Raw genomic sequence first — 220,955 nt, forward strand, 5'->3', positions numbered from 1 at the left:
TTTATTTATTTGACTACACCAGGGCTTCCCTAGTAGCTCAACTGGTAAAGCATCTGTCTGCAGTGCAGGAGACCCGGGTTCAATCCCTGGGTTGGGAAGATCCCCTGGAGAAGGAAATGGTCACCCACTCCAGCATTCTTGCCTGGAGAATTCCATGGACAAAGGAGCCTGGAGGGCTATGGTCTTTGGAGTCACAGAGTTGGACACGACTGAGTGGCTAACACACACACACACTGGGTCTTTGCTGCAGCACACATGATCTTCAGTCTTCATTGTGGGATCTTTAGTTATGGCACGCAGGATCTTTAGTTGTGGTGTGTGGGATCTAGTGCCCCAATCAAGGATCAAACCTGGCCCCCCACATTGAGGGTGTGTAGTCTTAGCCACTGGACCATCAGGGAAGTCCTGTGTGACATTCTTGAAATGGTAAAATTAGAAATGAAGAACAGATTACTCGTGGTCCCCAGGGTTGAAGGAGCGGGGAAGGAGGTGGGAAGTGGGTGTCGCTATAAAAGGGCAACATGGGGGATCCTCGTGGTTATGGAAATATCCAGTATCTTGACCAGATCAATATCAAGATATTGTGATATTGTGCTATGTTTGTTCGAGATATATTACCATTGGTGGAAATTGGGTAAAGGGGAAATGAGATTTCTCTGTATTATATCTTGTAATTGCATGAGAATCTACAATTATCTCAAATTTAAAGTTTAATTTTTTTAAAGGTTCTATAATGACAAGCAAATACAATTGCAAACTTGGGCTGGATCCTAGATGGAAAACCAAACCAAACTAAGAGCTCTAAAGGATTATTTGGAGTAGAATTGGGGAGATTTAAATACGGTTGTATGCTAAACAGTAATTATTGCACAAGGTAAATTTTTAAGTGTGATCATAGTGTTATGATTATACAGGAGCCCATATAACTCATTGTTACACTGAATTATTTAGTATAATAAATTATTTAGGGATAACGTGTAACAACACCTGCACCTAAATCTCAAGTAATTAGTAAATAAGTTTTTTTAAACTCTCAAATAATTAAGGGGGCTGGGGTGGAAGGAGGGCGAGAGTAAGCAAGCCAAGCGGCCAACATAGAACATTCCTGAAAGATGAACAAATAGACAAGAGTGATGAAACAGCCTCCATAATCAGTAGTTATGAAAGTTATGAACTCTGTCCCGTACTAGGAATCTTTCACTCCCTGCTTGCCTAGACAAACGTTGCCCACTTTTCTATCCCTATAGGTAATGCTATAGACTTTTTATAAAACATTTTACAGATCAGATACTGGAAACTTTTTCAAATGTACATTATCAGTATCTTTAAACAAGTTTTTCAAGTTGGCCAACTTATAGCTGCAAAGTTTACCTTCCCCTCCTGTCCAAATGCCGTGGGATCTCATCTTCTCCAGTGAAGTGCTAGGCGGTTCCCAGAGGTGACTTTCGATTGTACTCTCCTCGAAGTGTTGTGACAGTGATAAATGGTCCCCAAGTCCGAGCAATAGACATTCTCCTCCTTCCATAACATAGTCAGATGAGGAGCAAGGCCTTGTTTAAAAATTTTAAGTGAGTCATATTTTTTCCTTCACAGTGGTTTCTTCAGGAAAGTAGAACTGAGTTTCAAAAATGTAAGGAGAAATCTTTTTTTACCTTCTGTAATGAATAATTTATCTTGCATGTGTGTTTTAATTTCTTTTCAAAGTTATAGGGATATGTGATATGTGTTTTGTGTCTCTCTCTGTGTATGTGTTCATTTGTGTTTTAAAATAATACTCTACCCTAGAATCCTAGGGAGAATGAGTAAGAGACATACCAAGAACTCAGTGGAACAAAAATTGACGGTCTTTCAGGGAAGTCATTTGAAACACTTATAAATATCCATAGCCTCTGACCTGCCAATTTCCATGTAAGGAACCCATCGTAAAGTTATAATTTAAAATGTGGACAAAGATTTATCCACAGAAGTTCACTGACACATTATAAAAGCAAATACTATATGAATAATCTGATGTTCCAATTTAGAGGAATAGTTAACTTATTATACACGCAGGCATTTAGATAGGAAACTGTACATTCTTTACTATTATCTTATAATCAATAAAAGTAAATATTTTAATTACTTTGGAAATGTTTTATATGAGAAATAAAATAAATATAAACTATTTTATGGGCCACAGAACGAAAGCTGATGCATCATTTCCAGTTTCCAATTGTGTTCCAATCTCTCAGACTTTGTTTCCTCTTTGGAGTCTGTTACTTGGCTCTTTCCCAATTTAGCTTTGAGGAATTTCCTATCCGAAAACAATGCCTCTCTGGTCATGGCTGTAATGATATCTTGTTCATTGATTTCTTTTACTGACCCTTATATCCCTAGTTCACTGGCACAGAAAAACAGAAAAGTGTAAATGATACTTAATAAATGCCTTGAGAAGAAATTACCACCACCATCCTCAAGAAACCGTTTTAGAAAAAAGGATATGTACATGTAGAGTTTTGAAAGATCATTATTAGTTTAACAGAATTCTTGTATGGTGTATCCCCTACAGAATCTCCTTCAGGAAAGCCTGGAGGATTAGCCATAATTCAGAACATGAAGATTACTCTGTTACAAGAAAGTAACCAGTCCCACGTTATTCATCAAAGCAATGTTTTACTTAGAAAATCCAGAAATAAATTCATTTTGGTCTGGCAGAAACTGAGGTGAAAGTATGATACTTTTGGTGGATGAAATGCTGAAAGTTCTATTTGAAACTGAAAATTGTTTTGTCTTAACAATCACAGGCATTAATGACAGCACCACATGAAAAAGAAAAACACAAAGGTTTTAGAAGCCCAGAATGTGTCTTACTAGATATGATAAAAAATTTAAAGGAGTGACACCATTACCAACACACACACACACACACACACACACACACACACACACACCCTTTCCATTCCCTTTTACAGTAAAGCAGCTTTTAATTTACTTGATTTTGTCATTGTGGTAATCCTCATTTAGGCTGTTTCCAAGCTATAAAAAATTGTATATTCTCCCCCAAAGGAATTTTATTGAGCTGTTTCCAACAAACTACACATGTTCTATGAAAACATTGTTAAAATCGGGACTCACTTTCCCCCTCCCCACTTCCACCTCTGTCTGCCCCACGAAAGACAATTTCACTCACACTTGTATCTGAAAAAATGTTTGCAATGAAAGAGATATAGTTTTGAAAAATAATACTGTTGCATAAAAGACAGATTATCTCAACGTCAATTGTGGACAATCAGGGAAACGAAACATTTATTTAACTGCCTTTTGGGGAAATTATATTATAAAATCTAATGAGGAACACTGGAAATGTATCTCCTGTTCTTCCCACCAAGTTAGCTCAGACCGCAGTTCTGGACACTTCCTCTTTCATGTCTCAGATTTTGTCTGCTTTCCACTGCAGCTGTGAGAATTTCCACACCTGGCAAGCAGCAGGAACTCACACATAAGAGGCTTTTGAACTTATAGCCTTCCAAACAGCAATCCTCTATTTGTTTCAAAATGTAGATAACCCAAACAACTATACAGTGCCATGATTAGGATTTTTTTAAGGATCCCAATGTCCTGAAAGGTTTAACATTGTTGTATTCAAACATCAACCAACCCTGCAAAAATCTAAGAGATTCATTCAATATGCAAACGTTGGACAGAAGCAGAGTTAAGCAGGAATGTTGTAATGCTAAAGCATAGTTTTCAAAACCTTCAACATGACTGCCACAGAAATCAAGAATGAACATACTGTAAGATTTTATTCAACCCATTAATTATTGAGAGAATTTTATAGTCAGTCAAAAGAAAGCGGAAATGGATTTACCAGCTTAACAGATACGAATTGGTTAATAGCCTACAGTGCGCTAATCTCTGGGAGTATTTTTTTTTTTTTACTAAACAAATCTATGAGTTAATGTTCAACTTCAGTGTCTCATCTCTAATCAAATAGTAAATAGCAAAGTCAAACAGGTGAATTATCAGACACAGATATGTGTTGTGTGCTTAGTCGCTCAGTCGTGTCCATTCTTTGCAACCCCATGGACTGCAGCCTGCCAGGCTCCTCTGTCCATGGGGATTCTCCAGGCAAGAATCCTGGAGTGGGTTGCCATGCCTCCTCCAGGGCAGACATAGATAGTTAAATGTAATAGTTATTATGTGAGCATGGTAAACAATGACACGGTTGCCTTCTTACTGTGTTTCAAATTTTGGATGATCCTTCTTAACAATAATGCCTTCAAAAGAGTTTAGAAGAGAATGTACCAAGAGAAATCATAACGTATTATTTACCTTGGTAATATATTCTGACTCTTAGCTCTTTCAGTTCAAAAACTGATTTTTTTTTTCCACGCAGTGTGCCTGTACACTAACTCAGCTCACAGGAAAAACAAATCTACAAATCAAACAAAAATAATCTGTTTACATTAAAAACATAACTCTCGTAGCCTATGGCTGGTACATTCTTCCTCTAAGGAAAGCAGTAAAATGGGTCAATTTATCCTCTCAATGGGGCTTCCCTGGTAGCTCAGCTGGTAAAGAATCTGCCTGCAGTGTAGGAGACCTGGATTTGATCCCTGGGTTGGGAAGATCCAGTGGAGGAGGGCATGGCGACCCTCTCCAGTATTCTTGCCTGGAGAATCCCCACGAACAGAGGAGCAGCTAAGCATAGCACAGCATCGTCTCACTATTGCTTGATGAGGTGTAGTGAAACTAACTAGGGAAATCAGGCTGCAATGCAGTGAAAATGCTCCCTGCCTCCCCGTTTTTCCAAATGAAGCTGGAGGGGGGGGACATCTCCTTTCTTCAAGAGCAGAAAAAATGAGTATGGCCACAGAATGTCCAGGTTCTTGACCAGCATTTGGGAAGAGGGAAGTGAAGTGAAATGAAAGTCGCTTAGTCGTATCCAATTCTTTGAGACCCCATGAACTGTAAGTCCATGGAATTCTCCAGGCCAGAATACTGGAGAGGGTGACCTATCCCTTCTCCAGGGGATCTTCCCGACCCAGGAATTGAACTGAGGTCTCCTGCATTGCAGGTGGATTCTTTACCAACTGAGCTATGAGCAAGACTGGAGAGGGAAGGCAGGTACTTTTACTTCTTGCTAGTGGACAGGTTTTACCAAAGAAAACTCATTGTCAAGGACAGTATTAGGAACTTCCATAATGTCCAAGGCAGTTTCCAAAACTAACCTTCCGCCTCCTGGCTCAGAGTCCTACTCTCAGTCTGAATAGTGAAATGAGCCAAGGGCATAGTCACAAAGCCTGTTATTGTTTGCAGTCTCCCCAGGGACCTCCCCATACAATCCGCCTGTCCACACACCCCACTCCCTTTACTACTCACCCCCTTCATTCTTCCACGTCCTCCACGCACGTCCTCCTCCCTCTGAAAACTGTCCCTTATTTTGGTGGAGTGGTGTGGGAGGAGAAGGAGAAAGAGTGGAGGCTACCCTGAGACTTACTGTGCTTGGAGTGTATCTCAGGACCAGAGCTCTGTACTGGGTAACCTCCCTCCTGCACTCCTCTGGCTTCCTTTAGCCAGTATTGTGCTTTGCATGCTCAGCTGTGTCTGACTTTTTACAACCCATGGACTGTAGCCCACCAGGCTCCTCTGTCCATGGATTCTCCAGGCAAGAATACTGGAGTAGGTTGCTATTTCCTACTCCAGGGGATCTTCCCAACCAAGGAATCCAATCCACGTCACTTGCATCCCCTACACTGGCAGGCAGATTCTTTACCACTGCATCACCTGGGAAGCCCAAATCATTCAATAATTGAATTGCTTTTGCAGCTCAGAAGTCAAGGACATCAAAAAAAAAAAAAAAAAAGAAGAAGAAGAAGTTAAGGACATCAAAAAAAAAAAAAAAAAGAAGAAGAAGTTAAGGACATCAAGACATCTCCAAAATCCTGCCTGCAAAAAAGGATAGCTAGGGGGAGATTATAATCCAGGGCTCTTCCTTCCCCAGACAGAATAAACATGAGAAATGCCACACTGAATCTCTTTGACCTTTTTCTAGGTTTCATCAGATCTAATGCTTCCTCTGATTAACTCAGTCTTTCTTGGTCTGTTATCTTATCCAAGGTTAACATATTTACTTTCTTACTGCTTCTAGTTTGAGAAAGGTTATGATTCTTGGGTTCTTTTGTAAGATGGTATATTCCACCACATGGACTTCCCTGGTGGCTCAGACAGTAAATAATCTGCCTGCAGTGCAGAAGACCTGGGTTCAATCCCTGTGTCTGAAAGATCCTCTGGAGTAAGAGATGGTAACCCACTCCAGTATTCTTGCCTGGAGAATCCCATGGACAGAGGAACCTGGTGGGCTACAGTCCAAACGGCCACAATCAGACATGACTGAGTGACTAATACACACACACACGCACACACACACACACATTCCATTGCCAACTCCAGATTGGCATGTGTAAAATTTTTTATGATAAGTTCAAATAATTGCAAAAGATACAATTCTGCCATACTGTTTATCTAGTACCCCACTCATGATACTAGAGAAAAGTGTGAGCATCAACAGAGGCCCTGTACAGCTAAACATAAATAAATAAACAAAACTCTTTAAAAAATCTAATAATATGCATCATGAAGATGACCTCATTTGTGAATTTTAACTTTAAAATAGACATAGAGATCATAGATGGGTAGATAGACAAATGAATGAATAAAAAAAGAGAGAAATGATAGAGCAAGGGGTCTTGTTTTGAATTTGTTATCTAAATAAAGTAAGATGGAATCACTTAGAAAATTTCTCTCTGAATCTGTCCTTTTTCACCAAGAAATTCTCCCTTAGCAGCTATGAATTCTTTAATTGGTTCCTCCGGTATCTTGGAGACTACCTAGTGTAGGAAGTTGCATTCTGTTATTTTCAGAGCATCCCATTGGTTGCAACTTTTGGTGCACTCTGTTCCTGTGGAAGGGGATCACACAAGGGCCTAAATATCATCTTCAAGGTTGATTGCCATACACACATGATGGTTGTTCAATATATATGTTTTCAAGTAAATAATTTTGTTCTACCTTTATAATTTAAGACTTAGAGACCCACCTTATCTCTAAATAACTTAACACTTAGAGACTCTCCCACCCCCATATTGGACAGCCTACAAGGTGAATCATTTCAATTTTCAAATAGAAAGTGAAAAACAGCAACCCAGAAATGATACAGTCATGATATTTTTGCTCACTTCAAATACTTAAACAGGACACTGGAAAATATTTTAAATTAGCGGTATTTCAGGAAACTTAGGTAGTGTGGTTGCTGTCATATCAGGTAACCCTATTAATCAGAATTTTCAGATCCTTCCACTTGTATAGAGCTTCCAGTTGTAGAAAACATTTTCACATATATGATCTCATTTGCACTCATAAAAGCTCTGAGAAGACAGAATAGATTTTATTCCAACTTTACATATGAGGATACTTGACTGGGTCCCAATTTTACTTTTTTTCTAAACTTTTTTGGCCACGTTTTGTGGCATGCAGGATCTTAGTTCCCCAACCAGAGATCAAACCCTTGCTCCCTGCATTGGGAGCTCTGAGTCTTAACCTCATGTGTGTGTGTGTGTGTGTGTGGGCGCGCACGTGCATGCATTCAGTTGTGTCTGATTCTTTGTGACTCCATGGACTGTAGCCCACCAGGCTCCTCTGTCCATGGAATTTTCCAGGCAATAATACTGGAGTGGGTTGCTATTTCCTACTCCAGGGGATCTTCCTGACTCAGGGATCAAACCCACATCTCTTGCATGTCCTGCATTGGCAGCAGGATTCTTTACCACCGTGCCTCTTGGGTAGGTCCCAATTTTAATAAGCATAACCAGGAGTAAAACCTTGTTTTCTGATTCCTATTCCAGGAAGGGTATGAACTATCAGAAAAGACTTTGAGGAGGAACTTGCATAGGATAGGTGGGTTTTGCTACTAGAAAACACAACCCCAACATCTCAATGGCTCAAAACAACAGAGATTTGTCACGTAAGTCCAACGCAGACGGGTTGACTTTTCAAGGCAAATGCCCTCCACACAGCACTTTAGTGATCCACCCTTTTAAAGCTGCCCCATGGTTACCACGTGGGGAAGAGGATCTTTCAATGGAAGTCAAATGCTTTGGTTTTACAACAACATTTGCTGCCTCCCCCGACCCCATAGCCTGTGGGCCAGAACTACTCATAACATGCTATCTGACTGCAAGGTGTCCGTGTGCAGATTGGAAAAGAATTTCCAGACAGGAGGCAGAATGAAAGGAGAATAAAATTTATTAGAATGAGGGAGGAGGGGGGTTGCTGCCAGTACAGCAGGCCAGCTTCCTGATAATCAGGGAGAGCTGACCCCTCACATGGGTGCTTAGTCTGCTTTTATAGCTGGAGAACAAAGGAGCAGGTTAGGGGTCTTGCAAATCATTTGCTGATTGGATGAGGTATGTGTGCATTCCCTATATAGGGGTGAATGAAGGGTAAGACATACCTTTCCTTGTATGGGACAGATAGGGGACAGGCCATGCTACACAGGAGGGCTCAAAAGTTCTGCAATGGTTACAGCATGGCGGGAAGGGTTATAAGGGTCTGGGTTTTTTCCTGTTCCTGAACTTCAAGACCTTTCTTGCTCATCTTGTTCTTTTTTTTTTAATATTTATCATTTTTTAAAATTTTGGCTGCATCAGGTCTTGGGCTTCCCAGGTGGCCCAGTGGTAAAAAAATCCACCTGCCAAGCAGGAGATGCAGTTTTGATCCCTGGGTCAGGAAGATCCCCTTTCCGAAGAGGAAATGGCAACCTACTCCATTATGCTTGCCTGAAAAATCCCAGGGACAGAAGAGTCTGGTGGGCTACAGTCCATAGGGTTGCAAAAAAGTCAGACACAACTTAGTGACTGAGCATGCCCACATCAGATCTCAGTTGTGGCACATAGAATCTCAGCTGCTGCTTGTGGACCTCTCTATAGTTGTGGCACTGGGCTTGGTTGCTCTGAGGCATGTGGGCTCTTAGTTCCCTGACCAGGGATCGAATGTGTCACCTGCTTTGCAAGGCACATTCTTAACCACGGGACAACCAAAGAAGTCCCCTCATCTTGTTCTTTTTTCCTCAGGGGACCATATAAGGGGACAGGGAATTATATGTTTTCTGTGTTCCAAGGGCATGGGTGAGCACCCACACTCTCCACCATGAATAAATATCGAAGAATAAATAGCATTTGTAGAAGTAGGAGGAGGCCCCTCAAGGACACTAATGAAAACAGTGAAATACACACATAACACCAAACCTTTTTGAAAGCTCAATGCTGGGTTCTCTCACACACATTTTTATTAGTTGATTCTGACAACAATTCGCCTGGAAGGTGAATATTGTTCCTTCTTTTATGGTTTAGGAAACTGAAGTTTATAGATGTGAGAAATGGAATATTTCCTGCCATATCATTAAACAAGGATGTCACAATCATCAGCAATTGCAGCCCTCCAATGTGGGATGGTGAACCCTGAGGGAGCTCAGGAAGGAGAAGAATATCTGCTATCTAGATGCTGGAAAGATTGAAGGCAGGAGGAGAAGGGGATGACAGAGGATGAGATGGTTGGATGGCATCACAGACTTGATGGACATGAGTTTGAGTAGGCTCCGGGAGTTGGTGATGCACAGAGGAAGCCTGATGTGCTGTAGTCCATGGGGTTGTAAAGAGATGGACATGACTGAGCTGAGCGACTGAACTGAACTGAGCAGCCATCTGACTGCAGCCACTCCCCATGGTGAACCCAGAGGCAAAGAAGCTCAGGAAGGGAAAACAAAGGATACTGGCCACAGATTAACTAAGATGTAGGGCAACGGCAACCCACTCGAGTACTCTTGCCTGGAAAATCCCATGGACAGAGGGGCCTGGTGAGCTGCAGTCCATGGGGTCACAAAGAGTCGGACACGACTAAGCGACTTCACTTTCACTTTTCACTTTCATGCATTGGAGAAGGAAATGGCAACCCACTCCAGTGTTCTTGCCTGGAGAATCCCAGGGACGGGGGAGCCTGGTGGGCTGCCATCTATGGGGTCGCACAGAGTCGGATACAACTGAAGCGACTTAGAAGCTTAGCAGCATATCAAAGGAACAAAGCTGGTGGAGGTGATGGAATTCCAGATGGGCTATTTCAAATCCTAAAAGATGATGCTGTGAAAGTGTTGCTGTCAATATGCCAGCAAATTTGGAAAACTCAGCAGTGGCCAGAGAACTGGAAAAGGTCAGTTTTCATTCCAGTTCCAAAGAAAGGCAATGCCAAAGAATGCTCAAACTACCACACAATTGCACTTATCTCAAACGCTAACAAAGTAATGCTCAAAATTCTCCACATCAGGCTTCAACAGTATGTGAACCGTGAACTTCCAGGTGTTCAAGCTGGATTTAGAAAAGGCAGAGGAACCAGAGATCAAATTGCCAATGTCTGCTGGATCATTGAAAAAACAAGAGTTCCAGAAAAACATTTACTTCTGCTTTACTGACTATGCCAAAGCCTTTGACTGTGTGGATCACAACAAACTGGAAAATTCTTCAAGAGATGGGAATACCAGACCACCTGACCTGCCTCCTGCAAAACCTGTATGCAGGTCAAGAAGCAACAGCTATAACTGGACATGGAACAACAGACTTGTTCCAAATTGGGAAAGGAGTACGTCAAGGCTGTATATTGTCACCCTGCTTACTTAACTTGTATGCGGAGTACATCATGTGAAATGCCGGGCTGGATGACGCACAAGCTGGAATCAAGACTGCTGGGAGAAATATCAATAACCTCAGATACGCAGATGACACCATCCTTATGGCAGAAAGTGAAGAAGAACTAAAGAGCCTCTTGTTGAAAGTGAAAGAGGAGAGTGAAAAAGTTGGCTTAAAGCTCAACATTCAGAAAACTAAGATCATGGCATCCGGTCCCATCACTTCATGGCAAATAGAAGGGGAAACAATGGAAATAGTGAGAGACTTTACTTTTTTTGAGCTTCAAAATCATTTCAGATGGTGACTGTAGCCATGAAATTAAAAGACGCTTGCTCCTTGGAAAAAAAGTTATGACCAACCTAGACAGCATATTAAAAAGCAGAGTCATCACTTTGCTAACAAAGGTCCATCTAGTCAAAGCTATGGTTTTTCCAGTAGTCATGTATGGATGTGAGAGTTGGACTATAATGAAAGCTGAGCACCGAAGAATTGATGCTTTTGAACTGTTTTTGTTGGAGAAGACTCTTGAGAGTTCCTTGGACAGCAAGGAGATCCAACCAGTCAATCCTTAAGGAAATCAGTCCTGAATATTCATTGGAAAGACTGATGATGAAGCTGAAACTCCAATACTCTGGCCACCTGATGTGAAGAACTGTTTCATTTGAAAAGAACCTGATGCTGGGAAAGATTTAAGGCAGAAGGCGAAGGGGATGACAGAGGATGACAGAGGATGAGATGGTTGGATGGCATCACTGACTCGATAGACATGAGTTTGAATAAGCCCCGGGACAGAGAAGTCTGGCATGCTGCAGTCCACGGGGTTGAAAAGAGTTGGACACGACTGAGCGACTGAACTGAACCGATACCAAAGGAATGATTTCAATGAGCCCAGAGTCTTGCATCTTCCCATACCTAGAAAAGCGCTGAATTCCTTAACTTGGGACATCTGGTTTCAATTAACAATAATCTTTTGATGTTCAGACTATCTATCCTTTACTGCAAAACTTCTAGATAACCTGGCTCCTTCCCTCACCTTCTTGGAGCATTTCTCTCAGAGTCACTTGAGATGCTGACTCCCAGGCTTGAAGTCCTAAAAATTCCCACTGAGTAAAACATAACTCTCAACTTCTAGGTTGTGAATATTTTTTAAGTTGACAGAAACTACAAAACTTGCCCCAGAGATCATATTAGTAAGTGGAGGAAAGTCTAACTCTCTTGAGCTTCCTTTTCTCCATCTCTCAGCTTCACATAATGATCTCTTCACCATTGCATAAAGGATTTATGTTTATGGAGCCTAGGGAATCACTGGGGAGTGATACAGAAGAGCTGGCAGTCCTACTGGCCCTTTAGCAAGCTGGGTGGTGAGCACATAAATGTGTGTCTAATTTCTTTTACATCTTAAATATTTCAAAATACTTTTTTTTAAAAAAGAGAAGGGGGCAGATAGAATTGAAAACTTGTGACAGTTTCTTAAAGACATAAGTATTTTTAAAAAATAGATCAGCAATGAGAAAGCAGGAAATACATTATTGTTAAAATTTACGGAGCACATACTACATCCTAGATAGTTTTAAAAATTTTATTTCTATGTACTAACTTATCTCACTCCAACATGCTACCAATGAGGTAGATATTATCATTATCCTTATTTTAATATGAAATCAAAAACTGAAGAAAGATTCAATACATTATTTAAAGTTCAGTAATTTATAAAACAGAAAAACTAGATTGGAACGAAGCACTCTGGTTTCAGGATGTGTACATATAAAATCCATCACCTGGCAATACCTCCGCTAAAAAGGTGAAGCACACACACACACACACACACACACACACACACACAAGTTCAGGACTGCGGTGTAAAGAACCCAGGTGGGATTTCCCACCACCGAGGGACAGAAGCACAGAGGGAGAGCGCTAGACTGACCGCCTCGCGCCTGCGCCACAGCGCGCTCGCGTGGAGGACCGCCGCCAGGGGACGCCCCGCGCGGCTCGGCCCCTCTGTCTCCTCCCCGCCCGCTCCCCGCCCGTCGCTCCTCCTGCGAGCAGAGAAGGCGGAAGTAGGGGTGTCCACCTCTGGGGTTCGGGCTCCGGGCGCCCAAGGGACGCAGCAGTGGCGGCCTTCAAGTTAGGAGACTGGCTTTCCGGCCACTTCGGCGCGGAGCGCGGCGCCTTCCTCTTCTGGCGCCTTGGCCGAGCGGAGTCGTGCTGCCGGGTGGAGTCGGCGGCCCAGCGAACCCGAACGGTGAGTCTTCTGACGGCTCGTAGAGGTCGCGGCCTCGCTCCGCACGAGCTGGGACGTCTCCTTCTCTCCTCTCGCTTCCCAGGGTTGGGGTCGCTGCCCCTGTCCCCTGGCTTCTGACGGGTTGGGGATGCCGCCCCTGTCCCCTCGCTTCCCAAGGGCTGGGGACGCCGCCTCCTCTCCCCTGGGCTCCTACAGGTTGGGGACCCCGCCCCCTGTCCCCTCTGCTCCGCCGGCCTGCGGGCACCTCCTCCCCGAGTCACTCCAACTCCCAGCGGGAGTCGCGCGCCAGCTTCCTCCGCCCGACCTGCCCCACTCCGCGCATTCCCTTCCCAGAAGAGGAAATCGTCTCCTGGATTTTCCCGTCGCTCGGATGTTAGCAGCTTTAAAAAAAAAAAAAAAAATCCCTCTTAAGTTCGTAGCGACTCCCTCTGTCACTGTCATGGGAAAGCTATTTTGAGGCTCCATGTTGAACTCGGTAGACTTCCCAGGCAGCAAGCTTTTTTTTTTTTTTTTTTTTAATTCAGCTGACACGAATGTTTCCTCCCCCGCGCCTGCACTTGGGAGTTCTAGCGATTGTTCCAGACGCTGGGTTGATAAAGCTGTTCCTAGTATTTGGCTTCAGGGGAACTCCAGCTGAGAGTTAGGACTGTCTTGAGTGAACAGAAAGTACCTACAAGTTTTAGCGGCTTGAACCTGTAATATCTGCGTGTTTTCTCTGGTTTCTCGGGAGAGTAATTTACTACTAAATGCCTTGCTGTACACAGGCATAGAAACAAGAAAAACTTTCTGAGTGTTGGCCTTGAGAATCTGGCCACAGGCGCTTTATCCATCCACTTGTGAATGCTAGGGAAGGGAGAAGGGGCTTTTCTGATCTTAAGGCTGGGGGTGGAGTGAGGACGTTGTGGCCCCTTTCATGACTCAAGGAAGGACTGTGTCTCAGGCACTTGGTGCCCATGTGAAAATCAGTTTGAACCTGCACGCGCTGCATACAGCACAGTGTTTCAGAATTGTAACTTGAGGGCTTTTCTGTGACAGATTTGAATACCTGATAAATTTGTGGCCTCTTAGATTTTGAAAGAAGTTGTTCAAATCTTTGCCTCCTGGAGGAGAACAAATAGTGCCTAGAAAGGGGAATGCCCCTCAGATTTGTGTTCAAGAATACGGGATAGCAGTTGACTCTTTTGGCCCGCACTTCTTGGCCATTGCAACACTTTTGCAGGTCTTTGCAATTTTAGGAATATATTTTAAAAACCTAATAAATAGTTCTTGTTTCTAAAGCTAATAGCAAATTAGAGGTGATTTCTCAGTGTTTTGTATTAACACAGTTTTACTTTATGTGAGTTACATGTTTAGCTATGAACGAATTTCCGTTGACTTAAAATTGACCATTTCAAGATATAACGTTGATTTCTTTAGCTTGGTGGGTTTCTCTTCCTAGCATCTGTAGATCTTACAGAAACAAATTTTTGTGCATAACCCTACTCCCCCTCCCACAAGATATTTAACAGTATACTCTTTAGACTACTATACACACCATGCTAATAGGGGAATGTAAGCTATGATTTCTTATAAGGCTATTTTCAATATTCATTTTGCAGTCAAAATAAGTTGGCAGTGGATACATCCTACAATATTTAAATAATGCAGTGCTTACTAAGTTCACAAAGAGGGAATTAGTCATGAAACTCTTAACCTACTAAGGAACCATGAACTTTGTACTGTCTCTTCTGTTAATTCATGTAGAAAGCCCCATGAATTCTAAATGTTAGAATAGAAAAGAGGCTGTAAGAAATCTTTATTTGCAAGTAAGAATATCTGTTAACTCTATTTTAGCTTATGAAAAGCCAAGCCTACCTCTGTAGCATCTCATGCAGTGGATACCTGAGGCACCATGTGAGGTTAAAAAAAAAAACTAATAGAACATAATATTTTCTAGTTGGTTGCCAGGTCATCTTCCATTCACTTCTGTAGCTGACTGTAAGCACTATTTTTTTCATTGGTGTTAATTAAAACAGTTACTCATTGTAGTTAGGAAAATGATTTTCATTTAAGTCATCACAATCCCGAAAATCAAAGGGAAAAATTGTTTTAACTTGCCAGAAAGAAAGAGTAAACCTAAAAATACTGAATGGCACTTAAAATACTGCTTTAGCTTAATTTTCCCTTTGCAGTATAGTTACATGGGACTATATCCTGTAGACACAGTGACTACCTAAAATTTATTTGAAAGGTGTAAAGCTTCTGTATTACTTCTTAAAAGCTTGAAAAGTAGTGGCAATTAGATTTTTAAGACATGCTCACTTTTGTGTCTTAACACTGCATTCCCACAGTGGAATTCCTTTTAAGGAATTGTGACTGACTAGACAGATTTTCTTAGTAACATATTTGCTATAAAAGGTCTCTTTCAACCTAAAGACCTTCAAGTTTTTTGAACTGGACAGCAAGAGGGCAGTATATAAACTATCCAATAAACTAAATTTTAACTGGACATTTGGGCAGAAAAAGTAGACTTGGCTCAATGACTTTTGCTTTTGTCTTCTGGCTAGTACTTTGATATATGCTGTATAACCAAACAAACATTAATTTCTCAAAAGTGATTTTACTTTAAAAAAATGAATAAAGTTTCAAAAAGTAACTATATGTGGAATTATCAAAGGTATATAAAATGTGTTCTCTCATACTTAATCTACTCTTGGGAGTGGGAATTACAAAGCCTTTGATATTGTGTATCAAAATGTAGCTCATGTTGTATAACCAGCATCATCTATAAGAAATCATAAAAAGTTATATACCTGAGCTAATAATTCTACTTCTAAGAAATTTACCTAAAGTTGTAATTAAGCACAAAAATGTATATGTGTGTGTGTATTTAGTTGCTAAGTCGTGTCCAACTCTTGAGACCCCCATGGACTGTAGCCTGCCAGGCTCCTCTGTTCATGGGATTCTCCAGGGAAGAATACTGGAGTGGGTTGCCATTTCCTTCTCCAACAAAAATGTATACGGGAAAATAAAAAAACAAAGGATATAAACCCTAGTATAGCATCACAGTGTCATCTGTCCTCAGATTTGGAGGGTGTAACGGGGGCCTTTCACCCCCTCCTGGAGCACAGGTGTAAAGACTAATTCTGTTCGTTTCCATTATCTTGCCTTTCCTTTCCTTCTCATCTACTTGTACAGCCTTCCCTGGGAATCTGCATTACCTGTAACAAGGATTCTTGAACTGTTTTTAACTCTTTGAAAATATTATATCAAAACTAAAAAAATGAAACAAAGCATCAGCCTTTCTTTACTGATTTTTTAGAATTCTATCAACCCAACCTGATAATACTGGACAGCTCATGTTTCATTAAACAGCTCATGTTTAATAGAAGCTGTTGTCAGCATCTTAGTCTAGTGTCATAAAAATAATTGGAAAGAGTTTTAATACAGCTTGATAGACAAAGTTGTCAAAATATAGACAACTATAGGCTAGTACAAATTGCACAGGCTCTGGGGTCAGGTGGTCTTGAGTTCTGATCCTAACTGTTTCTTATTAGTTGGTTAATCCTTGGCAAGTTGCTTAGCCTTTTAAAGACTCAGAGTTTTCCCTTTGACAAGGGGGAAAGGGGAACAATGAAATTGTTAAATAAAATAACTCTTATGGAGTCACACAGGATAACTCACTTTACTTCCAAGCACAGTTCTAAGTGTTTTGCACATATTAATACACTTAATCAAAGTCTAAGGTAGATTCTTTTGTTATCCCCATTTACAGATGAGGAAACTGAAGCACAGAAAGGTTATGTAATTTGCCCAGGGCATACACAAATAATGGAGACAGAAGTTAAACTCACATCATCCAATTCTAGCACCTAAGCTTTTCACCACTTCATGGTATTGCCTCTCCAGCCAGAATATTGTCTCATCCTTTGTAGGCGCTCATCAAATGGTTCTCAGTATTTCTGAGAAGGAAAATAAAGATTTCTATCATGGTAAAAAGATTGAGGATTACTGTCTTAATCCACTGTTTGTCATGGTGGCAGACAGGATTTTTATATAGAAATGAGACAGTGGAAGTGAGAAATAGATTTAAGGGATTAGATCTGATAGAGTGCCTGATGAACTGTGGAATGAGGTTTGTGACATTGTACAGGAGACAGGGATCAAGACCATCCCCATGGAAAAGAAATGCGAAAAAGCAAAACGGCTGTCTGGGGAGGCCTTACAAATAGCTGTGAAAAGAAGAGAAGCGAAAAGCAAAGGAGAAAAGGAAAAGATATAAGCATCTGAATGCAGAGTTCCAAAGAATAGCAAGAAGAGATAAGAAAGCCTTCCTCGGCTATCAATGCAAAGAAATAGAGGAAAACAACAGAATGGGAAAGACTAGAGATCTCTTCAAGAAAATTAGAGATACCAAGGGGACGTTTCATGCAAAGATAGGCTCAATAAAGGACAGAAATGGTATCGACCTAACAGAAGCAGAAGATATTAAGAGAAGAACTATACAAAAGATTTTCATGACCCAGACAATCATGATGGTGTGATCACTGACCTAGAGCCAGACATCCTGGAATGTGAAGTCAAGTGGGCCTTAGAAAGCATCATTACGAACACAGCTAGTGGAGGTGATGGAATTCCAGTTGAGCTGTTTCAAATCCTGAAAGATGATGCTGTGAAAGTGCTGCACTCAATATGCCAGCAAATTTGGAAAACTCAGCAGTGGCCACAGGACTGGAAAAGGTCAGTTTTCATTCCAATCCCAAAGAAAGGCAATGCCAAAGAATGCTCAAACTACCGCACAATTGCACTCATCTCACACGCTAGTAAAGTAATGCTCAAAATTCTCCAAGCCAGGCTTCAGCAATACGTGAACCGTGAACTTCCTGATGTTCAAGCTGGTTTTAGAAAAGGCAGAGGAACCAGAGATCAAATTGCCAACATCCGCGGGATCGTGGAAAAAGCAAGAGAGTTCCAGAAAAACATCTATTTCTGCTTTATTGACTATGCCAAAGCCTTTGACTGTGTGGATCACAATAAACTGTGGAAAATTCTGAAAGAGATGGGAATACCAGACCACCTGACCTGCCTCTTGAGAAATCTGTATGCAGGTCAGGAAGCAACAGTTAGAACTGGCCATGGAACAACAGACTGGTTCCAAATAGGAAAAGGAGTACGTCAAGGCTGTATATTGTCACCCTGCTTATTTAACTTATATGCAGAGTCCATCATGAGAAACGCTGGACTAGAAGAAACACAAGCTGGAATCAAGATTGCCAGGAGAAATATCAATAACCTCAGATATGCAGATAACACCACCCTTATGGCAGAAAGTGAAGAGGAACTCAAAAGCCTCTTGATGAAAGTGAAAGTGGAGAGTGAAAAAGTTGGCTTAAAGCTCAACATTCAGAAAACGAAGATCATGGCATCTGGTCCCATCACTTTATGGGAAATAGATGGGAAAACAGTGAAAACAGTGTCAGACTTTATTTTTCTGGGCTCCAGAATCACTGCAGATGGTGACTGCAGCCATGAAATTAAAAGACACTTACTCCTTGGAAGGAAAATTATGTCCAACCTAGATAGCATATTCAAAAGCAGAGACATCACTTTGCCAACAAAGGTCCGTCTAGTCAAAGCTAGATGTTTTTCCTGTGGTCATGTATGGATGTGAGAGTTGGACTGTGAAGAAGGCTGAGAGCACTGAAGAATTGATGCTTTTGAACTGTGGTATTGGAGAAGACTCTTGAGAGTCCCTTGGCCTGCAAGGAGATCCAACCAGTGCATTCTGAAGGAGATCAGCCCTGGGATTTCTTTGGAAGGAATGATGCTAAAGCTGAAACTCCAGTACTTTGGCCACCTCATGCGAAGAGTTGACTCATTGGAAAAGACTCTGATGCTGGAAGGGATTGAGGGCAGGAGGAGAAGGGGACGACAGAGGATGAGATAGCTGGATGGCATCACTGACTCAGTGGACGTGAGTCTGGGTGAACTTCGGGAGTTGATGATGGACAGGGAGGCCTGGCGTGCTGCGATTCATGGGGTCACAAAGAGTCGAACACGACTGAGTGACTGAACTGAACTGAACTGAGACAGGTTGAGGATACATTGTTTACAACATTGGCTGGAGAGTTACATTCTGTTTTCTAGAACTCTGGTTGATACTTGAACACAAGTTTGAACTGCATGAATTCACTTATAGGTGGATTTTTTCCCAATAAATACTACAGCATTATGTCATCAGAGGTTGGTTGAATAAGTGGGTATAGACACAGACCATAAAGTTGTATGTGGATTTTTACCTGCGTGGGAGTCAGCACCCTTAACCCGCATGTTGTTCAAGGGTCAGCTGTATATCTGGCACATAGACAGAATTTTCCTTCAGTGTAATTATCTACAGGAGGGACCTGGTTAACTAGGCTGTGAATTGCTTTTAGACGTTAACTTGTTAACTTGTAAATTCCAGTAAAGGTTTGAATTTGAAAGCATCCTACCTACCCATGAAAGGCATAGTTTTCCATAGGCAAACAAAACCTCATTTTTTTTTCCAGTCATTAATAATGAAACATAGTCACTTGACTGAGGGCACGGGGACGTAGAAATAATACGCTTTTTTAATTCTGTTCTTCCTGCATAATAGAAATTGCCACACTGAACATTTGGAGGTACAGTTGACCCCTTGAACAACACAGGTTTGAACTGCACAGGTCCACTTATATGCTTTTTTTTTTTTCCAGTACAGGATCTGTGGTTGTTGACTTCAAGAATGTGGAACTCTGAGAACAAAGGGCCAACTTGGATTTATTATCGTGTGCAGGTTGGCACCCCTTACACCAAGTTGTTCACGGGTCAGCTGTACCCAAAAGAATTTTAGGTCTAGAGGAGGAAACTGAGATCCAAATGGTTACATCGCCCTAAGTCACATAGCTAATAGTTTCTCACGAGCCTCTGATCCCACGTGCACTGGTCTTCCTTGCACTGCCTGCCCGTCGTACCGTTGCCTTCCGCTCTGAATACTTGAAGGAACTCGAGCAGCATAACTAAGTTCACTTCAGCTGCTTAATGAACACCTGATGGGTGAAAGAGCTTGTGCTAAGTACTGAGGAAACAAATATTCTTGAAACTCCAGTCATAGAAAACAGACATTTAAACAGATAATTATGCTAATTATTACAACTGAGGTATTTTTCTTCTGTTAACCTTATTCCGGCTTTCTACAAGCTCACGAATTTCTTAACTTATAAAATAGTATGTTTATGAAGCAAAGCTAAAAAAAACTTTGAAAGTTTTCTGTAAATGATATTAGCATAGCTAATGTATTAATATATCCACTAAAAGGTGGCTGGCATAGATAGCTATGATATATACGTGTGTGTGAGAATATACGTTAAGGGATTTTTTTTTCCTTGCTGTGTCTACAGAGCAGTTGATGATCACGTTACTATGAGTCTGCTACACTGTGAAAACAGCTGTGGATCCAGCCAGTCCGAGAGCGACTGTTGCGCCGCCATGGCTGCCAGCTCCTGTGGGACTGCAGCAAAAGACGACAGTGTGAGTGGGACGGCCAGCACGGTGACTCTCTCCAGCTCTTTCATGGAGGAGATCCAGGGGTACGACGTGGAATTTGACCCACCCCTGGAAAGCAAATATGAGTGCCCCATTTGCTTGATGGCTTTGCGGGAAGCGGTGCAGACACCTTGCGGCCACAGGTTCTGCAAAGCCTGCATCATCAAATCAATAAGGTGCGTGAGCATAAAGAAAGAATCAGATGCTGTAACAACCAAATGGAACATTATTACACAGAATAATCTTACACATTTATAAAAAGCTGCCTCAGGGAAAAGAACAGTGGACAGAAAACTGAGAAATTTACATTCTTATTCCAGTTCTTACTGTAGCATGAAAGGTAATTACTATCTCCTTCCCTCTTTGACTATTAGATAAATAAACAATAAGTAGCTCCTTCTACTTAAAGCAGTTGTATTATAGTCTGGAGTGTGTCTTGAAGCTTTAAGAAAATAATATAAAAAGTACTTTAAATGATGATGCAGCTAGAATATGTTCATCTCGACAGTACAAATAATGCTGACTCTATAAGTAATCATTATTCTCGTTTTAGCCACATTACGTTTTTGTCTGCTACCTGAAGCCTATGGACCACTGTAAAATAACCAGTTCTTTTAAGGTATTGATTGATGGGACTTCCCTGGTGGCTCAGTGATAAAGAATCCATATGCCAATGCAGGGGGGCTTCCCTTGTGGTTCAGCTGGTTCAGCTGGTAAAGACTCTACCTGCAGTGTGTGAGACCTGGGTTCAATCCCTGGGTTGGGAACATCCCTTGGAGAAGGGAAAGGCTACCCACTCCACTATTCTGACCTGGAGAATTCCATGGACTGTATAGTCCATGGGGTCACAAAGAGTCAGACATGACTGAGCAACTTTCACTTTCACCTAAGGTATTGATCAACAGGGCTTCCTTGGTGGCTCAGTGATAAAAGAATCTGCATGCCAGTGCAGGAGATACAGGAGACTTGAGTTCGATCCCTAAAATGAGAAGATCCCCTGGAAAAAGAAATGGCAACCCAGTCCCGTATTGTTGGGACAGAGGAGGCTGGCAGGCTGAAGTCCATGGGGTTGCAGAATCGGATGTGACTTTGTGAGTAAGCAACACTGATCGATGGCTCTGCCAACATTCAATGTCTCCTCACTGCCACCACCCTGCTGAATCCCCGGCAGCTCTCGCAGGCTGCCCTGCTGCTGCCCTTGCCTGCTTCCAGACTGTTCTCGATATAGCAGCCAAAACGAACCTGGTGAGATACATAAGATGATGTTATCTCTGCTCCAAGCATTGCAGCCCGTCATCTGGCAGTACACGCCAGAGCCCTTGTAAGACCTTAGTTCTGTCACTAAGTCATATCTGACCACCTTTCTATTAGATTCCCATTCCCTCTACCTGTTCACTCTTTTCTGTTCCTTGAATTTGCCAAGTATGCTCTTGCCTTGTGTAGTTGGCTATAGCTGTTCTCTCTGCATCTTATCAGCTAAGTGCTTAGTCAGTGCACTTTACTCCTGAGTACCTCTCAATCTAACCTTCTTGTAGGTACCCTGGCCTCCCTGTTTATACCACAGCGTGCCTTCCACCTCATCTCCCCATACTCCCTTTCTCCCTTAAGTACTTTTTTTCTTCAGCATTTTTCATCTTTAAAAATGTAGATAATTTGTGTGCTTTTTGTCTGCTTGCCCCCCTGGAAGATAAGCTCTTTGACAGCAGGGATTGAGAACTTTATTTCTTGATATTTCCTAAGTGCTGATATGTAGTAGGTGCTCAGTAAGTCATGACTGCTTCAACTGAATGAAAGTATTTGGGATTTCCACAAAGGAATAAAATTCATCTCCTAAGAAATAGATGTATTTTACTATTATTCAAAAGTAGATGGGAACATTTTTAGGAGTTCTATACAAGACCAAAAAATGGAAGAACTAGAGGAATTTTAGGTTCTTCAATTAATAAGCATCTACTTATATTGGTGAAATCATTTCTAAGTAGGTTATCTGGCCATTCACTCATCTTGTAAGCTTTTCTTTTGACTTTTAAATAAATTATTTTTTTCTTGTGGCACCCCTTGTCTGGTTTGGTGTCAGGGTAACGCTTGGCTTATAAAAGGAGTTTGGAAATGTTCTTTCCTCTTCTGTTTTTTTTTTTGGAAGAATTTGAAAAGGATTGGTATTCTCCTTTAAATGTTTGATGGCATTCACTAGTAAAACCATCTGCTTCTAGACTTTTGTTTGTTAGAAGGTTTTTGATTACTGATTCACTCTCCTTACTGGTAATCTAGTCTGTTCAGATTTTCTGTTTCTTTATGATTCAGTCTTGGAGGTTGTATGTTTCTTGGAATTTATCCATTTCTTTTAGGTTATCAAATTTGCCGCCATATACTTGTTCACATGAATCTCTCTGCATCTGTGGTATCAGTTGTAATGTCTCCTCTTTCATTCTGATTTTATTTATTTGAATCCTCTTTTTTCTCTTGTGAGTCTAGCTAGACCTTTCTATAAAATTTGAATTTGTGGTAACCTCATCCGTACTTGGAGAAGGCAATGGCAACCCACTCCAGTACTCTTGCCTGGAGAATCCCATGGACGGAGGAGCCTGGTGGGCTGCAGTCCATGGGGTCGCTAAGAGTCCGAAACGACTGAGCGACTTCACTTTCACTTTTCACTTTCATGCATTGGAGAAGGAAATGGCAACCCACTCCAGTGTTCTTGCCTGGAGAATCCCAGGGACGGGGGAGCCTGGTGGGCTGATGTCTGTGGGGTCGCAAAGAGTTGGACATGGCTGAAGTGACTTAGCAGCAGCAGCATCCATACTTGGGAATTGGCTTAATTTAAATTAAAAGGGAGCATGTGTCTCACTTCAGTTTTGGAGAAAAATTTGTTAACCAGTGGTGAATTGCCAATGTCTCTTTAGGGTTGGTTTTCTCACCCTCCACACTATCAGCAGTCTGAGCCAGATGGTTCTGAGTTGTGGAAGAATGTCCTGGGTGTTATAGGATGCTTAACTGTGTCCTTGACCTCTGCTCACTGGGTGGTGAAAATAGGCCCACTTCTGCAGTTGTGAGAACCGGAGCATCTCCAGACAGTGCCAGATGTCCCCAGGGGCTCAGAGGTGCCCCAGCTGAGACCACTGGTTTAGGGCATACGTGAGACTGTTAAAGGCTTACCTTTTCTTTTTTCTTCTGTTTATAGTGATTTTCAATTTATATTATATTTAGATTGAATCAAGACCACACTGTGAATTGTTGCTTTTTCTGTAGGTGTACAGTATTTCACCCATGCCCAGGAAGGTAACTAATCTTTAGCAGGTTTTTAATAGCAAGATATTCATGAAAGTAGTAGAACAGTGATCTGAAAAGGAAGTAAAACCCACAAAAGGAAGTCGAGGTCCTTTTTCTTTTTTTCTATCTCCTCAACTAGAAATGACCACTAACTTTGACTTTAATGTTCTTAAGGAACGGCTCAGGAATTTCTCGTCGGTATAGTCATTCAGAGCATCAAAAGACATCTCAATCAATTCCATATTCTTTTGGAGTGATTGCTTATGCAGTGGATAATGATTTCCAGTTCACTTTGAAAGATTCTTCTTTCTCTTAAATACCCAATCATCTAGGTTTGGGGAATATATTTCAGTAAATTTGTTTATGTCCCTGCTTCTCAAAAAAATATTTGACAGTGTAATGATAACATCATGCAATGTGAGAGAGGCCCCGTAAACACTCTGTCACACCATTTCTGGTTCTGAGACGTTGGACAGCACAGCTTATTTTCAGCACTTTACCTCCACAGGAACCACCGCTGTTGTTCACACATAGGAAGTGCACCACCAGTGTCTGAGTGAAGGACGCTCTGTGGCCTCCCTGACCTGCCACATTTTTCGAGTGAAGATTGAAACATCCCCAAAAGTGAAAGGGGCATGACAGACACCCAAGCTTCTTGGGGATAGTTTTTCCCATAATTGGATGGAATAAACCATGGGGAAGCAGGACGTAGAGGACCTTCTAACTCCCAACTGCATTGTACCCATGACACAAAGATACAAGAAACCGGTGTTGTCCATGAGCCAGTGTTGATGACTTTCAGAGTAAACCTTAAAAATGTGGCCTCACGGGGTTACTGCTAATGGGTGTAATTTTTACTTGTGACTAATAACTGTAGACATGTTATTAGTGTATTCTGAGCAGCATATATTTAGTTACATCTCCCTAGTATGTTAAATGGCTGCTGTCAGAACACAGGCGAGACTGGTTCATAAACTGTCCGTAAAAGGACAGTTTGTTTTGGTGATATTATACAATACAATGTGTTTATTTTCTATAGGAGATAATATATGAAGAATTTATATATGTGATGTATTATTGTTTTGTATTTTCTAAGGTGAATGTTTTAAATCTACTCAATAATGTATTTGTTTCTTTTAGGGATGCAGGTCACAAATGTCCAGTTGACAATGAAATACTGCTGGAAAACCAACTATTTCCTGACAATTTTGCAAAACGAGAGATTCTTTCGCTGATGGTGAAATGTCCAAATGAAGGTTGCTTGCACAAGATGGAACTGAGGCATCTTGAGGTATTAAAGTTATTTTCTAGCCATGTGCGTTTATGTAAGAAGTTCCTGGAGAACAGGGATTTCGCTTTGTCCATCTGGATATTGCCACTGCTTAGCATATAGTGATTGGCTAGTAAATTCTTGCTGAATTAATACCAACCCTTTCATTATTGAGTATAAATATAAGTAGAAACCAGAAATTTCTTTTTCCGTCTACTCTGGCTTTACACCCTGTAATAATAAAAAGTAAATCAGTATTCTTCTAAAAGTTTTTTGGGTGAACTTTATCTGCAGTGAAACTGAAGAGCGTTTTAAATGTGTCACGTTTTAATCCCATAGCTTCATTTCTCTCATTTTGAAATAAGCAACAAGCCCCAAGTAGTCATCATCTTAGCACCCTCATCATACTTGTTTCTCTGGTTTTCTAAATTATTCATTTTATTTTGAACTAAATGGAGTTCTCCTATAGCTTAAGATGAACTGAAGCCACCAGATAAAAGAATTTGTTTTTAAGTTAATCCTTAGTGTGGTGGTTTTTATGAGAAGTTAAATATCACTTAAGTTCCATTTGAAATTAAGCATTTAAAATATACGTATAACTTACTCCCTTAGCTCCTTTTGAAAGAGTGGCCTTTTGGACACAGCACTAAATTGACGATGAGAAAATCTGCTTCTTTTCAACTCTCTTCCCTAATTAGATAAATGAACCTGAAAAGTCAAGTCCTTTGTATAAACTTTCAATTCACAACCATTATTTGAAAAAAATCCATTAAAGCCTTCATATTGTAGTTCTGTGGTGTGTACTACACAAAGCAGATTCAGTAGCCAAATCTATAGAAGAGAACAGTATATTCTTAGAATATATTTAGAAAATTTCTCAAGGACTGGCAAATACTGCTTATTTCTTTTTCTTCATAGGAGCATCAAGCACACTGTGAGTTTGCTCTTATGAGTTGTCCGCAATGCCAGCGTCCCTTCCAGAAATGCCATCTTAATGTTCATATTCTCAAGGAGTGTCCAAGGAGACAGGTTCCTTGTGAAAACTGTGCTGTATCAATGGCATTTGAAGATAAAGAGGTATGTACTAAGTTGGATTTGTTGATTCAACTACTGTTTTATTTTTTTAATGTACAGTGGAAGGAGTTAGCAGAGATGAAGACGTTAATCTAGTCCTGAGTCTGTGTTATCAATTGTGAGAAGACTGAGTTTTAAGAAAGTAAGTCAAGTAAACCATTTTAGTAAATGAATGTAGGGTTTATATTTTCGTCTATTTCTTAGAAAGCATTTTTTCTGCTCCTTAACCACTGTAGAAGATATACAAGTAACAAAATCTTCTAGAAAAGTATGTGCTGATCTGTTTCCCTATGTGAATTTTAATAACCAGTTTTGGATTAGAGACAAATAATTACTGTATAAGACTTACATTTTTCTCTTTAAAAAAGAGAATGAATTGTTGAAACTTTGAGGAGATTACATCCACAAAGTATGCTTCTTTGGTGATAATTCATTGAGCTGTACACATAAAATGAATTCACTTTTCTGTACTTATACTTCAATTAAAATGTTTATTTTTTAAAAGAAACTCCATGGCACCTGACAGCATCATGATGATAGAACATTTTTTCCATTTATAGACAGATTAAGTGATTTTATATGAATGTTATCAATGGGAAGGCCAGCACAGAGATCCTAGATCCTGTATCCCCATCCTATGTCCTTTTTACTAAAATGATGTATGTACAATTTATGTTCTTTTTACTATCAATGTATTTCCTTAGACTTTATTTCTTGCAGATTCATCTTGGTAATGTCCCTACTTATGAGATCAAGTGTATTACGCTTATTAAGTTGGTTAATTATTCAGTGTCAGCTAACTTGCTAAAAACAGTGAAGTCTGAGGCATAATTACAGCCAATTGGTGTGTTCTTAAACTTTAAAAATGGGCCTAACCAGGAGGGTTAGTTATTTCTTAAATTTATTGTATTCTAGAAAACAAGGCTCATTTTTCTGGGGCCTTCAAGAACCTAGGCAACCTGCCCCAATTATGCGTCTGTTCTTTACCCTCCTGATAAGAGTTTTAATTAAATCATCTTGCTGCTACTGGAAATTTCTGAAAAGAGGTCTTTGGAGAAGTATAGTATTGATGAATGATGTCCAAACAGTCACAGATGCTCTATGACTTTTAATCAGGTTTTCAAAAAGTGATTTAAAAGATTCTCTTATGCATACTATCATATTCTCTCAAAGAGCTGGAGGGTGAGATGAATCTCATTTCTTCACTGGCGAAGGGAGAGAAAATAACCATTATAGATTATTCTCACATTTTTATTTTACACATACCAGTGTCCCTAATTTATTCATAGTGAAAAATATTTCTTTTTATAAAAATGGGTTGTTTTTACCTTTTCAGATTTTCTCACATTTTTTCTTATATTTCGCCAATAAAATTTAGATTCATGAGCAGAACTGTCCTTTGGCAAATGTCATCTGTGAATACTGCAATACCATGCTCATCAGAGAACAGGTATAGTGATTCTCTTTCATAAACCAATATTTCCATAAATAGATTAAAGAAGTAAATTAGGTCTTTAATTGAAAATTTAAATCAATAAGGCAAAATGAATGCAGATTGGAGAAGAATTAAAACTTTGTGAGTTTTAAATGCAAATCAGAGTCAAAATCAGTTGTCCTCTCATACCAGTCTGAATGGCTGTCATTTAAAAGTCTACAAATAATAAATTCTGGAGAGGGTGTAGGGAAAAAGGAACCTTTCTACACTGTTGGTGAGAATGTAAATTGGTGCAACCACTGTGGAAAACAGTATGGAGGTTCCTTAAAAAAATAAAAAGTAGAACTACCATGTGATCTAGTAATCCTACTCATGGGCATATATCCCCCCAAAGATGAAAAGTCTTAATTTGAAAAGGTGCATGGGGAATTCCTGGCAGTCCATTGGTCAGTACTCCACACTTTAACTGCCAAGGGTCTGGATTCAGTTCTTGGCTGGGGGAACTAAGATCCCGCAAGCCACACAGTGGAGCACAAAAAAAGAAAGCAAAGGTTCATGCACCCCAGTGTTCATAGCTACATGATTTACAATAGGCAAGACTTAGAAACAGACTAAATGCCCATGAACAGATTGGTGTAAAAAGATGTGGTATATGTATATAGACGTTAGACTATCACTCAGTCCATGGGGCTGCAGAGAGTCAGATACGACTGAGCGACTGAACCATGACAACAACAGGCATAGAAAAGAATGGAACTGCCATTTGCAGCAGCATGGATGCGCCTAGGGAATAGCCTGCTAAGTGAAGTAAGTCAGACAAAGACGAATGTTATATGTTACCACTTACATAAGGAATCCAAGAAATGATGCAAGTGAATCTATGTACAAAAAAATAGACCCAGAGATAAAAAAACAAACTTAGGGTTACAGAAGAAGAAAAAAAGCGGGGAAAGATAAATTAGATGTATTGAATTAACAGATACAAACTACTGTACATACAATAGATAAGCAACAGGTATATACACAGCACAGTGGGGAACTATATGCAGTATCTGGTATCTGTTATCTGGTAGCAACCTATAATGGAAAGTAATCCAAAAAATATAAATATATATGTAACTGAATCACTTTGCTATATACTTGAAACTAATATAATATTGTAAATCCACTATATTTCAATTTTTTAGAAAACTTGAGTTTTTTTTTTTCAGATATATTGATACAGTACTTTCAGAAAGAACAAAGTACTCAGTCATAAGTACTTAAAATTCCTAAATCATTAACATAATACCTGTGTTTATGTATATTCATAAAAGTTCTAAATAAAGCCAAGTAATTTTTAGATAAAAATAATTAAAAATGCTCATTTAAAGAACAGAAAACTTTATAAGAAATACATCTTTAGATTGTGAAATAAGGATCTTAGGTATCCAGAAACCACTTGAAAAAGAAGGAAACAAGTCTGTAGCAGAACGTTACTTATTGCCATGGCCCCTGAGGCGTGTTGGGAGATTTCCAGGATCTGTAGCCTCTCTGTTTGGTTGTCTGTAGACCCTTGATGGGGCATCATCAGAAGTAGCTGTAATAGAAAACTATTCATTTTTATTATTAATAGAGAAAGGAAAATTCCATCTGGTTGCTATCTTCTGACATTTGAAGAGTTTACCCACAGAATATGAATATTAGTCACTAAATATTTATACACCCATGAAATCTGCAAACCCAGAGATCATAATTGATTACCTTACTAAGTAGGAAAAGCAAAACCTGTCCCTCGGCTAAATTTTTCCATTCATCTGTTAACAGAGTCCTTTAGTTTTTTTTCCAACAGGGCCTTAATTTGAAGGTGTTAAACTTGTTTTTGCTTGTGAACTCTCACCTACCTGGTTTTTCTTTTTTGCCTTGTTTTGATGTTTGAAGGAAAGCACATCTAAAACCTAGCAGAAATAAAACTTAATGTAGGAAAAAACGCTAGGTTTAGAGTCAAAAAACCTACATTTTGACTCTGACTGTGCCATTGTCTTGCACGTTGATCTCTAATAAGAAAGTTGACATTCTAAGTTAGGGATTAGTAAACCAGCCCACCAGCTAAATCTGACTGCTACCTGCTTTTTAAAATAAGTTTCATTGGAACACAGCCCTGCCCGTGCGTTTATGTCTTATATATGGCTGGTTTTGTACTGCAGTGGGAGAGCTGAGTACTGTGACAGAGTCCATGGGGCTTCCTAGATGAAGCTGTAAAGAACCTGCCTCCCAATACAGGAGGCATACGAGACCTGGGCTCGATCCCTGGGTTGGAAAAATTCTCTGGAGGAGGGCATGGCCACCCACTGCAGTATTCTTACCTGGAGAATTGGACAGACAGAGGATCCTGGTGGGCTGCAATCCATAGGGTTGCACAGAGTCAGACACAACTGAAGCGACTTTGTACACACACACATGACAGGCTCCATAGGGCTTACAAGGCTGAAAATATTTATTCCATGACCCTTCAGAGACAATTTTGCTGACCACTGTTACAGATGTTGTTTCTGAAGGGTCATATAGGTTGCCATTTCCTCCTCCAGTTCAAGTCCTCATCATTTTCATTGGAGATTTAGTTACATATTTAGTTACATATTTCATTGCAAGAAACAACAATCTTGTAAAACAGACAAATACAAATAACATAGCAGTATTACTAAAGTCATAAGTGAGAATTAAGCCAAAAACTTCCATTAGGTGTAGCCCAGTATATTCTTAGGTCATCTGAGATTATAGCTAAACTAAATTTTTAGAGGAAATTTCATACCACTTTCAAAAAACATAATTCTGTGTAGTGAATCTTAACTTAAAGAATGTGTTTTGGAGTCCCCAAATTAAAAGCTGAGACTTTCTTTAAAACCTAGGTGCTTAAAGTGTCTTCTAACATCCGAATCTCCCCATTGTAGTCAGAGTATGCGCAGGTTAACAGAAGCTAAGAAGCTATGAAAGGTGGTCATGAGGGAAGTACAGGGTGCAGTCAGTGGCTCTGACGTAGACAGTTTACTGGTCCCTCATCACGGGCCTGAGAGTTGGACCATAAAGAAAGCTGAGCGCCAAAGAATTGGTGCCTTTGAGCTCTGGTGTTGGAGAAGACTCTTGAGAGTCCCTTGGACTGCAAGGAGATCAAGCCAGTCGATCCTAAAGGAAATCAACCCTGAATATTCATTGGAAGGACTGATGCTGAAGCTGAAGCTCCAATACTTTGGCCATCTGATGTGAAGAGCTGGCTCATTAGAAAAGACCCTGATGCTGGGAAAGATTGAGGGCAGGAGGAGAAGGGGACGACAGAGGATGAGATGGCTGGATGGCATCACCGACTCAATAGACATGAGTTTGAGCAAACTGTGGAAAATAGTGAAGGACAAGGAAGCCTGGTGTGCTCCAGTCCATGGGGACGCAAAGAGACACGAGTGAGCGACTGAACTGAACTGAATCAGTGGCATGGACCTCAGTGAGAGTTCTAGTTGCATTGTGGATGACATCAGAAGGTGCTTTTTCTTTAAAATGCCGCTAGAGGGTGGCAGTTCCCCAACAATAGGAATAAACTCATGTTCTCGAAATGAATTTTGAGTGATTTGGGGGCACAGTATGAGATGTTGATATTTCCTTTCTCTGTGACTTTTGGAAGTAAATATCATTTTAATCTTTGTGGGCTGACTGGTTTCTGTTTCAGCTGTTCAGCTCAGCCACTGTAACAAAAGCAGCCATAGACAATATAATTTTGTTTAGATGAAGTGTTATTCTTTATTGTGAGTATGCTCTTGTCAAACTAGAATATGAAAGGCAGGGAAGGACGTTTTTCAGCCTCTGCTTTGGTTTTCAGATGCCCAATCACTATGATCTAGACTGCCCTACAGCCCCAGTCCCATGCACGTTCAGTGCTTTTGGTTGCCATGAAAAGGTAAGTTGTTGTTTTTTTAATTCTCAAATATAGATCACGAAAATCAAGTTCTATAGTGTGGTAGAGGATAGCAGTGGACTGGAGGCGGCGGACACGTTGTTTATGTGGTCTTTAGCTCCAAAGAGAAGTGGGGGAAGCAGTTGGTGATGGCAGGGGGAGGTGTGATTGGGGTTGCACGGAGTGTACTGGAAAGAGAAGCAGACCAGGAAAGGAGCCATGAATGAACAGTCTCAGACGCTGGTGAAACAGGCAAGGAGTAAGGATTGTTATGATCTCTGACGTGAGTTTTAAGACCTGGTGATCAGTTTTGTCAGATACCTGAGAGACAGCGTCGTCTCTCTTTCTGGAGAGCGTGAGTACACTTGGCGTTTCTGCTGTGCCTTTATATCTGAATTTTTTTTTTTTATCGTAAGTATGCATTTAATAACTTAAAATTAAGTGAGCAAATAGTGTATAGTATGATTACACTTGAGGGAAGATCCTCTATTGCTTGTGTTCATAGAGAGAAAGACTTAAAGAAAATGTATCAAAATGTTCATGGTAGGTGAGATAACAGGTAGCTTATTTTCTTTTTGAACATCTACACTTTCTTTCTATAATGTACTTGAATTACCCTCACAGTAGAATTGGTATATTATCTTTTTTTCATATAACAGTTAGACTATTCTTGATGACCTTAGAAAAGTAGGAAGACAGGGAAGATTCCACTTTGCAGTAGATTTGTAAAAATAAGTGTGGGGTTGGAGACAGTGCAGGTGGATGGCTCTTGGTTATAATAGGAAGAGGAAGAAAATGGTATTAGCTTGAGGGAGATACAAGATCAATAAAGGGGTTGCTCCCCCCACACCCTGGTTTTTTTTAACAGGAAAGACTTTAATAAATCTGTTCTGAGGGGAATGGTTAAGAGGAGAGAATGTTTGAAGATAAAGGAGAAAGGAGATGGCTAAGCAAAACCTCCTGAGGAGGTGAAAAGGGATGGATGCCACTTGGAGCCCAGGTGAAGCATTAAGCTAGGACAAGAGGAGGGTCAGCTCTGAGTCCAAAGAGAAGGATGGGCATAGATCCTGATACTTTTACAAGTGGGAGGGAGGTTTTTCTGAGTGAAACCTGAATGAATATTCAGCAGATAGCCTCTCAGTTTTTCAGGGAATGAAGAGGCAAGATCATTTCTCTGGATGGAGAATCTGATGCAGTCAGAGAAGGTTGTAGGGGACTGAGGAGAGTGATGATGTGACTTCAGAACCTTTTATTTGACTTGGCTAGGTCCCTTTCCTAGTCCTCACATCTCTGTTCCCTACCTGAGGCCTGTGCTTGATTTTCAGATGCAGAGGAATCACTTGGCACGCCACCTGCAAGAGAATACCCAGTCGCATATGAGAATGATGGCCCAGGCTGTTCAGACTTTAAGCCTCGCGGTAGCTCCTGTGCCTCAATGTACCATGCCTCTGTATGACTCTGTGCCTCCCACCCGGCCTTCCTCTGGGCGTCACTCAGAAGTCCACAATTTCCAAGAAACCATTCAACAGTTAGAGGGTCGCCTTGTAAGACAAGACCATCAAATCCGGGAACTGACTGCAAAAATGGAAACCCAGAGCATGTATGTAAATGAGCTCAAGCGAACTATTCGAACCCTTGAGGACAAAGTTGCTGAAATAGAAGCACAGCAGTGCAATGGGATTTACATCTGGAAGATTGGCAACTTTGGGATGCACTTGAAATCGCAAGAAGAGGAGAAGCCTGTTGTCATTCACAGCCCCGGGTTCTACACAGGCAAACCCGGCTACAAACTGTGCATGCGGCTGCACCTGCAGCTGCCGAGCGCGCAGCGCTGCGCCAACTACATATCGCTCTTTGTCCACACGATGCAAGGGGAGTACGACAGCCACCTGCCGTGGCCCTTCCAGGGGACAATACGCCTCACCATCCTTGACCAGTCTGAAGCAGCTGTGAGGCAAAACCACGAAGAAATAATGGACGCCAAACCAGAACTCCTGGCCTTTCAGAGACCCACCATCCCCCGGAACCCCAAGGGTTTTGGCTACGTGACTTTTATGCATCTGGAAGCCCTCAGACAAAGAACCTTCATCAAGGATGACACGTTATTAGTACGCTGTGAGGTCTCCACCCGCTTCGACATGGGCAGTCTTCGGAGGGAGGGTTTTCAGCCACGGAGTACTGACTCAGGGATATAGCATCCCCTGATTTGTTCAAGAAACAACAGAAAAAACATCTGCAGCAAACTTACCCTGTTCTCAATAATAATGTACAAACAAAAAACAATAGGAAAGATATAATACTCACCAATGAATTTTATTTGACTTCCTATAGATTTCAGGGGATTTGAGCCATAATCCTTGGGAAGCTTAAGTTCTCATTCACCCTGGTTTTTCCTCCAGAGTGTTATTAAGGATATTCAGGGACTAGTTTAAACCCTAAATATAACCTTACTTATTAAATACTACTGTGTTGTCTGTCACATAATTCTCCTTAAAGTTGTTTCATTTTACCTTGCTTATTATTTCCTTTAGGCTACAAAGTAGCATTTCTCGAGTTAGAACTCTGAGAACCATGTGAAAACCAGCTGCTAGGTGTTAGGCTACAAGTCCCTTTTTGTCTTTTCCAGGCAGAGTGAATTCCACAGCCCCTCCGTGATTCTTTGTTCCCTAGTGCTCTAGAACAAGGGGACACACACACACATAATCACCAACAGAGAAAGTTTAAATGTCTCACCTAGTCAGCCAGTATGGCAGCTCATTGGTGGTGAGAAAAGCTATTTGAGCCAAGAAATTTTCAGCTCTTTTGAACACTGCTGTTTCTGTGATTGTTGTCCAAAAATAAGTACCTGTCAAGGTACATGTAAAAAAATAAAGTTGTTCTTGTTGCATAGGTGAAAGAAAGCCTGAAGGACAGCTACTACCATTTTTTGATGACTTATTTTCTTCTTTGTGCAGCTTACCCATTTTACATTTTTTTCTACAATAAACATGTCCTTTTCTCAAAGAAAAAAAGTTACATGTTGCCACAAAACATTCAACCCTAACAAAAAAGGAAATAATATTTAAAAGCTTCCTGGTCAAACTTCTATTAAAAGCATGCCTGTGCATTAGGTACTGAGGTGAGTCATTTCCTGCTTTGGTTATGTTATTTTTTTTCTACTAACTTGGGAGCCTTAAATCGAAACAAAATCAGGTTTTTACCTCACTTATCCTAGCTTCAGGTTTCCCTGAAGGAATTGGATTAGATGTTTCTAAGGTCCATGTCAACCATAAAATTTTAAGAAATGAAGTTCTAACCAGCAGAATGTTGACAATAATTACAAAAGGATTTTGCCAGTAGAAAAATTGGTCTATTTTTTCCTGACGTAGTACTTCAATTTAGTATCAATTTAGGGTCTCCTTTTAATTTGAACAATTTTTTTAAACTCCCAACATTTGGCATTGTGTAATAAACCGGCCACTTATTATGTACTCATCATTCCTTGTGAATGTGGGATAAGAGTAGTGATCAGACTGTCTTTCCACATACGAGGTTTTGTTGACTCCAACTCAGAATCAAAACTTAGCTGGAAAGTGGATCTCTTCCTTTCATTTTTCAGTCCTCCAGTTCCACTCTGAAACATGCTGGTTTGGACCCAGCTGACCTACAAGTATCTGTGCTGTGTATCTGTTTTATTACCCCTTTAACATTAATTTTTGGACATTGTTAAAAATAATTTCTTCTTTTCCCAGAGACATCCAGCCCAGTGTTCAATGAAACTTGCCGCAGGTCGTACCCTTTGTTATTAGAAAACAAGTCAGCATGCTGACTGGTAGTTTGGTGTGTGTGTGTGTGTGTTTTTAACCTCTCCTTTAGCTGTTGCAGCAATGGCAGTTTCTGGCTATTCTGCAGAATGATAGAGGGGCACTAAATGCATGTTTGTGCAGCTGCTCAGTTGTGGCCAACTCTTTGTGACCCCATGGAGGGTAGTCCACCAGGCTCCTCTGTCCATGGGATTTCCTGGGCAAGAATACTGGAGTGGGTTGCCATTTCCTTCTCCAAGGGATCTTCCTGACTCATTGAACCCAGGTCTTCTGTGTCTACTGCATTGGCAGGTGGATTCTATACCACTGCACTACCTGGGAAGCCCTGAAATAGGATGAAAATTGAGGATTTTTTTCCCCTGATGATGGACTAACACACTGGATGATCTCTAGCAATTAGTTTTTGTGGCAAGTATAGAATTATAAAATTGTCCTTCATTACTGTTTTTATACTGTAAGTCTTAGATAAACTAAAAGCATGCATGTGGGTAGAGTACATCCTCCTCAGAGGGGAGCAGTTGCTGTCTGTCTTCCCTTTGCCCAGGGAATCCTCAAGTCTTTGGTGACCAGAAAAATGTTCTTAATTATTAGATTTTTCTAAATTAAGATTTTGAAATATCTTTCCTTAATTCAGTAACCGCTATTCTTGTTTTGCCTCAATTAAATTCTCATTGTTTTGTGAGAAATACCATCAACCCAGTTCCATAAATACCTAAGCAGTGCAGTGCCTTGAGGAAATGAAAAAGAAGCAGTAGTTTTGAAGCTTTTTCCTCCTCTCCTCGCAATTCCAGTTGTTATAAAATTTCATAAAATGCGGGAAAGTAATCCTGGATGGGGAACACACGTGGAGAGAGAAGACGTGCTCCTTTCAAGGGGCGTTGGCAGCAGGACGCTGGCCCTGCCTATGGGACAGGAGTGGGGAGGGGCACAGTCCTCTCCTCTCTCAGGGCTGGAGGCTCTGAAGGTCCATGCATTCCACTCCATTTCCTAGGAAGTCTGCAAAGCACAGCTGCTGTGCTGTCTCTCAAAGGGAGAACCTTCTCTTCGTAGAGCTGCTTTGTCTCTGCTGACTGATTGCACCTCCCCAACTGTCTCCTAGATTTCAGGATAAAAGCTAAATAGAGCGCCCACGGGAAAAAGGGCAGGTGGATTTCTGTATCCCGGGAAAGACATGCTATCAGTGGTCCTGAAAGCACATAAGCACTTCCTCTTGAGCCCTGAGGGGCATGTCTAGCGATGAGCAGCAGGGCAAGGTTCTGTCCAAGGCAGAAACCTTAGACTTGACACCCTGCCTGGCACACAGCACACACTCATGATCATGAATGTTGAAGTTCACCATTTTATGGTAGGTGATTTGTCTTGTAATTTTTTCTGGTAAGGACTAGATATTGGGGAGTTGTTTGGTTGTTTACTTTTTTCCCCCAGCACTTTATTATGAAATTTCTCAAATATGCAGAATTATTGAAAAAATTTTACAATGATCACTACCTAGAATTCACAAATAGCCTTATCACTTGAGTGCTACTTTTAATGAGACTTGTTCAAGTTTCGTTTCTCTTTTAAAAGTGTGCTGCTAAAATAATTGAACAGCTTTAAGCGAGTTGTTTTAAACTCTGGGGAAATGAGATATTTGCATTATAGCTAGAATTGTAGTCCTTACTTTACACTAGTTTTAAACGTGTAAATCTGTCCTGATGAATTTCAGACTTAATTATTTTGCCTGAAGGAATGTTTTGTTATAATAGAATTATTTTAAAGTCCTTGATCAATTGTACAGAATATTCTGATGTTGTTTTCACACTTGATAAATTATCTAATTAATTTTTCTGGTGAGAGTGTATGTGGGGCTCATTTTGCTTAAACAAAATTTCAGGATAGTGTTCCCAGAGGGCCTGAAGAGGCAGGGTAATTTAGCATATAAACCACTAAATTAGGAGCTAAGAGATTTAGATTTTATCCCTGACTGACCATGGACAAATCACTTCTCTTTATCTTTGTGTCCATTTATGTACTTGTAAAGTGGGGACTAGAATTTGATATTTAGGTTTTAATAAGTAATGGGTAACATCTATTAATGCTTGGACCAGTTAAGACGTTTAAAAAAAAATACACGATGCATCCAAGGAGGTTCTCATAATTATCTAACTGTGTGACAAGCTTCAGAATGAACTCTGATTTGAAAAATTGAAGGATGGGCCATGGTCAAAAGTATCTTATCAAATACTTAGAACTTGCTGTTGCCACAGAATTTGTGAGTGGTTTCCCTGATCCATCTGGACTGTGAAAATTATGTATTTTGTGAGAGGGTGAATGGGAGGCCATTTCCTCCTCTAGAAAATCTTCCCGACCCAGGGATCAAATCCTCGTCTCCTGTATCGCCTACACTGCTTTTGGATTCTTTACCTCTGATCCATCAGGGAAGCCCTAAAGATGGGAGGAGGCAGACATTAATCACAGCAAGATTGAAAATCAATGTCGAGTTAAAGAACAGGTTGTATGGAAGGGTGGGGCTTAAAGGAGTCATCCTGATTCAGTGCCACAACATTCCACTGCTCCCCAGTTGACCCACACAACAACACCAGCCCTGCTCCTGCCAGCCCAACCTCAGGAGGTCTCCGTCAGGTCAATACAATTGAATTACAGGATCGACCAAGAGCTAAGCAGGGTCTCTCTGCTCCATTTAGTAGATGAGTGTACCCTGTTCTTTCTGTTAGTAAACCCAGGTAATGAATGTAGATTCACATTTATCTTGCAGTCACTTGGAGTTTTTGCCTTAGATCGCATCTTAGTAGTGATTGCAAAATTTGACCAAAACCATGCTCCTTGATTGGCATCCTCAGTCAGTTCAGTTGCTCAGTTGAGTCCAACTCTTTGCTACCCCATGGACTGCAGCATGCCAGGCCTCCTGTCAACTCCCGGAGTTTACTCAAACTCATGTCCATTGAATCAGTAATGCCATCCAACCATCTCATCCCCTGTCATCCCCTTCTTCTCCTGCCTTCAATCTTTCCCAGCATCAGGGTCTTTTCAAATGAGCCAGCTCTTTGCATCAGGTGGCCAAAGTATTGGAGTTTCAGCTTCAACATCAGTCCTTCCAATGAATATTCAGGACTGATTTCCTATAGGATGGACTGATTGGATCTTCTTGCAGTCCAAAGGACTCTCAAGAGTCTTTTTCAACACCAGAGTTCAAAAGCATCAATTCTTCGGTGCTCAGCTTGCTTTATACTCCAACTCTCACATTCATTCATGACTACTGGAAAAACCATAGCCTTGACTAGATGGACCTTTGTTGGCAAAGTAATGTCCCTGCTTTTTAATATGCTATCTAGGTTGGTCATAACTTTTCATCCAAGGAGTAAGCGTCTTTTAATTTCATGGCTGCAGTCACCATCTGCAGTGATTTTGGAGCACAAAAAAATAAAGTCTGCCAGGTTCCACTGTTTCTCCATCTATTTACCATGAAGTGGTGGGACTGGATGCCATGATCTTTGTTTTCTGAATGTTGGGCTTTAAGCCAACTTTTTCACTCACCACTTTCACTTTCATCAAGAGGCTCTTTAGTTCTTCATTTTCTGCCATAAGGGTGGTATCATCTGCATAGCTGAGGTTATTGATATTTCTCCTGGAAATCTTGATTCCAGCTTGTGCTTCATCTGGCCCAGCGTTTCTCATGATGGACTCTGCATATAAGTTAAATAAGCAGGGTGACAATATATAGCCTTGACATACTCCTTTTCCTATTTGGAACCAGTCTGTTGTTCCATGGCCAGTTCTAACTGTTGCTTCCTGACCTGCATACAGGTTTCTCAAGAGGCAGGTCAGGTGGTCTGGTATTTCCATCTCTTTCAGAATTTTCCAGTTTGTTGTGATCCACACAGTCAAAGGCTTTGGCATAGTCAATAAAGCAGAAGTAGATGTTTTTCTGGAACTCTCTTGCTTTTTCCATGATCCCGCAGATGTTGGCAATTTGATCTCTGGTTCCTCTGCCTTTTATAAAACCACCTTGAACATCTGGAAGTTCATGGTTCATGTATTTTTGAAACCTGGCTTGGAGAATTTTGAGCATTACTTTGCTAGTGTGTGAGATGAGTGCAACAGTGTGGTAGTTTGGCATCCTATTGAATATTAATTTAGAACAAATGCCAGACTGATACAACTACCCCCTTCTGTCGGTTCTGGATACTCCCTTCAGTTCAGTTCAGTCGCTCAGTCGTGTCCAACTCTTTGCGACCCCATGAATCGCAGCACACCAGGCCTCCCTGTCCATCACCAACTCCCAGAGTTCACCCAGACTCATGTCCATCGAGTCAGTGATGCCATCCAGCCATCTCATCCTCTGTCGTCCCCTTCTCCTCCTGCCCTCAATCCCTCCCAGCATCAGAGTCTTTTCCAATGAGTCAACTCTTCACATGAGGTGGCCAACGTACTGGAGTTTCAGCTTTAGCATCATTCCTTCCAAAGGACACCCAGGGCTGATCTCCTTCAGAATGGACTGGTTGAATCTCCTTGTAGTCGAGGGACTCTCAAGAGTCTTCTCCAATACCACAGTTCAAAAGCATCAATTCTTCGGAGCTCATCCTTCTTCACAGTCCAACTCTCACATCCATACATGACCACAGGAAAAACATCTAGCTTTGACTAGACGGACCTTTGTTGGCAAAGTAATGTCTCTGCTTTTGAATATGCTGTCTAGGTTGGTCATAACTTTCCTTCCAAGGAGTAAGTGTCTTTTAATTTCATGGCTGCAGTCACCGTCTACAGTGATTTTGGAGCCCAAAAAAATAAAGTGTGACACTGTTTCCAGTGTTTCCCCATCTATTTCCCATGAAGTAATGGGACCGGATGCCATGATCTTCATTTTCTGAATGTTGAGCTTTAAGCCAACTTTTTCACTCTCCACTTTCACTTTCATCAAGAGGTTTTTTAGTTCCTCTTCACTTTCTGCCGGGTGGTGTCATCTGCATATCTAAGATTATTGATATTTCTCCCAGCAATCTTGATTCCAGCTTGTGCTTCTTCCAGCCCAGCGTTTCTCATGATGTACTCTGCATAGAAGTTAAATAAGCAGGGTGACAATATATAGCCTTGACATCCTCCTTTTCCTATTTGGAACCAGTCTCTTGTTCCATGTCCAGTTCTAACTGTTGCTTCCTGACCTGCATACAAATTTCTCAAGAGGCAGGTCAGGTGGTCTGGTATTCCCATCTCTTTCAGAATTTTCCATAGTTTATTGTTATCCACACAGTCAAAGGCTTTGGCATAGTCAATAAAGCAGAAGTAGATGTTTTTCTGGAACTCTCTTGCTTTTTCCATGATCCAGCGGATGTTGGCAATTTGATCTCTGGTTCCCCTGCCTTTTCTAAAACCAGCTTGAACATCTGGAAGTTCACAGTTCATGTACTGCTGAAGCCTGGCTTGGAGAATTTTGAGAATTACTTTACTAGCATGTGAGATGAGTGCAATTGTGCAGTAGTTTGAGCATTCTTTGGCATTGCCTTTCTTTGGGATTGGAATGAAAACTGACCTTTTCCAGTCCTGTGGCCACTGCTGAGTTTTCCAAATTTGCTGGCATATTGAGTGCAGCACTTTCATAGCATCATCTTTCAGGATTTGAAATAGCTCAACTGGAATTCCATCACCTCCACTAGCCTTAGCCTCTATATTACACCAATATCTTTATCCTAAATGTTGCTGTTCATTTGCTTGGCTGTGTCCAGCTCTTTGTGACCCCATGGACTGAAGCACACCAGGCTACTCCGTCTTCCACTATCTTCCGGTATTTGCTCAAATTCACGTCCATTGAGTTGGTGGTGCTGACTAACCATCTCATCCTCTGCCGCCTTCTTCTGCCCTCGATCTTTCCCAGCATAGAGGTCTTTTTCCAATTAGTCGGTTCTTTGCATCAGGTGGCCAAAATATTGGAGCTTCAGCTTCAGCATCAGTCCTTCCAGTGAATATTCAGGGTTGCTTATTAGGACCCATTAGGATCGACTGGTTTGATCTCCTTGCAGTGCAAGGGACTCCCAAGAGTATTCTCCAATACCACAGTTCAAAAGCATCAATTCTTCAGCACTCAGCTTTCTTTGTGGTCCAACTCTCACATCCATACATGACTACTGGAAAAACCATAGCTTTTACTATACAGACCTTTGCTGGCAAAGTGATGTCTTTGCTTTTTAATACACTGCCTAGGTTTGTCATAGCTTTCCTTCCAAGGAGTAAGCGTCTTTTAATTTCATGGCGGCAGTCACTGTGCACTGTGATTTTGGAGCCCAAGAAAATGAAATCTGTAACTGCTTCTACTTTTTTCCCTTCTATTTGCCATGAAGTGATGGGACTGGATGCCATGATCTTTGTTTTTTGAATGTTGAATTTCAAGCCAGCTTTTTAACTCTCCTCTTTCACACTCATCAAGAAGATTCTTTAGTTCTCTTCACTTTCTGCCTACCTGAGGTTGTTGTTATTTCTCCCAGCAATCTTGATTCCACCTTGCGATTCATCCAGCCTGTCATTTCATATGATATACTCTGCATATGAGTTAAATAAGCAGGGTGACAATATACAGCCTTGTTGTACTCCTTTCCCAATTTTGAATTAGTCCATTGTTTCATGTCCGATTCTAACTGTTGCTTCTTGACCTGCATACGGGTTTCTCAGGAGAAAACTGAGTACTCTTTAAAAAGTACCCTTAATCAAAATGAAAAATAGATATTCCAAGTATTTTTAATAAAATGACTACTTTGATTTTTGCCTTATCTTTGTTCTGTTTTGGAGACTATGTAACTCACTGTACTGGAAGGAAAGAACCATCCTAGGCACTAGTTTTCACTTGAAATAAAATTAATATCTTGTTCTTTCAGGAAATAGTAAGTGAGGGTTCATTCTAGTTCTTGGTCAGGCTGTGGTCTCGTCCCTGGGGCCTGTAAGACTGCATCTCACAGAATGAAATCAGGCCCAAAGAGAAAGGAACCAAACAGGTGAAAATGTGAAACCAGAAAACCAGTTGAACTTACTCCCAGATACATAAATAAGTCTCTGTTCTCCCCAGTTCTTGGGCAATGGCTACCTTCCTCTCTCCTAGTCTGCAAACTCCCTAGATGAGTTCTATAAGTAATGGTTACCTCTCTTGTGGGGCAGTTAAAATCATTTTTAGTAAATTCTCAATGGGTCTTGTTGTTCAGTTACTCAGTCGTGTCTGCCTCTTTGTGACCCCATGGACTGCAGCACGCCAGGCTTCCCTGTCCTTCGCTATCTCCTGGAGTTTGCTCCAATTCATGTCAATTGAGTTGGTGATGCCATCCAACCATCTCATCCTCTGTCACCTCCTTCTCCTCCTGCCCTCAGTCTTTCCCAGCACCAGGTCTTTCCAGTGAGTCAACTGTTTCCATCAGGTGGCCAGAGTATTGGAGCTTCAGCATCAGCATCAGTCCTTCCAGTGAATATTCAGGATTGATTTTCTTTAGGATTGACTGGTTTGACCTCTTAGCTGTCCAAAGGAAGAGTCTCCTCCAGCATCACAGTTCAAATACATCACTTCTTCGGTGCTCAACCTTCTTTGTGGTTCAACTCTTAGTTCAATGGGTCTGTCTCTTCTAAAACAGACTCAGCTACCTTAAGTGGAATATAAACTCTGGTAAGACATGTAGTTGTTTTACAAAACTCCACCTTAATTTTTAAATTAATGTTCCAGAAATTAAATATTGATATTAGTCCCAGAATAAGCCATAACGTTTTTTTTTAAAAAACATTCTGCCTCTATTTTGGGTTACCTTCTTGACACTGTCAAAAGTTCAGGGAAAAAAAACAGAAGTAAAACCAATGAATCATTGAAGTAGTCATTGGTAAAAGTTCATCACACATACACACAGAAAGCTTGCAAAGTGGGCGCATTCAAACCAAAACATGGAATGAGGCTCAGAGGTATATTATTATAATGCAATTTATCTAGAGTGGAGATAGTGCTTATTCTGCAGTTATTGGTCACAATATTATAATTTTCTTAAAGAGAGTTGTTTAGTGGTTACTTCATATTAATTTTGGGGAACAATTGAAGTTTCGCTTATGATTTTCAGAGGCATAAGCAAGAAGTGACTCAGGTCAAGTTTGCCTTGCTTGTCTTGCAAAATAAGCTAAATTAAGCTTCGCTTGTGTGACCAAACTGGTTTTGTCTGCTCGGAGTTTTCAAGTTTGGTCTTCCTTTGTCTTTAACAATACATCTCACTCCCAGTCCATCCTCACGGATGTATGTTACACTGTCGTCACAGTTTCGGAATTAACTTTTGTCCACGGGCCAGCAGGATTACAGTGTAAAGTGATGATGGTAGCCTCGGCAGAAAATGATGCATAATCAAAAATTTTTTTCTTGGTCTGGGTAGGGATTTGTACGTTTTAAAATAAAAGTGGGTCTGCAAGTCTGATCTTCACAGAATTTATACTGCTGAAAGCTAAAGAATAAAACGGCACTGAAAAATAGATCTCACAATCCTGAAAAATAATCCTTATCCATCCCCTGCCTTCCTCTGGCTGCTCTAGCCTGACAGGAGTTGATTTAAAAATAGAGAGCGAGCCTCTGTCTGAGGAGGTCTGGTCTCCTCGTCTCAGTCCCCGTTTCCTTCCCCCGGGCTGGTCATTTCACTTGAGGTGTCTCGCTAAAGTAGATGAAGCCTCACCAAAAGTGCTTAAAGGTGGTAACCAGTCATTCCCTTTCGACTAGTTAGGAACTTGAAAGTCAAATTTTTTCCAAACACATCTGAAATTCCTCTGGAGCCAGGGCGAAAGAAAAAGAGGAAAGAAGGAAGGTTTTCTGAATACATCTAGACTAATCGAAATGAAATTGACTGGGTTTTTGTTTTGCTTTTCAGTTGATTAAAGAAGTTGACTTTTTAATGCCTAGAGGGTCAGTGTTTTGCAATCCTTTTTTATCCCTCACTGCCCACAGTAAATTCGATAGAGATGAATGAATAAAGAGTATGCACACCAACTAACCCGACGCGATAGGTTTCTGAAACACTTGTTTTCACAAGCAGCCCCCAGAACACAAATGAACTTTTAAGGATGAGCTTGCCTCTTGAGTCAAGATCTGAGGGTTTTAAATAGCCCAGAAAACTAAAGTTCTTTCACACATACACACAACTACAGCATCAGTTGTCCACTGGGGCTAGTGGGGCTTCCAGGCCATGCCTTGCTCTTGTTCTATCCATCCTGACCCTGGAGCCTCGCCTCTCAGGGCCTGGTCCTGATGCTCCTGCCTCCGTCTCATTCCCCCAGCCTGAGGTAACCTCATGGCTTTGTAAAAGGAAAGGTCCATCTCCTGTTTCTCCAGGATGTGGGTCCTCTCCTGCTCCCCTGCTCCTCTGAATTCTTCTGTGGACTGATGCTTTGGGAAAACAAAGCCGAGAAAGATTTACAAAGTCCTTCATGGTTTTGTTTCATTTTGCTTTTGCCCTGTACCTCCCCTGAGGCAGGGCTTTCTCAGTGGCTCAGGCAGTAAAGAATCTGTGTACAATGAAGGAGACTCAGGTTCGATCCTTGGGTTGGAAAGATCCCTTGGAAAAGGAAATGGCAACCCACTCCAGTAGTCTTGCCTGGAGAATCCCATGGACAGAGGAACTTGGTGGGCTACAGTCCATGGGGTTAACCCGCAAAGAGTTGGGCACAACTGAGCAACTAACACTTTCCTCTGAGGCAAAGAGGTGGTATGCTACCTTTATGAGGAAGGTGGGGGATGGGGAGAGGAAGGAGCAGATTTCTTAATACTCAAGAGTTACTAGCAATACTGAGTGTCTTCTTAATCAGAATATGAACTTTCAAGGAAAGGAATCAGAGATCTCTAATATGATCCTGGCCTTTGTTAAAGGATAATTTTCAAGAGTCAACTTATGGATCTCATACAGACCTGCCTCCTGAGAAATCTGTATGCAGGTCAAGAACCAACAGTTAGAAACAGACATGGAACAACAGACTGGTTCCAAATTGGGAAAGGAGTACATCAAGGCTGTATATTGTCACTCTGCTTATTTAACTTATATGCAGAGTACATCATGAGAAATGCTGGACTGGATGAAGCACAAGCTGGAATCAGATTGCTGGGAGACACACCTAGGCATATGCCCTGAGATAACCAAAACTGAAAAAGACACATGTGTTCCGTTCATTGCAGCACTATTTACAATAGCTAGAACATGGAAGCAACCTAGATGTCCATCCACAGATGAATGGATAAAGAAGTTGTGGTACATATACACAGTGGAATATTACTCAGCCATAGAAAGGAACACATTTGAGTCAGTTCTAATGAGGAGGACAAAGCTAGAACCTATTATATAAAGTGAAGTAAGTCAGAGAAAGATAAATATTCTAACACATATATACAGAATCTAGAAAAATGGCACTGAAGAATTCATTTATAGGGCAACAATGGAAAAACAGACATAGAGAATAGACATGGGAGATGGGGAGAGGGGAGGAGAGGGTGAGATGTATGGAGAGAATAACATGGAAACTTACATTACCATATGTAAAATCGATAGCCAAAAGGAATTTGCTGTATGGCTCAGGAAACTCAAACAGGGGCTCTGTATTAACCTAGAGGGGTGGGATGGAGAGGGAGATGGGAGGGAGGTTCAGAAGGGAGGGGATATATGTATACCTATGGCTGATTTATGTTGAGGTTTGAGAGAAAACAACAAAATTCTGTAAAGCAATTATCCTTCAATAAATAAATAAATTTAAAAAATAAAATTAAGCTACAAAAAAAAAAAGATTGCTGGAAGAAATATCAATAACCTCAGATATGCAAATGACACCACCCTTATGGCAGAAAGCAAAGAGGAACTAAAGACCCTCTTGATGAAGGTGAAAGAGGAGAGTGAAAAAGCCGGCTTAAAACTCAACATTCAAAAAACTAAGATCATGGCATCCAGTCCCATCACTTCGTGGCAAATAGATGGGGAAACAATGGAAACAGTGAGAGCCTTTATTTTCTTGGGCTCCAAACACTGCAAATGGTGACTGCAGCCATGAAATTGAAAGATACTTGCTCCTTGGAAAAAAAGCTATGACAAACCTACACACCGTATTAAAAAGCGGAGACATTTTTTTGCCAACAAAGGTCCCTATAGTCAAAGCTATGGTTTTTCCAGTAACCATGTATGGATGTGCAAGTTGGATCATAAAGAAGGCTGAATGCCAAAGAATTGATGCTTTTGAACTGTGGTGTTGGAGAAGACTCTTGAGAGTCCCTTGGACTGCAAGGATATCGAGCCAGTCAATCCTAAAGAAAATCAGTCCTGAATATTCATTAGAAGGACTGATACTGAAGCTGAAAGTCCAGTACTTAGGCCACCTGATGCGAAGAGCCAACTTATTAGAAAACACCTTGATGCTGAGAAAGACTGAAGGCAGGAGAGAAGGGGACAACATAGGAAGAGATGGTTGGATGGTATCACTAATTCAATGGACATGAGTTTGAGCAAGCTCCAGGAGATGGCAAAGGACAGGGAAGCCTGGCATGCTGCAGTCCACGGAGTCGAGAAGAGTTGGACACGACTGAGCAACTGAACAACAACACAGATATCAAATGAGCATGCATTAAAGGTTTTATTTAATTCTTGATGAGGGACCCAGATAATCCATTCAAAGCAGAACCTAAAGAACAGACACACCTAGAGACTGGGAATATCTACATGAATGTCCAGCTTCTCCCTTGGTGGGAGAGGGAAGTCAAGTCAGTCTCTCCCCACAAGACATAATTTGTATTTCTACAAACAAGAATTATTTTGTATTGCTCTCAGTTATCCATAGGGTGGAGCTGTAAAGTAGTTTCCGTAGAATGATAACCCTGAAGGGTGTGCTCTGGACTAGACAAGGCATAGTGTGCCATCAAAGCACAGAACTTCCCTACCTTCAGCACTAACAAGAATTCATTCCAACTGTGTAATTAAATACTCAGGGGGCCCATTCCTGCCTAGGATTGGACTCCAACAGGTGTGGGATGACAGCTGGTTCTAGTCCCTGTTGCTGCTGCTGCTAAGTCGCTTCAGTCGTGTCCGACTCTGTGCGACCCCATAGACGGAAGTCCACCAGGCTTCTCCATCCCTGGGATTTTCCAGGCAAGAACACTGGAGTGGCTTGCCATTTCCTTCTCCAATGCAGGAAAGTGAAAAGTGACTTCAAACGTGACAGGCCTGAGTCAAGAGAAGCTGTCTGGAGAATCATTTGGCAGCAGGGGGCAGCAAAGCTTCATTCCTAAAGCATGCGACCTTCAGAAAGAAATTTGTAAAATAGGAGTAGCCTTAAGTTCTTGCTGAAGAATTGATGCTTTTGAACTGTGGTGTTGGCGAAGACTCTTAAGAGTCCCTTGGACTCCAAGGAGATCCAACCAGTCTATTCTAAAGGAGATCAGTCCTGGGTGTTCCTTGGAAGGACTGATGCTAAAGCTGAAACTCCAGTACTTTGGCCATCTCATGCAAAGAGTTGATTCATTGGAAAAGACTCTGATGCTGGGAAGGATTGTGGGCAGGAGGAGAAGGGGACGACAGAGGATGAGATGACTGGATGGCATCACCGACTCGATGGACGTGAGTCTGAGTGAACTCTGGGAGTTGGTGATGAACAGCGAGGCCTGGCGCGCTGCAGTTCATGGGGTCGCAAAGGGTCAGACACTACTGAGTGACTGAACTGAACTGAAAGTCCTTGCACTTTCAAGGAGTCCATAAATTCCCCTAGATTTTTTGCAAAAAGTTGTACTTTGTACCTTTCTCTGGGAAGAGAGTCCTTAATTTTTTTTCTTTTTTTGCTTTAAGTCTGATGAAACCTACAAAGCATGTCCCCTGATACTGGAAATTCCATGTCTCAACTATCATATTTACACATTGATTGCCAAAGTAGCTTCAAATTAGAAATACCTGAGGAATTATGAGGTCGAACCATACAAAATTGCTGTTTTTGTAAGGTCGATTAAAGAGTTGAGTATAGCAATTTATCAAGGGTCAACCTATGTAATCAGATTCCTGATTGCCCACACCTGACTCCACCCAGCCCCTGTTTTGATACAGCCAGTAGGTGGATGAGCATTTGAGATCAATTGCTGTCTCCAAGTTGAAGCTTAGGTAAATACACTTTTGGGACTCCAGTCCATCCCAAGTCCTCAGCGTTTAACCCCAGTCATCTCTGTCCTCAGGGTGAGAATCAAGTGGGCATTAGGACCGTCGCCATCATGCAGTTCACTGGAGGACTTTCTGAAGATGCCTGGTCTGTGGACCACCAGCTTCAGAATCTCCTGGGGTGCTTATTAAAAATGCATGTCATTAGGTGCTAGGCAAACCCCCAAAATTAGACTTTTTGAGTGGTGGGCTGGAGAATCTGCACTCTAAATAGGCTCCCCAGGTGACCCTTCATGGAAGATGGGAGGAAAGAGTATCATCTGAGTCTACCAGCTAAATCAAATTATAATCATTGAAATGATAAAATCATGACTCATTCAAATATAAACTATGTCAAAGGTTTTGATCAGCTCATTGATTTAGGATGGAACCATTAGATGTTAAGACTGATTCCAAGAGCATTAGGGTAAAAAAGAGTTTATATAATCCACCAGGAAAAGCATTTCAAAACAAAAAAAAGAATGTTAGAATAAGATTGCTAGGTTACAGAAGAAACTGGTTAATGTGCAAGCTAATAAAGCCATGACCTTTGGGGTTATCTTTCCTATCAAATGGAAAAATACAAATGAACATGTGATTTTACAGGATCTGCGGAGAAGGGAATGGCAACCCATTCCAGTATTCTTGCCTGGAGAATCCCATGGACAGAGGTGCCTAGAGGCTACAGTCCACGGGGTTGCAAAGAGTCAGAACTGAGTGACTAAGGCTTAACACTATGCTTGCAGTATCTGAGCTATGATCAAATAATAAATAGTAAAGCCAAACAGCAATACATTCACCCAGAAAATTAAATAATCTTCAGGTAAGCTTGTTAAATAATTCCGCAATGTGACTTTGAAAGGACATACAGCTCAACTCTTTGCCTTATTAAGTTTGGGGGATTCTTTTTTACTGAGGATAAAGACAGCAGAATATGGAGCATGTGGATTCCATACATCTGGGTGAAAAAAAGTTCAGGATGGAGAAGATATATTCAAAAACAAGAACCAGTTAATTCAGAAGAAGGAGAAAACTGACTGATTCTCAGAATTCATGGGCCGCTTCCTTGGATTTATTTTAGACACTAGCTACAATCACTTTCTCCTGCTTTTTAAGTAAGTGGTTTGTCATCGTTGTAGTTATTTGGCTTACAAACTAGTCATTCCCTAATCATTCCTCTTAGAAGTTTGTCTTAAACGTTTGCTACCTTTTCAACATTGTTCTTTTGTGTTTCATCTAAAAGTTCTGGTGCTTAGTTTTTAAAAACATCAGAAGTATCCTCTGATTTTTATGAAACACTTGCCCACCTGGGGGATTAAACTTTGACTGTTAAGAGACATGAAGTGAAATAGAAAAACCGCAGGTCCCAACCCAACCTCCGTATTTTCTCATGACTTTCTTTTGCCTTTGGAGAGAGAGTTTAGGAATGAATCTCTGTTCTGGATAAACATCTGAGGTTCAGCAGCTTCTTCATTTCAGTTCAGTTCCTTCTACTAATTTCAAGTAAAATTAAAATTTGGTAATTCTTGTAAAATAGTCTTTCATTGGGTATCTTCAAGTGAGATTCAGATTTTTTTTCTTCTTTGTACTTTTCTGTGCTTTTCCTTTATCTAAACCAAGACCATGTCTTTTTCTATTAAATTAATTTTTAAAAATTCACTTCCTTGATCAACTTTATCACTCTCAGTTACTGATATAACAGTTCAGTTCAGTTCAGTCGCTCAGTCATGTCCGACTGTTTGTGACTCCATGAATTGCAGCATGCCAGGCCTCCCTGTCCATCACCAACTCCCGGAGTTCACTCAGACTCACGTCCATCGAGTCAGTGATGCCATCCAGCCATCTCATCCTCTGTCATCCCCTTCTCCTCCTGCCCACAATCCCTCCCAGCATCAGAGTCTTTTCCAATGAGTCAACTCTTCGCATGAGGTGGCCAAAGTACTGGAGTTTCAGCTTTAGCATCAGTCCTTCCAAAGAAATCCCAGGGCTGATCTCCTTCAGAATGCACTGGTTGGATCTCCTTGCAGGCCAAGGGACTCTCAAGAGTCTTCTCCAACACCACAGTTCAAAAGCATCAGTTCTTCGGAGCTCAGCCTTTTTCACAGTCCAACTCTCACATCCATACATGACCACTGGAAAAACCATAGCCTTGACTAGTCGGACCTTTGTTGGCAAAGTAATGCCTCTGCTTTTCAATGTGCTATCTAGGTTGGTCATAACTTTCCTTCCAAGGAGTAAGCGTCTTTTAATTTCATGGCTGCAGTCACCATCTGCAGTTATAACAGTATCTATTATTTATTGGCTTTTTAAATTTTGAAAAAAAAGTTTTATTTTTAAAATAATTTTATTTAGATATGTTTTACATAGCATAAACCCACCAATTTCTAGATATTTATACAGCAATATTCAGAGAACTATTATTCACAGTAGTCAAAAGATGTGCTTAGTTGCTCAGTCATTTGCAACCCCATGGACTGCAGCTTGCCAGACTCTGTCCATTGGATTCTCCAGGCAAGAATACTGAAGTGGGTTGCCATGATCCTCCTCCAGGGGATCTTCCCAACCCAGGAATCGAACCCAGGTCTCCTGTATCGCAGGCAGATTCTTTACCATCTGAGCCACCAAGAACACAAGTGTCCTTTGAAGGAGGATAAACAAGACGTGGCACATACATACACTGCAATATATCTCATCCTTCAAAAGGGAAGAGATTTTGACACAAGCCACAACGTAGACGAACTCTGAAGACATTATTCGGAGCAAAATCAGTCAGTCACAGAGGGACAAATATTGTACGATTCCACTTAAACAGGGAGCCCAGAATAGTCAAATACAGGAGATAGACGGTAGAGTGGTGGCTGCCAGGGGCCAGAGGAGAGAAATGAGGAATAATAATTGCTTAACTGGGTACAGAGTTTCAGCTGGGGAAGATGAAGATATTTTGGAGATAGATGGTGGTGATGGTTGTACAACAATGTGAGTGTTTACTTACTGCCCCTGATCTATACACCTAAAAAAGATCAAAACAGCAAATTTTATGTATATTTAACCACAATAAAAAAAAAAAGAAAAAAAATGCAATGTCAGGTGTACAGTTACATTTTAGTAACTTTCCAGGTGGTACAATCATCATCATAAATCAGTTTTAGGACATATGTATCCCTGTGATAAGACCACTGATGCCCATTTATCGTTAAGCCCCACTCCCATTCCCTACCCCAGGCAATCACTCATCTGCCTTCTGTCTCTATAAGTGTGTCTTTGTTGGACATTTCATATAAATGAATCATACAATAAACAGTCTCTTGTATCTGGCTTCTTTCACTTAGCCTGACACTTTTTGAAGTCTGCCCAAGATGTAGCCTGTACTTTATTCCTTTTTGTTGCCAAGTAGAACTTCACTGTGTGGGTATATCTCATTTTGTCTCCGCATTCATCAACCTATGGATATTTAGGTTTCCAGTTTTTGGCTATTACACCTAAGGCTTCTAGGAACATCCGTGACTTCCCTAACCCAGAGACAGCCTGAACCTTTTCTATGCCATTTGTATGCATACATGTGTGTGTATGTAAGGAGTATATAGTGTGCACATGTGTGTGCATATATATATATATATTATTTTTTCTCTAATCTTGCAAGGTAGGCATAATTAGTTGCATTTTGTGGAAGGAAAGAGAGTTCAAGTAACTTGTCCAAAGTCACCAGCTAGTATTGCTGGGCAGAGAAAAAGCTCTGTGTGACTATAGGGGCAGGAGGCGGACAGAGGAGAAGGAGACTGAAACTGTAAACAGGGGCCTCTGGTTTTCCTGTGGACCTCATTCTCTTCCTGCGCTCACTGGCTCTGAGAGGAACGTAATGGGGAAGCACCTCAGGCCGCCTCTCGCACACTGGTGGGGAGCCTCACAGAGGGAACTTCCCTCCAGTAGAACACCCTAGGGAAAACCAGGGGCCCCACGGGGCCACCCAGCTGGCTCTCATCTTTCTCAGTCACTGTTCTTTGGTTTAGTAATTTAGGTTACACGTTCCAAAGAGTGGAAGAAGAGTTTATCAGAGTAGAGTTAAAAACCTGGTCTCTGGAGCTGGACCACCTAGGTTCGCGTTCTGGTGTGGCCCCTTATTAGCTCTGTGGCCTTGGACAGGCTGCTCAGCCTCTCTGTGCCTCAGCTTGAAGTGAAGTGAAGTGAAAGTCGCTCAGTCATGTCCGACTCTTTGCGACCCCATGGACTGCATAGTCCACGGAATTCTCTAGGCCAGAATACTGGAGTGGGTAGCTGTTCCCTTCTCCAGGGGATCTTCCTAACCCAGGGATTGAACCCAGGTCTCCCACATTGCAGGTGGATTCTTTACCAGCTGAGCCACCAGGGAAGCCCAAGAATACTGGAGTGGGTGCCTCAGTTTAAAACATGAATGATATGTCTACTTCATTGCATTGTTAAGAGGTTTAAATGAGATAATATAGAAAGAGTTGAGTGTTACACTAGCGCCCAGTGATAGTTAGACTTGAGTGAATATTAAATGTTGTTCTTACAATTACTTGTTACCAAATTATTCTTGGGGGTGGGGTCCCAGAAGCTTGGAACACTCTTAGGGCCCCTGCATCACCCTGACTGTCCATCACCTCAGCACATGATGCTCCAAACAGCAGCCTGTCTTCTTTGTAGGCTTTTCCAGTTACTCCTACCTGGGAAGAAAGGAGACAGGCAGCTGACGACAATATTCCCTGAGAGAAAACACTCCCATCATAGCTCAAAGGCAGAGAGACCTCAGCCCGAGACTGAGCACTTTAGGAAATGCTTCATCTCCTGGTTTCCCTTCAGATTCTTCCCTCCCACCCTGAAGACAGGCCCATCTGTCCCCACTCTCTCTCTGGGCTCTCCAAGTCCCTTCTGCACAAGCCTGCCACCCATGCTTCCCTCCAAGCATCTTTGCATTTTGAGGGAAGAACAGAGCTAGAGATGAGTTGGGGAGGATTACCTGGGGTTTTCCTGCTCTGGTTCGCACTACCGGCATATGTGTAGATTCAGAAACAAGTCTTTCCTTTAACCTGAGAACTGCTGAGCCTCCTCTTCAATTCCAAGGGAAGTATTTAATAGTTAAATCTGAAACCATGTGAGATGGCACGCCTTAGCAGCCGCCTATCCGCTCCAGTACCCTTGCCTGGAAAATCCCATGGATGGAGGAGCCTGATAGGCTGCAGTCCATGGGGTTGCGAAGAGTCGGACACGACTGAGCGACTTCACTTTCACTTTTCACTTTCATGCATTGGAGAAGGAAATGGCAACCCACTCCAGTGTTCTTGCCTGGAGAATCCCAGGGACAGGGGAGCCTGGTGGGCTGCCGTCTATGGGGTCGCACAGAGTCGGACACGACTGAAGCGACTTAGCAGCAGCAGCAGCAGCATCGACTGAATCAAGGATGGATACATGCTTGAACTAGACCAGATTCTTGAGAATTTGGACTGAGAAATTCAAAGAAATCAGACTGCGGGAGTCCATGAACTGGAAGGCCTCTGTACCTTTCAGGGGTCATGTGTAACAGAAGAGGAGAGCATTTACACAGAAGCTTGTGTGTGCGGGAGTGTGTGTGTAAGTCAAGCAGACTACCTTAGGATCTTAGTTCTTGAAAGGTTCCAGTCTACACTTACAGGAATCGCCCCAGAATATCCTCCGCTTAGGTTACAATGTACTCCTGTGCTTTCAGGGACCCTCTCCAACTGCATACAAGCTTGTTCAAACAAGCATACCATAGGCAATATTGCACTTAGAAAGCAGAGCAGTGATTTAAAAGCTCTCTGGCAAGAGGTCAGACCAAACTACATTTGAATCTCATCTCTCACAGTTTCTGGTTATGTGATCCTTGGCAAATTGCTCAATCTCTCTGCACTTCAATTTCCTCATCTAATGAAGATGATAACTTTTCTTCATAAAACTTCTCAGAGGATTATACAAAACAATGAATGTAAAATACTTAGGGTGGTACATAGCATATAGTTGATGATCAATAAATGATTATTTTATTATATTTATATTGTATTATATCTTTATTGACATTTTATCATTATGAAATTTGCACGATTCAAATTAGCAACACCAAATTTCTTTTGCTAGTGTTTACATAGTATATACGTTTCCAACCTTTCAGTTTCAATCATTCTCTGTTCAAAGACTTAAAGTGCGTCTCTTATAAACAGAATATTGTTATCTTTTCATCTGATCTAACCTTCTCTGTCTTTTCGTTGGCATGTTTAGTTCATTAATATTAAATGTAATTTCTGATGTCACTGTATTTTAGTCTACCGTCTTGCTACTGGGCATGACCCTTACTCCCAGAATGTGGCCTTTCTTGGGCCTCAACCAAAAGGTGGGACTTGAACCTCTGTCTCCTCAGCATTCTGCAACAGCTGAAATCTGTTCTGTTCTTTAGCGTCCCAGCTGCTGTTTTCTGCTGGGTTTCTTGGAGTTCTCACTGCATGTTCAGCTTGTGTGTGTGTGTGCGTGTGCTCAGTCGTGTCTGATTCTTTGTGACCCCATGGGCTATAGCCCGCCAGACTCCTCTGTCCATGGAATTTTCCAGGCAAGAATACTGAGCAGGTTGCCATTTCCTACTCCAGGGGATCTTCCCGACCCAGGGATCGAACCCACATCTCCTGCATTGGCAGGCAGATTCTCTACTGCTGAGCCACCAGGAAAGCCCCATGTTCAGCCTAGGAGTCAGTCAACAGCTGGAGGGAAACAAGCATGCAGATTTCCCATTTAGTCCTCTCCATCCTTCTCCCTTCCTTCAAGTTCCAGCTACTCTCTAGCCTTAAACTCTGATCTCAGTCCAGTAAGGCTGCTGCTTGCTGCCGCCACTCACTCTTACTCACACCCCTGCTGGTGACGTGGGGAAAAACCATCTGGAAAAACCAGGATGAATGTCAAGTTTTGCCTCATTTGTTTCCTTTCTGTTAGGGAGGGATCGTAGCAGTTCAGATCCTACCTGCACTGGGTGATCACCAATTCCTCCGAACAGTTACTTTATATATTTTATCCAGCTTCTATAATTATTCTGGCAGAAAAGTTCATCTGATACAAGTCATTCCCCTATGGCCAGAACCAGAAGCTGTGTGCTATTTCCATTTATTGAGCCTGTCTCAAAACTGTCTTGGAGTGGGCAGCAAAAGTTTCTGTTGGCAGGTAACTGACTTGATCCTAGTTCAGTCTATAGAGAATGCAATGACCTCATAATTTGGACTCCAGACAAAGCTATCTCCAAGATATATAACTGATATCAGGCTTAAGTTTAGGTATTTGTTAAAAATTATGTGTTCCTGAGAATATGAAAGAATTCAGGAGACTGTTGGGTTCAAGGTATTCACATTGCTTAGTATTCTTCTCAAAGGTGATTAGACGTAGGCCAGAAGAACCAAGGAAATTAAGAACCAATGTAATGAGTGACTTGGTGAGAAAGGCATACTTCTGAAGGTAGACTGGGAAACTAGGCTCTTTTAGGTTATGAAGTCATTGACTAAAAATCATAAATAGCACCCAGTGTCTCTTGGGGATGCTGGCAAGAATCAAGTCCATCAAGTTGGTCAGCTTCACTGGTAATTTAAAGAATGCTGAGGAACAATCACCAAAATTATTTGAAATGCTATTGGCACCCAACTCCAGTACTCTTGCCTGGAAAATCCCATGGATGCAGGAGCCTGGAAGGCTGCAGTCCATGGGGTCGCTGAGGGTCGGACACGACTGAGCGACTTCACTTTCACTTTTCACTTTCATGCATTGGAGAAGGAAATGGTAACCCACTCCAGTGTTCTTGCCTGGGGATTCCCAGGGACGGGGGAGCCTGGTGGGCTGCCGTCTATGGGGTCGCACAGAGTTGGACACGACTGAAGTGACTTAGCAGTAGCAGTATGGTTTCCTTAGGTGGGGGTGAGAAGAATCATTCTGAAAGCCTGCAGGTCTGGGTCTCACATTGAAAGGAAACTTCTGGTAATCCCTAAGCTTGGTCACCTGGGATGGTTACTGTCTTCTTTAGTAGGCGTGTGGTTTTCAACCCTGGTTCATTGGACTGGGTCTAGCCAGGGGACAAAAGCCACATCTGTCATTTTAACAGCATTTAGTAGAACGATTATTAATCATGTATTGGACAAATAATAAAATGGCAAAGAGCAGACCCCGAGGAATCACAGAAGTAACTACAGGAAGCAACGACAACCCACAGAAGGGAACGACTGGGGATGACGAGGTGTTAAGGGTTGGCGGGGGGGTTGCTGAGAGCTGGACTGCCAGTGTCTGAGGGGGCCCAGTCCAGGGTGCTGCTGTCTCTCGGAGAGGATGTTAAGGTGGGTTCCAGGAGGGAGGAAAACCTGCAAACTGGAGGTAGCTGCAGCTACTAGACCCAACTGCCAGTGCAATGCTGACAAGACAGGAAGCGGTGACTGCACCAGCTTCCCAGGCTCCCTCTAGCGCCCCCCCACTGGCAGAACCAAACAGTGGGCCCATCTCACAAAGCAGATGCGTGATGTGCAGAGGCCCTGCGCTTGCATCCCAAAATACAGAAAAGGCTGGAAGCTAAGACAACAGCTTAACAACCAACACACCGGGAAGATTTAGGCTTAAATGGAGAAAGATTTAAAATAAAACTATAGCTCTGATATTTTTACGTTAGGAAGGCAAAGTGCATATTTGATATTTCAGACGTGATATTTAAGACAGTAAGTCCCATTAGAATGTCACTTTTATAACTCCACTTTAAAATGCATAATTGAGTAATTAATTTAGACTTGCAATTTTTAAATAGTGACATCTAAGTTTAAGTAGAGTATAAAAACATTTAAAGTTTCCCTTATTTATAAGTTTAAATGTATTAGTTTCTATAAGAATTTAGGATTGGGGAAGATTTTGCATGCTGTCAGAAATACTGAAGCACTTTAAAAAGAAATAAATATATTAAATTTATAAATGCATTTAAAGCATTTGAAGTGCTGAGCTAAGGTTGTAAATAGGACCAAGCATTATTCAAAGGCTCCTCCAAAGTTATTGCTACAATCTATTAGACTTATGTAAAGAACAATAAAATGTGTAAGCTGAACTCAAAAGCCCCCCAAAACTTTAACTTGTGTCTTAAATTGAATATTGATTCTAAAGACAAAATTATTAATTGTACTATTTATTAAATGATTACTAATTATTATACTTATTAAATATTATTTTTAAAGCCACATTTAAACCTATTAATATTTAAAGATTAAAAAAAACATTGAGGGATTTCTCTGGTGGTCCAGTGGTTGAGAATCCGCCTGCTGATGCAGGGGACATGGGTTCAGTCCCTTGTCCGGGAAGATCCCACACGCCATGTGGCAACTAAGCCTGTGCACCACAACTACTGAGACCCGCTCGCCCTAGAGTCTGTGCCCTGCAACGAGAAGCCACCATAACGAGAAGTCTGCACACCGCAAATAGAGAGGAGCCCCCACTTTCTGCAACTAGAGAAAGTCCTTGAACAGCAACAAAGACCCAACACAGCCAAAAATAAATAATAAATAAAACAACAAAAAAATTGAAATCTTTTCTGCATAAGGAATCCATTGTCCAGGTTCCCCCAACCCCTGCTCCCTACCCTATGAGGTTTTCTAGAAACAGTTCAAGAAGAGCAAGAGAAGCAGCTTTGAGTGGACATCAAGTTTAAAGGCCCCCAGGCCAGGCAGACTGGTCTCCCTGGACACTGAGACTGGTACCCACCTGCTGACTGCAGCTCAGTCTTCTCAGTGTCCCCGGCACACCACGAGGCTGGCCTTTCCTCCCTGAGACATCAGTAGAGGGGGCAGCAGAGGCAGTGGTAATCAGAGGCCCATGGAAATCTTGACATAAAGATTATCCCAGTGGGCCCAGTGGAATCACAAGGGTCTAAAGAGTGGACAAGGGAGGCAGAATGGAGGCTGGGGTGATGCAGCGTGAGGGGGACTCAACCCATGGTTTCGAGTTTAGTGTTGAAGAGGCTGCAAGCCAAGGAATATGGGCGGCCTCTGGAAGCTGGCAAAGGTGAGGAAATGGGTTCTCCCCTCGGAGCCTCCAGAGAGGAACGCAGCCCCGCCAACACCTAGATCTCTAGCCCAGTGAGACCCAGGTCAGCCTTCCAGCCTACAGAATGTGAGATCACAAATGCACGCTGCCTTTTTTTTTTGGGCTGTGCTCGGTCTTTCTCTGGTTGTGGTGAGCAGGGGCTCCCCTTTGTTGCGGTGTGTGGGCCTCTCATTACAGTGGCTTCTCTGGTTTCCGAGCACAGGTTCTAGGCGCACGGGATCAGTAGCTGTGGAACACAGACAGTTGGCCCACAGCACGTGGGATCTTCCTGGACCAGGAATCGAACCGGGTCCCCTGCATTGCCAGGTGGATTCTTAACCACTGGACCACCAGGTAAGCCCAGCGAGCGCTCATTTGTGGTAATTTCTTATGGCATTGAGCGGGAACAAAAGCAGATTTTAAGGCTGATCCCAAATTTAAAGCAACCTTCTCTAGCCACCTGGTCTGGGGTCACTCACACATTACCCACTAGTCACTGGGTTTTGCCATTCTGTTTCATTCAGTGTTGTTCATTACTTGAAATACCTGTGTTCACCTGACTGCCCGCCTTCCCCCATTGGATGGTAAGCCCCAAGAGATGCAGGCACACAGGTTTTCTGTCCCATCACCGCATGCCCAACACCCACAAGTGCCTACAATGCAGTGGCAGTTCCACAAATATTTGGTAGGAAGATGAGTGGCTGGATGAGTGAATACAGGTAGTGCACCAGTGACGTGAAATCTACCGAGGCAGACCTCTCGGCATTCCTAGTTCACTGTGCCAGTCTCTAAGGCTCAGTGAAAAGTGTGACTGTTCTCCTTGACCTCCTCCAGGGTTTTCAATCAGTTCAGGATACACCTCTCTGAAGGCTCTTACAAAGGCTCCCTCCGGGTCAAACACTCAGGAAAGAGACCAGGCTGGCTTCAGAAGAGACCTTGCCTTTGCAGACTCTGTTCGGTGTTTTCCAAGCTCCTCCGCAGACAGGCTGTTCCTCCAGGAAATGACTTGCCAATCCAGATGAGGATGGCAAGCAAAGCCCAGGGGAGACTGGCTGAGGTCAGGCTGCTGCCTAACCCAGGGGTGGAGGCAACAGGAAAAGGGACCTAGAAGCCGGGAAGGCGGGTTCCTCACACCGGGAGTGTGCAGACAGGATGCAGAGGTCTAACGGACGCTCTCAGACTCAGAATTTGCAAATGGACACGCTTGCAAATTCAATCAAGACACACAGCCCGGGAACAGAGTAATGGACAAAATGATGTTTATTGAATCTGTTTTGGAAACAGACAGCATGAAAGGCTTTTGGTTTATGAGCTCACTCGGAGTTTAAGAGTCGTGATCGTTTCCTGTCATTAAACCTCAGGCACGGAAAGATCCTACCTTAAATAATGAAAACGAATCTTCATCTCATGAAGGGGAGAAAAAGTGGTTAAAAGCACTACAGCTGTTGCTCTTGCAGTAGCTCTGATAGCCTGAATGCTCATAAACATCAACAGTTTTTCTATGTACAGTGTGAAGTATTTACTGTACAAATATCAGGTGTGTACATCAAAGTTACAGTTGTGAACTAGCTAACACTCATTAGCAGTTAAGTACACTGGGTCTATACTGACGCTCTCATTCTTAACCTAAGGGCTTACACATTTAACTGATGACTGCTGTCCTCATCAGAGGCATTTAGTATATGGAAAAAGCATTTAAAAACATATATATCATTCATGTTGTAAACTAAAAAAGCAAACCCAACCATGATTAATGACTTTGCTGGGATCAGTAAATACTAGTCCCGAGTGCTAAGTGTGCCAATAAGGACAGAAGCCATTGGTTAAAGAAATCATCACATGTTACCTACTGATATTCCATTTGCTAATGCATGTTGGTGAATGCGTGGACTTTAGCCAACACATCCACAGATTATTTTTTGTTTGAAATTCTCAGAAGGTCTCCTTTGCGTATTTTTTCTTCCATCACTCTCTTAAAAGGATATAAACGAAACAACTTCTTAAACAAAATTTCCAAATCAGAAGCCATCAAAAGCACTACTCTGGTCATATTTCAATCTTCACCCAGAAGGGAAATACCGTCAAGGATGAGATGAGTTTAGAAGGTCTCTTCCTCTGTTGGCAACTTAGACTGTCCTCATCCTCTCTCCAGCTGTACTGGAAGCCAAGCTGGCTCACAGCTCTGACATTTCATAAACAAAGTTTCCAAAGACTAACAGGATACCTAGAAGGTGCCAGAAGTGTTCAGGGCCTTCTTTTTTTTTTTTTTCTGGAGTTGTTATCAGGGGACCAGCAGACAAATACATAAAGAACAGTGGAGTCAAAGGATATAAAAAGTCCAGACCTGTATGGAGGAAGCAGTGTTGAGAAGATATTATATGATTCAGATGGTAAAGAGTCTACTTGCAATGCCAGAGACCTAGGTTCAACCCCTGGGTTGGCTAGATCCCCTGGAGAAGGGAACGGCAACCCACTCTAGTATTTTTGCCTGGAGAATTCCATTGTCAGAGGAGCCTGGTGGGCTACAGTCCATGGGGTTGCCAAGAGTCGGACACAACTGAGTGACTCACACTTTCACCTTTTATACATAAATAGTACCAAAGCCTGCTGATCCAAAGAACATTTCCAGACCCCAAAGGTTAGACATTCCAGGCACTTCTAGGCAGTGCTTTAATCATAGGGAATGAACATGTCTCCAAAAGGTCTTGCCCACATCAGCCCTGGCTCCCCCCACTATAAAGCACTGAGACATCTCATTTGCTAGACCCCTCTGCTCCCGAGGCATGCCGAGTCTCCTCATCTCAATACAACTTTTCCTATAAACCATGACACTCACAAACACAGGGCTTACCAGACTCAAATCCAGCTGCTTCCAGAGCTCTGTACCTCGGGGCCCCACCTACCATGGATTGCTTTCACCCTGAACCACTCCTAACTTCCTTTCTTAGGGGGTTTGCTATTTTTCTGTGTGAAGACCCACCTCCATGGGAAATGAGCGGTGCAAGATCTACATGCAAATATTTGCAAGCGATTTTATTTTTGAAATGATGTACATTAAAAAAAAATTCAAGTCAAATCCAGGAACAGATTAGTTGGTTGGTATCAGCTGGCCCCTCCCCCATGACAGCAAAGGGGTCAGTTTCTGAAATGAAAGAGGGAGGAAGGCACCAGCTATTCCACCAGGAAGGTTAGTTCCTTGAGTTGGGGAGAAAGCCTTGGAAAGGGAACGCTGAAGCTTAATTAAAGATGGGGTTCCTCTAGCCGTGTGGCCCTCCTGGGCCAAAAGCCAAAGACAGCATAAAGGGTCTGGGTATAGGTGAGGAAGAACCCTCATTGGCCAGTAATTCTGAAACTGAAATGGAAGATGCATTCCTGGTCAGGCTTGGAAGGGGCTGCAGTCTACTTTTACTCCACACGAGAGAGTCAAGAGGTACATCTCTCTACTGCCTCTTTTCACCCACCAGCCTCTGTATCACGAAGACTCAAGGGGAACTCCACATGCCAACACAGCCTTGCTGGCTTTGTATGTGGTTTGGATGACCTCCAGCTATAGGAACGCCAGGGGTGCTGTGATATACAGTCAGGAGGACCGGACAGTCCATTATCTGAGAATAAAAGCCCAGTGAGGAAGATCTGGGTTGAGTCAAGCAGGCAAGAGGGCAGACATTGGGCAGTTAGATCTGTGTGGCTGCAAAAAGGTGCTCACCGTCCTGAAAATGGAGAGGCTTATGACAAATGTCCCCTAGGGCACTCAGACTAGCCTGTATCCAAAAAGGCAGAAGGTGGCATTGCCCAGAGGAAGTGCTCCCCTCAGTGATCCTTGGGGATGCAGCTGCCCTCATCCTGGTTGCCAGGCAGCAGCTGGGAGTCCTGGGAGATGGGGGTTCAGCTCAGGGAAGCACAGTTCAGCTCCGAGTCCTCCTGGCTGCCCGTGGCCCCCTGCTCTGGCTCGTCGGGACCGTCGGTGATGTTGGGCTCGCTGGAGCACTGCCGGTGGGGCGGTGGGAAGCTGGGCTGCAGCAGCAGGCACTTGTCCTCACCACCAGACTCCTCCCCTAAGCCCGAGTGCATCATGGTGGCCATGGCCAGCAGCTGGATGTCCGAGTGGGCATTGGCCACTGTGTGTCGCCGGACGCTGCCACACTTCTCTAGGTAGGCCTCCCCCTCTTGCTCCGTCAGCGGGGTCAGGGCCATCTCGTTCAGGGGCCGGCTGACGGGGGTTATTGGGGAGGCGTAGTTCAGGAGCGTGACCTTGGGCCGGACCCTGGAGTGGCGCCTGGCTGCAAGAGAAAGACCAGCAAAGGCTGTGATTGGGTGGGGGTGGTAGGTGTCAAAAACTCCTAAAGAATTTGGCAGAAGAGGGAGGTGGCAGCTCCACCTTCAGGGACGGCTTTAGATGAAGCCCTGAAGCACAAGGAAGGAACTTGGCTACATCTATGTTTCTCTTGTAACTTCACCTTGTTCGTGCCTGATCCTGCCTATGGCCAACATGCCCTCCCAATGGATGTTCCATGACAGATGAAGGAGCTCCAAGGGAGTCTCCTCACATTTGCAGCTGCTGCCTCAGCTTCCTTGGATTTGCCCTCAATTCCCTTCTAACCAGTCTTGTCCGAAGACCTGAGCACCGGCTGGACCAGTTGCCCAGAGATGCTCTGGGCTCCATTCAGCATGATGAGCCCCCTGCAGTGTCAACAGAGGAAGTGGAAAAGGCCTCATAAGCTCAAGTTCAGAGGAATAGCTAACTGGGGGGACCTTGGCTATCAAAGCAAAGGCAGTGGCACATCCTCTGGATCATCATGGACCAGAACCACCAACAGTCCCAGCAGCTTGATGATCTGAGGCCTGAGTTCTGTTCAAGTTGATATTCTGGCTTCAACCAGCCTTTCACAGCACCAAAGAGGAGATGAGGCTCCGTAGATGGCCCATGGAGGCAGCAGAGAGCAGTGGATATGAATTATTTTAAAAACTGCTGCTTCTCAAATTCTTCCATTTTGGAAACTATGCTCAACCTTGACATGTGTTCATTTTTTGAATCCTCCTAAAAATTGAACCTAAGTTATGATCATTTTTCATAGTTAAAGTGGGAGATAACATGAGCATCAAAGAGATAGGAATTGGCGTACGCTCACACAGCTAGAACATAGAAGAGCTGGGAAGCTAGAACATAGAAGAGCTGGGATGCAAAACAAGGGCTGTCTCACTCCAGACTCACTTGTGCTCGCTGTCCACACAAAGCATATATAGCGATAGTTGACTAAGCATCCCGAGGGAAGGACAAGCCAAGTACATGAGGTTCGAATCCAGGGAGAAGAGTCGGAAGGAGGAAGCCTGTGTACAAATAACACCCAGTTGTGAAGGTCTCTCCTCTCCCACCTTTACAAGGACCACGCCAGTCCTGAGACCTCCAGTGTGGCCGGGGCAGGGCCCAGGGCAAGCTTGCATCCCCAAGGCCCCAGGAAAGCCTCCTCTGTAGGCACCAGCCTCCTATTCCACTGAGGCACCATGTTAGCAGCATGAATTGGATGAAAGACCCCAGCGAGGCAGAGGAGGTGAGGATGGAGGGCTGAGGAGGTGAGGATGGAGGGCTGAGGAGCGGTGGGGTCTGGTCAAAGCCTCTTTTTTCCTTCTGCCCTCTTCCAGCCAGTGCACACACCCCCCGCCTTCCAACCTCCCAACCCATCGGCACCTGTCACTGCTTTCCCCAACTCCCCCCATTCCTAAGACCTGGAAGACTCCTAACACATGCCTCTCTCAGCAGGGGATTCCAAGGGGATAAATGAGGAAGGCCTGACCTCGCTGGTGCTCCCTCCACCCCTGACAGGATAACAAAGGGTGGAGGGGGAGACCTGAGCTCTAAAGGGAGAGAAGACGGCACTCGCCAGTCACAGACTGGCCTTGGGACACTCAGCCCATGCTGCTCTAGTTTACTGTTGGGTTTTCCCATGGATCTGGAGGCCCTGAAACATGCAGTCATCACCTTCAAAGCTCATGCGCCTTGATGGGCATTATAGTGAGGGTGCCGTGTTCATCTGCAAAGTTCTCAGCAGGTCCCATCACTGGATGGTCTTATACATCCATACATGCACATATGCATATGCATATACGGGCTTCCCTTGTGGCTCAGCTGGTAAAGAATCCGCTTGCAGTGTGGGAGACCTGGGTTTGATTCCTGGGTTGAGAAGACCCCTGGAGAAGGGAAAGGCTACCCACTCCAGCATTCTGGCCTGGAGAATTCCATGGACTGTATAGTCCATGGGGTCGCAAAGAGTCGGACACAACTGAGCGACTTTCACTTTTCATATGCATGTATGTGTACACGCACACGTGTGTGACTATATGCACATACACAAATATGTATACACAATGACAAGAGAATAAAATCCTAACCCTTAGGACTAAGTCACCATGACTACTCACTTGGAGCCCCCAGGAGCTATTTGATGGCAACAGCAATTATTTCTCAGAATCAGGTAATAATACGTAGAATTTAGAACTTACTGAGTGTCTTCCCATCCATCATCTTACTGTTGAGTCCCAATCTCCCTCTAAAACACTAGGACATCTCTCATCATCCCCATTGTTCAGATGAGGAACACTGAGGCTCAGCCCAATCCTCTGAAGCCCTAAATGGCGGTGCCCAGACATCCCTAATACACACTGCTGCGTCTCCAGCCTCCGTCACTGCTCTTGAGCCAGCCCATTCTCTGAACTCAGGCAGCAGCAAACACTGCCTGCAGCAATGCCAGACAAGAGGCTGGGTCCTCACGCTCTTCTTTGGGGGAGAAATGATATAGGGGACAAAACGCCAAGGAGCCAACAGGACAGAAGAATCTATGCCAGACGTCGGCAGAGGTCCTCTCTGAAGCGTGGGTGCTTGCACGCGCCAAGTCTCACATTTCTAAAATGTTCCCACATTTTTACAATAACCATGTATTACTTTTATGATCGCAAAAATCGATAACTATAAAACAGAAGCACCGGAAGAGTTCAAAGAAGCAGGGACCCCATTAAAGAACCATCCTTTAAAAAAAGTGCCCTTGAAAACAATTCATCTTCTCTCCTGCTGCTGTTAAAAGCAAACACTCAAGGTTGGCAGTTGGAAAACCCAGGTGGTGGCGGCCCTACAACCAGCCTAGGAGGAAACTGGACTGGACAGTGAGTGCTTACTACCTGCAGATCAAGAAAGAGGAGAAATCTGGAAAAAAGCCCAGGCTCAGGACGTGGGATGAGGTCTGGGGGACAGACATGCATGGTAGACACACAGCATCTCTGGAGGAAAGAATTCCTTGGGTGGTTTCCATCGTTCCCAACCTGGCAGAATGAGCTAGCAAGCTGTCTCAGATGGGTGCCTGGACATCGTCCGTCTCTCTCACACTGTTAGTCTAGCAGCCTAAAGGTTCTGGAGGGTTCTACTTGGGCTTTTGTGGAGAGATGGAGCCAGAGGGGGGCTGGCCAGCCTGGAGGAGGGGGTCCCCATGATGCCCCCCTTTCAACAAACGTTTCAACAAACGTCTTGAGCTTTGTGCAAAATGTTGTGTTTGCTGCGGAGAGCAAAGAGGAGCATAAATCTGATATGAGGCCTCACACAGGGGCTGGAGCACAGTGGTGAGGGGTGGGTGGGGGAAGTTTTAGGAGCAGTCATTAGTTGAGCATCTACTATGCACTCTATCCGAACAGGAGAGGTTTCACTGACACGATCTCCTGACTGCTTTGCAGAAAAGGAACCTGAGGTTGACATGCTAAGTCATTTTACAGTCATGGTTAGTGATGAAACTGGGATTCAAGCCCAGGGCGGATAGCACAGCCCTTGCTCCTGACTTTCTGGAAGCCAGCACACACATTTGTGTTAAAACCAGGTCAACACAATGTTGACCAATATCAGGGCAACCAATGTCAGGGCAGGGGTACAAATGAGAGCAGGCTGGGGAATCAGAGGAGGAGGAGTTATGAAGAGGGGGCTTCTCAGATGGGCCTAGTCCTCTGAGGGTCAGACAGACTGCATGGCTGTCCGTTCATTCATTCCCTCCCTCAGAGGAGAGGTCTACGCCATGCCTAGCCAACAGGGGAGCCACATGCAATAAGTCTAAGGGGGAGACGGACAAATAATCAGGCCGTGACTAACACAGCATGGTAAGGTCTGGGATGTGGTTTGAGGTCCGTAGAAGGAAAGGGGAGGCACACACAACTCCTCATCTGGGGTGATTCCACAGGCCCCAGACCATCCTATTGGGCCTGTAATACAGCTGTTGGTAGCTCTGCCGGGCCCCTGCCCAGCGACAGGGCAGCCTCTTCCTCCTCTGTGTTTGGCCCTCCACAGCTCAGAGACGTTAAGTAACTTACTCCAGGGCACACAGCTGAAGCCCACCCTGGTGGTTTCCACAGCCCTGCTCCCTCTGCAGCCAGCCCTGCCTCTCTTAGGACAGTTCCCTGCCGCTGACCCGGAGGCTGCCAGCTCCTCCTCCTGCCTTCTGGGCACAATGTTCTGGCTCCCAAGCCTGGGTGTGGACACAGCAGAGACCACAGGGGCGGCTGGGCTGTGTGAGTCCCCTGGGCAGGCCGTGTGTGCTTGCAAAGCTCCCCCCAACGTTCAGAGCCGCCTCCCAGAGAAGAGACCACAGGGGCCCCTTGGGAGGCCTTTAAACTGCAGAGTAGGCTTGGAGCTGATAGTCAGCTCGCCACACTGTGGCTGCTTGTCCTCTTTGCCTTCTTTTTCTTATTTGCATCAGGGAAAGCTGGGCCCTGCCATTCGGAGCAGGAAGTCTCCATAGGGGATTGACTGAGCTGTGGGTCTCCCGCCTGGTGCCTAAAAGCTGGCCCCTCCTTGGCAAGGGGGCCCACGGAGGAGCAGCAAGAGGGGCTGGACCCTGACGCCTCCTGCACCGCCCTCCCAGCCTCCTCCTGTATTTGCTCCTGCCTCACTCCCCAGGCGACCCGCGGAGCCCTGGCATTCGTCCCCCTGCTCTGAAGCCAGCCCTGGCAGCTCCCTTCAAACCCCCAGAGAGAAACAAAGCCCGGAGGAGGCGGTTCTTTGTTGGGGACTCAGTTCCCAGGCCTTTGATCTCCCAGGCTTTCGGCCAGGCCCCACCGGAGTGGCCCCCATCAGGCGTGTTACAACACCTGCCCATCAGGTTCACGGTGGGCGTCTCTCTTTAGGCCCTGGCACCTGAAAGTCCATGAATGCCGACTGATCAAGAGGACAAGTTACTGTATCTTGGGGCAAAGGACCCTCCCCCTGGAGCCACAATGGAGAGAGATGAGTGGCAGGCCCGGGCCTTTGTGCGGAAGAAACGAGCGCTAACTGAGCCAGGGCAGCAGCCTGGAAACTTGGGAAACTGGAAAGGTAGAAATGTGGGCCTGGCCTCTGACAAATTGGCCTGTTTTTTTTTTTTTTTTTTTTTAAGATTTCATTATTTTCCTCCTCACCCACTACTCCCTCTGCCCAAGAAAAGTGACAGCTTTGGAGGGAAGGACACACACACACACACACACACACGCTCACTCCATCACGTCCTGGGACTCATCTTTTCTCTCCGAAGCAAGACTTGCCCATCCATGAGATGAGGCTTAACTCTCAGACCCATGGGCCTGGCGGGCAGGAAGAGGGTCCACCCGTGAGTCCCTGGCTCAACCTGCCTGAGCCCGTGAGTACAGGTGGGAGCCCTAGAAGGCCACTTCTCCAGCTCTGGTCACCTACCCCGTGTGACCCTGGGGACGTTTCTTACCAATGCAGAGTCTGAGGTCACGACAGCATGCATCCCCAGAATCTGGTAGGATGACTACATGCCAAGTGCTTGCTCGGGGCCTGGAAGGTGACAGGTGTTTTGAGATGCTGGGCCCAGCTGCCCTTCACCCCTCCCATCCTGTCAGGCCCAGAGAGGTCATGGAAAGGCCTCCGGAGATTTCTCACGTCCACCGCCTCTGCTCCGTCTCTTTCTACCTCGGCCGGTTGTCACAACAGGCAGCTACCTCTTCCACAGACAGGAGAAGAGCCTCTGTTCAACTGAGGGGAAGACTGAGCCGCAGAGAGTCCTCTCTTTATCTAGAAAGGGGTGTCTTCCATAAGGAAGGGCGCTGTGGTGGCCATTTTAGCTTTTTGGTGTCCAGGGGTTGGTTGCGGATGACGTCCTGGCCCCAGATACCTCTGGCACTAAGGACCGCGTGGACAAAGAATGCTGGCTGCCATACCACTAAGCAAAGGATGCCCTGGCCATCGAGCCAGCAGCCACTGCAGCCACCCTGGACTGTGCACCCTCAGGGGATTCAGGATGGAGAAAAGCTATAGGAGAGCAGGCCTAGACGTTAGGGTATGTATCAAAGGACTTTGAGGTCAACATGTACACACGGCTGTATTTAAAATGGACAACCAACAAGGTCCTGCTGTACAGCACAGGAACTCTGCTCAGTGTTATGTGGCAGCCTGGATGGGAGGGGAGGCTGGGGGAGAATGGACACATGTATGTGTTTGGCTGAGTCCCTGTGCTGTCCACCTGGAACTATCACAACATTGTTAATTGGCTTTCCTCCAATATAAAATATACTCCAATATAAAATATACTCCAATATAAAAGTTTTTTAAAAAAGGAATGACTTCAATGAGCCCAGACTCTTGCATCTTCCCACATGTAGAAAAGCACTAAATTCACAAACTTGAGATATCTATTTTTCTTTAATTAACAGTATTCTCTCATAGGAATAACAATATTCCAACTACCTGGTCTTTGTTGCAAAAACTTCCATACACCCTAGTTCCTCCTTCCCTCTTTGGAACAGTCCTCCAGAGCTATCTGAGAGGCTGTCTTCTATGCTCAAGTACTTAGTTTTTCCATTGACTAAAACATAATTCTCAGTTTTTAGGGTGTAATTTTTTTCAGTCGACAACTGAGAAGGAAGGACCAGTTTCTCTGCGGTCCCTCAGCACCATCAGTCACCTCTTGGAGCTGACAGGGTGGGTGGGGGGCGGGTGGAGTGTGGAAGAACAGCTGGCCAAGGGCATAGAGCTAGGGGCTTTGAAAGCCTGTCTCTAACAGCCAAGTGACCTTGACCTGCATTTGCCTCACCTGTGAGTGGGAACGTGGTATCCAGCCCACCCCACACAGTGCCCAGGACGTGGTCTGTGTCCCGGGGCTTCCCCTGCCGTCAGCCACTCTGCAACTCTAAAGCTCTCTCAGTTCCTCGAACGTTGCACCCTCTTGCTCCCCACCCACCTCCTCATAACCTCAAAAGCCTCCCAGAGATCCTTCCCTTTGCCTGGTCAATCTTCCCTCCCCATTGACTCAGCTAACTTGTATTCATCCTCCGGGTCCCACTGCAGAGATCACCTCCTCCAGGGAGTCTTCCCTGATTGCCCAGTCCTCTTGCTGTGGGCCCTGGACTTCCCCAATCAGAGCACTTGTACACTGATGAGTCATGGTCCCTGTGCCAGAGGGCAGGGGTGGGTCAATTTTGTCACAGATATCACCTGCAGCAGTTCACGAGGTGCCAGGGACAGGGTCTTCTTAGTACACATTTGTTGAAATAATAATATAATAAAAAAGTAATCAAAAGAAGGTCATTTCCTCCCTTCTCGGGTTCTACTGTGACAACGCCCTAGAGACAACGACTGTCCTTGGCACAAGAATAAAACCTCAGGCCTTTGATTACAATTTGATGAAAGTATGTATGAGTCTTATTATAGCTGAAAAGTTGAAGGCATCCCCTCTTAGAGCGAGTCCTCACTGAACAAACTTCCAAATCCATTCGCGTTCCCAGCTCCAGGCCCAGCAGATGGTGGGGTCCCTGCCATGGCCCGGCTAACCCGCTGGCATGCTGACATCTCCTTGTATCCTCCTGCCCCAAACTTGGGGGCCAGCTGGCCCCGCCAGAGCAGGAAAGTGGCGCCCAGCCCTCCTCACGGGGAGGGCAGGGGACTGTTTTCCTTCAGCCGGCTCTTGCCAGCTCCTGGGTGGAATCAGGGAGGAGGGAGGGAAGGAGGGAGGGAGGGTGGAGGACCAGGCAGGCAGAAGACTGGGGCCAGCACCCTCAGATTTGTGGTGACTGTGGTTAAACTGGTGTCTCCAGAGAAATATGAAGGGGCCCTAAAAACTGTGGCAGGCCTTGCTTTCTTCTGCAGTCGGGAGGCCCGGGAAGGGGCGGGAAGCCCGCTGGAGGCTGGTCCTCCCCTCTTTTCTTTGAAGCCCAGCTCTGTCTCCATTCAAGCCAGAAGAAGGGATAAAAGGTTTCAAATTCAGGAAATCCCTTTCCACCTCTGCACCTGTGTGTGGGTGCTGGTCACCCCAGCCTCGGGTACCACCCATCCATCTAACAAATAGTTTTTGACTGTCTACTCTATGCCAGGGCTTCCCAGGTGGCACAGCAGTGAAGAATCTGCTTGCCAATGCAGGAGATGCAAGAGATGCAGGTTCAATCCCTGGGGTTGGGAAGATCCCCTGGAGGAGGAAATGGAAACCCACTCCATTGCTGGGACAGAGGAGCCTAATGGACTATAGTTTATGGAGTCACAAAGAATCAGATGCGACTTAGTGACTGCGTATGCACACACACTGCATTGCCAGGCAGCATTTTGGCTGCTGAAGTTAGAACCACAAGCCAAAAGTTCCTGCATTTGCGGGGGGTGGGTGGTTCCATTTCAGAGAGTAACTGAGGAATATCTTTTATGATATTCTATAGCTATTTCCTCATCTAGACCATAGTCTCACTGAAAGAAGGAATAGACTCATTTCATCTCTAGATTCTCCGGGGTGAGTAGTACAGAGCCTGAATTTTAGCTTTACAGCCACTGGAAAGAGGCCTCAGTGGGATTTGTCCCCCAGTCCAGGAGCCCCTGTCCTGCATGTGAAGTCCCTGGCAGTACCTACAGGAATGCAGTGGGCAGCCAGCAGCTGGATCTCCAGCCACACACCCAGTAAGCTGGCTTCACGTTTTGAGCCACTTTCAAAAGGAAATTCATCACTGGTGGTTTTTCCAGTCATGAGGGGGTAGGCTGCAGTCAGGCATGGTTTTTGGTATCAGATACAGGAAAGTTAACACTGCAGGCACCAAAACAGATCAAAGCCACTGATCAAAGATGTGAATCAGACAAGCACCACCACAGAAGTTCAGTATCCGTTCCTGGGGAGGAATCGGCCAAGCGGGGAGGTTACTGCAACAACCAGGCCAGAGGGAAACACGAGCAGTGAACATGTAGAGGTTTGCACAACCCACGTGGGAAGCAAAGGGCTTGGCAGGTCATCAGGGCTCAGGGAAACATAACTGGTACCAGTCATTGCGGCTCCTGGCAGCTTGAGAGCCGGCCCCCTTACCCAATGTGTACGTGGGGCCTGAGAGGCCACGGTCCTCGCTGATGCCAAGGAAAGGAGAAACCACCTGCTTCACCAGCTCCTCCAGCTGCAAATAACCCTCACTTGGGCCTGTGGGCTCGTGAACACTCTGGAAGTAAACACCCAAGAGAGACAGGTCAGTCCAAGTCACCATGGCCAGCGGCTTCTGGCCACCCTCCCACTACATTCCAAGCAGGCTGTATCCTCGTGGCTGAATGAAGGAAACCCAGGCTTGGAGCCCCAGGCACTGGTCCTGGGTGGCGGTGATCAGAACTGTGCATGGCAAGCACCGTGGCCTCTGTGGTGGGATCCCACCCCAAAGCAGGGCTGGTGGAACGGTGGGACTGTCCCCACCCCAGCTCCAGGGCTGAGGTCTGACCGGTCCCAATCACAGCCAGCTCACCCTCTCCGTCACAATAACTGTTCCACATCAGGCACACAGGAGCTTTATAAAGCACTTTCTATGTTTCACAGCACCTGCCAACAACCCTCACCATCCCCCCTTTTACACACAAGGAAAGTTAAGACTCAGAAAGCTTATGTAACTTGCCCAGGAAAATACAGCTGGTAAGGGGCCAAAACCCAGGCCTGGCACACAAGCTGCCTGGCTCTGAGCCCATCTTACTGCTCCTTGTTAACAGGCTGGAAAAGAAAGCGGGAGAGAATCTGGAAAAGACCAGAACAGCAGAAGAAAGGGAGCATCACTGTGGACCAGACACACATTTGGTACCAAGGTGAAGGGTCAGTTCAAAAGCACAGGAGTCCTCGGAGCTACAAGGAGCTGGAAAGTCATCGAGGTTTTCTAGAAAACCAGCTAACTCTGAAGGAATTCAATTTCTTGCTGGAAAGGCGTGGAAGCCATGTGTTTGTATGGAGGGCCTGCAAGAGAGCAAGGCTTCGTGGGCACTGTGCTCAGCCCAAAGGGCCAGCTGTCAGAGTCTCAAAGCGGAAGAGATTTTAAATCACTCTCGTTTGAAAAGAGAAAACTCTCCCCTGCACTGGAGTTTAGGAGCTGGGGCCAAGAAGGCGGAGGGGCCCGTCCTGCAGGTTGGATGGAGACCCCTGGGTGCAAGCTCCAAGGGAACTGGCTGCCGTGGTACCTTGTCAGCTCCATTACACTGAGATGGAGGCAGCTGGGGCAGTGGGAGGCAGGGGTGGCTTACCGAAACGAAAAGGAAGGCTGAGGAGGGGGCTACGGGGCAGAAGACTTGGTGGTTGCAGGACCGGGAAGGGGTCAGAATTGGTGCAGAGGAAACGTGAGCGAGGTTGTCTGGCACTTGAGGGGGCTGCTCATGGGAGAAGACCTGAGGGTTTTCCATGTCCCTCAGCAAGAGCAGAAGCACTGGGAAAGGCCAGCAAGATGCCTCGCTTGACACTCCACAAGGACCTGCTGTAGAGCGCAGGGAACTTTACTCATACCCTGTAATAACCTATATGAGAAACGGACCTAAAAGATAAGAGATCCATGTACACGTGTAACTGAATCACTTCGTGGTACATCTGAAAGTAACACAACATTATAAATCAACTGTACTGCAATATGAAACAAAAATTAAAAAAAGTAAAAACAGGTGGAATTTCAGAACTACTAATATGTGTAATGTGCTAAGTCACTCAGTTGTGTCCGACTCTTTGCGAACCATGGACTGTAGCCCTCCAGGCTCCTCTGCCATAGAATCCTCTGGGCAAGAAACCTGGAGTGGGTTGCCATTTCCTTCTCCAGGGGATCTTCCTGACCCAGGGATCGAACCCAGGTCTCCTACGTCTCCTACACTGGCAGGTGGGTTCTTTACCACTGGCAATGCTGCTGCTGCTAAGGCGCTTCAGTCGTGTCCGACTCTGTGCGACCCCATAGACGGCAGCCCACCAGGCTCCCCCATCCCTGGGATTCTCCAGGCAAGAACACTGGAGTGGGTTGCCATTTCCTTCTCCAATGCATGAAAGTGAAAAGTGAAAGTGAAGTAGCCCAGTCGTGTCCGACTCTTCGAGACCCCATGGACTGCAGCCCACCAGGCTCCTCCGTCCATGGATTTTCCAGGCAAGAGTACTGGAGTGGGGTGCCATTGCCTTCTCCGACCACTGGCAATATGGTATTACAAAAGCTTCTTTGTTAAAAAAAAATAAGTATCTATCACAACTAACTACAGAATTACATGTTGAGAAAAGAAAGGCTTCACTTAGGAAGGCACACGAGACTCTCCACAAGGGTGAGGGGATCCTCCAGGTGGCAGAAGGGAGAGGGGAGCCTTATTCATGCTCTCAGAGACCCACCCACAGCCTCAAAAGTAGAGCAGTTTCAGCCCCAAAACCACCTTGGTTGGGTTTCAGAGCTGAGGACACTTTTATCTCATTTTTTCACCCCTTGATATTTCTCATCTGCCTTCTCCCCACAAGACTCTTCCACTCTACGATTCCTAAGCACTAAACAAGAGAGGGATGCAGAGCGAGGAGAAGAGGCAAGAAGTGGGAAGGAAATTCTGAGCTGCATCAGAATCCCTGGGCAAAGAACCTGACTTGCACACAGCCCTCTGGGAAGGAGCTATCCTTGGCTTGGCTGCTGGACTGGCTATGCATTTGCAAGGCTCAGCACAAGATGAAAATGTGGGGTCCCTTGTTCAAAAATTAAGAATTTCCAGATGGTGATGAAAAGTGAAAGTGTTAGTCGCTCGGTCTTGTCTGACTCTTTGCTACCCTATGGACTGTAGCCCGCCAGGCTCCTCTGTCCATGGGTTTGTCCCAGCACGAATACTGGAGCTGGTAGCCATTCCCTTCTCCAGGAGGTCTTCCCAACCCAGAGATCGAACCCAGGTCTCCTGCATCGCAGGCAGATTCTTTACCATTTGAGCCATCAGGGAAGAGAATTAAACCCAGCATGGGATCCTGTTGGTGGGGGGAACGGGGGCGGGGGAGGACCCTGGGGCACTGACTGGCAGGGGGCACACTGGCTTGATTGGGCAGGTCCCCTCAGAAGGGACCATTCTAGGACAGTCTCAGACCTGCCTGCGCCTGCCAAGGAGAATCAGATCTCTAGGGTGGTCAAAGTCTCTGGTTCAGCCTCTTCCTGGACAGCCTAAGGATAGGACCTCATGACCCATGGGAGGAAAGGTTGAGCCCCTTGTATGTTTTGAGGAGGGAGGGTTGGTTCAGGGCCATTTTGGAAATGCACTGGGAAAGAGAAATGGCTCTTCTCTGTAGGAGAAGTAGGCAGGGAAAAACCAGCCCCAGATCTCTTGACGCTGTGGACAGTGCGGGCCCAGGCAGAGAAAACAGCAGTTCCAGCTACTGGGGCCCAACTTCCCTACAGCGGGGATGGTCCGAGGGCAGTACAACCTGCACGTTTCCTTTAGATCCAGAAGCTGCCACCCCTGCCACCCAGAGTCAGTCCTGGGCTGGGGAAAGACCGGCCTTTGTCACCGTCACACCCCCAGCCTCTGGCTTCCTGACTCCCAGAGGGTAGAAGAACATGTCCCAGGAGGCCCTCAGGAAAATGATGCCAAATTCCCCACGTTAAAGGGACCATCGCTTATGGGGCATCTTCAAGTGTCCTGGGAGACTGCGGGAGGAGAGGGACCTTGACAGGGCTCGCTGCACGCACAGCAAACGGACAAAGGAACTGGAAGGTGACCGATGACACTAAAGAAGACAAACTGAGCCAGGGTGCTCCAGCCACAGGGGCCCTTTCCCTCATCCCTCAGTGACGTCTCCGTCGCGCCTCACCTGCAGGATGAGCAACATCTGGACGATGGACGAGGGCAGCTGGGGCTGCGCTAGCAGCAGCAAGTCCTCCAGCTTCACCTTCAGCAGCACCAGGTCGCGGAAGCCCAGCAGGGAAATCTGGCGGATGGTCAGCTCCTGACCCTGGTGGAAGAGAAGAGGCAGCAGCGGGACGTAAGAGCTTGTGGGATCTGTCACCAACCACATGGGAGCCAGGACCACAATCAGAGGGTGGGACTGGTGTCTCCAAGGCCCAGGGGGGCTGTTGAAGAGAAGAATATTTGACCCCTGTTCCTTCAGAATGAAAGCTTCATTTAAGATAAGGTATGACTCATGGGTTCAAAAAGATCCATGCACCCCAATGTTCATAGCAGCGTTATTTATAACAGCTGAGACATGGAAACAGCCTAAATGCCCCTAGGCAGATGGCTGGATAAAGAAGCTGTGCACACACACACACACACACACACACACACACACACACACTGGAACACTCAGTTCAGTTCAGTCGCTCAGTCATGTCCGACTCTTTGCGACCCCATGAATCACAGCACGCCTGGCCTCTCTGTCCATCACCAACTCCCGGAGTTCACTCAGACTCACGTCCATCGAGTCATTGATGCCATCCAGCCATCTCATCTTCTGTCGTCCCCTTCTCCTCTTGCCCCTAATCCCTCCCAGCATCAGAGTCTTTTCCAATGAGTCAACTCTTCACATGAGGTGGCCAAAGTACTGGAGTTTCAGCTTTAGCATCATTCCTTCCAAAGAAATCCCAGGGCTGATCTCCTTCAGAATGCACTGGTTGGATCTCCTTGCAGTCCAAGGGACTCTCAAGAGTCTTCTCCAACACCACAGTTCAAAAGCATCAATTCTTCAGTGCTCAGCTTTCTTCACAGTCCAACTCTCACATTCATACATGACCACAAGAAAAACCATAGCCTTGACTAGATGGACCTTTGTTGGCAAAGTAATGTCTCTGCTTCTCAATATGCTATCTAGGTTGGTCATAACTTTTCTTCCAAGGAGTAAGCGTCTTTTAATTTCATGGCTGCAGTCACCATCTGCAGTGATTTTGGAGCCCAAAAAAATAAAGTGTGACACTGTTTCCACTGTTTCCCCATCTATTTCCCATCAAGTGATGGGACCAGGTGCCATGATCTTCGTTTTCTGAATGTTGAGCTTTAAGCCAACTTTTTCACTCTCTACTTTCACTTTCATCACTACTCAGCCATAAAAAGAATGGAATTTTGCCATTTGCAACAATAAGGATAAATCTGGAGGGTATTTATGCTAGGTAAAATCAGACAGATAAAGACAAATGCTGTACCTTATCACTTACAAAACAAACTAATGAATATAACAAAACAGAAACAGACTCATAGAGAATAAACTGGTGGTTACTAGTGAGGAGAGGGAAGGGGGCAGGGGTAACACAGGGCTAGAGGATGGACAGGTACAAACTACCAGGTATAAAAGAAATAAGCTACAAGGATATATTGTACAGCACAGGGAACATAGCCAATATTTTACAGTAACTTTAAATGGAGTACACTCTATAAAAACACTGAATCACTGTATTGTAAACCAATATTGTATCACTGTAAACTAATACTGTGAATCAATTATATGTCAATAAAAAAGTAAGGTGTGACTCAACCTGCCTAAACGACGCAAAGGTGACACAAGGCACATGTATTGAGGGTCGTGCTGTGCTGTGAGTGAGGAAGGAGGAAGAGGAGGAAACAAGAGGAAAGATAGACAGCGCCTCCCTACACTCAAGGCTGTGTCCTCAGCTTCAGCCATTCAATATTTGTGGACCAATCGTATGCCAGGCAAAGAAGGAAATATAGGACCTGTTAAGACTCTTCTGCCAATGCAAGTAACGTAGGAAGGAAAATCACTGAAGACGTAGAAGAAAAGGATTTGTTCAACCACGTAGATAGGGGCTGAGGATGAAAACAGTGACTGATAATTGTAAGAGCTGATCCTTATCTTAGGAAGGCTAAGTAAGACCCTTACCTCTGACCATGTGCTGGGCTTGATTCTCAACATGCCAGATATAAATGGCACGTTTGATCCTCATGACCACTTCTGAGATAGATATCGTAATAAAACCCAATCCACAGAAGAACAACCCTATACCCAGACTGACAGGAATTTACCCAAAGTAGAGCTGGATCTCAAAGATAAAGTATTTGATTCTAGAGCTCCTAAAGTTTCCCAAAACAGAAAGGGAAAGCAGGGCCCATTCCCAGACACTCCTTTGCATGTGTGTACACAGCACATACCCCAATTGGCTGCTCTTAGAGAAGATGAGATATCATCAGGGTATCCTCCCAAAGGGATGTGGCCTCCCATTCCTCAAGTTGGTCAAGACTTAAGGAAGCTTTGCACTTCCTATAACTCCGTAGGGTTTAGAGAAACATGGGCAAGAGTGGTTTTGCCATTCTCACAGCCCCCTACTCTCCAGTCCCAAGAGATACACCCCACCCACACCTCACAGGCTCAGTTTAACCATTTCTTCTCTTAAAATTTTTTTCTTTAGTTCTAAGTTCTTTTTTTGGGCTGCTTGAAACACGTAGGATCTTAGTTCCCTGACCAGAGATCAAACCCATGCCCCTGGAGTGGAAGCATGGAGTCTTAACCACAGACCACCAGGGAAATCCCTAACCACTCCTTCTTGATTGCCTTCCCTGGCCACCCCCAATGGTAGTGGTCCCCCACCTTTCCCAAGGTCCTACAATTTCTATTCTTTGCACCACATCTTAGCAGTTGGCACTGACTGCCTATCTCATAAGTGTCTGTGCCCTTGCTTCCTCTCCAGGACTCCATTCACTCTACAAGACAGAAAAAGGCAGGCAAGTTTCTACACCCTTGAATACTGTGGGCACTCAAACACCTTTATCCAGTGAGGAAGCAGGTCTCACGCAGACACTTATGCAGGAAGTTAGTGTCTAGACTAACAGACACCCCGAGGGTGTTATTACCAGTAGTAAGAGCCCAGGGGTTCTCCAAGTGGGGTATCTGTATCAGCAGCAGCACTTGGGAAATTGTGGGTGGGCGAGGTGGATGGGGCAACAGCATATGTTGCAACATCTTACAGTTTTTCTTAAAAAAAAAAATTTTTTTTTTTTTTTTTTACTTAATTATTTAGCTGCTCTGGGTCTTAGTTACAGCATGCACAATCTTCACTCTTCATTGCTGCATGCGGGGATCTTTAGTTGTGACATGTGAACACTTAGTTGCAGCATGAGGGATCTAGTTCCCTGACCAGGGACTGAACCCTGGCTCCCCTGCCCTGGGAGCATGGAGTCTCAGCCTCTGGACTACAAAGGAAGTCCCAGATCTTACAATTTTTTAAGAGAAGCAGGACAGTGTCATCCTCAGATCCACACAACTGGGCTCCTGCCTGAATCTGGGGCTAAGGGAGCCCTTCTTGACCCTCCAATACCAGGGCCAAGCCCACTCAGCTTCCTCACTCCCCATTCTAACTCCATCTAGTGGGGAATTCCCTGGCAGTCCAATGATTAAGTCTCTGAGCTTCCACTGCAGGGGGTGAGGGTTTGATCCCTGATCTCCTGGTCAAGGAACTAAGATTCTGCATGCCTCGAAGCACGGTGAAAAAGAGAAAAAACCCATCTGGGTATCTCTATCTTGGAATTCCCTGTAGACACAGGGAATCTTAAGAAGGACCTAGGTCTACACCCCTTCTCCAGTAGGGCTGCCAAATAAACCAGAGGCTGTCCAGTTACATTTGAATAAATTTCTAGTATAAGTATGTCCCAAATATTGCATTGTTTATTGTTTATCTGAAATTTAACTAGGCATCCTGTAGGTCAATTTGTGTTATCTGGCAACCCTGCCTCCCAAGCATGTCGTCTTAAGACCCACTGCTGGCCAAGGAGTGAGTATTGCAGCAAAGGGACAAGTCTGTGGACACAGAGGGTGAGCCATCCACAGAAAAGCTATAAATCCTCTCATGGGGGCGCAGCGGGGAGCAGGGATGGGATGAAAAGAGCAGTGGGCTGCAGGCCACACACTTCTACTGGAATTGTTAGGGGCAAACTGGAATTGGAAAAAGGGACTCTGAAGGCGTAATCTTCTGATTTTAAAATATTTGACATGTATTTAAAAGAACCCAGAATTCCTTTAAGACAGCATTCAGAGCAAACAAAGCCCGTGGGCCCTTACCTCTGGTACAAGGTAATTCCTATCAATGGCTTCACATCTAATCTAACCTGATTGCATGCTGCTACTGCTGCTGCTGCTAAGTCGCTTCAGTCGTTTCCGACTCTGTGCGACCCCATAGACAGCAGCCCACCAGGATCCCCCATCCCTGGGATTCTCCAGGCAAGAACACTGGAGTGGGTTGCCATTTCCTTCTCCAATGCATGAAAGTGAAAAGTGAAAGTGAAGTCGAGCAGTCGTGTCCAACTCTTTGCGACCCCATGGACTGCAGCCTACCAGGCTCCTCCGTCCATGGGATTTTCCAGGCAAGATTACTGGAGTGGGGTGCCATTGCCTTCTCCGAACCTGATTGCATGCGAAGGCTTAACCCCAATGGGAAGAGCTATTGTGAGCACACAGCAACGGAAGCCTATGACAGACACGTACACTTTGGAGAAGAACATCTATTGGTCAGTCTGCCTGAGGGCGTGTCTATTCTCACCAGGCACTGACCAATCCTGTTCTTGGCCCCTGCAGCAGGGTAGAGGGAAACCAGCACATGGTAGAAATGAGCAGAGCTCGCAGAATAAGAAGCATAAGAGATGCTGTTCATCTCGTACTCTAAATTCCTCATTCTGCAGGAGATGAAACGGAGCCATGCTCAGAGACGGGAAATGAGTTTGCCTACACTCAACTACAGATTCCTAGTCCGCAGTTCTTTCTGCTACATCATGGGCCTTCTCGTCTTCAGGAAATCGCTTACGGAGAGCAAGGAACACTACTCCTTTCCCGGAATTTGGGAGTCACAGGAAACTTGCCAGACCACTATGCTTCAAAGAAAGTGGGGAGGGGAAAAAAGGAAAGAAAAGGAAAAAAGTCTCCTTCCCCCATCTTCCCTTATTTCTGAAAAGAAGAAACAAACCACTCTAAGAAGATACAGACATCCTCAAAACCAAGAGGGAAAGGAGAGCCTACAAATTGCTAGGTATGCATGCACTGTTCGCTGCTTGAGGTTAGATGCTAAATATAGAACAGAGTGCCTTCCAAAGATGTCCGAGGTCCTGATCCAACTCGGGCAGTGCCCAGGCTCCTGGTTTTCCCTCATTCGCTGGCAGGCCCCAGGGGGCACCGGTCAGGGAGTAAGACAGACTGCCCAGGCCGGCAGGAGATCGTTCCCCAGTGAGACTGACCTGAACTGGATAGAATATGGCCTGCAGGGTGGGGAGAGTCTCAGTGAAGAAGTGGTCCCAGACTTCAGCCAGAACCTCAATGCGATTTTCACCTACACAAGGGCGAGAAGATGGGAGGGGAGAAAGAAAGAGAAGAATGTGGTCATTACTCACAGGAGTGGTTGGGAGGCAGTTCCTAGTCAAATGGAGCACAGGCGGGGTGTTGCGGGGGAAAGCTCATTACGTATATTGGATCTCTAAGTGCTACTACAGTAAACATGGAATTGGATGGGAAGATGATCAAGAATATGCAAATATGCCTTCTCTCCCTTAGTCCATAAAAGGGAGCTGAATTTTGAAAAGCACATAATTGCAATCATCATGAGAATGGTTACAACATGATCAGGCCCTGTGCTAGACTATTATCTATAAGTAATCTCATGAATGGATGTTATTACCCTGCTTTACAGCTCAGACATGCCAGGTATCTGGGCTCAAAGGAACACAGGTAGAATGCCAAGCTGGGCTTCCAGAACCCATGTTCTTGCCAGTATAATCCAGCAAGATCAAGTGCACAGTTAAATATTATCTTTTTTTTTTTTTTGCAATCACTAAGACACTGGTTTTTCAGTCTAGATTTGAGCTATCACTTGAGAAAGATGGAAAGAGGACTTAGAAACTATCACCTGCACCCACTGTAACTGGAAAGGCATTACTCTCTGAACGGTCATCTGCAAAACACAGCCACCTCCTGACGCCGTGTCTATCCACACCCCCGGGATCAGGAAGCCCAGCCCTGGCCAAGCACTCCCCCCAGGCTAGATGGACACAGGTCACCCAACACCACCGGAAGGCTGTTTGAGGAACTTTTGCACCTGCAGGAAAGGCGGGCACTGGCAGAGGGGAGTCGGCACGGTGGCTGCTGTTTAATGACCTAGATAGCAGAGCTGACTGGGCACTGTCTCTGCCCAGCTGAGGCAGGGAAACTGGGTCAGCCGAGATTAAACACTGAGAGATGCGTCTGGCAATACATTGCCAGATCCACTGAACAGATCTTGAAAGATTCACTTAGTGATGTCCATCTATTAGTTTAACGGACAACAAAAGCAGTGGCTGCGAGAGAGAACAGAATGAAGCCATGACTTTTAACTGGCAGGACCAAAGATGTGCCGATTTTAAAAGGTCAGAGTGAAATACACCAGGGAAAATGCAAATCCATAACACCCTCTACTCTCCTTTGTAATTAGCCAAGAGCTAATTCCACTCTGGTGGAATCACTCATTCACTTCTCTGTCTCCTCCACTAGAACGGAAGTAATGGCACCGGCCCTGTCTTCCTGCTCACCTTTCTATTTCTAGTGCTTAGCATGGTGCCAGACACATTGGTGATTCACTGTTTGGAATTCTTTGATTGAATGAATGGCAAGTATTGAGTATATAGGTTTTTGTAAATGCCAAGGCTGGTGAGTGGAAGGAGGTTACCTTTTAACCCAAATACGGGACAGGACAGAGCAGGCAGGACTTATTAGTCAGCCCCAACATTTTCCTTTCCTCTTAGATAAAGAAAACCACACCATGGCAACCTGGCTGGGGAGAGTCTGTTTTCTTCTTCTGTATCTTCATCCTCTTCTGAATTCCCCTTCTAAGTGAATTTTATTTCAGCCCCGTACACTCACCATCCTCCCTCCATGCCACAGGGCTTTTGCACATGCTTGTTCCTTTGTCGAGACTATTCTCTGCCTTCTCTCTTTGCCTAACCTACATCAGTTTATCTTCATAAACAGAAGATGTATTCATCTTCTTCATAGTTTCAACTCCAGCATCACTTCCATAGGAAAGTCTCCCCCATTGGTCAAACCCCCCTGTTATGGATTGTATTCTTAGTACTTGTCTCAGTTACAGTTTTATATTTGGTGGTGATTTGATTGATACATGTCTCCACTACAGGCTGTGAGCACCTTCAGGATTTGTAATCCTATGAAGTTTTGCTCACCACTGTGTTCTCAGCACCTAGCAAAGCACCTGGCATAATAGATAATCAATAAATGTCTGAATGAATCAATCAGTCACCATCCTCTTTTCAAAGGCAGGTTTGCTAGTTCACTGCAGGGAGGAGTCAGGAAATCAAGAGGACAGTTTGCAACATTGGGGCATGCTTGTGCCTAAAGCCAACATGAACCCCAACACTTGGAGAGAGTGTCTCAAAGGAGAAAAGGCTATGCCATCTCCTTTACTGATGGCCCTTACCCTGAGCCTTCCATCACAGAGACGAGCAGAGGCCCTGCCGACTAGAAAGATAGGACAGAAAGCCTGCTGCTCAGTGCTCCTCCTACTTTCTCCCCTTCACCTCCAAGACTGAGTACTCATTGGCACATGTAGTCATCATTCAACCCAGCAATGGGAAGGTGCGTCTCCTGGGAACCTGGGTCTAATTGTCAGCTTCAAACTTCAGAGAGGAATGGAGGTTTTGGAAAGTGTTCAGAGAAGAACATCAGAGAGACAAGCTAAACAGAGTAGCCTGGGGAGGAAAGAGTTAATGGGAGGAAGTGACTCTACCTCCAAGAACAGCCCCCAAGTCAAGGGCTTAGTCCTCTACAAAGATGAAAGGGGTCTGGATGGAAGCTTCTAGATGATTATCTTATTAAAAACTGTCCTCTAATTGCCACAGAGGTTTAGATCAGAGGTGTACAGAATAAGTCTGAGAAATTCTTTAAAGCCAAGGTCACTAAAGCTCTAGAAAATATTACTGAAACTAACAAGGCATATTCTCCCTATGAAAGAGAACCACATAGCTAGGGGCTGCCTCTGTCCCTTCTGCAGCCATCAGTCAGGGTGGACGTGTATAAGTCAGGTCGATAAAGTACAGGTTATTCAATGATAAGACAGATTCCAAACTTGATTTTATAGCAAAACACTTTCATCCAATAAAATCTTTCTTGGAGTTATAACATACAAAATTAACATGTAGAGATGTTCTGGTTGAAGATGTAAGAGCACCTTCACTGTGCAGAAAGGACCCTGCCGCCCAACCTGCAGGACAAGAAGGGACCCAGCAAGAACATCCCGGCCACTGCCCTCCAGTCACGCTTTGGAGCAGAAACACAGAAACTTGGATGCTCTTGTTTCTCCTATCAAGCTCTGCGCCTGAGTGTTCACTCTGAATGTAGTTATGTTGAGTGTCACCTGGGTGACAGACCATCAGCTTTCCCTTTTAAGGTCCCTTGAATCTCTAGTTTTGCTCAGGATCTCGTTCATAACTCTGGTTATCCACATTTCCAGGAGCATATAACTCTCAAATAACTCTCCAAATGACTTACAAACAACGTGGTCGAAGACGTGGAAGCCACCCACCTTTCACGCCTAGGTATTAGCCCCGCTCCAAAATGCAAAAAGGCCATGAAGCGCTCAACGTAATTGCATTCGAGGGAAACAAGGCTGCAGGTTCAGTCAACTCTTGAGTAGACAGAGGTTAATTTCGAACCTCTGGTTTTTCAAAGTTTTGGTGAGCACTCACTGGGTGCCAAGCCCTGGGACTTTCCAGGGTCAGTTTCTCATTTTTCTTCCTACTTTGGCTTTCTGGGAGACACGGACACAAGTGTCTTTCCCAGAGAAGGGGAAGAGAAAAAGGGATGGTCCACTGCCTGATACATCTGAATCTAGAAGTAAACTTGATCAACAGTAGAGGTCTCTGGGCTGGAGTAGGAAAAAAAGAAGGAACCAGTATGCATACCTACTATGTGCCAGGACAGCACTGTGCTGGTTCTACTCCCATATCCCGTACAATCCCTACCTCCATTTTATCATTTAAAACATTATTTGAAAAACCAAGACTCAAAGCAACGAGAAACTTTCCAAAAGTCATCCAAGAAGTAGTGGCAAGCTGCAACCAGGATCCACGTTGACGGGAGCTGACAGTAGCCATCAGTGGAGCCATGGGATCTATTGGCCAACTCTTGTCTTCATCCCAGCTCCCAGCTCCATCCAATGCCTTTCTATCAGTTAGACTCTAGAATCTTTTAAGGCTGGGGAAATTTTCTTTGCTTATTAAATCTTACCCCACTGAGTGGGTGCCTGCTAAGTCTCCCTCAAATGAGTGGACCATCTGACAGATACGACCTCAAGAAACAGTGAAAGTCTGCTCAGTCATGTCTGACTCTTTGTGACCCCATGGACTGTAGCCTGCCAGGCTCCTCTGTCCATGGAATTCTCTAGGCCAGAATACTGGAGTGGGTAGCCATTCCCTTCTCCAGGGGATCTTCCCAACCCAGGGATCGAACCCAGATCTCCCACATTGCAGGCAGATTCTTTACCATCTGAGCCACCAGGGAAGCCCCAAGAAACAGTACAAAGGTCAATAGGAAATAGCCTGGATCAGACCAGAGGGAACAGGATCTACAGTATAATGTATTCCTTCAAAGGAGACTCCTGGCATACATCTTTTGAAAACCAGCCCTTATGGGGGTCTCCCAAGAGGCCACCCTAATTCCCCCTCATTTCTCAAGCAGTCTGACTTGCACTGCCAGGAGTGACTCAAACTGAAACGCTGCCGCCTAGCTGGAGAAGAGGCGGCTGGGGTGACTCACGCGCTTGGAGCCTGCCTCTCTTGGACAGACTCATTTCATCTGTCCAAGCATCAAAGGCTGAGTCAGAGTTCCCACCAGATGGGGGCTGCCTTGTACTTGCCTTCACACAGCTTGATCTTCTCCTCCACGAACAGCAGTCCTTTTGCTAGAAGCTGGTTCTGCCAAAAGAGAACAGAGGACACAAGACTTCACTGCGTGACTAACCCTTGTCCACTCTAGGCGGGTGAAGGCATGGAGTTCTAGGCACTTGGACACTGTCATGCCTCCAGGCTGAAGAAGCCTTCGATCCTCTAGGAAGGCTGAGGCTTCGGGAGGAGTCAGCGAGACAGTCCGTCACGAAGGAGACGAAAGCCAAACCCAACCGGCATTCCCATCCCTCCAACCAGGGAAGATGTGACCACAAGCTTGGCTGGACTGTCTGGAAGGACTAGGGTGGACACCCAATGTCCTTTGAGCCCTTCATATAAACTCAGAAAGTGGAGCGTGGAGGCAATGGAAAATTATGCAGAAACGATAGACTTTTTATAAAAACTGACGGTTTCTCAAGCTAGCATGAAAGAGACGGCCTGCAAAATTTTAAGCAGCAGTGAGTATATGTCCCTCAGTGAGTGAGTGCATGAGAAAGTTGTGGGAAAACAGAGTAAGAAGAAGTCCCTTTGCAATTGCAACTAACAACTGCTTTGCAGATATCACAGGATATTTATTCCTCGTCTCATCTGATTCTGACCCTCCCAATAATCTGACCAAGTTGGTGCTATTACCCTGTGACTTTACTGATGGTCAGGGTAGACTTGCCCACAGGAGACAGACTCAATCTTCCTGGCTCCACCAGCCATGTTCTTTTTACTCTGCCTTGCTACCTTCCAGTAGGTCTTCCCACCCAGATCCCCTTCTTCCCTCAAAAGGCTACAGCTGGTCCCACACAATGCAGGCAGCTTTTCCAAAGGTCACAGAATCTCAGAGATGCCTCACCACTTACCTCACATCTTTAGATAATCAAAGGCCTATGCTTATGGCATGGGGGATCCACAGTGGTATATATCCTATCAAAAACCTATGCATTTCTTAGTGTTCTCCTTTAGAAAAAGCTAAAACCCTGTTACCATGATGGTGAGCGTGTACATGGCAGAGAGGAAAGATCAGACAGGTGTTCAAGTCCAGCTCAGCCACTTTCTAGCTGTGTGATCTTGGGCTTCCTTTCCTGAGTCCTGAGCCCCCTCATCTGTAAAACAGCATCACACCAGCAATATCATAAAGTTCTTATAATATTATAAATATACACACAGGGACTTCCCTGGTGGTCCAGTGGTTAAGACTCCAAGCTGCCAATGCTGTGGACGTGGGTTCGATCCCTGGTTGGGGAACTAAGATTCCACATGATGTGTGGCACAGCCAAAAGATTAAATACACACACACACACGCACACGTGCGCACACACACACACACACCCACAGTAATCAATGGTAATGGGCAGTGACGACAATAGTTGCTCTCTTAACCCAACTATCTTCACGAAAGAACAGGTGGGTAAAGAGATTCGATAATGAATGGACCCACATCAAACATATTAAAGTAGTTTATCAAAAGCACTATCACATTCCTGTGACTAATACATATATATGGAATTTTAGAGACCCAATTAAAATTTCCAGGCTATAACCTAATTTGAAAAGTAATTAGCCATCATTTAGTTTCAAAATGGAGTCCCAACTCAAAGTTACAGTGACATCCTATGGGAGTCCACCAACTCTGTTAAAGGGAAAAAGATCAATTCCTTTCCTAGGAATGATGGAACAGACAAGTAATGACAGTGAAAGTCTGTGTCCTCTGCCTTCCACCAAGCACACGAATCCCAGAAGCAAGAAAAACACCACAGCACCACTGAGATGATCACAATCAGGACTTTGTGCCACCTTAGCTGGGCAGGAATGGATGGCACAGGTGTTTCCAGATGTAACCAACCCCCAGCAAATGGCTCTGAGCAAAAATCCCAATTCAGGCCTGAAGTCTGTGCCCTGGTCCCTTTCACTGGCCCAGAGGATGTCTTAGGAGGTCCCCAGGTGCTCTGTGCGAGGAGTCCTGATGCCTTGCTCTCCATCACTGCCTCCATTGCCAACACGGGTACCCCAGCCTTCTTCCAAAATAGCCACAAATCCTCCTTAATTTCAAGTTTCTGAGATTTACCTCCAAATGTACGAGAGACTCCTCCCTGTAATGCAGGTTTCATCGTTATGTTCCTGCACTGTAATTATTTACATTTTAAAGGTGAGGGGTGTCCAAGGCACCGAGAGAAATAAAAGCCTAGTCCAGGTTATATCATTAGTCAGTAATAGTCAATATATCCCATGCGTCAGGATTTTAGGTTCTTAGGGGTGAGGACCATGTAATTTAGGTTACCTGGCTTGGAGAACAATGCTTAAAACATGGTAGAAGCTAATAAATATTCACTGAGTACATATTGCCTGTTTGGATGTTAGAGACCATTTTTGCTTTTAAGAAATCAAGGTAAGAGAATGTTTTTAAGAGAGAAAGTGACGTAAGTCCCTAAAATTCTAGTACGAAATAGGCTGTGTGCTCAGTCGTGTCCTACTCATTGTGACTGTAGCCCACCAGGCTTCTCTGGCCATAGAATTTTCCAAGCATAAATACTGGAATGAGTTGCCATTTCCAACTCCAGGGAATCCTCCCAACCTAGGGACTGAACCCAAGTCTCCTGGGCTCCTGCATTGGCAGGTGGATTCTTTACCACTGAGACATCTGGGAAGCCAAAATTCTAATACCCTTAGGCATTTGTACATTTTGCTCTTATTTTACAAATGGCATTTTATTCCTTTGATGAAAACTACTTTGCATCTTACTAGACAAACTTTAAAACATGGCATAGGCTCTCCTTCCTACTCTTTTCCAGGTCCTCCCCCTACAAGGAGACATTTGGGGAAACTTTTTTTAAAACTAAGGAAGTCATTTGTGTATTATGGAAGAAATGGAAAAGAAAACATTCTTGTTAAATTTCTCATGATACATAGCATAGAAATTCTGTAGCTTAGATTAAAATAAGAGTAACAGAAACCTGAGGTGAAAAGGGGCCTTCAGAATCATCTAGTCATTCTCACCTCTCGCCAGCCCTGTGGTCCAAATCAAATGGTCACACACAGTTTCAGTAATTTTTTAGGTTGGACTCATTTTCCAGAAAGCTAAAGCACCTTTCAAAAGCATCTTAAAGAAAGCATTTTTACTCCTAGGCTTTATAGATTTTGCTCTTATTTTACAGTTGAATAAACTGCAACTAGAAGTACAATCTCCAGCTTTTATTTGGCACGTGCTAAGTGAACTCGATCTTTTGGGCTAGCCTGGCCCTCAGCCCCACCTCTCTGGAGAGTCGCCCGCCACCTACTCAGTGACACTCGGCCCCCTCTTGCATGCTTGAGCCCTTTGAACCCAGTCTTCATCTCCGGCTACGCTGATTGGCTGGATGCCCACCCTCCGACCCACCTAAGTCTCAAACTGAGCCAATCACTTGCTCTCCTGGGAACTGTAATCAACCAGGCCCCCTTTGATCCAAAGGGCCCTGTAATCCTAAGGTCCCAGTGCTTTGAAAGGACTTATGCTCTGCAGTTGCCTTCCTCACTTTGTAATATTTTTTATTTTTTAAATCTGTTTTTTAAAAGAGAAGGCTGACGGGGCAATGGAGCTCACCCCAAGGGCTTGACTTCAGCTCACTTGTGGTCTTGTCTCCTACAGCCACCCCAGGAGGGGGGGTTTAGGTCCCTGCTCCCCACCCCCTGCTGTTCCTTGCCCTGCCAATCTCCCCTGCCCTGCCCCACCACTGCTGTCATCCTACTCCTAAGGCGATGACAGGGTCGCGTCGGTGGGGGCCCAGGCCTGGTGCCTTACAGCATCTTGCAGAAAGCCAGGCGGCAGACCTCCCTGCCCTGGGCTGGCAGAGCTCTGGCTTGAGTGCTGGTGACTCAGTGGAGGCCTCTTGACCACCCCTGATCTATGTACCGAGACCGTGAAGGTTATAACTCTTGGGGGTCCCCTGTCCATGGTGGGTGGCAGCTGCAGGTCCATGGGAAGGGAAGTGCCTTCCACGCCCCAGTAGCAACCACACTTGCATTCTGCGTCTGCAAATGATGAAGCCCACCCTGTCTGCTGATCACTGCACCCAAGGACACACCAACTGGACATCTGTGCAGCTTAAAACGGCTGAGACTTAAAGAAAAAAGAAGAGAAAAACAGCCTGGATTCAGAGACCTAGCTTGTCTTTCTAAGCGTCTGTTCCCCCTGGCCTCACCTGCCAGTATTCCCAGCCCCAGATAAACACCTGACTCTAGAAGGTGCTGAGAAAATGTACGGGAACAGAGCTGGAGAAGATCCCGACTTTCCTCTTGTCCCACTCCCTGCCCAGTGGCACCAACCCCATCACCTCCCAACCCAAAGGCTTTGAGCCAAAGAACCAGTTATATTCAATAGCAGCCGCCTAGGAAATGGGCCAGTTGTTACTTAATGCAGCCCCCATAAATGAACTTGGACGGGGAATACATAGCCCTCTAATGAAGTGGCAGAGGATCCAGAAGGGAAAAAAAAAAAACAAAACAGCTGACCTGTGTTTATGAAGATGTTGAAAATGGGCTGCCAGCAGAAAAACAAGGCTTTGGGGAAAAAAAAACGCAACAAAACAAAACACAAGGGTGTCTGTGGAAAAGTATCAAAACTATGCAGTCTTCAGCTCATCCTGGGTAATCCTGGAGAGTGGGCAGAAGGAGCTGGGGAGGACAGAGGAGAGAGTGGGCCTGGGACAACTGCAGGGCTCCTCCCTGACCCGGCCAGAAGGACTCCGGAAAATGAAGAACCAACAAGCTAGGAGTTGGGGTGAATGATGCTACTCCCACACAGGGTAGGAGCTCCGTAAATGCTTAAGGCTGCTAACCATCCATTGCTTCTGGTGCTTTAGCAGTGATGATGACAGTAAGAACAGAAAGGATGACAGGAGGGATAACACTGGTTTTTACTCTTTGTCAGGCACTGTTTTGTACCCTTAGAATGCGTGATCTCACTTTACCGTTGCCCAAACTGAGGCCCTTTATACAGAAGAAGAAACTGAGGATCAGAGAAGTGAAAGTGAAAGTCACTCTGTTGTGTCTAACTCTTTGCGACCCCATGGACTAAACAGTCCATGGCATTCTCCAGGCCAGAATATTGGAGTGGTAGCCTTTCCGTTCTCCAGGGGATCTTCCCAACCCAGGGATTGAACCCAGATCTCCCGCACTACAAGCGGATTCTTTACCAGCTAAGCCACAAGAGAAGCCCAAGAATACTGGGGTGAATAGCTTATCCCTTCTCCAGCAGATCTTTCCGACCCTGGAATCAAAATACGGTCTCCTGAATTGCAGGCAGATTCTTTACCAACTGAGCTATCAGGGAAGCCCTGAGGTTCAGAGAAGCAACTAGCAAATGTGAGACCAGAACTGGCATTCAGGTTGGTTGGAATCCAAAGCCCAAATCTTTCCCCCAGCATATGACTCTGTTTTACTTCAGCAATGATGATAAAAAAAAAAAAAATACTAAGGTGAACAGCTATCATTCCTTGATGGCTCAGTTTGTATTATACAAAGCACTTAATATATGTCATCTCCTCTAGTAACTGGCAACAATCTTTGGAAGTAGGTACTGTGATTACAGCTGCTGCTAAGTTGCTTCAGTCGTGTCCGACTCTGTGAGACCCCATAGACGGCAGCCCACCAGGCTCCCCCTCCCTGGGATTCTCCAGGCAAGAACACTGGAGTGGGTTGCCATTTCCTTCTCCAATGCATGAAAGTGAAAAGCGAAAGTGAAGTCGCTCAGTCGTGTCCAACTCTTAGTGACCCCATGGACTGCAGCCCACCAGGCTCCTCCGTCCATGGGATTTTCCAGGTAAGAATACTGGAGTGGGGTGCCATTGCCTTCGTGATTACAGCTAGATTATCACTGAGAAAACTGAGTTTCAGAGAGGCTAGGTAACATGCCTACAGTCACACAGCCAGAAAGTGTTCTGGCAAGGACTGGGATTCATACCTTCCCAGCAGAAAGGCTGGTGGTTTTAGGCATCACACTCTTCTGCCCAGTCAGTTGGAGAGATTTTTAATGCCCTTGCCCACAAAGGAAAATAGATGAGATCCATCTGGTTCAGATATGGTGGGGAGGTTGGCTTGGCAATTTCAGGCTATGTAACCAGGTTCCACCAAAACTTTCATTCGTCTGGGTCATTGCTGCTGCCCAATCCTGCTACAGCTTCTCAACTTCTGCCTCTCCAAAAGGGCTTTCCTGGGGCTTCCCTCTCTGCTGTGCTAAGTCTCTTCAGTCGTGTCCAACTCTGAGACCCCATGGACTATAGCCAGGTTCCTCTGTCCATGGGATTCTCCAAGCAAGAATACTAGAGTGGGTTGCCATGCCCTCCTCCAGGGGATCTTCCCAACCACATTTTATATCCAGCAAGGCACACACCTGGGTCCCAGATGGATTCTATTGCCAGATAAGACATTCTTTCCTACCCCAGAAGGATTTGGCAGGATGTCACTCTGCCCACCAAGAACTTGTATTAACCAATAATTCTAGTTCACGCATTTGTTTTCAGGGACAGCAATGTCTACAGAGGTTGTTGTCGTTGGCATCAAGCTGATGATGGATTCATGGGTCACCTCCATTTTTTTCCCCTTTTGTGACTTTGAAAGTACAGCCATCATCTCTAAGGATGTCTACATTTCCTGTGAACCTGGATGTCTTCCTAGATAAGCAATAAAAAGTCTTATAAACAAAACTCACCCCCAGGCCCAAAGAGTTCTTAATAAACTAATGTGTAGGAGTGATGAGACCAGACAGAAAGCCCCAGATGGGAGACTGAAGACAATTTAAAACTTGGTACAAATGCTAATTCTTCATTTAGCATCATTTTGCTGGTAAAATTCACTGAAAGGGTGAATTAGGGCTTTTTTCAAGTTATTTTATGAGGAAGCAGGAAAACAGTCCCATGTCTGTTTTGCTAGATACTGAAAAATATAAAGTTTAAAAGCATTGAAATTTTTCTTCTCTGGGGTTTTTCAGGGGATGTCTCCAGGGCATTTTTAACACTTAAATTATATAATCCAAAAGATTTTTTCCCGTGGCCAGATGGCCTGGGTTTGATCTATGCTCTACCTTTTACTGGGCTTCCCAGGAGGCACTAGTGGTAGAGAACCAGCCAGCCAATGCAAGAGATATAACTGACACAGGGTATGATCCCTGAGTCGGAAAGATCCCCTGGAGGAGGGCATGGCAACCCACTCCAGTATTCTTGCTGGAAAATTTCATGGACAGAGGAGCCCGGCAGGCTACAGTCCATAGGGTCACAAAAAGTCAGACACGACTGAAGCGGCTTAGCATGCACACTGTCTTTTACAAGTCGAATGATAGTGAATAACCTCCCTTTCCCCAAGTTCAGCTGCAATACGTGCTAAACAATAACAATGAAAATGTTCTCATCCTCTGTCAGGAGGACCACGTGACTTAGTGCAGGAATGGTTCTCAGATCAGGTCTCAAGACTTGAGCGCACATGAGAATCACCGAGGACTTGCTAAAACACAGACTGCTGGGCCGGACCCCACAGTTTCTGATTCAGTTCGTCTGAGGAGGGGCCGGAGGATTTGTTTATCTGACACTTTCTCAGGTGATGCTGAAAACACAGGTCTGAGGACCACACTTTGAGAACCAACAGATTAGAACAATGCCTGACACATAAATTTTGGAAAATATTGGCTTTTGTTACTATGATGGTTATTTTTGTCTTCCTTAAGTTGTAGAACAGCCTCCGAGAAAGGCCCCCTGCTGCTTTCCAAGTCTAACAATACTCTTTAGCCTCAGTCTTTACTTCTCAGGCCACTGAAGTGCTAGATGTTTTCATGTGTCCAGCATGTCTTCCATCCCTTCTCACACTGGTTCCCTAAACCTGTCTCCTGCCATTCCCAGCCTAGTCACCCAATTTCATCCATAATGGGTTTCCAAAAACACATACGCATGTGGAACAAGACACTGATGTGTTATAAGGGGGAGTTCTGTTTCTATAGAGCATTAGATGATAAAATCCCTAATTACACCTCATTTTTGGTGCTCATCTTCAGGTGCTATATTTGCAGCATTTGGTATGTACATGTTCCTTCTTTAACAGTTGAACGTGTAATAATCTCGTCCGATGAAGCTACAGAGTTGCTGTTTCAGCATGTCCACAGATTTCCATCTTTCTCTCACTTATATTAAGATTTATGGTTATCCATTTCAAGACTCATTTTTCCATTTATCTCCATGAAATAGGAGGAAAGTCCAGTAAAAATATTCAAATAATTGCACAAAATTCAAGTAATTGCCGAGGAAATTAAGTACAGCAAAGCAGCTGGCTGGTGGGCAACCCCACAGAAGGCAGCCTGAAAGAGCCAGGGGTCATCCTGGAAGCCCCCAGACTATGCCAACTTTTTCTCTCCCTTCTCAGCAGCCAAGGGAAGCGTTAGGCCACCCCAGTGTTCATAGACTCTGTACGTAAGTTAAGGCCTCTCTTCCAAGAGCTGGCCAAATTCAAAATGCAACCTCTAATGACCTTCTCACCGAAAGACATCATCCTCTCCCCATCTCTCCCATCTTCATCCTGGAGTTCAGCTCCTCTTGTTTAAAGCCCCTCTGGATCCTGGCTCCAGTTTCACCTTCAAAGCAGTATATGGGAACTATCCCTCACTACCTGCGTGCTTGTATGCTAAGTTGCTTCAGTCATATCCGCTTTTTTGTGACCCTATGGACTGTAGTCCACCAGACTTCTCTGTCCATGGATTCTCCAGGCAAAAATACTAGAGTTGGTAGTCATTTCTTCCTCCAGGGGATCTTCCCGACCCAGGGATCGAACCCAAGTCTCTTATGTCTCCGGCAGTGGCAGGCTAGTTGTTTACCACTAGCGCCACCTGAGAAGCCCTCCTAATTTATCCTTTTTCCCATTTCAGGAATCACTCTAGCCTTCCCAAGTGGATTAAAGAAGAGTTTAAACTTTTGTACCCTATTCCATTTGGGTTTGAAAATTGCAAAAATTATTTCCCCCACTCTTTATTGCTTCTCCACCTTAATTTTTCTGGATTCTTACAAGCCCTATCTTTGTACCTAAACAATGTATTTATTCTGGGCCTGTTTTTAAGCCTTTACCTTCCACTCAGTGCTTCAGTTAACATAATGTTCTGTATTACCTGTATGGATGTATCTACAGCTCTGCACTTCAATTTCATACTCCATGGTGACCAGGACGCTTCTATGGGTCTCTCCTTCAGCTTCCTGCCACGTGCCACATGCCCTTGATGAATCCTCTCTGATAATGGTGAGTTAATGGGAAACTGGCCTCCTGGGACTCACAGATATGAGAAGATGGAAACATTCTATCACACACTACTAGGCCATCTGTGACCTACTGACAAGCGTGGTTGCCAGATTTCCCCTTTTGCTAGGTAGTGTCTTGTTCAAGGGCTTCCCAGGTAGCTCAGTGGAAGAGAATCTGCCTGCCAATGCAGAAGATGCAAGAGACGTGGGTTCAGTCCCTGGGTTGGGAAGATCCCCTGGAGATGGAAATGGCAACCCACTCCATTATTCTTGCTGGGAAAAATCCCATGGACAGAGGAGCCTGGTGAGCTACAATCCTAGGGTCACAAAAGAGTCAGACACGACTGAGTGACTAAACAAAAAGAACAAATCTTGTTGAAAGTCACTGACTACACCCTGAGTTTCTGTATCAAGCAAAACTCTGGTTGCACCAAAAGTAATTTAACTTTCTGGGCTTGAGGAAAAGCTTCCAACAGACACAACACAGCCAGCAGATGCAGAAACACAGAGTGCCACCTGCACTCTTCCCATCCCCACATCCCGAACCACCAAGGTACCTAATCAGTTAAGAGAAAAATGCAGAGCATTTCCTATCATCCATTTCCAGAGTTAAAAGAAACCAATTACCCGCCCAGGGCTGTCTCTAGGATAGAGTTCCTGTCGGAAACCCCAATTTTCCTTCTGGGCGCAATTCAAAACAGACCAAAGGATAAAGAAAATCAATACTGCAAATGTCAAAGATTTTTTCTGGCTGGTGTCTTCTAGAAATCTATCTGTGCTTTTGCCAGTCAAACGGGCTGTCTTCTCTGTGTGCAGGCATAAGATAAGCACCATTTTCCCACCTGTTTTCCCCCTTCCCTCACCTCGGGTCATTTTCATTATACTTCCCTGAAGACCATCTTTTTTTTAAGCTGTAAAATGAGAATGTTCACTTTCAAAAGCGGAGCCCCAGTGATAGATTTTACAAACAGTAATCTCTGGGTTGGGGGTTCTGGGTACCAGGAAGCAGATCTCACTGCTGAGTACAGATGTCTGGGAGGGTGGTCATCTGATCCTCCACACAGAGGAGCCCACTCGTCACCTTACCCAACAGCCATGTCCATGGCATGTGGGTTGCAACAGTCCACCCCAAGATTTCATTCCTCACTTGTCCCCAGACCTTGCCCCTTCCTTCTTTCTGGAGGAACGCTCTTCCTGGAGCCCATCCTGACTGTCCCTCTTAAAACTACAGCTGATAACTGAGTGTGAAGGCTGAGGTTGCCTCTATCCGCCTTCCCTCCTGGATTTCCCTCTTCATCTGAAGAACTATTCTCGGTGTGGCTTTGAAACCAGACCATTACTAAGGGTGCCTGGCAAATGACTTTACAAACCCGAGTCTCTCTTGAACCACCATCACCACTTGGCCACAACCAGGGCCGCTTACAGTTATTCCTGTATACTATTTTTCTTCAATCTATCCATTTTTTTCATTCTTTATTTTTAAAGATTTTTTTAATGTGGGCCACTTTAAAAGTCTTTATTGAATTTGTTACAATATTGCTTCTGTTTTATGCTTTGGTTTTTTGGCCCCAAGGCATGTCAGATCTTAGCTCCCTGATCAGGAGCCCATACCCCCTGCATTAGAAAGCGAGGTCTTAACCCCTGGACCACCAGGGAACTCAGGGAAGTTCCCCTCAATCCACTTTTTCAAAATATAAATATGTTTAAAAAAGAAACCATAGTAACCCCATTTACCATAAACAGAATGTAACTCAAGGATCTACTCAATGCAAACTAAACGATGTTACATAACTCTAATTAAGGGCTTCTGGCTGAAGACACTAAGTCTGAAACCTGCTGTCTCTTCATTAAACAGCATAGATCATCAAGTCTTGCAGAAGTGTAACAGACACAAGGGCACAAACCAAGACTTTCCCTGGCAGGATCAGAAGTGCCAAAGGAAAATAAGGAAACACCATGAAGACAAAGGTTGCTCAATACCACGGCATACACCTCCTCAAATCTCTCATGTATCCACGGTGGACAACCCCTTCCTCTAGCCCAAGAAAGTTTACTGGGCATCTACTATGTGCTGGGTAATTTCTAGGGACTACAGAATCAAACGCATTTTAAAAAATGGCTCTGAGCTCGCATGAGACCTAAAACCTACATTTTAACAAACAAACAGTATCTAGGATAGCCTTTGTTCCAATCTAGCACCTTGAACTAAGGAAAAACCCAGATTTGAAATCATGAAAAACTCCCAGAAGGAGACTCAATAGTCACCAAGCAGTCTCTCTGATTAAGCTCTAGATAAAACATGACATGTGGTTACCAGCTGTTAAGTGTCTGACACACTTTGTAAGCAGTACTAACTGCCCTCGAAACCTCAGGGCTTCCCAGTTAAACAAATCCCCACCCAAAAGCCCTCCCCAACCCATCCGAGGGGGAGCCCCCAAAGCCAAGCAATGACTGACACGTCAAACCTGGTTGAAACCACACAGGGAACCTTGTCTATTTTAAATGTCAATGAGGAAGGCAGCTGGGCCAGCAGGTTTCTCCAGGAGGGGATGAAAAACCACTTCTGTAGTGGGATTTAAAACTCAGTCACTAGAGACAGCGAGAGAAGACAGTGTGGACAAGACTGACCTCTGAGTCAAGGGCAACTGAAATGATTCACATTTGTGACTAATTATCTCTTCTTTAATCTTTGTTTGTCTCTCTCCCTGGACAGGGGTGGTCTTTCAAGCTGCTGAGACTTTTGACCTGACTGAATTCTGGGCTTCTGTTGGGTCTTGCTTTCTCCAGATTTAGAATGGCCAAGTGGCCATTTTCTGGTGTGTGTGTGGGTGTGGGTGTGGATGTGGGTGTGGATGTGGGTGTGGGTGTGTGTGTGGGTGTGGGTGTGTGTAACAACTGACATTTGTCATTCTTTCAAAGTGCACATAAAAGTTTAAGCTTCCTGATCTATGCAAAGAAAATGAAAGGATGCTTGTGTTGTTTTTAAAACCTACAAACTCTTTATACTGTCTTAAAAGTATGCTCACCTGGGGCACAGAATAACATCACCAACCTGAAACCAATTTGTTACGGGTTTTATGTCACTTCCCCATTAAAATGGGCGGGTTACACTTTAGAATAAAGAATATGTATACAGCTGATCCTTGAACAACATGGGGGGCTTTGGGGGCCAACCCTCCACGTACTTGAAAATCTGCATATAATTTGTAGTCAGTCTTCTGCTTCACAGGATCTTTGATATTCACAGATTCAACCAACCATGGATCCTACAGTAAATACAGTAGTATTTACTATTAAAAAATAAACCAAACCTGTGTGCAAGTGGACCTTTGTGATTCAAACCCATGTTGTTCAAGGGTCAACAGTATATAGATATTTAATGAACACATTATTCTGTTTTACTCTGTACTAATCACTGTTCGAACACTTAACAAATAATAATTACCTTAGTCCTCACAACAGCCCTATAAGGTTACATTCTATGACCCCTGTTTTTACAGAACAAGATACTAAAATAAGAGAGGTAAAGTGACTTCCCAAGGTCACATAGCTAGAAAGTGGCTGTGCTGGGCGCTGAACCCAGGCAGTCTGGCTCTAAGCGTTCTGCTCTGCTTCCCCCCGCCCTGGCCCCTTCACAGTATGTGCTGTGTGCTTTTCATGAATTATTTCATGTGGACAGAGCAGCGACCTATAAGGTAGATCATTTTTTTTTAATTCCATTTTACAGATGGGGAAACTGAGGCATAGAGAGGTGAAGCAGCTTGCCCCAGACACTCAGCTCTGACTTCGTGGAAGTCACCCACTCAGTTACATGACACCTCCCCACGCCCTCCCACCACGTGCCTTTGGCTGGAGTCAGGAAGCCAGCTCGTGCCAGTGGGTTAGAAACCACCTGTGACTGAACTTGGAGTCTTGAGTTGACTAGCTGCATGACAACAGTGTCTAGGCAGGAGGGATGTTAGCTTGTCTGATTCAATTCTACCTTTAACAGAACAGACTGAGAGGCTTAATGACAAGAAAGAACTTGACTAAAGGGACATTTCATTACACTCAATTAGGTACCATCCACTGGGTGGGAGGGAATGGCAGTAGAGAAGCAGTTCTCCAAGTGTGGTTCAGGGTCCCCTGGGGGATCACCCAGACCTCTTCCACATGGTCAAAATGATTTTCTTAACAACACTAAGCTGTTATTTGCCTTGCATCCTCCATGAGTGTACTGTGGAATTTTCCAGAGACTATGTGCAATATTTTCCAGATGTGCATTATCACAATAGACTGATGATGAAGCCGATTCGAGGATCCAGTCTGCAGGCAAATTTGCAGGCATATAACACAATGCCACACTTCTACATTTAGTTTGAAAAAGTTATTGTTCATAAACATGTCATTAATGCTAACATGCAGGAGGTTTATTATTTGAATGAATTAAGGCATACAGTAAAGTTTCTCATGTCTAATTTCTATCATGGTGAAGATACAGTTAATCCAAATAAATGATTGTTTTTAAGAACATAAAGGGGTTCCTGAGACCAAAAAGCCTGAGAACTGCTACCTGAGACTGTAATCTCCAAAAGAGCAAGGACACTTGTCCTGTATGCCGCCACAGCCGCTGCACTGCAGTGCCCAGCACATAGGAGGAACTCGGGATACATAATTTTGGATGTTGAAGGCATGTCCTGTGTACCGTTATCAGTCATCCCTTAGGGTCCATGTATCCACGTGCAAAATACAACCCATGCTCAGATGCACAGAACTTACCTGGAAATAGTCTGTAATGAATGATCCAAGTTCACTCTTCAGCAGCCGCCTGGAGAGAGAGAAACACCGTCAAGCAGTCCTTGATGCCACAGCTCCTGGAGTCTAGTTCACGGATGCACAATGAATTGGCGTGCTTGCCAGCGACACAGGCGCTGAGACCAGGCCTGGGAAGGGGGTGTGCTTTCCTAGGCCCTAGGAATGCCCTACCCCCACCAGGGTTAGTAGAGAATTGGGGGGGGGGGGATGGGAATCCTAGAGGGACTTCTGCTCCTTCATTCACTCTATGGGTAAAGCATTTCCAGAGGGCAGCCACAGGGGATCCTATTTCTAATAGAGGTGGAGGCAGGCCGGGGCACCTTGCTTCATGTGCAGCAAAAGATAAGGAAGAGGAATACCACAACTGTATAATTAATTCCCCCATCTTTGCAGACTTCCTGGTTTAAAATGCATTTTGCATACATTCTTCATCCAAGTATTAGAAAGTATGTGTGTGGGGGGAGCAATTATTATCCCTCATGTATAGATAAAGAAACTGAGGCACAGAGAGGTCTCCCAAATAAGTCAGTGGCATAGTTAACATTCAAACTTATTCTGCAAATTCAGCATTTTTGCATAACTCTACCCTGTCTTGCCTCGAAAATTCATGGAAGAATATATTCAGGTACCATGGTTTCGGTGGTCTCACTGCCCATCCCCAAGCGGCTGAAAAGTCCTTCAGGGGAGAACGGGTCTATTTTATTTATCCAGCACCAACATTCATTCAGCTGCCCTTTATGTGCCAGACATTGTTCTAGCACCAGGCGTACAGAAGAGGACAAGAACAGGCGAGGTTTCTGTTCTCAAGGAGCTTACATCTTTGCAGGGAGGGTTATGAAGAGCCAGCGGGTTAATCAATACACTCCCAAGATAAGTTCAAAGAGCCTTAAGAGCTACACACACAAAAAAAAAAGAAAATGAAAAATGGGGGTATTGGCACCAGACCTCCTTCTCCCCGTGACAAATCATGCGACCATTGCTACTGGTCTTTCTTTAATTTAACCCAAACAAGATGAGGAAGCTGAAGCCAAGAATCCAGCGAGTTCCCTAGAGAAGAAAGCCTTCAGAACATCCACTGACTTTATTCACGCATCCCATCAGCCACGGTTACTAAGGAGCAAACATTCAAACTTCTGACCACACCGACTGGGTTTTAACTCCTCAAAACAATGCGTTCCCACGTGTCGGATAAACAGGAAGTTGTTACAGCAAGATGTCACAAGGCGCAGAAGACAGACACAACAAGACTGGGTCACAAGAAGAAGAAACATCCATGACCTAAACTTTTGTCCCAGGAAGAACTCCCGAATGCTGAAAACCCACACCGAGCAAGGAAAATACCTTCTTTTTCCTAGGACCGAAGATGTGTCTGTGGTGGACACTGCATTCTGACATCCAAGAGAACTGCATTTTCTGATCCAAGAGATCAGAAGGCCACCCCACCCAGAGAACCTAAGGTTCACCGACATGTGTGGAGATTTGACCAAGCCAGGGAAGTCTTCCTTGGTTACCAGGCCAAGAGCAGGTGGGTCCCGGCTGGACTTCGAGGCTAGAGGCATCTCTCAGACCAGACACGGAAATCAAGTGGGCAGTCCCAGGGGGAGGCCCTGGGACAGGAAGAGGCAGGGAAGCTGCTCCCGGCTGCTGGCTCCCAACAAGGTCTTCACGGCCACCGGGAAGTCTCAAAACCACAGGTGAAGGAGCCAAGCTTTATCAAAAAGTGGGGGAAACAAGTCAACACAGTCAGTTATTACTAACAGAGCTGCTCAAGTGTATCTTCGGGGCCCACAGTGTGGAGGGGTCAACACGGTTCTGAGACTAAACTGCATGCTATGGAATTGGTGTCCCGAGGAAGCCACACTGGGAGAACACTGTGCTCATGAAGATGCTTCAGGTAAATTCGAAAAAGAGGCTTCAGCGGTAAGAGTAGGCTTTCAAAGTCAAGAGCTAGGGAAACCTCCTGGAGCATGGCAGGGGAGTAATCACTATTGACTGGGATTGGACGTGATTAAGCAGGTGGTTATTGCCCAGGGATTTTCACAGTGGCACCCTGGGGGCATCGTGATGCTACCCAACTGAGGACTTCAAGGGGTCTCCTCCCCTGCCAGTGACAGGAACGGTACAGCACCCTAAGGTTTCAGCCAGGGCTCCATCAAGCCATGGCCAACGTCAGAGTTCTGCAGAGCATTACAAAAAGACAAAGCTCGAGATGGAAACCAGCTCATAAAGGCGCAGAGACTAAAGAGTGAACTTGTTGCAACTGCCAAGACAAAGGCATAGCAAAAAGGACTCAGGAGCTAGCAGCAGCCATCCCAGGGCAGCAAGATGCTGATGGATATGAATAAAGCAGCAGAATATACACAGGTGCTCCCACCACACTGATAAGGGTGGTCCTCAGTTCTTTACTGAAGCGTGACCAGACACAGGTGTGGAAGTCTGCTTTACATACTTTAAATGTAATGACTGTAACCAGATCTTGTAAGAGAACTGTGCAACTGTCCTTGTAGCAAACCCCAAGTTCAAAACCCTCTCCACCAGGTATTTTTATTACAGAGTTACCAGAACAGAATGGACCTTACCTGATCACTTAAATCAACGTTCTACTGGCCTGGGTGGGTAAATCAGCAAGCTATCTGTCCCTTACAAAATCCTGTCTTATTTCTGTCTGCACATGTTACTGGTTAGACAAGGTCAATGCATATATGTACAAGGTTTTTGCTGCAATGAAATATAGGGATTAACATAAATTGCACCAATAAAGTGCTCATAAAAATTTGGTTCACTCATACAGTGAAGTTCTAAGTAACCATAAAAAAAAAAGAGGAAATAAAGAAGTGCTCTTAGTAATGATATGAAGATGTCTACATGACATTTTTTTTTAAGTAAGTTGCAGAACAGTGTGTATAATATGGGAAGAGGAAACAAATATATATATGGTTTTTTATGTACACAGTATCAACAAACTCATGTCAAATCTGCTCTAACTTGCTGTTCTGTCATAACTACACGATTTGGTGTCCAAGTGGCCCTTTGAACTGAAATACACGGTACCTTGGGGCTTCCTAGGTGGCACTAGTGGTAAAAGAGCCTGCCTGCCAGTGCAGGAGACATAAGAGACACGGGTTTGATCACTGAGTTGGAAAGATCCCCTGGAGGAGGGGACAGTAACCCACTCCAGAATTCTTGCCTGGAGAATCCCATGAACAGAGGAGCCTGGCAGGTTACAGCCCATGGGGTCACACAGCCGGACATGAATGAAGCAACTTAGCACGCGCACACACACACACAGTACCTTAATTTTTAAACAGGCAAAACAAACATGCATTTTCAAAATTACCTGTAAATGCACTATAAATGTCTTCTCCCCTCTATCTCCCCAAAAAGAAGGCTACAGAAGGTTGAAGCTGTTACTGGAAATTAAGTCGGGCTACAAAACACTTTGCTGGGGCTTCCCAGGTGGCTCAGTGGTAAAAAATCTGCCTGCAGTGCAGGAGTCACAGGAGACACAGGTTCAATCCCTGGGTTGAGAAGATCCCCTGGAGGTGGGCATGGCAACCCACTCCAGTATTCTTGCCTGGAGAATCCCCATGGACACAGGAGGCTACAGAAGGTTGAAGGGGAGGGAGGTGGGGGTGGGGTGGGGTTCAGGACATATGTATACCCATGGCTGATTCATGTCTATGTATGGCAAAAACCACCACAGTATTGTAAAGTAATTAGCCTCCAATTAGAATAAATATATTAATTAAAAAAAAAGGTTGAAGCTGTTACTAGAAATTAAGTCGGGCAACAAAGCACTTTAGCAAACTTTATTCCTTGAAGTTGGGAAATGCAGTGCTATAGACACCAAATCACCTCATCAGACCCCAGTTTGTGGGCCTCATATAAAGTGTCAAGTAAGTATCCCCAGCTGCTTTTCTGTAAGTATTCCTTCTGTATGTATAAAGGAACTCTGGAAGAATAGCCAATAAACGACTATAATAAAAGTTATCTTTGGCAGGGGAGTAGGAACTGGGTTTCTGGAGTACAGGGAAGGGAGATTCCTTAGATATTTAAAATCTGGGAGTACATGGTGAACATGTCCTACTCAAAACCCCTAAAAACGATGGTTTCTAATTAACGATAACCACCACCAAGGTTACCAGCGGATGGCTTGAGGCCGAGAAGGAATTGTGGGAATGTGTTCCCACATCAAGGGTACAGTATCAGGAAGCAGACTGACCTCGGGGAACAGAATCCCACAAGGCCTGAGACTCTGCCAGTGCAAACCCACCCCAGGGCGGGTAACTTGAGATCTTAACACAGAGAGCGTGGGGTAAGGTGAGGTCAGAGCTCGCTGGCCAAGCTGAGAGCAGTCAGCCGCCGAGTCAGTGTGGGATCCGCCGTTGATTTGTATACTCTGTGTTTGCTCTGCTTGCACTTGGTTTACAAGGAAAGTGCACTTCTGAAAAACTCTACCCTGGCCTTAGCTGAAGTGAGAGAAAGGGATTTTCTGCCTCTCGGCCTTGAGGCGTCATATCAAGGGGAACTTGGCAGTAGCTTCTCCACCAAAACAGGAACAGGGGACTGACATCAGGACCCCAGGAGTTAATTCCACCAAGTCACAAGCATTTCCTGAAAACCTACTGTGTGTCAGACATGGTGTGAGGTGCTAGGAGAGGAAGATAGAAGAGCTCAGACAATGATTCCTCACCGTCGGGACCACTCTCTCAGGAGACAGGTTACCATCTTGTCCCCAAATGGAAAGGATGAAGGCATTAGGGATGCACAGATTTAATCCACAGAGGGATCACTCAACTCTATAATCTGCCTCACTAAGTTTTCTAGTTTAGCTTGTAAAGTACAAGAAAGAAGAGAAAAGCAGAAGAAAGACAGGATTAAAGAGCCTGTGCTTTGTGGCCTCCTCCATACAGAAGAGATGGAAAACCTTGTTCCCAAAACCTTGGCTGCATGTTTCTCCTGGGCACAGAGGCACAGAGGTCAGCAGCCTCCCTTCCTCTTTCTCCATCCTTTTCTCCGGTTTCTTCCCAGGACACAGGAAAGTAATTACATATTGGAGCAATTCATAATAATGAATAAAAAACCAATTGCTTCTAGGAAGGAGCCTGACTTTTTTTTCCCAATTAGAGTTTACTGAGCACTTACTAAGTGCCAGGTGCCACTGTCAATAATGTACATGTGTTTCCTCATTTAAGCCTAAAACTGTTAGGTGATAGTGATATTACTGTTTTTTAGACACAAGAAAACGGAACCTCAGAGGTTACTGAGGAGGGTGTGCAGTGGGCTTAGGATAGAGAGGAGAAGAGTTTCATCAAGAGTGCAGTTTCATTAAGACCTGGGTCTGAACCCTGTGGTTAGCAATATCTTTTACAAGTTAACTTACAAGTTAATCCCTTGTACCTGTTTCCTCAACTGGAATTTGGGGATAGTAAAACTACCCACTCCACAGAATTACTGCAAGGGTAAATTAGTTAATCTTTGAGTGGTGAGTTTATAGAACAGTGCCTGGCATACCGCAAAGCTTGGCAAGTGTCACCACCACCATCACCCCCATCACCAATGTCACCACTATCACCATCACCACCATCATCATTACTAGCACCACCACCCCCATCACCACCCCACATCATCACCAACACCACCATCGCCAACACCACCACCATCACCACTCGTTACAAGCATCACCACCACCATCACCACCACCCCATCATCACCATCACCACCACCACCATCGCCAACAACAACACCATCACCACTCGTTACAAGCATCAGCACCACCATCACCACCACCACCATCACCAACACCATCACCACTCGTTACAAGCATCACCACCACCATCACCACCACCCCCATCATCACCATCACCACCACCACCATCGCCAACAACAACACCATCACCACTCGTTACAAGCATCAGCACCACCATCACCACCACCACCATCACCAACACCATCACCACTCGTTACAAGCATCACCACCACCATCACCACCACCACCATCACCACCACATCATCACCAACACCACCATCACCAACACCACCACCATCACCACTCGTTACAAGCATCACCATCACCATCACCACCCCCCCATCATCACCATCACCACTCGTTACGAGCACCACCACCACCATCACTACCCCCCATCACCACCACCATCACCACTCGTTACAAGCATCACCACCACCATCACTACCCCCCCATCATCACCATCACCACCACCACCATCGCCAACAAAAACACCATCACCACTCGTTACAAGCATCACCACCACCATCACCACCACATCATCACCATCACCACCATCACCACCCCCACATCATCACCAACACCACCATCACCACCACCACCACTACCATCACCACTCATTACGAGCACCACCACCATCACTACCCCCCACCACCACCATCACCACCACCACATCATCACCATCATCACCATCACCACCACCACCATCACCAACACCACATCATCACCATCACTACCATCACCAACACCACCACCACCACCACCATCACCACATCATCACCACCACCACCACCACCATCACCAACACCACATCATCACCATCACTACCATCACCAACACCACCACCAACACCACCATCACCACCACCACATCATCACCATCATCACCATCACCACCACCACCATCACCATCACTACCATCACCAACACCACCAACACCACCATCACCACCACCACATCATCACCATCACCACCACCACCACCACCACATCATCACCATCACCACCACCACCACCACCACCACCACCACCACCATCACCACTCATTACGAGCACCACCCCCATCACCACCCCCGCATCATCACCATCATCACCACCATCATTACTATCCCCACCACCATCATCATTACCATCACCGCCACCAGCAGCCATTGAGCTAGAATGAGAAGGAAGTGGGGACTTGAGAGTAATGGGAAGTGAATGTTTATGTGGGACTCAACCCAAAAGGGAAACAGGGCATGAAGTTCAGTCAGAAGCCAAAAGGGCCATAATAAGGAGAATGGGGAACCACTCACTCCCTAATCTGCGTTATCTCACCCCCCACCCTCCAGGCTGACCGGGTGAGACACCACCCCAGATGACAGGATTTCCTGTTATTACACAGGCCTGCCATCTCACCCCACACCATCTTGTCAACTCAACTTCCCACTTCCGTGGGCTCGATGGTAAATGAGGCACAGAAGCTGGATTCTAGCCAGTGGAGAGGCAGAGGGATGACCGAATGGCAGGCAGGGCAGGAAGTGGCAGAAATGACGCAGAGAAACCACCTTTGATGTGAGCCACAATCTCCCCTGAGCACAAGCCCCAAAGTAGCAAAATTCCAAAGGATGATGAAACAGCTTAGAGAGAGGTGCCTCGGGGCTAAAGTCTAGCCAGCGTGATTGGGGAAACCATATCAGTTGGGTAGTACTTCTGTGTCACATGACCATTGGCGACTGCCCCAGGCCCCTTGGCAGGATCTGGCCAGACACCCTCAGGGTCCAGGAACAGAGGGAACCTTACAGGATCCTGATCTTAAGCTAGTCAGTGCCTCTCAGATTTGATCATTAAATTCTCCCAAGATCACCCACCTCGCATCTACAACAGGGTGTGTTTCAAGGCAGCGGCATCCTTTAAGCAGGAAAACATGGAAACGACCTTTCCTCACAGGTCCCCATTCTATAGGGGCCCATCAGAGATCGTGTGCATGACTCAGATAAAACGCTAGGACTCTCACAGCTTTCTATATTCTGAACCACATGGGTGGCAATGGGGACAGTGAAAAAGATGGAGAAAGCCAACAGCGAGCATTTCCAGAGCTATACATTATGTCATTCGTACTGTGCTAAGCAGCTGGCACACAGCATCTGGAATTCTCCAGTAGCCTTTAAAGTAGGAATTTATCCTTGTTTTGAAGACAAGGAGACTTGACACTCACAGCCTTGCCTGAGGTCATACGCATCGGCAGATCCCAACTCAAACAGAGGCCCACCTGAACACCAGGCAGTGGTACCCGCCCCCACGCCCACAGGGGCAGGCAGAAAAGGTGAGTGAGGGGCAGAGACGGGCACCAACAGTGCAGCAAACTCTGCGCAAGCCAGCAGCCAGGTCTTGGTCCCGCTGACCAGCGGACCAGCTCCAGGTCCAGCACCGCCCAGTGTAAACTTTCCAGAGAGCTCTGGGTTTTCAGGGCAGATGCCCAGATGCTGTGTAGGCCAGCCACCGCATGGGCTGGTCCTGGAGGTTTCTCATGAGCTCCTTCCCTCAAATTACTCTTCCTGCCCCCAAAGATAAGGCTCTTTCTCAATCAGAGCAGACACACGGTGTCAACATGTTGTAATCAGGCAGAGCAACCCGGGCTAGAAAGACAGCTTGCCTGAAGGGCTCTCAAACGAGGGTTCTCAGAAGACAATGCCCCAACCATTTGATGATCTGTTCATGAACCTCTGTCCAGGGGAATCAGGCTTAAATCTGGACAATGCCCATCATGCGCCTCTTGGAGCCCACTTACATTTTTCAGTTGTTGTTCTTATTCTTCTGTTTGTTTTTTAATTTTATTTCCCTATATATTTATTTGGCTGCATCGGGTATTAGCTGCTGCAGGCAGGAGCTTTTGGTGCAGCCCTGGGTTCAGTAGCTGCCCAAGTGGGCATGTGGGATCTTAGTTCCCCGACCAGGAATCAAACCCACATCTTCTGCATTGGAAGGTGAATTCTTAACCACTGGATCACCAGGGAAGTCCCTCACTGACTGTTTGCTAAGGAACATGGGAAGCTCAAGCTCAAGTCTCAGGTCAGCTGCTAACTAGCTCTGTAAACTCTGGGCCAGTTATCCCACCTCTCTGTGCCTCTTATTTCCTCATCTGTAAAAGGAAGATACAGCAGCACTCAGATCACAAGAGTGTGGTGAGTTTTACCAGAGTTAACACACAGAGCCTGGCACGCACTAAATCAATGTTCTACTGAAGTCTGCTATTATGTCATGGAATCTTGACTCAGACTGGTCCCCTCTGCCAGCCTGCGGGTTCCATCTGGGTTCTCCTCTCCTCCCCTCCCAGCTCTTGCCCCAGCTGCAGATCTCAGTTGGGTCAACAGATTCCTCCCAGGGCTGGACCCAGCTGAGGCGGAGCTCTGCTCTGGGACTTGGGCAGCCAGCTGACTCAGAACAAAGACGTTTCAACTCCAACCTGTCGGAGATGGAGCTCAGTTCTTGGAACCTCCTCTTTCCTTGAAAATCTCTGGGGTTTCCTTCACGACGCCTCCCTCCCAACAAGAACAGAAGCAGGGTGGTTGGAGAAAGAAGGAAAATGTGAGTTTCCTGCCTTAGGCCAGCTGCAGATAACTCATTTCTGGTTTCCGGAAACCTCCATCTGTGAGCATTTATTTCTGCTGAGAAAAAAAAAAATCTCCCCAGGAAGAAGGAGGGGTGAAAAGGTATGGAGAGACGGGTGGCAAGATTTTTCTCTCCTCACTTGCCCTTTCTACCTGACTCTCACCCACCCCATCCTACAGATTTCAACAGGGTGCCCTCTCCCAGATCTAATGGTGCCCACTCCCCGCCTCACACTTCCCCAGCACTCTGGATTCTCCCACCACCGGACTTAAAATATCGCTTGATAGCTGCTTATTCAGTTCCTTCATCTCAATCTGTGGGACGTTCCCTAAGAGCAAGAACTACCCACCCCAACGGCTGCCCCAGGATCTGACAGACAGTCCACAAATACTCACTGATGAAATGAAGGAAAGCATCAATGACCCCTCTCTCTATGCCTACCCCCTCACCTCCAGCCAACCACAAACTGAAAGCACTTTTAAGAACCTACTTGCATAGGCTCCTAAGAACCAGGACACATAAACAGTAGCTTTCTCACACTTTCCTAACTTTCTACAATCAGTGGACTAGTTACTGAAAAGAATGTTTTAGCAGGAGCATGCATCCGTGTCTTAGTTTGGCTATTCTTGTTCCTGGGAAAGCTCATGAAACCCAAACCTCTAACCCAGACTTGTCCCCACTGTCAAAATGCAGCCCCATTAGGATGGAGGCTGGAGAGGGGCGTTCAAAACCGCACTGATACCCCATAGAGAATTTAAACCAAGAACATACTCAGGTCCAGCCCACGTCAGGGCAGACAGAATTGTAGGTTGTGATAACAAGGGTTTCACTAGAATATGTCTATTCTGAGGGGTCATTTTCTAAGGCAGTTTCAACAGAAAATAATCTGATTCATGGTCTTCACATTGACAGACCATGAGCCCTGGCTTTAATTTAGGGAAAATTTGCCACTTTATTGAGGTGGCCACCTGATGTAAAGAGAGAAAAACTAGATGCTGGGAAAGACTGAAGGCAGGAGGAAAAGGGGGCTACAGAGGATGTGATGGTTGGATGGCATCACTGACTCAGTGGACACGAGTTCAAGCTAACTCCAGGAGATAGTGAAAGACAAGGAAGCCTGAAGTACTGCAGTCCATGGAATTGCAAAGAGTCGGACACAACTCAGCGACTGAACAACAATTCCTGATGAATTTGCTTTTAAAAGTTCTCCGCATCCTTCTCTTGATCTAATGATCTATTTTATAACCCGACCATCCTTAGTCCAGAGTTCTTCCTCAGAACTACCCCAAAGTCTATCTGCCAACGTTTAAACTGGAGTTCATTTTTCAGACATGGAGACATGTCTTAGAAGAAAACACCAATTATTTGTAACAACTGCATTTCGGGACCCAGTTATATAACACTTATCTTTTTGGTGATCATTTGCATTGGCTAATATTAACATGAATTCACGTTTCCCGGGGAACACACTAACTCCACAATTAGGAAGATGGCCAGGGCTGGCTGGGGTAACCTGGGGAAGCTGATTTAGGTTTTGACATTGGACTTGGATAATCCATCAAAGTTTATTACTGTTTGGCTGAAGTAGAATGAAGAACTGAGAGTCATTTCCTCTTGGTCTTTCCTCTGCAGAAAGGAGAAACAGCTGGCTCTCCTTGTAAGAACTTAGCCTCACCCTCACTCCCAGGCCAGCACATTCTTGGAGCAGCCTGGCCTGGATCTTTCTAGTTCAAAGTCAGCTCACCTCATCGAAACAATAAGAGAACTCATTATATAGTACTGCTCACGAGGCGACTGGTCACACTGCCCTGTTCTTGCATGCAAGGTACTCAGGCAGCATTTATCACTTTATTATTGCTAAATTTTCACAATACAAATAATAATGGCTAACATCTATTAGACACCAGCTCTTGTACTAATAACACTTTTGGCATTATCTCAGACCTCCCAATCACTATGATTTTGATGTCATTATCCTTATTTCATAAAACAAAGAACAGAGACTTGGATAAGCCATGGTCACATAGCTGGTCTAATCTTCATCCCTTACCAAAAGCTGCTCTCTGAAGTTAAACAATTCTCTTGAATCTGGCAGGGATCTTCCTGCACATAGAACTGTCATAACTGATTGAATAATGGGGTTGAGAATAACAGCCTTCTTTCCCTCCACATCTTCCTCCCTCATCCCTACTGCCTCTGCCCCTCATCCCACCTGGTGGCGTCTCAATGCTGGTGAGTTGGCGCTTGCATTCTGCGAACAGGTCTTCTTAGAGAAAGAAAGAGAGAGAAGAAAAACCAAAACCTGTCTATCTGAATGTAACCAGAGACTAGCATGCTTGTTTTGGTGTTTTAATTACTGAAATAAAGGCAGCTGTGTTTATTTCCATGTTGGCTCTTGCAGACAAGAGTTCACTTATTTAACTAGGGACAACCAGGTCATACAAAGTCTGGGATGCGTTTCATGTTCTCAGGTACACTCTGAGTGTCTGTGCTGGGAAAGCCCACATCCATTCTAATAACCAGCCTCAAGAAGGACAGAGGATAGATGGTCCAGAGCATGGTCATTGGAAGTCCGGTTTTTGACAGCTCTGATGTATTCTGGGCCCAATTCACATCCAGGCAATTAGCCTCAAACCCCTACAATATGTGTTTCTCATCATCCTCAAAACAGAGGAATATCCAACACCTAACACTAAACCCAGTACTGGAAAGGAGTGTTGGGGGAGTGTTGTGGTCCTCGGAGGATGTTAAGAATCAAAGCTCATGGTGAGAGATGGGGCCTGGGAGGCCTCAGGAATGGAACCGTGGCAGAAAGAAAGATCAACACCATTGGCTTAACCCTTCTTCCAGCTAAAACCTCTCTCTCTGACACTATTATGCAGTGCAAAGAACACAGGTTTCACTGCAGGCTGACTTGTATCTCCACCCCTCCCCACCCCCCAAATTCATATGTTGAAGCCCTATGTGTGATAGTATCTGGAGACGAGGCCTTTGGGAAATAATTAGATTCTGAAGAGGTGATACAGGTAGGCCCTCAACACTCATGCTGGGATTAGCATCCTTACAAGAACGGACACCAGAGCATGCCCTCTCCTCCGTGCACACAGAGGGGCTGTGCAGGACACAGCAGGAGGACAGCCAGGGAGAGAGCTCTCACCAGGAGCTCAGTCTGCCAGCACCTTGACCTTGGACTTCCCAGCTTCCAGATCAGAGAGAAATAAACATCTATTGTTTAAGTCACCCAGTCTATGGTGTTTGTACGGCAGCCCGAACAAACTAACACAGGTGTCTAAATCAGACAAGGATTCATTCTTGTTTGTTTTTAATTTTTAATTGGAGGATAATTGCTTTACAATGTTGTATTTGTTTCTGCCACAGAACAACGTGAATCAGCCGTAAGTATACATATATCCCCTCCCTCCTGAACCTCCCTCCCACACCCGCACCCCATCCCAGCCCCTCTAGGTTTGTCACAGAGTACCACCTTGAGCTCCCTCTGTTATACAGCAACTTCCCACTAGCTATTTATTTTACACCTGGTGGTATGTATATATGTCAGTTCAGTTCAGTCGCTCAGTCGTGTCTGACTCTTTGCGACCCCATGAATCGCAGCACGCCAGGCCTCCCTGTCCATCACCAACTCCCAGAGTTCACTCAGACTCATGTCCATCGATCAGTGATACCATCCAGCCATCTCACCCTCTGTCATCCCCTTCTCCTCCTGCCCCCAATCCCTCCCAGCATCAGAGTCTTTTCCAATGAGTCAACTCTTCACATGAGGTGGCCAAAGTACTGGAGTTTCAGCTTTAGCATCATTCCTTCCAAAGAAATCCCTACTATCTTAATTCGTCCCACTCTCTCATTCCCCACTGTGTCCACAAGTCCATTCCCTATGTCTGCGTCTATATTCCTGCCCTGCAAATAGGTTCCTCAGGAAAAGGTTCACATTCTGACTCTCCTGTGACCTTGGACAAGCTATTGTGCACCTCTTGCCCATCATTTTGTGGGCGGGCTGCACAATGAGAACAATGGTTGTCTGACAGCTCTGTGAGGTGGGTTGAGTGTGGTGGAGGTGAAAGGCACCCGGCACTTTTCCTGGCACCTCCATCCATGTCAGCTCCCTTTCCCCCAACTCAAGGGTCCTGAGTGCTGGAATCTGGGATGCACCATTCCCATCAGCCTCCCATGCATGTTCTGGCTGATCTCACAAATGGGCACCTCCTTGGTCAAGTTCAGCCCACGGGTGTGTTTTGTTTGCCCTATACCTATGTTTGGGGACATCTGGATCATTTATCAACATTTGTTACTGCTACTGCTAAGTCACTTCAGTCGTGTCCAACTCTGTGCGATCCCATAGACGGCAGCCCACCAGGCTTCCCCGTCCCTGGGATTCTCCAGGCAGGAACACTGGAGTGGATTGCCATTTCCTTCTCCAATGCATGAAAGTGAAAAGTGAAAGTGAAGTCGCTCAGTCGTGTCCAACTCTCAGCGACCCCATGGACTGCAGCCTACCAGGCTCCTCCATCCATGGGATTTTCCAGGCAAGAGTACTGGAGTGGGGTGCCATCGCCTTCTCCATTTAAATGATATGAAATGTCACATAAAAATCTAAGTCTCTGGTTCTTCTTGAGAAATAAGATGGCATGACACTGGACCTACATTCTTCCAGCAGGCGGGGGGAGTGGAATCCCCTTGGGCAGAGGGTTAGCCCTCACCTCCATCCACCAGGCTGGCTTCACCCACTTAGACCTGCTGGCACCTGCGGGCCTCTCGGTGAGTAGCCCATGGGTTAACAGGGCTGGCGCAATCCGGCATGACCCATACTTTTCCTAACTGCCCACAAACAATGGTGTTTCAGTACAATTTCAGGATCTGTCCCCTGATACAAGGAACAATTGGCACGTCCCTGAGTCACCGCTTTATTTATTTATGCATCTATTGTGACCTAAGGAACATTCATAGAGAGGCGGGGATCTTAGTTCTCGGAGTGAAACTCAGTTTTTGCAACTGGGGGGTTGGCTGACCCAGCTTTGCCCCTGTCACCCAGCTTCTCGGGGCCTCAGTTTCCTCCTCTGTAAAAAGGGGGCCTTGGGTGAGATGATCCCTATTGTGTCTTTCCATATTTGTGTAATTCTTATGTGAAATTCAAGCACATGGCTAGAAATTTAAGACAACTCTCTTTATTTCTGAGCTCTAAAGGTTTTCAATGAAAGCAGAGCTCTTAAAACACTTCACTGACCCTTAATACAGGTCTTAACTAAATGTAAACAGGACTCGAAGAATGGCCTTGTTTAATGTTCTGCCCACTCCAGGCTTGGGTCTTTAGCCTTGATGTTCTGCACTTAACACACCCAAGAGGAATGAACACCAGCCCATTAAAAGAGCTTATGTCCAACTTCCTGTCCCCAGGAGATCCTGGGGCTCTGGGCCATGCCTGCTTCTCTGCGCTCCTTTTACCAACACACAAATCCAACCACACGACCACCCAGCCCCCAGTGCTCTGGGCAAGTGAGCTAACTTTCAGTTCTGTGCTCAGGTCCGTTGCTGCCGCAGGACCTTTGCACCTGCAGTTGCCACTACCTGGAGCCCTCTTCACTTAGTTAACATCCACTGACCCATCAGATGACAGCACAAGCACCACATCACCATTCCTGGCCTCCTTGGCAAAACCAAGTCCTACTGACACAGGCTCTCATCATGTCAATTGTGTTGTGGTAGCTGTCACAGGTACATTATTATTAATGCATGTTATATGTGTGATCAGTTGACTACTGATTATTGCCCCAACTGAACATATTGTAAATTCTAGGAAAAGCAGTGTCTATCTCTGTCTTTGTTCATTATTGTGTTTCCAGCACCTGGCTAATGGGGAGGCGCTGAAACATTTGATGTATGAATGAATGAATGAGCAGTGGACACTACTGGGAAGATTCTGGAAGACAAACCCTTCAAGGACCATACCTTATCGAGAGTTTTATCACCAAAACCTAACAGCAGTGACAGTGACAATGATGGTAAGAGCTCCAAGTACCAAGTACTTCATGTGTTTCCAACTCTGTTCTTACAGACTATTTATGCAGTAACTCAATACCTCACAAGAATCTTATGGAAGTAGGCGCATTTCCTATCCCTATTTCATATAAGAGGAAGCCAAGGCACAAAGAGGTTGGTAAACCTCTTAGTAAAAGAAAGAACAGCTATAAAATCCTAAGTAGTCTACTCCCAAGCACCAGACCATCCTGCCTAATATGGTCAATCAGGCATAAGAAATGTTTACAGAGTAAACGACAGCTGCTAGATGTCCCTCTCTACCCCCTGTGCCCCAGCCACCCACAATGCACTATGTACATGGACAAATGGACAGGCCCTCTCTGGAGCAGAAGTCTAGATAGACAAGGGCCCCGGAACAGTCAGAAAAGATTCAGCAAAGCCAACAGGAGCAGCAATAAGAACCAAGCAGAAAACAGAACTTAAGGTGAGGCTCCCGGAGTGACGGTGAGGGGTAGCCCCTCTGCCCCAGTTCAGGCCCATGGAGGAGAGGGTCCCCAACTGGCCAGCCACGTACCTGATGTTTTCATTCAGCGCATAAAGCTCATTGCTCTGCAAGCCGCCCCCCTTAAAGACGTTGATCACGGCAGTCTGGACGCTGCGGGGAAATAGAAAGACCCCCGGTGAGTGGACCTGCCTCCCCGGTGCCACCTCCACAAGCAGCTCAGAGCCGAAGGTGGGGAGAAGGGCCAGGAAGCCCGGGGCACAGGCAGGCCCACTTTTTCTCTCCCTGGAATCCATCACTGGCACACGAAGGTCCTTGGAGAGGAGGAAGACCGAGGCCAAGAGGACAAAAAAAGGCCATCTCCCTGCGCTTTCTCGCAGGCTGGCAGCCCTGCTGGGGAGCAGCCTCACTGAAGGGCGGGCGGTGGGATCTGCTCTCGGGAAACTGTGTGGCCGGCACCTGCGGGTCTGGAAGAGTCCCGCGTGGCATTGGCTACAAGCAGGAGTTCACCCCAGCCTGAGGTCCTCTCCCTTAGGAGGCCTCTGTCTTCACAGCCTGGAAAGGATCACGCCTTGCCTTATCTTAATTTTTTTTTTAATTTTGCAATTATGGATTTTAATTGTCCTCGCCTTTTATTTTACTTAAAAAAAATTGGAGTATAATTGCTTTACAATGGTATATTAGTTTCTGTGATACAACGAAGTGAATCAGCTATATGTATACATAATGTCCTTTCCTTCTTGGACCTCCCTGCCAGCTCCCCCCTCAATCCTACCCATCTAGGTCATCAAAGAGCACTGAAGTGAGCTCCCCATGCTATACACCAGCTTCCCACCAGCGATCTATTTCACAGCTGCTGGTCTGTGTATGTCACTCTCTCCCGATTCATCCCACCCTCCCCTTCCCCCTCTGTGTCCACACACCCCTTCTCTATGTCTGCATCTCTGTTCCTGCCCTGCAAATAGGTTCATCTGGACCATTTTTTCTAGATTTCATATTCATGCTGCAATATACGATATTTGTTTTTCTCCTTCTGACTTACTTCACAGTGTATGGACAGACTCTAGGTCCATCCTTTTAATAGTACTTTCTGGGAAGAACTCCAGAAGGGCTGGCCTCACTTCCCCTTCCCCTCCCGTGAGTGTCCAGGCAGTAGAGTTGATCCCTTGAAGGACCCAGGTAAGTCTCTGGACCCAGCCCAGCATTTCAGCAAGGAGCTGATCACAGGCTTGTTTTCACCCCAGGTTTCAGGCTTTTTAAAAATGAACCAGGTTCTACTTAACATCAAAACACTTCAGTTCTCTCCTCCCTCACAATCATGAGTTGTGCATTCATTTAAAAAAATTGATAATGATCCAAATGACACACACACACAAACCCTCAGTAATGCTTTAAAATAACAATGCATTTGATTTATCCAAAGAGGAACCACACAGATTTGAAAAACAGCTCCAGGAAGGTGAGACATAGTATGGATTCAGTTTCTACTCAGTACCTGGTACACAGATTGGCTGGGCACCTTACTAAGGCTCAGAGGCTCCTCTCCCAGCCACCAATAGCTTCCAGGTGGGGATCAACCCTGGTCTACGCTGCATTGCTAGCTTTTCACAGATACATGTCTCATCTTTCCAAATAGGTAGCAGGTGACTGGAGGTTACTTAGATGTTCCCACCCTCGGGTCCTCTGACAACTGGCATGGGACTAATGTTAAGTTCTGATCCAACTGTCCTGGGCTGGTTAACTGACTTTGAGAGCCTAGAAGCCCCCAGTGGTCCGCTTTCCCTCTATTCAAACAAGGAAGGACAGGGAGAGAGAAAAAGGGACAAACTAGGAGTATGGGATTAACAAACTGGGATATAGCAAACAGATACGCAACCAGGATTTACTGCCTAGTACAGGGAGCTATGTTCAATATCTTATAATAACCTATTGAGAAATATAATCAGAAAAAATAACTGAATCTAACACAATATTGCAAATAACTGTATATTAATACAAAAAGAAAAAATACATTAAAAAAAAAAACAAGAAACGCTGATGCATACAGTTGCCATAGGGAAACGGGCACACTGTGCCAGTCACCGCTATACCCATGACCTTCTGGAGCTGTGATCTCGGGAGATGCTGAAGCTCAGCCAGCCCCTGGCCCTGGCACCCCAACCCCTACCCCACCACCACCTTCCCGCCCACCCAGTGCCTCCCATACCTGTTCCAAGCAGAGTTGGAACTCAGCTGCAGAGCCTGGCGGGCTGCCTGGAAGCGGGGCAGGTCGCTGAGCGCCGGGGAGCTCATGAAGCGTGGTCTGGGCCTGCGGAAGGAGCCCATCTTGGGGAACTCGACGGGCAGGCTGGGGGTGAAGCCACGGGTCATAAGTCCAGGTGAGGGGGCGGCTTCTCCTCTGACCAGAAGGTTCCGACTGCCCACCCAAAGGGCTTCTCCCAGGGCTGTCTTTCGGCCCTCAGGCGTTCTCAAAACCACGATGTTGACCAATACCTGAAAAGAGAGGCCAGCTTTTCTTGAAAACACCTGGGCTGAGCAGACCCCATCGTGGGGGAAGCTGGTTGGGACTTCCTGGCCAAACTACCCTAAAAAAAAAATTCCAGGACCCCAGAGTACTATCTATAACTTGCAGGGTCCCATTCACAAGTGTTCACAAGCCTCCTTTTGGTTATAACCTTGTGGTCATCCCCAGGTGGAGAGGCACTCACAGTGAGTTGAGGCCAGTCCTACAGAAAAGTGATTGCTAAGCTATGTTTGACTGTGGTTCCCATGCACACCCATCAAAGTTTGGGCCCCCACTGAGTCTCTGTAGCTTCCACCAAGTTTTCCATTGAGATGACTTAAAAAAAAAAAAAATAGAGCACACAAGAGCTCCTTGTCTAGGCACTGAAGATGGTCCATGACACGCCTGACCACAGCAGCCCACATGCATCACTCAGTATTTCCCAAAGCATCAGTGCCTCTTCCCTCAGGCTCATCTCCTCAACCTCCCTTGCCTGCCATTCATTCATTTATTCTATCAGAACATATTTATTAGCTACTATTTACTAACCAGGCTTCCCTGGTGGCTCAGTGGTAAAGAATCCACCTGCTAATGCAGGAGACGTGGGTTGGAACTCTGGGTCAGGAATATCCCCTGGAGGAGGAAATGGCAACCCATTCCAGTATTCTTGCCTAGAGAATCCCATGGACAGAGGAGTCTGGTGGGCTACAGTCCATGGGGTCGCAAAAGGGCTGGACACAACTTTGTAATAAACAACATCGATTTATTAACCACGTGAGCTGTGTAGCATCCGAAGATTTCTAAGACCGAGTCCCTGCCCTCAGGAGGCTCACGGTCTATGGGAAGAGAAGTTTCCTGTATTTGCTCATGCAACAAACATTTACTAAGCCCCTACAGCACTTTGAGCACTCGGGTATTGGGGATGCATGGTGGCCATGGAGAATGTGGTCCCTGCTCCATGGAGCTGTTCCATGTGAGGCTGCAGGCTTTTGATTGTATCTACTATTTCCCTTAGGGCTTCCCTGGTAGCTCAGCTAGTAAAGAATCCACCTGCAGTGCAGGAGACCCCGGTTTGATTCTTGCGTTGGGAAGATCCACTGGAGAAGAGATAGGCTACCCATTCCAGTATTCTTGGGCTTCCCTTGTGGTTCAGACGGTAAAGAATCCACCTGCAATATGGGAGACCTGGGTCTGATCCCTGGGTGGGAAGATCCCCTGGAGGAGGGCATGGCAACCCACTCCAGTATTCTTGCCTGGAGAAACCCCATGGACAGAGAAGCCTGGCAGGCTACAGTCCTTGAGGTTGCAAAGAATCGGACACGACTGAGCGACGAAGCACAGCATAGCCCTGTTTCCCTTGCCCAGAACCCCCTCCCTCTTCCTCTCTGTTTATCTAAATCTAACTCACCCTGCAGGGTTGGGTTCAATGATACTGTCTCCTGGAAACCTTTATGACTCCATGGTTAATGACTTTGAGTGAATCTGGATTCGAATCTTAACAAGGTCACTCCCAAGTTGTGTGACTTTGGGCTGATTGAGTCTGAGTCCTCAGCTGCTAGCAATGCCAACTTCACAGGACAGATAAGAGGGGAAATGAGATGGTGTGACATGCCCAGCAAAATAGTAGACCCAAGGCTCTCAAGCATCGGCTATTTCTATTTAGACCTGTCTCTCTCTCTTTTCTGGGCACTTTTGAACCTGCCATTTCAGTCTTTTATTCTTCAGTCAGCGTCAAGTCCAAACTGACGATGCAAAGTGAGTTTGGGAACTGGTCAGAGGGAAGAACAAAATGAAATCACCAAGATCAAAGTCACTTTTTTCTTCCAAAGCTTTAGGGTTTAGCCCAAAAGTATTCTCAGTAGCACCTCACCAGCTTACTCTGCTGTGTCCCCAAAAACAACACTGAAAGAAAAAGATATTCCAGCTACAAATGCCAACTTTCCAGCTGGCAGGGGGAGCAGATTTTGCAGGCCCAGCTGCGGTGTTAGAAGAAGGAAGAATCCAGGTCCCTCCTCCCAGGGAAACAGGCTGCCCTGGTCAGCGAAGCACTGAGGCTGCTGGGCCCTGAGACTGTCCATCCAGAGGGCGCGGGCAGGGCTATCACTCCCTGTAGACAGTGGGCACAGTGACAATGAACTTGTAAAACCAGGAGCGAAGAAAGGAATGGCTCGTCCTACCTCTGACACTTTTTAAACGTGTCCCACTTTCTCTGACAGTCTCCTGCCCTTCACCCCATTCTCAGAATGAGCCGACGATGACTAAACTTTACCAATAAATGCTGAGGAAGTCATGATAGGCCTTCTCACTTTCAGAGGGTCTCAATAACCCCACAAGTGCCCCTGGAAGGTGGAAAGATCTATGCAAATAAATGAGTAGGGCAATGCAGTAATAAAACCACGGGAGCCCTTCAGACGCCTTAAACTAGCTGGCTTTGGGATTTAACTTGCCTGGTAAAGGTCACACGATTAAGAGAGACTCTGTTTCACTGCCTTTCTTTAAATGGGCCTGTTAAGTGCAATTCATCTGTGTAATTATGGGATATTAACTCCATTTACGAGGATCCTAAACTCCAGGTGATGGAGCTGCCTCCCACTCAGGGGCACCTGTACAGGGAAGTAGAAAGGTGAGCAGAATGCATCATTCATGTCTTCTGGTTTCCTGCCGAAACACCACTTCTGCAGGAGGCTGGGCAACACAGCGGACCCCGGGAGCGGGCTCCTGCCCCGCATCCCACTTCTCAGTTACTGCTTCCTGCCAGGCTTCCTGCTCCAAGCCATGTGCACATCCAGCAAGCCTCATGGGCAGCCCCATCCACATATGCAACCCTTTTAACTATGGGTGACTTTCAGCCAAAAGGATGATGACCACGGCGTCCTCGGCCTTGCCTCAGCCGTGCAGTAACACACAGCCAGGAGCGTCTCTGACTCATTCGTCCCCTGCAAAACCTGCCACCCTCAGATTCAGACATTCCAAAGCTGTCTTCATCCACCATGCCTACTTCCGGCTGGAGCCGAGAGGCCTCCCCAGAGCTCCAAGAGGAAGCTGCTGGGCGCATTGATGAGAGGGGCCTAAAAGGGAAAAGCTGACACACCCTGAATCCACCTGCCATGGCACTGCCTCCTCACACCCGGGCTCGTCCCGACCTAAACAGGGCAAGGCGGAAACTCACAAGACAGGCGGAGCTTCCCAGTGAAGCCAGGCCAGGCTCTCGCTTACAGGGGACAAAAGTGAGGCTCAGAGGAGCAGAGCAAAGTCTGATATCCGAGGTAGGAGAGAGCCGGGACTGGCTAGAACTCAGGTTCCCTCATTCCTGATCTAGAAAGTTTCCCAGCCCCCACCTAGGCCATTCTGTAGGCTCTTTGAAGACAGTAATCAGATCGAGACTTACTCATCCCTGTAACCTCAAGCCTAAGGGCACGCTGAAGATAAAAATGAAGAAAGACTAGCAACTCATAAGGCACCAACTGCCTGCCTGACCTGATGACAAATGCTGTCACCAAACCCCATCTGATGATCAGAGAAGTTAAGTAACCTGCCAGAAGTCACACAGCTATTAAGAGGCAGATCACTGACTGACGACTGGCCTCATCCTACAGCCCATTCTCACTTTGCCGGCAGACCAGACCTGGCCAGGAGAATCACAACTGAAGCTACCAAGTTAGGCCGGAACATCTAGTCACAGAATTTCATATTAAAATTTAAACCTCATGCCCCAGAGATGGATAAACAGACGTAAGGAACACTAAGACCACATTTGACACAGGCCAGGGGAGCACAAGGAGAAAAACATGAAAGGCGAAAGCTTGGGCTGCTTTAGTTAGACACCCCACCCCCTACTATCTGTGCGACCTTGGCAAGCCTCTTGACCTCTCTGAGGCTCAGTTGCCTCCTGCACGAGATGAGCTAGCTAGCATGACAACCTCAGGGTTGAATGAGGATAAAAGGAGGATATTTGTAAAGCACTTAGATGGAAGAGTGCGTGGCAAATAGCAAATGCTTCATAAGTGCTTGTTAAATAAATAACTTGTTATTTCTAAATCTCTGCAATGACAGCAGCGGGAGCATAGTAACACTTCCTCCGGCTTATGGCGACCTCAAAAACATCTGGAAAATACTCCACTTGGGAGCAGGCCAGGTCTCTGAGCCCCCATGGTGGTCATAGAGCATTAGGGCCTTGGGTAACTCAGGATGTTATTTACTGAGGCATGATGCCTTTCAACTCCTTTCCCATAGCATGGTTTCTGGGTGGCAGTGGGGTGGGGGTTGGTCACAGAGTGAAGCAAGCTAAGAATTACTGGCCCTTTCGCCCAGCAGTTCCACTTCTAAGAATGTACCCTACAGAAATGGTGACATGGTCCTGAAGCCTGGCAAATATGCCAGTTTTTTTGCAGTAATGAAAAATTGGAAACCACCAAAATATCCACCCAAAGGGGACAGGTTAATCAACTATGTGAAAGTGAAGTCACTCAGTTGTGTCCAACTCTTTGGGACCCCGTGGACTGTAGCCTACTAGGCTCCTCTCTCCATGGGATTCTCCAGGCAAGAATACTGGAGTGGGTTGCCATTTTCCTTCTCCAGGGGAGCTTCCCAACCCAGGGATTGAACCTGGGTCTCCTGCATTGCAGGCAGACGCTTTAACCTCTGAGCCACCAGGGAAGCCCCCTAATCAACTATGGTACCCCCTAAATGGAATGGTTGCTGCTCAGTTGCTCAGTTATGTCTGACTCTTTGCGACCCCATGGACTGTAGCCCACCAAGATCTTCTGTCCATGGAATTTTCCAGGCAAGAATATTGGATTGGGTTGCTATTTCCTCCTCAAGGGATCCCTTCCCCAGCCAGGGATCAAACCCATGTCTTCTGCGTCTCCAACATTGCAAGAAGATTCTTTACCATTGTGCCACCTGGGAAGCCCAAATGAAACAGTTAACATACCATTAATTAACAGGAATGACTGTAGCTCTCAAGGATGAGTGGTCACTAGAGGCTTTCAAATCAGGCAAACCCTGGCATTAACGCTCATTCTGCCACTCATTGACTGTAGGAGGCAGAAAAACTGGCCCCCAAAGATGCAGTCACTTCTTAGTCCTCAGAACCTGAGACCATTGTCTCAGGTGGCAAAAGATGTAATTAAGTCAAGGATCTGGAGAGAAGTAGCTTAGTGTGGATTATCCAGATGGGCCCATAAATACATGTACCCTGATAAAAGGGCTGTAGGAGACTGGAGACAGAGGAGGAGACACAGATACACACAGAGAAGAAGCAAAGACAGAGGAGGAGACACAGATACACACAGAGAAGAAGCAAAGACAGAGGAAGAGACAGGAGAGATACAGCCACAAGCCAAGGAATGCTGGCAGCCACCAGAGGAAGCTGAAAGGGGAAAGAAACAGATTCTCCCAATGCAGCTAGAAGTCGGTCTGCTGTGAAAAAGAAAATGAGATTCACCCCTAGCGTCTCTGGAGGGCATATGATGCTATGATACGTTGATTCTGGACTTCTGACTCCAGAACTGTGAAAAAATACATTTCTGGTTGTTTGTTTTTTTTTAAGACTTTTTTTTTTAATGTCGACCATTTTTAAAGTCTTTATTGAATGTGTTACAATATTGCTTCTGTTTTATGTTTTGGTTTTTTGGCTTAGGATGTGGGATCTTAGATCCTAGACCAGGGATCAAACCTGCATCCCCTGCATTGGAAGTCTAAGCCTTTTTTGAAACTCTACATGTTAATTTTGTAAAACTCTGTTTTGTACTGGGGTATAGCCAATTAACAATATTGTAATAGTTTCAGGGGAGTGGCAAAGGGACTCAGCTATACATATACATGTATCCATTCTCCCCCAAGCTGGAAGTCAAAGTCTTAATCGCTAGACCAGCCAGGGAAGTCCCCACGCCTGTTGTTTAAAGCAAACCAAGGTTGTGGGCATTTGTTACTGTGGCCACCACAAATGAATATACTCACTGTGTCCCTGGTCCACCCTGCACAGCAGGGTCTACATCGAAAACATGGGAGCCTGCAGAGTTGTGGTGCTGACGAGCAAGATGATCTACGAGGTGCTTGGCATGGTTCCTGGAAGTACACAGGTGCCACCCCACGTGCTGGGGAGGTTCAGACCAAAGGGGCCAGAGCCAGGCTCCGTGTCACCACTTCCAGCGGAAGCAGGAGACTTAGGATTGGTGGTGGTAGTGATGGTGTGGGGCTGGATGAGATGATTCAAGGAAGGCTTAAAACAGGTTGGCATGCAGCAAGTGCTTGATATCTGCTACCTACTGCTTATTTTTATTACCACCACAACCACTGCTGTATTAGCCTGCTCAGTCTGCTATAACCAAATACCACAGACGGGGTGGGTTCAAGCAACAGACATTTATTTTCTCACGGTTCAGGAACTACAAGTTCACGATCAAGGTGTCAGCAAGGTGGTTCTCCCCTGAGGCCTCTCTCCCTGCCTTGCAGACAGCCACCCTGTGTCCTCGCGTGGACTTGCCTCCGTGTGCCTGCATCCCCGGGGTCTCTCTGTCCAAACTTCCTCTTCTTATAAGGACTCTAGTCATATTGGATGAGGGTCCACTCTGATGAGCTCGTTTTAACTCAGTCACCTCTTCAAAGTCCCTATCTTAAAATGTTACGTTGGCCAAAATAGCTTGTGGGTTCTTTTTTCCTGTAAGATGTTACAGAAAAATCCGAATGAACATTTTGGCCAACCCAATACAATCACAGTCTAAGGTTCTAGGGGCTGGATCTCACCGTACGAATTCTGCTAAGTCCCTTCAGTCGTGTCCGACTCTGTGCGACTCCAGAGACGGCAGCCCACCAGGCTCCCCCGTCCCTGGGATTCTCCAGGCAAGAACACTGGAATGGGTTGCCATTTCCTTCTCCAATGCATGAAAGTGAAAAGTGAAAGTGAAGTCGCTCAGTCGTGTCCGACTCTTAGCGACCCCATGGACTGAAGCCTACCAGGCTCCTCTGCCCATGGGATTTTCCAGGCGAGAGCACTGGAGTGGGTGCCATCGCCTTCTCCGATAACAAATTCTAGGGGACACAATTCAGCTACAACCACCACTGCCACCACCACCATCATCACTGCCACCATCACAAAACCTTCCTTGCCTAAGTCTCTGAGTTACAGAAACCATGGGGTTTTAGTAGATGTTCACTCATGAAGGACCAATGAGGCTAACACTTAGGAAAATACGCTTCTAGAATGATTAAAGTAGCTAAGTTTTGGGTGCTTTGCAGTTATCTGGAAAGCCAGAGTCCTGCGTTCACGAAGCATGAGGCAGTTAAAGGGTTCCTGGGTGCTGTCACTGGCCTTGCTCCCCCGCCGGGCTCATTGCACGGGGTTACTTTGGAAACTCGGGATCCACAATGTGTATCTTGGAGAAGAATGTGGTGTCTTGCATTCTCCTCCCGGCTTCTAGGGCCAGGGCATGGGGAGGGGGCGCAGCCTACGGGCTGGGCCAGTGGGCAGAAGTAGGGGGTATACCTAGTGGAAAATGCAAATGAATTCTATTGTACTAAGACTGCAACCCTCTGAAAAGGGAAGTAGGATCATGGCAAAAATTTAAAGAAGTGGATGGCTTATAATGACTCTGAGGCTTCCAGGAAAAAGCCATTCTGAGGGTAAATGGGTACTCAGTCTGATGTGGCCGCCCAGAAAACAGAAAACAGAAGAAACCCGTTCCCAGGGAAACCAGATAGACAGCTCATCTGATAGATCCCCTCACCCCCACCCAGGTGCCCCTGAAGGCAGGAAGCCCAGCAAGGAGCTCCTCCCCTGGGACACGAACACAGAGATGAAGAGCCAATGACCTTCCACACCCTCAGGATTTAGATACCGTCATTCAACTCCACCCATCCGTTCTCTTAACTATGGCCAGAGCAATCTTGATCATGATGACCACAGAGAATGATGGCATATTCACTGAGGGCAAGGAAAGGACAGGCACTGGACACGCATTATCTTGGCGCCTCTGAAATGAATTCAGGGGGACTTGACCCAAAATCTTTCATGATACAGATTAGAAAATATCAGAGTGCACCCATTTGGGGGAAACGTGCATATCACACATTTACTAAGACTAAATATATCAGTATTTCCTACTGTCAAAATGTTAGAAAGCCCCTGAAAAAGACACATGTTCATTGTAGCCCAACGTTCAATGCAGCACTATTTACAACAGCTGGGACACAGAAACAACGTAGATGTCCACTGACAGATGAACGCATAAAGAAGCTGTGGTACATATATACAGGGGAATATTACTCAGCCATAAAAACGAATGCATTTGAGTCAGTTCTAATGAGGTGGATGAACCTAGAGTCCATTATGCAGAGAAAGTCAGAAAGAGAAAAACAAATAACATATATTAACACATATATACGGACTCTAGAAAGATGGTACCAATGATCCTGTTTACAGGGCAGCAATGGAGACTCAGACACAGAGAACAGACTTGTGCATACGGAGGCAGGAAGGAGAGGGTGGAATGAATGGAGAAAGTAGTATTGAAATATATACACCACCATATGTAAAATAGATAGCCAATGAGAATTTGCTGTATGACCCAGGGAACTCAAACTGGGGCTCTGTGACAACCTAGAGGGGTAGGATGGGGTGGAGGTGGGAGGGAGGTTCAAGAGGAGGGGACATATGTATACCTATGGCTGATACATGATGATGTATGGCACAAACCAACACAATATTGTAAAGCAATTATCCTTCAATTAAAAATAACTATATTTTTAAAAAATGCTTGAAAGCCCTGTGTGCTATCATCTTCCCCATCTTACAGAGAAGGAAATGGAGATGCTGCTTTGAACAAGAACCCAACACCCCAGTGCCTGCAATGCTCACAGAGCTGTTGCTTCAATGCTTTCAAAGGCTCCCTACAGGTCTTAGAATAAATCCCCAAACCTCATCCTCACATTCTCACTTCCCTTCACTCTGCACACCAGCTTCCCCTCATTTCCTCTAATACTACCTGCTCTCTCCTGCCCCGGGACCTTTGCATGTGCTGTGCCCTCTGTGGGAAATAGTTCCTACTCACTTATCCAGGCTCAAACCTGCACACCCTTTATCACCTAAACTTCACTTGCTCAGAGAGGTCCTACTCCTTCTCCGCCCACCCCCCCACCCCGATCAGGTCACACCACCCCACAGAGCACCACCCCTGCTGGCGCCCTCCCCACCCCAATCAGATCACACCACCCCACAGAGCACCCTCCTTACCAGGGACCAGTTTTGTGGAAGACAGTTTTTCCATGGATGGGGCCAGGGGATGCTTTGGGGGTGATTCAAGTTCATTACATTTATTGTGCACTTCATTTCTATTATTATTACATCAGATCCACCTTAGATCATCAGGCATTAGATCCCAGAGGCTGCGAACTCCAGAATAAATCACTACAGAAATATTCCTTTTTGTTTCCATGAGGTCCATAAGGGCAGGGGCTGTGTCTACTCTGTGGTCAAGTGCATCCCCAGAACGCAGTATAGTGCAAGAATCCCACAGATATTCGATGAATGAGCAAATGAACTAGCCAGAGAGTGATGGTCTTGCTGGGAGACACAGAAACCATAAACAAGTATCAGCTGAGGAGTCTGATACCTCAAATTACAGACAGCTTTACTGCATGAAAACATCCTAGTATTGAAATCCGACAAGCCTGGGTTCAATCCAACCTCTACAGTGTATCAGCTGGGTGACCTGGATAAATGGCTCAACCTCTCCGAATCTCTGTTTCCTCATCTGTCAAATGAATGTGATATTTATCTCAACGTTGTTAGCATTAAATGAGGCAGCCTAGATCATGGCCTCACCCACGGTAGGAAACCCCCTAATTGGAGCTAGTATTAAATTTTTATAGAACACTGTTCTCCACGAAGCCTCCATAGGTTCCCAGATGGGACATCCAGTTATGGTGTAGGGCTTGATGGAGTGCAGTCTGGGGCAACTGCCAGGGAGGGAAATTTGACAAGATTACAACCTGGTAGCTCAGATGGTAAAGAATCTGTTGCAATGCAGGAGACCCGGGTTTCATCCCTGGGTTGGGAAGATCCTCTGGAGAAGGGAATGGAAACCTACTCCAGTATTCTTGCCTGGAGAATCCCACGGATGGAGGAGCCTGGCAGGATACAGTCCACGGGGTCACAAACAGTCACATATGACTGAGCGACTAACGCACACAAAATGACGAAGGTTGTGTCCTCGGACACAGCAACGCTACTTCCAGGGATGTTACTCTGGGCGTGTCGAGTGGGTTCTAAAACCAGAGCTCTTCTGCAGCCTTCTTTATAACAGCCGTGGGTCGGGAAGACCCTAAATGCTTAGCACCGAGGACTGGCTCTGTCAGCTACAGTGTCCCATATGCTGGGATCTCAGAAAGAAGGGTCAACAAACTTCACGCACTGACTGGGGTGCTCTCTGGGGATGCTCTGAATGAAGCGCGTTGAAAAGCTAAACATAATCATGTTTATGTTAGGCTCCCATCTACATAAAAAAGATGAAAAAGCATATTTGCATATTTCACTCAATGAGCATAAAGCATCTCTGAAAAGACAGACCAGAAACTGGTAACCCTGGTTTTCCCCAGGAAGGAAGCTGGGTGGCAGGAACACAGTGGGGAGCACTTTTCTCTATAAACCCTTATGTACTTTTTAAATTTTGAAACATGAAAATGTATTACTTTTTCAAATAAATAAGTAAAAACAAGTGACCCCCCCCAACTTCCCTCCCCTTCTCAAAAGTCAAATACATCATAGCTTATACGATTTGTTCAAAGTCACTCAGCTCTTAGAAGTTGGATTCAAACTGGGCTCCTGATCCCCAGGGCAGTGCTCTATCAATTACCACTCATTCATTCAAACAAATTTATTTATTTAGCATTTATTCTACAACAGGAGCTGCCTTGTGGAGGGATATATGGGCCAGAAAATAAACCCTGGTAAGAAAAGATGAAGGGGAGAACCAATTTCTTTCCATCTTCACATCATGCATCACAAACCGTCCCAAAGGGCTGTGCCTAAAACATCCCAAAGAGTGGACAGAAACAACCCAGGTTCAAGGAGGCATCCACAGACCAATCCAATCTGGATTTTGCCATCTTAGGATAAAAGCCCAGCTGTCCCAGATCTGAAGTTTTCAAGAGAAGACCCAAATCCAGACCTATTAAAATGTTTAAATCACTCAGTGTGGAAGAGTTGGCAACTAATTCACCAGGTGGACTAACACCTTAGGGGCCTCACATAACCCCTCCCAGCTGGGGCAGTAGTAAAGAATCTGCCTGCCAATACAGGGGCTGCAGGAGATCCATGGGTCAGTCAGGAAGATCCCCTGGAATAGGAAATGGCAACCCACTCCAGTATTCTCTCCTGGACAATCCCATGGACAGAGGAGCCTGGTGGGTTACAGTCCATAGAGTCACAAATTTGGACTCGACTACAGCAACTTAGCATGCATATGGGTCTGTGACCTTTATTTTATCCCATCATAGCTATGACCACCAGCCTTCTCACACTTTTTACCCAGAGCCTAATCAGAGTATAATGTAAGCCCGCACTACCCAGCCACTGTGGCCTTGGAAAAGTAACTTCCCTTCCTAAGATTTATTGATTTCTCAGTTAAGTACGAGACTTGCTGATGGCCATGGTAACCTCTCAGCATTGCCAGCCATGTGTTCAACCCCTACCCTGTGAGGCCCACATAACCAGGCACCTTTGACAGATCAGGAGGGGGATTAGACCATGACACAGTGCAAACGCAGAACCAGCCCTCAGCCTTCTGTCATCTCCCACTTGCCGTATCATCTAATCGGTCAGCCTCTTAACTAACCAGCTCTCTCTCTTATCTCACCCTTACTCCATCATTGCTTCCTCAGTGGAGTCACAAGCACCCTCTCCTCCCCTCTACACTACATACACACTCAGATACACTCTTCAAACAGGGCCAGTCAGCAGCCCCTGAGATCCTCACTAAAAAAAACACATAGCAAACAGAGCCTGCTAAGCCAACCTAGGAAACCAGATCTGAGCTACCTGGTGCCCGTACGTCTTTAAGAACAGTGGGACCATTTTCCAGACCACTTGTTTCCCATGATGATTTTCCTCGTGTTGGTGCTGGTAAGAATATACTAACCATCATCAGAGGCTGGCCCAGATGGTGGGGTAATGCTGAGCCTCTGTGAGCAACTATCATCTCAGTCCATTTCTGTCCTAACCCAATGAGGCAGCTTTTATTATTTTCATTTTGCAGAGGAAGAAACTGAAGCCTGGGAATTAAGTTGCCCAGAGTCAGAAGACTAGTTAAGTGGGACCAAAAGTCAAATCCCACCTGATTCCACGACCTGAACCCCCAAGTTTTAACAACAGGTCTGCCACATGTCCACCTCCCATACTTCCCTTCTCAACCATCGCCAACAGCTTCTTACCCAGTTCAGGCAGCCCGTGAGCTCTGTCCTTTACAGGAAGGAGGTTTTTGTTTCTTCATAGTCCCTTCGAGAGAGCTGAAGTCATTGTGCTTGTTTACTGGTTCACAGCCTGACTGGCCCTGAGAGCACGTAAGTTCTTTAAAGACGTGTGAGAGCTGGCTGGACTCGCTCACTGTCGTATCCTGCTATGAGCACAGTGCTAAGCACATAAAAGATGCCCAGGAAATAAGGTTGAATACTGGGATGAAATGTGGACTTCCACGCCAGCAAGTGGAACAACCCTTCCATTTCTGAAAGTGTTAGTCGGTCAGTCATGTCCCACTCTTTGCAACTCCATGGATCACAGCCCGCCAGGCTCCTCTGTCCATAGGATTCTCCAGGCAAGAATACTGGAGTGGGTAGCCATTCGCTTCTCCAAGGGATCTTCCCAACCCAGGGATCGAATCTGGGTCTCCCGCATTGCAGGCAGATTCTTCACCATTTGAGCCAAGCATACACAAGGGACCAGAAAAACACCCTTCTTTCTGCTTGAACTGGGGTCCACCTTAGCATCACTGGACCTAGGCCATGTGGGCAAGAAGTCCTAGGTCTGCCTGCTGGTCAGTGGAACCTACAAGCACAGCAGAGGAAGGCGCCGGCTGCTGGACATAACACACTCATTTGGATTAAGACCCACCTTTGCAACTTGTAGGAGACAAAAACCAGCGGGAGCCAGGCATTCTCACAAACAAGAAAATGTTAGGAGTCAAGTTTGGACTATGAAAAAGTTCAACAGGAAGAATGAGACAACTTTCTCAGTCCTCCGCTGGAAATCAGACGCAGACGGAAGAGTCTGGGAGTCTGAATTTGTGCAAGAGTAAATATTGGCACAAACAGGAAGCAAGCGCCTGTTTCTCTCTGTTTCACAAGGTTGGCAAAATCTCCCCAGAACTCAGAGCACTGACAATCCCGATCCATCTAGAAATAATTATTTCATTCCAGCATCATCTCCCAGGCCTACCAACCACGATATAATCATCAGAATAATCCCCTCCTGTGATACAAGTCAAACAAAACTGTGGGGAATAACCACACCTCTTATTTACTCCTCTCGAAACCCCACTTTAAGTATCAAGTTTCTTGGAGTGCAAATTGTTTGGGTGTGGCCCATAAATGCCATCCAGAGTGATTCTGCAGTGCCTCCCAGATGATAAACTGAAAAGTCTAGACACCAGTGGTCGCAGAGACTGACCACGCATGATGTCAGCAATTACATTGCTGACATGGAACATACATAAAACCCTGAGGGGTGACAGAGCGGTCAGCAGCTACTGTCTGGCAGCCAGCAAGAGATTTCAGTGTGGGGAAATGTGCTCTAGAATAACATGTGTGATTTATTAAAAATTAGCTTCACTCTCTCGTTGCAGGAACAAGATGGAGTGCTTTCTCATAAGAAAAGGAGGCGAAGGCAAAGGGCTCTTCTCCCATGTCATGGGGCCAAGTGCAAAGAGCACTGAAGAGAGTCAGGAGCCTAAAGGGGCTCTTGGGATCTGATCATTTCAGGGAGGTCATGAGTTCGATTCAAGTTCATGTAACAACCACGTTAGAAGCTCTGCTGTGTGCCAGGATCTGAGTAGGAAAAAACCGTTCGGGACGAGGAAGAATGGAGTATCTGCCCCCAAAGGGCTCAGGGGCTCACAGGAAATACTCAAAAGTCATGCTGTAAATGCACTATTACACCAACGACTGTAATTGAAGATGGACAGCTGAGACAAGACCGAGGCAGAAAGATTAAATCGCCTTCTCCAGTTACAAAGCAAACGAAAGGTCACCCGAAAAATACAAGCTCTCCTCTTTCTTGTCTGTTTCTCTAAAGAATATGGGCACTGGACAGTGGGAAGGAAATTTGGGGAAGAAAAAACAAGCTTTCATAGCTAAAGCTCAACAGGTACCCTTTTAAAATCTGGCAAGGATGGGACCAAATATTACGCTTTAATAAATATCAGTAAGCACCCACTATCCAGAGCACGAAGAAGAGCCAGATGTGGTCCTATCAATAATAAAGAAAAGAGAAAAAAGAACAGGAATTTGGTCATGATTAAAGAAAAACACAGGAAGGCCTAAAGCACGGATGGCAAACAACGAAAAGCCTGCAGTGGCCTGAGGCAGAGAACACACCCAGGCTCAGAGGCCCAGGGCGACCGCAGCAGACTAAGGAGAACCCTCAGGCTTCTTTCTGTTTCTTAAAGAAAAGCTGGAAGCCCGGGTTTACATGTCAAATCTCCCAATTTTTAAATACTGGAGCAAATAATCTTTTTTTTTTTTTTTTTTCAAAACAGGATTCAAACCAAACAGGACATTTCTGATGCCAAAGTCTGGCGCCTGGGCTGCCAGTTTGAGGCCCCTTGGCTTAGAGAGTGACTACAGAAAAACAAGTATAGTTCCTACCTGCCAGGGCCAGAGGAATAACAAGGAAAGAGTGTGATGGTCATTCAGGGAGGCCTGTAGGAAGATGAATCCAGTCCTGGGAAAAATAATCAAACCAGTAAAATAAAACTTCAGAGGCCTGTGGTATACCACTCACCACTGACACCTGCACAACACTTTATAGAGTCAGCTTTAGGGATCTGTGGGTTCTGAGCCCTCGAATACAGAGGCCCAAGTGTAAAGACTTGAGCATCCTTGGACTTCAGTCCAGGGAAGAGAGACCTCCTGCACCAGTTTCCTACAGATACCAAGGGATGACTAGTTTCTAAAGCTCATTTTCACATTCACCTCATCTGATCTCCCCAACAACTCTCAGAAGTAGGCATCACTATGACCCCTATTTATTTTAGAAGTAAAGAGTTTCCGGTTCAGAGGCCAGAGAAGGAACTTGTCTCCGGTCCCACAGTTATGAAAGGGCAATAGCACCAGGACTCAAGTCTGGGACGAGTACTTTTGCATATTTCAAAGAGAAGAACTCCAGGCTATCCTGATGTACAGCCAGCCTTTACAACACCGGTCTAGCAAAAACTAATGTTCTGAACCAAGGGTGATCTTGCCCCCATCTCCTCCTGAGGGAGACATTCAGCAATGTCTGGAGGTATCTTTGGCTGCTATACTGTGGGGAGGTGTGGAGTGTACCACAAGCATCTAGCCAATAGAGGTCAGGGATGCTGTTAAACATTCTACAGCACACAGGACAGCTTCCTATGACAAAGAACTATGCAGCCCCAAGTGTCAATATGGATAAGGTTGAGACCCTGGTCAGACTCTAGTGCCTGGCTACTTAACTTGAGACCTGAGAATCAGCAGAATCGGCATCTCTTGGGAGCTTGTTAGACATTCAGGCCCCAACGCATGCCCACTGAATCAGATTCTGTGATTTAACAAGATCCCTGGGAGATCTGCATATACCTGGAGAAGCACAGCCCTAGACCAGGCTTCCTTGGCCATGTCGGAATTTTTGCACAGGAAGGAACCTTCGCAGGAGACCAATCGCGTTATTTTGTAGACAGCAACAGTGAGCAATTGGCCCCAGGTCAGACTGCTTGCCCATGGCAATCTCTGATCTCAAATCTAGCTCAATCCAGATCTCAAATCCCTGTCCTGCACTATCTCCGAGACGCCAGCCAGGACCAACATATGACCTCTTTGTACAACTTTCTCGTCTGCAACGGCAACCCACTCCAGTGTTCTTGCCTGGAGAATCCCACAGACAGAGGAGCTTGGCAGGCTACAGTCCACGGGACTGCAAGAGTCGGACATGACTTAGCAACTAAACCACTACCACCACTCATCTGCAAAGTTGATACTGACCTTTGGGGGTGTCTTGGGGACTTTTCTGAAGCCTGAAAGGAATCGATTATCCTGCTGGCTGAGATTTTTTTAAATGATCTCAGAACACTGCATGGGATAACCATGTTCACCCACCACTTTTGCCAGCAGATATTTTACAATGAAACTGGCCACACAGCTGCCACAGTGGTGGACTCCAGTGGCCAGCAAGTAGCAGAGTTCTCCAGAATGACGGCGGCAGTTGATGTGGTCTCCCCCAACGACACCTGGGGAATAATGCTGAAGCCGTTCCAGAGGAGTATTTAGAATTCAACGACAAGCGTAAAAGGCTTTACACAGAGGATTTACGCAGCTGAGGTCACGAGCAGGTTGTAACAGGGTTTGAGGCAGCTTAGTTCAGAATAATACAGACGCACATCAGAGTCCTTGCTGGATTTTTGCCCCCAGTCCTTGGGAAGAAGAGGAAAACAAATTCCTTCACGTATTCTCCCAGACTCAGCTAAATGGACATATATTCTAGTTCCCAAATGGCCAAGGCAGTCCCAAGCAGTCCCTTAATCCTAGTATTTGCTAGAAACAACCGTTGTCACAGATGCCTTCAACAAAACACAGAACTCGGCCTGCATCCAGAAGAGCCAGCAAAGTTGAAGAAAGTTCTGTAACAAATGAGGAGAGAAGCAAGAAACTGGAGGTGTTGCTGGTGTGTGGTGGCCAGCTAAAGTGAAACCAGAACACTGATGAGTATGTGAGAGAAATCTCATATTTACCCCCCAAAATTAAGGTGAGGTGTACTTAGAGGTAAGTACATGTTTTTTGGAGCCTATGATTATATGCAAAATAAATCATAAAATAATTATGAGAGGCTGTTTGGGCATTGGCAGGGGTAGATGTTGACCTGGTTTTTCCAGAGGCCATGGTCAAGAGGGAGAGGGATCTTAGGGTGAGTCCCGTGGCTCTCCAGGACCCTCTGGGCACAGTTCACCCATAAGCGCAACAGGGCTAGGAAGAGGGCGAGTGAGGTATCTCTCTCAGGGCCATGCCCTTGACGGCTCACTCACCTCACCCTAGTGTGTGTGTGCATGCATGTGTGCATGCGTGCGTGTGTGCGTGCGTGCTCAGCTGCTTCAGTCTTGTCCAACTCTTTGAGACGCTATGGACTGTAACCAGCTAGACCCCTCTGCCCATGGGGATTTTCCAGACAAGAATACTGGAGTGAGTTGCCGTTTCCTCCTCCAGGGGATCTTCCCAACCCAAGTTGCATCTCCTGTGGCTCCTGCATTGCAGGCGGACTCTTTACTGCTGAGCCACCAGGGAAGACCCCAGCTCACTCTGGACCTAGCCTCAAAGCATACATACCACCCGCTTCCAAAAAGATCACTCATATTTTTGACTGAAAGCTTACACAGAGTAAAGGTGGTTGATTTTCATTTTAAACCTAACCTTTAACTACAGAGAAAAATTAGGAAGCCATACCCCATCCCCAAAACCTCACAGAGGAGTCCTCACATTTCTGACAAAGAACTCAGATAACTGACTTGCTCTCCAATCAGCACAGAGCCAGCTAAACCAGGCTGCTAGCTTCTGCTTCGTAATGAAGCCAGTTTATAATAATATCATTTATTATCCTGCTACAGAAATGGAATATTTTTAAAAGGGAGGAGACAGAGAATGTCCTCCACACATTTGAAGAATATTTAAAAAGCCCCCAAATCACCAGAATATGTTAGGAGTTGGAACTATCAGAGGGGGAAAAAAAAAGTCAGCTTAAATTTAATAGACCATTTAAATTCCTAGTTGACAGTAATTAAAGAGCAAGCAGTATTTCTTTAAACGGCTGCTAGACAGAACTTAATCCAATTTAGGTAATCACTAACCTTTACTATTTTTTTCTCTCTCTCTCTTTCTCTCTCTAAATGGAATCCAAGGATTGATCTACAAAGGTCATAAACTGGCAAAGCATAAGAAAAGAATATTTAAAGAGAGAGAGACTGGGTGACTGTTACCTCAAAGAGTCAAGTCCAATTAAAACGGAGACAACTCTGGGGCTCCCTAATTTAAATTGACTATAACCTAGGGCTTCTAACGAGGCTTCTTCACAGCAGAAGCCAGGCCAAGAGAGGTGGCAGTACTTCCTCCCGCATTCTCCCGTTTCAGCACCTGTTGGGCAGGCTGATCACCAGGTCCTGCCCACCACGGTGACAGCCAGCCCCTGCCAGACCAGCACCAGTAATTCTTACAGTCACAGTACCTTCTGGGCCTTTCTCTTTCTTCCATGGAATAACTGCTCTCAGAATTACCCAGACTGTCCCTTGAGTTCCTCCAATGTTCACCCAGCCCCTGTCCTCTCATTTTAATGCAACCACACTGCTCTGATTCAGAAACTTCCATGTGAACAACTAGGACCTTCTTGAGATCCTGGGATCCTAGGCTCTTCATGGAAGGCCTTCAAGAATACATATCAGAATATACTAGAAAGAACAAGGGGCTTGAGTTAATAGCTGTGTGACATCAGGAAAGTAATTAACCTCTCTGAGTCTTCGTTTTTCACATCTTAAAATAGGGAAAAGAATATCTACCTGCTTGACTGTTGAGAGGTTCAAATAACATTACCATGACTGTACCTAGCTCACAGTAACTGCCCAGTAAATAAGTTGGCTCCTTTAACTGTACATGTTTTAAGGTAAACCTTGAATCTCCAGCCCCTGCCCAAACCATGAATTAACTCCAGTTCACCGCTGATGCCCCACCACTGCTTAGCATCACTCAACCTTCTTCTTAGCTCCAAAGGGGACTCTTCCCTTGTAAAACAGTACCCTCTGCTCATCACGGTACCACTGTCTCTGTTCCCAAATTATTAAACTCATAGCCTGTACAAAACCCACAAAATATTTTATTCCCAACACTCAGGCACTGAAATATTAATTTATAATAAACAGTTAACAAATGATAGTTTCTATAAGCATTGGTTTTAGCAAGAATTTAGTTTTGCATGTATAGAGGCAACTCTAGGGAACCAACTTTAAATGATGAACACAACACAGAAGAGATCTTTCAGAAGGCCTCACACTATTTCTCACATCAATTCTGTATCAATCTATCTCTGCCAAAAAAAAAAAGGTGGAAATGAAAAAAGGCTACAATTCAAGTTTATGTGTATACTACATGTACAAGGGCAGTACAAAAGGAATGACCACAGGAGACTATTCATATGCACACCGACAAATTCCCTAGGATAGAGAACTCGTTAAGAAATCCACAAAGTCCTTATTGATTTAAATTTTCTACAGATGAATGGTTGAAATACTGCACATACATTGTTAATAAACAAAGTGAAGATTATGACATTAGGTCTGGATCCCCAGAATGAAATTTTCAAATACCAGTGCGATGGTTTTTAAAGATAAGACGAGGATTTTTTTTTCCCCCCAGTGACTGAGCCACTCTATGATATTTAAAAGAAAGAAAGAAAAGCCACCAGTTAATCAACTATAAAATGATCTTATCAACAACTGAGGCCCTGAAAGGAAAGACATCTTCAGAGCTGGCTGGCACTTCAAGGCTGGAGTAACAGATCTGGAACCCATTCTCAGCTCCACTCCAGGGTGTGTGTGCCTGTTACTGAGTCCAGGCTTGCTCTGCTTGCCGCATAGAGGTCAGGGAATCTAAGGGGCAAGGTATTAAGGCAAGGAACACAACTTTATTTAGAAAGTCGCCTGACCAAGATGGGAGACTTAACGTCTCAAAATAACCATCCTGTCAGAGTCTGGATACCAGATTTTTTTATACATCAGTGATGGGGGGTGGTGAGGAAACAAACTAAAAAGGCCATTTAATATTGCAAGTATCTCCTAGAGTAGCAAGCCTCCAACAGGGTGATCTGTTAATGTCTTCCTTCCTGCCATTTACAGGTAGAGGAGTTCTGAATAAAGGCACTTTAGCTTAACAGTCAAACAGAACCCACTCCAGTGTTCTTGCCTGGAGAATCCCAGGGACAGGGGAGCCTGGTGGGCTGCCGTCTCTGGGGTGGCACAGAGTTGGACACAACTGAAGCAACTTAGCAGCAGCAGAAGCAGAAGAGCAGGATTCTCAGAGGCAGGCATTATGTGTGATTATAATAACAAAAGACATAGATCTAGGCTCTTCCCTGTTATATGACTTTGGACAAATTTAAGTCCTCTAAGCCTCAGTGGACTTATCTATGTCATGTGGAAATGATAGTACTTATCTCATTTTGGGGGGCAGATTATATATCAAAGTTTCTTAGTGCAAAGTCTGATATAATAAGACTTCAAGAGGTGTTTGTTCCCCCCACCCTTTATAAAATAAAGGCAAGATTTTTGAAATGTTCAAACACAGACCACTGTTGAAATCTTACCCATGTGAAATAAAAACACAACCATGACCCTCTGGATCTGAAAGAAATTAAGTCTCCTCATTGAGAAATAAGCTTGTTTAAACTAAGTCCTCAAGAAATGACCGGGTCAAACAACCTTATTTCTAATACCTTTCTTTTTTACACTACTGACGGTTCTGGCTCTAACAATCATCAATGGAATACTGAAAGGATGATGGTTGGCATTGAATAAAACCAAAGACAACTTTGTGGATTAACCAAGCATTGTTTCCCTTATCTGCAACATTCTATAAAAACACTGAACAGCACTCATGGTCAGATTTCCTGGGCTCAATACAACCAGAGAAGACCCACCAGCCAGGTTCCAGAGAGAGGAGTGTTGCACTTTTCTTAGTCCTACTAGGAAACTCACAAGAGGCTAAATTTAAAATGTGGCTAAATTAGTTCCTGCAAGTGCAGTCTCGCCTTCTGATACAGGTGCTGTTCCTGTTGCCAGTTACAGTGCCTCCCGCCGCCCCCCCCCCCCCCGCCCCCCAGCAATTTACTAGAGCACAGTTCCATGACATTTTGCAACATGCAGGCCAGTGAAATGTCATGACTGCACCCACAGTGGTCAGGATCACTAAAGGGAAGTAAAAAGGGCCACCTCTGAGGTTTGATCAGCAAGCACCCTTTGGTGGGGAAAAGGCGGGGGGGGGGGGGGGGGGGCGGGGGCGTGCAGAAGATGGAGACAATCTGGAGTTGGTGTCCTTGACAGCTTTGGTCCTTTGCAATGGTTTGGATCTGCACGGACCGTGTGGGCAATAGGTCTAGAACTCTACCCGGCAGGAATGTCTGGAGATTCCAGCCCAGAACTTTTTCCAAGTGGGTCTCCTGAGCAGATGTGCCTCTGAGCCACCTCGCGTGAGCCTTCCGTCTTGTGAGACGCATCTTAGTAATTGAAACCTTGCATACCGCAGGACTGCAGTGGTGTCTATAAATACTCACCGCCTTACTGCTGACCAACAAAACGCGGGCTCCCGGCATCGCCGGGGAAGAGGCGGTGGCATGTGACCCAAGGCGGAGGCTAGGTAGAACAGGGGAAAACCCTATTGCCAACCAGGGAGGCACCCCAGAGCTGATTCCTGAAGCACGGTTTGCAAGTACAGAACCTGATCTGATCCTGGGCGGCCGCCCCTAGGAAAAAGAGGAGAAAGCAGAAACCAGAGTCGAGAGGCAGGAGTGAAGATTCCAGAGCGCCCCCCTGTGCTCGCAATGAGCTCTGCGTGCGCGCACAGTAGGCGCACAGGGGAAAGCCTCCTCAAAACGAGGGCGGGCGGGAAAAATGTTGCGGAGAGGGGATGCGGCTGGCGAGGAGGGCCGCCCTCCCCGCCGAGGTCTCCGCTGCGTGCTCCCCGGCCCGCCCCAGTCTGCGGAGCGCGCACTCCAGCGGCACTCGGGACAAAGCGGCTCCCTTCTCTGGCCTCCCGTCCCAAGCCTCTCTCCGAAAAGAAGGGGGAATAGTAGAAAAGATGGAGTGTTTTGGGGCGCCAAATCGCCCGCGCCCGAGTAGGGGCAGCTCTTGAGATTTGCACCTCAAAAGGGCCAAAGGGAAGAACGAGAGAGACCGACAAGCAAACTTTCTTTTTCGATCTCCAGGCACAGCCTGGGTCCTAGGATCGGCAGCGTCCCTCGCCCACCCTAAGCCACCGATGCGGGGAACGTTCCTCCCCTCCCCGACCCCCCACGGTGGTCGCGAGCCCCGTCCTCCGTGCCCGCCTGCAGCGTCGGATCCGAGGACCCTTAACCACGCGAGAGCCTCCACCCGGTTGCCCCCAGATGTAACGCTTTCCCCAAGCCCCCTCCGCGAGCCCCGCCGGATTGTGCCCGGTGTGCCTGGCGATTGTGTTCTCAATCCCGTGCCACTGCTGAGCCTAAGGCTCCAGCCCCTCCCGAGTCACCTCGAGTCAACGCACCCCCGCAGCTCGCCTCCGCCCCAGACTCTGCGCGCCTGGGGAAAAGTTTCCGGTCTTCCCGAAAAAGTTTTCTCACCCGCGAGCAAAGAGCGACCTGGATGGCTCTCGCCACCGCGCGGTGCCCAGCTCCCTTTCCTCCCTCCTCTCCCGGCTCTGCGGGGTCCTGTCCAGCCTCAAGTCCTCTCCGGCGCGAGTCCACAGTCGCGGTGGCGGCGGAGCTCCCGGACCCAAGCTGGTGACACGTTTCCCTCCTCGCTCATCTTACGACCTCCCCCTCCTCCTCCCACCGCCCCCCGCTCCTCCTCCTCCCACTTTTCCTGTCCTGTGCTCATCGCTTTAGTTTCTCTCCAGCAGCTGGCACCCCACCTCACCCCATCCCACTGCTCCTCCCCACCTCACCCCATCCCACTGCTCCTCCCCAGCAGCAACTCTCACTCGGCTAGGGAGGCGGGGTGGGGGGTGGGGGGGTGATGCAAGGGGAAGGGGTCGCCTGCACTTCGATCCAGTGCAACAATTTCAGGAAATTCAACACTTGAAAAGCTGGAGAGGATGCAACAGGTCATGGGAGCTTGGCGCTGAGCTTCCCTCACACAAGAGGAGACCCCACCCCCACCCCCACCCCACCTCCACGAAAGAAACTCTACCAGGATGCCAAGGGGGTGATTCTAGGCCTCAGTGGAGGACTGGAGCCTGGGACTTCTGTCATTGCTTGAAGGGACAATCTTCAGGCCATTCCAGAAGTTAAGTGCATTAATGGCAATGTAATTCCAGTGAGGTCTCTATCTTAGATTTGGTAAACTTTTTTTTTCAGTTTCTCACTTCTCTTTACCGCTGAAGGTTTAGTGAATTGGAGGGTCCTTCAGAGTTTGAAACAACAGAAAGCCAACCGATCCCCAAATTAAAAACAATGAAAAACTATTTTCAAAACTGTTTTTCTTTTGCAGGTGTTAAGAATTTGATGCAGCTGTTCTCAGGACTCACTGGCTTGCATAATTTCACCCTATGGCTGAGCAGGAAATACTTTACAAATGGGCTTGTTCACACATCACACTTAGGCTTTGAAACCACAGTGACATTTGCTGAAAAAAAGATGTCTTTTTATGTCAAAACTGAGAAAACAATTCGTGTTTATTTTGAGCACTGTGACCTTATGAAAAGGTTGCTGGTCAGAATGTGCCCAAAGGGGGTTTCATGAAGCTCGGGGTGCTCCCCTTGTCCAGAGATATCAGATAAAGCTAAAGTGTTCTCAGCAAACCTCAGCATGATGAAGAGACTTTAAATCCCATCCCAGGAATCAAAGACAATGAAATAGACTGGACAAAGCACGTGCCTGGGATCAGAACGCTTGAGAGGGCACTGGTCAATGAGGGGACCTGGGAAATGCAGCCAAAGTTACATTGACTTTTTCTATTTCATATTCAGTGCTCCCATTTCATTTAGTTTATGTTTTCCAATTTCTCCATCTCTTCTGTTTTATTAGATGTTCTTTCTCAAGCCTTTATCAAGTGCAGTAGAAAAGCTTTTGTATACATATATATGGTATGTATAATATATGTATTTTAGAAAACATGAATTTTTGCCTAGCTAAAAAATTTATGACAATTTTTATTCTACCTGTTTGGCTTAGTATGAATAGAATGCTAGGTTTCTAATTTTAAAAAAATAGATACACAACAAGCAACAAAGATATACTATATAGCACAGGGAACTACAGCCAATATCTTGTAATAACCTATAATGGAAAATAATCTGAAAACTAATATATGTGTATACGTATTACTGAATCATTTTGCTGTACACCTGAACTATTGTAAGTCAACTACAATAAAATATATAAACATTTTTTTAAATGAACTATCAATCAAAGTCAGTAGGATAGAGAAGCAAAAAAAAAAAAAAAGATTACTAATAAGGACCTACTGTATACCACAAGGAACTCTACTTAATGCTCTATAATGGCCTATATGAGGAAAGAATCTAAAAAAGTGGATATATGTTTATGTATAACTGATTCACTTTGCTGTATACTTGAAACTAACACAACATTGTAAATCAACTATACTCCAGTAAAAAATTAAAAAAAGAAAAAAGCAGTTGTGTAGAGCAGTTGAGAGCCAAAGCCTGGAACCAGAGGTCAAGGGTAGTCAACCACCCTTTCTGACTAGTTGCAGAATATTAGCCAAGTTATTAACCACTACACTTCAGTTTACACCTATGCAAATGAGGATAAAAGTAGTAGCTATCTCAGGCTTGTTATGAGGCTTTAACGAATTCGTACAGAGAAAGTGCTTAGAATCTCTGCTGAGATTCAACAGACACTATTATTATTACTGTTATTATTCTGCAGGTCTGGGAAGTGGAAAGGGAGTCTTTGTTCAGTGAGGGCTTCCCTATTCAGTCTATTTAAAATTGTAACACTCTTCCCTCCCAATCCCCCTCATCCAACTCTACTTTTTCTTTTTCCATCTATTACCATGTAACATTTTGTGTGACTTATATTTTTAAAAATTTAGAGGATAAGAAGGTTGGATGGCATCGCCAACTCAACAGACATGAATTTGAGCAAATTCTGGGAGACGGTGAAGTATATGGAAGCCTGGTGTGCTGCATGCAGTCTCCATGGGGTTGCAGAGCCGGGCACACTTAGCAACTGAACAACAACAAATTCTCTCTCCCATCACCTCCTGTTTCCAGACCAGAACATCAGCTCTTCAAGAACCTGGATTTGTTCTGTTCACTGATATTATCCAAAATCCTAGGCGAGTGCCTGGCATATTTTCTACTAGAATTCATGAACAGATTTCATCTAGCAAATGTATGCTGTACTGGTTGCCTGTGGTGGGCTGGGCTCTGTGCAGTAAGAAAAAACGTAATTACTGGGCCTATCTGAGAATAAAAGAGGCTCCCTCCAAAAGAAGCACACTCCCTGGTAAAGAGAAATATTTACAATACAGGTGATGCCAGCATGGTGGGGATGCCATAAAAGAGTATTCAAGGATTGGAAGGAAAGTTTAAAAAGGTTAGAGTCTTCAACTCTAAGAAATTGCTAATTTTGTAAACAGAAATTTCTAAAAATTAGAAGGAGCCAACATTTTGGTGCAAATGAGAGCTTTGCTCTAAGGCCCATTGATACCAATATATTATACTTGTTACCACTCAAATTTTCACCAAAATTCTAACTAAATGTCAATGGAACATTGCCTTTTCTTATTAAGAAATGGAATTTTGTTAGGAGAAACTAATACAGTTTATTCTATTTAAACATTCATTTATGGAGGAGAAAATTCTCATTCTTTCTTAGATATATCAGATACACAGTTTACCATGGCCACAGCTTCTGAAGTGGAAACTGGTCCAGTCAAGTTTCCTGCTGAAAGGGTAGGCCTTAAGCAGCCTCAGTGGGCCCTGACCCAAAAGTAGCCAAACTCTGTGACAAACTTCACTGAGAAACTCCGGCCTCAAAAAGTATACTGAGTGAATCAGTTTCCATATCAAGAATATAAACACACACACACACAGACATACATGTAGCTAGTATCCAGAACTGGAGAAGGCAATGGCACCCCACTCCAGTACTCTTGCCTGGAAAATCCCATGGACAGAGGAGCCTGGTGGGCTGCAGTCCATGGGGTCGCAAAGAATCGGACACAACTGAGCAACTTCACTTTCACTTTTCACTTTCAAGCACTGGAGAAGGAAATGGCAACCCACTCCAGTGTTCTTGCCTGGAGAATCCCAGGGATGGCGGAGCCTGGTGGGCTGCCGTCTATGGGGTCGCACAGAGTCGGACACGACTGAAGCGACTTAGCAGTAGCAGTATCCAGAACAAAAGCTGAAATGTCATGACATTATCTGAACTCTAGTGTCTAGTCACTGCAGATTGGCTGTCTGTAGACTAACTAGATATATATTAGATGAACCTGTTTAAACCTTGTGGTGTCAACACTTTTTAAATCACTTGCCAACGTGTAAAAATCAGAAAACTTTATGCAAAAATATGGATTTTCAGCTTGCCTTGAAAACTCTGGACAACCTGGCATTGTCCATGGTGGAGGCCTGCACAGCCCCAATTAGCTGGTGCCACGGTCCGTCTCTTCTGTTAAACAGGGCGTGCACTTTCCACTTTGCACAATCCCAGCCACTCCCTACTCTCTGCTTCTCTTATTCCCAGCCTGCTTCACCCACTTCTCTGGCACCCGGATTCAGCTAGAAAAGGGATGCTGGCATATTGTCAGAGGGGCCAGAGGTCTGAGTCAGCAGAATTTATGCTAGAGTTCAAACCATTTTTCTCCCAGCAAAAGAACCCATTTCTAAACAAAACTTTGCTTGGAATTGCAGAGTTTGAATGCTGCTGAGGGAGAGGAAGCGATGGGGTAGATATGGAGGTGAGTGAGCATCAAGATGGGGAGCAGCTGAGGCCTTCACTAGGGTTGCCTTGGGATCAAAGCTACCATCCAGTTCTGCTCTTTCGGAAAGCCTGTTCTTTCTACTTTCCTCGGTTCCCATGACAATGCCTGCCCTTCCCAACTCCATCACTCATTCTACCCCATTCTAATCTACCCCAAAGCCTAATCAGACCAAGTTCAAGAAGGGTTAGGTGACTCGTCTAAAATTATACACAAGCAAGAAAAGACAGGGCAGGCAATGCCAATTCAGGGCTCCTGTTCTATACTGTACTCCTTCTTGCTCTGATTAAGTGCTTTCATCTCTAAATTATAATTAAATTGCTTCAATTTACAGAATCACAGCAGTTAGTACCTTAAGGATCTGGTATTCAATAGGAATAAAATAAATGTCTGTTGAATTTAGGTGTTTAAGGTCTGATTTCTAATTCAGACCTCCTTCCATGACACCTCAAGGTTTCATATCATATTATAGAAGTCTTCCAATGAAGAGAAAGATCATGTCCTTCTATAAGTTTTCTCCTCTTTGTAGATAGAAAATTAGAGGCCCATAAATTCCAAAGTCTTTTGCTAATGCCAGGTACAGAGCTTGTGAGGAGCACAGGTAGGTGCCCGGGCATAGGCAGTATCAGAACACAGTCTTTCAGGTTCTTAGTGCTCAGGTCATAAAATGAGTTAATGTAGTTACTCATGATAAATACCAGTCTAGATATAGAACTTGCGTAAGCCCTCAATATACATACATCCACAGCACTGCACCATCCATAAAAACAGGATCATTTGAAAAATAAGCTCAGCATCTGATCTAACACCGGGGTGTAAAATCAGTGACCTTTGTTACAGCAGGAGGACTTAGCACACAAATGAGAAACCTTGCCCGCTTTCTATTCTCTTTTTAACTTCCACGGTAATACTGAGAAACTTAAATTCTGTGTATTGAAAGAATTTTGGATGACACAAAAAATTGTCTTTGTCTTTTCATTCTTTTCTTGATAGCAATGGGCTGTTTCTGTTATGTTGTGTTTTTTCCAATTATTTTTGTCTTTTAGTATTGGGAAGTGCCTCCCCTTCATTCTAAAGGGTGAAAGTGAAAGTGTTAGTCACTGAGTCATGTCTGACTCTTTGGGACCCCACGGTCTGTAGCCCACCAGTCTCCTCTGTCCATGGAATTCTCCAAGCAAGAATACTGGAGTGAGTTGCCATTTCTTCCTCCAGGGGATCTTCCCAACCCAGGGATTGAATCCGTGTCTCTTGCATTACAGGCAGATTCTTTTACTGTCTGAGCCACCAGGGATTCTCAAGGGGCTGGTATGTAATTCTGAAGGTATTTTGAGAATAACTTGAATGAGCCAGTCTTAAAAGTGAAAAGAAATTTAGCAATCCTACACAAATTTTCCCTGGATAATCCTGATTTCAATTATTCCTTCCCACAATTCCAGATTAATCAGTTGGTGGACAAATATTGATCCGTCACTTATTGTTGTCAGATACTGGGAAGGCTACAGTGAACCAGAAAGACGAAACATCTACTGTCAAGGAACAGAAAACAATAAACATGGGAACAAACATAGAGGCGACTTCATGTAATTTCAGGTATTGATCTGTGCTATGATGAGGCTCAAATGAGGCATTAGGGTGATTTGGAGGGAAGAAGAGAAATGCTTTATCTATGGTTATCAGGCATGGTCTCTCAGAGAAGGTAGCCTTGGAGTTGAGATTTAAATGACAACAAGAGGGGGACTTCTCTGATGCTCCAGTGGTTAAGAATCCATGCTTCCTCTACTGGGGGAGTAGTTTTGATCCCTGGTCAGGGAACTCAGATCCCACATGTCATATGGTGTGGCCAAGGAAAAAAAAAAACAGGCTGAAAAGATGATAACAAGAGGCAGACATAGGAACAGAAGAATGTTCCAAAAGGAGAAGTGGCCAGTGTAGATGCCTTGAGTCAAGAAGAAGTCTGACAAATTAGAGGGACTGAAAAGAAGGGCAGGATGGTTGAAGCCCAGCAAACAGGTCCAGGAAAAAAGATCAAGGTCAGATCATATGGGACCTGATAAGTCATGGTATGAGTTGGGTCACAGTGGAAAGTTACTGGAAGGTTTTAGAAGGTAGGATGTGATGTGATCTGATTTCTGTGTTAGAAAGATCCCTCTGGCTAATACATGGTGGATAAACCAGGAAAGTAGCAGAAGTGAGGGGCTGGCAGTTCTTTTAAGGAGGTGAGTGCAGTAAACCAAAGAAGAGGTAATGAAGCTTGGATTAGGTTTGAAGCAATAGTATTTGTAAAACATTAGAGATGATGGGATTTTCTGATGGATGTATGAAGAAATGACAAGCATCATGGGATATCTTCCACTCTTTGTTAGAGCAATGGGATGGAGAGTGATACCAACTACTGGGATGGGAAGGATGGGATGGAGGGTGAGGTTAGAAGGAGAATTAGTAGTTCTGCTTTAGCCATGTTATGTTTGAAATGCCTAAAGTGAGAGCCAAGCAGAGATGTCAAACGGACACTGGAATATATGAGATGGCATTGAGGGTTAGAGAGAGAAATATGAGACCTCTCAGTGTATATAGATGGCACTGGAAACCAAGGGCCAGGTGTGAGGCCTTGGAGAGTATGGATGGAGAAGAGAAATTGGGAAGAATAGAGCAGTCTAGTAAAAGAGGAGAAACCAGAAGAATAGAAAGAAATGCGTTTCTAATGAGACAGGGAAATCCTAGAAAGTGTGATACAAAAACTTCAAGAAGATGTACAAAGAAGGAAGGATTGATCAAGTATGTTCAACACTGTCAAAAAGTGAGTTAAAATGAAAATAGAGTTAATGTTTCTTTGGCAAGATGTAGGTTGATGCTGATCTTGATAAGGGTTCTTTCAGGGGAGTGGAATGGAAGGAAATTCCATCAAAGTGAGCTGGAAAGAGAAAGAAAGTGGAGACGGGGAATACTAACAACTCTTTCAAAGAGTTGTTAGTTGTTATAAAGGGGAGCAGAGAAATGGGTCTGTACCTGGAAGATACAGAGTCAAAAGACAGTCTGTTGGTTTGATTGTCTGACAGTTAATTTTTAAATGGGTGATAAATAGCAAGGCATGTTTTAAAGGCTGATGAGAATTATCCAATAGAGAGGGAAATTGATTTATGTCCCTGCACACATTTTGGTGGGAGGGAATAGGGAAATAAATGCTCTCGTTGAACACATCCTTCAAACATGGCACCATTTAAACACATTTTAAATGCAATAAATTGACATGTTGAGACTATGACAAAAAGATGATAGAGGAAGCAATGTGGAAGTAAGATATGGACATGCACAGAGAAGCGTATCACATCAGAGCTTCTATATTACATAACTGGAAAAAGCATCAGTCACTTAGACCACAGTGTGAATGATGTCTTTTGGGACTTGTGCAGTAGGGCAGACTTGAACTTAAGACTAAACTTGAACTTGAACTTAAGATTGTTTGGGCCAGGACTTCCCTGGTTGTCATGATTAAGAATCTGCCTGCCAATGCAGGGGACATGGGTTCGGCCCCTGGTTCGGGAAGATTCCACTTGCCAAGGGGCAACTCAGTCCATGTGCCACAACTACCGAGCCCCTGTGATGCTACTGCTGTAGGTCGCACACCCTAGAGCCTGTGCTCTGCAACAAGAGAAGCCACCTCAATGAGAAGCCCATGCACTGCTACTGGAGAGTAGCCCCGCTCACAACGAGAGAGAGCAATGAAGACCCAGTGCAGCCAAAAATAAATAAATAAATAAATTTTAAAAAATTGTTTGGGCTAGATCCTCTACCAACCAACCATTGGTGCAGACCCATGTCTGAATTTTCTCTGCAGAGTTAAGAATGTGAGACATACATCAACCCACTCACCATGACCACCTCCAAAGATGCTGACATTGTTGCCTGATGCACTTCTCAGAAGTCTTTTGCCTCCAGAGGTAAAGGAAGACATGCATGATAAACCACATACCCCAAGTTTTATGTCATAAAGTAGGATCAGCACTCACTCAATCCGTCTCCACACCTTCAGACAGAAGTGAATTTGAAACAATTCAGTATTCCAAAGAAATATTCAAAGTTGTTCCCCACCCCTGCAATTTTTTTTCCTCCATCATTATCACAGGCATTTGATAATGCGTGTGCAGACCATACATCCTTGTCCAAGAACCATCACACACTTCAGATTCTGCAGGGTTGGGTAGCCAATCATCCTATAACTGGTGATCTCCACCCCTAGGGCCGCCTGGGGTAGGTAGGTGAGGAGTACCTAACAGATTGCCCTCTAAAAATTCAAACTGTGTTGTGATGCTAAGTCAGCTTCATACCTCCCACAGCAAGGTCTGGCTCCGTGTGCTCCTGACTTCCTGGTAACACTCACACCACTCTCTGCCTTCAACATGAGGAGCCAGGACTCAAGATCACTGTTAATCCTCCAGATTGTCATCATCACACTTTTTTCTATTCCTATTTCTCACCTGCTCCCAGGCCTTCCCCATTCCCCCAAACCTTCTGTTGTATGGTCTAGAACCCACAGTTCATCATCAGCAAAAATACGCTTTGTCTTCAGTTTCTCTGAACATTTCATTATGTTCACAATTTATGCCCTAATTGTGTAGTTTTCAAAACATTTTGGTTTCAGGGCACTCTTAAAAAATATTTGGGATGCCCCCCCCCCAAAAAAAAACCCTTTTTTGTATTTGTTAGATCTATAAATACTGGATTTGAAATACAACATTTATTTAAAAATAACTGTAATAAAACCATCACATATTTTATGAAAAATAGCTATACACATACATTTTTTCATTCCCGGGAAGAATGGCATTGTTTTACATTTCTGCAAATCTCTCTAACTTCCAGCTTAATGGAAGACAGCTGGATTCTTCTGCACTTCTGCATTCAATCTGTCGTGTTATTACACATCATGTAGCCTCTGGAAAATTCCACCGTAGATTTGTGAGAGAATGAGAGCAAAGAGGCAAATAGTATCTTAGTGCTACTGTTGCAGGAAGGGGGACCCCTTCCAGGGCCCGAAACTGGGCTCTTGTCTAACACCCGGAAATGAATTGTCCGAGGAGACACATCTGCTGACAAAGCAAGAGATTTTATTGGGAAAGGGCACCCGGGTGGAGAGCAGTAGGGTAAGGGAACCCAGGAGAACTGCTCTGCGGCATGGCTCTCAGTCTCGGGTTTTATGGTAATGGGATTAGTTTCCGGGTGGTCTTTGGCCAATCATTTTAATTCAGAGTCTTTCCTGGTGGCGCACGCATTGCTCAGCCAAGATGGATGCTAGCGAGAGGGATTCTGGGAAGTGGACGGACACGCGATGTCTCCTTTCGACCTTTCCCGAACTCTTCCGGTTGGTGGTGGCTTATTAGTTCCATATTCCTTATCAGGATCTCCTGTCATAAAACAGCTCATGCAAAAGGTTACTATGGTGCCTGGCCAGGGTGGGTGGTTTCAATCAGTGTGCTTCCCCTAACACTAGGATGAAAATACTTTTTGGCTTATGGATCTCTGACAGGGTTTTAGAGGCTCCCTGGGGTTCCTTAACTACACTTTGAGAGTCACTGTTCTAAATGAACACCGGTTCTGCCCTGAGGGCCGTCCCTCCTCTGAAATCCTGAATGGAGGTGGTTCTCCCCCACCGTCCTTGTGTCACTGGACTTCAAGGGAGAGCAGTTGTTCTCCTTGTTCCTTGTGCCACTTCCAAACCACAGTCCCTCCCTAAACATCCCATCAAACCATCAGACCACTCTACCCACTCTCCCTCCTTGTTGTGGTCATTGCAGTCTCCCAGTTAGCCTCCTCTTTCCTTGAAGATTTGAGTCCTTGTTCAAGGTCACTCTGCCTCTGATGGTTTCAACGTCCACTCAATATCCATTGAAGAATTATGTTGGTGATTTCAATATCCACAGAAAGACTTCTTCCAGTGTCCTGGAAGCTCAGTTCCTCAACCCCAGTTCCAATGACCTTTTCCTTCATTCTACCAGAGCCACCCACTCTGATGGTCAGCCTTGACCTTGTCATTTCCTATTGCCACCCTGACCCGCTCTCTAACTTTCCACTTCTCTCCCTCTAGTTTCCTGCCTCGCATAATTCTTCAGCTCGCTGGGATGTATTGGGTTGGCCAAAAAGTTCCCAAATGAAAATGGCACGTAACCCCTCATGTCCTCACTTCCCTTCTCATTCAGCTTAGATTCTGTTATCATGTTAACTTATCCCCACACATCCTAGACTCCCTTGCACCTTTCTCATTTCTTTGCTTTGCTACATTAAGGTTGTTTCATCAAATTCTCCTCTACTCAGTGCCTACATCAATATGAACATAAGTGGAGAAATACAGGCTACTCAGCATCCACACCAAATATGTCTAGTCTTTTCATACTTCTATTGTCTCCTACACGCCAAAGTTTTCCTCCACATCCTCATTCTCATCTGAGAACCTTACTTCCTTCTTTGCCTGATAATACAGGAACATCTAACAACAATTTCGACAATGCTATGGACTGAATGCTTGTATCCCCCCAGATTCATATGTTGAACCCTTCATCCCTGATGTGATGGTATTTGGAAGTAGGGCTTTTAGGAATTACTTAAAGTTAGATGAGATCAAAAAGCCCTCACCAAGAATCAAACCTGCTGGTTCCTTGATCTTGGACTTCCTGGCCCCCACATCTGTGAGTCAATGGATGTCTGTTGTTTAAGCCCCCAAGTCTGTGGTATTTGTTATAGCAGCCTGACACATTTATCACTACTGCTGTACCTATCCCCTAGCTGTAATCAGCAGCCATATTCTGCCTCGGTCCTATTGCTGGAGATGAACTGCCAATGTGGATTCTGAGGCTAAACCCTCCATTGTGCAATTGATCCCATCCCTCACATTCCCCATTTCCTAGTGGAGCTGGTAGGATGCTCCCCTCCCGCACCCTTCCAGTTTATGTACAGCAAAACACCTTGAAAGAGTTTTCCATATTCATTGTTGCTAATATTTCTTCTTTTTCATTCTTTGACCCTCTCCAATCAGGCTTTCCTGTTCTCTATTCTGCCGGAACTACTTGTCCAGGTTATCCATGATTGCCATGTCATAGGAACTCAAATACTTGTTGAATGAATGAATGAATGAATTCTCTGATGGTGAGGCTCTCCCAACAGAAAAGTCACACATGTGTACATGTGCACAAATAGACACACACACAAACATAGAGGGCAAGGGGGAGAGGGAGGGAGAGAAAAGGATGGAGAGAGAACTCTTTCTGGCCCCAGATCCTGCAAGGCCTGACTTGGCCTTAAGTCTGTGAGTGGCCTCTTTTATTTTAAGAGCAGGGTATGGGTAAGGCTGTCTTCTGTAACATAGTTATCTTGACCAAAACAGTCCTCCCTTCTAGTATAATCCACATCTTACAGTCGAGCAATGTTCCCTTGTGGGGAAGAAGCTTAAACTTTGATCTAGACTAGCATTAAGAGTATTATTTCAGGGAGAGCTTCCCACGTGGTCCAGTGGTAAAGAATCTGCCTGCCAATTCAAGAGATGCAAGGGACTCAAGTTTGATCCCTGGGTCAGAAAGAACCCCTGGAGTAGGAAATGGCATCTCGCTCCAGTACTCTTGCCTGGGAAATCCCATGGACAGAGGAGCCTGGCTGGCTACAGTTCATAGAGCTGCAAAGCACTGGCCATGACTGAGCACGCACACGCATGTTATTTCAGGGCAGTTCCTTAATCCATGCATCTCAGTTGCAGATACAACCTGGTTTCCAGGGATGTTAGAAAGTCTAAATGAAGCTTATGAGAGATATGTGAAATATTTGGCATAGTGCTTAGCACAATGTAGGGCATTTTTTACTAGCAAGAGAAAAGTAATGAGGTGCTATATAAGAACAAGGGACTGATGTGTGTTTATTGTCCATAACATTTGTTTCCCTAGATAAATAATCCCAGTGCCTTCACTGTAAAGCCTAGTATTGTGCTTGATTTCCAATTTGGTTCACATGTGTTTCGACCTTTCTTTATACTCATGATTGCTGTATTCAGTTCACTTCAGTCGCTCAGTCGTGTCCGACTCTTCATGACCCCATGAATCGCAGCACGCCAGGCCTCCCTGTCCATCACCAACTCCCGGAGTTCACCCAGACTCACGTCCATCAAGTCAGTGATGCCATCCAGCCATCTCATCCTCTGTCGTCCCCTTCTCCTCCTGCCCCCAATCCCTCCCAACATCAGAGTCTTTTCCAATGAGTCAACTCTTCGCATGAGGTGGCCAAAGTACTGGAGTTTCAGCTTCAGCATCATTCCCTCCAAAGAAATCCCAGGGCTGATCTCCTTCAGAATGGACTGGTTGGATCTCCATGCAGTCCAAGGGACCCTCAAGAGTCTTCTCCAACACCACACTTCAAAAGCATCAATTCTTCAGCGCTCAGCTTTCTTCACAGTCCAACTCTCACATCCATACATGACCACAGGAAAAACCATAGCCTTGACTAGACGGACCTTTGTTGGCAAAGTAATGTCTCTGCTTTTGAATATGCTATCTAGGTTGGTCATAACTTTTCTTCCAAGGAGTAAGTGTCTTTTAATTTCATGGCTGCCAGTCACCATCTGCACTGATTTTGGAGCCCAAAAAAATAAAGTCTGACACTGTTTCCCCATCTATTTCCCATGGAGTGATGGGACTGGATGCCATGATCTTCGTTTTCTGAGTGTTGAGCTTTAAGCCAACTTTTTCACTCTCCACTTTCACTTTCATCAAGAGGCTTTTGAGTTCCTCTTCACTTTCTGCCATAAGGGTGGTGTCATCTGCATATCTGAGGTTATTGATATTTCTCCCAGCAATCTTGATCCCAGCTTGCACTTCTTCCAGTCCAGCGTTTCTCATGATTGCTGTATTACTGCAATGCAAATATACTCTCGTGTTAAAAAAGTACTGTTGAGTATAAAGGAGACTTTTCAAGTGGTCCAAGAATATGGCAATAAAATGGTAATCCTAAAACGACTTTCACATGCTCCCACTTCAAACATAGATAAAAATAAGGAGCAGAATCACATAAATGTAACAACAAAAGATAGTAGTCTGCATTCCAAAGACAAATGGGAAAAGCAGCAATGAGTTTATGCTAATTTCTGTTGGGGTAGGGAGGGGGAGAGGAAGGGGATAGGAAGAGGAGTGTTAAAGAAGATAAAGAAAAAGGCTCAGGGAGGGCTTCCCTCGTGGCTCAGTGGTAAAGAATCCACCTGCCAGTGTAGGAGACTGGAGAAGGCAATGGCACCCCACTCCAGTACTCTTGCCTGGAGAATCCCATGGATGGAGGAGCCTGGTAGGCTACAGTTCATGGGGTCACTAAGAGTCGGACACGACTGAGCGACTTCACTTTCACTTTTCACTTTCATGCATTGGAGAAGGAAATGGCAACCCACTCCCGTGTTCTTGCTTGGAGAATCCCAGGGACGGGGGAGCCTGGTGGGCTGCCGTCTATGGGGTCGCACAGAGTCGGACACGACTGACTCGACTTAGCAGCAGCAGCAGCAGAAGCAGCAGCAGCAGCAGTGCAGGAGACGAGGGTTGAGTCCCTGATCGGGAAGATCCCACATGCTGAGGAGCAACTCAGCCCCCACTGAGCCTGTGCTCCAGAGCCTGGGAATAGCAACTACTGAGCCCACGGGCCCCAATTACTGAAGCTCAAGCACCCTAGAGTTCATGCTCTGCAACAAGAGAAGCCATCGCAATGAGAACCCGTCCACCACAATGAGAGAGTAGCCCCTGCACGCCAAAACTAGAGAAAAGCCTGCGCAGCAACAAAGATCCAGTCCAGCCAAAAATAAATACATAAAATTATTTTTTTCAAAGGCAAGGTAAGAGAGATGGTCTTGTCCAGCAAAAGACTTCTGACCAAGAGAGTTTGTCCAGGCTATAGTCAAGAGGCCTGATGAAAAAAATTCCTCAAGGCAATCTATTCCTCTTTCCTCAGAATCAGTACCCATCTCACAAGCCTCTAACCTTGAATTCAGCGTCCTGGGTGCCATGATGCAGCCACAAGGTGTATCCCATGCAAAGTAATCTTCTGAGGACCGACTCATGCTAACTAAATTCTCCAGAGCCTGATGTATGAGTGAAAGAGTCAGTCACTCAGTCATGCCTGACTCTGCAACCCCGTGGACTGTAGCCCACCAGGCACCTCTGTCCATGGGTATTCTCCAGGCAAGGAAACTGGAGTGAGTTGCCATGCCCTTCTCCAGGGGATCTTCCCAACCCAGGGATTGAAGCTGGGTCACCTGCATTACAGGCAGATTCTTTACCATCTGAGCCACCTGGGAGGCCCCTGATATATAAACTAGGGCATTAATTAATGTATAACCAGTGATTCCTGGGTTGGGAAGATCCACTGGAGAAGGAATAGGCTACCCACTCTAGTATTCTTGGGCTTCCCTCGTGGCTCAGCTGGTAAAAATCAGCCTGCAATGTGGGAGACCTGGGTTTGATCCCTGGGTTGGGAAGACCCCCTGGAGAAGGGAAGGGCTACCTACTCCAGTATTCTGGCCTGGAGAATTCCATGGACAGAGGAGCCTGGCAGACTACAATCCATGGGGTCACAAAGAGTTAGACTTGACTGAACAACTCTCACTTCACTTCACTTCAACCAGTAATCTTGGTTTCCAGGACTCTGCCTAGTATCACATTGATAAATTGTCTCTTTAAGTGAAAGAGATAATTAGTAGGAAATTTATTCATTTGCCATTTTAATCTAAATCTTCCTCTGCAAGATGGAATTCCCATTATACCTTAAACATTGCATCATATGCCTCCCACTTCCCTCTCTTCATTCTTTTGCTTTCTCTCTCTCTCTCTCTCTGTCTCTTACACACACGTGGAATCTGCACTAGCAACAGTTACAAGTGACATGAATATTAATTGCAGACACACGATGTGCTGGCACTGTGTTAGGTGCTTTGCAAGCAGTACCTCACTCCTCAGACAACAAACTCTGTGACATGGGTGCTATTATTATCCCCATTGTACAGATGAAGAAATTCAGGCTTAAATGAATGGTTGATTCCTTTCCCAAGGTCACGCAACTTGTCAGAAGTAGAAATAACCACAAATAACAGTGTTTTCTTTCTCACTGTAAGTTCTTCCCTACCCTGAGTCATCTCGACCTCCCAATTTAGGGAGGGGAAGTTGCAGAGCTGTTTGGGGAAGATAAATATTCTCATCCAAACCACCAACTGTAGGGAGGTTTTCTGCTGGACGTGGGAAATAAGGAGAATTCTGCAGTAGGAGAAAGTAAACAGGAGCCGGATACCCTGTCCACTTGGACAGCTATCCCTAGCAACTCGGTCATGGTAAGCCAAGCCAGAGTGTGGATGGCCACGGTGCACAGAGAATTCTCTGTTCACTCTCTGGCGTTAACTGGGGCAGTTCTGATTTGACATCACTCAATGTCTGTTCCACCTCTTCTAAGTATGGTACTCATATTACCAGAGTTTGGGTGTTTCTGCATGACTTTCATCAGTGAAGTCTAACTTAGGACATTTCTCAAACTCTTCTCTGAGGAAGAGTAAGCCACAAGATGTTGCTAGTGTTGCTGGAGAAAGGTTCCTCACTCAAACAATCTTTGGAAATATAGCATACAATATTGCAACATGCATCTGTATGTTAAGAACTTGGGGGTGGACTGCAGGAAAGAAACATTCAATAATTTCATTTCTTTTCATGGAATACTATTAACAGCTTAAGGATATAATTTTCCATAGAGCACAATTGGTACAATGCTGTCCTAGACTGAAGAATTGCATGTCAGTCAAATTTTGCTTTGAAGACAGCCCAGGACTAAATAAGATCACAGGGAGGTAGTAGTAGAGGCTTCCTGGCAGACTCTGCTTTCAGCTTTTTAATTTCTTGGATGACGAATATATGATAGTATCCTAAATTTACAGGGGAAACGTCTGCCTGCTTCGCTGTGACTACAGAAACAAAATGAATAACCTGCACAATCACTCCTTCTGACCTATGCATCTCATCTGGGCTGGAGAAAAGAATAAGAACCAATCACCTCCTTCAGGAGAAAGGCTGATGAGAGCAGATGCAGATGTGATCAAGGCATTTGATAGTGAGTTAGCATAAGCAGCGATATTTGCTGAGAGCACATGGGTACCACGTGAAGGCTAGGCTCCCAGCAGACAGTGGGTGGCCTGCTTAATTGCACAGCCTTCTTGTGATGCATCATGGGCCTGTCCATCTGGGAAGTACCCAGAACATAGCACTGTGCCTCGACTGAATAGACACTTAAAAATATTTATTAAAGGAAGGAAGAGTGGGAGGAAGGAAACAAATTGAGGTTTAGAGATGCTCACTTGCCCAACAGCACACCTCTGGTGAGCAGGAGAGCCAGGACTTAAATGCCAAATAGCTGAGCTCTCCCATGACTCGCCGACTGCCAAGATTTTGGTTAGCTAGCACACAACCAGCTTCAAGGAGCTGGCCTGAGGTTCTGGCCACATGTGCTCTGTATGTTAGCTTTGGCGTTATTATTACTTGTGCAATCACAATTGCTGTTTTGACACAGCACTTATAGTGGGGGCAGGGAGGGCGCTGCCTGATACTGACAGCTAAAATTTGGTGAGCACTTAGTACATGTCACTTACTGCACTGAGAACATGAGTCAGCTCACTCCCCATGACCATCCTAGAAGTCGGTACAATTACAAACCCATTTTATAGATGCAGAAACTGAGGAGCAGAGAGATTAGATGACAACCTCTAACTAAGTGGTGGAGTCAGGATTTGAATGGAGGCAGCTATTCTAGTTCTAGTGTGAGTGCTCAGTCATGTCTGACTCTTTGAGACCTCATGAACTGAGGCCCAACAGGCTTCTCTGTCCACGAAAATTTCCAGGCAAGGATACTGGAATGAGTAGCCATTTCCTGCTTCCAGGGGATCTTCTGTGACCCAGGAACTGAACCTTCATTTCCTGTGTCTTCTGCATTGGTAGGCGGGTTCTTTACCACTGTGCTACCTGGGAAGCCAGAACTGAGGCAGTTTGACTGCCCAAATCCCTGTTTTTAACCTCTTAGCTACATGTATTCCATCTGGCCAATTACAGATATCCCAAGAGAAGGAAAAGAGGCAGGTACCACACACAGCTGGATAATTTTATCTGCTTTATTAATCTAACCCTTAAAGATGTTTACATAGGTCTAAGCACATCACCAGTACCAACTCATTTAATCTTCAAAATACAGCAAAACAGTATGAAAGTGAAAGTTGCTCAGTCATGTCCAACTCTTTGGGACCCCACAGACCATACAGTTCATGGAATTCTCCAGGTCAGAATACTGGAGTGGGTAGCCTTTCCCTTCTCCAGAGGATCTTCCCAACTCAGGGATTGAACCCAGGTCTCCAGCATTGCAGGCTGATTCTTTACCAGCTGAGCCATAAGGGAAGCCCAAGAATACTGGAGTGGGGAGCCTATCCCTTCTCCAGCGGATCTTTCCAACCCAGGAATCAAACTGGGGTCTCCTGCATTGCAGGCGGATTCTTTACCAACTGAGTTATCAAAACAGTGTTCTGCTGCTAAGTTGCTTCAGTCGTGTCCGACTCTGTGCGACCCCATAGACGGCAGCCCACCAGGCTCCCCCGTCCCTGGGATTCTCCAGGCAAGAACACTGGAGTGGGTTGCCATTTCCTTCTCCAATGCATGAAAGTGAAAAGTGAAAGTGAAGTCGCTCAGTCGTGTCGGACTTTTAGCGACCCCAAGGACTGCAGCCCACCAGGCTCCTCTGTCCATGGGACTCTCCAGGCAAGAGTACTGGAGTGGGGTGCCATTGCCTTCTCCATTATTTCCATTTCATAGATGAGAAAACCAAGGCACAGAGAGCTTAGTTGCTCAAAGTCACACAGCAAATGGCAGAGCTGGAACTCAAACCCAGGCAGTCTGCTCCCTAGTCCTTAGGCTTAACCCCTACAGGATGAAGCCCAATGGGAACAGGCAGGCACCTCATTTAAAGGTGAAATACCCTCCCAAGACCAGTGGCTAAAATGATCTCCGAGTTCCTACTCAGAGCCATCTGCAGTCCTGGAAATTAAACAGGGGTCAGGGAGCTTGAATGACTTAACTGCTGTTCAATTTAGATTTCCTGGCTGAAAGGGTTTCTGCTCATCCTACTGGAAATTAATAGCCAATTGTTTCTTTGCATTCTTGTGGGAGGGTGAGCCATTCTGCCTGGGCCCTGGCTGTTTCTGGAACAGTAAGCACTCAGCCAGCATCAGCCAGGTAAAGGCTGGGAAGTGAAGAAACCAAGTCTCTTGTTGAACCTGGTAGCTTACTCCACTGGTCTAGGAGCTGGGGCCCCTCCTCCTGACTTTGCAGGAAACCTGCCCCTGTCGTGGGTCAGTTCAGCGCCCTTCTGTGCCTCTAACAGAGGGAGTCAGAGGAAGGAAAGGCAGTTATTTGTTAGGAGAAGGGGCAAAAGGTCTTCAAAGGAAGCATGAGAAGCAGCAACCATAGCATCTATAGGAGTGACCCTGCACTATTAACAGTGGATGCCGCTTAGCACAGTAAGTCTACCCCCAGCCTTGCTGGATGGAAGTGAGCTTGGAGACACGGTGGGAGCGCCCTCTGCCTGGGCACAGGGCAGGGACTCCGTGAATACACACTGAATATCTTGTAACATGAGTATAACTGAACATCCTTGAAACACTGGGTTTTACTTTTTCCTGGTCCCTGGTCACCTCCTTATTCTGTCTGCCAGTGTGACTAGAGGAATACTATAAGCTGGCTGGATCCCAGCCTCATCTCCAGCTACTCTTTCTTTTCACTCACCTTGCAGTGCGCCAAGTCACACTGAGCTGCTTGCAATCTTGGAAAGGTGGGACTGCATTCAAATCAAGGGGCCAGGCAATGGAGACAAACTAGATTTCAGTGCTGGTCCCCAGTACAGCACTGTGAAGTTGGGCACATCACAACCTCTCTGGGCCTGGAGCGCCCTGTTCTCCCTTATAAAATACCACTTCCCCCTCCAGGCGCCAGGTCAGGATTAGCCCTTTTCTCCGCCCCAGGTGGCCTGCCCAGCACTTTGCACACCCTCCTTTGCATCCACCCTGGGCACCCGGCCTTGCACACCCTCCCCTGCAGCATTTGTGTGAGCGCCTTACAGAGATCAGTTCACCTGTCTCTGCTCACAGATCAGGAAATCAGTGATGCCGTGTGATTTATCTTCGAATCACCAAACCTAGGCAATGCCTGGGATACAATCGTGCATGCTCAGTCGCTCAGTCCTCTTCTGAGTCTTTGCGACCCCATGTAATTCACCAGGCTCCTCTGTCCATGGGATTCTCCAGGCAAGAATACTGGAGTGGGTTGCCATTTCCTCCTCCAGGGGAATCTTCCCGACCCAGGGATTGAACTTGCGTCTCCTGCATTGACAGATGGATTCTTTACCACTGAGCCATCTGGGAAGTCCCCTGGGATATAATACAGGCTTAGGAAAAGCTGTTATGGAAGAATAGAGGAAGAATATAAATGAAGAAAGAAACACAGATGGAGAGAGAAAGGGACCCATCTCTGATGACCCCTTAAAAACAGCAGGTATGGTTTGAGAAGTTCTAGAAAAAAATGTCCTTATCCTGAAAATATCTCTTTTGCTTGCCCAGAGTCTAAGATTTCCTGCTTGGGAGACTTGTTCCTGGGGTTGAAGATTCTGTCTCCCCTTGTTTTTTTTCCAAGGGTAATGTGTTCAACTATTATCAGCCAAGCACCTTAGCGTTCCATCACAAGATGGACTTCCAAAAGACAAGTGGGGAAAGCACGTCAGTGCTTTGGTGCTAAAGGTGGAGGAAAGGGGCCTTATAAAGGGAAGGGAGGGATCAGTGACCTAAAAAAAAGTCCATCTCAGTGAGTCAGAGTCATAAGAATGAGAACATGCAATTCTCATTCCCACCCTACCCTGCTTACCCGGTTCTCCTTTGCGTCAGTCACTCCAAAGCCCTCTTCTCAACTCCAGCTGGTGCCTGGATCCTTGCATGCAAGACCAGAAACTCTAGTGATTGCTGCACTGCTTTGATCTGATGGAATATCCTTTTTCTCCTCCTTTCTTGTTTTTCTTTCTTCTCCTCCTCCTTCCTTTTCCTCTTCCTCTTCTCTTCTTCTTCCTCTTCTCCTCCTCTGCTTCCGTTTTCTTCTTCTATCTTCTCTCTCTCCTTTCTTTTTTCCTTGTAAGATATGTGTACCATTCGCTATGACTTTAGCCCTGTGAGTCTGGACTAGGTAAGGGAAGACCCTCTCATCAACTAATGCTCCAGAATGTCAAGGGACCTCAGAAGTCACTCACCCAACTCTGCCTCATGCCCGAATCCTTTCCAGCACCCACTCCAGAAGTGGCTTCTGCTTGGACCCTTTCAGGGACAAGATGCTCACTGCCTCTCAGGGCAGCCGTTCCATTCTGGGAAGCTCCCATGGCTAGATGAAACCAGATCTGCCACTCTGAAGCCTATCCAAAGGAAGAAAAACAAGTAGAAATAAGTGATTTGTGTTAGACGACGTTGGGAAATTCTGAAGAAGTTCAAGGGTAAAGAAAAGGTTGTGTCTGTCCCAATAGAGGTAGATTTTTTTAAATTTTATTTTATTGAAGTATGGTTGACTTACAGGTTTCCCTGGGAGCTCAGCTGGTAAAGAATCCACCTGCAATGCAGGAGACCCCAGTTTGATTTCTGGATGGGGAGGATCTCCTGGAGAAGGGATAGGCTACCCCCTCCAGGTAGCCTATTATATTCTTTTCCTATGGTTTATCACAGGATATTGAATACAGCTCCCTGTGCTATACAATAGGACCTTGTTGTTTATCCAGCCTGTGTGTTGGGTTGGCCAAAGAGTTCATTCGGGCTTTCCTATAAGATACTATGGAAAAACCTGAACAAACCTTTTGGCCAGCCCAATATACTAGTTTGCATCTGCTAATCCCAGACTCCCACCCACCCCCACCCCCTCCCTCCCCCTTGGTAACCCCAAATCTGTTTCTGTTCTGTAGGTTCATTTGCGTCATATTTTAGATTCCTAGGCATAGATTTACCTCCATAAATGAGCAAGTGTGGTGGTTAATTTTATGTGTCATCCTGACTGGGCTAAGGGATGCCTAGCCAATGAGTAAAACATTATCTCTGAGTGTGTCTGTGAAGGTCTTCTGGAAGAGATTTGCATCTGAACAGGAACCCTGAGTAAAGAAGATAGTCCTCTCCAATGTGGTGGGCTCTTCCGATCCACTGAGGGTGTGAATGGACCAAAAGGCAGAAGAAGGGCCAGTTTTCCTGGACACCCTTCTTCTGCTGACCCTGGACATCAGTGCTCCTGGCTCTTGGGCCTTCAGACTTGGGCCGAATTACACCACTGGCTCTCCTGGGTCTCCAGCCTCCTGGCTTGCTTCTGTTGTCATTTGGGCCGATTCCTATAATAAATCTCCATTTATGTATATAATCTCTCCGATTGGTTATGTTTCTCTGGATAACCCTGACTAGTACAAGTATAAACAAGGACACTGTATCTTTGGTCACATCCCTTCAATGATTTCTTTCCTATAATAGAAAAAGTAAATACCTATAAAGCCTTGAATAGCTTTCAGACAGCCTTAAATAGCTTTCAGACTTTTTGGACTCGGAATCACTTTATACTCTTAAAACTTATTGATGATCCTCAAAATTTTTGTTTTTTGTGAGTTGTGTCTATTGATATTTAATATGCGTGCGTGCTCAGTCGCTTCAGTCATGTCTGATTCTTTGCCACCCTATGGACTGTAGCCCACCAGGCTCCTCTGTCCATGGGATTCTCCAGGCAAGAATACTGAAGTGGGTTGCCATGCCCTCCCCCAGGGGATCTTCCTGACCCAGGAATTGAACCCCTGTCTCCTGAATCTCCTGCATTGCAGGCAGATTCCTTACCCACTGAGCCAGCTGGGAAGTCCAATATTTAATATATTAAAAGATAAAACTGAGGAAAATTTAAATAGCTATTTATTGATTCACTTAAAAACCATTAAAAAAAGATATTTCATGTTAACAAAATTAAAATACATTTATGAAAACTGCTTTCCAAAAGCAAAATATATATGGTGAGCTGAGTGGCACTGTTTTTCAAATCTGCAGATCTCTCTAATGTCTGGCTTCAGAGTAAATAGCTGGATTCTCGTATCTGCTTCTGCATTTGATCTGATGCAATAGAGCTCCAATTCATATAGACTCTGGAAAACTCCACTGTGTACATACTTGAGTGATAGGAGAGTGGAAAAGGCAAATAATATAGTAAAATTATCATCATCATCATTATTACTAAAATAGTTTTGAACTCACGGATCCCATGGAAGGGTTTCAAGCAACTAAGATCAGGTACATAGTTTGCAGGCAAATGGGAGGAGTCTCTTGGTCAAAAGTTATTTAGAATTTCAAGACAGCCACAACGCAACCTTAAACGGAGCACTAGCCCTTCTGAGCAGGGGGCCCTGTGTGACAGGACCTGAGGGCAACTTCAAAGGTCCCTGGACCACATTTTGAGAGTTGCTACTGCAGAATACTGCCTGCATCTTGCATCAGATTGCTGACTTAGGGCCATGAATATACCAAAACGCTACAGAGGTAGCAGTCTGCTTCTGTGTGTGTGTGTGTGTGTGTGTGTGTGTGTGGTTTGAGCTGCTGGATCACCAGGCATAAGTGTTTTTGATCAATAACACATCCATAGCAAGACAGAAGTAGGTTTACCCCTGGGTGCCTTCCACATAACCCAGCCTTTTACACAAATACACATACACACACACACACACCCCCCTCTAGCTAAAAGGTTGCACCCCTTGTGTTCCAAATGGCTGCGCACCAGATATTCATCACGGTTTCCTGTTTTGTGTTTTTATTGTGGTTACGGGCTTCTATCAGCCAAGCTGATATCTGTGATCCCCATTTTCCTGTTTCGTGCTTAACACATAGTGGGCACTCTATGCTTTTGCTGAGCTGAATTTTATAGTTCTGATGGTTGGGGGGAAATTCTACTTATTAAATGCTGTTAACAACTGATGGTTGGCAACATAAATACAGCGATTGCCCCTCCTTCCTGAGAACCAGGCTCTTGGGGCAATAAGCAACCCCTGACTAATGGGTGGATTCACGCATTTGAATGACAGCGACACAGCATTTTCTAGCAACAAGTTGGTAATATTTCTTGATATTTCTGAGGCTAAGATAAGTACATAGTTAATAAAGGAGCAAAGTTTTTATGGTGTTTAGAAGGATGGCCTTAGAATCCTGGTAACAAATAAGTCAATTTCAATGAACATTATGTGTGTGCACGCGCAAAGTCACTTCAGTCGTGTCCAACTCTTTGCAACCCCATGGACCATAGCCCACCAGGCTCCTCTGTCCATGAGATGCTCCAGGTAAGAATACTTGAGAGGGTTGCCACGCTCTCCTCCAGGAGATCTGACCGACCCAGAGACTGAGCCCACGTCTCTTATGTCTCCTGCATTGGCAGGCGGGTTCTTTACCACTAGCGCCACCTGGGCAGCCCAATGAACATTATACACCTTTATAAATACAATACAGAGCAGTTTACAATGCTGGTCAAATCACCTCTCTCTCCAGCACAGAAGAAAGGGACTGCAACCTCTCTCTCACTCAGACAAAAAATGACACAACAGAGGTATGAATCCTCCCCCTAAAATAGACCTTCTTCTACTCATATTAAAAGTTAGTACTGCTGCGAGTGCAAAAGATCCAGGATCTTAAATTCAAATCTACCACTTTACAGGACGGGGAAATTGAGACTTAGAGATAAGAAGTGACTTTTGTAAAGAATTTTTCTTACAATTTTATTTATTTATTTTCGGCTGTGCTGGGTCTTTGTGGCTGCTTCGTTTCTCTAGTTGTGGTGAGCAGGGGCTGCTTTCCACTTGCGGTGTGCAGCGGCTTCTCTTGTTGCGGAGCACGGGCTCCAGGGCACACAGGCCCAGGAGTTGCAGCTCGTGGGCTCCGTGATTGTGGATCCCGGGCTCTCGAGCACAGGCTCAGTAGTTGCGGGGTGCAGGCTTAGTTGCTCTGAGGCATGTGGGATTCTTCGGGATCAGGGATTGAACCTGTGTCTTCTATAATCTCTGTGGCAGATTCTTTGCCACAGAGTCACCAGGGAAGTCTAAGAAAAGACTTTTTTTGCCCAAGATCACAGAGCTGTTTATTAGTAGCTGTGGGACATACACCCAATTCTCCAAATAGTTAGATAATGGATCATACACACCAGGGCTTTTAGGACAGTGTGAGTCCAGATTACTGAAAGTTTAACCACTACTTCATCTAGGATCATTAACAAGTAAAGTCCAAAATATTTCTTCCAAATACAGCTGGGCATCAAACCCTCCACTAGTGCCCTGAGCACCATCCCTTCCCTGACATTCATTTGAAACACCTTTGCTCCATTTTCAGCATCTTTATCCTCTTCTCTTCCATCAGCCCCCTTTCCTTTCCTCCAACATGCATTCGTTGCCTTGGGGAGAAGGAAAAGAAAGCCTTCCCATGGCTAGCTGCTCCTTGTAGCTGTAATTCTATTTCTTTCTTGGTTGTTACTGCCAAACCCCTGGAAGTGATCTATTATCGGGGCCTCCCTTTTCTCACCTCCCTTGACTCCCTTAGCCCTTGCAGTCTGGCTGTCATCCCAGCGCTTTACAGAAACCACCCACTCAAGGGTCAATGATGTGCCTGTCCTAAATCAAATGGCTTTGACTTGGTCATAATTCTCTTTGACGTCAATGACTGTGCTTCCCTAATAGTGATAGTCATCGTGATAATATGAAGCTTTTATACTTTAAAAGTAGGTCAGGTCTTAAAAAGCCATTTGTAAGTTCAGTAGTTGAAAGGACTTTGGAGCCAGACTGCCTACTTCATCTCTTGCTTGCACAACTGACTAGCTGGATCCCTTGCATCTCAGCTAAACTGGAAACATAACAGTAGCCAGCTAACAGAGTTGGGGTGAAAGTCCATGAGATATATTTAAAACACTGTCTGCCACATATTACATGCTCAATAAGCATGAGTTGCTGTTGTTAGTATAATATTTGTAAACCTAAGAAGACTGAGAAGAGTTTAAGCTTGCAATGTCCGTTCACATAGCCACCAGACGGAAGGGTTGGTTGGCACTCTGACATTCCCATTTCTCCTTGCTGCTCTCATACATCTCTCAGGCATTTTTCTTTAAAATAGATCAATTTGGAAATCTATAGAGGCAATTGACAGTCCATCCCCAGATGGTCTCCATAAGTATCTTAGCAGCCTATAGGATCCATACCCCATTCACCCAAGGTTCTTTCTAATGAGGAACAGATTCAAATGAGCTTTAAATTCATGGATCACCATAGCTTGTGATAGAAATCTCCAAGCAACACTTTCCACTTTCTGCGAACGGAAATGTATAAGCCCTTGCATTTTCCAAAGCCTAGCCTACTCCTAAATTTGCATGAGGCTTCTAGGGTTGACACTCTGCTCTGGCCTCCTAGTAGCGATTTTTTTTCCATTTTGGTTTTCTTTTTTTCTTGCCTCAGGCTGATAACTGTAGAATACATGAGCTCAACATTTTCCAAATATAATACAATGCCCTCTTCATTCGACATGATGATGATATGATGATGACAAAGATGGGAGAAATTTCTTGAGTGTTTACTATGTGCCCAGCTCAGTTCTCAGCACTTTATATGCATCACTGTCCCACGTTCTCACTTCACCTCAAATGCACATGCACAATTCTTTTTCTCACTTTCAGTTGAAAAAAATGACCTCTACTTTCATTTCCATTATGAGCAAATCTCTCAGCAACATGCTCAATGCTTTCCCTGCTTTTGCGCATACAGGAAATTAAGGATTTAGTAATAAATCATAAGACACCTCAAAACAAAGCAACATGCAACTAACAAGCCATTAAATAAAGGATAATCAAAAGACTGAAGCTGAAGTAACTACCCCAGTGACCCCCTCCTGTCTTTGGTGGCAGTAGATATGTCATGTCCAGAACTTACCTTTCTTCCTAAGTACAAAACAAGCTGAAAGACGATTAGAGAAGCTTCAATAGGACTGCTGAGTGTTTACCAGGTCCCAGGCTCTGTACTCAGAGCTTTAGAAGTATTATCTTCTTGAATCTTCAAAACAGTCATGAGCTGAATATTGTTAGTGTCTCCATTCTACAGATAAGGAAACTGAGGTTAAGAAGGTTATTTGCCCAAGTCGTATTAGGCCAAGATTCAAACACCGGTGCATCTGCCTTCAAAGCCTACGTTCTCAGCAGCTCAATTCCTATGCTGACTTCTGCAGCAGTATGTTCTCCAAATTTTCCCAGAGAGAGAAAAAGATATGTGACTGCCAATGTCCTTTCTGCCTTCTCTCTTTTCTCCCATTCCCCTTGGGACTGGAGGAGAGCATTCACTTTCACCTCATCACTAACTTAGACTGGAAACATTTTAAAGTCATCTCATTCACCCCTGCGTGTCTAAAAACTTCCATAACTCCTGGCATATATATACTGGTCTGGATAAATGAACAAAATACCTTTCTAAAGGTGTTGAAAAAAAAAGTAATCATTGTATTCTCAAGGAATGATCTTAGAGCTTCAGGTTTAAACAATTTATGAGTTTGGGCCCATGCAATGATGGAGCTTATTGTAAACAGACTGACGGAAGGCACTGGTTCTCAAACTCGGGTGATTTTGTACCCCCAGCGCCACCATGCCAGGAACATTTAGCAGAGTCGGAAACATTTTTAATCCTCATGACTGGGGGTTGGGAGAGGGATGCCAGTGGCACCTAGTCGCAAGGATGCCATTAAACACCCTCCAGTACATAGGAAAGTCACCAAAATAAAAAGCTATCTGGTCCAAGTGTCAATAGTGCTGAGACTGAGAAACCAGTCTAAGGGTTTGTTCTTTCTGAAGCTGGAGTCCTGGAGGCTGAGGTGGGGCAGGGATGTATAAGCCCTCTGTTTAGCCGAGTGCCAAGCACCGTAATCCAGGGTCACCCTCTTATTTGAATGGAAGGAATGGGGAAAAGGAACAGCTTGAGGATCCACAGATGTAACTCCTGGTCCTGAAACCTACAACTAACATGATTTAGTGCTACAGAAAAGGGCTGGGCTCAACTTTTCACCTGTGAAAGGGGTGTGGATAAAGGGGACCCCTTTTAGTTCTTAAATCCCCTAGTTTTAACAAATTTTGAAAGCTGCACAAGGCATACATTTCTCCTGAGAAAGTGCCCTCCTGGTACCAGGAGGAAAAGAACATTCTTATTACCCGAGATGGGGAGTTGAGATGGAAATGGGCTTGCACAAATAAACATTATTCAAATAACCCTTATTTAATTTATTATAAATTAATTTTTATAAATTATATATATAATTTATTATGCTGCTGCTAAGTAACTTCAGTCAATTATTATAAAAACTTATAAAATAACCCAATTTAATGAAATTAAAAACGCTTACTCCTTGGAAGGAAAGTTATGACCAACCTAGATAGCATATTCAAAAGCAGAGGCATTACTTTGTCAACAAAGATCCGTCTAGTCAAGGCTATGGTTTTTCCAGTGGTCATGTATGAATGTGAGAGTTGGACTATAAAGAAAGCTGAGCACTGAAGAATTGATGCTTTTGAACTGTGGTGTTGGAGAAGACTCTTGAGAGTCCCTTGGACTGCAAGGAAATCCAACCAGCCCATCCTAAAGGAGATCAGTCCTGGGTGTTCACTGAAAGGACTGATGTTGAAACTGAAACTCCAATACTTTGGCCACCTGATGTAAAGAGCTGACTCATTTGAAAAGACCCTGATGCTGGGAAAGATTGAGGGCAAGAGGAGAAGGGGACGACAAAGGATGAGATGGTTGGATGGCATCACCAACTCAATGGACATAGGTTTGGGTGGACTCCAGGAGTTGGTGATGGACAAGGAGGCCTGGCATGCTGCAGTTCATGGGGTCGCAAAGAGTGGGAGACAACTGAGCGACTGAACTGAACTGAAACAACCCTTATGTTCCATTAGTTTCCCCTATATTTCCTATTCACTTTCCCACAGTTTACCACCCTAGAAGCCCAATCCCCTTTCCTTTGTCTAACTACTTCTCCACAATTTAACACCATTTGTTAAAATGATATCTAAGCCCCCAGAGATTACTACTTCTTTCACATTCAAATATTGATATCAAACAAAATGTGTATGCTTTTCTCCTGTTGCTCTGTCTGTCAGCTTAATTCACAGTCCTGACTCAGAATCTAAGAAGGTAGAGGAAAAGTTTTTCCTCCTCTGAAAAGGCAAAATTATTAAAAGACTACTGTGCTGTGCTAAGTCACTTTAGTCGTGTCCGACTCTTTATGATCCCCGTGACTGTGGCCTGCCAGGCTTCTCTGCCCATGGGGTTTTCCAGGCAAGAATACTGGAGTGGGTTGCCATTTCCTCCTCCAGGAGATCTTCCTAACTCAGGGATTGAACCAGCGTCTCTTAATTCTCTTGCATTGACAGGCAGGTTCTTTACCACTAGTGCCACCTGGGAAGTCCCACGGCTGCTTGCACACGATGAGCACATTTATGGGCATTGTCCACTGCTGTAATGGCAGGGGAGTGAGGAGTGGACTCATCTTTGTTTAGAAAAACATGGTGATGAGTCTGTAGGTATAAAAAGTTATCCAATTCAGACTGTAATGAAGAGGCGGAAATAAAGGGAGCTAAAAGTGTCCTCCAAAATAAAGTAATAATAATTCTCCATTTTTCCCTTGAAATCTGAGCCACAGAACTATTGGAAAGGCTCAGGAATTATATAACAGAAGAAAATGAAAGCAGTTTATCAGGATAAGGGCGACCAGGGGACCCAGCAACATAGAAACTAACCAGATCAACAACAGAGATGACCTGGATACTGAGGTAGTTATTTAATAACTGATTATCTGCTGGTTACCATGTGCCAGGGGCTTCCCAGGTGGTGCTAGTGGTAAAGAACTGCTCCCAATGCAGGCGATGTAAAAGACGCAGGTTCCACTCCCTGGGTTGAGAAGATTCCCTGGAGGAGGGCATGGCAACCCACTCCAGTACTCTTCCCTGGAGAATCCCATGGACAGAGGAGCCTGGCAGGCTACGGTCCATAGGGCCATAAAGAGTCAGACGTGACTGAAGGGACTTAGCAGGCACACACCATGTATCAGGCATGGTTCTAAGCACCTTACAAGTATTCAGTCACGGAGTCTTCACAACAACCCCATTAGTATTGTTTATGATCACTATTTTATAGATGAGGATGCTGAGGCAGAGAAGTTAAGTGATTTACTTCAGATTCCACAGCTGGCAGGGGGCACAGCTGGGATTTGAACCAAGGCAGTTTGACTTGAAGATCTGTTCTTTTAAATGACTGTATTGCAGATACACGCGTTTGATCTGTGATGGAATTCTGTTAGCTCAGAAAAAATCTGGGAAGTTAAACTGAGACAGAACAAAATCTATTCTCTTTAGCCTGGGAGCTCAGCGGTGCAGAGCTGAAACCCCCAGCAGCAGTGAGGATGGGCTAAAGGCGATGGAGGAAAAGCACGTGGCAGGAGGTCAAAGCCAGAGATGCCGCTGGGCTGTCTCCTTTGCTGACTCCTCTGTAGGGAAGGCTGGAGAAAGGAACGGCAACCCACTCCAGTGTTCTTGCCTGGAGAATCCCATGGACCCAGGAGCTTGGTGGGCTACAGTCCATGGGATGGCAAAGAGTCCAACAGGACTGAATGACTAGGCAACCTGTAGGGGAGGGTAGGTCTCACAATCCTTTCTCTGGTTATTAAATGAAAGAGATGGATCTGGACCACCCCAAGGTGTCTTAGGTCGAGTTAAAAAAATGATAGGCTTTTAAAAAGTGATACGCTAAATTTGCCATCCACCAGAAAACAAAGGAAGTTGTAACCCTCCCCTCACCCCCGCAACACACACACACACACACACACACACACACAGACACCCCAACTCCCACCAGGAGTTCCCTCCTCACCCCTCCCTGCCTCAGGAGCAGGAGCTGGAGAGCTCCCAGGAGGGTGTGGGGGTTTGGGTGAGGGGATAGGGGCCCCTTGCCGAAGAGTGTGGGCATCACGGGATTCCGGAGAAAGAACAGAAGGCCCCTTGCCTTCCTTCCCCTGAACAATCGACCAGAAGGAAGTCGGGACACTCAGCGCTTGGATTTTCCCCCGCAGGAAACCCGGGGCCTGCAGGGCCTCCCGCTTCCCCTCCCCCACCGCCCCGGGTACAGCTCCACGTGAGCGCTGGGTTCTTTGGCTAAACAGAAAGGGCGGGGTACAGTCCGTAATTTGTCTTGCTGTCTATTTTAACCTTGTTGCTTCTAGAAATAACACTTTCTTAAATCTGAATTCATCAGAGAGGGGTACTAAATAATACTACATATTTACTCTGAGCCTGCTGATACTGAGCCCTAACAAAATAGGAAAGAGTCAGCCTCTTCATATATGGATACATGGGTGGTACTTCATTCCTCCAGCTACTTAATCACTTTCCTGAACTTCATTTTTCATCAGTAGGGTGGGAACACAGATACATACCTCAGAGCGGTGCTGTGATATTACATTTAAATTCTGTGTGAGGGCATCTAGCACCATATCTGACACACAGCAATCTCCTTGAATTTAGCATCAATGATTAGTTTTCAACTCATCTCTTTTTTATAGTTATTCGCTTGAAAATACATGAGACAAAGTTCCTGATCTCCAAGATCTCACTTCTGGTTGTGGCACATCCATTCAACTACCAGCCCACACCAAAATGCCTAGAAGTCTTGAAAAGGGAGCTACTGTGTGGTCAGAAGAAGCAGGACTTTAACTGGTTGAAGGAGGAGCAAGATTTGGGTATCATGTCACCTTTCATTTGCATCCTGCCTTTTACACTCCCAGTGTAAAAGGGTCTTTCATACCTCATCTGCCTGAGTAGATGGGGACAGCAGGTGCCAAGAAGGCTTTTATAGGTGAGAAAACAGCTCTAGAGAAAGAATACAACCAAGCCAAGACCAGTCTGATGTTGTCAAAGATTACGAGGTGAAAAGTTAACCAAAAGTTAACACAGTCAAGAGTAAACCAAGAGTCATCTGGCAGTTGTGTAACAACCCCAGTGATGACTGTCATGACAGCAAACTATTAATATCTACCAAGCGCTTATTCATTTGTGCCAGGAGTCACAGAAAGCGCTAAATGTGTGTTGGCTCATTTGGTTCTCATAATCAGTCTATGAAATACGGGGTAGTATCATAATTAATTTTCTCTCTCTTACAGAGGAAAAATGAAGGCTTCCAGAGGTTCAGAAACTTGGGCCAAGGTTGCTGGGCTAGCTGCTACCCCAGGTCTGTCCACCCCAGAGTTCAGGCCCTGAGTTCAGGCCCATGGAAGTTCTGCTGAGACCAGCTTGTTCTAGACTATTTTAGACAGGAGCCATGTAAGGATCCCTTAGTCTGATCCTATCCAGTACCCCCAGTGGCTGGACTGTTCCCTGCTTAACAGGAGGTGATGGGTCGCCGTGGTTCAGCCACAGACTCTGAGGCTCTGTGAGCGGATGGGTCTCCTCTCCACATCCACCCCGACGCCTGCTCTTTCTGCTTCTGGCTCAGCAGACTCTACTCCTCTCACAGGAACTCCCTTGACCTTCACCTTCCCAGCCTCTGTCCTCCGCGATCACCTAGTTTTCTCATGTGTGTCTAATATCCCAGCACCCTAGGCTAGAAAGAGAGCCCTGACATGACTGGTACAAAGAGTGAGACTGACCCTCTATCATAAAATCATGCTTCTGTAAGCAGCTTTTGCAGGAAAGAGCTCTCAGCAGGAGGCACCCTTTGGTCTTGTCACTAACTTTAATCTGCACACCCCCATACCCTACTCACCTCCAGTCCTAGCACCCTTTTCAGACCTTTTGATCACACAATAGGTAATTAATAGGTGACCAGATATCTTCCCCTGCTCCCCCTTCAGTAATCTTGTGAACAAATTCTGTGAACAAGAAACCTTTTAAAGAAAAAAATCACAAGAGATCAACAAGCCTGCACACAGTAGTTGGATCTGAGCTCCAACTCAATGATTAACTGAGATTGTTTCCTTTTTTTCCCTTTAAAAACTTTCATGACCAAGCAGAATCATTGGAGATGGTTTTAGGGGGACACTGAGCCCACGGTCTCCCCACATTGCTGGCATTTTGATTAAAAGCAACTTTCCTTTCTGCCAACATTTCCCTCTCTCTCTCTTCATTGAGTTTGGAGCAGTGAGCAGCCAGCTGGACCTGATTTGGTAGTGCTTTCATTATCATTGTCTCAAACTGAGTTACTTTTTTTTTCTGGTTTTTGGTTTTGTTTGTTGGTTGGTTTACCAATTACTGATTTCTCTGCAACTTGTGGCTAACTAAAACTTCCTTCAATAAAGTCACAAATGTCTCACTGTACAGAAGGCACTCCCACACAGCTGAGAATTCCCAATAGTTATGTCATTTGGGGAGTTCAAAAAAGAAATGACAAAAAATGCAATGCACGTGTTCCATCTCAAATCACACAAAACAGAAATGAATAAAGAAAAGTGAATAACCTCCTTGCTACCTTTTTTCTGCCCAAGGTACCCAACAATAACAGCTTGGACCTATCTTTATAAAATATATACACACTATTCAAGGGGGATCGAAGCCAGGTCTGCCCTATATATGACATCCCAATCCATATTGTCACAAAGTATCATGGCCACCTCTTAGGTCACACCAGAGGATCTAACATTCTTTTTAAAGCTATTTAATGTTTCATAATATGGATGAATTGTAACTTATTCTATGACTTCAGTATTTGTGACACCATGATATAATAAACATATGGACCTCCCTCGTGGCTCAGACAGTAAAGAATCTGCTTACAATGCGGGAGACCTGGGTTCAGTCCCTGGGTTGAGAAGATCCCCTGGAGAAAGGAATGGCTACCCACTCCAGTATTCTTGCCTGGAGAATGCCATGGACAGAGGAGCCTGGTGGCCTATAGTCCATGGAGTCACAAAGAGTCTGACACGACTGAGCTACTAACACAACAACAAGAAATATTGTATTTCTTCTTTCTCTCTGGTTCCTGACAAAAGCTTCCTAAAACCCTAGTAGTTTCCCATGTAATAGGGGTGAGAGGAGTCTTGTTATTCATTATACACCCCTGTCAACCAAAGCTGAGTCAATGCTAATAAGGTGACCCTTGGTGGTTCCCTAGGTCATTTCAGGATGGGGATTGGTTGCCAGAGGAACCAGCCATGTGACTAGAGGGACCCCCACAAATCCCCCTACCTCCAGGGAGGGGAGGCGGGATCTGGGGATTGAGTTAATCACCAATGACCAGAGATTTAATTAATTGTGTCTATGTAATGGAAAAATGTATGGATGCGAGAGTTGGACTGTGAAGAAAGCTGAGCGCCGAAGAATTGATGCTTTTGAAGTGTGGTGTTGGAGAAGACTCTTGAGAGTCCCTTGGACTGCAAGGAGATCCAACCAGTCCATTCTGAAGGAGATCAGCCCTGGGATTTCTTTGGAAGGAATGATGCTAAAGTTGAAACTCCAGTACTTTGGCCACCTCATGCAAAGAGTTGACTCACTGGAAAAGACTCTGATGCTGGGAGGGATTGAGGGCAGGGGGAGAAGGGGACGACAGAGGATGAGATGGCTGGATGGCATCACCGACTCGATGGATGTGAGTTTGAGTGAACTCCGGGAGTTGGTGATGGACAGGCAGGCCTGGAGTGCTGCGATTCATGAGGGTTGCAAAGAGTAGAATATGACTGAGCAACTGAACTGAACTGAACTGAATGGAAAAATGGAAGGGTTTGGAGACCATCCGATTGGTAAGATCACCCACGTGCTGGAAGGTGGCACACCTCAAACTGCACAGAGACAGAACGTCCTGTGTTCAGGATCCTTCCAGACCTCCCTGTAAATACCTCTTCATCTGGCTGTTCATTTGTATCCTTTAAAATATCCTTTGTAATAAACGGGTAATAGTAAGTAAAGTGTTTCCCCAGGTCCTGTGAGCCCTTATAGCAAAGCAAATTATTGAACCTAAGGAGAAGATCCTAGAAACTCCCAATTTGTAGCTAGGTCAGACAGAAGCCTGAGTAACCTGGAAACCCACTACTTTTGATTGAGTACATCTGAAACGAGGAAGGCAATTTTGTGAGACTGAGCCCTTAACCTGTGGGGCTGGACTAACTTGGGGTAATTAGTGAATTACTAACTTGGGGTCAAAAGTGAATTGATTTGTAGGATACCCAGCTGCTATCCACAGAGGACTAGAGAATTGTTTGGTGTAGAAAACCCACACATCAGGATCAAATACAGAATATGGGTAAAAATACTGATCATATCAGTCATACTCTTGATGGACCCTCAGATTGTTCACAGGTTTCTTCAGCTGTAATCAATACTGTAATAAATGTTTATTTTTAGAATTCCTGTATGATACAGCAATCTCACTCCTGAACATATATCCAAATAAAGCTACAGTTCAAAAAGATATGTGCACCCCTGTGTTCATAGCAGCACTGTTCACAATAGCCGAGGCGTGGAAACAGCCTACGTGTCCACCGACAGACGAGTGGATAAAGAAGATATGGCACACACACACACACACACACAGAAATACTACGCAGCCATAAAAATGAACAAAGTAATATCATTTGCAGCCACATGGATGCAACGAGAGATTATCATATTAAGTGAAGTAAGTCAGAAAGAGAAACACAATACATATGATATCACTAATGCAGCATCTAAAATATGACACAGATGAACCCACCTATGAAACAGAAAGAGACTCATGACATAGAGAACAGACTTGTGGCTGGATCATGGGAAAAGCAAGAGAGTTCCAGAAAAGCATCTATTTCTGCTTTATTGACTATGCCAAGCCTTTGACTGTGTGGATCACAAAAAACTGTGGAAAACTCTGAAAGAGATGGGAATACCAGACCACCTGATCTGCCTCTTGAGAAATTTGTATGCAGGTCAGGAAGCAACAGTTAGAACTGGACATGGAACAACAGACTGGTTCCAAATAGGAAAAGGAGTTCGTCAAGGCTGTACGTTGTCACCCTGTTTATTTAACTTCTATGCAGAGTACATCATGAGAAACGCTGGACTGGAAGAAACACAAGCTGGAATCAAGATTGCCGGGAGAAATATCAATAACCTCAGATATGCAGATGACACCACCCTTATGACACAAAATGAAGAGGAACTAAAAAGCCCCTTGATGACAGTGAAAGTGGAGAGTGAAAAAGTTGGCTTAAAGCTCAACATTCAGAAAGCGAAGATCATGGCATCTGGTCCCACCACTTCATGGGAAATAGATGGGGAAACAGTGGAAACAGTGTCAGACTTTATTTTTTGGGGCTCCAAAATCACTGCAGATGGTGACTGCAGCCATGAAGTTAAAAGACGCTTACTCCTTGGAAGGAAAGTTATGACCAACCTAGACAGCATATTCAAAAGCAGAGACATTACTTTGCCAACAAAGGTTCGTCTAGTCAAGGCTATGGTTTTTCCTGTGGTCATGTATGGATATGAGAGTTGGACTGTGAAGAAGGCTGAGCGCCGAAGAATTGATGCTTTTGAACTGTGGTGCTGGAGAAGACTCTTGAGAGTCCCTTGGACTGCAAGGAGATCCAACCAGCCCATTCTGAAGGAGATCAGCCCTGGGATTTCTTTGGAAGGAATAATGCTGAAGCTGAAACTCCAGTACTTTGGCCACCTCATGAGAAGAGTTGACTCATTGGAAAAGACTCTGATGCTGGGAGGGATTGGGGGCAGGAGGAGAAGGGGACGACAGAGGATGAGATGGCTGGATGGCATCACTGACTCGATGGACGTGAGTCTGAGTGAACTCCGGGAGTTGGTGATGGACAGGGAAGCCTGGCGTGCTGCGATTGATGGGGTTGCAAAGAGTCGGACACGACTGAGAGACTGATCTGATCTGATCTGATCTGTGATTGGTAAGGGTGTGGGGGCTGACGGGGGAATGGAGTGGCAGGTTGGAATTAGCAGATGTAACTGATTACATATAGAATGGATAAACAACAAGGTCCTACTGTGTAGTACAGAGAACTATATTCAATATTATATGATAAACCATAATGAAAAATAATATAAAAGAAGGAATATATATATATATATGTGTGTGTGTGTGTGTGTGTATAATCCAATCACTTTGCTATACAGCAATGGGGTATCCCAGGTAGCTCAGCTGGTAAAGAATCTGCCTGCAATACAGGAGACCTGAGTTCAATCCCTGGATTGGGAAGATCCCCTGGAGGAGGGCATGGCAACCCACTCTAGTACTCTTGCCTGGAGAATCCCCACGGACAGAGGAGCCTGGTGGGCTACAGTCCATGGGGTCGCAGAGTTGGACATGACTTAGGGACTAAGCACATACAGCAATAATTAACATTGCAAATCAACTATACGTCAATAAAAAATTAAAAGAAAAAAAACAAATTATTTTTAAGATTTCCCAGAAGAAATGGGATATAATAAAGAGATTCATAGGGCTCAAACATGAAGCTCCCGCTGTGCCAATAAGCCTCTTCAAGCAGCAGTTCTAGTCAGCCTTGGGTGTTGCCAGACTCCCACGGGAGGAATTAAACTTTTAGAAAAGAGAGTACATCTCCAAGTGGAAATTTTGCCTTGATAGATTCACCTGGATGCGTCCCAGCTTTCTGCTGTGCCAAAGAGCTTTCCCCTGAACACTCAGTCTCTGCCACCTGAGCCACCCACACCTCCTGCTAAGCCCTCCATCACCCAGGAGATAGGCTGGAGACCCTGTTGTTCCATCCAAACAGGGTTTTCTGCCAATTGTGGGGAAGGAGGTGCCCACAATTGTAGGGCAGAAGGATTTCAGCTCTGAAGAGAGAGTACCTTTGATCCCAGAGATGGAGGGAGTGTACACAGATTACTTGTTTCTGATTTTCTGGGGGTCATATACTCCTGAAAGCTATAGATGTTCCCCCCTAGAAAAACGTGCTTATTTTTCTGTGTTAGTCGCTTAGTCATGTCTAGCTCTTTATGATCCCATGAACTGTAGTCCACCAGGCTCCTCTGTCCACAGAATTCTCCAGGCAAGAATACGGGAGCAGGCTGCCATTCCCTTCTCCAGGGGATCTTCCCAACTCAGGGATTGAACCTGGGTCTCTTGCATTGCAAGCAGATTCTTTACCATCTGAGCCACCAGGCAGATTCTGCACAAATTCAGGGTATGCACAAACTTCCTGAAGATGTTATCCAAGGCACACGGTCCTCAGGTCAGCAACCCGGCTCCAGGTACACTGCAATCACGTTCCTTCCTGAGGTCCACCCAGCCCTTGGCATGGATTTGACACAGCATATTTTTCTGTGATTCATTAATGCTTCCCTTCCTCCCATCACTGACCTTGTGCGAGGTCTCCCTCAGGCTGGATGTCACGTGCCTCCTTCTCCTCCAGCTATCCTGTTTGGAAAGATAAACCCACTTCCTCGCCCTCAGAAAGCTCTCGCTGGGCACAGAAGGCCGTCATCAATGCCACGGACCAACACCATTTTTTCCTGCTGTTGCTATTACCCTGACCTGCTTTCCTAGCCTCGGGTGCAAACCCACACTGGAAAGACTTTTCTCTCTAGCCTTTTGCCATCTGGATCGGTCTTCCGGAATCTTCCTGAAAGCTCTAAATCTTTCAAGTAAACTAGATTTTCCTCTCTGGCCTCTGCTTGTAAATATGATGACATTGTAGTTGCTAAATTTTTACAAAGGAAGTTTGGCCAAAAAAGAAAAAATGCTAAAAAAAAAAAAAAATGTCAAATTCAAATGGTCAAGAAGGATTTCCGTTGGTATTCGTGCTGCCCCCTCCTGGTTAGAAAGGAGGCACCAAGTAAACCTGAGTACTTGGTCAGTCGACTCTTGCTCAAAATCCTCACCATTTTACTTTCTCTTGATTTTTAATAGGAGTCCTACAAAGAAATGCTGGTCTTTGTTATTTACAAAGGCAGGGTACATGGGTGTCTATTTTAGTACCTCATAAGGTCCATTAAATGTTCTTGCCCTTTGATCCAGACATTTCCTTTCCAGGAACCTGCCCTGAAGAAACAGAGAAATGTAAGCAAGAGATTACCTTCGGGGATGGCCATCTTGTTATTGATGGTAGTAAAGTACAGAACAAGGTTAAATGTCTAATAACAGATGGTATAACACAGCCAAAGGGTGAAATATTATGTTCACCTTAAAATGGTGTTAATGGAGAATTTTTAATAATATGAAGAAATGTTCATAACATGTCAAGTAAAACAGGACACAGGATGATAAGCAATGTACAATCACAACTAAATTTGCATTAAAAAAGAAATCTGGAAGTAATATGTCAAAGCTTAATCCAGCTTTCTCTGAGTAGTGGAATTAGGCTATTTAATACATTCATATGTTTCCCAGTCTTCCTATGAGTGTGTGATATTATAAAATCAAGAAAAAAATCATAAAACTTATTTCTGCATGGTGTAAGGAACATGGACTTTAGAATCAAATAGTCTAGATTTATATCCTGACTGTGTCCTTGGAGTGACTCAATCTCTCCAGACTTGTTTATTCAACAGTAAGTGGGGCATATAATAGTATCTACATATCAGAATTATTGTGAGACCTGAGTCTGCAGAACAAACCTTATTAAACAATCCTTATCTTCCATTAGTTTCTCTCATGTATTTACCTTCCCCAAACTTACCATCACTAGAAGCCCAAACTGCTTTCCCTTTGTCTTGCCTGTCTGGCCACTTCTCCACAATACATCACCCTTTATTAAAATAGTATATAAGCTCGAAGGTCTAGCCTCTTTGAGGAGTTTTCACCTCTTTTCTCTAAGGCCCTCCATGTGCATACAAAATAACTTTTCTTTCCTGTTCATCTTTTGGTCAGTTTAATTCACAGATCCTAGGTACTAACCCTAAAAGGATAGAGGAAGGCTTCTTTTTCCTCTTCCTTACACTATCAGCATTTGCAAACTTCTATCAGTGAGCAGGAATGATGCAGTTCCTATAAATTGTGCTGCATGTGTAGTTGAAGTCCCTTATAGCTGTCTTTTTTTAGGAGAAGGCAACGGCACCCCACTCCAATACTCTTGCCTGGAAAATCCCATGGACGGAGGAGCCTGGTGGGCTGCAGTCCATGGGGTCTCGAACAGTCAGACACGACTGAGCGACTTCACTTTCGCTTTTCACTTTCATGCATTGGAGGAGGAAATGGCAACCCACTCCAGTGTTCTTGCCTGGAGAATCCCAGGGATGGGGGAGCCTGGTGGGCTGCCATCTATGGGGTCGGTCGCACAGAGTTGGACATGACTGAAGCGACTTAGCAGCAGCATAGCTGTCTTTTTAGGTGCTCAGACCAACTACCATCTTGCATCAAAAGGATCACCAAGGCAGTTGAAACAATATTTCAGAGATAGGATTGTAAAACCCTTACAGTCAGTCTCAATGAAGAAAATCTTCAAATAGATAGACAGCCACTTAGGGGTAAAAGGGGCCTTCCCAGTGGCTCAGTGGTAAACAATCGGCCTGTCAGTGCAGGAGAACTAAGAGATGCGGGTTCGACTGCTGGGTCAAGAAGATCCCCTGGAGGAGGAAATGGCAACCCACTCCAGTATTCTTTCCTGGAGAATCCCATGGACAGAGGAGCCTGGAGGGCTACCGTTCATGGGGGGTGGGGATCATAAGAGTCGTACATGACTGAGTGCACACACATGCATTTAGGGGTAAAGACTTGAAGTCTTACATATTTTTCACACAAGGGTAGGAATAGTAATAATAAAACACTCTTGCCAATCTATGAATCTTGAATACCACTCAATGATAGAAGTTGAGAGCTCCTTTCTAACATCCATTACACTTATCAACATCCTACTAATTTCACCAATGAAAGTCTATTTTTGACACTTAGTTTGCTCATTTTGGTGTCTCTCAGAGGTAAAGGGAGCCAAAGTACTTTAAATGGCCTCTTCTGGAGTGATAATTTTCTGACATAACCCTAGCTGACCACCCATGGAGAGCAGATGCCTGATTAGAATGGTTGCTGCCCTAGGGTGTCACTTAAAATGTGTGTGCATCCTCTGTCACTCAGTCATGTCTGACTCTTTACCATCCCCTGAACTGTAGCCTGCCAGGATCCTCTGTCCATGGAATTTTCCAGAAAAGATTACTGGAGTGGGGTGCCATTTCCTACTCCAGGGGATCTTTCCTACTCTAGGGATGGAACCCATGTCTCCTATGTCTCCTGCATTGGCAGGCAGATTCTTTACCACTGAGCCACCTGGGAAGCCTGTCACTTCAAATAAGTATATATAAATATCACAGGACCTATGTTGCAGTGTTTTAGAGTAAATCACACAAATAACACCTATAAAGCAAAAAAGGCTCTGAAACATGTAAGCACACCAAATTATGTGATTAGTAAGTCTGATGCAAAAACTCTAAGTAGCTCCATATTCTGAACTTTGCGTTGGTTCCATGTACTCCCTTACAGATTTTGAACTATAAAAGTGGAAAGAGGAAACCTCATTTAAAATAGAATCAGGACGCCAGAAGCTCTCTTGCCTTCCTACTTCTTTCTCTCTGCAGATCCCAAACAGGAAGAGACCTGCCTTTCATCTCCAAGTGGAAGGTTACTACTTTGGAACCTCCGCAGGAGGAAGGAGGATTTTCTCCTTGCCTGGCAACAGCCTAGCCAATGAGAGATTGTTGCAACTCAGCCAATGAAAAGTCACCACACTTTGCACTCCCACTTTCCTCCAATGGACTCTTTATTTACAACAGGCTGTCCCAGCTTCTCCTTTTCCTCTATGAAATAAGAGTCTTCTCTTTTGCTTCTCAGAACGTGCCTATGGTTTTTGCTAGAGCATGCTTGTCTCAAATTTCAATTCTCTGCCATTTCTAAATAAACCCATTTTTGCTGATAAGCCCATTTTTGTGAAATAAACATAAAATTGGCTGTTTTATTTGTATAAAAGGTCAAACAGATTAAGTTTTTTTTTAAATGAATTTCTATTTTCCCATTCTTTTCTGAAATGTGGCTGTATTGAATGGGACAAGAAGCCTGGATGGTAAAGGTCTTCAGTCAGAATACCCAGAGTAGAGAGTCAGTGCTGATCTCCAGGTTCCTAGGGTCAAAAAGTTTATCCCCCCACCCTCACCCACTCCAGGGCTCACTGCACATCAAGAATCCCATTAGAAGGGTTGCTTTGGCATTCTGAGAGTTCTCCATTTAGTGTGGTTTCATCAGAGGAATTAAGCCAGAAAGCATGCAGCTCAGATAACAGGATTAATTAACATTCTTCTCATTCTGCAGACAACTGATCCGGGAGGAGTGCCTCCTGTGTCTTGCTGGTCCTACTGCGGTAGGCGAAGCGCAGGCCTGGAGCTGCCCAAAGCTGGTCTGGGATTTAAATGGCTCTGCTGAATCCTAGCCTTCTCTAGGAACCGTGTGTTGTGACCAAAACAAAACAAAACTCCCCTTTGTTCTCATGGGGCTTTTCCCCCTCCTATAGGCCCCACTGGTTTTCGGCTTTGAATTTCCAGGCTGGTCTTGATATACGGAACCTGGCAGCTAATAATGATCGTAGCACTAACATTTATGGAGCCTCCCTGTGGATCCGCACGAGGTATTCACGAAATCCATGTGGAATGAGCCTTCACTAGAGGTCTCAGTCTCACCACCAGCCCACCTTGAGTCTGTGGCATCGTCTCAGGAGGCTTAGTGGTAAAGAATCCGCCTACCAATACAGGAGACAAGGGTTTGATGCTTGGGCTTGGAAGATCCCCTGGAAAAAGAAATGCAACCCACTCCAGCATTCTTGCCCGGGAGCTGTCATGAATAGAGGAGCCTGGTGGGCTCCAGTCTATGACGTTGCAAAGAGTTGGACATGACTGAGTGACTGAGCACCCCCACCCAAAAGATCTGCCTCCAGTATGGCATTTGTGAGCAATGGCTCCTCCATTGAAGACCGTAAGCAGAGATAAATATGCAGACTTGGACTCTCAGTGTTACCAGCTAGCACTGACTTAAAATTTTTCCCAATAGGTACCTCCTCTCCCTACCATCCCCAAACTTCTCTCTTCTTCCGCCTGTCTCTTCATTTCTCCTCTTTTTCTTCCCCACCCTAACCATCTATAATACCCTTGATTTTCCAGAGCTGTTAGGCACTAGCTCTCACTTTGCAAAGCCCAGCTGACACTCAGATAAGGAAAGCTAGCTTCATCCTTGGAACCCAACTTTGTGGCCTCAAGCACCTGTCTTGTGGGCAAGGGGTCCTCAGCACATTCCAGTCACTACATTAGCTGATATAATCCTCTTGACATTCTTGAGAGGGAAGATTCCTGGGGATCATTCCCATTTTGGACAATGAGAAACAGGCTCAGAGGTTAACTTGCCCATGGTCACAGCCAGCTTCAGAATCAAGAAATCCAGACCTGTGAGGGCTCTTAGTGGCTTGGCTTACTGTGACCATATGTCTCAGTTAGCCCTGCTGCTGCTGCTAAGTCACTTCAGTCGTGTCTGACTCTATGTGACCCCATAGATGGCAGCCCACCAAGGCTCCCCCGTCCCTGGGATTCTCCAGGCAAGAACACTGGAGTGGGTTGCCATTTCCTTCTCCAAGGCATGAAAGTGAAAAGTGAAAGTGAAGTTGCTCAGTCATGTCCAACTCTTAGTGACCCCATGGACTGCAGCCTTCCAGGCTCCTCCATCCATGGGATTTTCCAGGCAGAAGTACTGGAGTGGGGTGCCATTGCCTTCTCCATCAGTTAGCCCTGAGAGTCCCAGTTTAAGCCAGCGTTCTTCATGCTCCGCAGTGCCCTAGTCTGGAACCTTATGGTTACTCTAACTATGCCATGGACTTGTCCGTCTTTGCACCCACAGGGCCTGGCAGCCGGAAGTGCTCAATGAATAGCTTCAGAGACACTTCCTGGGTGGGTCTTGAGACGGACATCAACCGTCTGAACCAGCCATACTTCCCCTGCCTTTTCCTCAAAGCCTATGAAGAGGGCTCTGTTGCAAGGCTGTCAGGCAGCTAGCCTAACAAAATGAATTTCTCTCTGTGCTTCAGGCTCCATTCATCTCCCTGTGGGTCCGCAGCATGGTGAGACTCAGACAGGCTGGGCGACCACGGTGGACACCTTCACAAAGGCTGAAGTCATCATATTTCATCCTTACCTCCCTCCCTGGGAGACAATCAGGATGGAGATGGATTACACTTGTTCATGGGCTAATGTTTCAAGTGAGAGTTGGATGGAGGCTTAATAGAATTAATTAATTCTCCGTGTTCCAAGGGAAGGGAGGGAAAACGAGATAAGGAAAAACTCTCCACCACAGCAGGCTCTCCGATGGCCCCAAAACCCCTGGCAGGTGCTTACTGGTTTCTTTCTACGCCCTGATTTCCTTTGGGTCAAGGTTAGTTTTGTTCAGAGCAATAAGGAAAAGCAACCTTTCCCTGATGGCTTGTTATTTGTACAGGAAATTAACTCTATGGGTTTGGATTTTCAGTGTGTCAACTTTAGGCTGCATAAGGGCCAGCTTCCTTCCCTGCTCCCCCGTCCAACCTCTTTTGGAGCAGGGAGATAAATCTTAATCCATAGTGAGAGAGCTGCTGCCGCCGCTAAGTTGTATCAGTCGTGTTCGACTCTGTGCGACCCCATAGACGGCAGCCCACCAGGCTCCTCTGTCCCTGGGATTCTCCAGGCAAGAACACAGGGGTGGGTTGCCATTTTGTTCTCCAATGCATGAAAGTAAAAAGTGAAAGTCAAGTCGCTAAGTCGTGTCCAACTCTTAGCGACACAATGGACTGCAGCCTACCAGGATCCTCTGTCCATGGGATTTTCCAGGCAAGAGTACTAGCGTGGGTTGCCAGTGCCTTCTCCGTGAGACACAGAGGTGGTGCTTAAAAGCTAAGACTGTGGGGCTAGAATGTCTTGCTAAGAGTTCCAGCCCTGACACTACATTTAGTATGGACCTTCATGTTCTTATCTGTAGAATGGGGTTAATAACAGTACCTCTTCCAAAGGTGACTGTGACAAAGAAAGGTGAAGCCCTTAGTTCAGTGTCTGACATATAGTGCCACATACCTATGCTATGTGCTGCTGGCTGGTAAGGAAAATTAATGTGGATAAAGGTGTCTGGGTAATAGGGAGGGGGATGCTATGCCAATTTAGACAGAAAGTGCTCCATCTGAACTAGACAGCCTGAACCTGTGGGCATACAGACCCAGTGTTTCCAAAATCTTCCAGTTTTTCAAAAGAAGCTCCCCATGTCCAGATTTTGTGTGACATCTTCTAAGTTGTGAATGCTGATGATGAATTTAAAAAAACATGAAATGCTGGACTGCACAGGACAATCAGTGGGTCTGATGCAGCTTGGGGCCTGCAGACGGCAGCCTCTCCTTACTTACTCCATGCCGTCACCGCAGAATGGAGGAGACCAAAGTCATGCAGCTTCCAGGAAATACAGAGGTGGATGAATTGCTTTTATTGCATCCAAAGTAGTATTTGACAATCAAAAAGGAGAACAGGGGACAGGGGTGAGCAGCTGAGACTCAAATAGGCAGTGGTAGGTTGGCAGTGCCCAGCCCAGGGGCACTCAGTAGGGAAAAGGCATCCCAGTCTAGGCAAGCTTCCTGCTGGGACAGGTGCCAGATAAAATCCAGATTGTGGGTGGCTGCTTACAGGATGTCACTAAATCTTTGAATCACCAGACTTACCCTTACTTTCCAGTCACCATCTTAACACAGGACCAAGAGCTGGGCCTCAGGCATCAAGCTTTGTGGATTACATCCTGGCTCTACCCACTTTCAGCTATGTGACTTTGAACAGGTAACTTTACTTGTCTGTGCCTCGTTTTTATTTGTAAAAATTAATAGTGCCTGCATCCTGTAAATAGCCATTCACAATCTGGACTTTATCTGCCACCCTGTCCCAGCAGGAAGCTTGCTTGGACTGGGATGCCTTTTCCTTACTGAATGCCCCCGGGCTCAGCAGTGCCAACCTACCACTGCCCATTCGAGTCTCAGCTGCTCACCCCTGTCCCCTGTCCTCCTTTTTGATTGTCAAATACTACTTCGGATGCAAAAGCAATTCATCCATCTCTGTATTTCCTGGAAGCTGCATGGCTTTGGTCTCCTCCATTCTGCAGTGACAGCTGCATTAGAAAGAAATGAAGTGATATATGAGAAAAGTTAGCATAGGACCTACCACATCATAATTACTCAAGAAATATTATTATTGATATAAGTAACCATCATTTAAATAAATGTTAGCTCTTATTACTCACAAAGAAACAGAAAGTTATGAATAACTTAATGGATCTGAGTTTTAAAACCAGACTCCATGGGAAATACTAGGACATTGAGGACAGGCCCTAAATCTTACTTACTACTAAATCCCCAGCATGGAGCACAGTGTTCATTGAATAAGGGTCTCCTGTCCTCAGGGAGTGGTGGGGAGAAGCAAGACCTAAATGTGTGAAAAATTAACAATGAAAAATTAATGCTGCTCAAGTCATCAAAAGAAGGTCAATCTGAAGCAGAAGGGTATGAATATCTGAGAGTCAAATACAATTCCATTGAATATTCAGTTTCAGAAGAAATCAACTCAGATGCAGTCAGGGGAAAATCTCAAGGAAACAAAGGTGTGGCTTGGATATGAAGCAAAAACACATTCCATGAGGGCTGAGTAAATGGAGAGACAGTGACAAAGTACTAGGTGTGTTTCAGAGACAGTGAGCAGAGGAATTCGATGGGGGCAGAGTGGTCAGAACAGTTAGTAGGTAAAGGAAATCTGGAAAGCTGGATTGACACTTTATTGAAGAAGGCCTTCAAAGGCAGGCTATGGTAGAGATTGCTAGATGTCTCTCCTTCCTTTCAAACAAAATTCTTAGTTTATTTACCCAAAATATATTGATACTATACTTCTCAGCCTCAGTGGTAGCTGGGTGCAGCCATGTGACTAGATTCTGATTTTAGTTGAGACTTAATGAGATTTAAATTCTGGGATATTGACACAATGGCTGGAGCTTTAGCAGCCATCCTAGCTCTTGAGGCAAAATGCTAAGGCTTTTGGCAGGAAGGAAGGAAGGAGCCAATCTCCCTCATCAGCCTCAGATATTCTAACTCTGAATGGCTACTAAAGAGAGAAATAAACTTTACTGTTTAAGCCACTGTTATTTGGGGTGTATTTTAACATGCAGCCAAACCTAATCCTAACTGATACATAAGTCAAAGACTTTATGCTTTATCCTGGGATATCAGGCAACCATTGGAAATTTTTTTGGTGAGTAACAAGATTCCCTGGTGGCTCAGATAGCAGAGTCCACCAGCAAGAGAGACCCAGGTTTGATCCCTGGGTCAGGAAGATCCCCTGGAGAAGGAATGACAACCCACTCCAGCATTCTTGCCTGGAGAATCACATGGACAGAGGAGCCTAGTGGGCTATAGTCCATGGGATCGCAAAGAGCTGGACACAACTGATCAACTAACACTAACAATAAGATGAATATTTGGTACGGAGTCTAGTCAAGGCTATGGTTTTTCCTGTGGTCATATATGGATATGAGAGTTGGACTGTGAAGAAGGCTGAGTGCCGAAGAATTGATGCTTTTGAACTGTGCTGTTGGAGAAGACTCCTGAGAGTCCCTTGGACTGCAAGGAGATCCAACCAGTCCATTCTGAAGGAGATCAGCCCTGGGATTTCTTTGGAAGGAATGATGCTAAAGCTGAAACTCCAGTACTTTGGCCACCTCATGAGAAGAGTTGACTCATTGGAAAAGACCCTGATGCTGGGAGGGATTGGGGGCAAGAAGAGAAGGGGATGACAGAGGATGAGATGGCTGGATGGCATCACTGACTCGATGGATGTGAGTCTGAGTGAACTCCGGGAGTTGGTACTGGACATGGAGGCCTGGCATGCTGTGATTCATGGGGTCGAAAAGAGTTGGACACGACTGAGTGACTGATCTGATCTGATCTGATACAACCCAGAATAGTCTGGAAGCAGCTATGCAATAGGGATGGAAGGAAGGAGAACCCAAAGGCTGAAAGCTCAGAGAGGAGGTTAATGCAGTAAGTGAGTAAATAAGTAAGTAAGTGCTGCTCAGTCGTGTCCGACTCTGTGACCCCATGCACTGTAGCCTTCCAGGGTCCTCCATCCATGGAATTTTCCAGGCAAGGATACTGGAGTGGGTTGCCATTTCCTTCTCCAGTTAATGCAGTAGTTTAGGCAAAATGAACAAATGAGTGTATTAGTTGAATTATCCAGAGAAACAGGACTAATAATATTCTTGCCTGGATGATTCCATGGACAGAGGAGTCTGGCAGGTTACAGCTCATGGGGTCACAAAGAGTCAGACATGACTGACTAACACTCATTAGAATTATAATAGAACTAGCAGAATTATATATATAAGAAGGAATTGGCTCTCACAGTTATGGAGGCTGAGAAATCCCCAGATCTGCAGTTGACAAGCTGGAAACCCAGAAGAACCAATTGGATAGTTCCAAGTCCTAGTCCAAGTCCAAAGGTCAAAGAAGACCAATGTCCCAGCTCAAAGACAGGCAGGTTGAGAGAGATTTCGATCTTACTCCGCTGTTTTTGTGTTATTCAGGCCTTCAGCTGATTGGATGAGGACCACCCACGTTAGGGAGCACAGCCTGCTTTACTTAGTCTATGGATTCAAATGTTAATCTCATCCAAAATACACACTCCCACAGATACACTCAGAATAATATTTGACCATTATCTGGGTAACCTCTGGCCAGTCAAGTTGATGCATACAATTAGCCATCACAAATGAGCGTATGTTGAAACCTGTTTTGAGGGAAAAATCATTCTAGGAACTGGGATTAAAAAGTAAAATATACATGGAATATGATGTATTTTGATAATGTTGAAAAAAGTTACTGCTTATTAATTGATCCAACTAAAATCTTGCCTTGGTGGCTCAGACCAGGCCAGAGAAAATCAGATAATATCATATAATATTTTAAAAGGAGGCTCCTGAGTTAGACTTCCTCAGTTTAAATCCTGGCTCCTTCAATCACCAGCTCTGCAACCTTGTGCCTTGGCTTCTTCTTCACCTACACGACAATTGGGGATAATCGTTTATGTGCTAGAGTTGCTGTAAGCATTAAATGAGAGAAGACACTCATTCATTCATGGGCTGTTATATTGCACCTGTTGTGTGCCCCTCACTGTGCTAGACGCTCGGAATACAGGCATGAACAAAAGAAAATCCACTATTTGGATTAACTAGCAAGGACACTTTGAAAAGAGAATATTTATAAAGAAAAGTGGCTTTCACTTTTGCTTATTATCTAGTTGGCAGACCGAGAGTTGCCCTATGGAGAACTTGTTTTTCTGGATTTATTAATATCCTATAATTATCCTGTCAAAGCTTCCACTGAAGTAGACCACACTGTATCTGGATTGTCCCTCAGGTAGATCAACACAGTCTTGTCTCCCCAATTAAATGAAAAACACAAATATGTTAACGCATGCTGCTCCCCAGCCCATTTCTTATATTGAAAATAAGAGCAAGCTTTACTTTGATTGTCTTTGATCGGAATGGGAGTGATTGTACAGAGAAACTTTATGTTTCAGTGAACAACTACAATCAATTCTTGTGGGTTATCAGATTCTAGTTCTGTTCATTGAGCCTATTTCTCCACTTTCTAAACGGGATCCTGGTATCTCACACATTTCGTCAGTAATTAATGTTTCCAATTTTTCTCTTACCTTCTTGTCTTGGCATCACTGAGACCTAAGATGTCCTTTTCCCAAAGCCCTGCACACTGAACTGGACGACTTGACATAACTTCAAAAGATTTATCACCACAACAGTGTGCACCGCTCAACTGAACTGGATGAACAGCGTGCACCACTCAGAAAGCTCACCTGAAGGCTGCATCTTCTGTGGTCCCCTCTGGGGAATAACCATGACCATGATGTTGCCAGCTGCCATCTTCACACTACTACCCAAAGATATTTTGAGCTCAATATTTAGAAATCTAAACTGGCTGTACTTTGGATTAAGAAGAAAACTGGAGAGAAGAGAAGAAAGGGGAGAAAAATGGGTTCTGCAGTCAGTTCCAACCATTAATCTTTGTTTTTCTTTTGTTTCCACAGAAATGCTCCTCATTAACTGTCCTCATCGCTTGCACCATTTGCTGTTGTTTAGCCGCTCAATCGTGTCCAACTCTTTGCGACCCCACGGGCTGTAGCCCAGCAGGCTTCTCTGCCTGTGGGACTTCTCAGGCAAGAAGACTGGAGTAGGTTGCCATTTCCTTCTCAGTGGATCTTCCCAGTCCAGGGATGGAATTCATGTCTCTTATGTTTCCTGCATTGGCAGGTGGATTCTTCACACTGCACCATCAGGGAAGCCATATAAAGGCCTGCTTTGGCCCTACTTCCCTCTACACCATTACCACCTGCAATGACACACAGCTGTTAAACTGGACTGATTTGTTCCCAGGACTGAGAGGTTGGCTTAGTGGGATGGGAGCCAGTCCATTAATAACTCAGCTCCTTATCTGTGAAACTTCTAGGGAGGTTTCAGATGGGATAAATGAAGGGATCTGGAATATACCACGGTGAAGAGTCTTTGTTCTGAATTCCCCTTATCTACGTACAAGGAGACCCTTCCCAAAGAATTACATTTTCATAAACCTCTGCCCCCAGGAAATCACAACCAGGGAAGACTGACTCCTGTCACTGGAGGTGAGAAGTTGGCCTGAGGATGAGAAATTATCTAAATTCACATGATTACAAACAGATCATCTCTCTCAAGTAATTCCTAAGGGCCCATTTATCTTTTCTAAATGTTGTTTGTTTTTCCATAATTGCCCTTCTCTTCCTCCTCATCCTCTATTAAGTTGGTTTACAAACTCCAAATTGTGCCTCCTTGAGTCACATTTTTCTGTGAACTCCCACATGTGAATAAAAATCTGCCTTTTCTCTTGCTAATCTATATTTTGTCAGATTAATTTGCAGAGCTCCAAACGCTGAGCATAAAGAGAGCAGAAGAAAAGTATTTTTCTCCCCAGAAGATTGATTCAAATTGAGACTGCCTTGTGGGTGGTATTAAATGGATAGCTACCTGTATTACCATCATTCTGCTGTTTATCCGATGGATCCAGCTGTGGAGCACAGAGCTAGAAAACAAATTTAGTAAATATAGAATGACTTTGGCTTATGTCTTAAAGAGTTCATACCACCTCTGTATTTCATCTTCCACTGGTCTCTAGGGGAATTTACCCAGACGAGGATAACAGGGTTTTATTTTTATTGCTCCTAACTAAAGCCAGGTTTTAACAATCACTTACCCTGACATTTAATTGGGTCCTTAAGGATGGTTTAGATTCTTTAAATAGTTCTAGTCTTTCCAGGGGACATTTAAAAAGTCATTTCAAGAGCTTAGCAACTTTAAGAGAAACAGTCTAAAGGATCCAGGACCACCTGCCACCTGGTGGGGAGATGGGAGACAGAGGAGGATGTTAAGGACCGCAAAGGGTATGGTCAGTCAAATGAGGAATAGGATCTAAATGAGTAATATAGGATAAGTGATTGAACCAGGGACTTCAAATAAATGGAATTTGGGGGTGGCAGGGAGGAAATGGGAAAGAGAGGACAAGGGAAACTGTTAATGATTAAACAGCACAAGAGGTAGATCAACCAAGGGCAACTTTGGTTTGGATCTTGATTCCAATAAAGCAACTATTAATTTTTTTTTAATATGAGGAAGTTGAATGGATTGTATTAATTGTGTGTGTTATTGGTTTGAGTTGGAGTGTTTTTGTTCTTTGCTACTGGAGATACGTTCTAAAGGATTTATGGATGAAAAGCTAAATTTAACTCACTTTTTACTGATAGTCATTTTAATTGTTTCCTGTGTTCTGACATTATAACTGCCATCCACCCCACCCCCAGAACAAATATCCTTTTAGTGATCTTTACACATATCTGGGATTATTTCCTTAGGATGGATTTCTATGAGTGCATTGTTGATGTTTGCAAAAATGAATTTTTTTTTTTTTTTTTACCAATTGAGCTATCAGGGAAGCCCTATGAAAAGCTATGACATCTATAATTTACTTCACATCAGGAAAGAAAAAATAATGTATAATGTGGGAAAAGGGGATGCAAACTGTACAAGAATAGCAAAATGATAATTATTAAAGTTAGGTAATAGAGACATGAGGGTTCACAATACTATCTGAATTTTGCATGTTTGATATTTTAAATAATTAAAAGTAAAATAAAATGGCATACATCATTGCCAGTAGTGTAAATTAATACAAACTTTTTGGAAAGCAATTTGGAATACAGATCCAAAGTAATAAAAGGGTTTACTCTATTAAAAAAAATTGTCATTTTTGCTAATGTCAACAATGCACTCATAGAAATCCATCCTAAGGAAATAATCCCAGATATGTGTAAAGATCACTAAAAGGATATTTGTTCCAGTGGGGGTGTTATAATGTCAGAACACAGAGAACAATTAAAATGACTATCAGTAAACAGTGAGTTAAATAACTCATGGTGAAGAACTATGTTGGAATATTATGCTGTCATGAAAAATGATGTTGCTGAAGAATACTAACATAGAAAATGTTCATAACAGGTGAAAAAGGTAAAAAACTGGTTCCCTATAATCAGATTTTTGCTTTTGTAGAGAAAATGAAAAGACGTATCTCAAAAGTCATAATGATTTTTTCTAAATAGTGAGAATGTAGATGGTTTATTTTCTCCTTTTAAATTTTTCATGTTTTTCTAAAATTCTAAAAAGAGGGGCTACCCTGGTGATCCAGTAGTTAAGACTTTGTGCTTCCATTTCAGAGGGCATGGGTTTGATGCCTGGTCAGAGAACCAAGATGCCACTTGCCTCGTGGCATGGCCAAAGGAAATGAGAGAATGGGAAGAGTATATATTGCCTAAGGCTTCCGTAACAAAATACCACAAACTGGATTGCTTAAAATAACAGAAATTTAGCTTCTCACAGCTCTGGCAGGAAGAAGTCTGAAATCAAGGGGCCATATGGACATGTTCCGAGGGCTCTTGGGGAGAATCTGCCCTGTGTCTTTCTCAGCTTCTGGTGTTTCTGGCAATCCTCAGTGTTTCTTGGCCTGTAGACTCTACTTGCTTATGGCATCACTACAGCCTCTGCTCCATCCTCATTTGGGGTTGTCCTCATGTGTCTCTGTCTCTCTTCTCTTCTTGAAAGGACACTGGTCAGATTAGGGCCCACCCTAACCAACAATGACCTTATCTTAGTTTGATTGTAACTGTAAAGACCATATTTCCAAATAAGGTCATGTTCACAGATATCAGGGATTAGAACTTCAATATATCTTTTTGTTGGGACTCAGTCCAAGCCACAATAGGAGGGCTACCCTGCCCCTCCAATTCCTAACATCCAGCTAAGTACTGACATGAGTCATGTGTCCAGTCCTTCAAGGATAGACAATCACCTTGTCCCAAGGATGCTACCACCTGTTTAAATCTGTGATGAGGCAGGAGGTGCTCAGTGGTGGGTGGGGTAGGCAATGATTTGACTCAAATACTCAAAGGTCACGTGCAGTAGAGAAAATTTCCCAAAGAAATGGTATACCAAAGTATGTTAGGCAGATGAAAATAATAGCTGCCACAGTTTACTCTAAACCATTATGTTGGTGGTGGGAAAGAATCTACCTGCAATGCAGGAGACCCAGGTTTGATTCCTGGGTTGGGAAGGTGCCCTGGAGAAGGAAATGGCAACCCACTCCAGTATTCTTGCCTGGAGAATCCCATGGGCAGAGGAATCTGGATGGCTATGGTCCATGGGGTCACAAGAATTGGACATGACTTAGCGACTAAACCAACAATACTTATTAATAAACCATTATGTTAAATCATCCCATTTTCTGGGATTATATTTATTATCAATCCATTTTGAGAGATTCACCAAGAATTAATGTTGGGTATATTGGTGCATTTTACCTTTTAAAAATAGGAACTCGAATTACTGGTAACACCTGCCTCAAAACTTTTCCAAGGTGAAATTATCAGTTGTATGAAACATTTCCTGACTGTTATATATCATGAATAAAACAGCTGCTATAATCTCTTAGGCAAAGTCAAGATAGGTTCATGTCAAAGAATGTTTTTGGAATTATTATGAAACTATAGATATGTCACAAACCATTAAAAATGGTTAAAACTTATTCTGAAGAGTAATCTTGGAAGTTGGGAACTGTTATGGGCTGAACTGTGTCCCTCACTCCCACCTCCAAGCTCATATGTAGAAGTCCTAATCCCTAGAACCTCAAAATGTGACCATATTGACCATAGAGCCTTTCAAGAGGTCAAGGTAAAATGACGTTCTTAGGGTAGGTCCTAATCTAATGTAACTGGCATCCTCATAAGAAGAGATTAGGACCAAACACACATGGAGGGAAGACAAGGTGAAGAGACGGAGAAAGAAGTCACCTGCCAGCCAGGGAGTGAAGCCTCAGAAGAAACCAGGCCTGACATCAGCTTGATCTTGGATCTTTAGCCTCCAGAATTGGGAGGAAATCGATGTATGTTGTTCTTTGTGGTTCATATGTGGTTCATATGTGGTTCTTTGTCGTGGGAGCCCTAAATGAATACACAGACCTAGAAACAACACAGAGGATCCTGGCAGACGTGGTGGGGACGCACCAGAGCTCAGTGCTTGCCATTCAGTCCTGGTGTACGTTCCCTGGAGCCTGCGTCTTTTGGCATCCTCCGTGTGCAGTGTGGACAGTCAGGCAGCTTCAGAGGGGAGTCATATTTGGCTAGTGATGGGCAAAACCTCTGAGGCATAACTTCTCTCGGGTATGAGATCAAGACCTCATCTGGGCAAATGAGGCTTGAAAAGACATCTGTTCCAGGGCTTCTTCCCAGGTAGCGCTACTAGTAAAGAGCCCATCTGCCAATGCAGGAGACAGCAGAGACGTAGGTTCAACCCCTGGGTCAGGAAGATCCCCAGGAGGAGGAAATGGCAACCCACTCCAGTATTCTCGCCAGGAGAGTCCCATGGACAGAGGAGTCTGGCGGGCTACCGCCCAGGAGGCTACAAAGAGTTGGACACGACTGAGCACACACAGTATGGCGATAAAGGCTTATGGGAAAGCCACTTTCTTGTTTTTCTGAGAAAGCCACCAGAGAAGATCTTTTCTCTTTCTGAAGGATGTGGTAGAGGAAGCATGTAGCCCCTGGATCCACTGGAAACCATCTTCTGGCCATGATTTGTGATCGTTTTAGCATGAAATTGTCCTCACAGAATGCAGAGTATAGTGAAAGGAAGAAAAGAATCTTTGGTGACAATTTTGAGTGCTATATTAAACCTTAGATGACTTTGCAATTACATGGGCCAATAAATGCCCTTTCTCATATCAATCATATCAATCAATCAATGCCAGTTATTTTAACTGGAAGTATCTTTCTCTAATGGTTAGAAAATCAATATTTTTTTAAAGGCATGGATTACTTTCATAAGTTTAGAGAAATAACTGAAAGCAACCAACAGCAAGCTTGCTCGCCCAGTCGCTTCAGTCGTGTTCGACTCTTTGCAATCCTATGGACCACAGCCCACCAGGCTCCTCTGTCCATGGGATTCTCCAGGCAAGAATACTGCAGTGGGTTGCCATTTCCCCCTCCAGGGGATCTTCCTGATTCAGGGATCGAACCCCAGTCTCCTGTGTCACAGGCAGATTCTTTACTGGCTGAGCCACCAGAGAAGACCCCAAAGCAACCTACAGCATCAAAATCCAAAGAATTACTTTTGGAAAATTCCATAATAAGAAAAGTAAGAAGCAGGAGGAATTTTCTATCAGGAACTTATTTCTAAAAGTGGAATAAAATCATTATAAGCAAACATAATAAACAATTACCCTTTACAGATTATCTTTGGCCAGGCTCTGCACTAAGTGTATCATATGCAGTAGCTCATTTAATCTACACAACACTCCTGTGAAGAGGGTTCTACAAATTTTCCACTTCTGCAGATGAGGAAACAAAGATTCCAAGAGTTTAAATAACCTGCTCAGTGCTACCATAAAAATGGCTAAAGGAAAATTGGGTCCTGCTAGTCTAACTCCAGGCGCTTCCCAGGTGGCATTAGTGGTAAAGAACCTGCCTGCCAATGCAGGAGACATAAGAGACGTGGGTTCGATCTCTGGGTCAGGAAGATCCCCTGGAGGAGGGCATGGCAATCCACTCCAATATTCTTGCCTGGAGAATCCCATGGACAGAGGAGCCTGGCAGGCTATAGTCCACAGGGTCATAAAAAGTTGGAAATGACTGAAGTGACTTAGCATACCATCTAACTCCAAAGCCCCACCTTGAACAAGTACACACACTGCCTTCTCAGCGTATATCAATTTAATCCTTACACCACTTTCCAGGGTGGGACCAATAACAGATGAGGAAATTCATATTCACAGAAATTAAGTAACAGGAGGGAGCTCCATAAGCTCATGATTATGCAAAAAGGTGAACCACAGGGCACAGAGTATTAAGTCAGAGATTAACAGGCAAGATAATTGATATACGGAACGAACCACCAAAACTTGGCACTTGGTGAGCCCTTAGAGTCCTGGTTCATCACGTTCTTTTAGTACTGGAAGATTAAGGCTCAGAGAAGTTTCATCTCTTGCCCAGGGCAACAGAGCATGTTAGGGACAGAGAGGGCATGTGTAGGGCATCTGCTGAATGTGCTTAATTTGGGAACTTTTCCCTGTCTTAATGGAGTAGATCAAGCCTCCAGGGCCTGTTCATCTGATAATAGCCCCCTGATTTTTGCTGTAGAAACCACCCCTTCTCCCTGCATGTGGTCTTGGAAGAACTGGTAAAAGTCTCCCTCCCTTGGACATGTGATTTGAGCTAGAACAATGGGAATCTGTCTCCTGGGAATTTAAATTTGAGCTACCATTTATTTTGATAACAAATCTCTGTTTTTCTTTAAGGAATTCAGAGTCAATTTGTATAGTTTAGAATCTGTGAACCTGGATTAGTTAAGGCTTTTTCAGTACAAGTGTTAGAAACTCAAGCCCAATATACTTAAGTGAAAAAGCACTTAGTGCCTTAGGTGAGGGATCTGCAAACTGTTGCTCTTGGGCCAGATCCTGCTCACCACCTACTCTTGTAAATAGTTTTATTGGAGCCTAGTTACATCCACCGGTTTATGTACTCTCTATGGTTTTTACACTGTAATAGCAGAGGTGAGTAGCTCTGACAGAAAGCTTTTCTAGCAGGCCCTTTATAGGAAAAGTCTGCCGATCTCTGATTTAGGTGGAATCAAAGTCAAGTGGCTTGATCGAGGGGCTTGATGATATTTCCAAACTCCAGACCTTCCATCTCTCAGCTTCTGCCTGCTTTCCTCCATGTATTAGCTTCATTCTTGGACTAGCTTTCCCCTTGCAGTTGTAGCCCAAGCAGGGACAACAGTTTATTCCCTCCACAGGCAAATAAAAGTCTTGGGTCAGCAACTCATTGGCCCAAATCAGCTTTTCCCTATGGGCAGAGGAGCAGGGCTTACTGATTGGTTTAAGTCAATAAAGATTCACCCCTGAAGCTAAGCATGGGGTAAATCAGGATTCTGTAAGGATATGAGGAGCCTTAATTTACCAGATTTGCTGAATGGCTTCCCTGGTGGCTCAGATGGTAAAGAATCTCCCTGCAATGCAGGAGACCTGAGTTCCATCCCTGGGTTGGTAAGATCCCCTGGAGGAGGAAATGGCAACCCACTCCAGTATTCTTGCCTGGAGAATCCCAAGGACAGAAGAGCCTGGTGGGCTACAGACTGTGGAGTTGCAAAGAGTTGAATAAGTCGGAGAGACTTCACTTTCTAGCATCAATACTCCTATCATAGCTGACTTCCAATGCAGAGTTGGGAGGAGATGCATGGTAGCAGGCTATTAAATAGTATTTCCACCATAAACGCCATAGACATAAATATTTCAAGGGCTAAGATGATAACAGAGTGTAGCAAAATAATTAGGAAGTGATGAACTTGGAACATTTATTACTAATTGCATGTTTATATAAGTTAATTTTTAATAAGGGCCATGTTTGACAACTGGCTTATGCTTAACAGTCAGCTCTTACTCACCAGCTCCAGCACAGCATAAAACTTATGGAGACTTCTTTTACCAGAACACAAATAAATAGATATTAGATGGTAAATAGACGACAACAACAACAAAAATACCACACAAGTATCCACTGTGGAAAAACGGATAAACCAGGTCAAGGTGGGAAGCAGCATGTGACTCCAACAGGAGTGGGAGGCTGGAGTCAGGCCCTGTGAGGCTACAGATGTGTGGGCTTATGCAGGCTGCCCACTGTCCCTCAAGGAGTTCCATAAAGCACTGGTTTATGCTGACTTCAGGTGGCCTCCTCAAGTAGGTAAAGTAGGTAACGTGACCCATTAGGCCATGCTGAGAGCTAATCCAGAAAGTTCCATAGGAAGAAATCAGGCCATGTAGGAGGGCCAGACACCAAGGAAAATTAAAAGCACAATATGATGAAAATACAGATAAATATTAAACGCCATTACTATGGAACACAGTTCATTGATAACAAGTCTCTGGGAGCATTATTAATAAGAAAATTAAGAAATGTCTTGGATCTATACTGTCTGGGAAAGCTCTCAAAGGACAGTCCTTTGCACCATCTGATTTTGGCCCCATGCTCACTCTCGGAGGGGACAATGTCTCTACAAATGAGAAACAGAAATGTGGGCATGGTTATAGCGGACAATTGATTGTTGCTGCTGTTCAGTTGCTAAGTCGTGTCCGGTGGGGTCTTTTCCAATGAGTCGGCACTTCGCAACTGGTTGAGCTGTGCCTATAATTCTAGTCTTTTGATTCTAAACTCTATTTTATGAGCTGTAATCCCACAAATAACATGCTTTTGCCTTGGGATATTCACATAAATAGGTTAAAACTAGAGAACCAAGTTACCACATAAATAGGTTAAAACTAGAGAACCAAGTTACCACAAGAAAAAATACCAGGATAATAAATGCTTTTATTTAGCGATTTATTTGTATAGGCTAATGAGTCCATGAATATATTTTGATGAATTATATATGTTAGCACCCAAAAATGGAGCAGGTAAATTTGACTCTGCCACTTGACTTTCAAAGCAGTAGGTTTCAACACTATTACCATGGATAATATAGTGGTTCAGAGTTCAGATTGTAGAGACAGGATGCCCGGATTTGAATCCCAGCTCTATTATTGCTATCTGGAGAATATTGTTTATTTTTTGTGGATTAATTTCCTCATCTGTAAAATGCGGACAGTAACAGTGCTTAATTCACAAGGTTGTTTGAAGGTTAAATGAATGTACCTGGCACACAGTAAACCCTTGATATATGTTAGTGGTTGGTATTTTTTATCATGATCAACACTACTGATTTTACTTGGCACAAATATTAGCTTCAGAAGTTGAATTTAAACGGATGTGCTTATTTAAATTTAGATTTATTTCTGCTATGATCCTTAGTAATAAAAACACCATACACTCACATTCATATTTTTTTATATTGCCCAAAATCTGTCTGAAAATATTCTCTCATTTACTCCAATAGTAACAACAGCACTGGCATCATTTCCACACTGGACAGATAAGGGATCTGAGAAAAAGAAAGGTTGGATACTTAAGTGTTAAGCATTGGAGCTACAATCCAGCCAGGTCTCCTGACTCCAACAGTTACCAAAGAAAGCTGCGCTTTCTTAGCATTTTAGCTGCTGAATCACTGGGCTGTTCTTTGCTCACAAGGCTTCCCCGAAGCCCTCCGTCCCCTTGCTAGGTTTAATGGCTGGTCTCTGATGCTCCTTCAGCATCACCACCTTTCCTTTCACTGGAGAATCCACTCCTCCCCCTTTCTCAGCCGTGCAGTTTGAGTGGGACCAGCTTCACACACTCAGTCCCATGAAGGATCCTGACTGATACAATTAGCCTGCCTTAGACTCTGGGCCACGTGATTGGGCGTGGCATGAGCACGTGACCCACTGTGGACCAATGAGAGCTGCGAATCCTAGGTCTTCAGCTGGAGGCTCGAGAAGAGATTCCCAGTATTCCTGAGTCCAGTGTGGGTTGAGGGTTCTAACTGGGTTAGTTCTGTTGTTCTCATGATAAGAGAGCAGGAAGCCGCCAGCAGAGGCAAGTGTGCATCTAAGCAAAGGACGAAATCCACAATAACAAAGGCAGCATGAGGATGTGGAGAAAATCCTCAATGACGTCATTTGGGCAGCTAGAAATTGCCTCACTGGAGGCCAGCATCCACTCTAAACTTTTTGGTTATTAGGATCAGAATTTTCCTTTTATCATGGAAGCCTCCAAGTTGGGTTTTCAGTCACAGCAAACAAGAGTTCTGTCTGATAGAAAGGACCTTCCAATATGACCTACACAGAATACTCAAAGCAAAAAAGAGATTTAGGCTAGACTAGTTCTATAATCTTGACATGGGATATATATTCCTCACAATGCTTGCTTCTGGTTCTAAATTTCCTTTATTCCTCCTTTTTTTTTCATATAGTACCTATTGAAGAGTTAATAACCCATTTTATTTTCCATCAGGAGAGAAAAAAGTGATGAGTATTAAGTGCTTCTATTATTTACAAAGTTATTGCTATACGATTTGGACTATCAGGACTGCTCTAGTAAAAGGATAAAAGGTGTGGAGGGGGTGCAGCAGGGAGGGTAATTAAAGGAAACCGGTTCTCAACCGGCGAACCTCCCAAGAACATCTTCTTTCGTTATATTTGAGTCTCTGACACTTGTTACCAAATTTAAACCTCCTTTTCTGCCTTTCTCCCATCTTCCTTCTCTCTGATGTATGCTGTGATCCACTCCTTCGTAATTCCTCTCCACTTTTCCGGATATCCCAGACACGTCCCTGGCTGTGCGTGTTGCCCACACCTCCCTCTCACTGCATGACTTATGTCACATATGTCCCTGTGCGCCCGTCCTAGTGCAGGCTGAGCACTCCAAAACTCCCACCCTCAGGGTCCTTAGTGACTCATAGCTGACAGCAGCCCCACACGTCCATATCCTCCCTTTCCAGAGATGATGTAAATGAACCCAAACTATCAGGGTTTCATGGATTCATCACATCTCAGGATTGGAAGGAAATTAGCTATCTAATGCAATGGTCCTAAATGGTATGTATGGATCAGCTGTATGTAGTGTCCTAAGCAAGGTGGTAAAAATAGTAGCAAATAATTTACTTAAATCGGTGAACTTTAAAAGATAAAACAAAGACTGATAAAAAGAACTGCATTAAAATCAGGGACTTCTGTTTATCAGAAAGCACCTATCACAGCTAAAGTTCTCATATCTAGACTCCATGAAGAATTTCGGCAAATGAGTAAGAAACTTCAACAGACTCTTTCCGGAAGAGGGTATTCGAATGGCTAATTAGTATATGAAAAGCATACAAACGCATCACTCACTTCCGAGACACCAACGAAAACCACCAGAAACCAGAATGATAACTGAACTGCTCATAAGAAGTCTCATGGGAATGCAAATTGTTGTTGTTCAGTCGCTCAGTCTTGTCCGACTCTTTTGTGGCTGAATGGTCCATAGCTCACCAGGCCCCTCTGTCCAGGGGATTTCCCAGGCAAGAATACTGGAGTGGGTTGCCATTTCCTTCTTCAGGGGATCTCCCCAACCCAGGGATTGAACACAGGTCTCCTGCATTGCAGGCAGATTCTTTACCATCTGAGCCACCAGGGAGGGCTACTATTAAGAGACATTTCTAAGTGTAAAGACAGGTCAACTTTAAAGTATCAGCAGATCCATATGGCCCTCAATGCCTATAACATTTATTATCTGGTTCTTTACACAAAAAGTTTGCTGACCCCTGCCTAGACTAATAAACTTCCCTTGCAGTCAAACCCCTGTAAGAGGCAGGAGGAAGTTGATTTCATCACATCCTGGTCCTAAACAACAAACTTTTAGGTGCCCCAGATCCCATCCCAAAGGAGAGACATCTGGATGCTCTGGGTTTAGGAAAATTCACAGGTGCTCGGAAGCTCCTTTCTGCTCCTAACAAACCCATCCCTCTGGTAGCCACTCCTGAAAGGACTAGTTTGGCGGCAAGGTAACTACGGTCATCTGTGTGAACTCTATTTATGTCTAATTACCCCACAGCACAGGTTGGTTTTGCATATCCTTTACAGTCATATTAAATTTGTTGCAAGCCTTATTTGATTCCAAACTAAACTATACTCATGCATATTCTATCTTCCTAATGAGTTGTCTTTGGAAAATGGTCATTGGCTCACAATTTACACAAAATCAAAGGGAACACTGGTCAGGAGTGCTGGGCTATTGGCTCATGCCCAGAATTATTTCTTCATGCGTAGCTGAAGAAAGGAAACGACTATAAAGCTAACAGCCCCCAAAGAAGTTACAATTTCCAAAACTAAATATCAAGAGAGAACCATTAGGAAGTTTATGAATTGTGTACTGATTTAAAATTTCTAAAGCCAGAGCTATCAGCTTAAATTAATCAATTTCTGTCTTGACTAAAGCTTTTTGTAAAATAGCATTGGGATTTTCTCAATACATCTGAACTTTTCAAATGTGAATTTTATACCAGGAGAGAAGACAAATATACTTTCCCAGCCTAATAGTTCGATTCAAGGCATAAGCTTTTAATAATAATAGCTACAGTTTCTTAAACTATTAAATTGCACAAGTCTTTGTCTTTAAGCACATTATTTGATTTAATCTTTCCCACAGCCATATAAACAGCTTCTATTAGTATCCCCATATTACGACAGAGGAGACTAATGTGCGGAGTGATTAAGTAACTTGCAGAAAAATTTCGCAGTGTCATCTAGATAGCCCTGTTTCCTCCTTTGTGCTCTTATTGCACATACACATCTCATAAAAAGTTATCAATGCCCATTTTCTACTGAGAGAAATCCCATTTATGTTTTGTGAGAGTTCAGGATATGATTTATTCAAAAAGTGTAGATGGCAATTCTGTTAAACTCGAGTCACTGTTCTGTGTTTTGCAGGCATGATTTCACTTTGTCTTCACAACAGCTCCATTAGCCCTATCAGTATCTTCATTTCTTAGGTGATCATCCTGGGATTCAGAGAACTCATGTACCTTGCTTGCCATCACACAGCTGGTAAAGAACAGAGTGGTAGGTTTCCAATTGAGCAATGGGCCTTTGAATGCTGCAGTGTACAGATGTGAGTGCATCTGTGCACGCTCGGTGGTATCTGACTCTTTGCGACTCCAAGGACTGTAGCCCACCAGGCTCCTCTGTCCATGGAATTCTCCAGGCAAGAATATTGGAGTGGGTTGCCATTTTCTCCTCCAGGGAATCTTCCCGACTCAGGGATCCAACCCACATCTCCTGCATTGCAGGCAGATTCTTTACAGCCAAGCCACCGGGGAAGCCCACGGATGTGAGAGTTGGGCCATAAAGAAGGTTGAGGGCTGAAGAATTGTTGCTTTCAAATTGTGGGGCTGGAGAAGACTCTTGAGAGTCCCTTGGACTGCAAGATCAAACCAGTCAATCCTAAAGGAAATCAACTCTGAGTATTCATTGGAATGACTGATGCTGAAGCTGAAGCTCCAATACTTTGGCCACCTGATGTGAAGAACTGACTCATTGGAAAAGACCCTGAAGCTGGGAAAGATTGAAGGCAAAAGGAGGAGTGCCAGAGGATGAGATGATTAGATAGCATCACTGACTCCATGGACATGAGTTTGAGTAAATTCCTGGAGATAGAATTACTGGAGGAGAAGGGGACGACAGAGGATGAGATGGCTGGATGACATCACTGACTCAATGGACATGAGTTTGAGTGAACTCTGAGACTTGGCTATGGACAGGGAGGCCTGGTGTGCTGCAGTCCATGGGGTCACAAAGAGTCGAACACGACTGAGTGACTGAACTGAACTGAACTGGAGATAGTGGAGGGCAGAGAAGCTTGGTGTGCTGCAGTCCATAGGGTTGCAAAGAGTTGGACCCAACTTAGTGACTAACCAACAACAAGGTGCTCTGATGCCCCTTTGGGAGAGCAGCATCTTGATTCATACGATGAATCAAGTTGGGGTTGTTGGGCTATGATGCTTTTGATTGGGTAAGTTCATGCACTGGACCTGGGGCAGAGCCAAACGGCTCTGCTTATTAAAAAATAGTGAGGAACTGAGGGACTTCCCTGGCAGTCCAGTTGTTAAGACTCCAAGCTCCCAATGCAGGTGGCCTGGGTTTGATCCCTGGCCATGGAACTAGATCCTGCATGCTAAAACTAAGACCTGGTGCAGCCAAAAAAAAAAAAAAAGTGAGGAATTTTAAGTTCCCAAGAGGCAGAGAGAACAACCCTGGAAGCTGGTGTGGGGAAAAGGGCACCAACGGAAAACAGAGCCAAGCATGCAGACTCTGGAGGAAAGAAATCCTGAGGCAGAAGTGGGTGTGGCAGTGGTGTGTGTGTGTGTGTGTGTGTGTGTGTGCACTCAACATACACTCCCATCCCCTTCTCAAACCTCACCAGGATATTGTCAGTAAAGTCCACCTTGCTCGCTGATGATGAGATTTTTTTAGGGTAACTTAGGCACCAAGACAAGAGCTGGATTGCTACAAAGCAAAACCAGAGACAGCTCATGTGACGTGAGAACCCCAGCCCAAGGTGCCAGCTGACACCCATCCAGGTTACAACAGTCATCTACAGGGGGCACATTTCAGTTTCCTCTTGCCAACTACCCCACTCAATTGTACTCGTTAGTACTGCATTAAGTACTCCTTAGTGCCAGGTAACAGACAAGAGGAAAAAAAGACTCTTAGAGGGTGTTTGAGACTAAACGTCTATCCTACTTACTAGGAAAAGAGTACTTTGCTCATTATTAACTCACCCACCCCTCACAATTGCAGAAGATAAATTGAGGCACAGAGAAGTTAAGCTCCTGGGTCAACATCACACAGCAGCTAGGAAGACAAGTGGCTGGGACTTGAACCCAAGACAATCCAGCTTCAGAGCCCAGGATCTGAACAAATGCTAAAGCACCCAGAACACACTGCCTGGAGTACAGTACCTAGACAACTCAGCAGGGCCCTCCAGCCTCCGATATCTGGTTCCTGAGTTGACAGACTCCAGCTCGTATTCTTCCTCAGGTGGATTTAATGGGCAGTGCGGGTAAGGTCACTGATGCTTGGCTGTTGCTGGGCCCCTATTCTGAGGTGTTCATTAAAAAAAAAAAAGACCCTAGGGATGGGATGAGACGCGCAAGCCAAGTGTCCAGAGCCCAGGCTCCTCCCCGAGCTGAGCACAGTCTTCTCGGTCAGATTACACCCACAGGGCGGGCTTGTCCTTGGCTCACCTGCCGCCTCAAAAGAAGGCAGAGACAGCCTCCGGCCACACAGCAATGCAAAATGTGTCTCTCACCAGAACCCGGGGCCCAGCACAAAACCATCTCTGATGTATTCAATGTTTCTAAAACCTGAAGCACACTTAACTCTTAAACACTGGTGTGGCTTAAAACTTCTGTCACAAAAATGGGATCTTAAAAAAGTAACCATTTTAAGAGCGGGAAATCCCCAACATCACAGCTTATCCTGGCTTTACTTTTTCTCCCGTCCCTCCCCCATCAAGACTAGATCACCACAGACAAGATTCCACGCGAGTGTCTCACCGGGGTGAACTGGGGGGCTTTTGTTTCTTTCCCTGAGACTGAAAGAAGATGGAGAACGAATTATCTGGTGCAGCTGAGAAGTGCGAGGAGGGTTGTCCTTTTAAGGGGAACCATTGAGTTTTAGAGTCATTTTCACAATAACATTAAGCCATTTACTTAGCAATTATGCAGGGAATAAATACTGATAGAGTGTTCCATGAGCACAGCTGCACGCCAGCATCTGGTGCTGCCTCTGGAATCCTAGAGGACACATCTGCCAGCAGAGAGGCTCCTCCGGAGAGCGCCTTGGAGGTTGGATGGGAAACGCAGCTTCAGTATCAGCCAGTGAGGTCAGGAAGGGGTGGGCTGCCCTGACCACGCGAGAAACCCTAGACTTCGTTCTGTATTTTATACAGAGTTGGGATCTGCGCTCCTGGCCACAAAAAGAAGTGACTGAACTAGTAAAAACAAACTCCCTGAATAACTGAGCATCCATAATGGGCCAGGAGGGCTTCCCAGGTGGCTCGGAGGTAAAGAATCTGCCTGCCAAAGGAGCAAACTCCGGTTTGATCCCTGGGTTTGGAAAATCCCCTGGAAGAGGAAAAGCCAACTCACTCCAGTATTCTTGCTTGGGAAATCCCATGGACAGAGGAGCCTGGCAGGCTACAGTCCATGGGGTCGCACAGAGTCAGACACTACCTGAGGCGCACACACCACCACGACCACCACCAATGGGCCAGGCACGGTTCCCTCACTCTGTGTGTGATGCTTCCAACAGTGAGGGCGTCGCTTGTATTATTCCTATTTAACGAGGGAGGGCAGGATCAAGGGAGGACTTAGGTACTCAAGCCCAAGTATCTAGCAGCGCCAAGACTTGAACATGGGTATATTCTGATGTTGGAGCCCATGCTCCTAACCATCACCCTATATTAACTCCCAAGTCGGTGATCATATAGAGCTGTGCCAACAGATTCTGCAGCACTCTGGCTTGCTTGACTCTAACAGTAATTTTGCAAAGTACCTACTTCGTGTCAAGGGGCTTTCAGGTGTGACCAATGCAAGCGACTTAAGAGATGCTTAAAAACTGCTCTATGTATAGACTGAGTAATTCAAGATGTCAGATTTTTTTTTTCTGAGTTGAAGGGAAATGTAATTTTTAAAAATTAATTATTTTTGGCTGTGCTGAGTCTTCATTGCTATGAGTGGGCTTTCTCTAGTTGCCATGCACAGGCTTCTCACTGCAGTGGCTTCTTTTACTGACAAGCATGGGCTCTAGAACTCGGGCTTCCGTAGTTGGGGCACACGGGCTTAGTTGCTCCACAGCATGTGGGATCTTCCAGGATTGGGGATCAAACCCATGTTCCCTGCACTAGCAGGAGGATTCTTAACCACTGGATGACCAGGGAAGTCTGGAAGTGGAATATTTGGTTCCATTTTGATCCCTGGGTTGGGAAGATCCCCTGCAGGAGGGCATGGCAACCCACTCCAGTATTCTTGCCTGGAGAATCCCATTGACAGAGCCTGGAGGGCTACAGTCCATAGGAACTCAAAGAGTCAGACATGACTGAGTGACTTAGCGCACATGCACTCGGCAACCGACACATCCAGTGGACTGTACTGTAGGGAGCACACCAGTGGGAGAATCAGCAGATGGAGGTGTTCTGCACTGCGGGCAGAGCGCCCACCCCAACCATTCATCACTTGTACCTTCTCATATTGCCCCACCTACCCTTTTCCTTCTCCCTTTCCCAAAGTGATGAGAAGAAGCAATCAGATGATTTATGATGGGGGCAACGCAACTATGTCTTCCCCTCTCTGAGTCATTCTCCAGATATCTAGATATCAGTTCAGTTCAGTCACTCAGTTGTGTGTGACTCTTTGTGGCCCCATGGACTGCAGCACACCAGGTTTCCCTGGCCATCACCAACTCCCAGAGGTTGCTCAAACTCATGTCCACTGAGTCAGTGATGCCATCCAGCCATCTCATCCTCTGTCATCCCCTTCTCCTCCTGCCTTCAATTTTTCCCAGCATCAGAGTCTTTTCCAATGAATCAGTTCTTCACATCAGGTGGTCAAAATATTGGAATTTCAGCTTCAGCATCAGTCCTTCCAATGAAGATTCAGGACTGTTTCCTTTAGGATTGATTGGTTGGATCTCCTTGCAGTCCAAGGGACTCTCAAGAGAATTCTCCAACACCATAGTTCAAAAGCATCAATTCTTTGGCACTCAGCTTTCTTTATAGTCCAACTCTCACATCCCTACATGACTACTATATATATCTCTAGACATTTACAGGTATAAATTTAGGTACATGTTTTAGTATTCAGTGAAACATGTCCCCCCCCCCCCCCACCCAGGTCCCACCCATTCTGTTTCCATCTCTGAGTTCTACTGATTTGCATTTTCTTGTGTTTCCTGCCAAATTTACATATACATATGTAAGACACTACAAACTTAGTAGTTATTAATTATCCTCACTCCTACTCATTTTCTTGGTGCTCTTGCCCTGTGAATACTCAGAGAGCATCTTCATTCTTTTCTATAGCTGCATACTATTCCATTTATGGATGTGTCAGCCTTATACTTGAGTTTCCTCCTATTAAAAGACATTCTGATGGTCTCTAACTATTTTGCTATTCATAAATTGACACTTTAGAACTCCATGAAAAATAAAGAGGTTGATGGACATCTCCAGATTTCAAAGAACTACCACTACAGAGTGTCAGAGCAAAGAAGCAAAACGCACTCAGGAAAAGCCCCACTCTAAGAAGATCTTTCTATGCCAGGAGAGACTGCCATGTCCACCTTGTCCCAAATATCCCATTTCCAGACTTCCCTGATCATCCAGTGGTTCAGAATCCTCCTGCCAGTGCAGGGGACATGGGTTTGATCCCCAATCCTGGAAGATCCCACATGCTGTGGGGCAACTAAGCCCATGTGCCCCAACTACTGACACCTGAGCTCTAGAGCCCATGCTTCTCAATATGAGAAGCTACGGCAATGAGAAGCCTGTGCATGGCAACTAGAGAAAGCCCACTCATAGCAATGAAGACTCAGTGCAGCCAAAAATAATTAATTTTAAAAATTTCCATTTCCCTTCAACTCAGGAAAAAACCTGACATCTTGAATTATGAAATCTATACATAAAGCAGTTTTTAACTATAATTTGGTGGGGGGGGGGTGGTAATTGAGATAATGTAAAACTCAGCCCAGCCTAGCCTACCAACTCAGGAGGAGACCAAGTATGGAGGTCTTTCCTTTGCCTCTCTGGCTGGGCGCACTAGGGGCTGAGCAATAGTCCTCTCCATGAAGAATTCACTTCCCCAGCCCTCCCCCATCCAAGCCAGAGATGTGTGCCTGCGGTTGTGAAAATGTCCCATTAGTGCTGGGTTTGTCACTGAGAAATGATACGTATTTCTTCTCTTACCCCTTTCAGATCTTTACTAAAAACAGCAGTCACACCTTACAGTGGAAGCAGCACTAAAATAATGAGAATTAGGACAATCTGTTTGCCTTTGGTTTGTCCTAACATCCTCCCCTTCCCTAAACTCGGTCACTGCATTCTCCAGCTACCTCCTCCCTCCTCCCACCTGTAGTTGATGCTGTTGGTTCCCTACCCACATTCTCTTAGGTACCATTTCAGAGTACAGTGGCCTGGCTTTCAATGACTAGCATCTGCATCTCTTTGCCTAAGGGCTTTCTCCAGCTACCAGTGGCCATTCTGTCCATATGTAAGGCAGACTGGAAGGGCTCAGGAATTAATGCCCAGTGCTCTTTCCCTTACATTCTTCTACATTTGAGCATTGATGATGAAACATGTAGTGTAGCAATTTCTTGGCCATGAAGAGTGTTTCAGTGAGAATGGGTCAGAGAACACTTCATTAAAAAGTTCTTAGAATTTGGGCTGTTTCAAGAAATTCACTAAAACATCTCCAGTACATTCCCTCCCTGAGTTATATTTAACACATGCTGTTCCAGGGGCTGCTCCGATGGGACCTGGTCTCATATCTTGTCCTACAAATCCCTCACACCATCCACACCCTTTGGGCAATACTCGAAAATATCACCTGTGGGAGTTCCCTATTCCTGCAACACTGCTGCAAAATAAAAACTGGTGACTTATGAAATCAAGCATTTATTTTTCTTATTCACAGGTCTGCAGATTGGCGTTGGTGATGCTACTTCAGTCTGGGTTTGGATGTGTTCCATATGACTAATCCTGGGATCCAGAGACAAAGGGCACTGGCTACCCAAGGCATGCTCTTCTCATGGTGGTTACAAGAGAAGCCACACAGTGTAACCATCATTTAAAGGCTCTGCAGCAGTCAACAGCCACTCACATTCCATTCGCTGAAGCAGGTCACTGGCCAAGCCCACAGTCAGTGGGGTAAGAAGCATACAAAGTCGCAGATTGCAAGTGAGATAAGTTAAGGTTTGCTGAGTAATACTTCAATCGATCACGTCAGCTTAAAGTGTGATTCCCAGGGAGGGCGGGAGGTCAAGTACATCTTCCCAAAGTTCTCTAAATCTACACACTGATACTGTCCTATTACTGAAGTCAGTCCAATAAGCTGCCAAGAAGTGATAATCTCAAAGCGACTTTTCTTGAGAGACCCAAGGGGATGGGAAATGGCATTCTCCCAAACTAGAAAGCCCCGAGATGGAAAGCATCTAGTTGATCGGGGATAGTTTAAAAACCTTCCATTTTACTTCTCATGATCTGCCCTAAATCAAGCTTTCAAACTTCCCTTTAGAACGGATGGGACCTGAAGAGAGAGAAGAGGCAGATGAGGGTGGTTTATATGCTTCACCCTCAGTAGTCAATGTCTAGCAATAAAGGTCCTGGCCAAGATACAGAATAGTGCAGTGGCCAGAAATAGCTACTCCTGAGTTTGACAACACACATTTGAATCTTTCTTATGCTGGATACTAATTGTCTTCCCCACCCAACTTCTTAACTTCCATTTCCCCTTCTGTCTCCCAAGAAGAATCCTCATTTTGCTCATGGAACTCCCCTCCTCAGGCAACAATGACCCACCTCCAACACAAGCCTCAGCCTGATTGGCTGGGAGTCGTTCTGTTCCCTTTGCCAGTGACTGGTTCAAGAATAGGTAAGTGACCTAGAAGGGGCTGATGAGATAAACATCGTGGCTGCAGGAAGAGTTTGCTGGAGGGAAAATATTCCATCACTGTAAGGAGAAAGCTCTAGAAAGAAACCAATCCTTTCTTCTTTTTGTGAACTTTGTTGTGTCTGGATGTCACTGCTAGAATCCTCTAACTTCCCAAAGATGAAAACAACTAAAAGATGGCAGAGCAGAGAGGTGGAAAGAAAAAACGTCCTGAGGATATCATTGAACTGCTGAATCAACCTCCCCTGAAGCTTGTCTTAACTACGACCTTGCTTTGCAGTGAGGTCATAAAAGATCCTGGTTCCTGACTCTTGACTCACAGCTAAACCATCTTAAGCAGTGTCTACCCTATCACTGACTAGCACTGTGTCCTTGGGCAAGTCACTTAATTTCTCTAACTCCATTTTTGCACCAGAACCTATTGCCAGGATTAAATGACAATGAGTATGAAGCATTTGAAAATTTGCAGTGTCTGGTGTCTGGTAAGGATGCAAATGACTCCCAGGCATGATTTTTATTATAGGGCTTTGGGGCACCATCAAGCAAGAAAGTGCAGGCCTGGGCTGAGAATTGTAATTTATGTACTTCTCTGTGTTTACAGTTGTTGCCCTCTGGCTGATCCTTCTAGAAAGTTACAACCCTTCCACCCCCCAAAACCTATTTTGATAATGGACTGAGAAGTATAAGGTCTCCTACCCTAATCTCTGAAGCCTGTGAGGTGTAAAAGCCCCATGGTGAAGAGTACAAGGGGGATGTGTGTATGTCTTATTTTTTAAACATTACATAATTAATACATGGTTTTTTAATATGAAAAATGCAGATAAGCAATATGAGAAAAAGAAAAGAAAATTTACTTATGATCCCAACACCCAAAGGAAAGCATTCTGAATACTATGTACATGTTCTTCCAAACTTCTTAGTTGGGGGCATCTTTGAAAAGGGGAAGAAGAGAGAAGAAACAGGCATCCTTGTATGCTACTTTTGAGGGTGAATTGGTGATGACCTTTAGGCGGGAAACTCTGTAGAGTCTTTGGAAATTAAAAAATATATATATTTTTAATGCACCAACACTTTGGCTCCTCTTGAGAGTCCCTCAGACTGCAAGGAGATCAAACCAGTCAATCCTAAAAGGAAATCAACCCTGAATATTCATTGAAAGGACTTATGCTGAAGTGAAAGCTCCAATACTTTGGCCACCTGATTTGAAGAACTGAATCATTGGAAAAGACCCTGATGCTGGGAAAGATTGAAGGCAGGAGAAGAAGAGGATGACAGAGGATGAGATGGTTGGATGGCATCACTGACTCGATAAGTTTGAGCAAGCTCCAGGACCTGGTGATGGACTGGGAAGCCTGGCATGCTGCAGTCCACGGGGTTGCAAAGAGTCAGACATGATTGAGTGACTGAACTGAGGTTTGGCTCAACAATTTTGCCTTTAGAATCTGATCTCTAGAACAACAGCAAGAGGGGTGGGTTATTGGATAGAGCTTGCAGAATGCCAGGTACTGTTCTCCACATTTTTGTACCATCTCAGTTAATCCTCACTACCCATGAGGGAGATATTATATATTTTATAACAGCTCAATTGAGAAACATTTCACATACCATATAATTTGCCCACTTGAAAGTGTACAACTTAATGGTTTTTTAGCATATTCATCAAGTTGTGTAACCATCATCACAATTTTAGAATATGTTGTTGTTGTTATTGTTCAGTTGCTAGGTCATATCCAACTCTTTGTGACCCCATGGACTGCAAAACCCCAGGCTCCTCTGTTCTCCACTGTCTCCTGGAGTTTGCTCAAATTCATGAACATTTTAATCATCCCTAAAAGAAAGCCTTCATGGTAGTCATTCCTCATTTCTGCAACCCCTTAACCCCTGGCAACCACCAATCTATGGATTTGTCTATTTTGGACATTTCATAGAAATGAAATCATACAATATGTGGTCTTTTGTAATTGGCTTCTTTCAGTTAGCATAATATTTTCAAGATTCAGCTACAAGCTACAGCTTGTATCAGAACTTACATCTTGTTAATGCCAAATAATATTCCATTGTATAGATACACTGTATTCTGTTTATCCACTTATCAGCTGATGGGCATTTGGGCTGTTTTTACCTTTTTACTAATATGAATAATGCTGCTGTGAACATTTATGTACAAGTTTTTGTGTGAACTTGTGTTTTCATTTATCCCAGGTATACACATTGGAGTAGAACTGTTGAATCATATAGCAATTCTATGTTTAACCTTTTGAGGAGCTGCCAAACTTTTTTCTAAACTGGCTGCAATGTTTTACATTCCCACCAGCAGTGCACAAGGGTTCCAATTTCTTTGTATCCTTGCCAACCAACACTTATTATCTGTCTTTTTGATTACAGACATCTGAGTGGATGTGAAGTGACATCTCATTGTGGTTACTTTGCATTTCCTTGATGAGTAGAGGGAGGTACAATTATTATGTTTATTTCACACATGAAGAAACTGAGTCATAGAGAGGTTAATTAAGTACCCCTGGTTACTTAGTAAGTGTACAGACTCTTGTGAACACAACAGTATATGCAGAAGATAGTTTGCTGCAGTACTGTGAAAAAAAATTAGAACACCAGGGGTTTATCCCTACAGAAGACCATTCTCCAGTTTTCAAAGAATGAGGAAGGCCCATTTATGTGTACATGAAATGAACTCAAAAGCAAATTGTTAGTGAAAAAGGCAGTCACAGGATCATGTGTACAAAATGAACCTACAGATACAGTCATTGATACAGTTATGGATATATATGATATAGCTATAGATTGGAAGGTTATACAGTAACTTCGTTAGGAAGCAAGCTCCAGGAGGCCAGGGGTCTTTTCATTTTGTGTACTGCTGTATCACAAACAGGCTTCCCTGATGACTCAGTGGTAAAGAATTCGCCTGCAATGCAGGAGACACGGGAGATGCAGCTTCAGTTCCTGGGTTGGGAATATCCTTTGCGGGAGGAAATGGCAACCTACTCCAGTATTCTTGCCTGGGAAATCCCATGGACAGAGGAGCCTGGCAGGCTATAGTCCAGAGGGTCACAAAAGAGTTGGACATGACTTAGCAACTGAGCAGGCACACATATCACTGATACCCAGAACTGGATGTGTAGCACATCAGTTCAGTTCAGTTCTGTCGCTCAGTCGTGTCCAACTCTTTGCGACCCCACGAATCACAGCACGCCAGGCTTCCCTGTCCATCACCAACTCCCAGAGTTCACTCAAACTCATGTCCATCGAGTTGGTGACGCCACCCAGCCATCTCATCCTCTGTCGTCCCCTTCTCCTCCTGCCCCCAATCCCTCCCAGCATCAGGGTCTTTTCCAATGAGTCAACTCTTTGCATGAGGTGGCCAAAGTATTGAAGTTTCAGCCTCAGCATCAGTCCTTCCAGTGAACACCCAGGACTGATCTCCTTTAGAATGGACTGGTTGGATCTCCTTGCAGTCCAAGGGACTCTCAAGAGTCTTCTCCAGCACCACAGTTCAAAAGCATCAATTCTTCGGCACTCAGCTTTCTTCACAGTCCAACTCTCACATCCATACATGACCACTGGAAAATGTGTAGCACATAGTAGGAGCAAAATAAATACTTGCTGTAAAATGGGCAATTCCTTTGGAGAGAGGATTGGAAAAAAAGAATATATACAGAAGAGCTCATGCTTCATTCTGCAGAGCCATGTCCTCTGTGAGTGAATCCATATAAGTTGTATCATTTTTGACACACAAAAATAAGCCGGATAAATACAGGTAGCAATGCAGGGATGATCTCTGCTTCCCGTAAGCTGAGATGCCAAAGGCTCTCCTAATCCTCTACATTAAGATCAAAGAAGAAAATGGACATGTCTAATGAAGCTGCTGTATTTATGAATATATAAATAAAATATAATAAATATATTATATATATAATATATAATATTATATATATAATATATATAATTATATATATATAATATAATAAATAAAAACTGTTTGGATGGCTTAAAAAATTAAAAATGAAAAAAAAAAACCAACACCTGGAATTCTTGGGGCCTTTAGCAAGAGAAAAATGAGGCCCCCAAGAGAATTGGTGTGGAAATGATACACAGCCTCAGTGTCTTCCTGGGACACACGAGGACCTTCCTGGCATCGCCCCCCACTTCAAGTGCATACAGCTTCCTCCCAGTGGGGCTCCATCTCTGGGGCTGATCACCTGCAGGGGAGACAGGCTGGCTCCAGCCCTGCTGGGTATCCCAGCCTGATCAATAAGTTGTTCTTTCAGTTAACAGGAATCCAGTGTCAAGATGCCAGCAGTGAATCTTATTTTCATGCCCGAGAAGATCTTAAAAATCAATAAGCATTAGAAGGACACAGCCAAGTATTTTCCTTTCTATTGTTTTTCAATATTTGTTTAATTTGTCATCCCTGATGAGCCCTCTGAGGAGGCCCAAAGGTCAAGGGCTGCTGGTAAAACACCCCAGGTGTTCACATCACATTATGTAAGGCTAACCACCTTGGAAGACAATTAAGAGACATTTGGAGTTGGGAGACAGGAAAGGGACCCGGGCTGTGGCCTATTCTGGTAAACTTAGGGTACAGGGCTGACCTACAAATTGCAACAGTTACAGGTGACAAAATTCAAACACTGAAAATGTCAAGTTGCACCAAAAACGATGGTTGGCAGGGGCCGGATGCTTTCAAATTGTGGTACTGGAGAAGACTCTTGAGAGTCCCTTGGACAGCAAGGAGATCAAACCAGTCAATCCTAAGGGAAACCAACCCTGAGTATTCATTGGAAGGACTGAAGCTGAAGCTCCAATACTTTGACCATCTGATTCAAAGAGCTGACTCATTATAAAAGACCCTTATGCTGGGAAAGACTGAGGGCAGGAGAAGAGGGCAACAGAGGATGAGGTGGTTGAATGGTATCATCGACACAATGAACATGAGTTTGAGCAAACTCTGGGAGATAGTGAAGGACAGGGAAGCCTGGTGTGCTGCAGTCCATGGGGTCACAAAGAGACGGACATAACTTAGCAGCTGAACAACAATGACAGCAGAGGCCGGGGCAAGAGCAACGTGAGCTGGATGTACAGCAGGCTGCTTCTCACAGATGAAGGGGACATTAGGGATTTGCTGACACCCTCTCCACTTATGATGAGGAGGACATCTCTTCTCTGACTATGTCCCAAGGCTCAGACCAAGATGGGGCAGTGGGGTAGACTCTGGCCACCATCTTGGACTCTTCCTTGAGAAAGGAAGTATTTCCTGCCATCAGCAATTGCAGTCACCACAGATAGTGAGCTGGTGAGTCCCAAGAGAACTCAGGAAAGAAAGAATACCTGCCTTCTAGCAGCCATCAGATCCTTGCTCCTCCAGGTTCCTCCATATCTGTGACCTTGGGCAGGTTACTGAACCCGGCCATGCCTGTTTGCCTCATCTCTAAAATAGAGAGGCTAATTTTGTAGGTCCCTGGGAAAGGCACAGTGAGGATTAAGTGAACCAATCTAGATTAAGTGCTTAGAACAGTGGCTGCCAGATGATAATGGCTCAATACTCATTAGTGACATCTTTCTGAAACACAACCTCCTTGCTTCCACCCAGATCAGGACAAAATTCAAGCCCTCCTACCCAGCCCACAACTCTACAGGACCAGCTTACCTTTCCCATCTCACCTCTTGGTGACTCTCTGCTTCTCACTCTATATTCACGTTCAATATCCTTTTGTTCCTCTAGCAAAACAGATTACCAGGCCTTCATGCACAAAACAGACGACCATACCATTACCCATGCCTGGAACCTTCTCCCATCAGTTCTTCCCCAACCCCCTGCCTATTGACCACTCATCTCTCAGGTCTTAGATGATATTTTCTTTGGGAAGCTTCTCTCATCTATCTGATCCAAGTAGGAGCCCTTCTTTGTGTTTCCACTGTATCTTACTTCCAATTAATGCCCTTGCTACACTGTATTTTAAAATTTTTATTATGAAAAGTCAAAGCCAGAAGAACAGTACAATACTACAGGGAACTCTCATACACTCCCAACAACTGATAACGTTTTACCATATTTGCTTTCTCTATCAGTGTGTGTGTGTGTGTGTGTGTGTGTGTATGCAGATGGTGGTGGTGTTTAGTCACTCAGTTGTGTCTGACTCTTTTTTGACGTCATGGACTGCAGACCACCAGGCTCCTCTGTCCATGGGATTTTCCAGGCAAGAATATCGGGGTGGGTTGCATGCCCTCCTCCAAGGGATCTTCCCAACCTAGGGATTGAACTCACGTCTCCTGTTTCCAAGCACATTACAGGCAGCATGACCTTTCAGCTCAAAACATTTCAGCTTGCATCTCCGAAAAAGAAAAAAAAGCTGAGGGTTATTTTCCAATCTAAACTATAATACCTTAATAGCACCTATAAAAAAATGAATCATTCTCTAATAATTGAATACTTGATCTGTATCCAAACTTCCCCAATTCCTCCCTAATTTCCTTTTCTGTCTTTCTGCAAGATTGCGTTTGAATTGCTCCTTTCCTTGGGCTGCAGCTCTAAGAGGAATGGAATGTGTCCCTTTGCTCCCCTCACCCCAGCACTCAGCCCTCCTTGGTAGGAATCTGTTGTAAGAATAACCTCCATGTCCCACCTCTTCCTGCATCACCATGCCAGAACCTGGGCCCCCAGCATGGGGAGCCCAGAGTCTCAACCACTGGACCACCAGGGAAGTCCTTGTATAGATCCTTTTAAGACAATCACCAGGAAGAGTGGAGAAAGAAGCCGAGAACGTCTGATATGGCTGAATTATGTGCCCCCAAATTTATATGTTGAAGCACTGTGCCCAACCTTGAAACACAAATATATTTGCTGATGTGGCTCTAACGTGATGATTATGTCAAAAAGAGGCATTTAGTGTGGACCCCAGTCCAATCTTTACAAGAAGAGGGATTTGAACACACAAAGAGATACCAGGGTGCACATACACAGAGAAAAGGCCACGTGAGGACAGTGAGAAGACGCCGTCTGTAAGCCACGGAGAGAACCTCAGGAGAAATGAGCCCTGCGTACACCTTTATTTCCGCCCCCAGCCCCCAGCCCCCAGAACTGTGAGGAAATAAATTTCTGTTGTTTAAGCCACCTAGTCTGTGCTATTTGTTTTGGCAACTCTCGCTGACTCAGACAGACTGCTCGGATGCTGGGGACTCAGGAAAGAATCTTAGGCACCTGCTCCAAGGGACTGGCAGTTTAGAAATCCCCAAAGTTAAGGAAGGAGGGCATTCTCTGTAGCATCCACAACATCGTATCAAGAGACAAAGAAGCAGGTTTAACATCCACCAGGCCCAGCCAGTGGGGGAGGAAGACTAGTTTCCATTTGGATGCAATACTGAAGGTCTAGGTTACTGCACAGACCTCAGTGTATCAGTTACTGAGCTGAAACAGTGCTGGAACTAGAAAGGTGATCAGAAGAATGAGGCAGTGGCCTTCCCTAGTAGTCTAGTGGTTAACAGACTCTATCTCCCAATGTAAGGGGTGTGGGTTCAATCCCTGGTCTGGAAGCTAAGATCCCACAGGTCTTTTGGCCAAAAAACTGGAACATAAAACAGAAACAATTTTGTAACAAATGCAATAAAGACTTAAAAAATAAAAAGGCCCATCATAACATCTAGCAGCAAAAAATATATATTAAAAAAAAGAAGTCAGGGAGCTGCCCTAATTTTCATCCCAAGGCAAGGAAAGAGAAGGGCAGCACATACACAAAAAAAATTAGAGGCAGCAATAGACACAAATAAAGTTGGCTTCCTGAATATACCTGGTGAGTTCTGCTTATTTAATATCTGTTTGCTTACTTAGCCTGTTGCTGGCCAAGTAAGAGATGGCATTCGTTGAGCAATTATTATCATTCCAAATTCCTTCCCTGTCACCACTGGGCAATTCCATCTTCCCTGAGCTCAGCAAAAGCCAAGGAACAATAGGCAAACCACTGGGAGCTTCTGCATTCCTGGAGCTGACAACTCAAGTGCTGATGTTCTACAAAGCCAGGATCAGAACACCACCCTCCATAACTCATGATCCAGAGAAGGAGACTAGCTCCCAACCAGCTGAAGGGTAGGGCAGGCTTCAGATTCATATAAGGCTCCAGAGAAAACTGAGTTCAAATCCTGACCCTGCCACCTGACAGCTGTGTGACCCTGGGCAAGATACTTAATGTCTCTGTACTTCACTTTCCTTATCTATAAAGTGGAGATGATAGAAGTACCCACCCCATAGAGTTTATGTGGAATAAATGAGGAAACAGATGCAAAACATTTAGAACCTCGCCTGACACAGGAGTTAGCATTACACATGGTTACATATAGCTAGTATTATAGGTCAGTGCCCCTCAAAGTGAAAGCTTACAATAACCTTGGTTTGCTGTAAAGGACATCAGCCAAGAAGTGTGGTGATGCAAGCACAGATTCTAGAACCAGACTGTCCCGGTCTGAATCAAGCAAGAATGGAAAGCACACGCTATAACTGTTTGCTCTAATTGCTAGCAATACTGTCAGATACCTATAGTCATATGTACACATATGCAATACACAGAGTAAGAGCTTATCATTAGAGAACTAGTCTTCCCAACAAACCCACAAAGACCCTGAAGTTGCTGGTCACCCAGAGACATCAGAGGCATTGAGTGGGGGGTCTGACAGGAAGTGTGCTTCCCTACTCAGTAGGTTGCGGAACTTGACCTCAGCTGCTTTTGCTTCTTTGTCTACCAGCAGACAGTGGCTCTCAAGCCAGCAGGGTGTCTTGAAATCAGAAACCCACCCTCCTCGGGCTGGACACTCAGCCATAACCTCCAGCCCCCATGCCACGCCAGAAGCTCTCAGCCGCTTCTGTGTTACCTGGTCTGCTTCCTTCCTCCAGGGCAGGTGAGGTACCACAGCCTTCGGCCTCCCGAGAAGATGACATTTCGAGGAGGCCCAGCTGTCCCTGGGCTTGACTGTCCACTCAGTTCCCACTTCCCTGGGCCCTGAGGACTGGCAGAGGAACAGGCGGAAAAGATAAAAAGCTGACACCCGCTGCAGGAAATAATTGTTTAGCTGGTTCCAGAACTGAAAAAACAAATGTAACGTTGGAGAAAGGAGAGCAAAGTGCCATTCAAGCCCATTGTTCCAGCCTCCTCTCTGTGGACGAAGGAAACAAAGAGGCCCTGTGTTTGTGACACAATGGTGTGTGTCACCAGCCACTGCTGTGCTACTCCTGGGGATGGGAGGACGGCAAACGAGGCCACAGTACCCTCCTGGGTCTGGCGTGCTGTGGACTTCACTAATTACAGCCCCCAGCCTGGTCAGAGATGGGAAAGCAACTTCCGACTCCCAGCCCATAGTGCCCTGTAGTGGGGGGCAGGGGACACCCATCAGGAGAGACCAATCCGGTCCAGGCTAGTCCTCCGGGCATGGCGAATTGCCAAGTGACGCTTCCTTTCCCTCTGCTCTTCTCTTACCAATTTTCAGAGGCTCACCACAAGTTAGAGCTGAAAAGAATCACAGCTATCTTGTCTTCAAACACTCCAACTCTCGGTTTTCATGAGGGGGCATCTGGCCTGGACTGGTGCCTGGCTGTGTCGCACGTCAGCCACAGTTGGCGAGGCCAGATGAATCATTATGTAAGAGCATCCCTGGGACCCCCTCAAAGACCTGACACTCTGTTATGAGCAAGCTCACAAAATGAAGCTTCTGTCTTTAAATCCTGGTTCTGCCACTAACTACTCATAGATTCTCCAAGCCAGGCTTCAGCAATATGTGAACCGTGAACTTCCTGATGTTCAAGCTGGTTTTAGAAAAGGCAGAGGAACCAGAGATCAAACTGCCAACATCCGCTGGATCATTGAAAAAGCAAGAGAGTTCCAGAAAAACATCTATTTCTGCTTTATTGACTATGCCAAAGCCTTTGACTGTGTGGATCACAATACATTGTAGAAAATTCTGAAAGAGATGGGAATACCAGACCACCTGACCTGCCTCTTGAGAAATCTGTATGCAGGTCAGGAAGCAACAGTTAGAACTGGACATGGAACAACAGACTGGTTCCAAATAGGAAAAGGAGTTCGTCAAGGCTGCATATTGTCACCCTGCTTATTTAATGTATATGCAGAGTACATCATGAGAAACGCTGGGCTGGAAGAAACACAAGCTGGAATCATGATTGCCGGGAGAAATATCGATAACCTCAGATATGCAGATGACACCATCCTTATGGCAGAAAGTGAAGAGGAACTAAAAAGCCTCTTGATGAAAGTGAAAGAGGAGAGTGAAAAAGTTGGCTTAAAGCTCAACA

General features: G+C 44.8%; 2 protein-coding genes and 1 non-coding gene across 16 annotated transcripts; 1 reads left to right on the top strand and 2 right to left on the bottom strand.

Moving 5' to 3' along the window:
• Nucleotides 1-12,755: 12,755 nt before the first annotated feature.
• On the top strand, nt 12,756-34,377 carry TRAF6 (TNF receptor associated factor 6). 2 transcript variants are annotated; one of them, XM_027562641.1, is made up of 8 exons: nt 12,756-12,960; nt 19,679-19,753; nt 20,358-20,678; nt 24,913-25,063; nt 25,961-26,119; nt 27,495-27,566; nt 31,399-31,476; nt 32,799-34,377. In XM_027562641.1, the coding sequence occupies exons 3-8, from the start codon at nt 20,380-20,382 to the stop codon at nt 33,666-33,668; spliced, it is 1,629 nt and encodes a 542-aa protein (XP_027418442.1). In that variant the 5' UTR covers nt 12,756-12,960; nt 19,679-19,753; nt 20,358-20,379; the 3' UTR covers nt 33,669-34,377. The 2 variants fall into 2 exon arrangements, with proteins under 2 accessions (XP_027418442.1, XP_027418441.1); XM_027562640.1 differs by lacking the exon at nt 19,679-19,753 and having other exon boundaries at nt 12,757-12,960.
• A 27,110-nt stretch (nt 34,378-61,487) lies between these two features.
• On the bottom strand, nt 61,488-219,795 carry PRR5L (proline rich 5 like). 13 transcript variants are annotated; one of them, XM_027562643.1, is made up of 11 exons: nt 219,521-219,780; nt 166,832-166,993; nt 161,129-161,287; nt 117,609-117,895; nt 115,475-115,555; nt 99,539-99,587; nt 85,520-85,577; nt 80,859-80,950; nt 75,505-75,645; nt 71,770-71,896; nt 61,488-62,751 (listed from the first exon to the last, which is right to left on the bottom strand). In XM_027562643.1, the coding sequence occupies exons 3-11, from the start codon at nt 161,252-161,254 to the stop codon at nt 62,357-62,359; spliced, it is 1,356 nt and encodes a 451-aa protein (XP_027418444.1). In that variant the 5' UTR covers nt 161,255-161,287; nt 166,832-166,993; nt 219,521-219,780; the 3' UTR covers nt 61,488-62,356. The 13 variants fall into 13 exon arrangements, with proteins under 13 accessions (XP_027418444.1, XP_027418445.1, XP_027418443.1 ...); XM_027562644.1 differs by lacking the exon at nt 166,832-166,993 and adding an exon at nt 178,862-178,924; XM_027562652.1 differs by lacking the exon at nt 166,832-166,993 and adding an exon at nt 63,684-63,799 and having other exon boundaries at nt 62,662-62,751; nt 219,521-219,795.
• On the bottom strand, nt 122,490-122,561 carry TRNAC-GCA. Its single transcript has one exon. It is a non-coding gene; the product is annotated as a tRNA-Cys (tRNA).
• Nucleotides 219,796-220,955: the final 1,160 nt, after the last annotated feature.

This window comes from Bos indicus x Bos taurus, chromosome 15 (assembly GCF_003369695.1).
Source record: "Bos indicus x Bos taurus breed Angus x Brahman F1 hybrid chromosome 15, Bos_hybrid_MaternalHap_v2.0, whole genome shotgun sequence".
Lineage (NCBI taxonomy): Eukaryota > Metazoa > Chordata > Mammalia > Artiodactyla > Bovidae > Bos > Bos indicus x Bos taurus.

Bases quoted from the DNA above. Each gene is read 5' to 3' on its own strand.
- TRAF6 (XM_027562641.1), top strand. From the start codon at position 20,380: ATGAGTCTGCTACACTGTGAAAACAGCTGTGGATCCAGCCAGTCCGAG. The intron at 20,679-24,912 runs GTGCGTGAGCAT...TGTTTCTTTTAG, and splicing joins TGCATCATCAAATCAATAAG to GGATGCAGGTCACAAATGTC. The intron at 27,567-31,398 runs GTATAGTGATTC...TTTGGTTTTCAG, and splicing joins CCATGCTCATCAGAGAACAG to ATGCCCAATCACTATGATCT.
- PRR5L (XM_027562642.1), bottom strand. From the start codon at position 161,254: ATGGGAGCTTCCCAGAATGGAACGGCTGCCCTGAGAGGCAGTGAGCAT. The intron at 115,556-117,608 runs GTATGGGAGGCA...ATTTCCCCGCAG, and splicing joins TCCAACTCTGCTTGGAACAG to CGTCCAGACTGCCGTGATCA. The intron at 80,951-85,519 runs GCAAGTACAAGG...GCCCTTGTGTAG, and splicing joins GAAGATCAAGCTGTGTGAAG to GTGAAAATCGCATTGAGGTT.